The sequence below is a fragment of the Ochotona princeps genome, chromosome 18, assembly GCF_030435755.1.
Source record: "Ochotona princeps isolate mOchPri1 chromosome 18, mOchPri1.hap1, whole genome shotgun sequence".
Taxonomy (NCBI): Eukaryota; Metazoa; Chordata; class Mammalia; order Lagomorpha; family Ochotonidae; genus Ochotona; species Ochotona princeps.
In genome coordinates, this window is record NC_080849.1 from 10,581,301 (window position 1) to 10,869,658 (window position 288,358).

Sequence of the window (288,358 nt, forward strand, 5' to 3'; positions counted from 1 at the left end):
GTTGTCAAAAAAAAAAGTATAGGCGTCTAATTTGTGTGATTTCAAAGGGTTTCAGGAAGGGTAGCGTCTAACTAATGAAATGTGAGCAGAGACATCGCCATGAATTCAGTAAGCAAGGAAGACCTGAATCTTGCATCAGAAGGGTGTCCTACCCCCGGGAAGTCTAGCAAAAAGCAGGGAGATCAGAGAACTCAGTCCTAAAGGGAGCCTGACCTGTGGTATGGGCTGAGCATCTGAAGGCCAACCAACTTTTCCTGGAAGGTTTAAACTTCCTGATTAGCCTCTCTCTGTCAGAAGGAGGCATGTAAGAACAGTGGGGCACTGTGCGTAGGCATGGGGTGATGCTGTGGTAGGGACAGAGCGAGAGCAGCAGAGGCAGCCTCAGGGGAGTGGGGTAACTCCTGAGTGACCCGTCAGCGATGGTGGTGGCAGTGCCAACTAACTGGAGTGCCACCGTGAGCGAGCCTGTGCGCCTCGCGAGCCAGGCAGCGGAGGGGCAATCCCTTTGGAACAGGTCACCATGTTTTGATAATTTGCATTCATGCAGGTGCACCTCAGTCGTGACATCTGGAAATGTTGGAAGAAGAAAGGCCTGCAGACTCGAGTGTGAATCCGAGAAGAGCAGGGCAGCATTCCAGGTCACGCTTCCCTCAGGCTGCCCATCCTCTGAGAAGGGTTGAAGAGCAGCAGTTAACAATGGAAGATGAAGAGCCAGGGGCAGCCTTGCCACCTGGAGCATCTCCTGATGCCAATTTTCAAAATTGGGGTCAGGAAAGTGCTGAAGTGGAACAAAAACTTGTTGCCCTACTAGTAAAAGAAACAGAAGCAAGGTTTCCAGATGTAGCAAATGGATATGTTGAAGAAATAATTCACTTGAAGAATTATTACGATTTAAATGTACTTTGTAATTTTCTTCTGGAAAATCCAGATTATCCAAAGAGAGAAGATCCAGTCAAGGTGAACCCCAGCAGCCGCCTGTTTGCCAGCCAAGATGAGACACAACCCCCTGCAGTGAACTTCTTTGACTATTCCCAATTGGCTCCTCTGGACGAATCCTGCTTCCTTCAAGCTGCTGACCTCCTGATGACCGACTTCAGGATGATCAGCTGCCAGGACATCAAGTGGGCCCTGCACAAGTTCAAGGGACACTATGCGATCACCCGGAAGGCTTTTTCTGATGCCATTAAAAAACAGCAGGAACCAGCGCCAAAAGCCAGCGGGAAAAGGAAAAAGAAAACAAATATGAGCCCATTTTCTTACATAGACTTCAAGTTTGAACAAGGTGACATCAAAATAGAAAAGAAGATGTTCTTTCTGGAAAACAAGCGGCGAGACTTTAGCTCCTATGACCGGCATGCTCTTCTTCCGGCCGTGCAGCGGGAGCAGGAGTTCTATGAACAGAAGGTCAAAGAGATGGCAGAGCATGAAGATTTTCTGCTGGCCCTGCAGATGAATGAAGAACAATATAAAAAAGATGGCCAGCTTATAGAGTGCCGCTGCTGCTATGGGGAATTTCCATTTGAAGAGCTGACTCAGTGCATGGATGCTCACTTGTTCTGCAAAGAGTGTCTCATTAGATATGCCCAACAGTCTGTCTTCGGGGCTGGAAAGTCGGTGCTCAGCTGCATGGAAGGCAGCTGCACATGTTTGTTTCCGAGCCATGAACTGGAGAGGGTGCTTCCGCAGACCATCCTGTCCAAGTACTACGAACGGCTAGCCGAGGAGCAGGTCACGGCAGCCTTTGCCAGCGAGCTGGTCAGGTGTCCCTCCTGTAATTTCCGTGCTGTCCTGGACAATGACGTGAAGAAATTCAGTTGTCCTAATCCACGCTGCCGAATGGAAACCTGTAGAAACTGCCAAGCACTCTGGAAAGTACATGATGGCATCACCTGTGAAGAGCTGGCTGGGAAGGACGATACCAAGTTCCGAACCTTCATTGAAGAGAAAATGGCTGCTGCCTGCATTAGAAAATGCCACAGGTGTGGGACTGGCCTCATCAAATCTGAGGGCTGCAACCACATGTCTTGCCGCTGTGGTGCCCTGATGTGCTATCTCTGCCGAGCGCCCATCAGTGGGTATGACCACTTCTGCCAGCACCTACGCACACCGGGAGCCCCTTGCCAAGAGTGTTCCAGGTGCTCCCTCTGGACTGACCCCACGGAAGAAGATGAGAAGGCAATTGAGGAAATCCAGAAGGAGGCCGAGGAGGAACAGAAAAAGAAGGGAGAAAACACATTTAAACGTATTGGCCCTCCACTGGAGAAGCGCCCTGGGAAGGTGTCGAGACCAGAAGCCTTGCCCAGGCCTCTGATGCGGATCCTGCACCTGCCACAGGTGCCACACTACCCACCACCACACTTGCCACAGCAGCCCTTCTTACAGCCGCTCTTTTGGCCCGTGCCCAACAACTTTCTACTGAACACAAGACCCATTGCAGCCCCCTTCATGCCCCCTATGCTGAATAGGAGGGTCAATTATAACTTCGGCCCCATTAACTTGGCCCTGGAGTACCCCCGACGCTTGCACTTTCGTCGCCGATATTACTTCTGATGCCTGGAGCTCCCAGCCACCACTGGGCAGTGATGGAGTTTGGGGGGTGGAGGAGTTTGAATGGGGAGCCCCCCAAGAGCTAATGGTTCTGCCCATGCCTTCAGTAGTAGCATGGCGGGGTGGGCTCTTGAGGTGGGTTTCTTTTTCTAATAAGACTGGTCTGGTGCTCAATGGATCTGAGAAAGGGGCAGCAAAGCCCTCTTCCGCAAGAGCTCTGCCATCTTAGCAGGTAACATGTGATTCTGCTGAGGTCCTGCCAGAGGTGAGAGCATTTGCCTGCATTTCCCTTCTCTCAGCACACAAAGGAGCAGCCTTCGTTCCCACTACGTGGTCAAGGCCCTAGTCCGATGAAGAACCAGATGGCAGAGTTGGGGACAGATCAAGCAAGCCTTTCTGGCCCAGACCCTGTGCTGTGCGGGCTCCCACTTGGGGCAGAGGGTCTCAGCTGGTTTCCAGGCCTAGGAAGCAGTGCTGGGGTACAGGGCTGTCGGCATTGCCCCATAGCCATTCTGAGAGCCTCTCTTCCCTCTCAAAGTCCCTTGTCAGCCAGTAATAAAGGACCACACCACATTTTGTCTGTCGTTTACCTGAACAGGTGTCTGCTTCTGTTTTTCTACTTGGTTTGGGATGTCTGTGGCCTGTGGTGTGCTAAACTTTCTTTTTGGCTTTGCAGAGTCAAGCTGAGAATGTTAGCCTATGCCAAGCCTCTCCTGGGGGATGCCTGGTCTTGGCAGCTGTGACCAGACTGAAGATTCTTATGTTGTAGCTGGAGGCTGGCTGAGGCCCACCCGGAGGTGCCCGTCAGTGCAAGGAGCTCTGTCCTCCTCTCATGTCGACTCAGGCAGAAGGGCCTGATGAGTGTCAGCTCTCAGCCTGCACGCAGCCCTCAGTGGGTGCTCGTTACCAGCCTCATTCCTGTGCAGTTTGATTTGAACCATCTGCTGAACCATCCAAAGCTGCCAGCCGCTCTGCTGAGGGGAGCCCTTGTCACAGAACATGTCACCTTAATCTGTCTCCTGCCTTGGCCCTCCTGTTAGCATGGCCTGGACATGTGAGCCAATGAATGACTCAGATCACTTTGAGATCTGAGTGGAGGTATAATCTAAGAGGACTCATTCTTTCCCCTCAGGATGAAGACTTTGAAGACAGGTGGTCACCAGGGCTGAGGGTGGGGGCAGCCTGCCACTGTCTCTGCCACCAGCTCCATGGGGCTGTGCCCAGAGTCTGTAAGTCAGTAAAACACATGTACCTGTGCTTACTCCAGCGAGGGCCTATGCTGGCAGAGGACAGTAGATGGCCCACCAGATGGGATGGTTAACCTTAAGCAAACCCATTGACCTAGGACATGGGTCCAGTTGAACCCTGCCCAACAGTCACATTAGGGGGCTCCAACGTGGGTTCATGGGGGAACAGGCAGCTGCTGAGGCAGGCGGAGGTCTGGGGGATACACCAAAGGCTGAGCCAGCATGCTGGCTATTGGGGAGGAAGCTTTGCCCTTCACCCTGCAGGGCAGCTGCTCCTGGAGTCCAGCAAGGCCTGCAGTGACCACCTCAGGTTCCAGGTCCCTGCATTTCCCAAAGCAGGGTCCGAGGGAGAGAAGGGACGAGAGTCTGGCCAACAGGGCAGTCCTGTTTTACTTGTCTTAAAACTGAAGAGAGAAACCTAGTATTTGCATTTAACAAATGACTGAAAAACAAGTGTGTAAAATCTATCACTTTGTTCTTCATTGTGTGAGTCTTATTTAATCTTGACTTCATGTATATCTTTCTGTTAAAACTGTTTGATTTGGAACCCGCACGGTAGCCTAGTGGCTAAAGTGTTCACCTGGCATGTGCCGGAATCCCACATGGGCACATCCTGGCTACTCCAGTTCTCATCCAGCTCCTGGCTTTGGACTGACTCAGTTTTGGCCATTGTGGCCACTTGGGGAGTGAACCAGCAGATGGACCCTCTATCTTCTATGTAAATCTGACTTTTCAATAAAAATAAATCTTTTTTAAAAAGTTTGATTCTTCAAGTGCAGTGCAGAGAACAATTGCTAGTCAGATGTCTAACAGGTCCCTGCAGTGTGTATTTTGCAGAAAAGGTGCTGTTTTCTAGGGACACTGCTTTGCCTAATGCTCCATGAGATTGGATGAGGAACGGCCCCATAGTAAATTTCAGTTTTATGCCACTCTTTTCCAGCTAGTTGCTTTAGGAAACTTTTAAATTGTTAACATGCAGTACTGTCTGTTTGGTCAGGAAATGTTACTTTTAAGTTATTGTGAATTAGCTTTTAGAGTTATCTAACGGGCACTCCCCTGCTGGGTCACTGCTCCTGCTGGTAAGCATGAGAGCTGGGACTGGGGGCAGAACCAAGATTACAATACTTTTTGGCTTGCATGTGATCTGGGTTAGCAGGAGAGGTGGGTTGGGCGAGCTCTCCACTGGTGTGAGCCTGAGCCAGAAAAAGGTAAGGCTGCTTGGGCTGCCAAGGAGATCATTGGAAGTTTGCTTTGGAGGTTGAGAGCTCCGGGGTCAGTCATTTCTTACAGATCTCACTTGGGACTGAAGCAGTGTCCTCCACAGATGCTGATGACGGCATCAGATCAGCACCCAGGACCCCCTGGTGGTTCTCATGGTGGAAGCCTTCATATCCTTTCTCTTAGGTCTAGCTTTAACTCCCTTTCCTCTAGCACTGACCATGAGGGTCTATCAGATTGCTCCACATTAACTCAGATGAAGACCACAGAAGCTTGGATTTTTTTGCTCGCCTGCGTTAGACTTTTCTGTTGTCCAGTTGTCAATAAGTGGCTTGTCATACATCACAACTAACTTAAATCCTTTGCTATCTACAATGATTAATGCAAATCTGTGTCAATGTCCTTGTTGCTGTGCTTAATGTTCCAGGTTGAATGTTTTCCTGAGACTCTTAGGGTAGAATTGTTTTAGAGAATCCTATTTCCTGGCTAGATGAAAAAAAAAAGGCTTTTCAATGTTTAAGTAAGTTTAAATAATCGTTTAGCCATCTTATATGTTAATGCTAATCCATTCATTATTTCTGTGCCTTCCAACTGATCTAGGCTACAATTTTGTGCAACTCGGGGAAGTTTCATGTTTTCTGCTGCATTCATTGAGTTATTTTTTTGTAATTCTTAAAGTGCTAGGCTCTAAAGTTCAAGTATTCAAGTTGGGATACTGAACTCATTACATGCTAGATTGGGAGAAATAACTGTCCTAGGCTCTGCTATCCAGACTTCAACAAAGAGAAGCCTTGAAGCTCCAGGCCGGCTCTAATCCCGGCAGCTCCACTTCCCATCCAGCTCCCTGCTTGTGGCCTGGGTAAGCAGTCCAGGATGGCTTGGGACCCTGCACCCGCGTGGGAGACCTGGAAGAGGTTCCTGGATCCTGGTTTCGGATCGGCACAGCACCGGCCGTTGCGCTCACTTGGGGAGTGAATCATCGGACGGAAGATCTTTGTCTCTCCTCTCTGTATGTCTGACTTTTCAATAAAAATAAATAAATCTTTAAAAAAAATGATTCGGGCTTCAGTCTGAATTTTTTTTATCTGTTAATTGATCACCAAGTCTCTCCTCAACTGAATTGAATTTGTTAAATCCTTCATTAAGTTATGACTTTTCATTAAAAAATTTCCATTTTATTTTCACTTAAATTTTAATTTTGTTCATTTTCTCAAACATAACCATTTTCAAGTGTATATGTGGCAATTGCAATGTCTGACCCTCCAGCAGGCTGGTTCCCTTTTATCGTTTTTTTTCCCCCTGCTGTAGTAAGTTTTGGCTAATTGGTTGTTTCCAGGCATGAGTGATATTAGATACTGAGTACAAAAACCTGAATTAAGGCTTATTTTATTTTATTTTATTTTTAAGGGAAGACATGCTTTTGTTTCTGGCAAGGATGAGAGGCAGATTGCAGTAACATGCTTAGGGGCTGAAGTGGTTCCCAGGTGTATGGAGATGGCTGAGGGCTGGTCTAGCTCCACTTCACTGCTTGCAGTGTGGCACACCACAGACCCGGGTGGTCTACCACGGCCTCTCCTTAGTCCTCCTTGAACTCCATGTTTGTTTCACCCAGGTTTTGGGCAGAACTGGAAGCTCTGCCCTCAAGTCAGCAAATGCCCCCTGGGGAATGCTAGGCTAACGTTTTCTGTGATTGCCTCTTAGTGCAGGATCTTTGACTGCCAAGGCTTTGCTGTCTGGGGAGCTCCCCCAGTGTTTGGGGCTCACATGAAACTCATCTGCCACTGCTGAAAGTGACATTCTGATGTAGAGTGATTGTATCATCTAAAAAAGGAGACCATCCTTTTCGGGTGTGAGAGCCTTGTAATGAGGCTTTTAAAAACGTGACTAGTGACACCTACTCTGAAACTTTTTAGGCTAAAATCTGGAACTTCACGTACTCTTAGGGGCCAGCAAGTCTGGTTCATCACCTGTATTTGTAAATATAGTTTTCTTAGAACACGACTATGCCTACTTGTTTACTTGCTATATCTGGTTGCTTTTGCACTCCCAGTTGAGTAACTATGGCCCACAAAGCTCAAGATATTTGCATTTGGTCATTCACAGAAGTAGTTTCCTCCCTAGTACCTCTATCCCTGGAATCCTGACACATTTAGCCTTGTTCTTCATGCAAGAACTGGAGTGCAACTCAGAGTCAACTCCCACTTCACTTTGGAAAAGAATTTTTTGTATCTTAAAGCATGTTAAAAGCATAAAATAGGTTAAAAAATACACACATTATACATATTATACACACAGACACACACATATAATATGGAGATGCTTTTAAATAGTCAACAGATATTGGTCCCCCACTTTTTTCTGTAAGTGTACCTCTAGGCAGAGGGAGGAGGAATTCCTTTTAGGTAAGTCTCAGCATTATGTTTTGGTCTCTAAAATTCTCAAGAGAATGCCAACTTTATCAAAAAACAACAGCAACAACAGAGAGGCCTTTACATTTCATCACATACAACAAGACTACATAGCTGATCTCTTGAAGTCTATCCCATCAGTGTCCTCCAAAGCATATTCATACAAAATGCTTTTAGGATATTTATAAAGACATTAAAAAAGAGGTGCTTTTTTTTTTTTTTTTTTTTTGCAAAATGTTTGAGAAAGGTTGAATTAAACCGATTCTTTCCTGACAAAAAATTCTCAGAATCTTCCATATCCCAGTTTGCTATTTAGAGAAGTGCAATGGTCTAGAGCATTTTCCAAAACTAACTTGACTATGAATCCTTTGGGGGCCGTTTCTGGTATTTGACCTTGAATCACAGGATCAGAAAATGGCTCACTTGACTGACCTTGTTTATCTCTGGCAGATTTTCTCTTATGAATTTAGCTTTGCTATTATTTATTTATTTATCTGTAAAATATTGATCTGGTTGACAGGCAGAGAGACACACCTCCCACCTGCCGGTTTAACTTCCAGTTGGTTACAACAGCCACCACTGAATCATCCTGATGACAAGAGCTAGGCATTGAGTCTGGGCTCTCCCTTGCGGGTGGCAGGGACCCAGCCACTTTAGCCATTGCCTAGTGCCTCTCAGGATGTGCACTAGCAGGAAGCTGGAATCCACAGTGAAGCTGGAACCCATGTACTGTGGTATGGGGTACAGGCATCCAGGTGGTACTTTAACTGTTGTACCAAATGCCTGTCCCAGCACTGGTATTCTTGATATATAAGCAGGGACACGGTAGGAAATGACTACTGAATGTCCTATAGTGTCCTATTGTTGAGAGAGTAATCCACCATGTTTATGAGGATCCACGGCAGAAACGTAAGCTTTTCCCATTATCAAGAACTGTGAGGGGCTGAGATTTCATGTTCCTAGCAAGCTACCACGTTGGTCAGTTTTATAGATGTTGGCAGAAGGCTCCTCAGCTGAGACACAAATGACACTTTGTTACTGACTGCCAAGCCAGACTCTGCCTTACTAGCATTTTCTTTAGTTCCGTCAATCAAGTTCCTACAGAGTGCTACACAAGTGGGGTGTGTGATGCCTGGCTATGCCTTACAAGACCCTTACAAGACAGAAAGCCTATGCTTAGGGAATATCAGTTTTTAATAGCAAGCAGTAAGCTTGCATGACCTCTGCTTTAGAGTCATTATAAAGGACAGAAAACCATTTTTTGTTGTTGCAGAAGACATTGTCTCCGCTACACAAGCATTAAAAATAAAGATTTATTTTATGTTTACTGGAAAGCCAGATGTACAGAAAGGAGGAAAGAGGAAGATCTTCCGTCCATTGATTCACTCCCCAAGCAGCTGCAATGGCCAGAGCTGAAGGCAGCAGCCTGGAGCCTCTTCCAGGTTTCCCACGCGGGTGCAGGGTCCCAAAGCTTTGGGCCGTCCTCAACTGCTTTCCCAGGCCACAAGCAGGGAGCTGGATGGGAAGTGGAGCTGCCAGGATTAGAACCGGCGCCCATATGGGATCCCGGGGCGTTCAAGGCGAGGACTTTAGCCGCTAGGCCACGCCACCAGGCCCTCCCCGTATTGACTTCTGAAGTGAAAACCTAGCTTCCAGGAGTGAAGACAAGTTTCCATCTGAATAAAAAGGATCCCACTAATACTGTAACAATTATTTGGATAATTCAAAAGAAAAACTTCCAAGGAGAGACAATCAAGAAGAAACCAGACAGAGATCCTTATGATTTGACCTCCAGAGGGGGCTACAGCAAAGCCTGAATCCCTAGAAGAACTGGGTTCTAAGATCATCAGTTCCTATCCCAGTTTCTCAAAAGGAGAAATTCAAGCTGTTCTTTTTGGACCTAAGGTCTGAACTCTTAGAACTATCAGAACACTCTTGAAGTAAATCTCTAGGGGGCCCATGCTGTGACGTTAGCGTGTAAAGCCCGGCTTGACACTGGCTTCATGTGGGTGCTTGTTGATGTTCAGGCTGCTCCACTTGAGCCAGCTCCTTGCTAGCAGCCTGGGAAAAGCAGCAGAAGGTGGCCCAAGGGCCCCTGCCATCCAGAGGAGAACTGGAAGCTTCTGGTTTCACCCTGGCCCTGCCCTGGCTAATGTGGGTATATGAGGAGTGAAGAGCAGATGGAAGATTCTCCTCTTTCACTGTATCTCCCAATCTCTATGACTCTTTCAAATATATACATAAATATTTTATCTATTTTTAAAAAAGATTTATTTCTTTTCATTGCAAAGGCATATATAGAGAGGAAGATCTTCCATCTGTTGATTCACTCCCCAGGTGGCAGCAAAGGCCAGAGCTTAGCCAATCTGAGTCCAGGAACCTGGAGTCTCTTCCGGATTTCCCACGTGAGCGCAGAATCCCAAGGGTCTGAGCAATCCTTGACTGCTTTCCCAGGCCACAAGCAGGGAGCTGGCTGGGAAGTGGGGCTGCTGGGATTAGAACCAGTGCCCATATGTAATCCCAGTGCATGCAAGGTGAGGATTTTAGCTGCTAGGCTGCCATGCCAGGCCCAAATATTTTATTTTAAAAAGTAAATCTCAGGTCTGGCTTCAGATTGGCACAACTCCAGGCATTGCAGCCATTTGAGGAGTGAATCAACCGATAGAAGATCTTCCTCTCTGTCTCTTCTCTTTGTATATCTGGCTTTCCAATAAAAACAAATAGATCTTAAAAAAAGAAAAAGTAAATCTCTGGGCCTGGCAGGATATCTCAACTGGCTAATCTTGTACCTCCCAGATGGGTGCCAGTTCAAGCCCCGGGTTCTCCACTTCCCATCCTGCTCTCTGCTTTTGGCCTGGGAAAGCAGTGGACAATGGTATAAGCCTTGGGACTCTGCACTCACGTGAGAGAGACCCAGAAGAGGCTACTGTCTCCTGGCTATAGATGAGCTCAGCTCTGGTCACTGCAGCCATTTGGGGAATGAACAAGCAGATGGAATATCTTTCTGTTTCTCCCTTTCCAATAAAAATAAATAACTATTTTTAGAAAAGGTAATTCTCTAACCTCTTCTAGCTTCTCGTCAGGCCCAGGGGAACCCAGGGTCTCTCACATCTCTTCTGCATGAGCAGCTAAGTGCATTCTGGCTACCTGTAAGAATGGTGACCTCCATGGTATACAGTGGCCACTGCATTTTGTTTTTCACATATCTATGCCTTAGGATGCAGAGGGAGAACAGATATCGTATTTGCTTCTCATTTCTGCTTTCAAAGAGCATACTCTAACAGTTCATTTTCTGGAACACTCCCACTGCAAGACACTTGTATGCTACTGAGACACCGTCATCCGCTTTACCTCCTGCAGAGTGTAAGGCCCATCAGCATCATCCTTTTTTGGTAAGCACTGCTGTGCCCTTGACCTGTGCCTGCTAAAGCACCTGGAAAAACCCACCTCTGGGTGTCATTTCCTTCCTACATTAACTGCAACAGCTGGAGCAAAGAAAGATGAAAAGACAACTGTGCTAACTAGCTGCTCTTTAAATTCTCATTTTAAAAAGCATTCTCAAAACTGCTTAGCAATCCATTTCCTTCCACGCTTCATTCTGCCATTCTCGAGAAAACCATATTTACTTTCTCTCTCTCCAAGCCTCCAATACTTCCCATGAGCCACTCAAGCTCACAACTGATTAATTTTCACTGAGAAAATACATTAATTTTTCACTAAGAAAATAGAAGGCATGAAGTGGAAACCCCCTAACATCCCCACAGTAGTGTAGCAGTTACCTGTAAGCGTATCTATTCTCCTTTTTCTGTGAAATGGAGGCCAGTCCTTCCACTTAAGCTCTGAATCTCATTTCTTGCCTTCTTAGGGATTTCATTTCAACAAATCTAGTACCTGTAACACATAAGGCGAAATGCATTACAGCCCCTTGAGAAATGTATTCACATAAAGATCCAACTGAAATGAATAGATCAATCCTAAATGGAATAAAAGGCATTAATATGATAATGAAGTTCTTTCTATAGAAATATTTTGGATAACATTTTCCAGATTTATTTCTCTTTAGAGAGAAGTAAATAGTTTTCCTTCCTTACAACACTGAATTGGAAAAAATATCTATATATCCTTAGAAACCATAATGAATGGTTTATATTATGTTACGTTTACATAGCTCTTATGTACTTTGGATGGTGTAGTGTAATGGAGAATAGGGCCATTTATTTCAAAATAGAAGTTCAATTATTTAAAAAAAAATTTAATACATCTTTTTTTTTTTTTTAAAGATTTATTTATTTCTATTACAAAGCCAGACATACAGAGAGGAGGAGAGAGAGAGGAAGCTCTTCCATCCGATGATTCACTCCCCAAGTGACCACAAAGGCCGGTGCTGTGCCCATCTAGAGCCAGGAGCCAGGAACCTCTTCCAGGTCTCCCATGTGGGTGCAGGGTCCCAATGCATTGGGCCGTCCTCGACTGCTTTCCCAGGCCACAAGCAGGGAACTGGATGGGAAGTGGAGCTGCCGGGATTAGAACCGGAAGCCCACATAGGATCCCAGTGCGTTCAAGGTGAGGACTTCAGCCATCAGGCCACACTGCCGGGCCCAAAGTTCAATTATTTTGCCAATATGCAAAAATTTACCAGACATTTATTATCATTAATTAGTAAAGATATGTTTAATTATTTTTGGATCATACTGAAATAAAATAGCAAAAAAAAGCACATCCTATTTTTAAATTAGATCTTTCTATGCAGATGAAAGCCCAAATTTGCTTCTTCCAGCTTGCTTGTTGAACTAATCTCCAACACAATAGCGAAGTTGGAATTTTGTTACCTGATTCTTCTGTAGACTTTCAGAAATTATATTAGCAAAATAAAAAGCTCCTTAGTGTGCAGTCAGTACATGTAGAGTAGCTAGGAAGGTGACTACTAGCACATGCTAGCTGTAGTTAGTGTAGATCAAAGATCAAAAGGCAGAATCTAAAGTTGTACCCTTTATAGTTTGAAAAATGCTCCAGAAGCGGTGGTTGTGAAGAACGGTGTCATAAAAACACAATTGATACATTCTGATTTCAATCTTACTATTTTTTTTTAAAATTTATACAGATTTATTTATTTTTATTGCAAAGTCAGATACACATAGAGGAGGAGACACAGAAAGTAAGGTCTTCTGTCCAATGGTTCACTCCCCAAGTGGCCCCAACGGCCAGAGTGGAGCCAATCCAAAGCTCGAAGCCAGAATCCCGGAGCCTCTTCCGGGTCTCCTACACAGGTGCAGGGTCCCAAGGCTTTAGGCCATCCTTGACTACCCTCCCAGGCCACAAGGAGGGAGCTGGATGGGGGCACCATCCAGGGCCACCAGGAATACAACCAGCGACCATATGGGATCCCGACGTGCAAGGCAAGGACTTTAACCACTACACTATTGCGTCAGGCCCTATTTTTTATTTTTTAAAGATCTACTAATTTCTATTGGAAAAGCAGATTTACAGGGGGGAGACAGGGATCTTCCATCCACTGGTTCACTCCCCAAATGGTCACAATGATTGGAGCTGAGATCTGAAACCAGGAGACAGGAGCTTCTTCCAGGTCTCCCATCATGTACAGGGTCCCAAGGCTTTGGGCCATCCTCCACTGCTTTCATGCCACAAGCAGGGAGTTGTTTTGGAAGTGGAGCAGACAATTCATAAATGTACAACCATTTGAGATGCTAGCACTGGCAGAAGTGGGGTAGCCACTGAGTCATTGCACTTGCCTGCCCCTTCCCTAAACTTTTATCAGAAACTGTGTAATTTTTTTTTTTTGTAAAGGAAAATGAGTTTGATAGCACCTTGATTTCATGGCCTTATTAAAATGATAATGTGGGGCCCAGCGGCGTGGCCTAGAGGCTAAAGTCCTTGCCTTGAATGCGCCAGGATCCCATATGGGTGCCAGTTCTAATACTGGCAACTCCACTTCCCATCCAGCTCTCTGCTTGTGGCCTGGGAAAGCAGTCAAGGACAGCCCAATGCTTTGGGGCCCTGCACCCACATGGGAGACCTGGAGGAAGTTTCTGGCTCCTGGCTTCGGATTGGAACAGCACCAGCCATTGCGCTCACTTGGGGAGTGAATCATTGGATGGAAGATCTTCCTCTCTGTCTCTCCTCTCTGTATATCTGACTTTGTAATAATAATTAAAAAAAAATAATGTAAACTAGCCTAATCAACATACTTCAAAGGTAAATAAGAAGCATGCCTTGACTAATTATTCATGATTTTGTAAGACACTTACATGTAGGTTTATCGTTATGATTCAAGCAGAGTACTTGAAAGAATTCAGGGGCCCGGTGCAATAGTGTAGTGGTTAAAGTCCTCACCTTGCATGCCCTGCAATCCCATATGGGCTCCAGTTCTAATCCCGGCAGCCCTGCTTCCCATCCAGCTCCCTCTTGTGGCCTGGGAAAGCAGTCCAGCACAGCCCAAAGCCTTGGGACCCTACCCACGTGGGAGACCCGGAAGAACTCCTGGTTCTTGGCATCGGATTGGCGCAGCTCCCAGCTGTTGCGGTCACTTGGGGAGTGAACCATTGGACGGAAGATCTTCTCTCTGTCTCTCCTCCTCTCTGTGTATCTGCCTTTCTAATAAAAATAAATAAATCTTAAAAAAAAAAGAAAGCATTCAAACTGGTTACAATGGGACTTTTTGATTTTTGAAAAAAAAATTAATTACTTAAAATTGTATTTCATTAATTTGAAACTCAGCTTTTTATTAGGTTGGATTTTTAGACCTATAAATTTACTTCTGTTTAAAGAGTAAGAATGGGGATTTTATGCTTTGTTTTGGAAGAACACTCTCAAGCCTTAATAATTACTGTCTGTTTTGCCTGTGAAAAGTAGGTATTTTACTAAAGAAAAAAATAAAGTGAAATTGCAATAGCCCTAAGATATTTAAAAACATAACAGGGTCTGGTGTTATGGTATAGTGAGTTAATGCGCACTGCCAAGTATCCCGTATAGGCGCTGGTTGTAGCCCAGGCAACTCTACTTCCAACCCACGAATGCACCTGGGCAAGCCGTGGAAGACAGCTCATGTGCTTGGGTCCTTCAACACACGTGGGAGACCTGTATGAAGCTCTTGGCTTTGGCCTGGTGCTGCCCTGGCCACTGAGGGCACTTGAGGAATGGACCAGTGGATGGAAGATGTTTTTCCTTTCTCTCCGTCAACTCTGCCTTTAAAATAAATAAATCAATCTTGAAAAAAAAAAGTATAAGGAAGATTACCTTCAAATATATTGTGTATCCTGTCTGCTGCTGCAATTTTAAAGACACGTATTTAAATATATGCATTCACTCATTAATACAAATTATCACCATAAAAATATAGTTGGTCCTCTGTACTCACAGGCTTCCTATCCATGGATGGAACCAACCACAAAGTGACAGACATATCCCCACTCACCTAGTAACAAACATACTTATTCTTCCATCACTCAAAACAATATTAAACATTCTCATGAATCATTTCCAAAATGTACCAGTTTTATGGCAAGACAATCTCATTTCAGTAATAGTTAAAAGAACCATAATTTACAGATTATATTTAAGACAGTAGCATATTTTCATAAACATAAACCTCACTTCTTTTTGATGGAAACATAACATCAAAATGAAAATAAACACACAGCCAAAAACAAAACAAAAACAAGTATGCAAAAACATTTTATTTATAATAGGTCAACATTTTTGACATGAAAGGTAGCCACTTTCAATTCTCAGGAATGCCTAGAATCCAACAGTTTTCAGAAGACTAGTTAGTCAACATTGTTTTACTGTAGGCAAAGAAGTTACTTCCCCAATGAGCCTTTTAAAATGGCTTGGCCTAGGGCAAATTAACTGTATAAGCCTGAACACGTGGTAAACCAGCTTTCCCAGGAAGTGAATGTAATCCAACTTTGTTTCTGGTATATTAAAACAGTTTTTGAAACAAATATGAGAATCATTTATGTTTATCAACTATGCTCAAATGAGAATTTTTTATCAAAATAGTTATTTTTCAAAAAGGCCTCACATTAACTGCTCAAACCAATCATTCTTTCTACGTCCAGCTTTCTTCCGTACTTTCAATTGCATTTGTGAATAGTCTATGGGGACTGTACATCAATTCAAGACTTAGTGTAGTAAATTCAAATATAAGAGATGTTATTGATTGCTTTAGGGACAAGTTGGTAACTACCCAGTTACAATGTAGCCAATGTCATTACTAGTTTAGACAGAAAAAAGTAGCCTCCAAATGTCCTTAACTTTTCAGTACTTCTAGGTAAAAAACAGAATGGAAAGATAATCTCTGAAGTTAAAATCATAAAAGAAAACTTAAATAAAATGTTTAATATAAATTAAGCATTAAATTTCAGACTCAAACCATATTTTCTTCTGTATTTCAACATGGGAAATATTTCACAAGTATTAGTTCTCAGTACATTTATTTTTCAGCATGTAAATCTACTACACACCACTGTGTAAAATATACTCCCCAAGTTCATGTGCTGTCCCTTCTCTGATGAGACCATTATGTGCATGGATGTGCTGGGGAGGTTTACATAGCACTTAAAGAATGTTTCATCATTACTTATTTACTGTAGGATTTGTGACTCAAAAATTCATCACAGCATCCTAAAGAAATCCCGTGTGAATGGAATGCGCACAATTCCTACAGATCACACAAACTGAAGTCCAAAGGCACAGAATAATGCTGGTGGCTCTTTCTTTCTAGTCAGTTAAGAAACAATAAAAAGTCTGCAATTATCATTTCATAATTTAAATACTTAAATGATCTCCACTTTTATTATTTTATAACAATGACTTCAAATTTACATTATTTTAAGTACCATTGTAATAGCTTAGGGTATCATACAGATAATATTTGCTAATATCCCATCCAAAAATTAAAAAAAAACCTCTTCACTATATATATACATATATATATGTATAAAAATTATTCTGAAAGACAAGAACATAGAAGAGACTTGGTACAGACCATCAACTCAATTTTCTTGTACCATATTTGTAATTCCAAAATCAACAAATATACAGCAGTAATCAAAAGCAGTGCAAATATCTTTGGAGGTTAGGATAAAATACAACATAAAAAAAAACATAAAACTGAGGAAATAAAAAAGGCAAGTACTTCAAGTACAAGGAACCAGTCTTGGTCCAACTTAGTGTTCACTGGGGGCTTCCTTCCCGTTCCTACTTCTTCCTTTGAAACACGTTGGCCAGCATGGCACCTGACGTTGTCAACTGGCCCATTTTGTTCAAAAACTTGGTCTTTGTATCTTCACTCACTAAGCTTGCAGCAATTGACATCGAGCTAGGAAAGAAATTTCAAAATTCATGTAAAGCAATAAAAAAAAAACAATTAACAACTATTTTCTACTATAACACATTATTAATAAATACTGGACTAGCATCAAAAAACAGAAACTTAGATTATGGAGGGTAATTTTTATGTACCATTCTAAGTAAGGAACTACATTTTGGCTCTGTTCATTAGCCGTGTGATCTTGAGTAATTTATTTAATGTTCTTATGGGCAAAGTGTACATAATTCTAATAAGTGCTCTAAAAGGCAATTAGGATTATGTGAAGAAACTTGACAAAGTGTGGGAAGATGGAATTAAAAAGTATCTTTTGGTGTAAAAGACCTGTAATATATGTTTTCTTTCCATAATGTGCTTTTCCCACAAACTTCCTCAAGAACTCTCATATAGCCATATACTGTTTAACACAGTGCTACGCACACAACATGTTTAAGTGTCAGGAGTTCTTATTATCAGCATTATTACATTGATAAGAAACAGAAATCCTGGAAGATAGACACTATCCATCCTAACAAGTGAATGCATTACATCACATTAAATATCTGTGGCCTTAGATCAAATCACTTTTCTGTATATCATTTGTAAAATAAGACTAGACTAGTATCTAGTTTAGGGAGTCATGGTAACTATAATGAACATATGAAAAATACCCAGAACGCTATCTCGTTCATCGCTACTTTTTTCCTTTCCGTGCATGTCCACATCTGACTTCATAATGAGTTTCCACAGAAGCTTTCCAATTGGTTCCAACTGCTTCTCTGTAGTTACTAAAGGCTGACTTCTAAAGCAGTACTTCTCAAAGTGTGTTTCCTGCACCTGCTGTATCACCATTACTTGGGAATTGGTTATCAATGGAAATTCTCAGATTTTGACAGATATCAAAAACTACAGATGGTAGTGAGCAATTTTTAGGTAATTCTGATAGGCCTTAAAACTTGAGAGCCAAGTTTCCAAGGGTCAAAAAATGACAGTTGGCAGGCCAACTCTAGTCTGTTGTCTGATTTTGTAAATAGTTTTACTGGAACACAGCATTGCCTACAATTTACATATCCGTTCAGAGCGTTTTCCTGCCACAATTGTTGAGTTGTTGTGCCAGAGACGACGTGTAGTCTGCAAATCTCAAAGTAGTGTTTATTGTCCTTACAAAAAAAAGTCCGCCAATTTCTAGCCTTGATAAAGCCTTTTTTATCTGGCGCCTACCCACCTTCATAGACTTATCCCTATCATTCTCCCCACACACTGTGTATTAGTTCTACTCACAGTTCCCAAACACGTTCTTCAGACATTTGGTCAGAGTCATTTTTTTTCTGCATGCAATCTCTTTCTGTCTTGCCTCTCTCTCCAGCCAATTGTTCATACTTGAAGATTCCTATTCTTTCTTCCTTGGAAACATTTGCAGGGATTGTTTCAATGTTTACTATACTTTCAACTGCTTTGTTCTACTTTTAGCTGGGAATACCCTAAGGGAAGGGAATGTGGTTTGCTCAAGTTCATTTATGTGAATATCTTATATTCATTGAATTGTGCTGAATAAATATGAAGGTATAAAAACATTATGCATATATTTTCTGATTACAGATCAGTACTTTTCCAACTTCTCTGACAAAGAGCCACATACACTTGGCGTAATGATCGACAGTACATTCAGGTAATTACAGTATCATAAAGAAACACTGATCTATATTACTTGGGTTGTGCTTTCCATTTCGTGACAAGAAAAATGCTCGCTGTAACTAGCTGAATTCGTGTAATGATGTGCTAACAGATTATGATTTTCAGTTTGGAAATACAACTCAAAATCAAGGTTCCTTAAGGATGGACTCCATGTATGTTTCATATTCGTATTGGCTCCAGCTTTTGCTTCTACCTTAGAGATTTATTTATTTCCACACTTTTTAAGATTTCCCTTGCTGTTTTGATCAGTTATGATAGACTTTGGAGGGCTAAATCAAGGAAGGCTTGCCTGAGAGGTGAAATCTAAGCTTTGTCCTAAAGGCTGAGTAGGAGGCAGACAGTGCGTTCCTGCACACACAGTCCCACTCGTGCAGCCCAGGGGAGGCAGCAGTGCGCTTCGCCAAGCACACAAAGCTCCTGCTCAGCCTCCTCTGGCCATCCCAGGAAAAGCAGACATTCTATGGAACCACAAGAATTTCAAAATGAGGTCTGCACATTTTCTGTGACACGTGACAACACCAGCACAGCCACATGTGATCTAGCCTTTTGCCAACCTTAGTTTGTGGAGAGCAAAGCTATTATATCTACTTATTTATCTCTGACCCTAAGCATAATGGCCAAAATGAAGACATCTTTGCAGGTGAGAAATGATGACAGCTTTCGCTTGACTCTGGCAGTTCATATTATCTGTATCATTTATTTGGTGTTTTTAAGTCACTATTCTAGTAAATTCATGCAAACACTTGGATTCCCTTCAAGACTGTGAGTATCCAGATGGAAGCGATCATGCCCAATGTCTTCTGAGTTCCTCCTGGATCTCAGAGCACAAGAGTTAAGAACTTACCTACAGATTTATGATGTCATTAATGTTTTCATACATGCTTTTTTTTTTACAGAAATGAATAAACTAAAGATGATCAAAATGCTGTAATATTTTAAATATTTTTGTGCTTTATGTGGTGCTTATAGAATCTTCTACTATTTTTTTTTAAAGATTCATTTATTTTTATTACAAAGTCAGATATACAGAGGGGAGCAGAGACAGAGAGGAAGATCTTTAGTCTAATGATTCACTCCCCAAGTGAGCGCAATGGCCGGTGCTGCGCCGATCCAAACCCAGGAACCAGGAGCTTCTTCCGGGTCTCCCATGTGGGTGTCAGGTCCCAAGGCTTTGGGCCGTCCTCGACTGCCCTCCTGCGCCACAGGCAGAGAGCTGGATGGGAAGTGGGGCTGCTGGGATTAAAACTGGCACCCACATGGGCTCCCGGCGCATTCAAGGTGAGGACTTCAGCTGCTGGGCCACTGCGCCAGGCCCTGAATCCTCTACTGCTAAATAAACACAAAATATATCCCCAAATACATTCAGAATAATTAAAAAAGGGAAAAAAGTCATAAAGCCTAATAAAAAACATTCAAAATAATTCACACAAAATGGTAACTGTCTCTCTTGTCCTTACTCTTCAAGAGAATTATGTTTATGATACTGTCATATCAGATTGCAAAGAAGGAATCGAAGAGTCAATTGAAGAGATTCCGATCGGCTAAGAATCAGATAATTTGGGGCCTGATGCAGAAGCCTGGTGGCTAAAGTCCTTTTCTTGCATGCACTGGGATCCTATATAGACACCGGTTTGTATCCCAGCTGCTCTACTTCCCACCCAACTTCCTGCTTGTGGCTTGGGAAAGCAGTGGAGGATGGCCCAAAATGTTGGGATCCTGCACCTGCTTGGAAGACCCGGAAGAGGCTTCTGGCTCCTGGGTTTGGATTGGTTCAGTTCTGACCACTTGGCGCATGAACCAGTGGATGGAAGATTTTTCTCTCTGTAAACCTGGCTTTCTGATAAAAATCAACATAGAAATCTTCACATAATTTGGCATCATCAATGGCAGTAAGTGTGATGCACTGAGATACATTAAATAAGTTCAAGTACTTAATAACAGTGCTTAAAATTTCTAATTCTTTATCATAGAAGGTGCATCATGTCTCTTTTAGAAAACGTGTAAGGCAAGGCTACATGGTATAAATGGATTAATTTTTTTTCTTTTTGGAAGCATTCTAGCTCCTAACTGACAGAAAAATTCTAGAATCCATTTTGTAACCTCAAATTACTGGTCACTTCAATCAGCAGTTAATGAACATTCCAATAACTGGGAGAAGCAAACATTTGTCTTCTCCTAAAAATACACTTCCTCTTACAAGGCAGTCAGGCCAAGAGAAACCTGCCCCAATTCCGGTTATGTCTCAGACCTAGATCAAAATGCCAAATTCACAGGAAACACAGAACAGCATGTTAAACAACATAAGGGAAATGCAATCAGTGAAATTTGGACTATGAAACCTTAAGGGACAAATGATCAAGTTTATTTTTCAACAAGTAAAAGCAAAAAGAGAAGGGATGTCTGTGTGTAGGTGAAGAGACTTCACACACCAACCAACTACAGTTTTAACGTACTCTCCTGTGGATCCCAACTTAAAGAATTAATTGGCATGAAAAATATGTAGGTCACAGATGCCATTTAAAAAGCAATCAGAAATTTGACCAGAGGCTATATAGTTGATGATGTTAAGCAATTCTTACTTGGGTATGAGAATGACATTATGCTTATATTTTTAAGTTTCAAACTTTCTGAGATACGATGCAGAGTATGGGAGAGGGAAGGAGGTGGGACCTGAATGAAACACAGTGGACTGCATTCCCACTTGCTGAAGCCATGTGCTGAAAACATGCGAACCCATTCTACTTTCTCTCTATTAAAACAGTAAGGAAAGCCATGATTATGTAAATAAGTTGTGGATTTAAAACTTTTTTGAAAAAATGTCATATAATAGACATGCTTTTCCTTTTTAAAATCCTTCAAGTAAATTCATGAAATTTCATGTAGGATGTATTTTACACTTAGTTTTTTCCAAAATATAAAATGTTTTCCCCCAAAACCACAGATTTTGAACTAACAATCTCAAGGCACCAAATAATCTTAATATTTAATATATGACAGATGAATAGTTGTTTTATTTTCATGTTAACCTTAGGGATTCTCTGTTCACATCACAAATTTCATAGTGTTTCATTGGGCTTCTATCAAATTTAACTTTCCCTGGCTAAAATGGTAGAGATTTACTGAGAAGCGCACCTTCCATCCTGAAGCCAAACAAAGGGACAAAAGACTACGTGGCAGGAGTGTGTGTGTGTGGTTGTACCCAGACTGCCTGCCAGGGTGAAAAACTTAACCCTGGTAGTCATTCTTGGAGGAAATACTTCGGAGCTCTTCTTAGTCTACTCAAAGATTAACTGTTTAAGTTTACTTCAGTAGCAGTAGCTATATAATCCATTTGTATATATACCACTTTTGCTATTACGCCCAAATTTATTTTCTCACATCTATGTTCACATTCAAAATTCATTGAGCCCTTGAATGTACATAGTTTGGTCTGAAGCATCTTTGACAATAAGGTTCTCAAGTGTATATTGCTTTAAGCAGTGAACAGTTACATCTTATAATTCCTGTCACACATTTTTACTGTTTTGGCCAATGAATCCCATGTCCTGCTACATATGAATGTCTCTTTGAAAGCTTCTGATTGGATCCTTTGGCTGAGTCAGAATGTTGAGAGAAGCAAACAGAGTATGTGGTAGACAACTGAACTCTGGATGCCCTGGGTCATTATGCTGAGATGGTTTATGAACCAACAGCATTTGAGAATCACTGAGTGCAAATAACACAAAATGAGACATTATACTCATCGACAGCAAATGTATACAGGAGTTGATGTTCAGATGAAGCCTTAAAAAAGATAAATTTTACCCTTGAGGCTCTTGCACAGTCTTGTTTTCTACTTTCTGTTCACATTCTTTTATCATAGAACTTAAAATAACCTGAAAAAAATAGATTTACATGAAATAAATCAGTGTAATAGTACAATATTATAGTTTAGTCTAAAGCTTTAAAGAATTAAAAAAAAAGTTATATATTCTTTTGAAAGAGTGACAGACAAAGAGGGAGAAACAGACAAGGATCTTCCATGCTGGCTCATTCCTAAACAACAGCTGTGGCTGGGCCAGCCCAAAGCCAGGAGCCAGGAATTTGGTTTGGCATTCCATATGGTGACAGGGCTCAAGTGATTACCTCTGCCACCCTGCACTACATTCTCAGGTGGCATAAGCAGGAAATTGCACTGGAAACGCAGTAGCTGAGATCTGAATTAACATCAGATGTGTGATGCTGCTGTTGCAAATAGCACTTAAACCTATGGCATCATAATACCAACCCCTACATTTTTAATATCCTCATAATCTAAAAAATCAAACATTTAAGCTCTCTGCTGACTTTTTGACTAGAGAATTCATATTGGATTATTGATTAGGTGCATAAATCTCTTTAAGAGATCTCAATCATATAAATTATTAAAAATTTATTTTGATGATCACTGCCTTCTTTCTAAATCTGATTTTATTCTTCCCTATCTAATATTACAAATACAATGATTGTTCTTTCATACGTTTAGTATATTTATGTCATGATCAAACTCGTATTTTCTAGTAAAAGCCATCCAATTCTATGCCCTTTGTTTTCTCCAGGTTGCAAAAAACCAACTTCGTCTACTTGAATGTCTACACCTGAGACTTAGTATAGCTCTGTGATTGCTAAAGCACACGATGGTGTTGAAGAGGTAAGACCACTGTTGGCAGTGAGTGATGTCAGCTTCTGCTCTCACCAGAAACCGAACAGCCCTCCTGAATTTTCATGGCTCATGGTTTGGGCGCGAAGGTCGCTAAGTAATGACTTCTCATCTACTTCATGTGTTACAGACACTTCGCAGACCCTGAAGAAAGAGACAAGGTCCTTTCCTTGAGGAGTTTATGTTCTAGTAAGGGAGACAGATAGTAAACACCAACAATTGATACATTATAAATAGAAGGTGATAACGGTTTGGAAAAAACCAACCAAACAAAAAATCCAGTAAGACAAGGGATACTAGGCAGGCCTGGCTAAAGATCATTATAAATCATGTGGCGGTGTTAAGAAGATGTTTCTTGGAAAAGATGATATTTAACCAAAACCTTAAAGATGAAAGAGTAACTGCTTTACCCAAAGGGAAGAGGCTGAGCTAATGCTCCGGGTGGGGAGACCTGCTTACTCACGGACTATGTGAGAACTGAAAGTAAGCACAGATTGCTGGGGTGCTACATATAACTGGAAAGTTCAACTGGGAAGTGAATCCGTGGATGAAAGATCTTTTTCTGTCTCTCTGTAACTCTGACTTTCAGATAAGTAAATAAACAAATTTTTATATTTCAGACTGAATAAAAAATAAATGATGGGGTGCGGGGTGGTAGCACTGTGGCAAAGGAAGTAGAGCCACTACCTGAAATGTTGGCATACCACGTGGGTGTCTGTGTGCTCCTTGCATAGAAGACGGCCCGAGTGCTGGGGACCTGCTACCTCTAATGGAGACTTGGCAGAAGCTTTTGGCTCCTGCCTTTGGACTGGCCCCTTCCCTGCTGTTGTGTCCAACTGAGGGGTGAAGCAGTGGATGGGAGGTCTTTTCTAAATGATTTTCAAACAAATAAATCTTAAAAAAAAAAAAAAGGAGAGAAAGTAAAAGACAAACAATGCAATAAAAAATGCAGATAGAGAAACAGAATTCTGATTTTAAGAAAGCTGATAACTATGTACATGATACAATGTAATTAATGAATTAAAAAATAATAAAAAAAAGAAAGCTGATAGCCAGAGATGAACATTTCATAACTAAAAATAATTTCACATACAGTATCTCAGTAAGTTCTCATTATATAAAATGAAGGAGTGTGCGTTATCCTTATTTTAACAAAACAGGGGCTCCAAGATGCTGAAACTCAGTCATTCAAGATACCACAACATGCAAAATAAATAAAAATAATATAAATAAATACAAAATCCAGAAGATGACACTAAGCGCTAGATTTTAAAAAATGAAGCCCAGCACATCATAAAAAAGGCTAATATGAATCATGAAGCTTTGTATGGCAGATACTGTATGGCCATGGCACTGGGAATCGGAGTGGCTCACCTCATGCTCTGGAGAGAGATGCTCCATGTCAGTCCGCAAACATCGGAGACCAGGTAAAAAGTGATTTACCATTAAGTCCTCTGAAATGACTTGAGACAAAGCAGTTAAGGGACTTTAAGAAGCCATGCTGGTATGTCCAGACGAATAGAGGTTTCATACGCAGTACTTGCTATCTCAACAATGCTGGGACAATACGGATCTATTTGCTCAGGGCCAATAACCCCTTTTCAAGGATTACTTCCTATTGAATAAGCTACTTATCAAGGCCAACCGTGTTTGTCCTCACCAATCCATGTCTGTGGTATTCATCATTGCAACATTCTATAACTGTTTATTCATTACCCTATTTAAATGCATGAAACAAGTGCTAAAATGAAATCATGCAATCATCAGATGTTTAAATGAGCATGACCTAAGCATGAAAAGAAAGAAAGAAAACTAATGCTTTCCTGACAACTAAATTTGAAGTTTTGGGGGAAAAATAAATAAATCAAATAGCTTAAAACATTGCTGCTTAATTGCTATTTTTAAAAATTTACTTATTTTATTATTCTATTATATAGTTCAATAGGCTCCAGGATTTCCCAGCTACCATCTCCAGCTGTTTAATTATTATTCATAAGACAACTGTACAAGACTGGGGAAAACATAAACATCTAGAAAAATTCTATACTTAATATCAGAAATGTTTCTGGACCCTCTTCAAAGAACTCTGAAAACTGGACAACAGCATTACAGATACCATTTATTTGAAAGATACTGAACTACAACTGCAGATTCATATAAAAGAATGTCTCAATCCTACATCAAAGGATTGGTAACATTCACTTACATATTTAATGTTAAAATGAGTTATCTAAAATACACATGCATGCCATTTTTCCGATTTTTCATGGTAACTACTCTGTTAAACTGTTGGTTCTGACCGAGTTGGATAGGAGCACTTCTGCTGTAGGAAGATCTGTTGCTGTAGGTTTAGTACTATTCACAGTTCCTAGGCATCTTTGAATTTTAGTTGATTATTTTTGACATTCAACGAAATCAGGATACCAGATGCATTTCTGAAGAAAACAGTTTTGCTCATTCAGACCAATTTTGATACATTATCATGTTATCTTAGTTGCTATCCATTTAAAAATAGCTCTTATTTAGTACTATACTGCATTAAAGTGTAAAAACACCAGTAAATGAATTCTGTTACAAAAAATTAATCTTTCTGAAAAAAATGAATTTCATCCAAAAAAAAATCAGTGCCTTATATAACTACTGTCTTGAGAATTTAGCTCTAAATCTTTCATAAACAAAGCTCCTATAATGAAAGACTTAATAAGTGACCTATACATTCAGCAGGTCTTAAAAATACAGATATCATGTAGTGGAACCAATCGCCATGCACATGAACAGGGCTACAACCTAATGATCATACAGTCTTATTTTCTAGATATGGGGAAAGTACCTCCAAGATGTAAGTAACTGCGAGTGACCTTTGGAACAGTAGCCAAGTCTGACCTAAAGAAATAGGGCTATGGGTTGAGAACTGTATTTGGAGAGAAGAGGTAAATCATAAATCACTCTTGTTTTCCTTTCTTTCTACTCACAACCGGGGCTTACCTTTTGAAATCACACAACTCTTCTTAAAAACTGGAATTTATGGATCGGTCAGTCTCACATATTACCAGGAATTGTATTTCCTTCATTGATAAATTATGCTCAGGAGGTTCCTATCTGCTATATGCTCAAGACATTCACAATTTCATAAAAATGATCGCTATATTTTTACATGGCTCTACTGGAAAGCTTTCCTTAAAAACATAATCAGCTTTGCTGAAACCTCTGCCCGTTAGTGTGAGTTTCGTTCCTATTTTCATGGTGTGTTTAATCTTCTTTCTATGTACAAATCTTTGAAGCGTTTGTCTAAATGCTCATTCCTCAGCTCTTCCCCAGGTTACACATTTTCTAAAATTTTCTGAGATTTTATAAGGCATGACTTCCTGTTAGGTATGCAGTAAAATCTGTGTTTTGATTAAAAGGCACTATTAGTGCTGGATGGAATCCTGTTCCTTTCAGCTTAGAATACGCAGTGGAAGAACAGAAAATACAACGTGAATTCATTAGTGGCCAGACTACTCTGTCGATTTAAGCCTAAGTCCTGACTGATGCACAACTAACCCTTCTAGTATTTTATTATTCTTACTACTATTAAATATTTATTTTATTGGAAAGTCAGTTACAGAAAGGAGAGGTAGAAAGATCCTCCATCCGCTGGTCACTCCCCAAGTGGCCACAATGGCTGGAGCTGAGCTGACCTGAGGCCAGGCGTCAGCAGCTTCTTCCAGGTCTCCTGTGCGGGTACATGGTGCCAAGGCTTTGGGCCACCCTCCACTGCTCTCCTAGACCACAAACAGGGAGCTGGATGCAAAGTGGAGAACAAAGACACGAACCGGCACCAATATGGGATTCTGGGGCTAGGACTAGGGCAGGGCTAGGACGTTAGCCACTAAGCTACCGCACTGGGCCCACACTTTGGCATTTGAACAGGGACTACTGTGAAGATGGTTCTTCCCCTTACAAAAATGGTGTAAACGCTTTTTATTGTATTTACTCCAGTATTATTCTGTGCATACTGAAACATACAATAATATTCATTCTGTGTATATTTCCATGCTCTTTAGAAATAACTACCTTTCTTATTCAGTCAATTTGGATTTATAGATTTTGATCTTTGACTTGTCTAGATAGAGGAACATACCTTTAAAAACTTTTGGCTGTATAAGGTTATACGTTACTGTTTTGTTTAAGCTTTAAATGTTCACTTTCATAAAGCTTAATAAGTAAGTCATTATCTTGTTTCTCTGAAACACAAACTCTGACATACTACTATTCCTTTCTTGTAAGGGTCCTTCTTGCTAATTCAGATGATCAGTTCCTCATTCTGCTTCCTCTATCTTCTCTAAGTCAAAAAGGCCAACAAGATAAATCAAGAATAATAATTAGTTCTCCTTTTAGTGGAATTAAGCTTACAGCAGACACATGTATCACTGAGGCACAAAACTATTAAACTACAGAAGTTGTGATTATAAACTAGACTAATAAAAAACATGGTTAAATTGCCCACATGGTTAGTTTATTTGTAGTAGATTCATAAATAAAACCTCTCAACTATGTATCCGATGAAAGTTTTGCTTGTTTTTAAGATTTTATTTGTATATTTGAGAGAGAGAGAGAGATACACTTACATGTGCCGGTTCATTTCCCAAATGGCCACAGTTAGGAGTCTGGAATCTCACCTGGGTTTCGTGCATGGGTAGCAGGGGTCCAATCATTTAGCTCACCTTCTGCTGCCTTCCCAGCACGTTAGCAGGATGCTGGATGGTTGCGTAGAGCAGCCTGGGCTCGAACCACTGCTCACATGGGATGCTGGCCCCAGCAATGCAAATTTTAGCATTTCCAAAAGGGCACATAGTTCTTTGGCAGACAGCTCTACCTTTCTACTGTCTCTCTTATTTGTAATGATAAAAATAACCTCCTATTGTTATATTACAGCAAAAACAAATGCACATTCTCTTTGTTCATGACACTGAACTGCAACAAAATAATGTAAAACTAAAAATAATCCTGAAAGTTTTCCTTTATGTTGTTTTTTTTCCCCTTTGAAATACAAGGAACCTCTCTCTACAATTCCTGTTTTCCTGTTCCAAGGAACCTCTCTCTACAATTCCTGTTTTCCTGTTCTGATTTTCTGATTATGTTGTCTAGCACATTATTTTACACTTCTATTTGATTTATTTAGCTTTTCTCTCTTTGGAATGCCTATTTCCCTGTCCCAAATCCTCTGATTTTTAATGAAAGCCTAGAAGTTGGAGTTCATGTTGCCTTAATTTTTACTTCCTTCCTGCTTTTATTTTACTATGCACAGGCTAGTTAGGAGAACATGGGTAAAGTCCTTTGCTTCATTCAGTTTTGCTTTTGACTCCGAAAAGCAGAACTTCTCTGGGCCTTAGTCTAATAATACAGTGGCTGACATAGGCCAACATGGTCTCTGACTTTTTTCAGCTCTATAGTTACTGAAGAATAGTCATGTTGGGCTGACAATCTTCCAATAGGTGATCTCTCTGTAAGTGATTTTAGAGTATTCTATCAATATAGACACACATTTTTAAAAATGCCATGACATTTATGCAAGGCTGGGCTGGTTTTTGGTGAGCTGAAGTTTCAGCTATATTTCTGCTCCTTCATTTCTTGATCTGTTATATCTACCTGGCTGACAAAAAAAAATTTCAGGTTAGGAACCTCATTAATGGTTTCAGAGCTATAATTCTGACAAGTACACAGAATTTCAAAATAACTTCTAAAGTATGAAACAACTAGACTAAGGAACAGGGAAAATCAAATCAGACTTTCAATTTTCTATAAAATTGAAGTTGAAGGAAAGTTCTGCTCTCCATATTTGACAAGTCTCATCATAAGATTGTGCTATATACAATGTAGATACACTTGGACAGAGCAAGGATACAACAACAGGAAAGTGCACTGTAGGCTTCGAAAAGATGAGTCGCAATATCCAGTCTTTTAGAATCCACAATTTGTAAGTTGTTCACCAAGGCCAACTTATGTAAATGTGGTATAACAACTACAAAAAGAACAAGTTACATTTTTTATCAAAATCATGCATGCAAAACCACCACACATTTTAAAAGTAATCTTATATTAATTTGTAAAGTTTTCATTCTAAAGGATTATCCACATCCTAAGCTGCCTTTTTTCCCCTCTTGGAAACAAAGTATTTCTTTCTTTTTTCTTTCTATTTTTTTAAAGGTTCATTTCTATTGAAAAGGAAGATCTATAGAGAGAAGGAGTGAAGTGATAGAAAACTGTTCTGCTTGCTGGTTCACTCTCCAAGTGGCCACAATGGCTGGAGCTGAGCTAATCCAAAGCCAAGAGCCAGGAGCTTCTTTCAGGTCTCCCATGCGGTGCAGGGTCCAGGACTTTCGGGCCATCCTCTACTGCTCTCCAAGGCCAGAGGCAGAGAGCTGGATGGGAAGTGGGAAAGCTGGGACATAAACTAGTGCCAGTGTGGGATCCCAGCAGATACAAGGCGAGGATCCAGCCACCAGGCTATTGTGCTGGGCCCAGAGAGTATGATTTCAAAATAAGAAGTAACCTGGGAGAAACAAATTATAGCATTGTCATTAGTACCAAATTACAGAGATATAAATGCACAAATAATCTACCTCTTATGTTACTTATTCTTACATGCAAGATAGTTTAAAAAAATAATTAATTTGTTTGAAGAGCACAAAGAGAGGGAGAGAGAGTGGGGGGCGGCGGAGAGGGAGCCAGGGAGGGAGGGAGGGAGGAAGGAGAAGAGAGAGAGAGAGAGAGAGAGAGAGAGAGAAAGAGAAAGAGATCTTCCATTTAGTAGTTCACGCCTCAAAATGGTGGCAAAGGCCAGGGTTGGGCCAGGCCAAAGTCAGGAATCAGACATTTTTTCTGGTATCCCATGTAGGGGCAGGGAACTAAGCACTTGAAAAATCCTCAGCTGCTTTCCCAGGAGCATTACTAGGAAGCTAAATCCCTTTGAAGCTGGTCCCTTTGAAGCAGTTGTTGCTGTACCAGGTGAAATTCATTTTTCTCCTAACCATGCCTGAACAGCCCAGCCAGGGCTTCGAGTGTTCTTGCATAGCAGGACGCAGTTTTCCCAACCGGGTTAGACCCACGGGTAGGGCGCACCTCACCAAAGGTGGAGGACTGTTCTTCCAACCCAATGCCAACATCAGTCCCAAGCTTATTTTTTAAAATAAAACTAAATACTACCATTGCTTTTAAATAAAAGACAAACATGTTTTCTTTGAATAACACATTTCACTCCCTCATAATACTATTAGTTTCCCAAATTCTAGGAAAGAGAAATGTCAAATACCACTCGTGGCTGTTGCAAGTCATTCCATGGGCACAAAATCCACCCCACACCACAAAAAAAGAGCTATAAAAGCCTGCCAAAAGTGACAGCTTAAGAAACAATTGATTGGGCCCGGCGGCGTGGCCTAGCGGCTAAAGTCCTCGCCTTGAACGCCCCGGGATCCCATATGGACGCCAGTTCTAATCTCAGCAGCTCCACTTCCCATCCAGCTCCCTGCTTGTGGCCTGGGAAAGCAGTCGAGAACGGCCCAATGCATTGGGACCCTGCACCCGCGTGGGAGACCCAGAGGAGGTTCCTGGTTCCCGGCTTCGGATCTGCGCGCACCGGCCGTTGCGGCTCACTTGGGGAGTGAATCATCGGACGGAAGATCTTCCTCTCTGTCTCTCCTCCTCTCTGTATATCTGACTTTGTAATAAAATAAATAAATCTTTAAAAAAAAAAAAAAAAGAAATGATTGAGTAGCAATGAGCTGCCCATGTGCCCAAGACAGCCAGCTGAATACACTTCAGTTGCCTGGAACCAGAGTTCTTTGGAAAAAGAGCTTCAGGGGCAGCTACTGTTGTGTTGTTAAAATCCAACAACAAAAAAAACCCCTGAGGATAGTGTCACAAACGCCCTTCTTGGAGGAATTTTTGAGTTGTCAAAACTAAAACTCAAGGGGAACTCTAGCGAAAATAGGGCTCAGATCTCCAAGCATTCAGTTGTGGGCTTCACGCTCTGGCCTCAACAGTTCAGGCCTCAACAGTACCAGTGTCTCTGCGAGCGACTTGCTAACACGAGCTGATTTTCTTCTCCACTGCTAAAGCTTACCTTCCTGGCACTCTATCTGCTCATGCACGACCCCTTCATTACTTGGCTCCTGAGTCTGATTTTCATAAACGCTGCCCTCAGAAATGCAGCAGTCATACGGCACAACATTGCCTTAAAATTGCTTGCCCAGAAGACAAACAGATAGGAACTGAACTTCAGACTAGAGGCAGTTAAAAATTATAAAAATTTCGCAAGTTCTCAAGATGTCAGAAATTTAAGATAACATTCAAATTTCAGTAAACAGTTACTGTCCTAGACTACCATATCTGACTAATTAGGTCATTGAATTGTTAACCCACCAATTGGAGACAGCTGATTAAAGCAGTTGCATTAAAAAAATTTACTTGAAAGTCAGAGTTATAGATTTTCCACTGCTGGTTCACTCCTCCAATGGCTGCAACAATCACAGCTATGCCAGACTGAAGCCAGAGGCAGGTGCTCCATCCGGGTCTCCCATGCAGGTGGCAGGTGCTCAAGCACTCAGGCCATTTTCTGTTGCTTTCCCAGGAGCATTAATAGGAAGCTGCATCACAAGTGGAGCAACAGGACTTGAACAGGTACTTGTGTTGGAAGCGCTATCCCAGGCAGTGGCTTAACTCACTGCACTATAACATTTGTCTCAAGCGGTAGGATGTTAAAAACTGGGAAAGGTTTATAATTTACATAGGCATAATTTTAAAAATAAAGATAAATACACAGGAATTGTAATAAAGTTGTATTTCAGGGCATAGCATGGTGGTATAGTAGACCATCTGCAGTGTTGGCATCAGATATGGGCACCAGTTGAGTCTCAGGCACTCCATTTCTGATTCAACTTCTTGTTTATGGCCTGGGAAAGCACAGAGGATGGCCCGAGTGCTTGGGCCTCTACACTCATGTGAGACCTACAATGGGCTCCTGGCTCCTGGCTCCCACCTTCAGACCAGCTTGGTTCTGCACATTGCAAATACCTGCAGTGAACCAGTGGATGGAATATACTCTGTCTTTTCTTCTCTCACTGATACTCCTGTTACTTTTATATTCCCAAAGGGAATTATCTATAAACACATCAGGTTAGAGGGAATTATATCCACCAGCATACATTAGGCGCAGGTCAGGGGGGCAGATCAGGCTGAACCAGTTCACATTACCTGCTGACGAATCTGAGTACCAGAATGGAGTGTGGGTTGGGGCCAGGTTTGGCCGCAACACATATTAGTACTCATTAGGGCTGGGACTGGGTGCCAGCTGGGCTGGGCTAGGCTGTAACCCTCACCAGCATGAGCTGGAATAGGGGCTGGGCTGGGCTGGGCTGGGCTAGGCTACAACACCCACTGGCAAACACCAAGGCGAAATGGGCCGTGCCAGACCGGGCCACAGCACCCAACCAGCACACGTGAGAACCAGGCAGGGAGGGAGCAAAGCTGGCAGGGGGAATGCGGAGGGTCCCCCTGCTGGACAACCACTCCCACTGGAGAGCATGAGCTGGAATTGGGGCAGACCATACCAGGCAGTGATACAACCAACACCTATGGGCCTCATGTGAACTAGATCAGGGAAAAGCCAGGCTGGGTTGATTGTTCTTACTGATGCAAGCATAAATCAGAGTGGGTGAGAGTTGGTTGGGCTTTGCCGCAGCATCAGCTGGCAGATGCTGGCACTGGGGGTTAATTCTGTCAAGTTAAACTACAGAACCACCTGGAGAGTACATGATCTGGGAGTGGGAGTGGGCCCAGTAGGGAAAGAGTGGGCACCTCCCTCTTGGGTTACCAAACCCATTGGAGAGCAGGAGAACCAGGATTGGGGCAGGTGTGGCTAGACAGGATGGCAATCAACAGCATGTGTGTGGGCTGGATAGGTTGAACTAGGCTTCAATGCCCACTGACATGTATCACTTGAGCAGTGCTCTTGGAGCATGCCCCACATCAGGAACCTGGGATGGGTGGGAAGCTGGGTGGGGTTTTTCCCTTTATCTTCCCCTTACCCCATGGAAGAAAAAAAAAGAAAGAAAGAATGTGGAAAGAATGGTTTTACCCACTTTCCTGTAGTCCTTGACCCTTTGTGCCTTAATCAACTATGTAAAGATTATCAAAATAAAAAAACCAAAAAAATAAAAATAAATAGATATCATCCAAAAAATATTGATGGTTTAAGAAAAAAAATACTCTAACTTAAAATTGTATCGGGGTAAAGTTTTAAAGCAAAAGGACAGTCAGTTAACAGGAAAGTAAACACAACAACAAAAAAGTGTCTTGAAAAAGTTTGGTTTTTTCAGAATGTGAAAGGAATTTGAATGAGTATATTTTGTGAGTATATAGCAAACTGTAGCAGGCTTCAGGTTGAAGAAATCTATCCAAAAAGTGGGTATTTCCAACCTAAATCTTTTCCCAAGTTATCTTCAATAGCTATTTTGGATTTATTAATACAAGAAATTTTCTTTCCTCTCTGTTAGGTAACTCTTTATTATTATTTTTTTTTACAACTTATTTATTTTATTGGAAAGGCAGATGTACAAAGAGGAGGAGAGACAGAATAGAAGATCTTCCCTCCGATGTTTCACTCCCCAAGTGAGCGCAATGGCTGGTGCTGTGCCAATCCGAAGCCAGGAGACAGGAGCTCTTCCAGGTCTCCCAGGTGGGTGCAGGGTCCCAATGCATTGGGCCGTCCTCAACTGCTTTCCCAGGCCACAAGCAGGGAGCTGGATGGGAAGTGGAGCTGCCAGGATTAGAACTGGTGGCCATATGGGATCCCGGGGCGTTCAAGGCGAGGACCTTAACCACTATGCTATCATGTACCAGGGCCCTGGTAACTCTTAAAAATTTAATAAGCAAGCATTCATCTTATAAAGAAAACAGTCAAATAAAAGTAAGGATTATTTAAGAAAATTCTTAAAAATTCTGGACAGTGAGATCAGGATATTAACAGTATGATTTCAGAAATAACAAGTTCTAGAACTACTGAGTACAAATGGCGCCAGAGACACCAGCAAAAAAAATTGCAGCAGGGGCTCTAAGAATGCAGACTGATTGTTCTCATATTATCTCAGTAATATCTTGTGTATCGTGTGTTATCCAGTACTATTGGACCCCATTTTTGAGGTTTTGCTTCTTAACCTAGCCTCACCACAAGTGCCACTGCTTGTCTAGATCTTTCGACATGCTTCAGAGGCATGACCGCCTCAGCAAGATCAAAGTCCCACTAGGTGTCATATGAGGATCACCTGTAAAACTAATATGATGAAGGGGAGAAATATTCTGTGGCTAAGTAAAATAGTGACCATTTTCTGTTGGTTTTATTTAACTAGTTATGAATTCACAGTCTCCCAGTGAAAAAGAATCTCTCACGATGGTGTTTCTGTTGCTTGATAAGTACCCTGATTCTCAACAAACCTTAAAGTTGCTGCTGTAGGCCCAATCATGATTTACTATTTTTTCTTTATGACTCTTACCTTAAAAATGCTTACAGACAATGGAAGACTGCATATGGAAGAATCAGTCTGTTGAAGAAGCTTACTTTGCGTTGCCATAAAATAGCCCAATCCGTGGCTCTCTTTAGAGCATGCCCATTGCTAAAACCAAACGGCTATGGTAATGCAAATACACCTGATTTTAGAATAATAAGTTTTGGATTCTTTGATGTTTTCCCCACAAACTGGTGTCATAAAGGTTGAAGCCCACAAAAAGAGAAGCTGCAGAAAATGCTTCAGCAGACAACTGTTCAGATCACTCAGCAGTTTAACAGGCCAGGACTGACAGAAGTTGACTTACTACGCTGAATGGCATCCTCTACCAAAGAAATGCACATTTTTCAAAAGAGTATGTCTAGACACAGAAAAGTGCCTTAAAAGTAAGAAAACCCTTTCAACTAAAGTTAAAACAATATTTTGCAACAAATGAGAAGTGTTTCTAAAATAACTTGAAGTTCATGTGTATTTCTATAAATCTTACAGCGATCAATATATAGTATAAAAAACTATCCACTAAATATAATAAGATTAATCAAATCACAGTAACTAACCTGTTTCACGTTCAGCTTACAGCAAACATGAAAGTGTGGCAAGGCATTACACACAATAAATCCTCAAAGGAGTTTCTGACTTTGATTGTGTATTAAAGTTTAGGGAAAAAGTAAAAATAATGCAACTTACACTCATCTCGGAACCTGGGTTCTGCATTAGGACCGACTCTGCCAAATGTTTTTATGATCTCTGTGTGCAAAGAATGCTGGTCTTGATACTGTGGGTCTTCCAGGAAAGAAGCCAACTGCATCTTCACTCTTTCCAGCAGCTTAGAATTTGATATTACATAATTATTTTACAGAGTATTAGAAACTGAGTAAATTGCTAAAAGGTATAAACATAGCTTGTAGCAGACTTAAAAAATTTACAGCCAGATGAAGGTAGACATTTCAGAATAAGCATTTGCTTAGTCTTTTGGCATTGAAAAAAATCTGTTATTTAGGCTTATCCAGTCTTTTCTTAACAAAAAAAAATTCTGACAGATATTTTTAAAAGGCCATCAACAAAAAGATTAGAGATAAGGGAATAAGTTTAAAATGATGTTTCTAAATTACAATTCCTGAAACAAATCACAGTGTAAGTTATCCAACTATTTACCTTCTGAGAGCAATGAGTCATTAATGACTTACAGCTTACTCACATTTCCTTAAAACACATCTTTATTTTAGGATTTAAGAATATGTTGAAATTCTGCAGAGACTGCAAGCTTTGCAGAATGATGTGCTTTTTTGGGGGGTTGCTTCATCAGTGAAATATATAAGTAAAAAAAATGGAAAGCATTTCTATCACAACAAAACTCTTCAAGACTAGAATTTACAGGATATATATATATTTATATATATAGTTTGTTTTGGTGACTAGGTAAGGTGAACACAACTATTTTATTTTCTGATTTATAGGGGTTTTTATTTGCATTCAGATATATCCAACATCATACCAAAGAATAAAATTCTGTTACTAACTTTCGGAAGTTTCTTAAACTTAATGTTGCAGATAGAACCTAAAAAACTTGAGGTAAAAACCCAAGTAATCTGAAACAGGTGTGATAAGATTTGTACAATGAGACACCTGGTCATGGATGATATTAAATGATTTTTTACAGCTTGCCATCAACAACACAGTTATTAGAACATGGATGCCCCCTTGTCCCTAATGCTCTCTGGCAGAACTTCAAATCTATGTAAATTGGCAATCCTGAGTTTATACAGATTGGCTGGAAACCTATCAGCAGGCTTTGGAACTAGACAATTTGAAGGTTTCTTTGAAAGCACAAAATCCAGGTAGAGTTGAAATACAACATTTATAGCTAACTTTCTGAGATTAAAAACTGAAGATTTCCTCAGAATATGGAGATACACCCTTTTTAGGCTATCGTGTTTTGAAACATCAAAATTCTCCTCCAAGGACATTAGTAACTAAGAATAGAAAGAGGCTCAGTGATTCCCACCCTCATCACCAAGGATGTCAGGGTGGTATCTCATTATCACTTCAGCAGGACACAGATAACAAAAAATGTCAATGATTTCCTACCTCTCTTTGAATAACTGTTTCCATAATAGTACCAAAGGCTGGTATTGTGGCAATCCTGACAGAGCTGTCAAAATTAAAGAAGAAAGACACTGAAATTTTTCTTTGAGATGAAAAATGGGTATTATTAAAATGTATATCAAATAAGTACAAAGTAAATACACTCTATTAGCCTCTAGCAATGACAAATTAAATTAAAACAAAAACAAAAATAAAAACAAGCAGACCAAGAATGCTCATAAAGACAGGCAGGATAACTTAGGTCGCAGTCTGTGAAACTCACAATTCAGGATCACTGGACAAGGTAACAAGGGCCGGAGCAACCCGCTTGTCAACTAACGCTTCACTCATGCCTCGAAGAGTCAGCTGTAAACCAGTCAACATGCAATAAAAAATGGTTTGGTAAACTGGAATGAGAACTGGGTTAGCTGTGACTGAGGATGGGCAGAGGCAGACTCACTGGCCTTTCCTGGCTTAGTCACCCACAGGAGACATTAAAATGTTAAGCCTTTGGTTCATGCCACTACGCTTACTCTTAACAACTTGTTAGTGAGATTAGCAGAGCATCCCTTGTTGGCTTGTTAGAAACAGTCCATCAGCATGCTTTAGGTTTTGGAAATGTTTACTGAGTATTAAAAGCAGCACATTTTCTTCAATATATAGTTTTCAAATAAGGCTTACTGTTGAGGGTTGACTTAAAAATAAGATAATAATCATATGATAAAATTTAAAAATAATCAATCGAATATTGCTATCTTTGAGAGTCTGAATTTAAAAGAAGCTGATGGCTACTTCTTGACAGGCCGTTTGGGAAGGGCTGCTGGATGTATGAAGCAGGGACAACACTTACATTTCAGGGTCACTGGAGAGAGTAATGAGAGCAGGAACAACCCTCTGAGCTACCAGAGTCTCATTCACCCCCTTCACCAACAGCTGATTGGTCAGCGCAGGGGGTAGTCACAGGTGGTGCATGGAAAGAGCAAACAGTGCATCATGGGAAGAAGAAAGGAACAACCAAGGGAAAGAGAAAACACAAAAGCAAAACCAAAATTAGAAGCTAAGCAAATATTGCTACTAGAGTGCTTTACAAAGGCAGAGAATGCTGAGGAAGAAAATGAGCTTAAATAGCCTATCAGTCCATGAAAACAGATTATGTCACCAATGCAATAGTTATTTTGTCCTTTTGGTCAAATAGCATATACAATTTCCATGTCCAATTAAAATGTAACCTGAAAGTAAACTTTCCTTTTTAGAAAAAGGATCTAGAAAGAAGGCACATTTTGGGTTCAATGATTAAAACTTTATGCTGTGATTTTACTGTGACCTAAAAGGTACAGGCTGGGCTGTTTGAAACCAAAGACAAATGGCTATCAGTTACCATTAAACTGCTTAAGATTGTTGCACAGTAAGTAAACTGAAAAACCATACAGGAAAACTCCGTCCTGATGACACAGAGACATAAAGCAAACCGTTCCAGAAAATAGTATGCTTAGGGGTCAGAGCTGCCTTCAGACTCAAGCTCTCTGGTAATTTACTAGTCACGTGATGGTAGATGTATAATCTTTCGAAATGTATCTTTCTCACATGGAAATGGCTAGATTATCTTCCTTCCCCAAAGGATCTTCATGCTACCAACTTGCATAAAGTATCAAAAGCACCAAATACGTGGCTGACGTAGCAGCACTAAAAAGTGAGAGTTTAAATTATGACTCTACCATGAATGTATGATTTGTGATATATTAGTTTCATTAAATAATTGTTTTGCATCTCTAAAAGCTCAAAGAAATTTTAAAACAAATGAGTAGAACTATCTCTATATCTATCTAAAATTACTTAATGACCAGTGCTAATTTGCAAGAGTACAACATTGAAACACAAGCATTTTCTTAAAGGAATAGTACCGAATTTTTTAAGTTCAACAGAGAAGGGCGACTCCATTCTCAATTTTATAATGTAAGCATAAATTAACATTACATTCCAATCAATTCGCTGATCTAGTAACAGAATCAGTCATCAGAAAAGATCAATGACATCGTGAAATGTTTATAACGAAAACCTAATGTTGTATGCATAAAACATTCTTCTTACACAACACATCAGAGAGAGAGACGGAGAAGAGAGGGTGGGGAAAGAGAGGGAGAGAGGGAGAGAAGGAGAGAAGGAGAGAGGGAGAGAGGGAGAGAGAGCGAGCACCCGCACAACAGCTCAGTTTATGTGACGGTCCTTATCTTCGTAATAATCTGTTACCGTCTACCGACTGCTTCATTGTGGAATATACTTCAATATTCTGAAATAATTTTTATTACAAAACAAATAAGTAGAAAGGAATAAAATAAGAAAAGAACTTGTATTAGTATCTTAAACATTACAGGTGTTAAGGAGAAAATGAGACAGCAAATTTAATTTCTGTTAAGCTAAACCTTCTTTGTATGAATCTATCGTTATTTTATGTCCACCAAAAGCATGAAAAGCAGGACAATCTAGGGCACAAGTTACTTTTTCACTGCCCTGAGATTTTAAACTTTTATTTCGCTGTTAAGCCAAAAGATGAAAGTAACTTAAAGAGCTATGAATTTATACTTCAGCACAAAGCATTTGATCTTTTACACCTGCTCAGTGGGTCACACAGTGCTGGCGTTTTTGAGGAGATGGCGAAACCTCGCCCAGGGTCTCAGAGCTAGAGTGCGCGTGGGCGCGGCAGAGCAGCAGTCCTCCTTCACTGAGCTCTGCTCTAATGCCAAGTGCCCAGTTTCCTCGAGACTGACGAAAGAAACAGGGACATGGCGTTCTTTCTTGCATCTCTATTATACCACACAGAAATTTCTTCTTGTTAAATAATCCATCAATTTGCTATAACGATCTCTATTTAACAATGAAAATAGCAAGTCTGACTGTGCTTTTCCCCTTTTGACCCTGCCATCTCAGCGTCAACCAAGGGCGGTATTAAATTCCAGTCAGAATCCAGTCTGGTGGTATATCCAGGTTTCACTTCTCAAGAGCGTGTGGGCGTTTGGTGCAGCAGCTAAGGCACTGTTGGGACCATACCATAGTGCCCGGTTCCAGTCCCAACTCTTTCTGTTGCAGCTGTCTGCTAATGCAGACCCTAGGGAACAGCAGTGATGTCAACCACTTGGGAGATCTAGCTTAATTTCCAGGCTATCAGCTTTGGCTTGGCCCAGCCTTAGCTGTTGCCGGCTTTTGGGGAGTGAACCAGCACACTGAAAACCTCTCTGTTTCTCTTTCTCTGTCTCGTTGACTTTCAGATAAAATAAAAATAGATAAAAAAAAAATGTTTCTGGGTGTCTGGCACAGTATCCTAGTGGCTAAAGTCCTCGCCTTGTACATGTGGGGACCCAATATGGGTGCTGATTCCTATCTCCGAGCCCTGCTTCCCATCCAGCTCCCTGCTTGTGGCCTGGGAAAGCAGTCGAGGATGGCCCAAAGCCTTGGGACCCTGCACCCGTGTGGGAGACCTGGATAACTCTCCTGGCTCCTGGCTTTGGATTGGTGCAGCTCCTGCTATTGCAGCCACTGGGGGAGTGAATCATCGGAGGGAAGATCCTCCTCTCTGTCTGACTTTCCAATAAAATTAAATAAATCTTTAAAAAAGAGAAAATTGTTTCTTGTCTGATTAAAAGAAAATGTTCTTCTTGAAGATTAAAAAACTGAAAAAATGGACTAATTTTAAATAATAGGCTTTAGTAAAAAAATGTTACAAGCAATGTTTATTCTTTTATTATAATTTTATTCAAGATGATGATTGACAAAAAGAAACATTTAATTTCTCCTATTGATAACTGACATACTCAGTGAAATGTTACCATTAACAAATAAAACAACTACTAAAATAATCTCTCAAACTAGACTCAGATATTCAAAACCAATCTAAGAGGACACTGAAAATGGCTTGAGCATAGGTATGCTTCCAGAACAGGACAACAGCAAAAAATAAAAACAGACAAAAAAGCGAAACCAAATCAGACAAGATTTACATGTAATGAGAAATAAAGGAGCAAAACAAAAGGAATAAGCAAAAACAAAAGGGAGGATTTAAATTTATTTTTATTTCTACGCTGTGCTTCACCAGTACATACATACATTTTGGAAACAAAGGGTTTAAGAGGAAGAAACAGCTTTCATGGTTCTTAGGATAAAAAGCCAAGTAGACAGTACATTAAAGAAACAGCTTTTCATTTAAAAGGATGCTTTCATTTTAGGAAGAAGAAAGGAAGTAAAGACAGACTTTTCCTTTATGTTAATACCCTTGTTTCAGCACACTTAATAAATCAAATAACAGGTATTGTAAGCCAGAGCTATTTTGGCATTCACATTGACAGAGTTCTGCATTCTAGTTTATTTTTTTTTTTTTCCCTTTTAAACCAAATAGGTGTAATAACTGAGGGGAAAACAGAAGATTTTCAACTTTCTGTTAGTAAGTGCTGTGATTAGTGTTGATGAAATAAAACAATAATCATGACAGTTAAATTTACCATAAGCTCATATGTTTCAGACAAGAGTTTTATAAACATTAACAAAAGTTCTTTGAGATGAGCATTTTTTTTTTTAACTGAGTGGCAAGGATGCCAGATTTGGAGGAAAAGTTTTTTTTTTCTTAAACCATCTTCATTTTGCAGAAGAGGAAACTAAAGCAGTGAAAAGTTCAAGTAATTTACAAGGTCACTAAGCAGCAGAGAGGAAAAAACACAGGCAGGTTGAAAATGTTCAACCCATGCTTCCAAACAATAAAACCATTAAAGTGATTTAAGTGTTCAATTAAAGTTCTAAAACATGTCAATATAAACATCTCAGCAACAACCTAATTTGCTACAAAATGGACACAAAAGATGGGCATTTCATCTGTAGCTTTGTTGGTGGTAATACGGTTCAGATAAATTCTATGAACAGTCTCTTATAAGTTTACTGGTAGCTAATACACAGAAGTGATATTCCAGAAAGAAATAGAGCAATAGGAGTAATCAATAAAGCAAGCATTTTCATAATGATAAAAACTGGTTTTTGTGCTAATAATTTAGCAACCTGAAAGATAACCTATGCTATTTTACTTTCTTTTAATAGTCCAATTACTCTCGTAATCAGAAAAATATAGTCAGATTACTACATCATGGAATTTGAGCAACATGATTTATTACAGAACAACATTAAAGGAACCAATAAGGCTAGAAAACATTCTTAGTTAAGTTAAAGCTAAATTTCTGCCCCATCACACAGTACACAACTAGGTATCATAAAATATCAGAATAACATAGCATATAAATGCATTGCATAAAAAATAACCCCCTTTCCCTCTTCTAAATAAAATAATGTTAACTAACAAACAGATTCATTTGTTGACGTACCTCAAACATTCTAGCAGCAGTACACCTCACAAGTGCTGATGTATGGACAACACCATACCATAAAACAGTTAACAGCAGCTCATGGTAGGCTGGATTTGCACTGGAATAAAAACACAAACGTTAAAACTGAGAGCTATGGGGTTTTACTGAGAACTGACAAACACTATGTACAAGGAATTTTAATGACACAAATATTGGCTGACCTAAATTCACTTTCTATGGATTAATAGGTCACAGCCAAGATTTTTTTTTAAAAGAGGAAGTTACCTTACAAAACCACAAGCCATATTCAGAAGTCACACTTGTAGCTTCCCTAACCATGTGCAATTGTAGCAGCTATTTCAATTCTTTAGATTAGAATGAGGACTTAGATATACGAGTTACCACCTCTGCGAGTCTTAGTATCTCCATTGGTAAAAATTCGGAAAGCTGTGCAGTTTCACTTATGACATATGGTGGCTGTGAAATGAAATAAAATCAATTCATCCTGTAAAGCCTCTCCAGATGTCATTTTATTAATGAACCAGGAGCCTGTTGTTAGTACAGACTGAGATAAAACTACTTTAGTAATCAGATGATGCATTTAAGGACAAGAATAAGCAAACTGAAGACAATGGAGAAAGGAGCCTAAAGGAGCTGCCTTTCAATTGGAAAACAAATTTTGTGCAAACTGGTACGTGACAGTATTTTCCAACTACTTCAACGAAAATATTTGCATACTAACCCTATTCTGTAAATTATGATTTAGTGATTGCAAACCATTAAAAATCTTTATCTAAACAAAATAAAAAACAACCTCTCTTAATATTCTTAAATCACAAAACCAAGAAAGTGATCTTTAAGCCAGTCCTCTTATACTTAAAACATGTACTCTAAAAACCCAATTTAAGGGCCCAGCACAGAAGACTAGTGGCTAAAGTTCTTGCCTTGCACGTATTGGGATCCCATATGGGCACCGGTTCTAACCCCGGCAGCCCTGTTTCCCACCCAGCTCTCTGCTTGTGGTTTGGGAAAGCAATCGAGGAGGCCCAAAGCCTTGGGACCCTGTACCACGTGAAGACCCAGAAGAGGCTCCAGTCTGTCTTCGGATTGGCTCAACTCCCCACGTTATGGACACTTGGGGAGTGAATCAACAGATGAAGGATCTTCCTCTCTCTATATCTGACTTTCCAATAAAAAAAATCCAATTTAAAAACACTGTAAGCCTCTTTTTGGTGATCAATGATGTATTTGTTTATCTTCAGCTGTTTCTCTAAATCTTTTCCCGCCCTTTTGGAAATCTTTCTGCTTCCATTTGGATGGAGATCCTTTTGGTCGGCTGCAAACTATTGTAGTGGGACTTCCCATGCCCATCATCCTGGGACTTCCCTTCATTATTTGGTTCTTAGCTTCCTAAGTAGGTTATCTTTCCTCTTCATGTACTTCTGAAAAATTACAAGCTATTAGAGTTGGCACAATGGCTCAAATGGCTAATCCTCTGCTTTTAAGTGCCAGTATTACATATGGGGCCAATTCAAGTCACAGTTGCTCCATTTCCGATTCATCTCCCTAGTTGTGGCCTGGAGACGAAGTGGAGGATGGCATGGGTTCTTGGGAGATCTGGAAGAAGCTCCTGGCTTCAGACTGGCTTACTCTCGCTATGGTGGCCATTTGGGGAATGAAGCCAGAATAAGGATGATCTTGCTGTCTTTCCTTTTACCTGCAAATCTGCCTTTGCAATAAAAATAAATAAGTCTTTAAAAACATTTTATCGCCCACCACACAGGGCTGTTGTGAAGGTTAAGTGAAAGAATCCTTGTGAAAGTTTCTTTCTTTGTGAAATATTCAGTTGTTAATAAAGTTGGGTAAAAAGTAAAAAAAAAAAATTTATGAAAATCTTTTTTTTTTACCCCAGTTCCACAAAAGAAGCCTTCAGGCTATCAAGAGGAGCATGAGATAAGGAAAGCAAAGTCATTACATCTTCTAAGAATCCAACTAACAGTTTTCGGTCTTCTTCCTACGGAGAAAAAAATACCAATAGTGAATTTCCAAGCAATTCTGAAGAACTAAATACCATAATCACTGATCCTTAATTAGAAAAGTGTTACCAAATAAGGGGAAATATCTTGATTTGGGAACTATTTTAATTAGATAGTTGTTAAGCATATCTATTTCCATAATGATATAAGGTAACATAATATGTTGATTTTTATTTAGATCTGTATTGAATATGACAGCCATTAGGCACCTATGGCAATTTAAATTTAAATGAAAAACACATGAAAAGATTAATTTCTTCGCATATGCTAATTACAATTCTGAGGTTAAATAACAGAAGTGGAGATTATCTACTTCATTATGACATAGCTCAGCTATAGAATATTATACAACTGCAGAAAGTTTCATTGGATGGTGCTGTTTTACAACATTAATAGGTATAATCTTTTATTAACATTTACTTTACCAATTTAATTCCCATGAATTTTGACTCTCTATAGTTAAATACAAAGTATTAAAATACTAATCTCCAGATTAGTTGAAAAATGACTTTGAAATGGCTTTTAAAATATCCTAGTAGTGAAGAACTATGCTTGCAGAAATAGTTTACTATGTTAAGTCTCATTACTTCAGATAATTTATACTGAAAATTTGAATTAGTGGTAAAAAACTTTCCAATGAGTCACTATTACTTTCAAAGTAAGGAAAAAATTTTAAAACAAAACAGCATTAATAAATTGCAGAAAAAGCAAACTTGCTAAAAATTAGGAGAGCTTAAAGAAAAACTTGACTCTGTAAGGGGAAGGGCAATCTGACATTCTATCAGGAAATATACAAACAACAAAATTGAAGTCAAGTTGTCACTTAGGAACATAGGCGACCAACTAACAAGTTTCTGAATGTATCAGTAAATTCATGTATTACTGCCCTTTAGTTTCTTTTTCTTCCCCACAGCACAGCATACAATGAGCTAGCAAAAAATGCTGGGGAAGAGTAACAACTAATATGATAAAGTAAGCCTATTGCAGTAGTAAAACATAAAAAGTTGTAGATAGCAACAAACTGAACACAAGCTGGAAAAGAGATTGCACTCATTTTTATGACTCTAATATGTCAAATGTAGTCATAACTTTGGAAAATAAAGGATAAATTTGTTAAAGGCTGAGTGAAATGAGTAATAAAAATTGACTTGCAGGGGCCTGGTGCCATGGCTCAGTGGATAAAATCCTCTCCGTGAGCATGCAGGGATCCCATATAGGTGCTGGTCTGTGTCTCGGCTGCTCCACCTTCCATGCAGCTCCCTGCCTGTAGTCTGGGAAAGCAGCAGAGGACGGCCCATGGTCTTGGGACTTTGCAGACTTGTGGGCAACCCTGAAGAAGTGGCTGCTTGGGAATGGACTAGCAAATGGATTTGCCTTTCCAATAAAAACAAAACAAAAAAATCTTCAAAGAAAAAACTATATTAAAAAAAAAGTTTTAGATATAAATGTATAGGGCTTGGTGATGGTGCAGTGGCGAAATCCTTTCCCTGCACGTGCCAGGATCCCATGTGGGAGCTGAGCTCCCTGTTTATGGCCTGGGATATCAGCAGAGGATGACCCAAAGTCTTGGGAGCCTGCATCCGCATGGGAAACCTGGAAAAAGCTCCTGGCCCCTGTCTTTGGACTGGCTCAGCTCCAGCCACTATGTCCACTCAAGGAGTGAACCAGTAGATTGAAGATCTTTCTGTCTCTCCTTCTCTCTGTATATCTGTCTTTCAAACAAATAGATAAATAACTAAGAAAAGTGTAAAAAAGTTTACAAGGACACTGTGCTACTTGAGCAGAATTGTAATTTAATCAAACAGGAGGAACTGTGTAGTGAGAATAGTGCAAATATGAACTGTTGTACTTTGAATTCAGCAGAAAAAGAAAAGTTAGGTATTGGTGAAAATTCAGGAAATCGAGGAGAAAGTTATTCCTTCTTCATTTGTTCAATTTCATTTCTGAAAGTTATTTATCTTGAGTTATTTCCATTTACTCAACTTAATGCCTCACAGGTATATGCCTAGAGACATACATGTCATTTACTTAACACAAAATAGAGTATGATGGTTTGTTATACTGATGATCACTAATGTACTGCACTGCCCTTTCCATACCTTGGCTGTGTTCGTTACTCTTGTGTCTGGGCTGGGCCAGCAGTTTATTTAACTAACAGACCAAATTAGAAGTGATAATGCACCAGTTCCAGGTTTTTCCGCTTTTGTGTTCTTGGGGCCTTGGGTCCTGGTATAAAAGTGCTGGCTCTGGGGCCTGGCGGTGTGGCCTAGCGGCTAAGGTCCTCGCTTTGAACGCACCAGGATCCCATATGGGTGCCGGTTCTCATCCCAGCAGCTCCATGCTTGCGGCCTGGGAAAGCAGTTGAGGACGGCCCAATGCTTTGGGATCCTGCACCAATGTGTGGGGGACCTGGAGGAAGTTCCTGGCTCCTGGCTTCGGATCGTTGTAGCACTGGCCGTTGTGGTCACTTGGGGAGTGAATCATCAGATGGAAGATCTTCCTCTCTGTCTCTTCCTCCTCTCTGTATATCTGACTTCGTAATAAAAATAAATCTTAAAAAAAAAAAAAGAGTGCTGGCTTTGCTGCTCTGGAGGTCATGGGGATGTCATGAATCCCAACCCTTCCTGGAAACCCCCAAGTGGGACTCCAGTAACCACTGAGCCTAATACACGGACCTGAGCCATTACCAGCAATGGCACGAGTACAGGAACCAGCTGACACAGCCCGAGTGCAGAATCATGAGCAAACACAGCAGCTACAACAAGTCATTGTGTTTTGTGATCATTTATTATGTAATAACAATTAAGAAAAAGTATTTTAAAAAGCATGTTGCTTAAAATGATACAGTATTCTACAACATTTTTTAGTTTGTTTTATCTAGCTGTTCTGTCCTTTATTCATGAAAAACTTAATGAAACACAAGAACCAAACAATTACAATCTAGCACTTCTAACAAGATATCAGACACACATCACTAAATTTATTTGTTAAGACTTTACTCAGGGCCTTATTATTTAAAAATGATCTACATTATATATTTGTTCTTGATCAAAGCAAATACATTTTGCTTTCCTTTACAGGTAACATTTTTACTCACATACACATCAGGAAGACATAATACCAGGATTTTTTTCCTTACCTGAATATAACATGTAAGGACTCCTGTTGCATAAATGGGAACTGTAGCTTTAGTGAGGACCCCATTTCCTGCTGAGGAATCTAAAATCATTAAAATAATTTTTAAAATACAAGTGCATTTTAAGTACAAAGATAAAAGTTATACTGCACTCATATCTAAACTTATAGCTGTTTACAAGTTTACAAATAAATATTCATATTATCACTACTTTGAAAAACATTGTGAATGAAACACATTTCTATTGATTGCTGTAAAATATAACTTAATGATTGGAAAGTTGTTATCATAAACATTTCTGATGTATGGGAAAGAAATTTAATAACCCGAACTGATACACACACACACACACACACACACACACACACACACACACACTTTCTTTGGTCCCCCAATCGCCTATCTAGATCAGATTTCCTCAAATCTTATGCTCACTGTCTGTAATGTTCTATAGAATACAAAGGCATTCAAGAGTAGGTGCCTACATACATACATGCATGTATCATTTAATCTGCTTCTGGATATGACACTCGATCCAATTTCCAGCATAGAGGCCCTTGTGACTTTTCAATAGCATTATGAGCCACAGCCCTATTTGCACTGAGAGTGGATTAGACTAAGCAAAACAGGCAGAAAAGGGAGAAGCATCAAACCACTGGTACTGATCCTGTAGCTATTTTACAATAAGACTTTTTATTTAGCATTTGTAGCCAATTTCAAAAAGAAAAGTTTTTAACATAATAGTGACATGACTTTTCTGCATCAAATATTCTTATTCATTGATTTTTAGGCTCTGTTTTAGGGTCTCTAGTATTCCTTTTATTATAGTATCAAAATTTCTTTATTATTGCAGTTCTATTTTTATATGTTTTTCAATTATATTCGGAGAACAGAACTCAGAAAGCCAGTTTAGATGGTATACTGAACTTATTACTCCTACAGGATTTAACAAGAAAGTTCAATTTTTCATATTAATTTATATTTGGGTCTGTTCATTCTCTTGGTAAGAATTAGCTTTTCTTGGGGGATACTGATGTTAATCGAGGTTGACAATGGCAGTAAACATTTAAATCTGAGATAGGATTAAAAGCTTCAGTTGTATTTGTGTGTCTATAAGTATACATAAATACACATATACACAAACATGTACACAAACATACATACATAGATATAGTCTGTACAGGGCTTGATCATTACTTCCTATTTGAACAACTGAAAAATCATAGTCAACCAATAATTCCCAACACCATCAGTTTCCAAAATATCAAAAAATTCTTACTTCATTAATTTATCATCAGAGTAAGTAATTTAAAACATATAATACTAACAATATTAGTAATTCCAAACAACAAGCTTTTAGAATTGTGAAAACACTTTGGAAGAATTTGTCTCTACTCCTCTCCAAAAAAATTCCACTCAACAATGCTCTGAAATTTGCAAGAGTTAATGTGTTCTTTTGTTTGTTTTTATCTCTGAGGATATCCAAAGTGGAACTTTCTAAGTCAAATCACTGCAAAGCTTCAGGTAAGAATTACCTAGGCATTCAAAAAAACAAATTTAAAAGTAGAGGTTGGGTTGGATATTTTTCTAACATTTTCCAAAACTTAGAAAACATGGAAGGATACAATATGTACACATAAGGGAGTTCTTAGCGCTGTGCTGCTGTGCCCAGACACTTCCTTAGACAGATGAACCCAAGGCACCAACAGGGAGGCTGTGTAACGTGTCCATACAAACTGCCTGTTTCTGTAAAACCTCATGTTTATTTTAGAAACATATGCCTATTTTTCATTCTTTCCCATTATGTTGGGTTGAGTTTCTTTAAAACTGTTAAGATGCATCAGCTAGTGCTTATATTGTAGTCTTCAGCATCTGGAATTGAGCACTTCAAACCGCAAGGGTAGAAGTGTGAGGTTTGAAATGCGCAGGCTCAAATGTTGGTGTTTGTGGCCTAACTGGTCAAACACTGATCTTCCAGCCCTCACGGGAAGGATACTTGAGGTGACACAGTTCTGAAGGGATCCCACTGTCTCTAAGTTACAATGAGCAAACTTACCAATGTTTTCTTCAGACAGTCTTAAGATCTCTTGGAACTGAGGTTTTACCTAAGCAAATGAAAGAAAAGAATCAAAAGGTCTCAGCTTAAATGACTGATACTTTAAAAAAAAAAAGATTACTACTGCTACTACTAATATTAACATATTCTGTCTTACTGGTTTTTGAGTCAACAGGTCAGAAATGTAATTGTTTACTATTTTGTAAGAGATTTACATCTTGGGGCCTGTGCAATGGCTCAACAGGCTAATCACCCACCCGCAAGCACTGGCATCCAATATGCGCAAGCATCAGCATCCCACGGCTGCTCCAGTTCCTGTCTAGCTCCCTGCTAATGGTCTGGGAAAGCAGCAGAGAATGGCTCAAGTTTTCAGGTTCCTGCACCCACATGGGAGATTCAGAAGAAACTGCTGGCTCCTGGCTTGGGATTGGCTTCAGTCGTTGTAGCCATTTGGAGAGCGAAACAGTGGAAGGAAAATCTCTGTGTCTCTCCTTCTATTTGTAACTTCACCTCTCAGGTAAAAAAAGATCAATGAATCTTGACAAGCCAGGATCCTGGAACTCAATCCCATCTCCTATGTGGGTTCAGGAGCCCAAGGACGTGAGACACCTTCCCCTGCTTTCCCAGCTACATTAGCAGGGAGTTGGATCAGAACCAGAGCAGTTGAGGCCTGACCCAGTGCCTAAGTGCAATGTTAGTGTTGCAGATGGGGGTTTAATCTGCATGCCGGCATTCTGGTCCACCAAAATAAGAATTTTTATTAAGGGGTTTAGGATAAAAAAAGAGTCAAGTTTCTGAAAATAATAGCTTCAAGAAAACAAAAACAAATAACTCAATTCCATGTTATTTTCTTAATGGATGGTCTTTGGTTTCTTTCATTACAATAGAGTAATTTTCAAGGCATAAGAACAGTGCAATCTAAAAACTGATATTGGTATCAGATAGGTTTTTTAATATTATAATTGGAAAAAAGCGTTTAGCTGTATTTAAAATGAAAAGTAAATTACATGTCTAGAATGTTCAATTAGTAATGCATTCACATGATATTCATCTTAATTTTTTATTGTGAAATCACCAGATACACACACAAAATCCACCTGTTTTGGAGATGTTAAATAATTTTTGTAAACACCAATAACAAAATCAAATTATAACTATTTTATAATTAGATGCTCATGAAAAGTGTAAATTGATATTATTCTTCTACAATATTATCAAGGTCTTGCTTTTGCTCTCCTATTGGCAAGTTAGGCATATTTTTACGTATTCAACTTCAACTGAGACTAGAGCATGGCTGAAAGATTAATCTAATGAATCATACTTATAGAAGCAAAAGACACTGGAGCAATTGCTTCATTTACACTAGAAAAGAACAAGCCCAGATAATGTAACTTATTTATTAATGCCCATAATATTAGTCAACTGATAACCAAGTCTTCTGAATTTTGTCTGGTTCATTTTATTACACTGTTTCACTTTAAATGTTTCTATAACTACAGATTAATACTGAAGTACTACAATAAACTGCTTACCTTTTAAATGTCTTAACATTTGATTCTAACAACTGTATTCCTTTAGGTATTTATTAGGTCTCTAAAAAACTACTGTAATCAGAGGCCATGTTAAACAAACACATTAAATTAAAGAAAAACATCTAAGAACACTCAACTTTCAACTCCTAAAACTATAGAATAAGCTGCGCAGGTCAAAGTGACACAAATCTTTTGGCAGAGATTTAAACATACAGTATTTATCTCCAGAGGCCACACTATTAACAGGTGGTGTCCTTGCAGCAAGGTTCATGTCGTTATGGTTCCATAAGCACCTGAAGATTTTACCAAAGTATGGTAAATTACATTTCTAGAATGTTCAATCAGTAATGCATTCACATGATATTCATCTTAGATTATTTTTTTATTGTGAATCCTTAACATTTAAATATAAAAAAAACTTTGCTTTTGCATTATAAGCTGCAGCAAATGCTTCTTTCAGTTTCTAAACATTAGCTATCTCAGATGTTGGATTGTTAAAGACAGCCTGGTACCGTTATGTACTTAAGTGTACTCACACTCGCTTCCCCTTCTAAGGGTTGCTTCCAGAACCTGTTATACACAGTAAAGTTTAGGAGGCATGCTCAAAGGACTGCTGTTTATCTCCCTATCTGTGCTGGAAATTCCTTGAGATAACCATGGTGAGATCTTAGACACAAATCTGGATACAACAAATTTAGGTTAAATGTTCACATGAAAATCAAGAATGTCATCAACTACAGGTTCTATGCTACAGTCACAGTATCTTAAAATATTAAGAGATTAAGAGTAATGGGGATGGTACATATTCCTATTTGTAGTGCTAATACATTACATTTCTGTCCGTTGCATATAAGAAAACATGGAATACAAGTTTTTTACCTTAGTGTTTGTAAAAATTTTGCCAAATGTCCGGCAAAGGCGCCAGAAAAATCTGGAGAATTCATGGACACAGGCAGTTGAAGTAACATTAATTTTGCCAACTATTTCTATAAGTTGTGGCAACCTGAATATGAAAGGAAAGAAAAATAGGCAGGGGATACACATAAATTACTGTTTCCTTGCCAATTTCTGAAACAATGCATATCTAACAATTTCATCAGTTAGATTTTGGAAAGCAAAGGATTGTTTGAAATCTTTTGAAAAGTTCTGAAGATCACATTCCATGACATGAGCTTACAACAAATCTTCACTGCCTGCATAAAATACATGGGATCTTAGTGGTAGAGCTCTGAGTCTGAAGTCAGGAATCACAGCCACGGATGTGATTCACATCAGCAGCTGGCCAACATGGAACCCGATTTCACTTCCAAAATGACAAGTCTGGATATAATCTCAAATCCGTTACTATAGGACAAACTGGGCAACACAACAGCAGCACCTTCTTCACTGATAAGAAACTACACAGCCTGTGGTGTGAATATCTTCTAAATTTACTGGTATACATGATATCAATTTACATTTTTAACACTTACAATACATACACACACACACACACACACACACCATATATATATATATTTTTTCCTTCAGTGCCAGGGCTAACTACAATGAGTTGTCATTCAATCGATTCAGGTGCACAAAATGGATGTGAAGATGGTAACTTACAATTGATTGACAACCCATAGTAAACTCTCCCAGCCTGTTGTACCCTCGTGTTCCAGCTGGTAATCATAAAGTTGTAGCAGCACTGCCAATTGTTCACGACTTCCAATAATAGTGGATACATCTTGAAGAGGTGACATAGGTCGAGGAAACCTAGTGACTGAATAATGGAAGCAAAATAAATCGCATGGAAAAATGTCAGTTTGGAACTACTCTGTTAAAAGGAAATGAAAGTCTTTCCACTGATATTTAATTAGGTCCTTATTATAATCATAAAATATAAAACTAAAATAATTAAAACATCAACCAAACTATTGTTAGAAAAAAACAGAATTTTTTTCAAATTCAACAAATTCAAAAGCTAAGTTTTTTAAAAAGAGCTATTTTATTTTTATTGGAAGGTCAGATATACAGAGAGGAGTAGAGACAGAGAGGAAGATCTTCCGTCTGCTGATTCACTCCCCAAGTGGCCGCAATGGCTGGAGCTGAGCCGATCCAAAGCCTGGATCTGCTTCCGGATCTCCCATACGGGTATGGGGTCCCAAGGCTTTGGCCGTCTTCCACTACTTTCCCAGGTTACAAACAAGAAGCTGGATGGGAAGCAGGGCCTGCAGGATTAGAACTGGTGCCCATACAGGATCCCGGTGTGTGCAAGGTGAGGACTTTAGCCGCTAGGTTATGGTGCCAAGCCCAAAGGTTAAGGTTTTATGAGCATATAGGTAGATGAATGCTGTATTGAGATAATTTACTAACTAATAAAAATTAAAATTGGTCCAAAGATAAGACTCTTAGCTAAAATGTGGATTTGAATTTGGTTTTACAAAGACTGTTTACGTCAATGAAATAAAAAAATTATGCCTTTTTTTCCTTCAGGAAATAGGAAGTTAAAATTAGTCACGGGGGAAAGACTAATGTCAGAGGACAACATAAAATACACTAAGAGCCTGAGCTGAACAGGATTTTCTTAAGAATTTCTTTTCTGAAGTTAAATGATTTACTGACAACTTTTGCTTATAGTTTGGAAAAACATTAATATAAAATGCTAAAGGAAGTGATCAGTGCTATAGCAATTATAATTAGAGTATCATGTTACTTTAGATTCCAAGCTACTAGGACCTCGTGGTGCAACGGTAGTGCGTCTGACTCCAGATTCCAAGCTACTAAGGGAATACTTCTTGGATACCTATTAGGTGATTAACTCATCCCAAGACTTCATTAACTACTGATTAGAAACTTTTGATATATATTACAGCCAATTTAACTCTTATAAAGAAGCAAATAGTTTCGAAAGAAGCATAAGGAGGATGGGGCCAGTACTGTGGTACAGAGCCATTATTCCATATGGGCACTGGTTTGAGTCCTGATGCTCCACTTCCTGTCCAGCTGTTTGGGAAAGTGTTGGAAAATGGTCCAATTGCTTGGGCCCTATATTTACAAGGTAGACCTGGAAGGTCTTGGCTCTTGGCTTTGACGTGGCCCAGCCTCAGCCTAGTGGCCAACTAGGGAGTGAACCAGTGGCCAACTAGGGAGTGAACCAGTGCGCTCTCTCTCTCTGTAACTGTTCCTTTCAAATAAATAAAAAAGAGCAAGCATTTTCTCAAGACATATTTTTAAATGACTTAATGGAAAGTTTTCCACTGAAGAATATCTGAAATAGCAACTAATTTCAAAAATGCTCAAAGGCTTTAAGACACTGTATTCCAGAGCTGCGCCAAGCAATTGATAATATATGAAGGACCGATCAAGGATATTCCTTGCAATTCGAACTGCTATTTGCTATCACAACACAGAAGGGGAGAGAGAAAGAGAAAAGAAGGAAGGAAGAACAGACAAGACTGATTTTGGATAACATAGTATCTCTTGCTATCAAAGGTTTCGGCTTGAATTCTGAGCGGCATTGTAAGACTTATACTTAGGTATAATACAGGCAAAACATATCAGGTGAGAAGCAATTATGGGGATATTTGCTTATTACAGATAAGCAATTAGAATGCTCCAGGAGCTTCAAAATATTATTCCACTTAACAACGATTAAAAAAATTATCTAACAACAATACAGAAAGGTTTCTAGAAGGCCATTTTGTTAGATTGGCAAAACATTAGCATTTTTGTATCAATGAAATAATCTCAATTATCCAATAAAATAAATGAATCTTGAATGCATTTCTACCCAAGCAGAATATAAACTCTGCAATGGCAGGTCTTTTTGTGCATTTCACTTTTCAGCAATGCTATGCCAAGTGTCTAAAACAGTGCCTGACATAAAGTAGTAGTCAACAATGCAGAACAAATTAATGACAAAAACATATGTGTGGGTTAATATCATTTATGAAAAGAAAAAAATTTGCACTTATAAGTACATCAAATTATAACTTCAGGGAGTAAAATCAAAAAGTAAAAAGAAAAGATTATCAGTAAAACAAAGACAATCATAAGAGGCTGTGTAAGCATTACAGGGTATATGTTCAGGACAACAAGGCAGCTGTTTGAAGCTCTTCTATCAACACATTGCACGTGCTTGGCAATAACTGACATGGAATAAAAATCACAAATTGTAACATAGGTTAGGGATTGGAGAGGATTTCCTCTCCTAAATTCTTAGGTTGCAGCCAGGACTACGTTTCCTCAGGATGTGAACTTATGTGGAGGCAGGGTTGCCGCAGGTGCAGATGGGATGGAGTTCTCCTGCAAATGAGTGGGCCCCTAGCCATCATCACTAACAGCCTTATGGAAAGGGAATACCCACAGAGAGAACATCTACAACTCAAAGGACATCAGTCTGTCAAAAACCACCAGAAGGAGAAACACAGAACAATTTTTCACAAGGAACCCATTCTGTCATCATTTTGGTCTCAGGCTTCTGGTTTACTTCAGCATACAATCTGTGATCGCAAATTTCACACGTTTTTCAGTAACTGTACTGCCACATCAAGTGACTTTTAGGATTTTAATCAAAAACAGTTCTTTGGGAAACTGAGCTGGTAATACTCTATATCTTCGTTTGGGAAGCTGAGTTGCGTACCTTCTATCTGCGGCACTTCACCATGAAGCTTGGCTTTGCTGGCGAACGGCGCATTCTGCAGCACTAACGCAAAGAGAGACGGGATCAAGGACTGCAAGGCAGAAAGATACATGTGGAGCTTATGTTCATCCAGCCCGTGTTCTCCTTCCTGGAACGTAAGGACGTGGGAGCTAGGGTTAGGCTTTTGAAAATGCACTGCTAATTGGATTTATCCTGTCATTCCTTTCTGTGACAAATACATTTAAGAACCTGTATGTACATAGATAAAGTTATGTGTTACAAAATGTATAAAGTTAATGATTAACAGAAATATCCATGAACCTTTTCTTTTCTTTCCCTTTCTTAATATTTACTTATTTTTATTGGAAAGTCAGATATACAGAGTGGAGGAGAGACAAGAGAGGAAGATCTTCCACTTAGGGATTCACTCTCCAATTGTCTGCAATGGCTGGAGCTGTGCCGATCTGAAGCCACGAGCCCAGAGCCTTTTCTGGGTCTCCCATACGGGCACGGGGTCCCAAGGCTTCGGGCTGTCCTTTCCCAGGCCATAGGCAGGGAGCTGGATGGGAAGCAGGCCTGCTGGGATTAGAACCAGCGCCCATATGGGATCCTGGTGTATTCAAGGTGAGGACTTTAGCTGCTACGCTACTGCGCTGGGTCCCCATGGACCTTTTCTTAAAAGAAAATGCTAAGGTACTATAGAAGTAATAGAATCTTTTATATGGGAAATTTTAGGGTAAACTGGTCATACTGGGAACATTTTTACAGGTTCTCTTTTTTTCAGAGAAGGTCTTTCAAAATTCTCTGAGTCAGGGTAAAGACACTCAAGTGTGCCACAGGAAGTGCTGGATGCTCCAATGCTAACTAGGCAGCAGGGCTTCCCATTTCCTCTCTTTCACTTCCTGGCCCCTTTTATAGACTGAAGCACGTTAGAACAGTTCAATACACACATTAAAGTTTAGAAGAAACTTCAAGAGAAAGCGTATAATGAAAATGAGAAAAAGGTTCTGTATGTTATACAGAAACCAAGGATTAGACGGAAAAAGACATATTACAGATAATATCTATCTTAATGGCACACAGCAGGCACTTAAGAAATGGTAGTCTCTATCCTCAAAAAGGAACATTTGGCCCCGTATAATCAGAAGGCTTTATCTCTGTGTATTGGAACTGGAGCAATAATACTTCACGTCAAGGGCCGAGTCCTCAGGGAGGGCAGGAAGAGCTCGCTCTCTGAAGAACGGAGGCATTGTTTTCATGAAGGTCTATTTCAGCTGCATAATGCAGATCATGCTCTACCTCCTCTAGCATCAGCAAAGCAAAACTTTCTCAGTTCTCCCTCATGGCTGCAGCCCAAGAGCCTTTAATCATGCATCTGAACATGCAGCTAAGAGGCCTGTTTCCACTCCCTAACCTTCTTCCACGATGGCTGAGAATAGTTTAAAAAGGTATGAGCCCGGCGGCATGGCCTAGCGGCTAAAAGTCCTCGCCTTGAAAGCCCCGGGATCCCGTATGGGCTTCCGGTTCTAATCCCGGCAGCTCCACTTCCCATCCAGCTCCCTGCTTGTGGCCTGGGAAAGCAGTCAGGGACGGCCCAAAGCTTTGGGGCCCTGCACCCGTGTGGGAGACCCGGAAGAGGTTCCAGCTTCCCGGCTTCGGATCGGCGTGCACTGGCCCTTTGCGGCTCACTTGGGGAGTGAATCATCGGACGGAAGATCTTCCTCTCTGTATATCTGGCTGTAATAAAAAATGAATAAATCTTTTAAAAAAAAAAGGTATGAGCTCTGTAAACCAAGGAAGAACTTACCCTGAGAAGTTTTTCAATCTTATTCAGCAACGTAGGTATAAGATGAGACTGCAAATTTCCAAGTTCTGTAGTCCAGGCAGCATAAGCTGGTAAAAATACTTGATGTGTAGCACTAACTACTCTTTCCGACGGATCACCCAAGGCTGAGAGCAGCAATTCAAACCCCTGCCAAAGGGGGAGAAGTAAATGGATAAAGAGAAAACTTAAACAAAACCCAGTTTAATAAAAGACAGTAAATACATACTTTTCAATAAATTTAGAAACCTATTTTAAGAAAGAAATAAATCCATATTAGCACCCTTTCTCATTTTAAGGAAAATGTCACGTATCCATTGATAAGCAAATGACAGAGAAGAGGTGGTAACCACAGCATACTTGTTGCTGATGTCCTGCCACAGCTCAATGAATTCCAGTATGCTTGGTTTAAGTTCCAAAATTGAGACCTTTCTGAGCGAATTTGAGCTGACACAACTGCCACCCTTTCTTATATTATTGCATTTTTGAAATTTTCGAATATAGCAAAAGGAGTTCCTTCTAAAAACCATACCTGTTGGTATTTGTCTGGGTCATCAATATATCCCATAATGATACCAAGGCTTTTGATGACAGCTTCTCTTACTAAATCGGCCTTATCTTCCATTAACATCTGTTGCAACATCGAAAGAACCAAGGAGCTACGAATTTCTTTCTGAAAATAAACAACATGCTTTTACTTCTCACCAAAGGAGAAAAAATAAGAAATATAAGAGCAATAATGAGTTCAAAATCCAGATTTAAATAAAGCACCACTGCTAAATTTACTTTAGATCTTTATTTTTCGAAGAGATAAAAAATCAGATAGTCAAAGTTTAACTCTTCCCCAATCTCCTCATCCACTCCCCCTTTCTAGAAGTGGCAACCTGAACCCCAAGTTCTGCAGGAAGCAGCTCTTGGCATGTGTTCACATTCTTTCCAAGTATGTGGGAATCTCTCAATCCTCACAGCCACACTGGTGGCCTCTTTCAGTAAATCAACAAATATCTGCTCCAACGTCTCTCATGTCCATCTGTTCAGGACAGAAAACAGCACTGAAAATTACACCAATAGGATTACAGATCATTTGTGACAATTAGGGCATTTGCCTAGGCTAGAGAGAAAATACTATTATGAAAATTGGCATTCCTGTTGCTTGAAGAAGACAGACTGTCAAGCAGGAAAATAAAACACAAGAATGAAATTTAGGATTACTTTAGAAAAAAATATCGCTATCGGGGTCAGAGCTGTGTCATAGTTGGTTGAGCTGCTGGCCTGTGACACCAGCATCCCACGCAGGTACCAGTTCATGTCCTGCATTCTCTAACTCTGATCCAGCTCTCTGCTAATGAGCTTGGGAAAGCATTGAAGATGACAAATGCTTGAGCTCCTGCACGCACATGGATGAATCCTGGCTGAATATCCTGGTTCTGGGTTTCAGCTGTTGAGCTCATATGAGTGAAGCTGCAGATGGAACCTCTTTCTTTTAAAGACTTATTTATTTATTATAAAGTCAGAGTTAACAGTGGGAGAGAGAGGAAGAGAGGAAGAGAGAGAATCTTCCATATGCTGGTTCATTTCCCAGATGGCTGCAATGGCCAGGACCGGGTCAGGCTAAAGCTACAGTCAAGAGCTTCTCCCGGGTCCCCATGCTATTGCAGGGGTAGCAGCTTTTCACAGACTCATTACCAAGAAGCTGTATCAGTAGTGGAGCAGTGAGCCTGGTGCGATAGTATAGCAGTTAAAGTCCTTGCCTTGAACGTGCCGGGATCGCATATGGATGGGGGTTCTAATCACGGCTGCTCAATTTCCCAGCCGGCTTCCTGCTTGTGGCCTGGGAAAGCAGTCGAGGACGGCCCAAAGTCTTGGGACCCTGCACTCACCTGGGAGACCTGGAAGAGGCTCCTGCCTTCAGATCAGCTCAGCTCCAGCCTCTGCAGCCGCTTGGGGAGTGAACCATTGGATGGAAAATCTTCCTTTCTGTCTCTCCTCCTCTGTGTATATCTGCCTTTCCAATAAAAATAAATAAATCTTTAGGGAAAAAAAAGTGGAGCAGCTGTGACAGAAACTGGTGCTCACATGGGATGCCAGTGTCACAGGTGGCAGATTGACCTGTTATGCCACAAGCCTATCCCCTACATATAGCTATTTTAATTTGCTATTATTTAGTATATCAACATCTGTGCCTTGATTTCACAAAAAAATTTATTCCAGTTATGCTAAATCATGGCTTAATTAAAGGCTGAGATTAGAAAAAAATAGTTGTCAACATTCAAATTCAGCCCTCCCCGCCCCTTCTTTGAACTATTATTCAATCTGATCAATGCAAAAATTTTTATACCTAAACTTTCTACGTATGATTTACATATAACAGCTAGGATAAATTAAAAAGAACTGCAGTTTTTCATATGTCTGTGCCAGTACCAGACTGATTTGATGACCACTGCTCTGTAGTATGTCTTGAGGTCTGGAATTGTGATTCCTCCAGCTTGATTTCTATTTTTCAGGATTGCTTTGGCTATTTGTGATTCCAGATGAACTTTTGTATCATCTTTTCTATTTCTGAGAAGAATGTTGTTGGGATTTTGACTGGGATTGCGTTGCATCCGTATATTACTTTTGGTAATATGGTCATTTTGGTGATTTTGATCCTGCCAATCCAGGAACATGGTAAGTTTCTCCATTTTTCAAGGTCTTATTCTATTTCCTTTTTTAATGTTTTATAGTTTTCATCAGAGAGGTCTTTCACATATTTAGTTAGCTTAATTCCTAGGTATTTAAGATTCCTCCCCTGTATTTTAAAGGGGACTGTACTTACAATTTCTTTCTCATCCATGGAATTATTTGTATACACTAGTGCCATCGACTTGTGTTCACTAATTTTGTATCCCGCTACTCTGCCACAGTCACTTATGAGTTCCAATAGTCTCTTGAGTAAGTCTTTTGGTTCTCCTATGTAGAGAATCATACCATCTGCATAAAGAGAGAATTTCAATTCCTCATTTCTAATTTGTATTCCTTTAATTGCTTTTTCTTGCCTAGTAGCTCTGGCAAGGACTTCCAATACTATATTGGAGAGTAATGGTGACAGTGGACATCCCTGTCTAGTTCCAGATTTTAGTGGGAAGGTTTCCAGTCTTTCCCCATTTAGTATGATGCTAGCATTGGGTTTTTCGTAAATTGCTTTGATTGTATTGTAGAATGTTCCTTCAATGCCTATCTTGCTTAGGGTTTGCAGCATGAAGTGGTGCTGGATTTTATCAAATGCCTTCTCTGCATCTATTGAGAGGATCAAATGGATTTTATTTTTCAATTTGTTGATGTGATGTATCACAGTTATTGATTTGTGGATGTTGAACCATCCCTGCATGCCTGAGATGAATCCCACCTGGTCCGGGTGAATGATCTGCCTGATGTACTGTTGGATCCTGTTGGCTAGTATTTTATTGAGGATCTTTGCATCTATGTTCATCAAGGATATCAGTCTGCAGTTCTCTTTTCTGTTGTTTCTCTATCTGGCTTTGGTGTTAAGGTGATATTAGCTTCATAGAGTTTGGAAGGCTTGCCTCTTTGTATTGTCTGAAAAAGCTTGTGTAGGATTGGGGTAAGTTCTTCTTGAAATGTTTGGTAGAATTCAGCAGTGAAGCCATCTGGTCCGGGACTTTTCTTCATAAGGAGGGCTTTCATTACTGATTCAATCTCCATGCATGTTACTGGTCTATTTAGATTGTTAATTGCTTCTTGATTCAATTTTAGTGGATAGTATGTGTCCAAAATCTATCCACCTCTTCTAGGTCTTCTGATTTGTTCGCATATAGTTGCTTGTAATAGTTGTTGATGATTCTTTGTATTTTCGAGGTATTTGTTGTTATATCTCCTTTCTCGTCTCTGATGCTATGGATGTGTATTTTCTTCCTCCTTTGTTTGATTAGTTGAGCTACTGGAGAGTCTATTTTGTTGATTTTCTCAAAGAATTAGCTCTTTGATTCATTGATCTTATGTATAGTTCTCTTGGTCTCTATTTGGTTTATTTCCTCTCTTATTTAGATTTTTTTTCCCCTACTAATCTTGGGATTGCTTTGCTGCTGTTTTTCTAGTTCCTTCAACTGTAAGGTTAGCTGATTTACTTGCTTTTTTAGTTTCTTGACATAAGCACTGATTGAAATAAACTTTCCTCTTAGCACCGCCTTGATTGTGTCCCATAAGTTTTGATATGTTGTGTTGATGCCTTCATTTGTTTCAAGCAATTTTTTTTCATTAATTACATTGTATTATGTGACATAGTTTCATAGGTACTGGGATTCTCCCCACCCCTCCCCAAACCCTCCCTCCATTGGTGGATTCCTCCACCTTGTTGCATAACCACAGTTCAAGTTCAGTTGAGATTCCCTCATTGCAAGCATATACCAAACATAGAGTCCAGCATCTTATTGTCCAGTCAAGTTCAACGGCTTCTTAGGTAGATCCTCTCTGGTTTGAAGACAGAGCCAGCAGAGTATCATCCCAATCAATTAAAAGCTCCAACATACCATCAGCAAAAATTTACATCATTATGGAATTAATTGACATAGTAATGAGTAACCAATATGTTGAAATAAATGCAAGTTCTTAACCACATTCTGTGACCGCCTCATGTTTCAAGCAATTTTTAAATTTCCCCTTATATTTCCTCTCTAACCCAGTGCTCATTTAGTAACATGATTCAGTCTCCATGTGTTTGCAAGTATTACTTGGTGTTTTGAGTTCTTGGTCTCTAGCTTCACTCCCTAATGGTCTGAGAAGATGCATGGTATGACTTCAATTTTTTAAAATTTGCTGAGGCATGTTTTGTGGCCTATAACATGGTCATTTTTGAAGAAGGTTTCATGTACTGATGAACAAAAAAGTGCATTCTCTGTCTGTAGAATGAAAGGTTCAATAGATGTGAATGAAATCTGCATATGAGAAGGAGATATGTAATCCTGTATTTACAGCAGCCCAATCTAGAATAGCAAAGACATGGAATCAGTCCAGATTGCATCCAAAGAAGAGTGGTTGAAGAAAATGTGGTACATCTACTCCGTGGAATATTATTCAGCTATTAAAAAAATGAAATTATACTGTTTACAACTAGGTGGTCCCAACTAGAGACCATTATGCTCAGTGAAATCAGTCAATCACAAAAGAACAAATACCATATGTTCTCTCTTATATAAGGAAACCAGCATGGAAAGTGTAACTTCAATAATCCGATCCATATTGATTTTTTTTTTTTGGCTGTATCCCATGTGTTTCGATGTTTTTTTTAAATTTCAGTTTTGCTTGTGCCAAATAATTTCTTTTCTCTTGTTGAATTTATCACTTGCTCATGGATTATATGGTGGCATCATTTTTCCCAAGAGACTTTTGTGTTTCCTTTTTGTCACCCATGTGTTGGTTACTCAGTGGCATGTTTTTTCATAGTGCTGTAATTTGTTGTTGATGTTGTTGTTGTTGTGGCTGTTCTAATAACTCATACCAGTTGTTGACCTTGTTTCATGGCTTCTCACTTATGGAAATGTATAGTGATGGAGTACTGGGGTCTACCATATTCAGATGTGGGGGTATAATGGAACACACATTCTTGCTTCCAGACAAAAGATGAATTCCCAATGAAACTGTTGGACATGTGTATACAATGGGATGCTGGAGAGTCTGACATTGTCTGTACCAACAATATCGGGGTACACTTAAATAAGAGACTGACAGAATTATGATGCCTTATGAAGGACTACATCATTGTAGTAAAATGGGAAAATTTGTTGGGGGGTGGTTTTGGGGCGAATCCCAGCCTATACGAAATTGTACCACATAATTCAAAATTCAAAATATATTTAAAAAATAACTGCAGAAGGTACAATCATTTTCATAAATTTACAGCATGATTTGGCATACATAGCATGGTTTGATGGATTTTTCTTAAAGGCTTGCTTTTTATTTTAGCTATTTAGAAAAAAAACTGTATGTAGCTTTAACAATTTTGGACATATTAAATTTGATGAACATGCCTTCTGGTACAGTCTTATTTATTTCCTTTTTAAACTACAAATTGCCTTAAGAATTCCTTTATATATCCTGAAATGGCTTATTGTTTGGCATAAGCACAAGGCAACAACACGCATATAATAAGCGACCTCCAGTGGGGTAATTGATTTATGTGGCTCCGCATGTGAGATGAAGCAGACTGACCAATTTCATTGTGCTCTAGTACAGGCCAGGAGGCGTGGCTGGTCAAGCATAGAGATTTGCTGGTACCTGTTACTATGGGGTGTAAGACAAGCACAGATCCACGAAATAATCATGGTACCTGCTGTTAATACTCCTGTGTATTCCAGGACAGAATGCACCAGCTGACTTATCCTTTGAGAACAAGAGATATTTACATCAGTCTTGGAACAAAAAATACTAGGATATTAAAACCCCTTTATATCTATCCAGATGGTTTGTAACAACAGCAACATGCCAGTTTTCTTCCAATAGGTAGAAAAATAAATGCACAATATTATTTATCAGACCTAGTTCCTGGTGAAGGTATGTAAAAATAAAAACCCCAATGTACTACATAAATAATAGTACAAATACACACTGTTGGCTGGAGGAAATTTGAATGCATTAAAAAATGCAACTGCTGTAAGAAGCAGGATGCAGACGCATTAATAATATGAGAAATCTAAAGAGCAGACACACATGCCTGGCAGGAGTGTTTACATTCAGGCAATGCAAGTAGGATGTGAAATTGCCTGTAGTATGATTCCTTTGTGCCACTTTTTGGATACCTTAGATACAATGCGTAGGGGTCAGGGAAAGGTAGCCTTACATTTTTCTTTTATGCTTTTCGGTACAATGAGGACATTATTCAGAAAACAATTCTTAAGCACACACACACACACATAGTGAGACTTTGGTCTGTTCCTTCTTTATATTTTTCTGATTAAAATATTCATTCACTTCCCAAATACTCACAATGGCTGGGACAAGGAGCTGGAACACAGTCCAGGTTCCCCATGTATGAAGGAATTTAGCCACCCTCATAGCTGCCTTCCAGGGTGAAAACAGCACACCCCAAATGCAGAGAACTAGCTGCCTAAACTGCATATTAACTACTAGCTTTCTACTCTTCATTAAACTTTATGAGGTTAATGTTAAATTCACTCATGCACTATTGAACAATTTAATGTTTTATAGTTGATTTTAAGATCTCATGAAAATATACATCAAAGGTGGGCCTCAGGATGGGGTGTCTTGCTTGGATCCCGACTCCAGCCACCACATGCATGTGGTAAGCTGTCCCCGGCGGCCAGTGCAGCATTTGGTGCCAGGCTCCACCTGCTGGCCACCTGACTGGGGAGTTCTGGGAATTTGGTTCTTTGAATCGCTGCTTAGGTAGCTTTAGGTTGGTACCATGGTGTTTCTGGGATGTGAGTCAATCCTAAAGGCTCCCAATAACAGTAACTCTTCCTTTGAAGAACTTGTAAACACTGAACAATGCTGAGCACCAGTTCATGCAAAAGCTAAGGCATGGGGCTTGTCCAGCAGGATATCTATTACCTGACATGATGATGGATCAGCAGACGGGTCACATTAGGCGGGGCCATGACATTAACTAGCACTCGAGAACCATATCCGGGAGTAGATTCTGTGGGCGATGTGTGGGCCACACCCCTGTGGAATTTCTAGCCCCACTGGTTAGCTCAAGAGTTTGGGTGGTGATGGACTAAGCTAGGTGGGACCAAGGAGCCTGCCATCAATCAGAGGTAAAGGAACCCACAACAGTCTGGACTGGTCAAGGCAGCAGCACCCAAATGTGCATCCTGAATAGGGTGTGAGGTGGGCCGGGCTGCAATATTCACCAGCTCATACATGGCCAAATGGAAGGCCAGACTGCGCCAGCACTGGCCTAAAACCCATTGGCATGTATGAGACCTGGGTCTGGGAGTGGATTAAATGGAGGAACTTGGGAAACTCCCCTGCCAAGTCATTGCTCCCGCTGGTGAACAAGTGGTTCAGACCTGGGGGTCGGACAAGCTGGGCAAAGCAGCTCCAACAGTTGGCTAATGTGTAAATTGGTAATGGAACTAGATGTACTGGTAGGACTGAGCAAACCTTAGCCTACAAGCAAAACTAGAAACCAGCATGGAGCACAGGTCATGCTGAGCTAGGCTCTCGCACCTACTGGTCTGCGTGAGTCAGGGACGCTAAACTACAGTGTCTAAGGCAGAGGCCGGGACAGGTGAGGGGCTGAGCTAAGCTGAGTCAGAGCAACTACTGGCATGTGTGTAATCTATGGCTGGGAGCAGGCCCGGTTGGGGAGCTAAGGGGACACCCTAACTGGGTTGAGGTTCCCACCAAGGGGCGCAGGTGCTGGAATGGGGGCTGCATTCTAATCAGGAAACGGTTGTAGTCTCCCTTGGCACTAGTGTGGACTGGGACTGGATGCACCAGGCCGGTCTAGACCCCAACACCGTCTGGTGTCCTGGAGGACCAGGGTAGATGTGGGACAGACTAGGCTAGGTTTCAACCCCTACTGAGCCATATGTGAGCCGTATGTGGGCATGGACGAGCCATAGCTGGGCTGAAACATCCAACAGCAAGAACCAGATTGGGTTGAAGGCCAGTCAGGAAAAGCCTCTGTTCCTGCTTGGACAGAAGATGAACTGAGTAGGTCTGGCTCATGGACCCACTGGTATGCGCAAAATCTGGCATTGGGAGGGGTTCTGATGGAGGAGCCTGGGCAACTCCTCTGGCAGGACACAGTCCCTGCAGGTAAGCGCAAGAAGCATGATAGGAAACAGCCCAGAATAGGCCATGGAAAGTTTCTCACTGGCATACATTTGGCATGGGTCGGGGGCAGACCAGGCTGAATCAGTTCACGTCATCCACTGGCAAATCCGAACACCAGAACAGAGTGTGGGCCGAGCCAGGTTTGGTCGCAACAAAAACTAGTGCACAATATGGAATGGCAAGGTGAGGTTGCCTGTACCGGATGTGACCGCAGCACCCAATCAGCACGCGTGAGAACCAGGAAGGGAGGGGGCAGAGCCGGCAGGGGGAATAAGAAGAGGGGGTCCCCTTGCCAGACAGCTACTCCCACTGGAGAGCGTGGGCTGGGATGGGGACAGACCAGACTAAGCAGGGCTACAACACCTGTGTGCCTCATGTGGACTAGATCAGGGAAAAGCCCGCCTGGGTGGATTATTCCTACTGGTGCAAGCATAAATTAAGAGTGCGTGAGGGTTGTTTGGGCTTAGCTGCAGCATCAGTTGGCAGAAGCTGGCACTGGGGGCTAATTCTGTCAAGTCAAACCACAGAACCACCTGAAGAGTGCATAAACTGGGAGTGAGAGAGACCTGGGAGGGAAATAGTCTCTTCACTCTTGGGTTACACTCCCATGGGAGGGCACAAAAACTAGGACGGGGGCTGGAATGGCTAGATAGAGAGGCACTCAACAACATCCGTGAGGGCTGGATAGTTGAGCTGGTTAAATGGAACTAAGCTTTAATACTCATTGACATGTATGAGAGCCAAATGGGATGTGGGACAGACTGGACTAGTCTGCTATACATACTGACAAACCAGGGTAGGGGGCGGGTCTCGTGGGGGTTATTGTGGGTCGCTCCAACTAGGCTGCAGCTCCCACTGATTTATGCGAGGGCCGAGCATGTGCTGGACAGAAGCAGGCTGGACTGCAACACCCATTGGTTCCAGTGGAAGTCGGGACTGAAAACAGAACCAACCCAGCAATTGCAACGACCAGCTGATCGGGGCAATGGACTGTGCCGGGCCCTGTGCTTGCTAGAAGACACAAGAATCTGGTCTGGGAATACCTCAAAGTTTCTTTGGGGATCTCCCCAATCTAAATGCCGGACTCAGAACCCTAACCAAGAAAAGACAGAGGACAGAACAAGTCAATCAACCACCTCAGCTATATGTTGGCAGCGAAATACTGGGCAAATGGAGACTCTATGATGGACTATGTCAATCAGTGGATTCTTCAACGACCTCATCGTGCTCGGAGTGGCGAGACTGGCAGCGATTCATAACTGGTAAACTATCAAAATCACTTGAGCAACTATCTCAGAGCATGCTCCACATCCAGGACTTGGGGTGGGTGGGAAACTGGGTGGGGTTTCTCCCTCAATATCCCCCTTTTACCTCAGATACAAGAAGGAAACAATATGGAAATAATAGTCTTACCCACTTCCCTATAGTCCTTGAACCTTTTTACTCCAATTAACTATGTAAAGATTATCAAAAATATGATAAAAAAGCGCAAATATACATCAAAGCATCATCTCTAACAGTCCAGCTGGTAAATTCCCCTTTTTTTTGGGGGGGGGGTTGTCGGAAACATGAACACTTTCTGTTGCAAATACTCAAGTCTGCTGTAGTAGTATGAGAATAGCAATACATAAATAACACACAAAACAGTGTGGCTGTGTGCCAATCAAATCTTATTTTTCAAAACAGGCTTTGGGCTGGATTTGATATACAGGTTATAGTTCATCAAGCTCCGATTTATACTACTCTTTACATAGGTTAAAATAATGATGACACCTCATCTCCTCTATCTTTAAGCTGTGGACCTACTGGAAGATTCTTATAAGGGCACAGGAATTCAGTGAGTCCATCTTTTTAGTTGCAGAAATGCTTTAGTAAAACTTTTGTTTAAGAGGGTTTGTTGATAGTTCAATCAGAAATTAAAACTGAAAAATTAAAAAAAATTTGTCAGTTCACTTAAAGTTAACAGTAAACTCAGTAAGTTGTAACAAGAACAGTATTTTTTTGGAAATAACTGTTCATTAATCAAATATAGTGGGAGGAATTATGTTTCATATTTTGTTCCAAATCTCTTTCATATCTGACTAAAGAGAACACAGAGAATTCTTTTACTGTTCTGCCTCCAATTTGATAAGACATGTGTTTTGATTAAAGTACTTCAAACAAAATTTGACCGTACAAAAGACATGAACTGGAAAAGAAGAGTATTTGTGTTTCAACACTCTTACCAGATTTAAAAAAAAAAAAAAAAGGCTTAATAATGAGAAAATGTTGGTATATTCAACTCCATGAGTTTATCTTAGATTCTGAGTCCTCTGTCTTAACTTGTGAAAGGTCATTTGGAATAAACTGAACCAGAGTTAAATGGATCTCCTTATATCAATATATATTTTCCCTATATTATAAAAAACTTCCTGTCATCAGAAAAGTCTAAAAAATGTTTCCCCATTGTCAAACTTACACTGGCAAAAACCAGTTTCTCAATATTCTAGTGTTCATTTTCAAAACTTGCAGCAGGTTCATTTCATCTAATCTCATAAAGACAGTCTGCCACATGCCTAAGTTGAATAACCATGATTTGACTGTCAGGAGTTATGTTAGACAAAATGGGTGTGCAATGAAAAAGAGGGTTTATGGGCTGTTATGATTCAGTGGTTAAATTGTCACCTGTAACTAAGGTTTCTTCCCATATCAGAGCACTAATGCTAGTCCAGGCTGTTCTGTTTCTGAACGAACTTCCTGCTAATGAGCTTGGGAGGGTGCCAAAAGATGGCCCAAGTACTTGAACCCTGCCATGCATGTGAAAGACTTCTTATTGTGGCACTAGCTTTTTGCTCACGGACCTCTTTAGAGGCATCTCAAGGAACACCCCACAGTGCTCAGACCACATTCTGAAAACTGTGAGATAGTTCCATATATTTATTCTCATTCAGAATTCATGGAAACATACCCATCAGGCTGCACCGCCACAGTGTAGTAATATGAGCCTCTTATTGCTTGGTTCACCTCTTTTCACCATTAAGACAGCACACAGGAGACTTTCAATTTAAGACACTTGAAGAAACTTTCTCTAATAGTAAAAAAGGAAAAAAGGTAACAGTTCTTACAGGAAGATATGGTGCCAGTGCTCCACAGGATTCTGCCACAAGCAGTCGTCTTTCTGGGTATTTGTGATTAATCTAGAGTAAAAAATTGAACAAACATGAGCAACACAACCTCTCTTTTTCCAACAGAGAATTCCTATTCACCACACTTCTGGGAATCCCTGTGTGGCTGTACCTGGAACAAGGGAATCAGGAAGACCCTTGAACATGAGTTCATTAGGCCATCTATTAAAGGAAGCGAAAGCCTAAGAAGAAATTTGGTAAGGTGACCCAGATTATGTGCTTGCATAAAACTAGGTTTTCCTCAGAATGGCAGGAGAAATCGAGGCCTTTCCAAAGTAATTATTTTCTAATAGGAAAAGCTCAGCTTCTGGGTCTTACAGATTTAGTCTAGAATAAGTGCCGGTCTTCTTTTTCCACCTAAAGGATCAGGGAATAATCTCATCAATGATTATGCAGCACCTTAACCAGCAACAACACTTTATTTTTACATTAAGCAGACTTCAACACATTCCTCATTTTTCATATACAAAATAGTGTTTTTTTTTAATTACGATGATTACACTGAACCATAATAAAAAATAACAACCCCCCTACTCCCCCCCCCCCAAAAAAAATCTACACACAGGGTTTTGTTTCCATATGCCTTCTTCACACAGTACAGATCACTCTTAGACTGGAAAAGAAGTATGTCTGTACTCATGTTCCCATATGGAAAGGTGACAAAATTCAGTAATGACTGGATGCCTGAAGTTAAGAAAAGAACCGATACAGTAATCTACTGGGCAGCACACCAGAGCCGAGATCCATGGGAGAGGTAGCAGCAGAGAGGTTTACAGCTGACAGCTCTGAAGGGGACTGAACCTAGTTAACTGTTCAATAGTTATCCCAAAGAAGGAAGATTTCCTGCTTCTCTTTAGTTGAGTCAGAGAGTATCTAAATCAAATATGTGTACAGTTGGATTTCTATATATTACCAATGAACAAAATGGAATCAAATTAGGAAAAACAATTCTATTTATAACAATATCAAAAAAAAATAGCAGATTAATTTGAAGAGCCAGTGCATTAATGAATTTTTGTTCTGTAAACATTGACAACCTGATCCTATAATTTATACAGAAATTTAAAGGATACAAACAGCCAAAGTTTTCTTGACAGAGCAGGGATGAAAGTCCAGGTTAGTGCTAGCTCTGGAGTGACTAAAATGTTTTTAAACTGTGGTGATGAATGCAGAGCTCTCTGGACATAATGAAACTGCTGAGACACATACTTCACATGAGTGAACAATATGATATTTGAACTGCATCTCAGTAAAATTTTGAAAAATAAAAAGTCACAAAAGTTAAATGTACACATGAACAATGATTCATAAAACTCTAAATTCAATATCCCAGTTAATCTTGGCTTTAAGTGATTAAAACCTCGTCAAAATTAACACGCACTAATTTACATGCATGGCATTGTCAGAGGTAACTGTTACTATAAAAGTGTTATAACTTGAATCTAGTGATGCCACTAAAGTTTAATATATAAATAATAATATCCAAGAAACTGAGAGCAGCCCTCTACATCTTACACACTTTTCAGTGGTTATATGACACACAGTTTTTCTCCATCAGTGGGGAAGCAGGCACCAGAGCAGAGGAGCAAGGTTCTTGATGACCTGAAGAGCAAGCCTATAAAGTCAGAGGTTCTGACTCCCTCAGTGCTGCAGCATTAAAACCCAGTAATGAGTCTGCACAGCATCTCAATCATGGCTAGGATGTGTGTTTCCCACATCGGACTGCTTCGCTGAAGTCCTGACTCTACTCCAGGGTGCGCTTCTAGCCAGTGTGCACTCTGGGAGGCAGCAGCATCCCTGAGCTTAACCCATCCCAGCCACAGCTGCTGCAGGCACTTGGGAAGTACACAAGCAAGCCTAAGATCTTTATCTCTCCCTCTCTCTGTGTCTTCCAAATAAATACAGATTTCTCAAATTCAGTTAAAAATCTAAAGTACCATCAGCAAAATAAATTACAAATGCAAACACTTCACCTATAAAGTTTATACTGTAGGAGTCAGTGCCATGGGTCAACAGGCTAATTCTCCATCTTCAAGCACCAGCATCTCATTTAAGGAGTACTACAGTCCCAGCTGCTCCATTTCCCATCCTGCTCCCGCCCCCTGTTTACAGCTCAGGAAAGCAGCAGAGGATGCCCTGGTCCTGGGCACCCTGCACACACTCAGGAGACTTGGAAGAAGTTTCTGGTTCCAGACTTCAGATGGGCTCAACTCCCACCACTGAGTCATCTGGGGCGTGAACCAGTGGAAGGAAGATCTTTCCCTGTGTGCTTCTCCTTCTCTCTGTAAATCTGCTTTTCCAATAAAGATAAATAAACCTTTAAAAAGATTATATATCACATGTCTTTGAAATGCATACAAGCATACAATAAAGACAAGATGTACTTCTACACACACACCCCTAGTTCTTCCTTGAATGCATCAAGCACACTTCTAACACAGGGCATTTACACTGGTCATATCTCGTTTCCGGCAGATTCTTGCCTAGACATCACTTCTTCAGGGGTTCCTTCTCTAATCACTCCTGCTAGGAGAGCGAATCCCATCAGCTGCCAGCTCTTACTGTTTTCTTATTCTTCACTGCTACCAAGCAGCATGCTATCTTCCTTCCACACTTCTGTCCATCACTGCATCGTCAGTGACGACATGAGCACCCTGCACTGCTACCAGCACTTCCTGTTTGCTGCCTGGATGCACTAGACTCTTATACATTATTACATCAGTCTGCTGAGCTAGAGAAACAGCAGCGTGACTTACACACCGATCATTTTCTTACAGAATTTAAAAACACATATAAACTCTAAAGACATTAGATTTAATATTAAAAGAAAATCACGCAAGTTAAATTACCTGTTCCCAACACTGTGGTAAAAGTTCAGCTTCCACGCGAGTTGGTCCAACATGACGTGCAAATGCCACACAACCCGTCAGTATCATTTGCCTGAAAAACAATACCCAAAATACTTAGGTTTGCAATAGAAAGCATAACCAGGACAAACGGTTAAAAAGAGTCAGCTTTGTAAGTCACATGATTTTTGCACAATTTATGCCTTTCAAACAATGAACGAGGATATCATTAAGACACTAAGTTTCTGAAGTCTAGTTCTCCAGAAAGGCAGGGGCCACTCTTTGTGATGGATGCTCTGAAGGAATTTCTGCTGAGCACGAGACTGGATCCTGAAATCATGTAATTTTTTACATCTGCACTCTGAGATTATATTATGCCCAATGTTTTGGCTTGTACTCAACTTCAGCCTCTAGCCACTAAAGGAATCAGCGACAGTTTTCTGTATTTCTCTAATTAAAAATTAAATATTGAATTAAAATTTTAAAATATTTAATTCACATGAAATACAAGATCAATAGTCATTTCAATATTATTTGTGCTACATTTCAGTGGCTTTGATACTTTTGTTTTATTTTTATTCATTCAAAAAAGCTTTTTTTCTTATTAATTTCTTCACTGAGTCATAGCTCACACAGTAGCATCATTTGCTACAAGAAGATTTTTGATTTTCTCTTTTGTTTCTTCAGCGACACATTGGTCATTCAGTAGCATGACATTTAACTTCATGTTGTAAATTTCTGTTTTTTCTTCCTGCTGGTGATTTTATTTTATGGCTTTTCGGGATGTATACTAACTGTGTAACACAGACTATCATATCCAGAAGTGAAGATTCAAAGCAGTATGCATCTCTACTTCCAAATCAAAGATGGACTGCCAATGCAACTGTCAACTATATCTTGACCATAGGATGCTGGACTGTCTGCCGTTGTCCATACCGACAATGGCAGGACATACTTCAATAGCAGAATGACAGACTTATGGCTGTTTATGAAGGACTCTACTATTGCAACAATACAGGGGAAATCTGTGGGGAGGGCAGGGACTTGGCGAGGAGGGAAGGGAAATCCTAGAGCATATGGAACTGTATTATAAAATAGGATTATCAGGGAAAAATGTTAGGTCCCGCCAATCAAACCTTTCAGCAAAGATAACAGTTGAAATACTAGGAACTATGAGCACTCTGAAATGCAGTTCAAAGCAGAAAAGGTCAGATGGCCTAGAGTTCATTATCAGCACTGCATCACAGCCAGTCCTATGTTGGGAAAACACATTCTTACCCGTGCAAAATCACAGGACTAGTAAGTGGCTCAGTGAGAAGTATGATGTCAGGGGCAGTTTTCAGTAAAGAATTCTAAAAAGCATCAAAATTAACTTTTTTGGGGGATTATTATCAAACAAACCTGGAGATTCATTAAAGAAAGATAACAACTGATTATTGAATTTATACCAACTTAAAAATTAGTTTTGCTCCTTCTTTAAACTATATTAGGTATCATTAATTACTGCATTATTTCACTTTATAAACAAGTGTATTTCTATCAAAAATAAAATAAAATCTTAAAAACAATTAGATTTATATGTGTACATAAGTTTATTTTCTGATAGATCTTGCCATGAAGTCAAGGTGAGTGGGTATTTTTGGCCACTAGGTGGCACCTATTAGCCCTAGATGCAGCAAAGATGCAAACAGACTCTAAGACTATTTTTCTTTTCTTTAAAATATATTCTGGATGCAAGTTTCTTGTCAAATTATATGTTGTGAATATACACATATTTTATCCGATATACAGGGAGACAATGACAGGGATTCCTCCATCTGCCAGCTCACCCCCTAACACCCACAACAGCCAGAGCTGGGCTAGTCTTACGTCAGGAGGTGTTTCTCAGAGTCTCCAATGAGGGTTGTTGGGCCCCAGGTGCTGGAGCCACCGAGGCTGCCTGGGAGCTGGAGTGCAACACAGAGCTGCATTTGATGTGGACTGCAGGAGTTCTAAGTGCTGGCCAAACCCCTGTGCCAAATGCCTACCCTGAAACTTGAAGTTTCTTACTTTGCAAATCTAAAAACAAAAATATAATAAAAGTTATTTTATGGGCTCGGCAAGATAGCACAGTGGTTATGGTCCTAGCCTTGAATGCGCTGGGATCCCATATGGGCGCCGGTTCTAATCCCGGCAGTTTCACTTCCCCTCCAGCACCCTGCCTGTGGCTTGGGAAAGCAGTTGAGGACGGCCCAATGCATTGGGCCCCTGCACCTACAAGGGAAACCTGGAGGAAGTTCCTGGCTCCTGGCTTCGGATTGGCTCAGCTCCAGCAGCTATGGCCACTTGGGGAGTGAATCATAGGACGGAAGATCTTCCTCTCTGTCTCTCCTCCTCTCTGTACATCTGCTTTTCCAATAAAATAAATAAATCTTTAAAAAAAGTTTTTTTTTTTTTTTTTTTACTAAGTTGCTACAATAGGAAATGGTCAATTTTTAAGAAGAAAATAAAATACTAGTTTTCCTATATAGTACCACCAAAAATTGTCCTTGGAGAATTTTTCAGTTTGGAAAGAATGCACTAAGATAGTGGTCTAATTGTTCTAACTCCTATTGGACTAGGAAGTATGGGATGCCAGTGAATATTAACCTTAGCTGGATCCTCCAAAGTCATGTTTTCCCACCAGAGTATATTTTGGAAGAAAGGGAACAGGATATCTATGTATAGAGTTTCAAAGTGTAGTTTTGCAATGCATAACATTTTTTTTATTAAGACAAAAATTATTATATAGAAAAACATACACTGACTGTTTAATGTACTCACCCATCCAGCAAGTACCGCTGTAGAGCTATGTCTACTATTGAAAGGTTTTGCTGTGTTGTGGACAACTATCCATGGGGCCTGACAAAAACCCATCCCACCTGTCTTCTGACAATCACCCTGCTCTGTGGCAGCCCTAGGAATAACTTTTTTCTCTAATCAGACATCCATGGCTTTAACATTTTATTTTTATTTGATGGAGATTTCACAGAGCAAGGAGGAAAGACAGAAAAATCTTCTATGTGCTGTTTTACTCCCAAGTCAGAGCTGAGCTGATCCAGGAGCTTCTTTGTGGGTGTCTCCCATGCGGGTGCAGTGACCCATGGATTGAGGCCACCCTCTGCTATTTTCCTAGGGCATCAGCACGGAGCTGGACGAGAAGCAGCAGGGACACAAGCACTCCTATGGGATGCTTGTGCTTCAGGTGGAGGATCAGCCTGTTATGCCCCGTGCTGGCCCCTGGACCCATCCGAGTGGACACCGGACTCTGGCTTGTGCAAGCCACACAGCAGTGGGTCTACAGATAATCCAGTGCTGCAGAAAGCTCCTATTTTATTTCTTCTAAAACTAAATAATTAAGAGGACATGGTGCATCTAGTTCAAATATAGGGAAGAGAGGAGGATATGTAGGAGAAATAAAACACGAAAAATAAATTAAAGGTAACTAATACAGAAGTCTGAAAGTTCAACATGCAGGTGGAAAAAAAGAATGAAAGTATCAGAGAACGTTACAAATGAGGCCAATGCTTCTTTTGTTTATAAGGAAATCTGGGTAACATTCCCATAGTTCATCTATGTATAACTTCATGAAGATTTCTGTAATTAAAAAGAAACCGGGATTTAACTGTTGAAGACTTGACTGGATCCAATTTTAACAGGAGTATTAACCAACTTGTTCATTTAAAATACAAAACGACTTCTATGTGTGGTCAAATTTATGAAAATATCAAATATTAATGAGCAAAGTTTTAAAAGGGTAGTAGCAAGATATTTATGGGAAAAAACTAAGAACCTCAATGTGCAAATTTGTGGTACTGGATTCAGCGAAGCAGTATAATACCAATAGACTTTCCAGGCTGTCATTGGTTGATCTCATACAACTCATGAAAAGGTACTCTGGTTTGCAAAACAATTTACAGAAAAGTCAAAATACTGTAAATCACATTTTGTTTATAATCATATATTAAAAATATTCCTGAAAATTACTGAAATGATGGCAGTTTGGGCAAACAATTCTTCAATCTTATGGGTATCAGTGAATACAGTGATTTAATGTCACTTCAAATTTGTCATTTACAAATACATTAATTTTTCCAGAAGTCTTATTCTTTACTTTGTCATCAATATTAAGTTGAAAATACTTTCTCTTTTATTTCTCCTTTTAGTATATTCTCTTATTTCTGATAATCATTTTCCTTTAAGCAATATATGTACTTGTATGTGTGTGTGTATATATATTATTATTATTTATTTATTTTTTTGGCTCCCATTCCTGTTTATAACAGCCAAGAATTCTTGTCTCCTTTTTAGGATATCAAACAATGTTTCTTTTCAAATCATTTTATGAGCTATGCTTTTATTAAATTTTAGCATAATTTCTACTTTCACTGTGTAGAATTTTCACTGTGTAGAATTTTTATTAGGTTCATATTGTTTTCTGTTATTAATATATACAATTAAAATTGATTCAGTATCAGTTTAACTGAGGGAGCCAGATGGGAAGTAAAGCAGTTGGGATTCCAACTGATGCCTTTATGGGATGCTGGGGATGACACACGGACAAAGAGCCAGTTAGCCACGGTACCAGCACCCCAAATGACTAGTTATTAACCTTCTATCTCACAAGCGTTTAGTGTCTATATTCATTTTTTATCTTTTCTTTTTGTAAAAATTTGTTTATTTTTTATTACAAGGAGAGACACAGAGTAAGATCTTTCATCAGATGATTCACTCCCCAAGTGGCCACAACAGCCAAAGCTGAACCAATGCAAAGCCAGGAGCCTCCTCCAGGTCTCCCATGCAGGTGCAGTGTCCCAAGGCACTGGGCCGTCCTCGACTGCTTTCCCAGGCCACAAGCAGGGAGCTGGATGAGAAGCAGAGCCGCCGGGATTAGAACCAGCGCCCATATGGGATCCTGGCAGGTTTAAGGCAAGGACTTCAGCCACTAGGCCACCGTGCCGGGCCCTTTTATAGCTTTTTATATTGTCACTGAAGATTCCACTCGGGGAAGGAGATATCACTGCTATAAAGCACAAGTGACCTCTTCACAGATTTTATGAAACAAAAATTAATATTACACTTGTTCTCTATTGAAACACAATTAGAAGGTAAGCTTTCAGTAGACTACAATCTAACAACACTGTGAACATATGTAGCCACACAAATGTTTTCCCTGAGAGGTTAGACTTCCATCCAACAGCAGAAGGTGTCATGCCTGCCAGTTTCCTGCTGTGCCACCCAGCTCGAGCTTGTAGCATTTGCAGGCCAGCAAAAGAGCTGCTTTATAGTCATAATTTCTCTGTTATACTCATGAGGTCCCTATTAAGCATGACTGTCCTGCACCCCGACACTGAGGGCTCAGACATAATCTACATTAAGTGTCAGAGGCCTCTTGCTTGTTAGAAATCAAGCCTATTAATAAAAAATACCAATATTAACAGAAAACAAACCTTTCAGATTAAAAATGACTATTCTTAAACAAGGAGGAGGGAAGGGGAGCAGAAGGGAGGAATGTTTATGTTTACAAAGCAGCACCATGGAAATTAATAATAATAACAAATTTGAAAAATTAAAAATGACTATCCTGTAATTCTCAGACTAGAATAATATTCTTAAAATAAATTCACTAAAATTTAGTATTACTTCATTGTGAAAGAGTACTTAAAAAAGCATTGTGAGTTATTTATTTTTAATCATTTATTTTTCTTAAAGATTTATCTATTTTTTTGAAAAATCAGATTTACAGAGAGAGAAGGAGAGACAGAAAGATCTTCCATTGCTGGTTTACTCCCCAAGTGACTGCAACAGTTGGAGCTGAGCCAATCCGAAGCCAGGAGGCAGGAGCCTTTCCTTGGTCTCCCCTGCAGGTGCAGGATCCCAAGGCTTTACATCATTCTGTACTGTTTTCCCAGGTCACAGGCAAGGAGGTGGAAGGGAAGTTGAACAACTGGGACATGAACCAGTGCCCATGTGGGATCATGGTGCCCATATGGGATGCTGGCATGTGCAAGCCAAGAACTTTAGCCACTAGACTATCATGTCAGGCCCAAAACATGATAATTTTGATAATATCCTTTAGGAGACTAAATTTTCTGGAATCTGTTCATTTATTGGAATAAATTTCAAATCGCGTGAAAACAAGAGAAGGCGAGGAAGAAAAAGAACTTGATGACAGAAGTGCAGTTTGGCAGGCATTTCCGAGGTTTGGAAAGCATCAGGATGGACACTGTGACGGTGGGAAGCTAGAAATACCACAGGTACATGGGGAGGCAAAGCAGGCATTTAGACTAAGATGCTCATCTTGTTGCCAACATAGCGGATGTAACAGGTACACCCTGTATTTAGTTCTCAAGAAAGGGTCGGCACCAACCTTTGCTCATCATCCGGCCTCTTGATCAGATTGAAAAGTATGTGGAGAAGTTGGTCTCTCTCTTTAGGCTCAGGATGCAGGCATGCTGTGCACAATATGAGTGGGATCAATTCCTGAAGAAACAGAGTGGAAATGCAAAATAAAAATACATCGCACAATAGTATTTCCCTCCCCAGAATATTCTTAAATAGACATTTTAAGAGAATTAAACTTTACACAAATGAATACATTTTAATCTCATAAGATTGATAATTCAGGAAGAAAACATTAAAATATATTTGTTGGTTGCACAGAAGATACAAATCAAGTGTTAAAGGTTACTCAAGACTCCATGAACCTTGGTTTTTAATGCAGCACTTCCCAAGAGCCCACTAGTGTTTATATGAAGTAATTTCCATCATCTGTGAAGCTAATATACTAATCCTAAGTGTCCTTAAACAAAATTTACAGTTCAGTTTATCTCAAACTTGTTCCTTTCCCCCAAAATAAGGACAACTCTCTCTACTTCTACAAGGGCAAACATCTTCCTTAAGATTAGAAATAATTGGGTCCAGCGCAGTAGCTTAGTGTCTAAACTCCTCGCCTTGCATGCCCCAGCATCCCATAGGGGTGCTGGTTCTTATCCTGGTAGTTCCACTTCCCATCCAGCTCCCTGCTTGTGGCCTGGAAAACCAGTTGAGGATGGCCCAAAGCCTTGGGACCCTGCATCCATGTGGGAGACCCGCGAAGGAGACCCAGAAAAAGCTCCTGGCTCCTGGCTTCGGATCAGCTGAGCTCTGGCCATTGTGGTAACTTGGAAAGTGGTAACATTGAAAAGAATATCTTCCTCTCTCTTTCCTTCTCTCTGTATATCTGACTTTCCAATGAAAGTAAATACATCTTCTTGTTTTAAAAGATTAGATATAATCTAATACATTTTCACTGTTACCACTATTCCTTGGGTGCTTAATAATCTCAGCACTACTGCAGACCGTCAGTAGAAATACTTGACGTGAAGTTTTAATATTGTTTGTTGCACATTCAACATGCAGAGATAAAATGAACACTTTTTAGAACATAACAGTCACAAGCTTATTTTTTTCTTCAAAAGAAATATTTAAAATCAAGGCTGTTTCACATTTTAATTCAATTAACATAAAATTCTCAGCACTAAATACATTCAAAATATAGTGTGTTACACTTTGGAATAGATTTTTAATCCAGTGAAAACTAAACTTCAAAAAGCATTAAATATTTTTCAAGATTTATTTATTTTTATTGCAAAGTTAGATCTACAGAGAGGAAGAGAGACCGAGAGGAAGATCTTCCATCCAATGATTCACTCCCCAAGTGACAGCCATGGCCAGAAGTTGTGCTGATCCAAAGCCAGGAGCCTGGAACCTCCTCCTCCAGGTCTCCCACGCGGGTGCAGGGTCCCAATGCATTGGGCCGTCCTCGACTGCTTTCCCAGGCCACAAGCAGGGAGCTGGATGGGAAGTGGAGCTGCTGGGATTAGAACCGGTGCCCATATGGGATCCCGGCACATTCTAGGCGAGGATTTTAGCTGCTAGGCCACCTCGCCGGGCCCAAAATATTTTGAATTAAATTCTATATATTATAATAACACTATTTTGTGGATGATTAAAACAAATCACTATGATGCACTAAAAAGTGAAGATTGACTTCCCCATTTCTCTTTTGTATTCAGATTGGTACTTACCAAAAAGTCCTAACTTATCTAAAACAGGAATTGATACAAGTAACAACACATGATTATTTCTATACTAATATTCTCATAATCTCATGAAAATAGAAAGTATGATAAAAAACTCATACTGTTGACAACATGTTCTCCCATTTTATTTATTTGTTATTTATTTATTGAAATTAGCTTACTTTTAAAAAATTTATTTATTTGAAAGGCACAGTTACAGAGAGGGAGAGACAAAAAGAGAGATACAGAGATATTCTATCCCCAAACTGGCAAGGGCCAGAACTGGGCTGGTCTGAAGCCAGGAGCTTCCTTTGAGTCTCCCATGTGAGTGCAGGGGCCTAAGTATGTGGGCCACTTTCTGTTGCCTTCCCAGCTGTACTAACAAGCGGCTAGAGAGGAAATGGGATAGCCAGGATTTGAACTGGAGCTCAATATGGGACGCTGGTGCTGTAGGTTGGGGCTTCACTAGTTATGCTGCAGCGTCAGCCACAGAAGTGTTCTCTCATTTTCAAGGTATTTGCACTGAAACTGGTGGCAACAACTTCAGAGAAGTTGAGACTGAAGTTTAAGACATGACTAAGGGGATAGTGGCATTCAGGCACAGCAGGCTAAGCTGTGGATTGCTGTGCTAACATCCCATATCAGAATGCTGACTGGGGTCCTGGTTCCCTGGGCACAGGGATGAATTCCAGGCCTGGCCAAGTCTAGGCTGCTCTGAGCATTTGGGAAGTGAATCAGCTGATAAAAGATCCTTTTCTCTCTCAAACCCTCTGTGTCTCTGCCTTTCCAATCAACAAACCTTAAGGGAAAAAAAGACAGAAAAAGAGAAATATGACTAGAAATTTCTTTTTATTATTTATACACTATAAGTTATTTTTTAAATCAGTTCTTATAAATCTTAACATTTAAAATGCAAAAATGTAGATAACAGAAGAGTAAGTATGTGAAGTTTAAAAAAATCTCATATATATGTATATATAAAGAAATTAAAGTAGTTATTCTTCATTTATAATCTTTCCATCTGGAAGTCTCTGAAGGTTTCTGAGGATTAGCTCCAAGCACTATTCTAATCCTTGGTTGATTCCATCTTGGCTGCTGAGAGCAAATGAGAGGACTCAGATACTGCATTATCAGGGTATCTCATGATTCATACAGCTTCAAATGAGAAAAGCAGCTATTCTTGAAGCACCAAGAAAAGGAGAAACTACTCCAATGTCTGAAAAATGAAGAAAGGCCCTAAAATATCACTTCTATCTTCTCCTCATGGGACATCTAACTTAAGGGTTTTCTATGGCCTCCTAACCCCCATTCCTGATTCCTTATTGTCTCCTCGTGTGTATTTCACCAATTTTCCCAATTTCTTTCTGGTTTATTATTCTTTAAAGATACAGTTATCATACGAAGGGAAGATATTTACCATAACTACAAACACATGTATCTAACTCTGCCTTTTTTCACTCAAAAACAAGTATGGGAAAATAGTTGTGTTGGTATTGGTTCCTTGTGCCTCAAATTTTCTTCTTTCTTTTAAAAAAATCCTATGGTTTAGAAATCCTTAACTGAAGACGAAGTTCATTTCACACTCATATAGAGAAGCTTTTCATTGGAATATGGCTAGCAAGTGGCCAGGGAGCTAGAATAATTCCTGTCTTACCTCCTTAGTACTACTAAATAATCTAAGGAAAAAAAATATACGTCTCTCTTAGTAGTGTTAAGTGAAACATATAGGAATTAAGATTCATGCATAGAGAAATTTTTACATATATTCTACAATTTCCTTATCTATTGCTGTTAGTTTTTCCTTCTGACAGCAAGCCTTTTTAACACAGCACTTACCAAAGGACCTCTTACCACAGCACCGATCACCAATGAACCCAAATTGAAACATAACAGGTAAAGCAACTGTATATGCATCTCACATTGAACGCCATAAATTGTAAATTTAGGGCTTTGAAGAAAAATATTGAAGTCATAGTAATAATTTATGCTGCCAATTGCTTTTACTTTCCTGTTGGCAAAATCTAACAACACATGGAAGTCACTGTGAATGACTTCTGCTTGACAGTCCACGCTAAGAAGATCCTGGTACATCAACAGTTAATAAAGTTTCAACTCAGAGTAAATAAAATACGTAACACATATCCTTGTTCTTACATTAACATAGAGCTGAGAACAAGTGCAGTAAGTAATGTAAAAAGAGTCAAATTTTTGTCACAAAAAGTGTCAACTGATAGTCAGCGAAGAACACGATTAGACTATTAATTGCTAAATTAGGACTGGTTTGGAGTATCCTATTTCTCCATTAGCTTATTTAGCCACAACTTTTTGTACCACTCTTAAAAATGAATTATGATAAGCATAAGTTTTATGTATGCACACTTAAGGATTTAAATTAATTTCTTTGAAGTCTCTGAAGCACTATTTTATCCATACCTGAAATTACCAAACTGGCATCTACCATGTCCTTTTTATTCATAAACTTAGAGCCATCAATCAGTATTTTTCCTTTGGTTTCACCTCTCCAATGGAAGAAGTCTAATCTTTTAAAAATATTCTCAGCAATTCTGAAGGTGACATTTACCAGAGGTGGCTGGGCCAGCACTGTGGGGCAACAGGTTAAGCCACTGCTTGTGATGCCACCCACCCCAAGCTTAGTTACCACTTGGGGCTCTCAGCTGCTCGACTCCCTGGCCAGACCCCTGCTGATGTGCCTACAAAGGGAGATTATGACTGAACAATCAGCAGACCCAGATGGAGTACCTGGCTCCTACATTGGCCTGGTTTAGCTGTGGTGACTGCGCCTGCTTCGACTACAAATGGAAGACTTCTCTCTTTTTCTTTCATTTTGCATTTCAAACAGATAAAGAAAAAAATCCTTAAAAAAAATTAGTGGCTGTGTCCTGCACTGTAGCCTAGTGGCTAAAGACCTTGCCTCACAGGAGCCAGGATCCCATATGGGTGCAGGTTCTAATCCCAGTGCCCGTTTCCCTGCTTCCCTGCTAATCCCAAGCCCCTGCTTGTGACCTGGAAAAGTAGTCTAGGACGGTCCAAAGCCTTGGGACCCTGCACCTGCATGGGAGACCTGGCAAAAGCTCCTGCTCCTGGCTTTGGATTGGCTCAGCTCCACTGGGGAGTGAACCAGTGGACTGATCTCTCTGTCTCTCCTTCTCTCTTTAAGTTTGACTTTCGAACATAAACAATCAAACAAACAAACAAATACATATAAAAAATAGTGGATACATTTCTTTCAGCAGATAAGGTGATAATGTTTTTAAAATGTCTGACAAAGATATCCAAGAAGCATATTGTAAATCACAGGGCAATGTTAGCCGTATCTAAAAGCTTAAAGACTTTTCACATGGAAAAAGATCTTTAGCATATAGAATTCAATGTCTTATGTAATAATTCATGCCTTAGGAATGGTAGTTCCAAAACATAAATTTTTGCTATATAACTCACATGTCTATTTCAAAGCAATAAGAATCTTAAGTATTTTAAAACTTTAGTTACCTGGAGAGTATTTACTAATATGTGGTGAAGTGAAACATAAAACTGTGAAGCCAGTCTTAGCATGATACCAGAAACATTACTATAGAGCTAAAAACCCTGATGAATATAGACATAGAAATGCTCAACCACAAACACAACACATTCAAAAGTATTGAAAAAGGATTATACACTGTGACTTGTAGCAATGCAAGAACGTTCCAACATAAAGCTAATGATATGATATCATATAAATAGACTGAAGAGAAAAAAGTACACTATCATTCAAAGAGAAAATTCAACGCCCTTTTAAGATTGAAAACACTCAATGAAATATAAATGCTAAAGGTACAAATCCTGTAGAAGTCCTACAGTTCATAAACATCACACTCGCCTGAAAAGACTGAGGGTTATCCCCCAAGATCAAGAACAAGAAAAGGATACCTCCTTTACCAAAACTTCTCTTCAATAACATACGAATAGTTCTATGCCAAGCCAACTAAGCTATCCAGAAAGGAAAGAAATAAAGCTATCTCACATCTTCAATGTTTCAGTTTTCTATTACAGAAAGAAAAAACTAGTAGAGCTAATAAATTCAGCAAAGTTGTAAGGTGTAAGATCCACACACAAATATAAATTCTGTTTCTACATAACAGCATTAGATAACCAGAAAAGGAAATTAAGACATGAAACATACAGAAATAAATTAAGAAGTGAATGACTATATGTTCAAAACTACAAAACATGCTTGAGAGAAACTAAAGACCTAAACAAACTGTAATACATTACACGTCCATGAAGTAAGTGCAAGACTTCATGGAGGTGGAAGAGAAAAACTTATGTGATCTGTAGATTCAATGTAATGTACATAAAAATTCCAGTGATCTATTTTACAGAAATGGAAAGTTCAGCAAAAATTCCAATTGAAATGCAAGAGTTCATGAAGAGCCAAACAATATTGCAAAAGAAAAACCGAAGCAAGAAGACTTTCCAATTTCAAGCCTTATTACAAAATGCGGTAATTAAAACACCGTGTTACAGGCCTAAAGACATACATATAGACCCCTGGGACAAAAGGAGACACCAGATAATAAGTTCAAGAAATGTATAGAGAACTTATTTTTGACAAAAATGGCAAGGTCATTACCATTAACGAGGAAAAATTTTCTCTTGAATAAATATTGCCAGTACAATTGGCTAGCTATATGAAAATAAAGTTGCACACTTTCTCAGTACACATATGATCAATGATCTGACACACAGCTAAAGCTATTTACCTACTAAAAGGAAAAATAATGGTACACATTCTTAATCTTGGATTTGGGGAAATTGATTCTTAGAGTTAACACCAAAGGCAGAAGCAACAAAAGAAAACACATAAATCAGATTTTCTAAAACTGGAAGGTTTTGGCCTATCAAAGGATATTATCAAGAATGTAAAAAATACAAATTACAGAAGAAAATAATATGTGGGACAAATATGATAAGGTTTTTAAGTCCAGAAAAAAGAATTATTATAACTGAAAAACATAAAGACAAATGATTCAATTTAGAATTGGTCAAAGGACTTGTAGGGAGAGAGTAAATAAAAGCTAGTAAGCTGGAGGCATGGGGGAAAGTGGCTCAAGGATGAGAATTAGCATTGCTCGTTTTCTAAACTTCAAAAATATTACTTAACCAATTACCTAATAAAAATCTAAAATTCTGCTTCTAATGTTTTATTTAACCAATTAGAATATTACACTGGTCAGTTAAAAACATTTTAACTATATGTTAAATACCAATAAAAAGACATAAACTGACAGAATTTATATAAAATTTGGGAATAATTAAAAGCCAAAATATAAATCCTTGAGTCACAAGAGCTTCTGAAATGTATATATTTATGGAACTAAAATGAAATATCAAAAAGAACTTCAATACCAGTCTATGCAATGAAACAGTCTTTGTTATTTTATGCACAGAATTGGTTTTAAACCAAACTGACATATACTTCATTATTTACCAATTTAATGTTGAGGAAATCCAACATAATTTAGATATAAATAGTCAAGTTTCTGATAAAATAGAATAAAGCACAAATTAAGAATTGTTAATCATATTGATCCTTGACACATTCAAAAAACAAACATATTGCAAATTAGATGTATATGTGCATGTATATATAGTATCATATATAGAATGTATCTGATTATTGATAATGCAAATTTGTAAATAGTTCATGCAGTACAAATTTTAGTAGTAAAGTATTTAATAATATGAAAAATAAAAAGGTTGAAACTGCATCTCACCATACTTAAGCTTGGCTGACATTTTAAAGATCAAATTACAATAGCATAGTGACTGGGATGCAGACATGAATGCAGGACATGGAGCGCACAAGCTGAGAACGGAAAAGAGGCTCCAAGGCCATCCTGCCAGGCACGACCGCACAGCAGTCTGAAATTGGACACTGATCCTTCAAGACAGAAAACATTTGTATGTATTATTCTTATGATGATTTCAAACAATTAGGGTAAACCAAAACCACTACATAGGAAATAGTCTTTTAATAATTTTGTATTAACAATACTTGTAGGAATAAAACTTTTGGAGCTCTTGGTTTCTTGAGGATCAGTACAAATTTCTTGTGCTAAACACGGAATAAAGGATAAGCTTTAAGTGAGTTTTGCAAATGCATTATGTACCTATCATACTGTAGGTCCCATGAAATGAGTAAAATCAGTGATAAATACTATGGTATCAGTAGAAATTTTTACGATACATTGTCAAATTACACTTAGCCCTCTTTTTAAGAAAAAACGTTTTTAAAAAAAGGTATTTATCTCATTTGCAAATAAATCACACATCATAACTTAAGTGAGATCCTAGTTCTTCATAAATCTTCCATTAACTAAATAGAACTATATTTAATAATCTGTAAATGTAACTATAATTTCTTACAGTGTTTATGGATTATAGCATAGGCTACAAACTAAAATGCATTTGCTACTATATTTTGGATATTTGAAGCATCTGCCAACAAAGGGTCATTTTTAAAAAAAGCAAAAAAGGTACTAGAAAAAAATTACTGTAGTAAGTATGACTATCGTATCAGTACAAGTGCAATTTATTGCCAAACGCAATATAACAAACATTTTACAATAGGCAACTAGAAATAAAATTGAGAAAAGTGTTACATTATTAGTTCTTATTAATTTTCAACATTTACACAGCCCCTTTCTGTAGATATAGCTAGTATAGCATACCAAGAACAGACAGAAAAATAAATCAGTTAACTGGTACTGTAAAAGACGGACAGTGTTCACGGCACAAAAATGGACCTACAGTAATAATTAATGCTGCCAAAGCTAATAATGCTTGAAGCAAAATCGAGAAAACATGAATATCATGCAGTTGTACTGAACTCACCTGACAGAGGTGTAAAACCATTCTCTAGGAGCAGAGATGCATGCACAAAAGTAAGAATATGATTGCAAGTAACAGACTTTAACAAAATAAAAACAATACTAAACTTCAAAATGACAAAACAAATGGACAACATGATGGAAATAGGGGGATGACAGGCTTGTACGGGCCTTACCTCTCTCTTTGCCAGCAGCACGTTAGGAACAATGTGTGGCAGGCAGCGACCCAGCATCAGCATGACACTCTTTTCACTGTCTGCAATCCGAGAAACCTAGAAAATCAAAGAATTAACAAACAATGGCAGTGCAGAATTTCTGCGTACGACGGCGTGTACAAAGCCACACCATCACCATCCATGCTCTGATCACACATTCCAGCGCTGTGAACGTCTAACGACAGAGCATCAGCATCAGACAGAGACTTCAGATATCAGGGAACAACCCAGTGCGATCCCTGACAGGCTTCAGTTGTGGCAATGTGTTAGGGACTTCACAGAATTGGAGCAATCTCAATGCTTGCTTTGCTTTTGAATTATTCTTAAGATAGGCTATCATTAGACATAGGATATCAAAACAGATTACAAAGGGTCACTTTAAGATGAATAATCCAGGTTTAAATCCAAAGAGTAGAAATAAGTAACAACCTTTTAAAGATTAACATTTCAGCAACTATTTCTTAGAGCATTACCTTAAGGAACAGATTTGATTTTTAAAAAGTCTTGTTACAGATGTTCTTACATAAGATACTAGGAAACACACCAGAATATTTTAATTAAGTTGAAAATATCTAGTATAATTTACCTCTGATCCTAAACGACTATCCGCTGACATTCGGCAAAAAGATAGAAGAGCTTGGTGGAAGGCAGGGGACAATTTCCTGGAAGAAAACGTTGAATGAAAAGGAGACAACAGTGAAGAATGACCACTGACATGAAGGATAAACTAAATTTTCTACTAAAATTCCCATTCGAGTATCAATCTCATCCCACAACAATTAACTAGCTTTCTGTTAGTGGTGACTTGAAGAGCACTTCACAGGAGACAAACAGCCGATAGGTATCGATGCCAAAGCTCCAGCCTAAAACAGTGCAGTCAATCCGTGACCATGTGGTAAAGTTCAGAGCAAATATTTTCTCTGCCCGCATTTCCTCTTGGTCCAAGAAAGGGAAATAAACGGAGACACAGGGGTTGACTTACTGCATTCCTTAGAGGAAATAAAAATTTGTAGATATATGGATTCATATGATAAACTTCAGTGTTAGAAACACATATAAAAGAAGTAAAACTTAATGATGAACAGATTCATTCAACATACATGGTACATTTTAAAATTCATTTCTCACTTTTATTTGAATGTCAAAGAGACATCATCCATCTGAGGGTTCACTCCTTCTCCCCACTCTGCAATTGCTTTTTTAGCCGGTGCCAGAATAGCCTAAGACCAGGAGCCTAAAACTCCATTTAGGTTTCTAATATGGGTGTGGTGGACCCAACCACTTGAATCTGCTGCCTCCCAGTATGCACATTAACAAGAAGCTGGACTGGAAGCAGAGTAGCTGGATAACTGGGACTGAAAACTGGCACTGTGATATGGGAACATGCTTCCCAGTCAGCGACTTGACTGCTCTACCCAATGCCTGCCACTATGATATATCTTAAAGATTGAATGATTATTTGAAGGTCAGGGTAAGACATAGAGATCTTTTTTTCACTGCTTCGTTCTTCACATGGCTGCAATGGCCAGGGCGTAGCCATGCCAGGCTGTGGCTTAAGAAATGTTTTTTCTCTTCCTTCCTTCCTAAGATTTTAATTTTTATTGGAAAATCAGATATACAGAGAGGAGGACAGATAGAGAGAAACATCTTTCATTTACTGATTCACTTCCCAAGTGGCTGCAATGGCTGAAGTTGAGTTGATCCAAAGCCAGGAGCCAGAATCATGGAGCCTCCTCCAGGCCTCCCATGTGGGTGCAGGGACCCATGGCTTTGGGCCATCCTTGACAGCTTCCCCAGCCCACAAGCAGGGAGCTGGATGGAAAGCAGGGCCACCAGGATTAGAACCAGTGCCCACATGGGATCCCAACACATGCATGGCGAGGACTTTAGCCACTAGGCTACTACAGAGGGGCCCTTTTTTTTTTTTTTAAAGTCATCAAAATATTAATCTAACTATATTACTAAAGGAGGTCAAAATGTTTATATTTCTAAAACAATACAGGTCCTTATATGCATTCACAAAATTATGACAATGTATTGTACTTCATGTATTCAACCTGCAAGGAGCCATAATCTATCGATTTCCTCAATTCAGCAATATCAAATCAGTCTTAATGCTTCCCTTTTTACCCTCCATCCAGTAAATCTTTTAGCTTCTAGTTATCTTTTTTTACAATGCACTTTTACATAGCTTCTAATTATCTTCCAAATGTATTCCAATTCCATTGTGAATCCTCCAAAATAAAATGGGCCTAATCAGAAAATGAATTAAACGATACCTTGACTTTAGTGCCAAAACTTTTGATACCTATGTATTTTTTCATAATGCACATCTTTTTCATGAATGTTTTGAAGTGCCTTCATATGCTATGATGGATAATGAACATTATCCACCCAATACTTTTTCCCTCTCTAATGTTCTCCAGTCACTATGAGACTTGGAAGGTTTGGGAGCCGCAGCGTTACCTCTGAAACAGAAGGGAATGCTTTGTGCTTCTAGCCCTTTTCCCGTGTCTGCTTCCATAGCTCCACAGCTGATATTCTGTCAATATTAGTAGTCTCTTAATTATTGAAGTTTGACTGATTGGCAGTGGCTAAACTCCGAGGTCAGAAAAGCATAGTTCTGAAACTTCATGACCAACTCTTTCAGAGGAGGAGACAAAGTTTTTGAAACTTTGATTATAACTTAGAAGAGTACTTTTAAGAACTGAGTATCTGAATTCTTTTTATATGTCAGGCACAGTTCTCAATGACTTGTGTATCTGAACTCATTTAACCAACATAAATATCTTACGGTTCATTGTTAGCTTCCAGATCATTCCGCCACTCCTTCAATTAAATACAGTAACATGCTACCCAGTATTAGAATACCATAGAAAAACATGAATACTTTGCTTTAGAATGTAAGCACCCCAAATTATTGAGAATACTAAACTAAAATGAAAAAAAAAAATGGGGCTGAGGTGGTGGCTGAGCAGGATGAAGCCTCTGCCTGTAGCATCAGCATCTCACTGGAGCATGGGTTCCTGTCCTGGCTGCTCCATCTCTCTGGTTATGGCCTAGGAAAGCTGTGGAGGTTGGCTCCAGTGCTTGAGCTCCTCTCTGCACCCACGTGGGAAGAAGCTCCTGGCTCTTGGCTTCAGGTCACCTCAGCTCCAGCCATTGAGGGCCATTTGAGAAATGAACCAGCAGACGAAGAACTCTCCTGTCACAAAATGCCCAGATGCACAAGGGGGACATGATAGCCAGCTCATCTATGGCAGCAGGGGACTTCGAGTTCCTTTTCTTAGGATGGAAAGCAGAACAGGTTGGACCACTCTCTTAGGTAAGCTTTACAGTTAGTGTCTGGGTCTTACGGATGTACTAAGATGGACTTGGCTCAGCCAACAGACCTTGGAGAGATGTTCTCAACCCGGTTGTAACAAAGCTGACAATATCTCAGAACTATCAAACCACTCAAGTAATACCTTGGAACACTCTTCCCTACGTCTGTGAGTCTCTAAGGCATCATCAAATGGCTGCCCCCATCCCTGGGTGTTGATGTAGTTTGACAGCAGGACAGTATAGACACAGGAAAAAGGGAAGCTTGCAACATTTGTCCTTCCCACCTTTTTCCATGCCTCAATCCTCTCTGCCCAAACTGGAGACCCACATGGGACTGTATCCTTCTCAACTATGCAAACTATATTAAAAACAAAATTAAATATCTCTCCTTGTCTCTTTATATGTAATTCTGCCTTTTAAATAAAAAAATAAACATTTAAAAAAGAAAACATTTTCACACAAATACATTCCAATTTTTTGTGTATTAGATGTATTTTTTTCTCCTACGTATGATGGAGGTTAAAGAATTAAAATAGATATGCTGTACCTCTTGAAGTATATTCATTCTAATATGGATAAAATATGGGCACAGGAACTGTAGTGTTTAGGAGTGCTTATTCCTAAGCCACCATTGTTGAGATGACTTCAATTTTTCCAATGGATTTTTGTTAAGCTATTTTATCTGCCTAACAATGTTACAAGGATTATAATAGGAAAAAACAGTCACAGACTTCATAGCATGAAACAATCAAGCAGTTGCACTAAAGTATCAAAAGTAGCAGTACAAGTTCTACTTTGGGAACACGCAATGAAGGCATCTAACCTAATCACTCAAGAAGCAAAGGTGTATTGGAAAACCAGTCATCTTTTCTGACATTTGAACTCCAATGTAGGAAGACTGGAAGGCATAGAGGAGCAGACTCCATTAAGGCCGAACAGCATGTACAAAGAGAACACAGGATTTGGGGGAACTAAGAAGCATTTAGTAAGATTTGTACAAAGAACTTTCCGAGGTACCCTTGTACACATTATGACTTTAAGTCTTTTGTGTTTCTTCTTTGACATAATTTACTTTAGTATATTACATGACATGTTTTTACATGTAATTTGCTACAAGTTATATTTTGGCAAACGCAAAACCTCCTACACCTGATCTGCAGGAACAGTCTAAACACAGAAGGTCAATGCATAAAACCAGGTGAAAGGTGCATTTCAAGACACAGGATGAATACAAACCTATTGGGCTTGTCAAAATGAACTGTGTTTTTACTTGATGAAGAGGAAGATGGCGCTCCTTCTTTTTCTCTACTAGGGACAGAATGTGGGGAATTCTCTTTGGGAATACTGGAATCAACTTCATCTGATATTGAAAGACGGGCATCTTTGTTTTTCCCCTTGTCTGAGCTATGCACAACTGGACTCTGTCCACTTTCATCAGAGTCTTTGCGGGGAGAGGGATCTGCAAAGAGTTGAACACGTTCACAAACTGCTGGGGTGGCGAATTGTTCGTTCTTGAGGAAGTCCATTTCACTGTAGAAAGAAAGAAATTACCAGTGAACAACTTGTACTTTTGAAAACTAACACAAAAAACAAATGATGGGTTTAGAGATTTAAGGGTGTACCTTACTTCTAGTGAATGATTAACAAGTGATAAATCTTTTCTGTACAGTACTCAATTGATGCTTCATACACCTAAAAGAGTAGCTTTGCAAACTCAACAATGAAGCTTTAAAATGGCTTTATAAAATCTGCTTCTGAAAAAAAAACCTGCTTCTGATTAGCTCCTTTTTAAAAGATTTTATTCATTTATTGATTTTTAAAAACTTATTTATTTTTATTGGAAATTCAGATATACAGAGAGGAGGAGAGACAGAGAGGAAGACCTTCTGTCTGCTGATTCACTCCACAAGTGGTTGCAACGGCTGGAGCCAAGCTGATCTGAAGCTAGGAGCTTCTTCCGGGTCTCCTACATGGGTGCAGGGTCCCAAGGATTTGGGCCGTCCTCGACTGCCTTCCCAGGACACAAGCAGGAGCTGGATGAGAAGCGGGGCTGCTGGGACATGAACTGGAGCCCATATGGGATCCCAGCACTTGCAAAGCGAGGATTTTAGCTACTAGGTTACCATGCTGGGCCCCTCTGATTAGCTCTTAATTCTGCATCTGCTAAAGGGAATAATTCCACTGCACTCACAGATGATAAAGATGAAACAAAATAATCCATGAGAAAGATGAAGAATATTAATATGAGGAAGTTATATTTATAGAGCTAAGGGAAAATAGTTTATATATTTCTTAGTTCTAAGACATAACTGACTATAAGACCATCACACTGATTGTATAATAGCTTTCTTCTGGGAAAAAAGTTTATCGACATTTTCAATATATAAAACAATTATAGACATTCTTTTAAAAGTACAGAAATGTGAAAATCGTACCTGAAATGCTTTCTATGCATTTACATAATTGGCCAGTGTCTTTCAGAAACTTGAAAAGGAACTTCAAAATAATGATCACGTACTAACCTTTCAAGTCTTCTGATTTGCTCCATCAATGACCATTTCTCATTATTTAATAAACTAATTTTATCTTCTAACTTCTGTACTAGCAAGGAGTTCTAAAATAAGAAACAGGAAAAAAACAGAAACTCAACCTTTTTTGTATAAATATTTTCTGTAGGTGTGATTATTTGGTGGCCGTCCCTTACCTCTACAGACTGAGAAGCTTCGAGGTTTGGGGGAAGGCTGCCTGGTACTGGGGTAAGAGCCTCGAGCTCGTCTTCCTCCACTCCACTTGCTACATCCACAAGATCCTTCCCCGTGACCTGATGATTTCCATAGTCTCGGTAAAGGTGCAGTAAATCTGGAGGCTTTGGAATATTTAATCCTACATCATCCCATAATTCAAAATCCTAAAAACACAAAAAAATTTAAATAAAAACAAAAACAAAACTTTGAGGTGACTTTATACTGCATTTTTAAAAAGTATTTATTATTTGAAGGGCACACAGAGAGACAGGTTAAAAAAAAAAAGCAGATAAAGCCATCTCTTTGCCATGGTTCATTCACTAAATGGCAACAACAGCCAAGCCAGGAACCCGGAACTCAATTCAAGTCTCTCCTGAAGTCCTGAGTGCTTGCTGCATCACAAATGCCAAACTCTTACCCTAAAATTGTGAGATCCACACCATTACTTCAAATATCTGAAAAACCTAATATTATCATAATTTTGACATAAGTTTCAAGTAAGTAAATACTGTTTTTAAGTCTATTTTTATATCTTTCACTGTTTACTAATAGCGGTTTTCTGATTTTCCAGATAAACAAATTTAATTGTGCTAGGTGCCAAGATTATATTAGTTGTCAATATTGTGGTCCATGGTCAAGAAACCACAGTCTATTCATTTGAATATTATAATCACAGTAACTCTTTTTTTTTAAAGATTTACTTTATTTTTATTACAAAGTGAGATATACAGAGAAGAGGAGAGACAGAGAGGAAGATCTTCCATCCGATGTTTCACTCCCCAAGTGACAGCAACGGCCAGTGCTACATAGATCTAAAGCCAGGAGCCAGTAACTTCCTCCAGGTCTCCCATGCTGGTGCAGGGTCCCAAGGCTTTGGGCTGTTCGCGACTGCTTTCCCAGGCCACAAGCAGGGAACTGGATGGGAAGTGGAGCTGCCGGGATTAGAACCGGTGCCCATTTGGGATCCCGGGGCGTTCAAGGAGAGGACTTTAGCAGCTAGACCACTGTGCCAGGACCCACAGTAACTCTTTATCTTTTGATTTACCTGAATAATAGGACAATTACTATAGGAGATTAAACCTGAGGCAGCAATAAGTATTCAAAGTGGATGTGTTGCGAAAGCTCAAACTTAATTTGTCTATACTAACTACTATAGTAATTGAATTTGAAGACTAAATTAGTCATCTGTAAACTAATATAAAACTTATCCACTCCTACTATTTTGGTAATAATCAATTCAATGTATACAGAGGACTTAAGTGCCCGGTCCAAAATAAGAACAAAATACATTTTGGATTTTCAAAAATACATACTTTATGAAAGTAGTATTACACATATTATTCAAATATACTGCTCTCTACTATTCATCTAAGATTTATCATGGTATCACGAGACAGCTTAGTTTGTATTTTCTTAATAAAGATACTAAGCATCTTTCTACTTTCCCTGTTCTTATTTTCTATTCACATTCCTTCTTTTGTGAAGTACTTGTTTAAATCTCTTGTCCATCTTTTTACAAACTGCATTGTTTATTCTGAGTTTAGAGAAATCTTGATATTGTTTGTTAGACATATTACTTGCAAACAGTCTAACTTAGGGTTTACCTTCTAATTCACTTAAGAGTGGTTTCAAAGAAGAGAAACTACTAATTTCCATAAAAGAAAACCTGATGAACATGCTTCTGGCTTCATATCTAGGAAATGTACGTCTACTCTCCAGCAATGACCGATTTTTCCCTCATGTTTTCCTTCAGAAGTCTCACAGCATTATAGGACATAGATTTAAGTTAATGGTTCACTTTTAGAGCATTTTTATAAACAGTACAAAGTTGACTTTTATGGCAGATGGTTGACAAAGACTGTCCCTTCTGGAACTAATTTATGTCACCTTTTTTTTCTATAGACACTGATTTTATTTATTTAAAAGCCTGAGTGATGGAAAGAGAGAAAAGACACACAAGGAAAAGAGCTTTTATTTGCTGGTTCACTCCCAAACTGGGTACCACGTCCAGGACTAGGCTGAGAACTCCAAGCAGGATTTGCAGGTGGGTGGCAAGGGCCCAGGGGAATCGTCTGCCCTTTTTGCTGGTGTATTACCAGGGGATTGAATCAGAAGCATGTGAGCTGGAACTAACATCTCAAGTGTTGGCTTACTAGCTCCACCAAAATGTCAGCTCCTTATCTCCTGTTTTTAGAAATCAAAAATGAGTCTGTGTCTGGACTCTATTTACTTCTGCTGATCGATTTTTCTATATCCAAACATGACACTGTACTGCCTACAGTATCTTTTAAGACTTAAAGTGAGGCATTTAAGTCCAATTCTATTCTTTAATCACATTGCTTTGGCTGTATTACTTTCTTTCAATTCCATTATAAGTTTGGAAATAAATTTTTTAAAATTACTTATTTATTTGCAAGGCAGAGATAGAGGGGCAGCTGGAGAGAGAGAGAGAGAGAGAGAGAGAGAGAGAGAGAGAGAGAGAGAGAGAGAGAGGGTAGAAAGAGAGATAGCTTCCATTAGTTGACTGGTTCCTCAAAAGGATCCAATAGTCAGAGCTGGGCTAGTTTGATGCCAGGAGTCAGGAGCCAGGAGCTTCTTCCAGGTCTCCCACACAGGTGCAGGGTGCCAAGACTTTGGGCCATCCTCAACTGCTTTCCCAGGCCACAAGCAGGGAGTTTGACGGGGAGGGGAGCAGCCAGCACTCGAACTGGTGCCCATATGGGATCCCAGTAGGTACAAGGCGAGGACGTTAGCCACTAGGCTATCGTGCCAGGCCCTCCATTATATTTCTATATTCAAGCAGTAAATAGTGAAAAATATCATTTGCAGTAATACTAAAACTAGGATTGGCTCAGCTCTGGCTTTTGTGGCCACTTGGGGAGTGATTCGGTGGACAAAAGATCTATGTGTCCTTCTCTCTGCTCTCTGCATATCTGCCTTTCCAATAAAAAGAAATAAATCTTAAAAAAAGAAATACAATGGACTTTTGTATAACAATTTTGTATCCTAAAGCTATGCTATGATTATTTATTTTTGTATTTTTACAGATAGTTCACAGGATTTTCTTCATGAATGACCATGTGATTAGTGAATGAAAACTGTTATTCTTTCCTTCCTAAATATGCTTTTTATTGCTTTTCTTGCCTTTCTCCACTGGCTAAACCTTCAGTACAAAGTTCAATAGTTATGGAGTACATTTTATTTTCTTTATTATTATTATTTTTTACGATTAATTATGTTAGCAATAGATTTTTCCATAACTCTCCTCTATTTCCATTTTCTCTAGTTTTTAACAGGGAATTGAGTATTGGGCTGTGTCAAATATTTTTTCTGCATATTTTCAAATGTCTTTTTTTCTCTTTTAGTTTCTTATTAAAATTTTGATGGTTGATTTTTGGATTTTAATCTAGCTTTTCATTTATAAAATAAATCCCATTTGGTCATGTTATACTATTTGCTTCATATATTTCTTGACTTGCTAAAATGTTATGTAGAATTTCTGCATCAATATTTATGAAGGAAACTGGCCTGGGATTTCCTTTGCTTACAATGTGTTTGGTCTTAATAAAGATCAAAATTATTTTGATTTCATAGAACAAGAAAGAATTTCCATTTCTTTCATTTCTGGGCCTTTTGGGGAACTGTCATTTCTTCTGCTTCCCAACATGTTTAGAATTTGGAAGTGAAACCAAGTTGGATGGTTATTTATGGGAAGGCTTTTAATACAAATTCAATTTCTTTAGCAAGTACCTTCATATACTGTTTTTCTTCAATGACCTCTGCTGTCTTCTTTCAAGTGATGCTGTTCATAACATCTTCTTATTCTCTTAAGTGAATTCCATCATGAGCCAACCTTGTTATTTCTAATTTTGACACTTTTTGTCTACTTTTTCCATATTCAGACTAGAAGTTTATCACTTTTATTGATCTCAAAGAACTGATTTTTGTTTAACTGATTTTTAAAATTATTTTCTTGCATCATTTATGTACACCCTCATCTTATTATTTCCTTTCTTCTAGTTATTCACCTTTGTTTTACATTTTTAATTTATAATGTAATCCCTATTTCATTGATTTGATATTCCTCTTTTCAAATACAGGCACTTTGGGATTATAATCTTACCTCTAATTACTGTTTTACTTACATCTCAAAGTTTGAATTGTTTGACCTTTTTCATTTAGTTTAACATATTTCTTGGTTTCAGTTTTGATTTGCTATTTAGCTGAAGTGCTATTTTTGAAACATAAGTTTCCAAATGTTTGGGACTTTCCCTTATGTTTTTTACTGGCTGCTAATTTAATTTCATTGTGTTCAGAGAAAATATTCTGTGTCAGTGAGAAGTACTTAAATTTTCTATGGCTGTAATATGGCCTATCTTAGTAAGTAACATAAGTATATTTAGAAGTACAAATAATAGGGGTGGGGCTGTTTGGTGTAGGGACTAAGTTGCCAGTTGGGATGGCAAGTAGTAGTGATTGGATCTCATTTGCATTCCTGATAGAGGCTTTCTGCTCACATGCACCTTGGAATACAGTAGGTGATGGTTCAAGTACATGAGTCCTGCTACCCGTCGGGGAGACCTAAAGTAAATTCTCAGCTCTCAACTGGCTTGGGCCAACCCCAGCTACTGTAACCATGTGGTGAGACAGTGAGCAGGTGAGAGCTCTCTGTGTCATCTGTCTCTCCAATACACTAATAAAATTTCTTAAAAATATGTAATCATTGTGGGAAGATAGAATATTTCATATATCTAGGTTTAAATTTATCCAATAAGTTTAATTTGTTTTCTTATTCTTTAATTTGCTTCTGATTCTTCAGTCTTTTGGCCCATGCTTTTCACATTTTCAAAACCTTTAATCACTCTTTAGTTAATAATTTATTAATAAATAAGATATACCTTAGCTATAATCTATAACACAGTATATTTGTTACCTAAATATTGACAACATCTTTTAAATAGTCCATGTTAGTAATTATTCAGTACAAAAAAAATTGGAATAAACACACACACACAGAAATCCAACCAAGAAAGGTAAACAAACATTTTTTTTTTAAAAAAAGCAAAGATGGGTGTGGAAAAAATACAATTTGTATTTGTATTGAAAATAGAAAGAATGTAATTTTTATGAAATTTATATTTACTTATATTTACTTTTTGCCAAGTTAGTAACTGCTATCTCTCTAGAAAACATGTATTTTTGCTAATAGATCAGTGGGAGATTTCATGACCCAATGGAATCTTAACGTAAAAACGACAGCCTGATTTCCAGATAATGAACTCCCTGCATTCACGTTTCTGAAGTCCCCAGGTCAGGGTGGCATTGTGGCGTTGTCAAGCCCCTCCCTGCCTGTGCTGCCTCCAGCATCCTGATGTCTGCTTGTTGCACGTGTGCCAGCTCCGGGCTGATGGCCTGGGAGCAGCCGGGGAAGAGGGCCCACCTGTTTCAGTCCCTGCCACCCATCCGATAGTGCTGTCTACTGTGCATGCCGAGGGAAGCAGCAGATGGAACACCTCTCTCTATGTCTCATAATTCTTCCAAAATACATAAAGAAATCTCAAAATAAAAAAGAGTACAAGATTCAACTGACCCATCAAAAAAGAAAAAATATTTTGGAGGTGAGAGATGAATGACACTAAAACTATGTCTTCGCTTTATCAGAAAAATAACCATAAAGTTTTAAAACTGACCCCTACTTAGAAAGTCAGAGCTCATATTATCATTCATTCAAAATTCTCTATTACTTACTGTGCTTGCTACTTATCTAACAATTATTACACTGTTGTTGAGGCTAAACTGATATACATTAACAAGTAAATACTTTAAAGTGAAAAATTAGCATACTTTACACATACATGCAAATATGAGTAGATTACATAGTTACGGGGAAGTCGTAGGGAAAGAATAAAAACTTTTAATATATAAAGTTTCATGGAAAGAAAAAACATATAACAGAACACTAGTTCAAGTAGGCAAGACCCGTATTTTGCTAACTAGCCTTGTAGAATTTTACTAAGTGTATAACTTAAAAATTTTTTATGTAAATGAAAAAAAAATAAATAAATCACTATCTTTAAAAAAGTAAACTTTACCTGATCATCATTTTCATCTGAAAAGGTAATGGATGTAAGCTTGTAATTATTCTTCAATAAAAACTCATTGACTAAGAAGTTTAGAGCTCTCTTTTCAAGAGGTTTGATTGGCTCCTGTAAAAATACGTGGAGAACCGTAAGTTTCCCCCCTTCAATATCCGTGCTACCATTTTTATGTGGAAGATACTTTCGATCTCTCATTCACCTACCTGAATTTCAGGACTTGATTTGTAATTTTTTCGTTCCTGTAAAGGAACTTCATGTTCTGGTGGGGAAAAAATAAACAATATTTTACCATTTTAGCATTTCAAAATAACTCAGCTACTTCTACATCGATAAAATAGGAAAAGTCTCAAAAAAGTTTTATGTACACCACCTGCAGCCTTTGTCAGGTTGGCTCGTAGGGCCTGAATGGTCTCCTTGGCTTTCCGCAGTTCAAACTCCAGGACTGGACAGGGATTTGGAATAAACACACACAGGCATCCAGCCAAGAAAAGAGAAACAAAAATAAAAAAATAAAAAGCAAGGATGGGCATGAAAAAAAAATACAATTTGTATTGAAAACAGAAAGCATGCAATCTTCATGAAACTTGTGAACGCATGCAGCAGAGTAGATTTGCAAGCAAACTGGCAAACTGGTGAATGTCTTCCACAGTTTTGGTGGAGTTCAGGGGACTGCTGGCAAATGTTCTAGCTGTCTGACAAGGGATAGTTCTATTAAACACAAAATCTACGGCAAACTCTCATTTTGACAAAAATATTTATAATCTGAGTACCTCTGCTTCAAATAGTCTAGGCTGAAGATATACTGAGATGTTTTCAACGGACAATTTTAGGGAAATGATAAGAATTAGAGGAAGCTCAAGCTACTGTCCTTAAAACCTCAGGATTTTTTTCAGAAGTTATTTTTGAATGCATTGTTCAGAATATTATAAATCAGCATATAAAAATGTTAGCAAGTAGATCCATTTGTTAAGATGTTGAGACAAAATGGCCTAAGTATTTAACAAATTTTGGGATTTCTGTTTTCTATAAACAAGTATATTTCTAAAAGCAAGCACAAATATTAAACAAATAACCAAAAAAAAAAGTTCCAAAGGCATTTGGTTTTCATTTAAAGTCAAAGAATAGAGATGGTTTCTATTTTAATTTCTAATGAATATAATTTTAAAGTAAATAATTACATTTTTAAAAGTATTCTTACCAAAGAATATTAACTAAAATAATGTAAATTTTATGTTTCTGATAACTCTTCGAATAAGCTTGCCATTGTGAACAGGTATTAAGCTCAAAGATTTTTTTCTTTTGAGACAGAGTCTAAGATAAACATTGCTGAGGAACATGTCTCATCATGAGGAAGAGTTAATTATATTTGCCTTAACTGGGAAGTTCTCTTAAAATGTATATTGTGCCAAAGAAAAAGCAAGCTTAGATTTGGAATAAAAGATACCTTTTAAATTTCTGGGAAACTTAAGTGATCTTTATCACAAACAGGTATTTAAAAATTACATAGTAAAAAACTTCTGCATAAAAATTAGGAGATTTAAACTTTCATTTTAAAGATGTAAACTTTTTCCTGATTGATTATAGTTGAAACATTAAGATGTCAAATGAGAAGTTATCAGAGACAACAAAGCTATAAAATATATGGAAAAATTAAGATTCACGCAGTTTGCATGTTTTCAATAAAAACTTAAGATGCTGTAGAATCATGTTTAGTACATGAAGGCCAATTATTTTGATGCACAGAATTTAACTGCAGCAATATGGAGGCACAACTGAAAATCCGATGACATCATATGCTGAAACATGGAATTTGGTAGTCAGCAATGCTGATCTGCAAACATTTCTGTGCAACAAAGTTACTAAGACTTAGGCTGCTGGCAATTCAGAGTTTATACTAAAAACTACACACATTCAGTGTGTAAGATAAGTTCAGAATGGGCTGAATTAGCACATTGGTTTACTTCCACTTAATTGTCAAAGATCTAGGTAAGTTGATTTTGATCTGGAAACATCTAACTACACCCTACATGAAATCAGCATACAATTCATGTTTTCAGTATCACTCAAAATTTACTAAGACATATTACAGAACAATTGCAGATCAGAAATGCCCTATACCATAATGATAGAAATATGAAAAAATGAAAAGAAAAAAAACTGGTTACAACACAAACCAGGAAAAACTCAAAATTCAATTGGTGAAGGTTCAGGTGACAAAGAGCAAAACACTGAATGGTTAAGGCGCAGAAAGCCAGAAAAACCCATGTCAGACGGCAAGAACGCATATTCTTATGCACAATTACAAATAAACAGCCAAGTGTTATCAGATGTTAACAATACTTTGAAAAGATAGAGCCTATCAAAATGAATTCACTCTGCTGCATGTTTCTTAATACACAACATAGATTTTAAAAGACAAAGGCATTTCTTTGATGTTACAGTATATCTTAAGTTACAGTAAGAATAATTTCACTTATATGACAGTTTCACAAGAAAGCTTCTTGATGATAGGTTTGTATTAAGCACATACGAATTTTTGTTAAGCAATTAACCTATAAAGGGATATGTTACACTAAATAATTTCCAAGTATTTTTCAATTATTAGGATGTTCCCTAAAAATGTTTGAGGACATTTATGTTTATTAAAAAAAATGCTGCAGGAACCAACAAACCAACCTGTTTATTCTACTTGCCCAACTCCAATGAATGCAGTTTTGCTGGAATTAAAGTAATAACTGCAAAGATGCAGGTGTATATTAATATTGCATATTTCAATACTAGCAAAAACAATTAATGATTAAATCAGTACAAACAATTCTATTTTAGTTAACTTATTTCCTCACTACATCTAAGCCCTGTCCATTGTGGCCATCTGGAGAGTGAACCAGCAGATGGAAGATCTCCTTCTCTGCAACTCTTTCAAACAAATGAATCTTAAATATATGCATACATATACTTGCCAATTAGGGTTTTGGGACTCAGATAGTGTACCAGAGGTGCCTGAGTACTTAAAGATTAAGTAGATGTAAGATTAAGTTGATTGGAAGAGGCAAATTCTTTGAACTTTTCTTTACTGTGGAAGAATTTTATTTCATTGTCAATGTAGTATGCATTTCTACTTCCAGACAAAGATGGACTCCCAATGAAACTGTTCACTATATCTTGTCAATAGGATGCTGGACTCTCTGCCATTGCCCATGCCCGCAATGATGGACATATGACTGTGTATGAAGAACTATATTTTAGTAATGATATAGAGCAACTAGGTAGTGGGGAGGCAACTGGGGAGGGGATAAGGGAAATGCCAGGAGCCTATGGAACTGTATCATAAAATGATAATAATAATAATAAAATGTAAAACTAAAAAAAAAATTTAAAAATTTTTAAAAAGTGAAGATAGGGCCTGGCGACATGGTCTAGCGGCTAAAGTCCTCGCCTTGAAAGCCCCGGGATCCCATATGGGTGCCGGTTCTAATCCCGGCAGCTCCACTTCCCATCCAGCTCCCTGCTTGTGGCCTGGGAAGGCAGTCGAGGACGGCCCAAAGCCTTGGAACCCTGCACCTGCGTGGGAGACCCAGAAGAGGTTCCTGGTTCCCGGCTCCGGATCGGCGTGCACCAGCCATTGCGGCTCACTTGGGGAGTGAATCATCGGACGGAAGATCTTCTTCTCTGTCTCTCCTCCTCTCTGTATATCTGACTTTGTAATAAAAATAAATCTTTAAAAAAAAAAAAAAAGAACCAAGGAGCTGCTCATACTTTCCTGTTTCTCCAGTACAGCGAGTGATAAATAGGTGAATTAAAGCAACATGAGGGGCCAAATTATGGCACAGCAGGTTAAGACATCACTTTGTGATGCCTGGGAAAGCAGCAGAAGACAGTCCAAGTCCTCAGACCCCATCCATCCATGTGAGAGAGCTGGAGATAGTTCCTGGCTCCTGCTTTGGCCTGGACCAGCCGTGACTGCTCTAGGTACTTGGAGAGTGAACCCGCAAATGGAAAATCTGTTTTTCTTTCTTTTTCTTTTTCTCTTGCTAATGAATATGTTTTTTAAGGCTTATTTCTTTTCATTGCAAAGTCAGATATACAGAGGAGGAGAGACAGAGAGGAACATCTTCCCTCCATTGGTTCACTCCCCAAGCTGCCACCACAGCCAGAGTTGCACTAATCCGAAGCCAAGAGCCCAGAGCTTCTTCCAGGTCTCCCACGTGGATGCAGGGTTCCAAGGTTTTGAGCAGTCCTCGACTGCTTTCCCAGGCCACCAGCAGGGAGCTTGATAGGAAGCACAGCCACCAAGATTAGACCCAGCACCCATATGGGATGCTGGCAGGTGCAAGGCACTGGGCTACTGCATCGGGCGCAGTAGATTCTTAAAATGAAATGTGCTTTATTTTCATAGAGAGGGGGAAAAGATCCTACTTCAACAATCTTTAAAGAAAAAAATTTCAGAGCTGGCATTGTGGCCTAACAAATGAAGCTGCTGCATGCAACCAACACTGGCATCCTGTTTGGGGACTGCTTTAAGACCTGATGCTACTTCTGACCTAGTGGATCCAGGCAGATCATCCCACAGGCAGAGGCTGGAATGCCATTGTAGAACACCTGCTCGATTTTGTAAGGTTTATAAAGTCTTCCTACTGTTTTTATTGTGGATTGTTGTTCCTAGAACAGCATAGTATCTAAAATACAGAGGAAGCATTCAACAAAGGTTGCTTAGTGACTGGACATTCCAGTACTTCATGCCATATGATAAATCTGAAATGCTAACTGATTACACCAGCATTCAAAAGTGTCTCTCCCTCTAACTAGGAAAGCATAATTTTTGTAGTTCTTTGTATCTCCACAAAGAGTTAAAATGTAGAGAAAGAATGCAGTAATGGAGATAAGGGAATAAAATGAAGATCTCTGGTGGTAAGTTATGGAGCTTGTGATCAGAAATGAGAATATGGAATACAGGTGTTTCCAGAATGAACAAGGGCCTTGTCACTATCCCCAAAGCACTGAGCATGTATCTGTGCACATGATAGATATGCTTTAGAACAGACTCTTGCATGGCAGAAATGCTATGTACTTCATACTACTAAACCAATGCTTAACACAGTACTTAATACATAATGTATTGTTAAAATACCTAAAATAAATTCAATGATGATTATACCAACATTCAGAGTACAAATACCTTAGAACCTTTAAGGAGAAAAAAAAATTCAGTTAAATATCACTGAACGGCACCACTCAAATAGTTATTATATGAAAATGTGTACTTCATAAGGAAAATAAATGAAGGACTAGAAAATGTCTAAAATACAAAACTTAAATTTTCACTTCTTTAAAAAGAAAATGGCTGATGTTGAAATAGGATGTATAAGACAAAAGAGATTTGCCACCTACACAGATGTATAAATGGACTGCAGCCACAGTCTCAGTTAAAAAGAAGTACTATGTATTCTAATGTTGACAATACTGGGTAAATTTTTCAATCTGGGTAAGCCTCAGCTTTCTAATTAAAAAAAATAAGGAGCTATTATTTATTTATTTATTAGTATTACAATATTAAACATTTTATACTAAGCACCTAGTATAGATTCCAACACACTGTAAATGGTCAAGAACGCTTTGTTTACATATTCCTTCCTTTTTGAAGGATGAACTGAAAAGACTTGAGATAATAACTTGATTTTTAATTCTGGAGAACAATAGTAAGAATAATATTGAAGACAAATACAGGTTCTGTCTTATAAACAGCAGCTGATTAAAGGTTATAGAAACTCCTATATGCCCCTTGGGAGAATGGGCTCATGGCCTGTTACCCATTGGCTTCTTTTATCCAAGACTGGCACAGGTAAACGCAAAAACACATTGTTGCTCTTATGTGATCCGTATGTGAGGTTCATTCGTGAGCCAATGACACAACAGGAAAAGTACAATTTCTGGATTGTTAGTCTTCTGTTAACCTTTTAATTTCTCACCAATGGTTAGCAAAAGCAGTCAAAATCTGTTTGGAATTTGGAACCATGAATAACTGAAACCTTTTTCTGATGTTTCATCTACATTTGTAAATATCTGATTCAATACCACCATTACAGAGGAACACCAGGAGACTGAAAGCTATTCTCCTGTAAATGACGCACTTCCCCTGTGCAAGGAAGTGGTCCTCAACCAGTGTCTATCTGTGTGAATCAGGTAGAGGACGTAAACATCTTCACTGAGTCCTAATAAAACAGGTATAAAAATGTCAGTGATTGTAAGTGACATCGGGTCATTAAAACCTGCTAATTTCTTCTTTTCTGTTTATACTGTCTTACATAACAACAGACTGTTCCAAATAATTAATGATCAGCAATTTAAGATGTTAATAATCTGTTTTCACATCAATGCTATTCCCTAATTGGGAGTAGTAAATATCTAAATAATAAGAATAATGGTGAAACTCTTACATTTAACACAAGTCTGGAAAAGGAAATTAAAAAAAATAACAGAATTATGTGGCTAATATGGGATAGGTTTTTTTATTTGTTTGAAGATTTTATTGATTTATTTGAAAGTCAGACTTAGAGCAAGATAAGGAGAAAGAGGCCTCTTGTATCTGCTGGTTCACTTCTCAAACGGCTGAAATGGTCAGGGCTGGGCCAGAATGCAGCCAGATCTCCCATGTGAGTGTAGGGACTCTTGGACCATCTTCTGTTGATTTCCCAGGAGCACGAACAAGAGGCCAGAATGAAGAAGGGTAGCCAGGACCCTAATCTGTGCCCATATGGAATTCAAGTGCTGCAGATGGCAGCTAATCCACTGTGCCACAGCACTGGCACCAAAGTGTTATTTTCGAAATGTAATAATTTGTACAATAAGACTATATAAAATACACTTATATTTTACATATTTTGCATTATATTTATATTTGTATTTATTTAGAAATTTTTAGTTCCTAAACAAATGAAAACACTACATATTTAAAAACAACATATCTAATTACAGGTACCATGGTCACAAGTTATATAATTGATAGGATAACTAAGTCCTGAGTTACTCAAATAATTTTAGTTTAATTAGCTAATCGTAATCACTAGTTTTGTGATTTTCTGATTTGTTGCAGTTGTCAATAAATGATGCTCATGAGTAAATCATGATTTGATACAAGTCAAATGAAACTCCTCCAGTAACATCTCTATTGATACTGATTTTTTTTTGCAATGCTGAATCCTCGCTCAGTTTTTGTTGAACTAAAAACAATTACAGATTTCTCCCTACTCACAATACTGAAAATGTTAAATATTCAATCTCTGTCGTCAAGCAAGAAATGAAAGCCATATTGGAATGTCATTGTTAATTATATCAAACTTAATCCTTCATGCCAAGAGGCAGCATACGGTAAAATCAACTGTAAGCTTACATGCTAGGGTATCTGGATTGAATGCTAGTTCTGCTACTGATGTCTTACGTAATTTCTCTGAATGTCACAGTTTCCTAAGGAGGGGAAGATGATGGATTTCACCACAGAATACATATTGAGAGTACTATGAATGGGACAAACACTAAATAAAAACTAGTACTCATTTTTATTCATAATGACCACAGCAGTAATTTCTCGCTAAGCTTTAACAAACTGGCTCCAGAAAATGGAAGAATACAGTTGGACAAGAGAAACCCATATGAAGTTTCTTTGACACTATAGCTCCCTCACAGATTGCACATGTTTCACATGGCAGCGCTCTTGTTCTAGTACCCACCATTTCAACCAATGTCTGCCTGCCTTTCCCACCTCTCAGAGTCTGTGAAAACTGTAACCTGCAATGCTATCAAGAATGATCATGAGGATGGCTGCAGCATACCCAGGCAACACAAGGTACTCACCAGATCAAAACAACTTCAGCCAATTTCAACAATCAACAGAGCTGTGCTGATACACAAACCTGGATATCAGCCCTGACTTAAAGGATTAAGGAATGAGGCTAAGCTCTCTGTGTGTATTTCACAATGGCTAAATAAAGCTTTTATTACTACTGGTTGCTTGTTCATATCTGTCAGTAAGCACAACTCAGCAAACTGTAGGTGTACACAAGCAGAACCTGAAATCCACAGCAAAACTGGAGGAGAAGTTTGGAGTAGCCCTAAGCCTGTAATAAATCAGTAGTTAGTAACAATAAATTAAATATTTGTGTACGTAATGGCATGCTACATTAGCATACTCAAAACTAGAGGAGAGAATTCCTGCAGTCATTTCACTATTTCTGGAAAGTAAAACGCAGCTGTCCCCACAGCCTTACTCACCTGCCACCCTCTCATCTGTCTCCCTGTTGCCATCATCTGAGTATCTTGCAAAGTCTAAAGAATCAAGAGTACTGATGCTCCCAGCCCGGTCTGAAAGAAAGAATTAGAGAAATCATTTCACTTGTCAAGGTAGGATGTGAGAATTAAAATATCTATCAATATTTCCAGCTAACACGAAGTATGAATTCCAATGAAACCAAAAAAGAAAGCAGAAATGCTTAAACCGATTAAACTATTCTAAAACAAGAATAGGAAAAAGGGTTTAAAAGAAAATTAACAGAGTCTCCATGGGACAATATTAAAAAATCCAAAATGCAGAATTGAAGTCAGCAACAGGTCAGGTAAAAGGTAGGGTAGGTGATCAAGAGAATAAATACAATGAACAGAAATTCAGGCACAACATAATCAAATTCCTGAAGACATATTAAAAGCAGACAGGGAAAAAAGGACATAAGGAATAATGATTCGAATGACTGTGACTTCTTCTTGCAAAAATATGTGAAATCAAAAAGCCTTTAACGGGAAAAAGTATATTTCTATTCACAATTTTTTTATTTCACATATAGTAAACTAAAATATCTTCTCAAAAACAATTAGATACAACAAGTGAGTGTTTCAGAGTGGAATAAAACGATCAGCAGACAACAACCTCACATTTTCATATGCTACCAAGGATCATTCCAAAAGGAAAATGAACTAGTTTCATTTTCAAATAATATGAAAAGATATTTAAGAACAAATTTAACTAAGAAGGTTAAAACTTATATCGTGAAAAATTACAAAACCTTGTTGAAAGCAATTAATGATCTAAATAAATGGAAAGACATCCCAGAATCAAGGATTAGAAAATCTACAACAAATCTTTAGTTTCAGTGCAACCTATCAAAAATTCTAGCTAAACTTGTTTTTATTTTTGCAAAAATTTAGAACTTGATTCTGAAACGGACATGGAAACCAAAAGGACTTAAGATAGCCAAAATAACCTTAAAAAAAATAAGAGCAAAGACAATACTTCTCAACTTCAAAGTTCACACAGAGCTATAGTAGTCAAAGACAGGGTGAAGCTGGCATACGAATGTGTACAACGGCACTAAGAATCCAGAAACCGGACCTCACATTCACAGGGTTTATTTTATTTATTTTTTAAAAATTTATTTTATTTTTATTGGAAAGTCAGATAAACATAGAGGAGATCTTCCATCTACTGGTTCACTCCCCAATTGGCCACAATGGCCAGAACTGAGCTGATCTGAAGACAGGACCCCGGAGCCTGTTTCCCAGGTCTCCCACGCGGATGCAAGGTCCCAAGGCTTTGGGCCGTCCTCGCCAGGCCACAAGCAGGGAGTGGATGGGAAGTGGAGCTGCCGGGATTAGAACCAGCGTCCATATGGAATCCCGGAGCGTTCAAGGCGAGGACTTTAGCCGCTAGGCCACGCCGCCGGGCCCGATAGATGAATTTTTTTTAAACTTTCAGAGAAATAGTGTTTTGGAAGAATTGTGACCAAATAGATTCTAATCTAGACATGTATGTTTTAAATAGCTAAGTGAGGGCTATTCCATATGGACACTGGTTCTAATCCCGGCAGCTCCACTTCCCATCCACTCCCTGCTTGTGGCCTGGGAAAGCAGTTGAGGATGGCCCAATGCTTTGGGACCCTGCACCTGCGTGGGAGACCCGGAGGAGGTTCCAGGTTCCCGGCTCTGGATTAGCGTGCACCGGCCCGTTGCGGCTCACTTGGGGAGTGAATCATCGGATGGAAGATATTCCTCTCTGTCTCTCCTCTCTGTATATCTGGCTTTCCAATAATAATAAAAAAAAATCTTTTAAAAAAATTCATCTATCAAACAAGTGGGGTCTTTAGTCAAATCAAATACAATTCTCAACTAGGTATTAACATGGTCATTGAAAACTACTTTCAAAATAAATTTTAGAGCCCAATGCGATAGCTTAGTGGCTAAATTCCTGCCTTGCAACCACTGGGATCCTATATGGGTGCTGGTTCTTGTCCTGGATGCTCCACTTCCCATCCAGCTCCCTGCTTGTGCCCTGGGAAAGCAGTAGAGAATGGTCTAAAGCCTTGGGACCCTGCACCCACATGGATGACCAGGAAGAAGATCCTAGCTTCTGTAAAAGCTTCTGTACAAGGCTACTTTAAAATACGAAAGCTAAAAGGAATACAATTAAGTTTTTTTTTCAGCTGAAATATAACATGGCATTTAACAATAATGAACATCTTCTTTTAAGTGAGGAATATATGAATGTCAGAGTAAAAGCATAGGTACTCTGCTTCCTACAGCTCAAGGCCAGTTTGGAATTTTTTTGAAATGGCTCTATTTAGTTGTAATCTTGGTGATAAAAAAGACTGGAAACACTTAGGAAACACTTTAGGTCAGGACAGAGGCCACTATCTGAACAGAAACGAACCTGGGCATCCTAATAGCAATAATAAATAAAAAAAATAAGAAAAAAACTTTTACTTTGACAATTATAAAACCTTTGTTTTGTTGATCCTCAGTTCTCCTCAAAAGGCGTGCTCATTTTCATTGGTTCTTATGTTGAAAATATTTGAAAGCTAGGAGGAAGTTTACATAGTCCATCCCTTTGTTTTTATAGATAAGAAAACTGAAACCAAATTTTTTTCCAATGAACTAGCCCACGGTGAAGTGTGTAAAAAGCAAAGTAAGATTTGCTCCTTGCCTTAATTGCTTATACTTACTGGAACTGAGTCAAGAATACAAGCAGACCACTTTATTGAAGGGTGCAAAAATTCACCTGCTTGCAGTTCACACTCTTTTCTGCTTTCTCATGAAATTAAGACCACAAAGTTAAACATCAAAGTCAAAGGTTTAAACTTGAAGACCTAAATGCTTATACTTAACTGGCAAATTGTTCATTGATATTAACTTTCTACAATATCAGATGACTTGACCACATGAAAGGCTGTCAGATAAAGAGGATGATCACTGTTAACAGTAACTATGATAATGATTATTTTAACATGCTTCTGACCACTTGTTTTGTGCCAGATCCTTTACACAGATAATTTTTATCATTTATCTGACCTCCTGCCAGAGCATCACCACCATGTGCTCTAGCCAGTAAAGCGGAAACACTACCCAGGAAGGTGCAGCTAGGGAATGGCAGGCAGGAAGTATGAACTGAGTCTGATCTCTTGCGTTCCAGATAAGCAGGCCATACACTGGGAATGTCCTGAGAGTAGCTTGACTCAGTCTTATTGAAGTGGAGTTGAGAAAATAGATTGTAGAGAAAAAGGTTTACTTTGACAAGGAAATAGCCAAAACTTATACATTCATATGTAAATTTATAGATTCTGTAGCCCAGTGCCTAAAGTCCTTGCCTGGCATGTGCTAGGATCTCATATGGGCACTGTTCTTATTCAGGCTGCTCCATTTCCCTTCCAGCTCCTTGCTTGTGGTGTGGGGCTTATTCCTTTTCAAGCAAATGTCTATAACAAAGCCTAAAAATGTAATTGGAAATAAAAAAAATGCACATTTCTAAAACGTGATAGATACTACCAAATTATCTTCAAGGGTGTATCTCATCAACATTGCATGAGTACAAATGTTGTCTTCCAACTTTCGTCTCACACACATTTTGATCAAAACTACCCTCAGTAGAAAATACTTCATGTAGTAAAAAAAATGTGCTAGGCAGAGTCCAGGCAGACAGTAAACTTAAAAGTCATGGACCCAAGCATTTTTTTGATGAAGATATCTTATTTAACTACCAACAAGACAGAAATAAGAACTTCTAGCATCATGACATATTCACCAGCACAAAATACAAATGTTAAACTAATCATGAAACAGTGATAAAATGTTACTAAAGATTTTCAAGATCATTTCCCACATTTAGTTTTAATTCATTTGGTGGTATAGGTGCTGGGTATACTTATGGTGGAAGACAAAGTAACTCTTTAAAAGGAGAATAACTACCTACTGACCACCAGTTTGACCCTCTGTATCCTACACCAATGACTCATTGAGCTTCGTCCATCTTTTTTTTGTTTGTTCTTCAGTTCACTTTGTCTACTTCTGAGCCAATGGTAACAATTGATTACTTAGCAATATCAGTAATGTTCCAAATAAAAACAAATCTCCTTTTCTAAGTCAGATAATTGAATAACAAAGGTTTAAGAAATCAACAGGAAAAAAACTAATTTTAAAACATAATTTATAAGAATGCAATTAATTTCTAAAGCATAAGTAAATGCCTTTACAGACATGAAATACAATGTATTAATGATGGTAGTAGATTTTAATGAGCTACTGCAAACTCAAAACAATGTGTGTCTGCATGGGAGACCCAGAAGCTCCTGGCTCCTAGCTTCAGATCAGCTCAGCTCTGGCCATTGCAGTCACTTAGGGAGTGAACCAGCAGTGGAAGATCTTAATTCTTCTCTCTGTAAATGTGACTTTTGAACAAAAATCTTAAAAACAAAAAGTGTCTTTGAATAAGTTTATGTTTCCATAGACTTGTTGCTAGCGAGAGCCAATAGATATTGTATCTGACCCTCAGAGCAGCCCTCCCAGGTAGGCAGTATGACAGATTAGGAAACTGACGCTCCAAGGGATTAAGCGACTTGTTCAAAATCAAAGGGTAAAAGAGTGACAGGAGTAGGCTCCAAGCCAAACGGTCTGATTCCTAAGTCTCTGCTCTGCACTTTTCTTCTCCTTTACGGTTTATTTTCCCTTAAAATCATAAGATGTCTCTGGATTATATCTGGTGGCTAACCACGCAGAAATGCTATTAGGCTCCCCATGTGAAGTTCAAGTACAGAGATTCCTAGTATCAATTTTTTAAGCTATTTCAGTTAGAGTTGTCATTTAAGCACTGTACAAAAATACAGGGGAACTTCTTTTACTTTAATTATGACATGTATCTACTACTACAGTTTAACCCTAAGAATTAGGAGCTGCTACTAATCTTTCTCAATCTTAAATCATCAATAAATCTACTCCAGTCTTCTTCCAGTGCACCCCATTTAAATAGCCATAAAATGAATTTTGAAAATCCTTTTACACACATTCTCATATAACTGTCATCAAAGCTCTCTGACTAGCAGGACAGAAATGAATACTTGCTCACTGCATAGAATAAGACTCAAAGAGGCCAAGTGATTTCTACCAGATGACAGCACATACAAGTGGCTGACGGCACTGCAGCTCAGCTCAGCCAAGTTTGCAGACACTAGATAAAGTTCAAAAGTAGACTTGGCATACACTGGTACCGACCTATTGTGGTCTTATCAGTTACACATCTTTCCAGATGCCTGATCTTATTTCTCTACTTCGTTTGAGATACCTAACATACACTGTGATCTGTGATATAAACAGATCAGCCTCGGGGCATTCAATCTGATCCCATGGTAGCTGAGACCTATTTTGTGCTAAATCTTTTTTCTTTTTAAGATGTATTTATTTTTATTGGAAAGGCAGATACACAGAGAGGAAGATCTTCCATCCACTGGTTCACTCCCCAAGTGGCTGCAACAGCTGGAATTGAGCCAATCTCTTTTTTTTAAAGATTTATTATTTTTATTGGAAAGCCGGATATACAGAGAGGAGGAGAGACAGAGAGGAAGATCTTCCGTCCGATGACCCACTCCCCAAGCGAGCCACAATGGCCGGTGCGCGCCGATCCGATGCCAGGAACCAGGAACCTCTTCTCCGGGTCTCCCACGCGGGTGCAGTGTCCCAAAGCATAGGGCCGTCCTTGACTGCTTTCCCAGGCCACAAGCAGGCAGCTGGATGGGAAGTGGAGCTGCCAGGATTAGAACTGGCACCCATATGGGATCCCGGGGCGTTCAAGGCGAGGACTTTAGCCGCTAGGCCACACCGCAGGGCCCGGAATTGAGCCAATCTTAAGCCAGGAGCTTCCTCCAGGTCTCCCACGTGGGTGAAGGGTTCCAAGGCTTTAGGCCGTCCTTCATTGTCCACTGCTTTCCCAGGCCACAAGCAGGAAGCTGGATGGGAAGCGGGGCCACCAAGAATAGAACCGGTACCCATACAGGATCCTGGCGTATGCAAGGCCACGACTTTAGCCACTAGGCTACTGTGCTGGGCCCCTGTGCTAAATCTTAAATACCACTTCTACATAAAATTATATTGGATATTTGTTTTTCAGAAATCTGAGGAATCTACTCTTAAGGACAATGCATCGATTTACCCCCTACTTATGAAGACTATTCTGAGTAACTGCCTTGATTTGCAGAAACCATGTATATGGGAAGCTGGAGAATTGTCGGTATCTCTTGCTTCAGTGAAATGGCAGCTACTTGCCATTGAGAAAAAAACTAGAGGGACCTTCAGCTAAAGCAGCTCTCTCCACCGCACAGTCACAGACATTCAAATAGCAAGATGCTGCTTACTCAAGCATCAACCAGTAGGTCTCAGTGTAAATAACTTTAAAACCACCTTTAACTAGCAACTATTATATTGATAGTAATTAAAAACAACTACTGGGTTGCTGATATTTAAGATATTTTCCAAATGTTTGTAATTCAGATATATGCGGTTTTCATTTTTAGATTGAAGCAAATGTTCTTTTTCAGCTAATCATAAAACTACAGTGAGGGGCAGAGGTGACACATTTAAAAGTTGTATAAAAACAAATAATCAGATTTTGATTTCTGACCTAAAAATGCCATTTAATCTTTTTAACAAACGTACATGTTGGGGCTCACCACTTTTTTTGAAAACTAAGAAATTCAGTTTTTAATGTGTGACAGAAATACGGCCTGTTTTCCCAGCTTCGCACCCTTATCTTGCTTCCTTTTAAAGTCCCGCAGGGACCGGACGTGTCACAGTGCGTGTCTGCAGGGCCCAAATGGGGTAACCTCACTGTGTGGTACGCCAGATAGCAGAGGAGGGCTCGTGCTTCCAAATGGCTTCATTTCCTTCTTCCTTTAAGGGGACTAAATGCAGCCAAACAATAAAGTTACCATTTATCTAAAATTGCACACACCCATGAGGGTTAAATTTAAATTTGATTTTTTTTCAACAAGGAGTATTTTATGTAAACCATAAAAATGATTTTTCTTTTTCAGAATATTTTCTTTAAACATTATCTTCATTACAGAAGACTATTCCACAATTCCTTTATGTGTTAGTCTTGCCTCTCCACCAAGAATAAAAGTTCCAGGATAAGCATTAAACTTGAACAACCCTGTAATCCTTACCTGAATACAGTCTAATATGTCAGTATAAAACAACTGAATACCAACTATTTTCAAATAACTGAAGTAATTTCAGGAAAACATCTTGAAATTAAAATTCTATGGAAACTGGGCCTGGCGGCGTGGCCTAGCGGCTAAAGTCCTCGCCTTGAAAGCCCCGGGATCCCATATGGGCGCCAGTTCTAATCCCGGCAGCTCCACTTCCCATCCAGCTCCCTGCTTGTGGCCTGGGAAAGCAGTCGAGGACGGCCCAAAGCTTTGGGACCCTGCACCCGCGTGGGAGACCCAGAAGAGGTTCCTGGCATCGGCTTCGGATCGGCGCGTACAGGCCCGTTGCAGCTCACTTGGGGAGTGAATCATCGGACGGAAGATCTTCCTCTCTGTCTCTCCTCTTCTCTGTATATCTGGCTTTCCAATAATAATAAAATCTTTAAAAAAAAAATTCTATGGAAACTAAATTTCCACAGACATGAAAAATAATTCTGAAATGATTGGAAAGGCAGAGCTGGAAAAATTACAGCTATGAAACAGATCAATTTGGGCATGTGTGTGCCCCAGGCGAAAGTGGAGCAGCTTTTGCTCTTCCAGAATACAGAAGAAGCCTGAAACCCAATCTCAGCCTAACACAAGGGAGGATGGCAGGTTGGACGAAAGCAGTCACAGCTGGCTTAGCTTTGACCTGTTGACCATGGTGAGATATGCATCCTCGCAGAACTGGGAAAAGACAGGTAGGATCATGAAAGATCTAAATGAGGAAGATTCTTCAAGAAGTCTCCAAGCTCACAAGTGAAACGATTATGTTCAGTCATAAGTAGCTGAGCAGCTGCCTTACAAAAATCTGCAGTGACAGGAAATACAAATAACAAAAATTCATCACTTAAAGGCCCAAGTCAATCCCTGCCCCCACCTGTCTGCTACCTTTACTGTAAAGAGCCAGGCTCATTCTAAATAGGGTAGGCTACAGAGCTAGCCCTACAGGTGCAACCAGCATGACTCTAGCTAATCAGTGTCACTGACTTTTATCTTGCAATCTAATTGGAAACAACATAATTACTGAATGGAGTTTTTTCTGGTTCTACCGGTAAATATAGAGGGGCAAATGCTATATGCATTCCAACAGGTAATATTAACTAGAAAAGATCTAATTACTGCATCAAATAGAACCAGTAGCATTGCAACAATGCTACAATAATTTGCCAAATGCTATGATTTCCTCAGAACATTTGCTAAAAGATGGAGAGATAAAACCCAAAACACTTGAATTACAGTCTTCTACATCTGTGGATTCCATATGTGTTGACCCAAAATATTTGGGGAATTTTTTTTTTTGTCTCTACTGAACAAGTCTGTCAAGGCTTTTTCTTGACATTAATCTTTCAGTAATACGGAAGAAAAACTTTTTGCACAGCATTTACACTGTGTTGGGTGTTTTAATTACCCAAAGATGATTAAAACTGTACAGCAGGGTATGCTTTGGCTCTGGCAAATACTTATCATTTTATTAAGGGACTTAGAAAATGAGTATTTTGGCATCCACAGCAGGCAGGCCTCATCTGACTTTGGATACTAAGGAATGCATACAAATGAATGGATGCATTTCACAAGCGGGAACACTCCTGCACTTGTCAAACACACACAGAAAACATGGCCATGAATCCATGTATATGAAGCCTCACAACAGGAGGAAGTTATCTATAGTGAAATTGTCACCCGGGGAACTTGGGCTCTCCTAGGGGTGATGCTGGTGGAAGCGGACCGAGGCAACTGCTACTGATGGCCATGTAGGGGGTAAAGGCCAGCGATGCTGTTAAATACTCTGATATGGGGGCACTGGGTACATGGCTTAGGTAGATTTAGGCGAATGGTACCTAATTACTGCCACCATTGAACTGTAAATGTATCCCCTCACCTACAGATTTACTACATTCACCTTCCTGGGATGTATCTATACCTTAGGACCAGGAGGAAAAAGACACCATCACGGCCACACAGAAGTTAAAAGGTGCCGTGAAAATCCCAAAGGGTCTTACACATGACACACATGATACTGATAACATAGGAGGAGGACCCTTTTCACTCTTGACCCTCTTTGAAGATCCTTCTAGAAACTGTTCTTCAATCCATATACAGGCAACTCTGTGTCTTCTGGGTGGGTTGCTCACATTCATGTGAACATATGTCCATTCTTTCTTCTAAATAAATCCTGCCCTCATTTGTGCACGGCATGTATGCCTTCGCTTGGAATTCTTACCTCTGTGGAGGCAAGTACCTGGAACAAAGATTACAGTACCTAGGCCACCCACAACCCCATAATCCCCAGCACAGTAGACTAAGCAAGGAATTAGCAGTCCCACATGTCCACATGACCAAGCCCAGGCTCACTTGCCCATTGGTGGTCTAGTAGTGGGAATGGGGCTACCAAGGGTAAAGAATAAAGCAACCGAAGGAATAAAAAAAAAATTCTGTGGTAGTAATTAATTCATTTGTTAAAACTATCAAATTGAACACTTAATAGGACTATACAAATTTCACCTCATAATTGATGGTTAAAATATATAACAAACACATTTCAAAGATTTATTATTTGTTTGATTTGGAAAGGCAGATACACAGAGACAAGGATCTTCCATCCACCGATTCACTCTCCAAGCGGCCACGATGTTGGAGCTGAGCCTATCTAACGCCAGGAACCATGAGCCTCTTCCAGGTCTCCCAAATGGGTGCATTCGCCCAGGGCTTTGGGCCATTCTTTTTTGTGGCCTGCTTTCCCAGGCCACAAGCAGGGAGCTGGATGGGATGTGGAGCAGCCGAGGCATGAACCAGCACCCACACAGGATCCTGGCACATGTAAGGTCAGATTTAGCCACTAGGGCAAGCACCAGGCCCTAATTATTGTGTTTTTAGACCTGTAGAAGAGTAGCGCATTTGGCACAAAAATGAAGATACCACCTGGACATCCACTTCCCTTATCAAAGAGCCTGGGTTTGAATTCTGGCTTCACCTGCAATTCCAGCTTTCTACCCATGTACACCTTGGGAGGCAGTAAGTGATGGCTTACTTAGGTCCGTTCCTCCACACACAGGAGAGATCCTGATTGATTGCTGGGCTTTAACCTCGGCCTGGCCAGCCCTAGCTACTGAGCACATCTGGGGAGGGCTGTGGACAGCGGTGTAATTGTATGGGCTTGGTTCACAGTTTATATCTCAGTTGCTCCACTTCCAAGCGAGATTCCTGCTGATGCAGAAGGGAAAGCAGTCTTTGGGCCCCAGCACGCACTTGGCATATCTGGAAGAAGCTACTGGTTCTAAGCTTTGGCCTGGCCATTGTGATAATTTGGGGAGTGAAACCAGCAGAAAGAAGATCTCTCTGGAGATAAGAAATGGAGCCGCCGGGATTAGAACCGGCACCCATATGGGATTCTGGCACGTTCAAGGCAAGGACTTTAGCTGCTAGGCCACAGTGCCGGGCCCACAAATAAATTTTTAAAAGAGCCCGGCACAGTAACCTAGCAGTTAAAGTCCTCGCCTTGCACATGTTGGGATCCCATATGGGAGCCAGTTCTAATCCTGGCAGCCCCGTTTCCCATCCAGCGCTCTGCTTGTGGCCTGGGAAAGCAGTTGAGGATGGTCCAAAGCCTTGAGATTCTGCACCCGAGTATGAGGCTCTGGGCTCCTGGCTTTGGATCAGCTCAGCTTCATCTGTTGCGTTTGCTAGGGGAGTGAATCATCAGATGGAAGATCGTCCTCCCTGTCTCTCCTCCTCTCTGTATATCTGACTTTGCAATAAAAATAAAATAAATCTTTAAAAAAAACTTAAAAAAAATCTTAAAAAAATAATGTAACTACCCTATGTATATGTCTCTATATTTCCAATACCTAAAGCAGGTCTCAAACAAGATGTTAGAAAAGTACATGAATACTTAAGTGTGATTTTTTTTTATTTCAAAACTTAGACTATTTCAAGAAACACTAAAAATGTATAAAGCAAGAGCATTAAAAAGTAAATTTTTACTGCAAAATCCTACTATTCTTAAAATACCTTACTAGTTTCAATTATTACTTTCAATACAAAAAAATTAAGGAGAAATTTTCATTCTAGAGAGTGATACCAAGCCATTACAAGGCAAGCTGAAAAAGTTAAGTGATCATGTAAATGCATAAGTTATAGGGAAAGAACTCCTTTCATTGTTTGAACACGGCAGAAACACAAAAGATGAGTACCACTCAGGTAGGCTCAGTAACAGAATGGGCCGCACAAAGTGTGAGGAACAATACTTTAGAACTAACTGGAGAAATATTATTGTCAACAAACCAAACACGGAAGAGCTGAAGGCTCCAATGAAGGCTTTGAAGAGACACAGTGGACCAACCAAGCAAGCTCCCAAGCCTGGAGAATATGGCGTGCATTTGCAAAGGGAACAGCCCAGCTGGGTCTTGAGGAAGCCCTAAGGGCTTGTCAGGGAAAATCATTAGATAACTCCGAGATAGTTTCCCTCTCCCTCTTTTTTTCAACCTACTGACAACTTTGCTATACTGCTCTTTGTCACCCAATGTAGTCCTTTCAGGTCAGCAATGAGAAAACTCTTTTCCTGAAAAGGAAGATTACCCTACAGCCTGAAAAATGAAGGTAGACCTCCTGAGAAAAAAATCCTTCCTTCCCAGAGGGGGGTGTGCAAAGGTTTTATCTGGCACTCTTTGCACTTCCACTACAAGCACATTTGCAATGTTACTGGTCTCATTCAAAGGCAGAGAGGAAAAAACAGAATTAAACAGCTGCTTCAAAATTGCAAATAAATGGTTACCAAACCCAGTTGGTCTCCAACAGCACACTGAAACATCTCATACCACCAGGAAGACACACACCAAGCTGCAAGCCCAAGGGAGACACTGGAGATCCTAAAGTTGGTACGATAAGGCTTTTGAAACCCTAAGGAACACCTACAAACATGTGGATGAGACAATTACTTCATCCTGCTAAAAGTCCGTATGTCAGGGCACACAGTGGATCCCCAAAGCCCTTCCCAGGTGGGGACAGCACTGCAGGCAGAACCTGTCTGTCTTGCTCCTGGCATTTACCGTCATTGGGAAAGGAAATTAAGGCACTGCAACTGAATCACATCGATTTTATTTAAACAGATCAAACGCTGTGCAGCGAAAACCTCCCAGTTCTGGAGGAGAAATCCATTTCAAAGACAAAGGGTCTTCAGTGCATTTGACTTTGCAGAGAGAGGGCGGGCAAGCTAGAGCAGCTAGGTCGCCTGTTCTCGTCTCTCTCCTGACTTTGAGTCAGAGAGAATTACTGCGGCCAATTTCTGGGAGGCAATTTCCTGGTACTGTGATTCAGAGGCTGGAGAACAACAAAAAGGCTTGCAGCCAGAGCCAGTTTTCGAGGGAGACTTCTGGAGGCATGAAACAGCCAGCAGCCTGGACACTATCGAGATGTGTATAGATAACAGCGATAAGGGAGTCCAGCACCGGCCAAGAGCTGGAGGCAGACACAGCAATCACTGCGGAACGATCCTCTTGCCCCCACCCCTCCCACACACACCCTAGACTCAGTACCCGCTCACTAGTACCCCTGTTCCCACCGGAACTCCCTCCAAGCCTGTCAGTGTCTGACAGGCTGCGTTCACTTACTGAGCTGTCCCCCGCCCGACGCGGTGCTGGGTTCCCGGCCTCCAGCGCCACCGACACCGGCTGCTCCAGGGATCCCCGGCGCCCCGAGACCCGGCGGGGTCCCACTCTGCCTCTCGAAGTTGCCTGGGTTGGAGAAGTAGTCGCGCAGCCGAGGCAGCTCGCGGCCGCTCTCCAACAGCTCGGTGTGCAGCTCCAGGGCCGTCAGCAAGTACTGATCCCGCAGCAGCTGAGCCGCGATCGCGTCAATGGACAGCCGCGCCGGGGTCTCCCCGGAGCCCCCCAGGGCTGCCGCCGCCGCCGGCTCCCCAGGGAGCCCCGGCCGCACACTGCTCCCCAAGGCCACGGGATCCTGTGGCGACAGCGAGCCCGCAGAGCCGGGATCCAGGCCACCTCCGGCACCCAGCCGAAGACCTGCCCGCCGCTCCTTGCTGGTCGCCACCTCCTCGTCCTCCTCGTCTGAATCGCTGAGGAAAGGATTCACACCGCCACCTCCACTGCCACCACCTCCCGGCGCCATCGCCGCCATTTTATCCTGTCAGGATGGTGGGCGCCTCCCTGACTGGCGCTGACAGGCCGCAGCCTGAATCCACTCGTTGCCTCAGCGGACACGGCGCACCTCCACAGCCCGGGCCTGGCCACTCCCGCCTCCACACTTAGACAGCAGGCTCAGGCTCGCGGGCACGAAGGCCGGATGCTGCAGCACCAGCAGCTCCACAGCCGCTGCTGCACCAGCAGCCGAGCTCTGCAGGCGTCTTCCTGGTCTCCAATATCGCGAGATCTCGAGCCGGCCCTGACCTAGCCCCGCCTCCCCGCCACGCCCCTGCACCTGTTCCCAGCGCCCCAGCAAAGATTGAAGGACCCGCTCTCCGCTCAAAAGGGAAACCCCGCCCCCAGCTCCTCTGTGATTGGCTGGAATTGCTGGGCGCAGGGACGGGAGGGGGCTGGCCCGGGGGTTCTCGCGATAGCAGCTGGGGCCTGACCCGTGTCCGGGGCGTTCAGAGGTGCAGGTACCCATGCGGTGGTGGACTGGAGGTTCCCTCTCGGGAGGAGGAGGACCCTGGCCGTTCCGCGCGCTGAGAAGGCCTCGTTCGCGAGATCCGGGCAGGTAAAGGCCAGGGACTGATGCGGCTGCTGGGAGAGTGGCCACGAGCCCGGGCCGCCCCGCTCCCTGGAGTCCGCCGCCTGGACTTTCTCGGCCGCGGACTGGCGCTTGCCCCGCCCTGGGCTCCCGTGCCCGCGCACCCCGGAGGGAGGCTGGCGACCTGGGGACAGTCTTCGGGTCTCGGCCGTGGTGCTGTGTAGGGTTGGGTGCGAGGTGCGGAGAACTGGCTGGGAATGGAGCTGCGAGGCTGTGAAGTCCCCGACCTGGACAGCTCCCGGCGCTCCTTCAGCACTTCAGAGCCATCTGTTCACCTGTAGACAGGGAAGACTGATGGCCATAGAAGTTCTGTGAGCTGGTTAAGTCACCTCCCCGAAGGCACTGCCATCCTTGCTGCATCCCTAAGACCATTCTCTTTTTTAAAAGCCCTGCAGACTTTCTCATTGGGCCATCTGGACTAGAATCAAAGTTTTGTTTTGCAAGACAACTATTTTAAAAGATGCTTTACGGAGTTTTGATTCTCATTATCTACCAGTAGTAGCACGTAAAGTTGGAAGATTCATATGTTTATCCTTGTTTCAAAAAGACTTGCTTATTTGAAAATCATAGTTATCAGGAAAGAGGGAGAGACAGCGCGAATGAGATCTTCCGTGCACTGGTTTACTCCCCTGCATGGCTTCAAGGGCCAGGGCTGGGCCAGGCCCAAGCCAGGAGCCGAGAGGCCATCTGCACCTCCCACGTGGGTGGCATGAGCCCCAGGACTTGGGTCATCTCTGCTGCTTTTCCCAGGCCATTAGCAGGGAGCTGGCTGGGAAGAGGAGCAGGTGGAACGCTGTGGGTGAGTTAATGTGCCAGCACAGTGCCGGGCCCAGTGTTTATCTTTTATGCCGTGCCTTGGTTACAGTCTGAGGTGTACAGGGAATATTTGACAATTATCGATGCTGAAGTCTTTCTGATTGCTTCTGTTTTCATCACACACGAATTGCCACCTTTGCATTTTTAAAGTTTCTTACGGTGCAGTTACTAATAATCACACAAAAAATAGGCAGTGATATTCATGACTCTCAAGGAGGCTGTGTATTTAATGAGTGACTAAATTGTCTCATTTAGCCCTGTGGAAAAATAGGTCAGTGTGTTGATTTACTTGTAGAAGTATGACAACAGGTAAGTGGAGGCTTTAATTTCAGCTTGCACTGGCTCAGTAAACTAAAATTTCATTTGAACGAGGCCTTGGGAGTTTTGTTTTTGCTAGAAATTCTTTAAAACGGCATTTGTACCAAAAATGTGAAGTATTTTGTATGTGACATTAGCGTCTGAGGAGCTAATGACAAAAATTTTTCTGTGCTATTATTGAAGAAAAGCTTCAGAAAAAAATAGGGAAGTAGTATCAAAATGGCTAATACTATATCCTAATACGTATTTCTTAGCAAAGAAAATTGCCAGTCCTTATTTTAATTGAGTTTGCTGGCAAGATTAAAAACGGAGCCGATTTCCTGAATGGAGGATGAGTGACAGCATGAAGATAAATGGATGGTTATGGAAGACATTTCCATCATGCGGCATTGCAGAAATCTCCTGCTGTTGGGGCTCCTAAGAAGGACTGCTTTTTCAGGAAGAAGTGCATCCCAACCCCATCAATTGTGTATTGTGTGAGGCCTTGAGACTATGGGGCGACTCTCAGCCTCACTGGCACGCCTTTGTTACAGGGGATGAGGGAAGAGCTCGCAGTTGGGAAGGTACTTCTCACTGTGCCTGACACATGATATGTACTAGTTCCTGTAGCAATTTTTTTCTTTTAAGGTTTATCTGAAAAGCAGAGTTAGAGAGAGAGGAACAGATCTTCCACCCACTGACTAAACAACTTTAAGGGTTGGGCAAAGGCCAAGCCTGGCCCAGAACTCCACTTGGGAGTCTAAGGTGGTACAGGGGTCCAAGTACCTGGGCCATTGCCAGGGCACTCACTGGAGCCGAGTAGCCAAATGCTTGAACCCATGCCCAGATGGGATGCCAGCCTCACAAGAGGTGGTTTAAGCTGCCAGTGCCGATGGTCAGTTCTTAAGACCATTTGGTAGGTTCAAAAAATGAATGTCCATTGTTGCAGTAGCTAAAGGCTGGAAAAATTATTAAGTCATCAGGCTGAAGGAGGAAGTGTCTGAACTGTACCACATGCATGGAGAATACATGAACAGTGTTTTCTCACACTTATATAAGGTTGGCTGCACAAGTTCTTAGAGGCTGACCTCCCATCAAGGTGCGGTTTCCTCTCTCTCATTCCTCCCCTGTACCAGGGGACTTGTCTCTGTGACCTTGTAGGCCCGTAACAAATCAGCTGACCAGTCTTCCCTACCCTCCACAGTTCTGAGGTTTAGTTATTAATTAAAGATGGAGAAGAAGCAGCAGATGCTAGAATATTAATAGCCGATCTCTATTTATTATTGATTGTGTTGAGGAAGTTTCCTTTCTACCTGGCAATATTTGCATGAATCTAGAACGTTAGCTCTAACGTTTCATCTTAGCAATAAGGACAGTCATTGATGTTTGTACATTAGAAGTGAAAATATAACAGGTATTCTCCCAAGCACATCAAACATGGTGTTTAAGATATTACTTTTGGCTTTTATTAATTTTTTTATAAAAATGTTTTTAAAGGATTTTATGTATTTAAAAGTCACAGCAAGAGAAAGATCTCTATTTTTGTAAAGATTTATTTATTTTTATTACGAAGTTGGATATATAGAGAAGAGGAGAGATAAAGAGAAAGATCATCTGTCCGATGAATCACTCCCCATGTGACCGCATCGGCAGGTGCTGTGCCTATCTGGAGCCAGGAGCCAGGAACCTCCTCCAGGTCTCCCACACGGTTGCAGGATCCCAAAGGTTTGAGCTGTCCTCGACTGCCTTCCCAGGCCACAAGCAGGGAGCTGGATGGGAAGTGGAGCTGCTGTGATTAGAACCAGCTCCCATATGGGAACCTGGCACGCTGAAGGCGAGGACCTTAGCCACTAGGCCATGCTGCCGGGCCCAAGATCTCCATTCTTACAGTTCGCTCCCCAGACAGCCATAATGACCAGGCCAGGCTGAAGCCTGGAAGCTGGAGTCTGGAGTCTTTTCTGGGCCTTTCACGGGGTCACATGTGCCCAAGCCTTTGGGGTTTACTCTGCTGCTTTTTGCATACTGTTAGCAGGGAGCTGGGTTGTATGTGGCAGGACTCCTGCCCTGGTGGGCTGTCGGCAGTGCAGGTGCTGGCTTTACACGCTCTGCCACAGTGCTGATTTGGCTTTAGTAATCTTAATGTCAGCACAAGTAATATTTTGAATACAAGTTTAAAGTTTTAGTAATAGTGAAAGTAATTCTGTGTGTGTGAGGTAAATGCACCATGGTTATAAGATAACTTTTATTGGTATATGGGTGTATCTTTAACATTTTAATAGTTTTACATTTAAATTGGAGGTTTGCAAGCAAACCATGGCAAGATTTTCTCTTTTATTAAACCTGAATGAAATTTGATTATCTTTAAAGAGAACCATTGCTTACAGTGTTATTGTACATGTTTTTATAAAATGTGCTTGGCAATAATAAGATATGTAATATGTGAATGTTATTATTTTGTAATGAGTGCAATTTTATGTATATTAAGTTAACTTAAGCATAAAAGATGAAGATATTTGTTTCTGAAGTATGCCAAACGTTAACTGATCTTATTCCAGAAGAAAAAATTATAAATGAGACAACCTCTAGTGGTTGTAGTGTATATTGCACTTACCTTTGAAATGACAATTTTAAGTAATTTATTTATCCAGCAAATCTTTGAGTCTTAAATTTTTTTTAATTTTCTTTTTAATATTTTTCGCATAGTTGAGAGGGCTGCATGCCCATGTGGTCCTGCAGTTGGGGTGGGAGGGTCAAGTATGGAGGAAGGCGAGTGGAGCAAGTGTTTCAGTTGTCTTTTCTTCTGTGTCCACAGGGGAGGAGGGGGTGGGGCCACTCAGGGATGGGAGAGGGTCCTTCGATGACACCTTAGAGACCCCCATGTGGGGAAGAGTATTCCAAGGATGATGTTAGTTGAGTAGTTTTGATAGTTCTGAGTGTCTTTGGCTTCATTGTACCAGGGTTGAGAAAATCTTTCCAAAGTCTGTTGGTTGACAAAGTCCACCTTGGTGCATCCACAGATCCTGGAACATGCTGCAAAGTTTGGCCAGGAGAATTGTCCGGCCTGTTCTGTTTTCCATCCTCTGATAAGGCAGTTGACATTCCCCTCTCCTGGTTTTTGTTTTCAATGACACTGGCTGTTTCTGAGCCTACAGAAACAGGCCCAGAGAGTCTGAGTGTAGATTGTTCTTGTTAAGACCTACTGATGTTCACGGTGACTGCCTAACTTGCATTAAATCTCTTGAACATCATTTCAATGAGTTACAAAGGAAATGCTCTGTGCCATTTTCCCGCACCAGTAGTTGCCATCATATCTTGCCAAGTTAAAAGGCTGCCAGATTCTCAACAAGAATTCTGTAAGTCATTCTTTACTGCAGTCTTTTCATGGAAAGTCTTTTCAGCTTCTTCCAAAGTGTAAGTTGATCATCTACTTCCTTCTGCTAACTTCCACTGTGTCAATTTAGAGTCATTAGCAATAATCTCTTCCTTGGCCTGCATTGCTTTACTTAGTTTTCTAACAATCTCTGTGGTTCTTCTCTTCGGCTACTGTATTTCCATTTTCTCTATTTAGCCAGTATAATACATATTAGCATATACTCTGGCAAAATGTTCAATGTTTGCTTTATTTATTTAGTTTGTTTTTAAAAAGGCTTATTTATTTGAAAAGCAGAAAATTAAAGAGAGAGAGAGAGAGCATGCACTTCTACCTGCTGATTTACTCCACAAATGAGGGCAACGGCCAGGACGTGGCCAAATCAGCGCCCGGATCCTGGAACTCCATTCCGGTCTCCAGTGGATGGTGGGGACCCAAATGCTGGGGGTGTCTTTGCTGCTTTCCCAGGAATATAAGCAGAGATCTGGATTAAAAGTAGACAGCCAGTGCTCGAACAGGTGCTCACAGAGGAGCAGGCTGTTTTTTTTCCCTTAAAAAATATTTTTTCAGATGATAGGTAAGTCTGAAAAGAACACTCATAATGTAAATACTGTTGGATTTCTTTAGCATCATGTTTTGTAAGGTAACACTAAATGACCTAACACAAAAACTCTTCAAACAAAGCTGTTTGCAAAGAAATGTCATGTGCCACAAAGGCAACTAAAACAGGTGTCTTCCTGACTTGCTCACCATGCGTGTGCTAGCTTTGAGAGCATCATTACGGGTATCTTCAGCACAAAAATACTGCTGGGTGAGCCTTAGTATTAGAGGGACAATAGTTCTTTTCACTGAGGCTTGTGTGTACTCTCTACAAAAGAGTGAGAAGTATCTTATGTCAGAAGAGAAAATAGCAAGTCATGGAGAACTAGAAATGGGAAATCTGCACATCCCAGTGGTCAGCTGGAAAATCAGAATGGCATACAGTTAAAGTGTTATGATAGGACCAAGGCACTGAAAACATTAATGCTCATTCTCAGAATTTTCAGATTTGGAGCAGCAGCTAATCCTACATCTTTAGTAGAACTTGTATTTCATTCTGAAGAATCCGAACCTTTAGTTCTACAGTAAGGATTGTATTTAAGGAAATGAAAATTGTTTAACATTCATGTGGTTAATTTAGCATTTATGTTCATTAAATTATTTTTCTTGGTGAGCAAATAAAGTGATTTCTCAGTTTGAAATTTTGGCATTTAGAATATTATCTTACTCAGTGCCTCCTTTTGTGTTCATATTTAGCTTGTTATGCTATGTCTATTTGATATAATAGCTTTTTCCTTAGGAAGCCTTTAACGTAAATAAAGAAGAGAAATATGTATTGGTGAATTATTTAATTTATCTTTAGGGGGATCATATCCAACTGAGAAACTTGTTTCTATTTTCAGTATGTCAAGCTAAGTAAATGTACCTGCACCTAATATAAAAGACCAAAAAAATGTAGCACACCCAAAATACATGTGAATTTAAACTAATCACATTGATACTTTAAAAAAAAAAAGCAAGGGGAGGGCAAATGGCTATACTTTTAATTTGAGGTTAAACTATTTTCTTGGGGCTGGCATCGTAGCATATTGAGTTAAAACACAAACGGCAAGTGGTGTGGATGCCAGTTCAGATCCTGGCTATGCCACTTCCAATGCACCTTCCTGCTAATACACCTGGAAAAGGAACAGAAGATGACCTGAGTGCTTGGGCCTCTCCCTTTCCACGTGGGAGAACCACATGCGGTCGCAGGATTTGGCCTGGCCCAGGCTGGTATGGCCATCTGGGGAGTGAATCAGAATGGAAGCTTTCTCTGCGTCTTTCCTTCTTGCTCTGTAACTCTGTCTTTCAAAATACCAGAGTGATTTGCAAAATTCGGGAGAAGAAGCAAAACCACCAACAATGCTAGTACAGGTAAAAGTCCAGCAGAGCAGGTTATAAAATAGCAAGTATTTTACCTTAGTGTCCAGAAAGACATTAGGCTGCTGCTTGCTGTGTATTGAAGCTCATATATGCTAAAGAAGAAGGAATCATTTATTCTGAGCATTGCTTTGGATTGCATCATAGTGTGTACTATTGAATTTTTATATTTTGTCAAATACCATTAATATTTAGTTGACTGATTCAGTAAAAGCAAGTGGCCCCTAATCTGACCTTTTGTTCTCTTAGTTTTTCTTTTTTCTGCTGTGCTTGTCTTTAATAAGTGCTTTCAGTGTTTCTGTTATTTTTGCAGAGTATTTTGCCAATTTTTCTTTCTATGTGTGATTGTTAAGGCCAAGCAATGTAAGATGTGTCTGTGGTCAGTATTATTTCATCTTTGGTGTTTTAAGCCCAGGGTCAGTATGTGTAACATACACAGTTCAATTACAAATTTGAGTACTTTTCTCCCACTAACCTGTAGAAAGACTCACTAACCCAGGGAAGTTGCAGGCTAATTTGAAAAATCATCCTGTAGAATATTTGATCTTGGCCATGGAATGGAATGTTATCTTACAAAATTATTTGCATGTGTCACTTTGCTTATTTTTCCTTGTTTTCATGTTTGTAAATTCATGAGATCTTTGACAATATCTTCTTGGGAGTGTGTGGTAACCCAGCTCAACCATGCATATGCTGTGTGCACAGAACATTTTATGCAATGAATAAATGTAACCTTAAAAAATTGATTCAGAGAATTAAATTCTGAGAATGGCGGTAGTTGTCTCATGGGCAACCAATAATAGTATAAGTGATATATTCTGTTTTGTATAGAATTTGATTTGACTCAGCCCTAATTCATTTTAGGATTGATTTAGCTCTTTGCTTATATGTTAATTTTGATATTTTAATTTTGAAAAAGATTTATTTTTATTGAAAAGTCAAATATACAGAGAGGAAATCTTCCATCCGCTGATTCACTTCCCAAGAGGCCACAACGGATCACAGCTGAGCAGATCCGAAGCCAGGAGCCAGGAGCTTCTTCCGGGTCTCCCATGTGGGTTCAGGGATCCCCTATGGATCCCAGAGCATTTCAAGGCAAGGACTTTAGCCACTATGCAACTGCACCAGACCCTAAAATGTGAATTTTTATGAGTTTAGTTTTTACTTTGATTAATTATAAGTAATTTATTGGTCCTGATCACTTTTCATGCTTGAATGTTTTTTCTTCCATGTAGTTTAAGCAATATTTTGTTTAGATGTTATCTATAGTAAAGGCGTTTATTGTTATCACAACAAATGATAGTGAAATAATCAGGTACATTTTAGAATGTGTCCAATCTACATATACTACTCAAAATAATGTAAAATGCAAATGATTTCATTAAGCCTTACCCAGGTTTAATTTTGTGCCCTCTATCTTTTTTCTTCTCGTAGATTAAATAGTCACACTGAATATGCTGCTGTTCTTTACTTTGGGATTGTTTGTGCATTTGGTGTTCTTCGTCTCTATCTTTGACATTTATTTTACATCTCCTTTGGTTCATGGAACGACTCCTCGGGTCACACCATTGCCTGCTCCAGCAAAAAGATTAGTGCTGTTTGTCGCTGATGGCCTGCGAGCAGACTCCTTCTATGAGTTGGATGCAAACGGAAGTTCCAGAGCACCATTTTTAAGGTAAGTGTGTCAGATGATGCGGAGAGATCGCTTAGGAATGTTACCCTGAGCACAGATAAACAGGGCTGTTGTCCGCGACTGAGCACGGGGCAAAGATGAGAGAGGTGGGGTGCCTGGCCATTGGCCTCTGTCTTCAGGAGCAGCAGAAGGCCAGTTCCTCTCCTTCTAGGTGTCAGTTCCACTGCTGCGTAAGTGGATATGATATTAATCCAAACATATGGATGACCTGCTTGGGTACATTTGTCTAATATCCAAACCTGGCTCACACTCCATTCTATTTATTAATTTTGTCAAGATTTATTTATTTGTTTTATGGAAAGTCAGATATACAGAGAAGAGAGACAGAGAGGGGGATCTTCCATCTGTTGAATCACTCCCCAAGCGGCCACAATGACTGGAGCTGCGCTGATCCAAAGCCAGGAGCCCAGAGCCTCTTCTGGGTCTCCCACACGTGTGCAGGGTCCCAAAGCTTTGGGCCATCCCCTACTGCTTTCTCAGGCTGCAAGCAGGGAGCTGGGTGGGAAATGGGGCTGCCAGGATTAGAACCAGCACCCATATGGGATCCCGGTGCATACAAGGTGAAGACTTTCGCCACTAGGCTATTGTGTTGGGTCCATATACCCCCACTTCATTATTTTGTTCTTAAAAAAATAAGCATACTAACTTGTAAGATAATGGCAAGCATGAATTAATGGATGATTAATTATGTTTGGAAAATATAGACTTCAAAACAAAGTATAATCATCTATAAAAGTAGAAAGCCCTGCTAAGTTTATATTGCTAATTTAACTGTGGCTTCTGTTAAGTAACTTTTGAACAGAAATGTTTCAGTTTTAGATTTTTGAGGCTCCTGTTAACAATTGTTCTTTTCTGGTGTTTGGCAAGTTCCCTCAGAAGTCCTTACTGATGCTGTTGTGGAAAAATGGAAACCAAGTTAAAGAGCAAATTTGTTTAATATATGCTAATGTTCATCATCTCCACCAGCCATTATTATCTTCTATCCCTTCCCCTATTTGATGTTTCTCTTCATTGTTTTTATTAATGTGTATGTGTTTATTTCTCACTGAGAGAGAGTAAGAAACACAGACATCTGTCTTCTTTCTACTGGTTCATTCCGCATCTGCCGCCTTGCAATAGCCGTGGATTGGCCAGGCAAAAGCCAAGAGCCAGAGACTGCTTCCAGGTCTGGCACAGCGGTGGCAAAAGCCCAAACACAGGGCCCGCCTTTACTCCTCTTTCCAGTCTGTGAGCAGGGAGCTGGTTTGGAAAAACCAGCAGCACTCATAAGGGATGCCACCTCCACAGCAACGACTCTACCTGCCACACCTCAATTCTGGCCCCTTTGTTTTTCTTTATAGTTGCACTGTAGTGCAAGTTCCATGAAGGCTGGGACTGAAATGTCACTTTATCTCCAGTTCCTAGAACAAATAGGCAGCTAACAAATATTTGTTGACTGCTAGAAGAATCAGTGATCTTGAATGCAACGTTCGTGGTAACTTCACAGTAGTTCATAGAAATGTATACATGTTAGTATTAGAGGATAAAAATTAATAAATGAACAACAGATCAATAGAAGACTAGTAAGAGGAAACCACTATAGTATGCAAAATAGTGTAATATAAGTTTCTACAAATAATTGAAATCTTTTGGTGATATAGTTATTAGAACTCAAATTAGTTCCTTTAAAAATTGGCAGAATTAAAATGTACACGTTGAAAGAAAAAGCCAGAGTTACAGAGAGGGGGAGATCTTCCATCTGCTGAGTCACTCCCCAGCCACAGTGGTCAAGGCTGGCTGAGGACAAAGTAAGGAGCCCAGAGCTTCTTCCAGGTCTCCCCTGTGGGGGATAGGTGCCCAGGCACTTGGGCCATCCTCTGCTGCTTTTTCCAGACTAATAGCAGGGAAGTGGAGCATCTGGGACACAAGCTGGTACCATTATGGATGCCAGCATTCATGATGTGGCTTTACCCACTATGCCACAATATGCTCTATTTTGTCTCAAGGTTGCTTGTCATGGCTGGGTGGTTCTTTGTAGGCCTCATGCATGCACAGTTTGTGGAAGGTCTGGGAATGAGCTTAGCCGGAGTTTTGAAGATTCTTTTGTTTCTTAAATTTTGACTCCTTTGGTTTTGACTCCTTCTGTAATAGTCTTATCCTTTTGAAGTCTTCTGAGATGAGCAAATCACAGCGTGTGTAATCTGTTTGTGATGTCTTAGGAATGTCATCATGCATGAAGGCAGCTGGGGGATATCTCACACACGTGTGCCCACAGAATCCCGGCCAGGTCATGTTGCCCTGATAGCTGGCTTTTATGAGGATGTCAGTGCAGTTGCCAAAGGTATTGTTTATTTAAACTGTTTCATTAAAGGAAAAATTTTCCATACAAATATTGCTTCTTTACCTCTTAATCATGTCACAATGTGGAAGTGTTCTGAGATATGTTGACAAGGGTTTTAGCATTTTTTTACACATGGTACCAATTTAGAGGTAAGCTTTAGTCTCATCAACCTTTTCTATCAAAGGATTATGGTTGGATGAATCCACAGTTTTCTTAGATGACACTTTTTAAAGTTCAAAAGTGGGTCTGCATTTTCATAATAAGTAAATTATTTTTTTAAAAAGAGTGGTATAATACATGTAATAAAAAATCTATTGTTTTGTGATTTTTTTTTCCTCTATATTGTTACTTCAACAATAGCTTTTTGGGGGACTAATTTAACCAAATATATATTCCTAATATTTCTTGCTTTTTTGCTTCAACTACATGAAGGTTGGAAGGAAAATCCTGTAGAATTTGATTCCCTTTTTAATGAGAGCAAGTACACGTGGAGCTGGGGAAGTCCAGATATCTTGCCTATGTTTGCCAAAGGTAAGAGTAACTGATTCTATTTTTCAGGTAGAAAATTAATAATAAGTCAGTGTGTTATATTTTACTTACTATGCTTTATGTTATATTTTACTTACTATACTTACTGATTTTAAGATGTATATTTTCATCTTTCGAGCATCTCTGAGAGATATATATTGCAGTGTATGCACATATCAGGCTAATTGGCAGTGTTTTTTGCTTCTTCATTGCCCTGATTCCCTTTCTGCATGCCCACGATGGCTGAGATTAGGCTGGGTTGAAGCTGGGAGATGGCAACTCAATGCACATCTCCCTTGTGGATGACAATAACCTAATAGCCATTACCACTGTCTCTCAGGATCTGCATTAACAGGAAGCTGTAAGCAGAAGTTGGAGGTGAGCATTGACCCCTGGCATTCAATACATTCAAGCATTTTAACTGTTAGACTAAAAAACAACCATCCCTAAATGCTGAAATGTGTTATTCCTATTTTAGTGTACTTAATGTGCTGCATATATTTTGGCACTGATACTTGGTATTTAACATTTTGGAATTTACTAATGTATTGCATTTGGGCCTGGCATGATGCCTTAGTGGCTAAATCCTTGCCATCCATTTGCTGGGATCTCATATGGGCGCCGGATCGTGTCCTAGCTGCTCCATTTCCCATCTACCTCACTGCCTGTGGCCTGGGAAAATAGTCAAGGACAGCCCAAAGCCTTGGGACCCTGCACTCACATGGAAGGTGCAGAAAAAGCTCCTGGCTCCTGGCTTTGGTTTGACTCAGCTCCAGCTGTTGCGGCCACTTGGGGAGTACACCAGCAGACAGGAAGATTTTTAATTTCTGTTTCTGTTTCTCTCTCTAAATCTGCCTTTCTAATAAAAATGAATAAATCTGTGAAAAAGAATAAAATACATATGTTATTTTCTAAAATCAGCTGGACAAATTTCATGTTACTGAACATGTTTTATTGAAAGCAAATGAAAGGTCATTTCATTTCATGGGAATTTTTTTTAACTTGCTCGATGATGAGTAGAAGTATAATATACTGATGGTTGTTATGTTCTTAGAAAACAAAATTAATGTTCAGAATTTTACATGTGACATTTGTAGAATTATATTATACTGGGCAGGTAAAAAAATCTCAAAATGACTGCCTGTTTTACATTCCTTTCTTTGGAAACTAATCCAGCCCTTTGTGGGGGTGGCAGTAAGTGTGGATTAAATATCTATCTATGGCTTACCAAATAGCACCCTCCTTTGGGCTCCATTGGTGGGACAAGACCAGTGCCTTCATTGGGAATGGTCCAATAGGAATGTTCCGTTTCTTACTTTTTATAGTGATCAGCAAACTCATTCAGATCTTTTTACTTGGGCAGTGTGGAGTAGGATGGCTGAGCTGAACTAATGTGATGGAGATTGTCGTTTTCTCTTCCTTATGGCTTGAGGGGCCTATCCAACCTTGAAGTTCATTAAATTAACTCGATTCCTAATAATAAAATCTTTCAAAAAAAAGATTATTCTATTAATTTCTTCAAGTTGCTTGGCAGTAAACAATACTATTACCCTGTTTTGAGAAATGTACACATAGTCTATGAATAAAAGAAATGAACTATTTAAATTTTCTTCTTGCCTTAGGAAAATTTATACACGAAATATCTTCATCTGTTTTAGATTGTAGCATTCTTAGAATGTCACTTAATCAACATTAATCCTTGAAAGAAATAGATTTTTGGTGCTTAGTTTTTTTGCCTATTGGAATTAGCTGGCAATCTAACTAACTTACATGTAAAATAAAATATACATAAACTTGGAATATGTTATTGTGAGGCCAAGAAGTGGTTGAGTTTATTAAAATACATAAAATAGTCTATGACAAAATAAATAAATGCTAATTATTTTCCCTCCCCCCACTTTCTTTTTCCCACTGCAACACAGGGCACTTTGGAAAATTCTACTCACAGCAGTTTTTGGGTGACTCTCTTAAAGGTTCTGATCTTTGAAAAGTTTTTTCTAATTTTGTTTTTGAATTTTCTTCACAGGAGCTAGTGGAGATCATGTTTATACACACACTTATGGTGCTGAAAGAGAGGATTTCGGTGCCCAGGATGCAACAAAACTGGATACCTGGGTCTTTGATAATGTTAAGGTATATTCTGTTGAGTAATTAATCTACAAAACACCAAAATATTTTTTTTTTACTAGTGTTAACAAAAATTTGAGTCCTTAGTAAATCTTTCTTAGATTTAAAGATATGTTCCTGCTTCTACTAATTTGCTCCTAAAAATTCACCTAGAGGTGTTGACATTTTTACATTGTAAGTGCTGAACTCAAGTTAGGTTCAGTTATGCAACAAAGAAATAATACTTCAGAGGACTCCCACATCAATGCCATGTTGCTGCACAGTGGGGCATGAGCACCTGGCTGCTCCACTTCTAATCAGCCTTCTTGCTAATACACCTGAGAATGCAGCAGAAAATGGCCCCAGTACTTAGGACCCTTCGGCTCAGGGGAAACCCAGATGGAGTTCTAGGCTCCAGCTTTGGCCTAGCCCCAGTCCCAGCTGTTTTGGCTATTTGGGAACCAGCAGACATGAGATTTTCCTCTCTCCCTCTTTCTCTGTAACTGTCTTTCAAACAAATAAATAAATGTTCTGTCTCAGGAAAGATAATGACAAACTGGAATAGTCTAGGATAGTACAGGTGGTTCCCGAATATTATGAAGACTAAGTCTCCAAAAATTCGTCTCTATCCTCAGAATATAGATTTTATGTCCAAGATCCTTCATTATCTAAGACAGTGTTGGAGTTGCTGCCTTTAGGCCCACAGTAAGGTCAATCTAAAGAACCTTCTCTCCCGTTAAATTAGATTTATTCCAAAGAGCCTTAGATACACATAGCTTTCTAATTTAATTGTTATTTAAGTTTTGTTGGCCACAGCCACAAAGACAAATATACTTGCAAAATGTGTAGGTTTTAAGTTTTGAGCAATGCCATAACCTATAGTATCCAAGGCTTTTAATCAAGAACGTGAAAATGCGTGTTGGGCTGGTCACCAAGCACCAAGCAGTGTTGGATCTTGTGATGCATAATAAATATTTCTTGAATATAGAAATAAATGAATGCTTTAGATATAAGCATTGAGAGAAATTACACAATGATAGATTTAAATATATTGAATTTTGGGGGGAAACAAGCAAGACACGTGTTTAAATTGTGTTTGGAATATCAACCTTCTCAAAGCTACTAGAAATAGAATAAAAGACAAGTTTGACTTTGCAAGATTCGTGTTTCAGTTTCCAGGCTGAGTGAATAGTACTTTTTTACATAGCTGAGCAATTTTTTACTAATCATGAACAAATTACAAGTTTAATGTCTAGAATTTAGCTCCATTATTAAAGACCTTGCTGTTTCCATCCAGTTTTAAAGTTTCTTAGGGAATGAGTCAAATGCATGTGTGAGCGCTAGGGCGACTTGCTGTACGAGGCGATAGGCTGCGTGTCTGAAGGATGTGCTTGTTTTTCATTAGTATTTTCTCTAATGGCATCATTTGTCTTTTTTTAGCATTCATAATGTTGAAGAATTACTTGAAATTCTTCAGACTTTTTTTGAATAACTAAACATGTCTTTTAGAAAGTTAACATTCTGTGGGTAGAAATATTTATGTAACAAAGATACAAGCTTTGGTGTAGCCTGCTGACTTAAAAGAATTTAAAGTATTTTCTGTAGATAGTTGAATATATTTGTTCATGTGTATATGAGTACAGGGTGAGTCCTTTGACTTGAAATGGCTTCGTGAATCTATTTTATATGAAATTGATGATTTCTTAATTTTTTGCTCTATGCATCTTTTTCCATCACATGATGTGAAAATAGACTTTAATTGGGGCAAAAGTATAGGCCTTTTGTAATGTTCTCAGTGGGAGGTTTTGATTGTAAAAGGTGGTAGCAGTTGGGACAGTGAAAAATGGTCTCACATTTACTATGCTTAAAGAATAATAAATCGTTTTTAAAGTGTTTTGTCTGTGGTTCTTGGCAAAATCTTTCTTTAATCTACTGTATTGGAGTAAGTTAGATATGGCATGACAGAGTTAAAAGATTTTCATAAAATCATTATTTCCTTTTTTGTCCCAGTTATAATCATCTAAATAATTTACGATTTGATCATAGATGTCTGAGCTTAGAAAAAAAACTTTGTGTTTATAGATCTTGAGATAAATTTAGGTAAAAATTTAATGTTTAGTTAAGTATAAATTTAAATGTTTTTATCAATTTTGTTTTTTAAATAAAATAAGCTAGCGTTTTTAATTGATTTTTTTATGTATAGGACTTCTTCCATGCCGCCAGAAATAATCAATCTTTGTTTTCCAAAGTAAATGAAGAAAAAATAATTTTTTTCCTGCATTTATTAGGAATAGATACAAATGGACATGCTTATCGGCCATCATCAAGGTAATTTTAATGCTATGTTCAATTTGAATGTTTTGAGAGAAACAGCTATTCTGTTTATACTTGTGAAGTATGTTGGTGTTTTCTTTGTACTTAAAACAGAGCTAACGTTTTAGCTTACTAATATAATGTACGATGATTTCTCAGTTATATAAGTTGTAATATGATGTAATGATTAACATGGCATGTATTGTAAGCAGTTATAGCCAGTGTAAGTAAAATAAATCCTGCATGTATCCTGTATTCTTTGTGTATCCAGCAAAGAAGACAATATTTTATCTAAAACATTAATGTATACTAGAAAACTCTCTGACTCTTGAAGTAAAAAGTGTTTTATGGCATTAATTATTGTTATTATTTGAAAGAGAAAGGGGCACACAAAGAGAAATAGAAACCCACACACAACAGGGAGAGATAGAGAGAGAGAGAGATATCTTTCATCTGCTGATTTCACTCTTCAGATGCCCAGTCTAGCCAGAGCTGGGTGAGGCAGAATCAGGAGCCTGGCACTCAATTCAGGTTTCCTCTATGTCTGGCAGGGACACAAGTACTTGACCACTCAGTGTGCTTGTTAGCAGGAGGCTGGAATTGGAAGTAGTGCTGCAGTTCAAATCCAGGCACTGTGCCAGGTGTGGGTGTAGGCATGCCAAGCTGCATCTCACCAGCACTGTCAGAGGTGCCTGCTTCAGCATTTGTTTTTATATTTCAAAAAAGCTACATGATTAGTCATTGCTTGTATATTTCATTTAATCAGTATTTAGAAGTAATTGTATAAATTTTTCTATTCTATAATTCATTACATTCTTTGTATACACAGCAAATATTTTTTTCACTTTTATAAATAATAAAGAAAAACTATGCTACTCTTTTATTCTTTGCTTTGATTTTGGTTCCGATTAGCTATAACTGTGCAGTCTGTTCAGATGGCTGCCAGTAATGAATATTTCATGTTCTGTTTTTTAAGATGATATACGGTTTTAATTGATGGAATGAACATTCATATGAAACCAACCTTGTGCAATTGTTCGGAAAGCCTAAACTTAATATTTTTTAAAACATTGTATTTTATATACAAATATTTTATGAGGTAAAATATTTTATATTTGAAACAATGTTTCATGTGTTTTTATGAAGATTTATTTTTATTTGGAAAGCAGAGTAGCAAAGAGAAGAAGAGACACAGAGAGTGAGAGGTCTCGCATCTGCTGACTCCCTGTCCAGGTGGCCCAGTGGCTGGGCTAGAGCCTGGGTGAAGCCAGGAGCCTGGAACTTCATCTGGGTGGCAAGAGCTTGAGTACATGAGCCATCTTCTGCTGCTCTTCCTGGCTTATTGGCAGGGACCTGAATCAGAAATGGAATAGCCGGAACTCAAACCAGTGTTCATTTGGGCTACCAGGATCGCAGGCAGTGGCTCACTTTGTTGTGCCAGATAACTGACCCCTGAGATATGTATGTTTGAATGTATACAGAACAACATAGTTCACATTTTGAAACAGGAGAACTTGAAAGTCATCATTCTGTCTTTGGGACTTAAAGATGAATTCCACTTAAATAATTTGCTAATCAATACACTCCTTTAAACCATCTTTGAAAATTACTTTAGGTTCTTTTTATTTACTAAAGGAGAAAAAAATATTTGCAATAGTTTAAAGGGCCCTCACTTTAAAATATTGAAGATGAAATATAAAGTTTTTTAGTGATGCCTGACTTTGAATGTATTAAATACATGCTGAAAAAATGTGATTTCTCTAAATTAATTTGCCCTTCTGTTTCGTTATACACAGGGAGTATAAGAACAATATTAAAAAAGTTGACGATGGAGTAAAAGAAATCGTGTCCCTGTTTAGAAACTTTTATGGGAATGATGAGAAAACAGCATTTATCTTTACCTCTGACCATGGAATGACAGACTGGGGTTAGTCTGTATGTGATGTATATTTTATAATTAAAAATACTGGTAACTGTATCTTGCAGCAGTCATAATTTTTAAAAGATTTGAATTGTTTGAAAGGCAGAGTGACACAGAGAGAGGGAAAGACAGAGAAAAAAAAAATCTTCCATCCATTGGTTTACTGCCCAGATAAACACAACAGTTGGGACTGGACTAGGCGGAAGCCAGTGTCCTAGAATTCCAGCTAGTCTTCCACACTGGTGGCAGGATCTGAAGACCCTGGGCCATCCTCACTGCTTTCTCAGGTGCATTAGCAAGGAGCCGGATCAGAAGTGACGTCTGGGGCTCCAATTGGTGCTCTCTTATGGGGTGCTGGCCCTGCAGAAGAAGCTTAACTCACAGCACTGCCCACAACACTGAGAGGATTAGATGTCTTAGTATATGCAGAATATCTAATGCATAATCATAATATGTTAGTGTAAAAAGACTGAGGTTATATAAAAATAACTATAAAAGAATTCACTGTGCATGATGATAAAGGGAGACACGTGCAGTTGGTGTTGCTGTGACCTGCATAAGCTTGTGAGATTCCCAGTGCAGACACTGTGTGTCCACAGAGGACAGTAGGAGGGGAAGATTAGGTGTGGGTTCCCACGTGGCTGCCATCTGAGTGCCACTTGCTCATGGGCTTTTTTTAGCTGCCCCAGCAGCCAGCGTGGCTTTGAAGCCAAGGGTTCTAGACCTCGCTGGCCTTTCCATGTCCAATTGGACCTGTGCCACCTGCCCCTAACATGCTGGTTTCCCCACTTAGGAATTCTCCCGAGTTCATCCTTCCTTGGTGCTACTCCAGTGTTGTTTATGTCCTCTCTGTCTCCTTATTCTCTCAACCAGAGTCATTCAGGGGATGTGATGATTTGTTCTAGTTTTTTCCTGTTTTGGATTCTAAGTAATTGTTATAAAAACTGTAAGCATTTGGAAACATGCTGGTAAGAATTTATCATAAGTGACTCAACTCTTTTAAGAAATATATCCAAAGGCCCGGCGGCGTGGCCTAGTAGCTAAAGTCCTCTCCTTGAACGCCCCGGGATCCCATATGGTTCCGGTTCTAATCCCGGCAGCTCCACTTCCCATCCAGCTCCCTGCTTGTGGCCTGGGAAAGCAGTCGAGGATGGCCCAATGCATTGGGACCCTGCACCCACGTGGGAGACCCGGAAGAGGTTCCTGGTTCCCAGCTTCGGATCGGCGCGCACCAGCCCGTTGAGGCTCACTTGGGGAGTGAATCATCGGATGGAAGATCTTCCTCTCTGTCTCTCCTCCTCTCTGTATATCTGACTTTGCAATAAAAATATAAATGAATCTTTAAAAAAAAAAAAAAAAGAAACGTATCCAAAAACTGAGCTGTAACTGACTTCTTTTTTCCTTCCTGCCTTGGCATGGCTGGTATTTGTAGGTTCCCACGGGGCTGGTCATCCTTCAGAGACGCTGACTCCATTAGTTGCCTGGGGAGCTGGCATCAAAGACGCCCAGCAGGTCTCAGCCCAGTACTTTGATGATGCATTTCTGAAAGGTAAACTTGTTTACCTTGATTGTGTTTATATATATAACATTCCTAAATAATAGAAATTTAATAATTGCTTTTCAGACTATAGTTTTAAATCCCTCATTTTGCTTATCAAGTCATTGTTATTTCAATGGAAATGCCACAGATTAAAGAGTAGCTAGTCTGTCTTTGTTGAGTATGTCTTAGCATATCACTGCTAGCAACCTCGTTTTTGGATCTTTCTAGAGTGATAAACCACATTTTTTATCTTGTATCGAATCATTAGTTTATTTGAATGTGAGGTAAAATTAGTAGATAAGAAATCTAAGGTTTTGGAGGAAAATAATAAATTTGATTTGCTATTTTCCAACCTGATAAAATTCGTATCAGATACAAAGCCCAGTGTTTCTGAGATCTGTCCGCGAGAAGCAGCTCTGGTGCTGAGCTGCTTCTCCCTTGGTCGTGGTGAGTCAGGTGCTCCTGTCTGGTAAGCAGCGTGGTGGTGGAGGGCTGTTCCTTTCGTGTTGTATCATAGCTGTGTGGAGCAGGGCTTAGTAGAGGGCCAGGAGCATGCAGCCACACACACTGCCCTCATGTTTCCAGATTTTTTAGAACATAGAAGGAAAATACTACATATGTTTGGGATAGTTCTTGGTTTTTTTTTTAAATATTTATTTATCTTTATTTATTTATCTTTATTTATCTTTATCTTACAGACAGAAGGAGAGTCAGAAAGATCTTTAATCCACTACTTAACTCCCCAAGTGGCCACAACAGCTGGAGTTGAGAGGATCCGAAGCCAGGAGCTTCTCTGGGTCTCCTACACAGGTGCAGGGCTCCAAAGCTTTGGGCCATCCTCTACTGCCTTCCCAGGCTGCAAGCAGGGAGCTGAAGGGTAGTAGAGCAACTGGGATATGAACTGATGCCCGTAAGGGATCCTGGTGCTTGTGAGGTGAGAACTTTAGCCACTAGGCTAGTGCACCTGGACCCCTTACTTTCAATATAACTTAACACACTAGGATGGAACCTAAAATAATAATAAATAAATCTCACAGATTATGGAAACTGCTAAGGAGAAACAAAGTAAATAGGTAAGAAAACGTAAGATTGGGCACCTTCCCTCTTGCCCTAGAGTTTTTATTGAGGTATTTAATTAAGTAGATGAAGTTTACTGATCTTAACTCCTTAGCGTGTGTGTGTGTGTGTGTGAGGTCAGCAACTAGATCCAGACACACAGAGGTGACCATGCCCCACATATCCCTTGTAGGTTGGGGTCCTGTTTGTGCAGTGGACTGATATTAACAGTGAGGATCAGAGGAAGCCACTGAGGGGGAGGGGAGGGCAAGTAGGATCCAGACAGAGGGAGCAGCATAAGATGGACAAGCACAGCTCCGAGGACCCAAAGCAGGTGACGTGGGTGCGGTGCTGAGCTGAGAGGAGGGAGGGGTAAGCAAAAAGCCGATCATTGGAGACGGCTGGCTGTGAACACAGAGTTCGGAATCTTTTTTTTTTTTTTTTTTTTTAATTTTTTTTTTTAATTATTATTTAACTTCATTAATTACATTGTATTATGTGACACAGTTACATAGATACTTGGGTTCTCCCACCCCTGCCCAAACCCTCCCACCATGGTGGATTCCTCCACCTTGTTGCATAACCACAGCTCAAGTTCAGTTGAGATTCCCCCATTGCAAGCGTATACCAAACATAGAGTCCAGCATCTTATTGTCCAGTCAAGTTCAACGTCTTCTTAGGTATACCCTCTCTGGTCTGAAGACAGAGCTAGCAGAGTATTATCCCAGTCAATTGAAAGCTCCATCATACCATCAGTAAAAATTTACATCATTATGGAATTAATTGACATAGTAATGAGTAACCAACATGTTGAAAGTAAATACGAGTTCCCATCTTTAAAAGGCGATAGGGAGAGGCTGACACGGTGGTTCAGCACCTGAGTTGCAAGCACCAGCATCCCGTAAGGGTGGTGCTTTGTATCCTGGCAGTTCCACTTCCCGTCCAGCTCCCTGCTTGTGGCCTGGGAAAGCAGTAGATAATGGCCCAAGACCTCAGGACCCTGTACCCACATGTGGAATCCTGCACCTATATAGAAAACCCAGAGGAGGCTTCTGGTTCCTGGCTTCAGATTAGCTCAGTTCTGGCCGTTGAGGCCATTTAGGGAATGAATTAGTGAAAGATCTTTATCTCTGTCTCTCCTGCTCTCCACAATCTGTCTTTACAATAAAAGAAATGAATCACTAAAAAAAGATGTTAAAGCTAGCACTATGAAGATTCCAATTTACTGTAGGAGTGCTCTTTTGTCTGTTTTGTGATAAATACATTCAATTCAGTCTAAAGAGAAGCTAGAATAGTATGTTTGTTCATAAGGGATGTAACTTTGTTTTGATTTCACAGTGAATTGGTGGCTTAAAATCATCTGATTCTAAGAATTGTTATAGAAGGGATGTATTTTGGACCTGGTGCGGTAGCCTAGCTGCTAAAGTCCTCGCCTTGCATGCATCAGGATCCCATATGGGCGCTGGTTCTAACCCCGGCAGCCCTGCTTCCCTTCCAGCCCGCTGCTTGTGGCTGGGAAAGTAGTCAAGGACAGCCCAAAGCCTTGGGACCCTGCACCCATGTAGAAGACTCGGAAGAGGCTCCTGGCTCCTGGCTTTGGATTGGCTCAGCTCTGGCTGATGTTACCACTTGGGGAGTGAATGAGTGGACGGGAGATCTTCCCTGTCTCTGTTCCTCTTTATATCTGACTTTGAAATAAAAAAATAAACTTTTTTTTTAATACAAAAGGAGGGATGTATTTTTTTCTTGTGATGTTAAATGTCAACTCACAGTGAAAGGGTCTGAGCAGTTTTTCCTCATTGGGACATTTGTGACGATTTGGCAGCGGACTAGTAAAAAAGGAGTGTATCTTCCAGCCTTTGGTGATATGTCCTGACACTGTTAGATCAAGTCATGGTCCCATGTTTTCATTACTGTTTGTTGACATTTCTGTATATATACGTACAGGGAGAAAAATGGCGCTGTCTCTGAAGGCGGTTTCAGCAGTGACTGCAGCAGGGTCACAGCTGTGATCTCAAGTGGCGGCTGCCACCCCCAGCAGGACGAGCTCGCGTGGAGCTGCCTGCTGTTGGCTGAGCTGCGTCTGCTGAGCGGGACTGCAGGCGTGGCCTAGGCGTGCTGCTGCTGTCAGCGTGCCCTGTGCTGTCAGCGTGCCGTGTGCTGCTGCTGCCAGCGTGCCCTGTGCGTGCCCTGTGCTGCCAGCGTGCCCTGTGCTGTCAGCGTGCCCTGTGCTGTCAGCGTGCCCTTTGCTGCCGCCATCAGCGTGCCCTGTGCTGCCAGCGTGCCCTGTGCATGCCCTGTGCTGCCAGCGTGCCCTGTGCTGTCAGCGTGCCCTGTGCGTGCCCTGTGCTGCCAGCGTGCCCTGTGCTGTCAGCGTGCCCTGTGCTGCCAGCGTGCCCTTTGCTGCCGCCATCAGCGTGCCCTGTGCTGCCAGCGTGCCCTGTGCGTGCCCTGTGCTGCCAGCGTGCCCTGTGCGTGCCCTGTGCTGCCAGCGTGCCCTGTGCGTGCCCTGTGCTGCCAGCGTGCCCTGTGCTGCCAGCGTGCCCTGTGCTGCCAGCGTGCCCTGTGCGTGCCCTGTGCTGCCAGCGTGCCCTGTGCGTGCCCTGTGCTGCCAGCGTGCCCTGTGCTGCCAGCGTGCCCGTGCTGCCGCCTTCCCTCCTTTAGCTCTGACGCTGGGAAAAGCTGAGTAAGTCCTCTCAGAAAGCACATTGTTCCTTCTCGTTCTTTTTTTTAAAGATTGATTTACTGCATTAGAAAATCAGATATACAGAGAGATGCAGAGACAGAAAGATCTTCCATCCACTGATTCACTCCCCAAGTGGCAGCAGTGGCCAGAGCTGAGGCAATCTGAAGACAGGAGCCAGGAGCCTTCTCTGAGTCTCCCACATGGGTGCAGGGTCCCCAGACTTTGGGCTGTTCTTGACTGCTTTTCCAGGCCACAAGCAGGGAGCTGGATGGGAAGTGGAGCTGCTGGGACGTGAACCAGTGCCCATATGGGATCCCAGTGTGCAAGATGAGGACTTTAGCCGCTAGGCTATCACGCTGGGCCCCGTTTTCATTCTTTTAAAACTCATTTTTGAAGGAAGTATGTTCTTCTGCCTTTTTCCTTTTTTTTTTTTAATAGCTACTTGCTCTTGCCACTTGACGTAAAAGCGTTTTTCCAGGGGCCAGTGGTGTGTCTCTGTGGCTTACGCAGCTGCTTAGTGTGCTAGTATCTGCTCTCAGAGTCCGAGCTGGAGTAGCGTTGCTCCACTTCCCGCCCAGCCTCTTCCTGACGCTCCTGGGAAGGTGGGAGCACATGATGACCCAAGAGTGCGGCCCCCTGCAACCCATGCAGGGACAGGCTGGAGTCTGTGGCCCCTGGCTTCAGTTTCGCCCAGGCTATCTGTGGAGTGAAACCGTGGATAGAAGATCTCTTTCTTGTTCTCTATGTTGCTCTAAGTTTCAAATAAGTAAATCAATTTTTTTTTAAAGAGGTGTTTGTAGTATTTCTGTGAAGTGTTGACCATTCCTAGAAATCAAATGACTTACTCATTTCTAAGTGTTTTAACATCAGATCCTTTGTCTAACTGTGTCTTTCAGAATGGGGGTTGGAGAATTGGAAGAGGCAAGATGTAAATCAGGTATCGATTTGTAATCATATTAAACTAATCACTTAAAATCATATTAAGATTTACCTCATAAAGAAATCTGAACTATGAAGTTTAGACAAAAATCATAAAACAAGTATATTAGAATTAATAGGGATTTTTTAAAAACTCTTTACTTACAAAGAATATTTGGAACATAAATATTTTAGTCCAGATAATCTCCTGTAATAAAATCAGCCACAGCAACTAGGTCGGTGTTTGGTTTAGTGTAGCACTTAGGCCAGTGGTGGGGACAACGCTGGCCGCTGTTGGTGTGCTTGTGTGCAGCGTGTGCCTGAGGCCCCGGCCCTGCTCCTGCTCTGCGGCCCTGACAGGCAGCCGGGCTTCAAAGCATTGGCTTCCTGTCATCCATGTGGGAGTCCCAGACCATGTCCCCAGCTGTTGGCTTTGACCTGGCTCAACTGCTGGCATCCGGGAGTGACTGAGCAGGTGTGAGACTGTCTCTTTCTCAGTCTGTGTGTCTTTTTGTCTCTTTATCCCTCTACTTCTCGAATCATTAAAATGAAGTGAAAATAAAAGGAGGCTCCCACCAAATAACACTGGATCATGAGCTGTTGTGGAAGTGGAAATGTGCATACCTGTTTAATTTCTGTGATTTCTTGCACTGGTTATAAGTACGTTTCAAGCACAGATCTAATAGAACTGTTACGATTTCTTTCCTGTGATGCAGCAGTTACTGTTTTTCTTTCATAAGTTTTACCTTTAATTCTACAAATACAATGGTGAGAATATATTGAGAATGCAAATAACTCACTTAGAAACCAGTTAGAGGAAAATATGTGGCTCCCTCCTGACGCTCACTACGCTAACGGTCTCACTAAATGTGAGCGCAGGGCTGTCAGTGCGGGAGGTTTTCGTGCTGTCAGCAGGGTGAGGTACTTGTTTGTCACTGTGGTAGGTGTGCTACCAAAGCAGCTACCTGCCAAGGCTGCGGCGTCCTTGGCTGTGGCCTCCACGCTGGCAGGAGTGTCCTGCCTTGCAGGTCACCTTACAAGCTGGTGAGTTCCTTCCTGGGACAAACAAGGTCTCGTGTCTTTTCAGGCCTGATGTTACAGAAACCTGTGCTGCTTTCTCCTCTTCTAGAACAATCTCTTTTTTAGTTTATTGTTTTACGAAGCACTGTCAAGGGGATAGGAGTCCCTGACTGCATGGATGAGGCCGAGATCCTGGATGCAGGTTGCATCATCGCCCACAGTTGTTGGGCCAAGACTGTCGCCTCAGACTGCACTGACAAGATGATACTCATTCTCTCTGTGAACACTTCTGTGCTTGCGCTGTGTTTACACTGTATGTTATGCATGGAGATATAAAGCTAGTAAAAAGAGGGGAACTTATGTGTTATATAGACAAAAACAGACACTAATCAAATAAAAACTCATAAAATTACAGCCGTCATAACTACAGAAGAGGCTTCTGAGAATATTCAGTGAGACACACCTGGTAGACTTGTAGTCTCCAGAATTTACTAAGAAGAGCTAAGGATTGAGTGGTGTGGAAGAATAAGCGGGGATTATGAACCCGAGCCCGTGGGAGGAAGTGCTTCTGGGCTGAGGGAGCCCATGTGTGTGGAACTCTGGTGAAGAGGGTCCGTGGCCTGTGACAAGCCACTGTGACCCTGGTATGCTGTGAGGGAGGGATGAAGACACAGAGCCTGCAGGGCCCCATGGGCCTTCTGGACTTGATCCTAAGCATCCAGGAAGTGTGTGAACCCAGCAGAGTGATGGGGCCCTTCTGTTATTATTTATTAGAGGTTTATGTTATTTATTTTGAAAGAGAGTAGTGGAGAGATAGTGATCCAGTTTTTTTATGAACAAATTCTTCTGGTTGCAGTTCTGAGAACAGGTGGAAAGAGGCCAGCAGTGGATTCTAGGGGGAAAGGAAAAGCAACAAGGGCGACTTGGTAGGTTTCTAGTTCTCTTGGGCTTGGCAAAGACAGTACAGACAGGTAATGGGACAAGGATTAAAAGCCTGGGAAGAAACTGGATGATATGCCAATTATAGATGAGAGACTGGAAGAGTTACCTAAAGAGGGGCAGTTGGGTGAGGTGAAGGGAATTGAGCAGTGTGGTGTCCCTAGAAGTAAAGAAAGGCATATTCGAGCCTGGCGCAGTGACCTAGTGGCTGAAGTCCTCACCTTGCACGTGCCGGGATCCCATATGGGCACTGATTCTAACTCTGGTGGCCCTGCTTGTGGTCTGGGAAAGCAGTCAAGGATGGCCCAACGCCTTGGGACCCTGCACCCACGTGGGAGACCTGGAAGAGACTCTGGGCTCCCGGCTTCAGATCACATCAGCAATGGCCATTGCGGCTGCTTGGGGAGTGAATCAGTGAACAGAAGATCTTCCTCTCTGTCTCTCCTCCTCTGTGTATATCAGACTTTGCAATAAAAGTAAATAAATCTTAAAAAAAAAGGCATGTTCTTCCTAGTGCAGTTAAGGAGCTTATTGTGATAATAGTGTGGTAACGACAACTACCGATTATTGCAGCCTGTTTTATGCTAAGTGCTTTGTTTTTGTCTCATTTAGTTTTGCTGGAATTGTATTAGGAAGACTCATTTTTTTTTTTACTTGATAAGGAAACCAAGGCAATGGGGAATACATTTGTCCACTTGTCACTCCCAATAGTGAAATGTCTGAGAGTGACTTTAAAGAAAAGAGGTTGTCAGCTAACATTTCAGTTCCCAGCGTGAGGGCCCCATCTGGTGATGACTGTGTTGCCAGCAGGGCCTTAAGGCAGAACATTACATGGCAAGAGACACACAGCTCACTGGTGATCGCTCCCTCCCTCCTATTGGCTTGATAAAACCTGCAGCATTCAGTTATGGGGCGCCCGGATGATCTTGTCTGATCCTAATCAGATTCAACAAGGTGCATCCTGAAGGAATCCACCCTCAACAGCATAGGCAGGTAAAGTTCCCACCCACTTCCTGTCTCACAATGAGGGTGAAGTTGCAGCCCGTGAGCCCCTGGGGGCACATCCCATCCAAACCGTGGCAGGGATGAAGGAACCCACTGAGGGTCTTAGAGTTGGCAGGCAAGGATTGGAAACTGGCAGTGTGACTGCCACCCACTTCACCAGCCCAAGAGTTATGAGAGCTAGTACAAACACACAGATTTAGAAACATGGTAGTTGTTAGTTGTTTTAGTACGCGCAGCCTGTGGGATGGTAAGGGGTCAAAGCACACTGCTGTGGGCTGAAGATGAAGGGGTCAAAGCACACTGCTGTGGGCTGAAGTGAGCAGAAGATGAAGACGGAAAGTGTCTGGGAAAGTGGGCTTGAAGGAGAGCGCCAAGATGGCGCCTGCGGTGTCTGATGGAAGAGTCTTCTTTCTCCAGCTTGTGGTGTGTTTTCTGTCTGCTTGGGCTTAGTCTGTTTTCCGTTGCTAATAACACAATACCACAGCCTTGGTGAGGGAAGGAAGGCTTTGGCTCAGTTCTGGTCGAAGACTGAGGGGTCATTTCCTGGTAGAGTCCTGGGCAGAAAAAGCATCACCTGGTGAGAGACATGGAGGCGGGTGTGTGTGTGTGTGTGTGTGTGTGTGTGCGCGCGCGCTCCTCCGGCTGTCTCTCTTTGAAGTCACCTGTGTCCAGTCACGGGGCACCACTGTGACAGTCATCTAAGAATCATCTGAGGTCCTCTGAGGTCCTCACCCTAAGTGCCTTCCTCAGGTAAAGTTGCCACTCTCTACCTCACAATGGGGATTAAACTACGGGACTTGGAGGGATTTTTTTGCAAAGTACTGAAAAACTTACAGAAAATAATTAAGTTCTTGGCTGTTAGGAGGAGCAACTTTTTCTGTGTATATATTTTACATTTAGGACTCTTCATGGTTACTTTTCAAATTTATTTTTTATAAATTCATGTGCTCTAGCAAATGACATTTTGAGATAATATCTCAGGTATATTAAATTCATGGTCGAGGCTAATTGATTATAATGAATGTCATTACATTATAGGATATACTTTGATTAAATTATTCCTTGGTTTGGTGTCTGATTAAAACTGAATTTTCTTTTCTGTTTGTAGGCTGATATTGCACCATTGATGGCTTCTCTTATTGGAGTTCCTTTTCCCCTTAATTCAGTGGTAAAGAATAAATTATTGTTATCAGGTCTCTGTATATACAAAAAAGTTACACATTAAAATGTAACATTTTATTTTTCTACATAATGTTTGATTACATTTAACATTTTTGTATGGGTACCCTTGTGTGGGGGCGCACAGGCACCTGGTTACAGGCCCAGCATGTGAAATCCACTGAGAACAATGCCATTAAGAATGGGCTAGATGTTGAAAAGCAAAAATAAAAATCTTTTAAAAACAAGAAATATTCCCCCTCATCAGGCACTCTTAATTAGCTCTTTAACAATCAAACTTACTTTAAAAAAATATCTAACTCAAAACTCTGTTAATATGGCCCTGACAATCATAATGGCGTGTATGTGGATAACGAGGCAAGTTTCGCTATGGGTCCTGACTCGTAGTGTGTGCAGCACACACGCTGCTCTGTCGGGTGCGGTCCTCCCTTGCTGAAGCACGCTGGTTGTTATCCATGCTGAAAATTGTCCTTTAAGTGTACACTGCCCTGCTCATAGTAATCGCTATGACAATTTTAGCTGTTATTGAATTTAATTATCTGTTTTGCTTTATTTATCGTATCTACTTTACAAGGAAAATAATAGAACATCTTTCAATTATACTTTTAGAAAAAATTTCCTCGTTTCATTGCTGTAATGTTGTTTGGCCTTATGTCTTTTCTGCGTCCCTTTTAAGTCTGGTTTGTGTTATGACAGCCTGAACTTTGTTAATACTGATAATCAAGTGGTTTTTTTTTTTCCCAGGGAATCCTTCCTGTGGATTATCTTAACAATACTGATCTCTTCAAAGCAGAAAGCATGTTTACAAATGCAGTACAGATTCTTGAACAGTTCAAGGTGAAACACACATTTCTACATAGAGAACACTATAATTTATAAATCAGAGATATTAAGCGAAAACATTTTATGTTTTAATCAGTGAATTCTTGTAATTTAATATCTGTAGATTTTAAATAGTTGACCAGGGTCATAGTGTTCATATTTCTAGGCCTTGCTTGGCGTAGTGGGTTAAGATCCCATTCTGGAGGTGTGTTGGTTCAAGTCCTGGCTGCCCCGCTTCCAATCGGCCTCCCTACTAATGTGCCTGGGAAAGCAGCCGAGGGTGGCGTGAGGGCTTGGCTCCTGCCACACACAGGGGAGTTTCCAGTGGAATTCCAGGTTCTGACCGAGCCATAGGGGCAATTTGGGAATGAACCAGTAGGGTGAAGACATTTCTGTGTGTGTCTTTCTTTTTTGCCTTTCAAATATATACATCTTTTTTGGGGGGCGGCAGGGAAGGTTGTGTTTCTAAGATACAGGCTCATTGAGTCAGAGTTTGTATAGTTATGTTTGAATTTTGTTCCTAATTGTAAGATTACCATATATGCTTTTTAAAAAAACATTTATTATATTTTAATTTGAAAGGCAGATTTACAGTGAGAAGGAGAGACAGAGAGAAAGATCATCTTTCTGCTGGTTCACTTCTCAAATGGCTGCATCAGTCAGAGCTGAGCCAATCTGAAGCCAGGATCCAGGAGCTTCTTGCAGTCTGCCGCCGGGGTGCAGGGACCCCGGGACTTGAGTCATTCTCACTGCTTTCCCAGGCCATAAGCAGGGAGCTAGAAGAGAAGTGGAGCAGCTGGGGCATGAACCATATGGGATGCCAGCACTACAGGTGGAGGCCTAGCCTACTCTACCATGGTGCTGCCCCACCATATATGCTTATAAAGACAGGTCAAGTTTTAACTGTTGTTCCCTGTTGAAGCTGTATTAGGTATCACAACATTATAAGGTTTCTTGTCTTTTTTTATGTTCATTATTATAGATGCATTAAGAACTTAAAGTCACTGAATAAAGAGTGACTCTAAAACTTTATCTTAACATGATTAAGAATAAGGAGCTTGGCTTATTTTGTTTCAAACAGTTAAGGAACTATATTTTTAACTACATTAGGTTATTCTGCCAGTGTCTTGAGGCAGTAAAAAAATAGTTAACTTTGCTTAAGTATTTATGAAACAATATAGTAACATGAAGTTCCATTTATTTTCAAAGTGTTAAACATCCCTGAAGACTCATTTTAATTGATGTTGAATTTCAAAGTGGAATCTGTTGTTTTCTTTCTCATATTTTTATTCTTGGTTCTCAGGTGAAAATGACTCAGAAAAAAGAAGCTACTTTACCATTTTTATTTACACCATTTAAGTAAGTCCTTTTTGAATTTTATTTATTTTTTTGGTAACTTGAAGGAAACATTGTTTCACTATTTAAAATTGTTAGGATAGATTAATTTCCTTATGAGCGTTGTCTTCTCATGTACTTACACTCCAAATGAGAAGGCTCTTAGTAACTTTTGTTAAATAATGAGTCTAGATGTCCCAACTTAGAATAGAAATTAAGGAGACCTCAAAGCAAGTGAAATGAACTTTAAGTAATAGATGGATTGAATAAGAAGCTGGAGGAAATAGCATGATGTGATATGTGGAAAATGTATTTCCTGTCTCCTCAAAAAGCAACAACAAGCTGAAGCTTAAGGGAAAAGGAAACATTTCAAACCTTGTAAGAACCTGCTTCAAATAGAAAGCAACCTTAGTTGTCTCATAATGAACAGTGGCTGGAAGTAAGGAGAAAGGAAGTTGGCGTTGTCATGCGGATTAAGGTCTTAAAGAAACAGATGGGGTATTCTCATCATAGTGTGGAACTTTGCTGTTAAACGATTATAATCTGCCAGTACAAACATTGGTTTTCAGCTTTTAAAGGCAATCCTTCGGCAGACCATGGAGGAATTAATTTTAATTAAGAATGGAATGTTGGCAATGTACAAGTACAGTAAGCAGATTGAAAGTGAAGGGTGAAAGGCAATGTACTGGGGACAATAGTGGTGCTGTTGTCCTCATAGATTAGAATGAATGCCATTGTCTGTAGCTGAGAGAACACAGCAAAATTTTAGATGGTAAATTAATCAACATGACCACACACATAGAGAAACAGCCGGGTGGAGCGGGAGAGACCCAGAGCCAGTGCAGTGTCCACAGGAAGTGCCTCGCATCCCCAGGTCAGGGAGTAGTGAGAAAACTAAGGATGCTTTCCAGAGCCGCTTCAGGCAGACACGGCTAGACGCTGTTACCTTTGCTTGGCCAGCTTGCCGCTCAGATGGGGTGGGCAGACGGGGGCTCACTGAGGGATGGTAAGCCCCTCTCTGGGGTTTAAAAACAAAGTGTATGCATTCATTATTTTTATAAGACATCTGAAAAAACAAAATAAATATTCTAATTATTTCTGTGAATCAGAAAATGTAACAGGGCAAAGATATCATTTGCAGTAGAAATAAAATGCTGAGGAATAGAATAATGAGAAATGTATACTGTGGAGAAAATGATAGGATTTTATGTAAGGTGTGTTTAAGAGCCAAATAAATAAATGTTAGTAGTGTACAACATTTTAAAAATATTAATCCTTTCCAATATATTGGTTAAATAGAATGTAATAGGAGAAATTTTCACATAACTTAAGGTGATTTAAAAATTTGTATTGAAAAATAAACCTTCAAGAATAGCTTATGTGCTGTTGAGAAAGAAAAACAAAGAGGTTTGCTCCAGTGGACAGAAAACATGTCCTCAAGCTGTCATAATTATGTAAATGGCATTGGGGTAGGCTAAGTATAGGTTGAAGAACTGATTAGAGATTATGCAAAGATACTAATGAGTCCTGGTCCACTTCTGCCCCAGCTGCGGGCCGTTGTCCACCCTGGAAGGCAGGGAGTGGGTGCCAGCCCACATCGCTGCCTCCGTTCCCCGTGTAGGAGAACCTGGATGAGTTTCTGGCTGCACTTCCACATAGTGCAGCTCTGAATGTCACAGGGGTTTGGAAGAATGAACCAGAGGGAAGATCTCTCTTCTTCCACTAACTTTCCAATAACTAAAAAGCAAATTAAACAGATTCATTTCAAACCAGAGGAAGAAAATATTATCGTGGGTGGGGGATATCCTTCATTTTGAAAAAATGAAGCTAAAACTAGACACCAACCTACTGCATTCACTTCATCCAAACAGGAAATACCACAGTCATTAAACAACTAAATACTTATAAAAAAGTAAAACTTGATGTTTATAATAAGGAAATAGTCATACAGAAAAGGTTGATAATTTGTTTGCATCAAATAAGCTTTGAATTAGGAGAAAATATTTAAAATGTAACAAGTATTACAATTATAGACCCTAGAGAATTTTATATATTGGGAGAAAAAAAGGACCTTCTTGAAAATGGACAAAGCTATTCACAAAGGACAGCACGCATGTGGCCCCGAGTCGTGAAAGGAAGACCTCCGAAGTCTATGTCTGCTTCACTTAAAATAGATAAATTCTCAGGGAAGTGCTGGTTTGTAAAATGGGATATTGGTAAAAGGGAAAGGTAGAAAGGAAAGTTTGTAAAATGGGACATTGCATTAAAAAATGAAGTAGGCTATTGTAATATACTTTGATATCATTAACTTAGAAACGTAGGTGGATACTGCGGGTACGCCTGGCGGCGTTGTGATTTGAATGTATTAACATTACATTACATTGGAAAAGATGCCAGAGCCAATTAGAATGCTAATTTGAAAATGACTTTCCTATAATTTGGGGAGATATGAATGGCATCAATTATTTTGAAAAGAGTGTTTCTTTTTAGCCATTGTAAATACTTCGCCCTTCCTCGGGTATCTTGAAGTGGAATCGGGGGCATTGAGGAGACTCTGCTTTTTGTGCTTTAGGGAAAGGAAAAGACCAGTGAGCCCTTGTAAACTTATTTGTTCAATACACTGAATTTTCTTGTTCTGCCTCAATTGTTTCCTTTTAGCCACCTTTACCTATGCAGGTAATATTAAAAACTAGATTAAATGGATGTTGATGCATGGACATCATTAAAGGTGAAAGAACACTTTGATCATGCGTCTGTTTAGCTAAGCAGGTCGCCTAGGTTATTATCACAAAATATTGCCCCTTCAGTGACCATGATATTTTCCTTTTATAAATATCTTTTTCATTCACCTGTTATATTTGAGAAATTTATCTAGTATATTGATACTTGAAAATCATGATCTTTAGATTTTACTTGTAGAATTAGTTTCATCAATAGCATTAGTTTAGTAGTATCTCCGCAATTCTCCCAGTATTCTAAGTAATCTTTTCTAGTATATTTATGAATAATTATGGAATGATGAAATAATGATGGAATGATGAAATAAATAGATCACTAATGTTCTCTATCCTGGGGCTTGTAAGGCGATTTCTTAGGTCTAGTGATAATTGAGTATCTTGCTTATTAAAAAACAAATTTCCTCTTTCATATTTTGAAAGATTCTGGAAATAATCAAAGTCTTGAAAAATCCGCTCTGACAAACAGTTAAAACTGGTCAAAACAGAAACTTAAAACTAAAATTGGGTCCAGTGGGTGTTGGTGGTCTGCCAAGGATTGACCACCAGGTGGAGCTACAGGACTAGAAAAAGCCTAAAAGCTTTGGCTTGAGGAGAAACCTTTTCTTTTTTTAAAAAAAGATTTATTTAATTTTTATTACAAAGTCAGATATACAGAGAGGAAGATCTTCTGTCCGATGATTCACTCCCCAAGTGACCGCAACGGCCGGTGCTGTGCCGATCCGAAACCAAGGGCCAGGAACCTCTTCCAGGTCTCCCATGTAGATGCAGGGTCCCAAGGTTTTGGGCTGTCCTCGACTGCTTTCCCAGGCCACAGGCAGGGAGCTGGATGGGAAGTGGAGCCACCTGGATTAGAACCGGCAGTCGTATGGGATCCTAGCGCATTCAAGGTGAGGACTTTGGCCACTAGGCTATGGCGCCAGGCCCATATATGCCTTTTATAGAAACAAAAGCTCTGTTGCCTTTTTTTTCCTTTTGAAGAGTTATTTTATAAATTTAGAAAACATAAATTTTCACAAAACTTCAAAGTACTTTCTACTACAATGGCAAAAGACTGATTTCTTTTATTTCCTTTAGTCTGCTGTAGTTTCTTACTTAGTCCAGATATAAACACTAGTTTTAATGTGACCCTTTCTGCAACTAACTTACCGAAAAGGTCATTTTCTACTTCTACAGTGGTCAACTTTGAAAATATAATCTTTATAAATCACCTACATGTGCAGGAAAATATCTTCATACTGACTTACGACATGAAAGAACATGATTCTAAATTATTTATTATGCTGAAGAAGTCGTTCTAGTTATATTTTTTATTCTTTTTTGTGTGTATCCTCTTGAAATATCTTTTCCTCCTAACACATTTTTTAAAAATGAATTTGGACAAGTATCACTAAAATTGTGGGTCACATTTGGATGCAAGCAAATATTTTTTAGGAGAAAAATCAGAGAAAAAAGATATGTTTTAAAGGGTAGCAATTTAGGCTCTTATCTTGTACCCACTAATCCATGCTGAATAATTGAGAAAATTCTTGTTAATCCTAAAATATGGTTTCTTTTCTTCCATAGTTCAGAGTGGCTCTGAGGTGGAGATGTATGGTAGCAAATGTAACAAAAAATGTACACAGTTTAAGGCCGTATTCATTTATTTTTTCTTAGCCATAGGATGTTGATTATGGATTCTTCTAAAAGGTGATTTTTTTTTACCTCACAAATTATGAAGTACAAATATATTTCAAGCATGTTGCTCTTTAAAGTTAATTCTGTAGTAATTGATTCTCTTTTTTTTAAAGATTTATTTATTTTTATTACAAAGACAGATATACAGAGAGGAGAAGAGACAGAGACGAAGATTTTCCGTCCGATGATTCACTCCCCAAGTAAGCCGCAATGGCCGGTGCTGTGCCGATCCGAAGCCGGGAACCAGGAACCTCCTCCAGGTCTCCCACGCGGGTGCAGGGTCCCAAAGCCTTGGGCCATCCTCGACTGGTTTCCCAGGCCACAAGCAGGGAGCTGGATGGGAAGTGGAGCTGCCGGGATTAGAACCGGTGCCCATATGGGATCCCGGGGCATTCAAGATGAGGACCTAGCCGCTAGGCCACACCGCCGGGCCCTGTAGTAATTGATTCTTACCTGTAACGCTGCACAGCTTAAGGGGAAAGCTAGCACTAGATAAACTGACCTTTCTTGGGTAGAAGGTAGTGTGGGTTTCCTCAGCTTTCGCACGGCAGTCATGCCTTCCGTCTCCATTGCTGGTGACAGAAAGCCTGCAGGTTTATGGAATCACGGCAGTGCTTTTGGGGAGTCCTATTACGAACTATTTTGTCATTGGGTTTTCCACCTGCCTTGTCTTTCAAACACAATTTGGTTTTTCTCATCAACTACAAACACTGTCCTTGCTTCTCACAGTGTTTGTTTTTTTTTCTAATCCCCCATATTTTTAGTTGTTCTGTAGACTTTTTGGGGGGAGGGAATACACATTTGACCAAACATACAACATTTTCATAATTACTGAGATTTTAAAGCTTTTCTCTGCTGTGTATACTTTTTTGTGTTCATGTCCCGTTATGTTTGTGTCCCGTGATTCTTTCAAACATTTTGAAATTTATTGTATTTGGGAGGTAGACAGGGAGAGACAGAGTCAGGTTATCCTTCTGCTGGGTTGCTACTCCCCCAGGTGCCCACACCAGGCAGTCATGGGCTCTTCTTGGCCCGACCGAGGCCAGAAGCTGGGCACTCAGCTGGCTCTCCTGCATTGGTGGCAAGGAGCCTGCTACTTGAGCCATCCTCTGCTGCTCCTGGGATGTGTGTCGGCAGGAGCTGAGTCGTAAAGGGGCACTCCAACGTGGGCTGGAGGTATCACCAGTGATGTCCTAACCACTGTGGCACACGCCTGCCCTCCTCCCTGGGTATTCTTTGTAAGGGCACAAGAGCCAGTTGATGCTGCAACTGTTACAAACCTTTGAAGTATAGATAGCTTACCATTACTATCCTTAGTTGTACCAAAACCTTGGATTTTCACAGGAAAAATTGTTATAAGCCTAGAGAAAACTGGAAATAGTCTCAGTGTTTAAACTCTTAGATAGCAATACTTAGCATGCTTTCTTTAAAAGGAAACTTTTTTTGCAAACATAAGTCTTTGTAGTTGGCAGGCACGGTGGTGTAGTAGGTTAATTATCTGCCTGCAGCACTGGCATCTCATGTGGGCATAAGTTTGTGCCCAGGCTGCTCTACTTCTGATCCAGTCTCCTTATGGCCTGGGAAAGCAGCAAAGGATTCCTGAAGGCCCTGGATCCCTGCATCCACGTGGGAGACCCAGAGAAGCTTCTGGCTTCAGATCAGCTTAACCTCGGCCCTTGCAGCCACCTGGAGATGAACCAGTGGGTGAAAGACCTCTCTCTCCTCTTTTTACATCTGTATTTCAAATAAAAATAAGATAACTCTTTCAAGGCATCTTCATAGCAAGCAAGTCAATTTACTTCTCAAAATAAGAACAGCTGGTTAAGGTCCTCTGCATTAGCAGCCGAGAACACATTCTCATCCCTGAAGCCTTCTCTTTATGACATTAAATCATGAAGCTTCTGCAGCCGTCCCTTAAGGAAAGTTAATTTTCCACCTTTTAATTGATCTTGCTTCTGTTCTGGATCTTCTCCAAATCTGCCTGTCCGTGTTTTGTGCATCAGCCTAGAAGTACGGAAGCGCTAGGCAGACACAGTCATTAAGTGCAAAGCGATAAAAGTTCGTGATTGGAGTCTAGTACTACAGAAGAAATACTAGTTGAAATAAAAAATAGCATCCAACATGAAGGGAGTTAAGTAGAAGTTTATATACATGATCTAGGAGTTTTAGATTGCAAATTTTCTGACCATTCATTCATTCAAATACAACGGATTCCCCCCAGAAGGTAATGACCTCCAGTGACAGGCTTCTCTGTCCCGTGGAATAAGCAGTCTATGTCACCGCATGTGCCAGGGTGATGCCACCCCAACAGGCCTCCCTGTCAGTGGGAAAAATGTGGGAAAATATGTGAATGCATTGCCTGACTGGGGTTGAGGATGGCTTGTTGGGTGAATTCCAAGGAGTTGTGCGCACAAGAAGCTGTGGGCCTAGGCCTGCAGGTGAATTGCCTAGGCCTGCAGGTGAAAAGCTTCCCAAGCTGACATGACGCCTCTAGTGGTCATTTTAACCTGTTTTTCTTAGTATTCCTTGAGGTCTTATTGTAGAGCTTTAAATCATCTCTCAGTGTGACTTTATTCTCTGTGTCCCAAAGTGTGAAAGAAAGATACCTTGTCTTTCTCAAGGACATTTCAGAATTCTATGTTAAATGAAACTGAAAGATTAGTTTGGGTGTATGTGTATTTTTGAAGTCCGGGCATATACCATACACCACTACCACCCCCAATTAATGTATCATCACTTATAAAATGTACTCTGTACATTTATAAAATGTACTCTTCAGAGACCATCGGAACCAAGTAGAAAGAAGATGATGATGCTATGTGGGGCCATATGAAATTGCCAGCACTTAACTTAATAGCTCCTGACATACAATTATGATGCAATCTAATATTTATTTAAATAACTTTTTGTACATTAAAAAATATATTTGCTATATATTTGCTGTAGGAAAGTACATTTTAGTTAATCAGTGAATGTTTGGATTTACATTTAAACTGAACTAGATAATTGAGTCTCTGGTTATATTTCCTCGGTTCCTGTGCGCATAACTGAATACCTCTAGATACGGATAATCTCAGATTACGCTATGTTGCCTGGGAATTTCCCCCGTGTATGTTATAGTATGTGAGTGGTGAATAGGGTTAAGTAATTCACTAACTAGCACTGTTGGTTAGGCTTTGCTTGGAACTCTTTCATGACAGTTCCTAGACCCCGTCTGCATCGGGCAGGTGCATCAATGGATCTGTCCTCTCTGCCACATTTGCTCTGAGTCTGGGAGGGCTGTGATGGAGTTTACTCCATGCACCAAGCATTCTATTGATTGCTTTGAGCTAGTCAAAATTTCTTTGCTATCACCTTATAGGCCTCTTCATAATGATGAATTATGTGACTTCCATCCAGGAGGTTTTAACTATAAACTACATCTTGCAAAATGTTAGGGGCTGGGATGATAGCTGAACAGCTAATCCTCCACCTTGTAGTGCCAGCATTCATATGGGCACTGGCGCTAGTCCCAGCTGTTCCGCTTCCAGTCCAGCTCCCTGCTTAGGGCTTAGGAGGGCAGCAGAGGTCAAGTCCTTGGACCTCTGCACCCATGTGGGAGACCTGAGAGGGCTCCCGGCTCCTGGCTCCTGGCTCCTGGCTTGGAATCAGCTCAGCTCTGGTCATTGCAGCCATGTGGGGAGTGAAACAGCAGATGGAAGAGTCTCTCTCTCCGTCTCTCCTTCTCAAATAAATCTGCCTTTCAAATCAAAACAAGTAAATCAATCTTAAAATTTTTACAGTTAGCAACAATACAATTTTACCTGGTTTATTTCTTTCATTTTTGCTTTGTTTTCTCAATTTTCATGTTTTTTTAACTAGAAAAAAGAAAAGCAAGAAAAAATATAATTGAAATGAAGAAATCACTTTAAACCATCTTTTTTTTTTTTGTAGATTGCTCACTGATTCTAAACAGCTTGATATTTTAAGAAAAGCAAGATCTTTTATAAAAGAAGGAAAGTTTGATGAAGCTGTAAGTACAAACCTTGTAGACATAAATAACTCTTTATCGCTTCCGGGAAGGGGGACCTTGGAGAGTGCAGTGAGCAGGCCAGGGAACATTCTAGATCGCTCAACCAAGGCATTTCCTGAGGAGCTGTGGCAACATTTTTTATTTCAGAAAATATGACTAAATTTTTCCAGGTGGTCATTGTACTGTTATTATTTTTAGAAGTGAGAAAATACATTCCAGTTTGCTGTCATTCTGCTTATGTATAACATTTTATAACACTTCACGTTGGTCATTTGGAATTATCCACATATGATTAGTGATTCTCAGGGAAGGTTTGATTCTTCCCAACTCCTACCCCACTATATTTTTTGTTACTTTTTTGTTGTTAAATGGTCATGGAATTGTAAAGTGGGAAAGAATTCTATTTTATTTTGTAAAATTGCCGAAGTAATCAGCAATTCATGCATTTCTAATGCTTATTATTATTATTATTATTATTGGCACTGGATGCTAAATCTGTCAAGTTAAATCCCAGAACCACCTGGAGAGTGCATAATCTGGGAGTAGGAGTGGCCTAGAAGAAAAATAGTGGGCTCCTCCCTCTTGGGTTACCACTTCCACTGGAGAGTATGAAAACCAGGCCAGGGGCAGGGGTGGCTAGGCAGAAGGGCACCTGCCAGCATGTGTGTGGGCTGGATTGTGGAGCTGGTTAGGTTGAACTAGGCTTCAAGGCCCGTTGACATGTGTGAGAGCTGAATGGGATGTGGGACAGACTGTACTAGGCTGCTGCACATAATGGCAAGCACAGCAAGCAGGACAGGGTGTGGGCCTGGTGGAGGTTATTGTGGGTCGCTCTGACTAGGCTGCAGCTCCCACTGGTTTATGTGAGGACCAAATGTGTGCTGGGCAGAATCAGGCTGGACTGCAACACCTTTTGGTTCCAGTGGAAGGTAGAGATGGAAACAGAACCAACCCAGCAACTGCAATCACCAGCTGATTGGGGCGATGGACTGTACCGGGCCCTGTTCTTGCAAGTACACACAAGAATCTGGTCTGGGATCACCTCAGACAGTTTCTTTGGGGGTTTCCCCAATCGAACTGCCGGACTCAGTACCCTAACCATGAAGAGAAGTGCAGGTTCCATGGTCTGCCATCGTGTGCAAGTGCCAGAGCCAAACCTCCTAAGAGGCTCAGCCAGAGCAGTGGAGGGCATGACCAGCTGCACATGGAGGATATTGGCAGTCTATGGGAACCTGCGGAGGATACCTGGCACCGCAACAGAGGACAGAACAAATCAACTACCCCAGTCATATGTTGGCAGTGAAAAACTGGGCAAACGGAGACTCTAAGATGGACTGTGTCAATCTGTGGATTCTGCAGTGACTTCGTTGTGCTTGGAATGACAAGATTGGCAGCAGTACATAACTGTTCAACTACCAAAATCACTTGAGCAAGACCCTTGGAGCATGCCCCACATCCGGGACCTAGGGTGGGTGGGAAGCTGGGTGGAGCTTCTCCCTTGACCTCCCCCTTTACCCCAGATGTAGAAAAAATGTGGAAATGAGTCTTACCCACTTTCCTGTAGCCCTTAACCTTTTTGTGCCCTACTTAACTATGAGAAGATTGTCAAAAAGAAAGAAAAGAAAAAGGAAAAAAAATGCCTAAGTGATCAGCAATTCATGCATTTCTAATGCTTATTTTTAAAATGGTAAGGTGTTCTCTGAAATCTTACCTGTTTTAACTAGTTTGGGTAATCTAGTTTGAAGTAAGGATATGTAAATGGGGCTGTCTGCATTATTTGGCATGTCTACCAGAGTGCGTTCATTTCTTTCCTGTATCATCCAAAAGCCATTTTTGCAAAATAAATTATTTTTAAACCCTTCATATAGCATAGATGATTTACATTTAAAATGCAATTTCCTTTTGTTGTTGTTTTGTTTTGTTTTTAAGATCTGTTTGATTTTGGGCCTGGCATGATAGGCTCGATGGCTGAATCCTCATCTTACATGGGTTGGGATCCCATGTGGGATGCCGGTTCTTGGCCCACCTGCTTCACTTCCCATCCAGCTCCGTGCTGGTGGCTCATGCAAGATGAGGATTTAGCCACTGAGCCATTGCACGAGGCCCTAAAATGCCATTTCTTATGAAACTACAATTTTAATTTTGTTCTGAAACTTTTCTCATACTTTATAAGAAGCTTCTAAGTTAAAACCTTTTTTAATCCTTCATCTGCAGTTAATCAGTTTAATTTTAAATATACCAATTTGACTGTTAGGAACCTCAATTTTCTTTGCAATTTAGATTTCCCTATTCTTTCCGTGTTGATTGAATGCATTTTTTGTCCCCACAGGTGTCCCTTTGCAAGGAGCTGATTCACCTTGCTTTGGAAGGGTTGTCTTATTATCACACCTATGATAGATTGTTTTTGGGCATCAATGTTGTCGCTGGTTTTATTGGGTGGATATTGTATGTCTCTTTGTTGATCATCAAGTCTCAATCCAACCTTACACGAGGTTTAAAAGTTAAGGTAAGTTCAGAAAATATGCTGAAGGCCCTGGTGTTACTGTGATGGTCACTGGGATTAAGGAAACAAATGTAATCAAGTATAATTATAATCTCTTCGTACAATGTGTAAGTCATAAGTTAATATAAAGGCCCAGTACCTTAAGATGGTTATAAAGATAGGTGATGATTTAAATTCTGCTACGGTGTTAACGATGTCAGTTTTTTATTTGCTTTTATGACTAATTAGCATGTTGTAAGTATTCCACATATATCTAGTTAGGTGATCAGAAAATGACTTGAAACCAGCATTTTTAACTATGTGTGCAATTCAAAGCTTAGGCAATAGAAAGTGATTAAATCACAAAAGTATTTCTTTTTAATTAATGTATGTACAACCTGGAATTATTCCTACCCTATGTTAGCTTTTTATAATTTTTCAAATTACAGTTTTCCACCATCTTTTGTCTACCCTTATTTAGGAATGCATCCCCGGTTTACTGTACTTGCAGTGTAAAAGATTCTAAAAACCTATTTAAAGATACTTTACATTGCTGAGGAAATATCACAGCATGTTTGTCTTCATTACGTTAGAACTTGGAATGTTTGGCCTAGTGGTTCAGACAGCAGTTGGAAAACCCTCATCCTATACTGGGGTGCTTGAGTTCTAGTGGCTTTCCATTCCAGCTTTTTTCTAGTGTCAACCCTGAGAGGCAGCAGGTGACTTGTCAAGTATACTCTGGGCCCCGCTGCCCACATGGGAGAACTAGTTTGAGTTCCCAGTTCCCGACTGGAGCTCAGGCTCAGTCCCAGCTGTTGTGGGTAGGTGTGGAGTGAACCAGTGCATGGGAGATCTCTGTACCTCCTAAATAAACAACAGATACATAGATAAAACAGATATGTCTATTTGTATCTATCTTATCTATAGCTAGTTAGATATAGATAGATATACGGATAGACAGATAAAAATGGAAGAAGGGATAGACAAACCCCTAGTAAGTGAACAATTTCTTTTAAAAATAAAGTTGACAAAAGCACTTTGTTGTTTTAAAGTATTCTTCTAGCTATCATTTTCCTTAGAGAGTATGTCACTTCCATTTTCTTAGCTTTATTGTCTCTAATTACAATATCCATATGCCTCCACAAGGGAATAAATCCTCATAGTGTACTTTAAATGGTAATAATCTTCAAACTTTTCCAGTCATAACTTTTCCTATTTTATCTTCCTATAGTGGGAAGGAGAACCTTAGCACTTATTCTAATTTTTAAATACTTTAATACATCTTAAATAATATCTCCTAGTCAATTTTAATTCCATAAATTATGTATAGTTGGCTAAAATAGGAATAAGTTCCTACATGGTAGGAAGACACAGAAATGATTTTTGTTAATGGATATATTAAGTTCTTAGATTTCTTTTTTTTTAAAGGTAAGTTTGTTAGTTGTTTGGGTTTTTTTTAAAGATTTATTTATTTTATTACAAAGTCAGATATACAGAGAGGAGGAGAGACAGAGAGGAAGATCTCCCGTCCGATGATTCACTCCCCAAGTAAGCCGCAACGGCTGGTGCTGCGCCGATCCGAAGCCGGGAACCAAGAACTTCTTCCAGGTCTCCCACGGAGGTGTAGGGTCTCAAGGCTCTGGGCTGTCCTCGACTGCTTTCCCAGGCCACAAGCAGGGAGCTGGATGGGAAGTGGAGCTGCCGGGATTAGAACCGGCGCCCATATGGGATCCCGGGGCTTTCAAGGCGAGGACTTTAGCCACTAGGCCACGCCGCCGGGCCCATCATCTAACATTTTACTGTATATCTTCTCAAATGTGGGTTCATTATCAGATTAATCAATAATGCACCATCAGTAGTGAAATTTTTTGGCTTATCAACCTAAACACATCATGTCCTTTGTCAAGTAACTTAGCCCTTCAGCTTCAGTTTTCTCCTTTATAATAAGATTACAATGCTTATTTCCAGTATTGCTATGGCTCTAAGGTGGCAGAAAAATTTCAAATACTCTAGAAATCTAAGAACTTGGGCCCGGCGGCGTGGCCTAGCGGCTAAAGTCCTTGCCTTGAAAGCCCCGGGATCCCATATGGGCGCTGGTTCTAATCCTGGAAGCTCCACTTCCCATCCAGCTCCCTGCTTGTGGCCTGGGAAAGCAGTTGAGGACGGCCCAATGCATTGGGACCCTGCACCCGTGTGGGAGACCCGGAAGAGGTTCCAGGTTCCCGGCATCGGATCGGCACAGCACCGGCCTGTTGCGGCTCACTTGGGGAGTGAAACATCGGACAGAAGATCTTCCTCTCTGTCTCTCCTCCTCTCTGTATATCTGACTTTGTAATAAAATGAATAAATCTTTAAAAAAAAAATGTTAGATGATGTGGGGATTACACAGAGAAAGAGCATTCAGATTCTACCTCCGAGGCGGGTATGTATACACAGCTGCCTTACCAGCAGGCGGGCCGCCAAACTCACTACACCTGAATAGACAAATGTGTGAGAAGTGATAAAGATAGTCATGTTTTAAGCAAGGAGCACTTCTTTTAACTACATGGATAATAGGAAACAGTCTTAGTGGACCTTTGAGAAAGGTTGAGATTAAGGCAAATTGAATGCTATAAGCAGAATTAGAGTGAGAATCATGTAGTATTACAGTGGCATCATGAGTATTTTTCATTGGTCTCACTGTTCTAGGACTGTGCTGCATGTGTTATTCAGGTAAATAAATACAGCATCCCTCCCAACTTGGTGATTATGATTCTCATGGATGGAGAAATTTAGAAATCTCAGGTTACATGCATTCCTCCAAAATATGTGTATTTTAAATGGCAAAATTCATAAATATGAGTGGATTTTGGGGAATTTGTTCAAAGTTCTGATAAGCAACAATATGGACAATTCAGATTAAGGCCAAGATGCTCTAAGGCTTCAATGTTAGATGGTAGCATTTATACTTTGTTTAGTGAAGTGGTGGCTATTAGTAAGGGTTAAACCTAGCAACCAAACCAGTAGGAACTATTAATTAAGAAATTTAAAAAGGAATGGGCTTAGGGGATCTGAAGTCCATGGTGGGCCGGCCCATCACTTAAGGCAGACCGGAGCTCACAGGCCGGAGCTGGCACTGTACTCCAGGGGTGAGAAGTTCTGCAGAGAAGCGTCAGTTCTGCCCCTAAGGCCTTTCACCTGACACACTCAGGTCCACTCAGAATTTTCTAGGATTATCTCTAGAACGTAGCCCAATCAATCATGGACTTGAATCACATCTCAGGATGTTTTCAAATCAAAACATAGTTAGCTGTTTGAAGTTTAGAGTCAAATTAATACATAAAACTTAGCATTACAGTTGAAGTTCATGTAAAGTATGTTGAATCCTTTGGTTTTGTTTAGAAAATCAGTCTGACTCCTGTTCGTTGAAAGTGTACCATCTAGATAATTTTTTTGTTTGTTTGGTTTTTTCATCTAGATAACTGATACAAGCTAAATCCTTCCATAGGAAGAATAACGTGCAGGAATTAGCAGCATTATTGCAGAAGGCTGTGCACATCAGCTAGCAGTAAGACAATTGCAGCTGTGGCTATATTGGAACGTATTAGTTACTCTTGGGGTGCAGGGAGGCCCTGCAGGGGAAAATCTGGCTTCTCTCTCTGTCTCTCTAAGATTTATGTATTTATTTATAAGAGCTGGAGAGACAGAGAGCATGAGCTCTTTCATTTATTCTTCACCACCCGGACGGTTGCGATACCAGGGCTGAGCCGCAGGCTTCGTCGGGACCTCCCGGGTGGAGTGCAGGGGCCCAAGCACTTGGGCCATCTTTCGTGCTTTTCCCAGGCTATTACCAGGGGCTTCTGTCAAAACTATAGCAGCTGGCTATTGTAGGCAACACCTTTACCCACTGTTTACAGTGCAACTCCCCTGCAGGTGGAGGAAGGTGGAGGAAGTAGTCCAAGAGGGTAAAGGAAAAGAATGTTCACAGAGACTTCTTTATGTCCAGTGAGGAGTGCAGGAGGTATTGACTTTTGAAGAGCTGTTAGTATATGGAAGCCATGTAGGAAAGTAAGAAAGGAAGTTACAGTAAATATTCTCCATTGCCACATGCGTCAATTAAATGCCTTAGTCAAACTGACAAGCAAATAGAATGGCCGTCAGGATTAAATTTAGTTCTGACTCCAAAGGTTGTACCACTTGTACGTGAAAATATTCCCCAGAGTATAGAGCTCATTTCGAACTTAGGGTCCCCACAAGTCGGTGCAGTGGCTCGTCTCATTGGAGTGTAGTTTGCCACAGCTCCCTTTAATTACATGCTATTCACTTGCTTTGCATTCTTGGCTTCCCCTTTGTTCATGCCAGTCCATATGCCTTTTGCTTTCTAATCAAGGATCTATGTTTTGTGATTTTTTTTCTCTCAATACTTGTATTTTAATTGTTTGGTGACATTAATTTCTAAAGCTGGGTGATTAATCGAGGCAGTCTGACATGGGAAGCTGGCATCCTGAGCAGCTTATTTTTCTTCTTTTAAACTTTATTTTTTTTGCTTTCCATTATACAGTTTGGTGTGTACAGGGCTTTCCCCATCACTCCCTTTCCTTCCTGCCCCTCCCCGACGCTGTCCGTTTTCCCGTTTTACTGTAGCACAGTCCTACGGCTACAGTCACAGTTCCAACATTCTGCGAAGTTCACATGTCATGACACTGCACGTTTAGGGAATGGTAGAGAATCCAGTCTCTCGTCGTCCAGGTATTTTTAACAGTCTCATTGGGGTGCTTCTTTTATTCAGCAGAGGAAATGTGTACTGCAGGGCTTCTTTGTTTCCCAGCACTCTAGTCTCATTGTGTCATTCACTTGTCACTATATGTATGTAGTTGTTGTCTTGTATATCTTTTTATTTTGTGTTTTGCACAGAGGTTGCCTTATGTAGAGATAACATGTTTTTGCTTTGGGAACTGGTATTTTCATTGAGCATAATGGCATCTCGTTGGGATCATTTTGTGGCAGATGCTAGAATTCCATTCTCCTCAATAGCAGAGTTGGTGTGTCACAGTTTCTTTTTTTTTTTTTTTTAAAGATTTATTCATTTTATTACAAAGTCAGATATACAGAGAGGAGGAGAGACAGAGAGGAAGATCTTCCGTCCGATGATTCACTCCCCAAGTGAGCCGCAACGGGCTGGTGCTGTGCCGATCCGAAGCCGGGAACCTGGAACCTCTTCCGGGTCTCCCACGCGGGCGCAGGGTCCCAATGCATTGGGCCGTCCTCAACTGCTTTCCCAGGCCACAAGCAGGGAGCTGGATGGGAAGTGGAGCTGCCGGGACCAGAACCGGCGCCCATATGGGATCCCAGGGCTTTCAAGGCGAGGACCTTAGCCACCAAGCCACGCCACCGGGCCCCACAGTTTCTTTATCCGTCCTGTCTCAGTGGGCATCTGGATTGTCCCCATGTCTTTGGTATTGTGTGTGGGAAGCGAATTGCTGAAGAAAGCCCTGTGGTGGCAGCTGCCACCTGTCTTGCCAGCAGGTGAGGCAAATTTGCCTCCTCTCCAGGGCCTGGCCAATCAGGTAGCACCCAGTGGACCCACGGGAAAAAAGGATATGTAAGCAGCCCGTTTTAGGCGGAATAGAGAGAGCTACAGGGAGCTACAGAGGACGGACGGACGGACGGGACAGACGACGAAGACGAAGAAAGACTGGTTGGAAGTAAAGTGGCCCTTGAAACAGAGCCTGGAGTGTCGGGTGATTTCTTCCGCGGGTACGGGAGACCCCGGGGGACCCCGATAATTGTGAATTGTGCTGCTGTGGATAGAGGGATGCAGGTTACTTTCTCTTCTCGCTGTCTCATTGAAGTGTTACCAACTTTGATGGAGAATTATGTAATTATTCCCATTTTCTGCACGGGTAAATTAAGTATCAGATTTTTTTGGTTTTGATTGATTTTGGTTTTTTCTTTGCTTATAATTTACAGAGTGGGCAAGTGTCAGAACCAAAATCTAAATTCTGGTATCCAGTTCCAAACTCATAGATACAACCTTCTGTTTTACACTTCCCCTTTATGACGTGTCCTAATTTATGTTTATTTCTTACATCCTTTCTGGTGGTATTTTATGGCAGCAGGGGAGAAGTATGAAAAGGGAGGGGTGAGGAACTTTTCAGCCCTCCATCAGAAGGTAGCTCTTGGTTTTCACTTTTTTCTTGCTTTCTTTTTTAAGCTTTGTCAAGCAAAGCAAGGGAGATGGTTGTGTTTGCCTTTTCTGGAGTTTGTAACTATTCTGTGCCCCCTTCCTAATTCCCACTTCATATCCTCTAGCTCTCACTCTTGGGTTCACACCTTCCTCTAGTGTGTGCTTTTGCTCGCCTCTGGAGTTGGCTTCCGTGCCCTTGCATTTGCTACATGTGACCCAGTGCGTCCAGGGGCCTGTCTGACCCATGGAGGCTGTCCCAAGAGACTGCGGAAGACAGGAGTAAGTGAACCTGCCATCTTTGCACAATAGAGAGAGAAGCATGGGCAGCCTGTCCCTTGAATAAATAGATTCATTGTTACAACTAAAGTTTACATACCGCAGTTAATTATGTATTAAACAGGCTTTTGTAAGCAAGACAGAAATCTCAATCAACACTTACAGACTTGTTTCTAAGAGGAAATATTTTCAGAGTTCTAATGGAAAGAAGTCATTTGTAAACAAAAACAGGACCAGCCACTTAGAATTGTCCAGTTGCAGCACTTCGTGGTGTTCATTTTTTAGCTCTGATTAATAGTTTAGTTGTGGAATCATTGAAAGAAAGAAATAAAATGTCTATTTAGAAATCACAGAGTTAGCAGTGTTTCAGTGTTTTGTTGAATTTTCAGAAACCAAGCCGTCTACTGCCATATGGTTTCCTGGCCGCTGGCATTTCCGTAGCTTTGTTTCTGCTGATTCAAGCCTGCCCCTGGACTTACTACGTGTATTGCTTGTTGCCAGTACCGATATGGTATGCTGTTCTAAGAGAGTAAGTAACACATCTTACTGCCTTGTTTACTTCCTTAACAATTAAATCTGCATTTTAAGTGCCTTCAATTTCGGTGACATAAGTTATCAAAGATATTTCTAATACCTAGACTATCAAGATCCTCTCACTTCATTTATAACTATATCACTGTTTCACATAAGTCTCCCTTTTTGCTTTACCTTCCATTTTGACTTTATTACCCTGATTTTGCAGTTATCTCATTCTCTTACTTTTGTAACTTTTATTTAAAAGATCTGGAGGTCAGTATTGTGGTGCTGCAGGTAAAATCTCTAATGTCTACATCCCATGTGGGTGCTGGTTTGAGTCCCAGCTGTTCCATCTCCTCTCCAGCTCCATGCTAATGGCCTGGAATAGCAGTGGAGGATGACCCAAGTACATGGCCCTCTGGCACCCACTTGAGAAGCCTGGATAGCTTCTGGCTCTTCCTGGTTGCAGCCTGGACCGGCCCTGGCTGGGCAGCCACCTTGGGAGTTTACCAGTGGATAGAAGATCTCTTATCTTTCTGTAACTCTCACTCTGATATAAAGAAATAAATCTCTAAAAAGGAAAAGAAAGAAAAATTTTGGAATAAAAGTAGCTTAATTGGTACTAATTATACTAGAGTAACATATTTCTACTTATCATGTCTGTCGTCTTAGATTTCAGTACATCATCGTGATTTGTAAAGAGATTTGCTTCTTTCCTTGCGTTTTTGCCTCTCTTGTTCACAATGTAGACGTGTGTAAGTGAAGGTCTGTGATAAATCCAATGTAGTGATACAATTATACAGAGATTAGTTCATATGTTTTATATGGGATGTCATTTCAATTTTTTTTTCCAGAGAAGAGTCTTAGAAAATCATCTCTTGTTCTTTGCTTATTCACTGTTGAGAATAAAAAATAAAAATACTCCTTGTGTTTGGTATTGGCTTGCCTTTCCCATGTGGAACCTTAATAGCTGTAATAACATTCTGCAGCCATTATTTTTAGTCAGAAAAAAAATCATAAGCTAAATGATTGGCCTTTTATAATTACCTGCTTAATACATGACAAATGCTAATTTTGCAAGTGAAGTATAAAATGTTCTCAGGTATGTGATACATCTTTAATGTTTATGAGTTCACATTTAGTTATAATTAGTGACGTCTTAAATTGGGTTTGGAAAAGGTTATGTAGTTCAGTTAAAAGGTGCATTAAGATTTTTCCCTAGCAAGCTTAGGAAAACTTACCTTTACTTCATTAAATTAGTTGAAATTTAATTTAAGATTATCTAGGTGAATTTAAAAAATTTAGTTTGTATATTTTTTGAGCTCATTGTACACATAAAATTTATCTTATATCTATATTTGTATATATGCATGATTAAACTAGAATCAAACTCCTTTATTGCCATAAATGATTATAAAAAACAAGCAAAGCTATGTTACCATGCTCAAACTCAGAAAATCCATTTTTCCTAAAATCCTAAATTTTTCAAAATTTGAAGTCTTTAAAACAGATCTGAACTTCCTTTGATTTTTAACAAATCTGTAAATGGACAGTTTACAAAAATAAGAATCTTGATTTTTAGCTTTTCACAAAGTTTTTATTTTTCTCTATAAGGTCTAATTTAAAAATTCAGAACAGTATAAATGATGGTTTTATAAATGCTTTTTGAAACAGATTCCAAGTTTTCCAGCACCTAGCCGCATCATCGTTGAGCCTTCCCCTGGGCCGTCTGCTTAGGCACCTGTTAGTCTTTATCCTGGGAATTGAAGTGTTAGTAAGTAATCTATCCGATTACACCCTTTTCAGATTTCTTCCCTTCTGTCTGTGAGTAGTGTTACAAGACCTCATGTTTCGTTTCTTTGGAATATTTGGCCAGGTTCTCAGTTTCTTCTACCGTCATATGCTTACGGCTGGGCTGATTGCATTTGCAGGCTGGCCATTCCTCACTCGGCTATGGTCTCAAGCGAAGGTATGAGTACCCCCTTTGATGGGAGACAGATTAGTAACTACTTTGTTTTGATATGTGTTTAACTTGAGGAATTGTTTGTCTTTAAAGTATAGGCTGTGTGCTTATATTAAAAAAAAAAAAACGTTGTTCCTGTAAAAACAGTACTTCTAAGGTTTCAATGACTGATGTAGAGTTGCATATGAAAATGAGCTAGTCTTGTGCTCATTGAAATGGTCTAGATAAACCGATTTCTCCTTTTCTGAAACACTTCTTGGATTCCTTTGGTTTAGAATTCCCTGAGCCACTCAGTTTTTACTTAGAAAAGTATATATTCATGATTGATTATTCTAAATTGTAATTGATGTTCTTTCTTTAGGTAGAGAATTATAATGTTTTTTTATTAAAAAATACTTTGTTTCTATTTTGATTCTCTATGAGAATTTAAAAATGTCCAGTTAACATGATTATTGATCATTTCTGTCTTAATATAATGACAAATTAGTTTCGTTGATTCCACTTCTGGACTCAACCATTTGACCATTGTCGTAGACCAGTTTTACTCTTGTTACCATCAGTAAACGATGTAACAAAAGCTGAATGAAGCAGTGGCTTTGACATGTCAGCCTCCAGTTTAAATCCTGGCTACTTCATTTACGTTAGGATCCTGGTATTTTCATACCTAACTTCTCTGAGCTGAGTTTCCTCATGTGAAATATTGCGAACAGTTAAACCTACTACTGAGGTTGTTGAGAATTAAATGCAATAATGCTCACTCCTATCATTACACCTACTAAACCTGCTACTCTGTTCCTGTTAAAAATGGATCTGAGAGTTTGCGTTTTTGTTTGGAGAAATCAGCATGATTTAAACTCTGAAGACAGCTTTCTGTGCCGTGATTGTTTACAGGTCACGTCGCTGAGTTGGACTTTGTTCTGTTTGCTGCTGGCCATGTTCCCACTGATGCCTGTTGTGGGTCGAACACCAGACGTCTCTCTAGTGTATGGACAACCTTTAATTTTATTTTCAGCATGATTTTTTCCCCTAAATCAACACAATGAAATTAGAACCTAACTTGGTCATGAATTTAAAATCATATGTACAATCTAGAACCTGAAACACTAGTACCAAAACATGATTTATGATGTTACTCTAAGTTCTGACAGTCATTAACGTTCCCTAGAGATGCTTATTAGGATTAGCAATGAAATCGTGCCCTGTATTAATGACTGAAAATGAAAATAACATGAATAATAATGTGAAAGATTTCCATCTTTTATATGCTGGGAATTTGGTAAAAGTTTTAGTTTCATGTGAAAAAGTGTCCTGCGGCCAAAACAAGGAAGTCTACAACCACTGTGTTCTCACTGCCTGTGCCTTTGAGTGTCCGACACTGAAAGTCTTCAAAGCATGACATGCATTCCTGACTTGAATGTGAAGGTCTCCATGGGTAGAAAGGCTGTATACCTTCTGAATTTAAATATTTTTACCTATTGTCTTTTTTTTTTTTAAAGATTTATTTTATTTTTATTACAAAGTCAGATATACTGAGAGGAGGAGAGACAGAGAGGAAGTGGAGCTGCCGGGATTAGAACCAGCGGCCATATGGGATCAAGGCGAGGACCTTAGCCCTTACCTATTGTCTTTTTTGTTTGTTTGTTTAGAATGGTTCTGAAGTGAGCTTACCAATAAGCACTTTTTTTATCAGTCCTGCATAAGTGGTCTTGACATAGTTAAGCAGAATTTATCTTATGCTAAAAGGAAATTAGTTAAATTGTCCCCATACAAATCAATATGCTAATATATGATAAAGTAGATTTGTGTTTTAAAATTATGTTGTTTCCTTTCATTTGTAGTTTAAGTTGCTCAATGATTTTTAGTTTTTGTTAAGTTGCACATAGAGCTCATGGAAACTATCTATTTGGATTCCTAGTAAGTGGAGAAATTTCTACCCACTGTTTGATCTCTCAGAGCATCTTACTTTATAAGATTACAAACCCAGCTATTGAACACATGTAAGAAGAAGAAAATTAAAAGAAAGTATTTTTCTGGGCATTTTGGTTGGTTAGCCCTTTTGATTTGTTTCTCCTAAATCAATTCCTTTTCCCTTATTCCTAATATATTTGTCTTCTAGATTCTGTCCCGAACATAATTGCAGTTCTATGTTCACGTTTTAAGATGTCAGAAATAGAACCCAAAAAGGGTGTGTCAGGGCCAGTGTTGTGGCATTATGGGTTAATTTACCTACAATGCCACCATCCCATAGGAGTGCTGGTCTGAGTCCCAGCAGTTCTACTTCCTGTGCAGTTCCCAGCTAATGTGCATGGGAAAGCAGCAGAGGATGGCCCTAGAGTTTATGCTTCTGCACCTGCATGGGGAACCTGGGGAGCCATCTGGGGAGTGAGCCATCAGATAGAGGATCTATCTCTATCTCCCTCCCCACCCTCCCTGTAGCTCTGCCTTTCAAACAAATAAAACAAGTCTTACAAGGGAATGTGGGGTAGAATTTTATGACACTTAGTTGGTATCTATTGCCTTGCACTCCGACAACCGAACCATACCTGGTGTACCTGGAAAGTATCCTTGTAACCACCATTCTACCCTTTTCTAGCCAGGACAGCTGAAAAAGCACTAGAGTCAGTGATAGAAAGGAGCCATGTGTCTGGCTAGAAATGGCATGGATGTGGCTACCTTTTGTAGGGGTAGGTATTCATGACCACAAAATGTATGTTATAAATATTGATAGTGTATTTTGTTTCTTAACAGTCTTTTGTATTTTCTGTAAATGAAGCTGAGAATAACAGTTAGTTGCTAAAAAAAATCAAATTATAGAAATAGGATAGATACTTTAAAAAACATGTGGGGAAAATGTACAAATAGCCCCATCCCTATAGTGCCTTCATTGTAAGAGTTGTATTATTTCTTGCCATAGTTCTGTATGCATTTGTTACTTCATCTTGATTAAACAAAGTGGCAGAGAGGCTTCTGTATTAACGTAGATGTCTTACGTTGCCAAATGGTGTGCTCAGTGAATACCTTAAGAGCATTCTAAAGTGTGAATTGTGTTTTGGAACAGAATGGGTGCAGGCTTGCTGGTTCTGCTGCTCTCCCTGTTTGCTATACCATCGCTTGTGAAGAGAAAAGACAGTTTTGTAAAGGAAGAGCTATGGGTGCATATCTTACAGGTCAGTTACAGATATTTCACTACTGTTACACTAAAGACGTGTGAAAATGCCTTATCATGGCTTTTAATTAAGTCCTTAGGAGACCTTGCTGTTTAAGGGGTTCAGTATCTCTGAACTGAGAAGGTTTTCTGTTTAAGGTAATACAAGAAAATGTGTTTGCAAAAAGATGTGGAATGACAGAAAGGTTGATAAGTAGTGACTCTGCGATAACTGAAGAGCAGTAGTTCAGGCGACTTAGGAGCTTGCGGCCCTGGCCACAGAGTGAAGCTGGAAAGGGCCTTCCTCTGGCCTGGAATCTGTATCCTCCTCTTTGAGGTCAGCAGAAGGCAATGTGACAGCAACCTGGGGCGTGTTGTGTGAAGAAACACCAATTACGCCTCAGACGCCCTCCTAGAAGAGGCAGACCTCAGCCTGGCAGAGCCTGGTTCATGGAGAGGACGGTGAGAGCAGTGCTCCTAGCCATGCACGGACAGAGATCAGACTTTCAGTCACGCGACTTCAGATTGTTTGCTTAAAGTCTGTAAAGTGGAGATGATATTTCATCGGAGTGTCAGAATTAGATTGTATAATATTTTGCAAAATGATAAGGATAAGGTTGGAAATGGATCGTTTCCTTTTACATGAATACATGAATGAGTAACCATGTCTATAACACTGACTAGAAATAAATTAGATATATAAGTGTTTTTAAAAAATTTGTCCAGAATAAAGCTGAGTAATAGTATTTCTAAGAACACTGAAACAAAAATACACTTCTCAAAAGATGACACCACAGTGAAATTCACTCTTGAAGATCAACAGAGAACTTGTAAGAAGGGGAAAATTATTTTGTGGAGGACTCTCAGCCCTTGGAACATGTGTTTCAATTTAAATGCTATGCTGACTGGCTTTTCACTAAAGCCACCGTCGCTTTGACAGAATTCACCTTTAATAATGTATTCTTTGACAGGAGTGCTATTTCTGAATCTCACTGTAGAGAAGCAAAGAATATTATGCCAAAGTTCTTATGTGCTTTGTTAGAAATACCCTGGAGTATTATGCAATTCAGTTACAAAATTCTGTTTTGCATTAGCTTTTTAGTTTGCATGAATTCCTGTATTTCCTACCATATTTGATTAATTCTGAAACATACATTTTTTTGGCGTTTTAACATCTCTGAAATTAGAATGTGTCTTGCAATTAAGACAGAGATTTCTAGGATTATATCATAGCTTTCTTAAAAGCATTTTTGTTCCTTTGTTCACTGAAAATATGAGAATACATTAGGTGTGTCTAGGATTTGGCTGGTGATGAGGCTGATAATTTGATCTCCAAAAGAACTTCTTTATTCATAGTCATAGTTAATTTCTTAAAATGATAGTTCATTCAATAGGTTCGGGTCCATCAGACATTTTTCTAAGGGGCCTGATAATAAATATGTTAGACTGATGGTCTACAGCTTGATTGTAGTGTCATGCAAAGACTGATATAATAAAAATAGCATGCAAAAAATAAATTTAGTGTGTATATTTATAAAAACAGGCCACCAGATTACACATGTAATTTGAAGCTTCACTAGTTCATAACTGTTCTCTGAAGAATTTCTGTACTCCTGGAACTCCCAGAGCCAGGTAACTAATTAGGTTAGAAAAGTATATTGAATGAATTGATGCTTGCAATTACGGTGTCAAATGCACAGCCATTTACACTACACTATGTACATCTATCACTCTCTTCGTTTCCATGATTTCTGAAATGTCAAGTACTTCACAATAGAAATACGGTAGTATATGCCAAAGCCCTCTGAAAAGTATAAAATGCCCCATTTCATGTTTGTGCAGGAGGATCTTGGCTTAGTTCAGGAATTCTCTTCGCCTTTGCCATGACAACCTGAGACTGTCCAATTTTAGTAGCATTTTGGCCACTTTCTATTTATCCCCAGCATCTCTCTAAGTCTCTCAAGTATGTTGTTTCTACATTTACCTGTTTAATGTTTTCAGATTCTGAGCACAATGCTTTCCATGTATGTTGTGTACAGCACCCATCGTAGTTTACTCAAGAAGCAAGGACTGCCTTTCACCAATCAAATTCTAAGCTGGACAACGTTAGGTAAGCAGCCACATCAATCAATATTTATGTCCCATCACTTATCTTAAAATGATCCATTGTGTCTCTCTTATTGGAAGAAGTAATTTTGTTACAGGAAAATAGTAATAACAAGTTATTTCTTTTGCTAGAATTTGATAAATTTGTAATTCTTATAAAGCAGTTATGTAGTAAGGATTAATCAATAGACTATTATCTAATAAGAAACATGTATGAAAAATCTACTGAATGATTCCAGAAGCAAAGGGAATTTTATGAAGAGTGTTTTATGCTTTATTTTTGTATAATACACAAATGCTCTGTTCTTAAGAAATAGACTAAAAAGGGCCAATATAATACCGTAGTGGCGAAAGTCCTTGCCTTGCATGTGCTGGGGTCCCATATAGACGCCAGTTCATATCCCAGCTACTATACTTCCCTTTTGCCATCCTTTGCTGCTTTCCCAGGCCACAAGCAGGGAGGCAGAAGGGAAGTACAGTATTTTTTCTTAAATTGCACTTTAAGCTTTAGTAGAGGCTTAAATATGCAGCAACAGGAATAAGACATATGTGTGCTCAATTTTGGGGTTATTCATTTTACAAACTCTTTGTTCAATATGTAAGTGTAAGCTATTCTTGAGAAATAACTGATACCATTTTATATATGTGGATACTCCAAAAAGTTTGTGGAATGAACAGCATTGTGGCCTAGAAGGTAAAGCAACCAACTCAGATACCAGCATCTCCTGTGGGTAATGGTTCATGTCCCACCTGCTCTGTTTCCAGTCAAGCTGCCTGCTAAGGCACCTGGGATAATTGCAGAAGTTGACCTGAGTTGGGCTCCTGGCACCCACATAGGAGACCTGGCTGAGGCCCCTGGCTTCAGTCTGGCCTAGCCTTGGTCTTTGTGGCTGTTTGGGGTGTGCACCAGAGAATGATAGATCTCTCTCTCTCTCTTCTGTTCTCTCTCTCAATCAGTCTTTAAAAAAATGAAAATATTCATGGAAAATGGAAGTAAAATATACATTTATTTTGACACATAAAAATTGAAATCCACATATAGTTTTTTCATAATACATTTTTCATAATAGTTCATTTTTCAAGAACTTAAGACCTCTGTGTGTATGTCTTTGTGTGTGTATAATATTTAATTTTCATTACACAGCTTCATTTCATTATGTGAATTCTGCAGGCCTTCTTCCCTTTTTTATTATCTTAATGAAATTACATATTACATTTATCTGCATGAACAGTATCAATAACTGCTCTTTCATATTGGAAAATTGTAGAGTGAATATTATGCTCTGGCATTGCCCTGTTCTCTGAGATAAATAAAGACAGATCAAGTCTTGTTCTCTTGGAGGTTTTGTCTTATGGGGACAGAGGAGCTAGCATTCCAGTCAGGTGACCATGGCGATCTCTCATATGTCATGTTTTCAAATCCATAGAAAAACCCAAAATTATGACTAGGAGATATAATAAGAAGTCTTTGTGTTATGCTAAATAACTCCATCTGTAGCACACAGCAGCAGATAGATAATACGCAGGAGACGACACATCAGAGATTAGAAGTACAAAAACAGTGGCTGGTAGCCCGGCTGTAACACCACACATCCCCACCTCTTTGTAATGCCGACTGGTTTCTAGCTGGCAAGGAACAATCTACAGTGAAACAGTAAAATGAGGAAAACAGGCTTTGCGTACTTATCATTATATCTCATTTTTAAAACTTGTAGAAAGATCAAGATATAGAACATTGTAGGAATGACAAGAAACCAACTTTGACTTGCGTACTTGACCTTTTCCATATGGGTTTTAAGTATGTGGATAAATGTAGAAGTTTTTAAAACATTTTGTTGATTCAACATTTTTAACCTATTTTGTCATTTTTTTTTTTGGTTGGTTAAGTAAAATATGGCCTTTTCCTTTGTCTTTTAAGACATTGACGTTTTGAAGAATGTAGATTGCTGTGCCCTAACCCCACCTCACTCCCATATCCAGACTGTTAATTTGTGTGTGTTTGGTGTTTCCTTGCATTTAAGTTGAGGTTGTACCTAATCGAATTCTGTGTCTGCTTAGATCAGATCTGGCCCTCCTTCCTGAGGTGAGTTTTGCATCCCCCATCAAAGTGTTGTTTGGCTTTTCCATTGTAGATTTAGTAGTTTGTCTTTTTCTCCTCATGCAACTATTAATAAGCTAGTGTAAGAAGGTATGTCCCCTATCTTAAGGCCATCAAATAGCGTTCTCTTAAAATTGTACCTGGATTTAGTGTTCATTCATAATTCTTTCCTGATCCACTCTTTTGAATGATGGCTGCGTATCGATGGTTTTCTGCTTCCTGCACTCTTGTATACATCAGCAAGTCAGCATTCTCTAAAATTGTATCCTTCCTTCCTACTCATTCATTCACTTTCCTCTTTAAACTGATGTGGACTCATGAGTTCTTACTCTCAAAAAATTTAAATTCATTATTATTGGTAACTTAGTGATCAAATTATCCCAGGCCTATCACTTCTGCGTCATAATTTTTGAGCACTAGTATTTTCTGATATTAAGAAGGTATTTTAAGCCTACTTGTATCCTTCCTGCCTTAGTTGTAGAATCAGTTCATTATCTGAGTATCATGGTTCATTTTAGTAAAGGAATAGTATTAGACATCAGTACTACAATTGCTTTGCATTGCAGTATACGTTTCTCATGTTAAAGTACATGCATTCCTGTTTTATTCTGACATCTTAGAAATGGATGTGGAGTTTGGTCAGTTTTTCAGCATCTACAGAGCTAATGAGATTGTTCTAGCTATCTTTGCTAAGACGGTGAATAACAGTAATAGGCTTTCCTAGTTTGAACCATTCTTATATTCCTGGTATAAACTCACAGATACACTTGATTACAGTATATCGTTTTCTTTGTGTGAGCTGGCGTCTGTTGGTGGTGACTTTCTCTATTTATCATAGAATTGATCTATGTATGCTTTTTATCTCCACTGGAGTCATTTGGAGAAGACTATCTTTACCTCAAGGAAATGCCTATTTCTCCTAGATAGTTAGCTTTGTTTGTATTAAGAAACATGAAATAATTCCTTTTCATTTTTAAAATTCCCTCGGTTAGCATTTGGCATTTCTCTCATTATTTCTTATTTGTTTGTTGTTGTTGCTGTTGTTGTTTTAAGAATTGGGATCTATTCCCAGAACCTGAGTGCCGGAACAGGTTCAGAATGGGTAGGGTCCTGTGAAAGTATAATCTCCGCTGATGTGCCCAAGAACTTTGGATGAACAGGCCTGGCTGGGGGGCTTACGGGACTCCCCAGCTGGGTTGGGTTTCCCACCGGTGAGCATGGGAGCTGGATTGAGGGTAGCAGGTTGGGCTGGACATGGCTATAGTCTCCCTCAGCATGGGTTTCTACTGGGCTTGGGGAGCGACAGACTGGGCTACACTCTAGCACCCACTGGTACTTAAGAGTACCAGGGTGGGTGTAGAACAGGCTGGGCTGGGCCTTGACTCCCATTGAACCTCATGAAAGCTGTGTCTGGGCACAGACTAGGTGTGGCTGGGCTGCAGCACCCAATGCTAAGAACCAGAATTGGTATGGACTTGTGTAGCCAGGCCACTGTCCCCGCCAGGTCAAGAGGTGGACAAAGCCGACCTGGGCCAAGGACCCACTGTTGTGCATGAGATCTTCTATTGGGCAGAGAACTGACAGAGGAGCCTGGGAAACTCCTTTGTAGGGATGCAGTCCATGCAAGTGAATGCAAGAACAAGTCAAGGAGCAGCCCTGACCATCCCAGGTGACAGTACCTGCTGGCATACATGTGGGTCAGATTTGGGGACAGACCAGGCTGGGCCAGTTTATAATTTCCACTGGTAGATCTAAGAACCAGGACAGGGTGCAGGTTGGGAGGCAGGTCAGGCAGCAACACCAGCCAGTTTACACTGGGGCAGTGTGATAGTGGATACTGAGATAAAGCAAGCCATGCCAGCCTTGGGTCAGAAGATGCCAGGTTCGTGAGCCCCGGGGGTGGGGGATCCAACAAGGCTCAGGTCACCTGGTCCCGGTTCTTGGTCCCGCCTGCGAGTAAAAAAGGTGTAGCTGTGGACACAGACCCTGATGCACATGGAGAATACGGCAGCCCTTTTGGTACCATTGAAGAAGGAGAACAGAGCAAATTGGACCACTACCCTACAGAGGATGACAGCAAAAATCTGGGTGAATGGAGACTTGAGGTTGACTGCGTCAGCCAATGGGCATTGGGAGGACTGCATCACCCTTGGATGGGCGAGCTCGACAGCATTGCAAATCTATCCAAACCACTTGACCAGAACCCTTGGAACATGCACTATAGTGGACCCTGTGTTGATATCAGGTGGCAGTTCCCCATCCCTGGGTGCTGGGACATTTGGGAGGCTGGGTGTGGCTTCCCCCTTTGTCTCCCTACTTCCCTCAGAGACAACAAAAAAAGAATTAGGAGGCAAGGATTTCACCCACTTTTCCCTTATCCTTAATCCTTCCCGCCCTGGTCAACCCTGTAATTACCATCAAATAAATAAAATTTAAAGAAATAATTGGGATCTATTAAATTACTATTTTCTATAAATTAACTGTTTTCTATAAATTGGTTTTTTTTCTTCTCCAGCACTTTTTGGAATCTTGTTTTTGAATTTCAGTTGTTTTTGTTCTCTCATTTTCTTTTATTTGCCCAAGGTGTGGCTCTCCCTCTGAGCAGCACTACTGTGAATGCATTCCATAAATTCATTATTTTTCAGAAATTCCATACTTTAAATGTTTCTCCTTTCACCTAAAGTTGCTTAAGAAGGTACTTTAATTTCCAGGTGGAAATATTTTTAATTAGTTAATTAATTTGTCTTTGAGAGACGAAGAGAGACAGAGACAGACTCCCCAGTGCCTGCAGTGGCTGTGTTGGACCAAGCTGAAGCCAGAAACTGGAAGCTCAATCCAGAGCTCCCTCCTGCAGAGCAAAGGCCCGGTTGTCTGAGCCATCATCTCCTGCCCGCCAGGATCTGTATTGACAGGAAGCTAGAAACAAAGGCTGGGCTCAAACCCAGTCAGTCATTCCAATATGAAATACAGATATCCTAGCTTGCGTCTTACATGCCATGCCAAATGCTCATCCTTCATGTATCTGAGAGTGTTTATGATTTTTTATTTTGTGTAAACTACTTATTTTTCTCTGTGCCATAGTGCATATGATCAGCTTAGGGGAATGTTCTTTACATACTCGAGAAGTGTAATGTGTAACATACATCAGAAATGTCTCTCTTGTTACAAAGTTATGTTCTTTCCCATTCTTACTTGCTATTTTTTTTTTTTGCCCATTGTCCTCTCTTACATTGAAAGCATTGTGTTAGATTGTGCTGTCATCAGCAAGTTTCTATATATTTCTTTGTATCTGCTCTAATTTTTGTCTTATATAGGCAACTGCTGTGTTGTTTAGAGGAAATACTTGTAACTGTTAAATCATCCTTGTGGAATGTGATTATTAACAATGTAAGGTGTCCTTAGTCTTGATTATTGGTTTTGATTCAAAGTGTACTTTGTTCAGTGTCAAAATTGCAACCTTGGGTTTCTTACTGCTTCCATTTGGCTGTTCTGTTGCTTTATTTTTAGCCTTTTTGAGTCATTGTGTTTTATGTCTGACTTTTGTATTCAGCAGGGTTTTGCCCTACACACCAGATCTCCCACATGGGTAGCAGGGGACCAAACACTTGAGCCATCTTTTGCCACTTTTCCCAAGTCATTAGCAGGGAGCTGACTCGGAAGTGGAACAGCCAGGACTTGAACTGCTGGCATTTTGGATGCCAGAGTTGTATGATGCAACTTTATCCACTGTACTACAATTCCAGTATATATTTTAAACAAAAACTTTTCTCCTGGGGATTGGTAGAACTCAGTACTAGGTAATACCTACCAAATGGTGTGGGACATAAAGTAGTCACCTCATTTGTAAGGCATCAGCTTCTGCAGTGATCTCTTCCAAGCACTGACAGATGGGCTAGCTCCAATGAGTGTTGTTTTACAAACATGCTAGACCCCAGTGGGTAATAGTTTATGAAACAGTTTGCAATTTAAAGGATTCTTACTTACCCTCCTCACCTTATCACTCCTCTAATTGATAAAAAGCAAAGCTAGGAAATATTTACGTTTTCACAGAAGCAGTCTTACTTGAACTGTTTTAAAATAGTGGTTATGTGTTATAAAATAAAAAGTTATTTCTTCCAGATAAAATATGTATCAAATGGTGGTATATTATTGGAATTTCACATCTGAAGAAAGTCAGAAACTGTTCATGTAAGAGTATTAAAACTGAAAGTATAATCTACATCATTTTAAACCTTGCAGTGACTTGACTTTGAGTAAAAGTGTCTTTACATTTAGCTTAATGATAATAGTAGTAATGATAATAATAGTAGTTAGCAGTTATCTTAGCACTGTGTGACAGGCAGTATTCTTGGGACTGTTTTACAGGAAAAAATATGTTGAATCCTCACAGTAACTAGTGTCTCTTTTCAGATAAGCAGACTTCTCAGATGGCATAGCAAACTGACCCCACACTTAAAAGCTAGTAAACACTCCCACCCCGAATCACCATGCTCTGGAGACCCAGGAAGGTTAGGAAGTGATGCACGTGCCCTTTCCAAAGTCAAGGGAAATTGGCCACTTACCCTGCCCTCCCTCTACATATACCCTTCCTCCACTCCCTCCCCTGCAGGGGCTGGTTTTCTTATTCTGGGAGAAAAGATTACTTCACTTAATTAAGATTGTACTTACCGCAGCGCTCATGGCCAGTGAAGTCATTCTTCCCTAGTTCCAGATTTTCCCAGTGACGTAACAAGAACGGAGAGGGGATTAGGAAAAATCAGCTTCTGTTGAATAAGTGGCCTTTGAACTAAAATATAAATGCCTAATTAAGAGAAGAGTGGCTGAATCATAATGTATTTCATTTCACTAGCAAATTAATGATTGATTTAGGAGGTAATATAGAATGATCTGGGCTGAATTGGAAAAAAACTTGAGTTATTTAAACTAAAACTATGAAATGTAGTTTTAATTAAAAATGCTGATGTAGCCTCATGTGATTGAAGGTTATGCATATCCTGAGTGCCAGAAATGCGGTGCTGGTAGCGTTGTTGGTGCCGCCAGCACTAACAGATACCGCGCTTTGTTTCCTTGCAGCCTCTTCGTTGGTTGTGCCCCTGCTGAGTTCTCCGATTCTCCTCCAGCGATTGTTTAGCATACTTCTTTCCCTGATGTCAACCTACCTGCTTCTAAGCACAGGGTATCAACTTTTCAAACATTTAATTTTATAGTACCAAATCTTAAATAATATCTCAACACTTTCTCTATTAACTTGTGGTAATGAAAAATGCCTATAAAACCTTGGGGATAAATTAAAATTATTTTTTATTCTGTATATGCTATTCACGAATGGTTGTAAAAACATCTATTTTGTTTTTCTTACCTTTATTATAGTATTGCCTGTTGTCTGTCTATATATCTTGAAGTTGCTAGAATTTCATTTTGTTACAATATTGGAAAATTCTGAATCACTTTGGAGGAATTTTAAGTCTAAATTTCTGTTTCTTGTTTCATGCATTTTAAACTATACTTTGATTTATTCATTCTCTGAATGTAATATTTTTACTCTTGTATTATATTCCAAATATTTCTTTGATTTTTGAAATTTACAGAATATTTTCACAGAATAAATAATTTTTATTTAAGATTTAAATTTTCTTACCAAAGACAAAACAAAAAATGAAAAAGAAAGAAATCCAGTAGCTTGATTTGATTCCCTCTCTCTCTCTCACTCTCTCCTTTTTTCTCTTTCTATATAGCTTTGTCTTTCAAATAACTAAATCTTTTTTTAAAAAAAGGTCAGAAATATATACTAGTACACATTCTTACAAATCAGTAGGCCCTTTTCTTTGAACCTCCAAATTCTAAAGTAGTAAACAAAGGATGTATAATAGATTAAAAATTGTAAACATACCTAGAAATAGGTTTGTTTTGCTACATTAAAAAGAAATGAAAAAAGGAAAGATAATAGAAGTTTCATTTTTTTTAAAGATTTATTCATTTTTTTATTACAGCCAGATATACACAGAGAGAGAAGGAGAGACAGAGAGGAAGATCTTCCGTCCGATGATTCACTCCCCAAGTGAGCCGCAACGGCCGATGCTGTGCCAATCCAAAACCGGAAACCTGGAACCTCTTCCGGGTTTCCCACGCGGGTGCAGGGTCCCAATGCATTGGGCCGTCCTCAACTGCTTTCCCAGGCCACAAGCAGGGAGCTGGATGGGAAGTGGAGCAGCCGGGATTAGAACCGGCGCCCATATGGGATCCCGGGGCTTTCAAGGCGAGGACTTTAGCTGCTAGGCCACGCCGCCGGGCCCCAGAAGTTTCATTTTGAGTGAGAAAACTTTCATAGTGTGAAGTGAGCTAATCTTGTACCTTTCATTGGAGATAAGTCTAATGATGTTTTAAGTGCTTACTTTTTAATAGTCTTAGTAATACTAAAACAGAATTTCGTCTACATATTACATTTGGGGAAGTTTTAAACATTAAAGTTCATGCCAAAATTTGAATATTCATGCTGAATATAACCTTAATAATGAATTCATTAAGATATATATTATTCAACATTTGAAACAATGGAGCTTTGTAAAAACTTCATAAGGGTGTCTTGGAGCAGTGTAGTCTGCATTTCAGCTGTGTATATTTTCAGTGTTAAATCAGTTTTGTAAAGCATAGTCCACCTTTTATGGCTCAGCGTCACTAATTTAAACAACCTGGGGTATTCTATATAAATCAGTAGGCAAGTTTATGGTATCTTTTTTTAATTGCATAGATTTTATTTTTGAGAATTTTTACATATTTGATAAGGGTTCGAAGGGTCAAGGGCTGGAGGAAAGTGGGTGAGACCAGCAGAGCCAGATTTCACGAGGGTTGGTTATGTTCCCGCTGAGCTCATGGTGACATTTGATTGATCTTTGGTTTGTTAATTCAGATACCCAGACTTCATACAAAATATTGATTACATTAAGACATGACATCCCAGAAGATTATTTGATTTGTTCAACCACATTTTACAAAATATATAATCTGTGAAAGAAAATGTAGCAATATTTGTATGACTATGGAATCTATATAACTGAACATTTTTTTGAAAAATTGTGATTCTGTTGCTCCAAATATACATTTGCTATCTTGATTCAGTTACCAGTGAGTATTTTTTTAAATATATATCTCCCATGTACAGACATATAGAGAGGCCAATTACTGCATTACAGGCATGCAGTATAGTTGTAAATTGCTGTAACAAAGGACTGTCTTTTGTTTTATAGTGTAATAAAATTACAAAATGAAACAGTTAAGTTAGTGTGAGTTCAGTTATAAATTGTGAGACAGGAAGAATGACTAGAGAAAATATTTGAGGGGGGGGCATTAAATTGGTGCTGTTGAAGGCTCATGGAGGTGAACCTGAAGTGTCAAGAATGGCCAGGACAGGGGCCCGGCGGCGTGGCCTAGTGGCTAAAGTCCTCGCCTTGAATATTCCAGGATCCCATATGGGCGCCGGTTCTAATCCCGGCTGCTCCACTTCCCATCCAGCTCCCTGCTTGTGGCCTGGGAAAGCAGTCGAGGGCAGCCCAATGCATTGGGACCCTGCACCCGCGTGGGAGACCCGGAAGAGGTTCCAGGTTTCCGGCTTTGGATCGGCACAGCACCGGCCCGTGTCTCTCCTCCTCTGTGTATATCTGGCTGTAATAAAAATGAATAAATCTTTAAAAAAAAAAAAAAAAAAGAATGGCCAAGACACAGGAATTCTAAATCTGGTTTTATTTTATTTTTTTAAGTCATTGTGAAACTAGCTTACCAGGAAGTGTACGGGAGATTAAGCATTTACCAGCTCTGTTGCTGATGATGTGCCGGAATATTTTCTTTCAGTCTTAGCATCGTATCTGTTGTCTTAAAATAGAGTTAACCATAGCACATGTGCTGCTCTGTCCTTTTTTAATATACTCACCATTAGAAATCATTAGAATTTTGTTTCTTCTGTTTTCCCATAGTCTCAGAAATTGTGCTATATGTCACGGGGTTTAATAATTGGGAAACATAAAGGGAAATAAGGGTTTCTTTAGTTTATTAACTTCTAATTCAGTCAGTAACTTAGTGAATAAATTCTGTTGGTAAGCTGGGTTTGCATGCATGACAAGATCAACAGATTCTTTTCAGAGATTTTGTGAACTAGCAGATTCTGCACATAAGCAAAGCGGTGGTTTACGCAGAATAAACGCCATCGTAGAGCACTTTGGCATGAGAAGCTGGAACACTTTTTCCAAAATAGGGCAGCATTCGCCTTGAAAGAATGCATTGAGTCGTGATCATTTTTCCTTTGTTTTTGTGTCTCACATATATAGGGTCTATTCACATCCTTGGATTTTCTGAATCTCAGAAACTGAGTGATTTAGAGGTGCTTTCTTGACCCCCAAGTGCTCCTTTTTGCTCAGGAACCAATGTTTCAGTTTTATTTTTGTGGTGGATCAGATATTGCACTCCAGCCTTCGGGTGTTTGGTGCCTTATTCAGTCACTCCCCTATGGAAGTGCAGCTTCTCTACTGATTACCCCTTCTGTAGATAACGCACACATGTCCAATGGGAATCATAGTACATATGGTTGATTATTTTGCCACGGTAAATTCCTAAAAATGACATTATTTGGTTATAACACCTGAGTATATTCAATGTTCTTCATATGTAATATTAAATATCTCTTCAGAAGTATGTACTCCTAGATAGAGTACATTAGAGTTCCTTTTTTGTTGTATTCTTGTCAGCACTATTCTTATACATTGGCAAGTGCAATTAGTGATTTTGATATCTTACTATTGTTTTAATTTCCGCAGGGATTATCTGTAGTGTCAAACTTTTTATGTGTTTATTAGCTCTTTTATTTTCTCATGAAAGATTTGTGTTCTTGCACTTTACCCATTTATTGGAAAACAGGTGATATTAAGAAATAGAAAGTAGGGAATACCAATCTAGCTATTATTGTGTATTCATGGTTTTACCTGAGTATTTTTTTTTTTTGCTTTTGTTTTAAATGTTAGTTTCTCTTTTATATGTATCTGTCATTCACTTCATAAATGATTCGAAATACTCTGCTGTTTAGAACCTGTTGTTATCTCAAGATTTGTTATCATAACATTGGACTGAAAAGTTAAATGTTACTTGCCTTTCCTGCTTTCTTCTGGCAATCAGAAAATTTAAATTTTGTAATACTTTGACTTAGAAGTGTTCTCAAAAATATTTTAAAGAGAGTTCATTAGAAATTCACATTCTTATTCATTGTTTTTTCTTTGTATTTCTATCCTCCCCTCCACCCCCACTCCCAATCCTTAGGTACGAAGCTCTCTTCCCATTGGTATTGTCATGTTTGATGTTTGTCTGGATACACATGGAACAAGAAACACTACAGCAATCTGGTATTTCATGTAAACATAAGGTAGCTTGTCAAAATCATTGTTGCATTTCTTTGAGAGTATTAAAACAGTCTTTGTGCTATAAGGAAGTTGCACTGTTACTTCATGAAAAATTCTTTTTACTTAAAATTGAAGGGTTTAAAGACTCTTGACAAATTTTATTTGGCATTAATAATTGAGCCAAATTAATTTGCATGGAAATTTTTCATCACTTATCACAGAAACAGTTGTTCTGCTCTGTTTTTTAATTCTTATTTGGAAGGCAGAGAGAGATCATCCATGTAGCTGTTTAGTCACCAAGTGTTCACTACAGCCAGGGCCGGGCCAGGCCAAAGCTGGAGGCCCAGAACTGAAGAACAGGGACCCAGGTTCCAGAGCCGTCCGCTGCTGCCTCTAGTGCTGATTAGCAGGAAGCTGTGTCAGAAGCAGAGAACTGGAGCCACATGCTCTAGGATGGATTATGGGTGTCTAACCACTGTGCCACCTGTTTAAACTGGAAAACGCAATTTCATTGTTTTGTAGCAAGATGTAGTGTTGACCTTAGTGATTACCTGAGGATTACATTTTTAAAAGCATCAATGTAAGTGAAGGAATATAGAGTGGAACAATGACCTCTTATTTCCTCCTGCAGAAAATTTTAATCAGACACGTTAATGTTGTGAGAAGTCAGTTTATGAAACAGAACTTACAGTGACAGTTAGGTTCCCAGTGTTGTTCTCTTTCTGGCCATCCTCATTCAAAATGCTTATTCTTTCATCTTAGTGATTGTGTCCTAAATCCAAATCTTAAACTGTTTCTCTGAACATAGAATTAACAGAAGATTAAAGAAACAGAAGACCATTATATTGACTATATCTTTTAATGTTAAGATCAGGATACTTCAGGGAATTGGGGCTTGGAAGGGGAAAAATTATACAGAGATTTAAAAGTGAGACATTTGCCTAAGAGCCCAGTTCTTAGTTTTATTGCACATAAACTAACACTAGCTATTCAGTATCTTATTAGCAACATATTTTCCTCCCAGCAGATTTTATTAAAGTAATGAAGCGACGAGCAAAGACTTATTGTTAAGGTTTTCTATTTGATTTGGTTTGGTTTGGTTAACACAGCTATTGTAAATTTGCCTGTGACTGTAAAAGTGGCCAACTGATATTGTGTATTAATGTATTTCTTATTATCTCCCAGGTTACCAATATGCAATTCTCCCACTCCATGGATATAACACAGTTTCGACAGCTGTGCTTGGATGACATCCGTAGGGCCATTTTCCTTGTATCCTTTCTTGGGATCTTTTTTTTAAAGGAGCTGTAACTTCCCATTTAATGGAGTAAAAGGTCATGGAAGGTATATCTGCTATCATTTCATAGTGCTACCACCCCAGAGCCATTTAACACCTATTTTTCAACCAGAGTCTGCATTAAAAAAAATTTTTTTTACATATAGAAAAGGATAAAAGATGATATAAACAGGTGTGTATGTGTGTGTCCCTACCACTCATCAACTAATATTTTATCAAATTGGAACACATGTGTGGTGCATCATTAGAACTAAACGTGAAGTCCCCCTCCGCTCCACTCCAACGTAGTTCATCTCACCCTTAAAGGAATCTCTACTCTGAGTTTTTATCTTATTATGTATTTTTTGTACCTAGTTTATGTTACATAATAGCCGTCTCACAAAGGTTTTTGGGTCACAACAGAGGGAATATTTTGAAAGCTACTAGAAGTTTGAAAGGCAATATGGTAGAATAAAGTTTCACTTTCTAAAGCTGATTTAACCAGCTTCAAGAAATTTATAGGAACTGGTTCCTTTTGTATTTATTTAGGGTGCACAACTTGATGTTTTGATGTGTTTACATGCTGTAAAATACCATCACGATCAAGCTAATTAACATATGCATATTGTCCAACATAGCTGTCGTTTTCTGTGTTCTTTTTTGAATAACGAGAACACTTAAGATGAATTCTCTTGCCAGATTTCAGGTACGATGTGTATACTACAGTCACCAGACCACAAACCTTGTCACTTCTCTCCAAAGTCACTCTCTCCGGCAGACTTTACTTCCTGTTGTCACCACACTCTAACCACTCACACCTTCGGGGTTAATTGCTTCTTTCCCACTTCTAAAGTCCTGCTGCCTCCCTTCATTCCCCATTTCCTTCTCTGCCAGTTCAGATTTCCATGTCCCTGGCATGACTACCAAATCCCTAATTGGATTTCTTGCCCCTTGTTATTTGTCTATCTAAATCAAATATCACAATTGCTACTATTTCTTGATTATGCCACTCTCCTAAAATTGTTGCCATGATAAAGATAAAGGCTTTATATTAATATACCGCCAATCTATAACTTATTTCCTCATTTCTCTGTGCTTCAATAAAAACAACCACTAAGCTTGTGTCACATCTATTTACTGTTTCTTAAGATGTCATTTTTTCCAGTGTCACTTTGCCTCAAAATGTCTCCTATACTTGTATATATCATTAAAATCTTAATCACTGTGCTCTATTCTTAGTGTCTAACTCTGTCTCTGACATACACTAGGCAATGTAGGTTGATTGGTTAGGTAGTTGATCGAATGAATGTATGCATGAATGTATTTAAGGCCCAGTTCACTAACTCAAATGGCCCGTTTTCACTGAAAGCTGCCATGATTGCTGCTTCCTCTTCAGTAGTTATCTGCTGTGTGCATGTGTAAAACTAAAGCGACCCACATTTGATCAAGCCTTTTCAATGGGCTAGTCACTGTTTTAAGTCCAACTTACTCATGTTAGAGAAGAGGAAAATAACCTTCCCAAAGAATCAGTGACAGCCAAGTGAGGGTGATCATCCAGAATTACTAGTTCTCAGCACATTGCCCTATCATCTGGTTCTTTGAAAATGTATTCACAAACGGATATGATAAAAAGTTTATTTAAAATAACTCATGATGAATATTTAAATGAGAAAGCAAGTTTCATTATGGTAAAAATGGAATTCTTGTGAATTCTTTTTCCATTTCCTTAACTCTATTTAGGTTTTCTTCTTAGTGACAGCATTTTTTGGAACTGGAAATATAGCCTCTATTAACAGGTAATTTTAAATGAAAATTACATCTCTATAAAGCCAGAAAACTAACATAAATGGGGATCACCATACCTCTTGTATAGTTTATTGCTGATTCCTTTAGTTTGGGGATTGTTATATGCTAGTGGATACAATTTTATCTTATTCATTTTAGTAGTCTCATAATAGTCCTTGATAGAATACATACCTTTGCTTTAGTAGAAGTAGATTTCAGAGAGTTCATGTAAGCATCCTTTTTATCAAAACATCCTTTTAAAGTTGTGGTGTGAATTCTGACTCCTTTTGCTTTGTGTTCTGATTGCTAGCTTTGATCTCGCCTCTGTCTATTGCTTTCTGACCGTGTTTAGTCCGTTTATGATGGGAGCCCTGATGATGTGGAAGGTCAGTTCTTTGTTTTACTACTTTTGTTAAGGTATTGATTGATTAAAATTATGCACTCATTATGACATCGAGATTCTATAACATGGTGTGGCATTAAAATTTTTTTATATCTTTTTTTGTTCTTTCTGTGTGAGTGTGGCATTAAAATTATGGTAAGAGTTTGGTGTTGATACTGCTGTTGAACGGGAGGTTGATTCTTTCCTTCTGTGCCTCGAACTAGGATTAATTTTTTTGCTTTGGTCTTTAAAAAAAAATTTGTTTACTTGTTTGTTTTTATTTTATTTGAAAGTAAGAGGAAAAGGGTTGTCATGCTCCTGCTGGTTGTCTGCCCAGTGCCGGCAGTAGCTGAGGGCAGGCCAGGCCAGGCTGAAGTAAGGAACCTAGAACTCGGTCTGGGCCCATCCAGTGGGTGACAGGACCCCGCCACCCGAGTCTTTACCTTCTGCCTTCTAAGGTGCACGCTAGTAGGAAGTTGAGATTGGAAGTAGAACCAGGACTTGAACCAGACCCCCCAACATTATGTGGATGTCGCAAGCAGCAGCTTCGCCATAGTAGCAAGCACACCTGTTGCTCTACTTTTGGCTTCTTTTATCTCAGTAGAGTAAGGATTTCACGTTTGTCGCTGAAAATCCTACCCAGCACGATGAAAGCCCCAGGGAAGCTGTAATCTAAGCTGGGCTGCTCTTAGCAGTCAGAGTTTCCTGAACCTGTAAACATGTTATCATCCTTTTTCATGATCTGTGTGCCTGGAGTTAATACAGTCCCTCAACAAACAAATACAAATACTTCCAAAAACTCGTTGAAAATGAAATTTGAAGAAAATTTTAAGTTCTTGCATAATCTTTTAATGCACATTTTCCATGACTTGAGCCTTGTGCGTCGCTGAGTGCTGTGCTCAGTGATGTACTAAGCACCAGCTGGGTGCTCACAGCACAGAGACTGTGACATAGCTCCACTTGTTCTGTGTTCCAGACTTGCAGGTGAAATGTGCTTCTTGCCTAGGGTCATTGGGTTTCTCTAAGTCATAGTACCTGGCACATTTTGTATAGACAGCATACATTTGTTTAAGTAAAGCAGTTAATACCTGCCTAAAATCCTGTTAAGATCATGTAAGTAAAAATTGTTCAAGATGTGTGTTTTCTTACTAGGATTGAAATCTTACTGTACTGATACAAATGTATGTTTAAGAAGTGTTACAGAGCTATTCAACATTTTCTCATGTCCAATCCTCTGTAGAATTATTTCAAAACATTTTTTAAATTTCTATTTACACTTTTAAGTGGTGGTTATTCTATTATCTGTTTATTAAAGACTTTTGGACCTTAAATTAAAAACAAGAGTTAAAAAAAAAAAAAGAATACTCAGCTTAGAATGTGAGCACTTTAAACTCCATCACAACTCAGAAATCTTTTGTGATGGCTGTGATTGATGTGACCACAGGTGGCCATGCTCCTGAACTCAGTTTGTTCATGTGTCCTTCACTGGAAAGAGGCCTTAGGGAGTCTTGAACGTTATTTCTTATGTTTCATATATTACCCTCTTTTATATATATTTTTAAAAATGAGTCATTGGAAAGTAAGAGCCAGAATATTAACATTGTTTGCTATTAATATGGATTTTTTAGCCAATATGAATTTCCCTATGTTGTTTTCAAATTATTATAAGTATAATCAGAAGTTGGTTAGTATTTATTTAAAAGCAAACCAATGAAGCAGTAATAAAACAGCCAAGCCATGTAATAATCAGAGGAGTTCACGGGTCTGTGAATCAGTTACAGACTGTGTGACCTTTTGGTAATTATGTCCTTTGCCTCTCACCCTTGAAGTCCTTTGAACATTGTTGTTAGCAAAATGAGTTAAACAGAACCAAAGTTGTGTTCGTCTTCTCTTTGGAATATGTATTAGTTTTGTTATCTGTTACACTGTGTATTACTAATGTCAGCTTTTAAATTTGTTTCATCCCTATTCTTTAAGACATGTTTTTATTTCAGTTTTTATTCTTCCCTAGTTTATAGACAAGTTATTTGAGAAATTGAAAATATTTCTGTTAACTCAAGTATTTGCTTCAAAAAGTGTTTCCAGTGCCCATTGACCATGGCAACATTTGTTGTTCTTTTAAACAGATTCTGATCCCCTTTGTGCTGGTGATGTGTGCTTTTGAAGCCGTGCAGTTAACTACCCAGCTGTCATCAAAAAGGTAAGGTCAGTCAGTTTAAAACTGACACATCTGCAGCCTCACCTAGCCCAGCACACATAAAAACAAAACAAAAACGAGCGTCGAGGGCCCGGTGCAGTAGCCTAGCGGTCCAAGTTCTCGCCTTACATGCACCAGAGTCCCACATGGGCTCTGCTGGGTTGGTGCCCAGCTGGCCCACTTCCCATCCAGCTCCCTGCTGGTGGCCTGGGAAAGCAGCAAAGGATGGCCCAAAGACTTGGTACCCTCTACCCGTGTGGGAAACCCAGAAGAAGCTCCTGGCTCCTGGCCTCGGATCCACTCAGCTCCAACCACTTGGGGAGTGAACCAGTGGATGTAAAATCTATCTGTCTCTCTAAATCTGACTTTCCAATAAAAACAAATAAATCTTAAAAAAAAACACAAAAACCTGAAGCATCCAGTTTTGTAAGTTTGAGGTCCTACATTTGAAGATATTTCAACTGATCCCTATTATGACATTATAATGTAGATTATTTATTATAAAAATGAGAATTATTTGCTATTTCATGCTAGTATTCAGAGTACAGTTGTCATTAAAGGAAATTAGTTGACTGGGGCTCCTAGAAGACCAAGAATGCCTGCACAGTGATAAAATGTTATTAGGCTATTGCTCAAGCTCTGAGCAGCCTCCCTGGAAACCAGTAAAACACAGTGTTACACTAGGATGGCTAATTACCTCGCTCAGGTTTTACTAGGCTTATAAAATACAAGGGGTAGCATTCTAGCTTTTAGCTCAGTTCTTACATGTGTGTTAGGTTTGTTAACACTTTTATTGCACATGGCTTGAAATTAACTTTTCTAAGAATGGCAGTAATTTAATTTCTCGGTGTTGATTTCTACACATTTGACAAATGGAATGGTAAGTATATTGGATTTTTAGAGAATTTTTGAAATAGTAATTCTTAAGCACTGAGGACTAAAAGAGGAGCTGTCAAGTCAACCATTAGATTTTTTTGAAACCAATACCAGTTCTTCATCAGCACAGGGACTCTGAAGAACACTTGATATAAATTTGAAACTTCTGAACAGGTTTTGTTACTCTTTAATCAAGCTGACATATTCAATACTTGAGCAAAATAAGTACTATTAGCATAAATTTGCATGTTCTTGATGAGTTTGAGCTAGGTTTAGCATATTATTGTGCATATGTCATAATTTTTCAAAAAGTTTTTCTTCTGCTGGAAAACAGTAGAAATCATGTTTCTGGTTTTACTTAATATATTTTTGCAGGCCATTTACCTGTCTTTCAAATAAATGTTTTAAAAAGAAGGAAAAGAAACTGGCAAGTGGCATATACTTTCCTGCATCTTTGTTAGTAGATAAACATTTTAGGAAGGATTTTAATTGCAAGTAATCTGAGCAGCCAGTGTTGTGTCAGTTTAAGCCAACTGCTCAGATGCTGGCATCCCGTATGAGCACTGGTCTGTGGGCTGCTGCACTTCCCAGTCAGCTCCCTGCTGATGCACTGGGAAGGCTGCAAAAGATTGGCCAAATATTTTGGCGCCTGCATCCGTGTGGGAGACCTGGATGAAGTTTCAGGGTTCTGGCTTCAGCCTGGCACAGCTCCAGACATTGCAGCTTTTTAGGGTGAGCCAGTAGATGGGGGATCTGTCTCTGTTGCTCTCTGTAGCTCTGCCATTCAAATAGATAAAATAAACCCTTAAAGAGTAATAAGAACTGGACACCTAATAGCAGCTGAGAGGAAGGGATTTATGGGTCTCGTGTCGCCTCCAGGTTTGCAGCCCGGAGCTGCTGTGATGCCATTGGTGACATTGCTGTGACGCCTTTCCGCATCCCCCTTCCGGGAGTGTTACTTTTATCATCCTACTGCTGTATAGCTCATCTGCCATCCAGACAGGAAGGAGGCTGAATATTCATAGAGAGGCTGGTCCTCAGCCAAAACTCACTTTATGTCACAGAGCCAGTGTCTTTCCCAGATGTGTCATCTAGCAGATTTCTGACTACATCTCAAAGGCCAGAACTCTGCCTTGCATGCATTCATTCTAAACTAGAAGTTGGCTTGGGAGTGGGAAGTTGGGGATTTGGCATGGAGTTTGAAACAACCTGCTGAAAGTCTCTCACTTGGAATCAGTCCATCGTAACTGTGAAATGACACAGAGCCTGGGGACCTTTATCACCTTCAGGATGCAATGGAGCATAAAAGAGCATTCAAAGGCAGCTGAGAAAAGGAAATTTTAAGACTTCATTCAGTGATTTACAATCAGCACTGGGACAGGTGTTTAGCACAGTAATGTATGTGGCTCCTCATGACGTCACCATCGCATGGCCGAGTGTCACTCTGCTTCTCAATCTAGCATTTCTGCTAAGGGACAACCCAGGAGACAGGATCCTTCCCGCCATGTGGGAGACTCAGGTGGAATTTTGGATTCATGGGTTTAGCCTGGCCCAGCTATTTTGTGCACTTGGAGAATAAATCAGTGAGTGGAGATCTCTTTTCTCGCTTTCTACCTTTCAAATGAAAATAAAATAAATTTTAAACAGTGGAATATTCAATAGACAAATAATGATGTCTGAAAACCACACCTCTTTAGTTGTGTAACAGGAAATCCCAAAGTGTTCATGAAAAATGGAATTAAAAGTAAAATATGTAAACTGTATTTCTCAACCAACATAAGCTTCATTGTGTTTAAGACTTTTGTAAGTGGGGCCCGGCGGCATGGCCTAGCGGCTAAAGTCCTCACCTTGAAAGCCCCGGGATCCCATATGGGCGCCGGTTCTAATCCCGGGTGCTCCACTTCCTATCCAGCTCCCTGCTTGTGGCCTGGGAAAGCAGTCGAGGACGGCCCAATGCATTGGGACACTGCACCCGCGTGGGAGACCCGGAAGAGGTTCCAGGTTCCCGGCTTTGGATCGGCGCGCATCGGCCCGTTGGGGCTCACTTGGGGAGTGAATCATCGGACGGAAGATCTTCCTCTCTGTCTCTCCTCCCCTCTGTATATCTGGCTGTAATAAAATGAATAAATCTTAAAAAAAAAAAAGACTTTAGTAAGTGATAATGGCAGACATTTAGGTTATCTTTAAAAAGCTAAGAGTTCTGGGAATTTAAGCATGTCATTACAGTCTCTTCTACACTATTAACTAAAGAAAGTGGGTGCTCTTTCTGCTTACGATTAGTCAGGAGTGTAAGATGAGTGCCTGGCATTTTCCCATCAAGCTCAAAAAAGAAGGTGTGTTTGATGTAAGTGCTGCGCAGAAGCTTGGTTAAGGTGAAGGACTTGCTGGTGAAGCTTTCCCAGGTGCCTTCTTGTTTTTCAGGCTTTGGTTAGCCTTCTCCAAATGCTTTCCTAATAAGCAGGTGTTATCATTCTTTTATCCTCCAGTAAGTCAATAAGCACCATGCCTTGAGCATCCAAAAAAACTGTTGCTATGATCTTTGCTCTCAGTTTGTCCACTTTACTTTTAACCAGGCACTCTGGGTAACCATTGCTTTCAGCATGTTTTGCCTTCTGGACCTTAATGAGAAATCCAAGGTTAAGATCCTGTTCACAGTCCTTCCAAGGAGTGCTTCGGGATCTCGATCCCACTTGTGAAACTTTTCATTGAAAGCTATGCTGTCTTTTTAAAAATTTATTTATTCATTTATTCATTTTTATTAGCAAGACATATCAGATTTACAGAGAGGAGAGTCAGAAAGAAAGATCTGCCATCTGCTAGTTCACTGCACAAATGGCTGCAACAGCCGGAGCTGAGTCAATTTGAAGCCAGGAGCCAGGAGCTTCCTCCAGGTCTCCCATGCAGGTGCAGGATCTCAAAGCTTTGGGCCGTCCTTCACTGCTTTCCTAGACCATAACAGGAGCTGGATGGGAAGTGGAGCAGTGGGGATAAGAACCACTGCCCTTATGAGATCCCAGCGTTTCTCTGCTGTCTTCTGCAGCTGAAAGGGTACAAGAGTTTTAGCACCCATGGATCAGAAATTTTGCTCTACTTTAGTTTTCAGAAATTTGTAAACTGAACCAATTGACACCTGTAGTATTGGCTTCTACTGTTACTAGCTAGTCCTCTTTAATGAAGGCATAAGCAGAATATTTTTCCCTTGCAAACAGGTGGATGATCCGCCTCTGTATGCTTCATTTTCAACATTGTCTCCTCTCTTCATAGTAAAGCTATCCATTTGTTTTTTTTTTTAAAAGATTTATTTTTATGGGGTTCCTTAGAACATTGTCCCAGTCAATGGGTTCCCCTTTGCATTACCACAAATTTGGTTTTGCTTCAATTTTGGCAGAATTCAGAGCACTATGCTCTAAATGGGGTGTTTCCAGATTGACGTGTTCTCTACTTTGGTGTTTCAAACTAGATCCTGTTCACGCGTATCACTGGTTAGTATGAGTTTATTTTTGTTCAAAATTGTTTTAAATGCATCTAAGCTTTTTTTATAATATGAATTTTCCATGAACTCTTTGAAGACCCTCCCTCATATTTGCTTAAATATTCAACTCTTCACCAGCCATGACTACCCAGCAGTGATTGTAAAATATTTGAGACCGTTGTGAATAATGTGATCTAGTACCAAAAAACTACCTTTCTTGTGCCCTATATTAAATTAAGTAAATATATTTTGACTATCATGTTGATTTTTTTAAGGTGGATGTTCTGATCTCCAGAACATTATGTTCTTATTTTTAGGAGTCCAAATTTGATCCAAAATTATGACAATACCAAATAATTTTTGTTGGGAGAGTATTATTCATTGGAAAGTCTATTAGGCCTGCTTAATTTTTTTTAATTTTTTATATGAAGTTAAACTAAACTGCTTATGTATTCTTAGCTTTAATTTGTTAAAATTGCTTTTATTGAGGTCAGTTTTTATTTAATGCTTGCAAATAAATTTAGGCTCACTTTTCTATTTTTATTTTAAGATTTATTTTATTTGAAAAGCAGATTTGTATACAAAAATTATGTATAATTATATAATATAATATAATATATTAATAATAAAATGAATAATATGTAATATATGTATATATAATTATATATGTGCTTGTATATTTTGTATAATATGTATTATATTTGAGTATATGTTATATAAAGTATATACTATATTATATATAACTTTATATATATATATATATATATATATATATGGAGAGAGAGAGAGACAGAGAGAGAAAGAATTCACTGGTTTACTCCCCAAGTGGCCACAATGGGTGGGGTTGGGCCAAGCTGAAGCGAAGAGTCAGGGGCTTGTTCCCAGGTGAGTACAGAACCCAAACACTTGGACCATCCTCCTCTACTTTTCTAGGTACATTAGCAGGGAAAGGGGTTGGGAAGTGAAACAAGCAGGACTTGAACCAGTACCCATGTTGGACCCTGACACTGTAGGCAGTGTCTCAACTTGCTGTGCTACATTATCAGTCCTGATTTATCTATTTTCTGTCTATCTTAAAATCTGTGAGTTTTTAGTTCCTGCCAGAGTAGATTTTTTTTTTCTTTTGTGATTATCTCTACCAGATTTAACTCACTTAGGTTATATATTACAAATTTTGTTTTTGTAAAGAAATTTGCTGTTTTCATTATGTTGTCAATTGCAGATTTTAATGTGGGTGGTTTCAGCTTTCTCTATTGCTATTCTGTGTTGTTTTTACTAAGTCTAATTGTTTCTAGCCTAATTTTTCAGTTCCATGAAACCAAAGGAAGCCTTTTATCTGAGGTAAATTTTGTGATGTGTAGTATTAGTCATTTTCAATTTTATTTTATATTGACTATTTCACCATTCGTTCAGCACTTGCATTTTGAGTTTCTATCACGTGCTGTGACACTGTTATAGCCAGGAATGACACATTGGTGAATAGAACTTAATGTCTACTGGGTGAAACCAATAACAAATAAAATGTTTGTGATAACAATAAAATTTCAGAGACTGTTAAATAACAGGAAGGAAGAATTAGGTGATGTCTCTGAGGAGGAGACATTTAAGTAGAGAACTGAATAAACAAAAGAAATCATAGATGACATGAGGAATAAGTGTTACTTAAGAGTGTACGTACAGAGGGTGTGAGGTGAAAACCCGCTTGGTGTGTTTGCAGAGGGGGAATGCCAGCCTTAGTAGAGGTGCTAGCCTAGGAACTGTAGGGAAAAAATTGGAGCAGATCATATAGAGACCATTAGGCAATAGTTGAGACTGGAGACTGTGTCCAGTTGTTGCCAGAATCCACAGTGCAAAGCTCTTCATCTACTGCAGGGATGAGAATGAAAACAGGGAGATCAGTTAGGAATCTGTTGCTGATGCGCTGTTAGCTTGGTGGGGAGGGTAACTGATGTGAATTTTCATTTGGAAAATACTTTACATATTTCTTTAGTCAAAGTATATTAATTAGATTCTTAGGATCTAGTACATTCAAGGCATTCTAAATTTTGAATAGTGCTTTATATTTAAGCCTTTTCATGAAAATTTGAGACCTTGTGTGATGGCTAGTAGCACAGGCTCTGGGGCCAGACTTGCAGTATGACCCTGGATACCTTATTTCTTTTTTACTTCTGTTTCCATTGAATAGTTCAAATATATGTAGGGCTGCTCTGGACAAGCTTGTACCTTGTTGCTGATTAAGAGTTAGTTTAGTGATATTAGTCTAGGACCAAGTTTTCTTACCCGATTAACCTCTTACCCAGCTAAGCTCTTGCCCAGAACCCTTCCAACCCTCAAATTTCTGGCTAAATTATGTAGCTCATTATGTGATAAAACTTTCTTACTTTTCCATTTCACACCCAGTTTTGGGTTGAATTGTGCCTCTCAAAATTCTTAAGTTGAATGGCCAGTGATGTGGTGTAGCTGGTTAAACCACCACCTATGAAGTGCCACATCCTAGTTGCTCTGCTCCCAATCCAGCTCCCTGCTAACGTGCCTCGGACAGCAGTGGAAGATGTCTGAAATGCTTGGACACCAGCCACCGCATGGACACCCCAGAGGAGTTCCAGGCTCCTGCTTTGGCCTGGACCAGCCCTGGTGTTGTGACCATTTGTGAAATGAACCAGCAGTTAGAAGATCTTTCTCTGTCTCTCCCTTTCAGTATCAATAAATAAATCTTTTAAAAACTTGTTATGCTGAAATATATCCCTCAGCACCTCAGCCTAGGACTGTATTTGGAATCAAGACCTTAAAGAATTTATTAGATAAAATGAGGTTAAATGGGCAGACTCTCATCCAACTTGACTTCTCTGTAAAAAAGAGGAAATGAAGGGTGAAAGATAACCATTTACAAGCCGAGGGAAGGGACCTCAGAATAAAACCAGTCCAACTGACAGATTGATTTAGACTTACTGTCTTTAGAACTGTGTGGAAATTTCTACTGCTTAAGCCACACAATTTGTGATTAACGGTTTTGGCAACCACAGGTAACACAGCCTATGAATGCCATTAAAGCAGTTTGTGTTTTTAATTTCATCTGATGGTTTAGAGGAATGAGAATGAGAACAGTGTTTTCCTTATATGCAGTAAGGTAGACACTATACTAGATTTTTTACACATTTGCATAATTTAATTTTTCCATTGTTACTATGCAGTGCAGGAAGTATTATGTTCAGTCTATAAATAAGAGAACAGTGGCCAAGAAGACAAGAAGTAACTTAGTAAGATGTGTCTCACTCCAAGAATGTTCTAGAACATCATGTGTTTCATGCAACAAAATAATCTGCTTTAGAAAAACAAAAAACAGTTTAAATATACAAAATTTTAGAAAAAGATATTTAAATGTTTGTTTCAAACTTATTGTATTGCTTTTTTCTTGTGGTTTTGAAAGAACTGAGTCCAAACTGTAGAATTTTTTTTTTAAGTTATTTTCATTTTCTTTGGAAAGCACAAGAGACAGGGATCTTCCATCCACCTGTTCACTCCACAAAGGCCCGCAACAGCCAGGGCAGGGCCATGCCAAAGCCAGGAATCCAGACCTCCCTCTGGGTGTCTCAGCTTGGGTGGCAGGGACCCAAACACTGAGCCGCCATCTGCTGCTTCGTCAGGAGCACATTAGCAGGAAGCTGGATCAAGACGGGAGGAAGCCTAACTCAAAGTAAGCACTGCATTGGGGATGTGCTCATCTCACCCACTGTGCAAAACACCTGCCTGTTCCTGGAGCACCAAAAGTATTGCAGGATAATGTCTTCATCAGGATTGCTTTCTGGGGAATTTACATTTTGGTAAGAGGTTGTACTAGATGACTACTGCATTGTCTACAGGTTCTTCATCAGAATAATGTACTTTATTGTGTGTTACAGCAGATTACTCTGGTAATATATCAGAAGGATATGATAAGTCTGACTTATAGTACATAACTTCAGGGATAAAATACTGAGCTGTATTTCTGTATTTTAAACTTATATTTAGGAAAACATTGTTTCCTAAAACAAATCACAAGCTTCAATAAAGCCTCTGACTCTTTTTTCTTTTTCCTTTTTTTTTTTTTACATTTTTTAAAAATTATTTTATGATACAGTTCCATAGGCAGGCCATTTTTTAAATTAACTAAAAGTGTATCTGTTTACACTGTAAGGGGAAAAATAGAATCTTAGAGTTTGGGATATGGAAAGAGACTTGATAACAAAACTTATTCATAAAAAGCAAACTTGGTAAACTGGACTACTTCAAAATTAAGTGCTTTTACACTCCAAATGACCTTACTTAGGAAATGAAAAGATAGGAATAATCCTTGGAGGAAATATTTACAAATCAGGTACTTTGCAAGTGACACTGCCTAGCATATATGAAGAAATTCCATAGTAAAAACAGTTCAGTTAGGACTTGAGCAAAGAGCCTGCAAAGTGTGTAGACATGACAAATAAGTCCATGATAATATGTTCAGCATCATTAGCCATCCAGGAGATACCCATTATGACCTCAGTAAGGCATTACACACTTAGCAGAAGCATTTAAATAAAAAGCACTGATATCACCAAAAAATGCTAATGAGGATGTAAAGAAATTGATCTCAGTTGTTACTGATGGGAGTATAGCATGGCACAGACAGTCTGAAAAGAGTTTTACTGCTTGCTATATTCTTGTGTATTTTTCCGAAAGAAATGAGAACTTAGATTTGTAAAGAAAACTAGACAGAATGCTTTTTAGCAGCTTTCTCCATGGTAACTGTAACCCAGAAGCAGATGTGATATCCCTCACTGCTTGAATGGTTAAGCAAAGCCTTGTATTTCCATCTGCCAGAGGACTGTCCAGTAATGAGAAGAATCAGCTGTTGATACAACACTTGGCTTGACTCTTGAGGGGTTTCTATTGAATTAACCACCACAAGTACAACAAAATTCAAAAGGTTGCACCAGGTGACAGTATTATACAAATGATTCCATTTGAAATGACAACATTTTACAAATGAAGGACCGAGTAGCGGTTGTGAAGGATTAGGAAGGAGAGGGGGAGGAGAAAGACCAATGTGACCATGAAAAGGGCTTCATGAGGAATCCCTGCGATGACGAGAACATTCTGCATCTCGATATCAGCCAGTGTCCTGGTTGTGATACTGTGCTGTCATCTAGCAAGGTAGTGAGTGCCAAGAAGGGAAGCCAGGTGCAGGTTATACAGGATCCCTCTGTGTGATTTCTTGCAGTTACACATGAGTCTGCATTTCCTTAGAAAGTTCAAGAAGTATAGTTCGTAGCCCTTTCATTATACTAGATAAAACTTGGTGTGTTTGCTAGCATTTCTGAAATCTATCACTCTAAGATAATCGCCCAGGATGATATGAAAAGAACTCTTGTTGAGAATATTTTCAGAAGTAAACATACTCACAAAATATTAAGTTATTTTGTTATTTTCATTTTGATTTTAATGTACTTGAAAAGCATACCTGTTGTACTGCATGTAATTTTTTTCTCTTTCTTTTTCCCCCTAGCCTTTTTCTCATTGTTCTCATCATATCAGACATTATGGCTTTGGTAAGGCATTATTGGATGTTCAGCATAAATAAGATCAGAAAACAAAGTACTAGATTATTTTAACCAAGAAAGATGTGATTGTATTTCTCTGTATAAAATCTTTAGATGCTGAATTCTAAGTGCTGGCATAGTTTATACATATAAGTTATATTTTGTACTAAGCTTTTCTAAAGGGATCAGAAGTCTTATTCCCTGATTCGCTCAGTATGTCATTTTGTACCTGGTTTTCCATGCTCTTTTATATCTGAGATATGCTTTCCATAGAAAATTAACAGAAAAAGTTAATTTATATTTAGATGCTGTATCATTTTCCTACTTAAAATGTCTACTTTTATTAACCCTTCTCTCAGAAAAGTTTAGAAGGGCAGGGCAGAGGGAGTAAGGAACAAGGCAGCACAGCTTTTCAACCCGTAAGTTATTGTCAAAATGATAGCTACAGTTGTGAATGACGTAATAGGCCTCGTGTATCATTCACAAGAAGAGTTTTATGTCTGCAAATTCCCTCTGGTTTGATCATTCACTAGAAGGATTCCCAGAATAGAACTCACAGATTGCTGCTACAGTTATGACTTGTTGCGGTGAAGTGGTGCAGATTAGCAGTAGCCCAGGGCAGAGGAGTGTGGGGCAGAGTCCAGGAGGGAACCAAGTGCAGGTCTGGTGTTACCCGCTCCCAGGGCGTCAGGGCATGCTGGTCCTCTTCCAGCATGGGTGTGTGACAGTACAAAGTACTGATGGCTGGATTTACCTGAGCTCTGCTGTGTTGATTGGTACTTGATCTCATACAGACCACTGACCTTGAGTCTTCACTCTTACAGATCATATTGTTAGGTTGTTCTAATGCCCAGCACTTCAGGCAAAGCAGTTTTCTCAGGTCTGACTGTCTAAAGGCCTGGCAATTACTAGAAGGTAACTACTCTTACCTTCCAGTAGCTAAAGCCAGATATCTTTCTGGGTAAGGTTAATTCTTCACGGATTTGGTGTAATAGTCCATGACCAAAGTGATTAGAGACACTGGTTGGTAACTTCTGAAATCAGATTCCTAGTCTCTTGATTTGGAGAGGGTATTTGTGTGCTGTGTTAAACTGGGCATCATATATATTTCAGAATTGATTGCAGATCATGTTGGAACAAATCATCTTTTAGTTTGGCTTGCTAAGTGAAAACTAAGCAAGATTGGGAGTTAACAGGAAAGAATTGAAATTCTCTGATAATTTTATCCTAGAAATCATGTTGTTTAATTTAATTTGCAAAGCCATTTGTCATGTAACTTCTGCTCACTTGACCAATGTCGTATGTCACTTCTCCCTGCCTGTTTTCTCTACACTCCATTCAGTTTGAACTTATGAAGCTCGGTCTTGACCTTGGATGTTTATTGGCTATTGTCTCTGCCAGAAAAACACTTCTAGCACCCCAACCTCCTCTTTCACCAGCTCCTATTTGCCATGTAGATTTCATCTTCCAGTGGGAGGCCTGTTATTTTCTTAATCAAGCTATATACTCCTTTCTCTGGGCTCCAATTGCTTATATTTTCCAATGACAACATTTCTCTGTCTTTCCTTTTGTGCATCTCTCTCTCTCTCTCTCTCTCTGTCTCTCTCTCTGTCTTTCTCTCTCTCACACATACACACACACAGACCTGATATCTTTAGATACACTCATTTGCTTAGATTATACAACTTGTTCTGGGTAGTTTATCTCTAGAACCTAATACAGTGATTGTTATACAGTAGGCAAGCAGTAAATACTTGTTGATAAATAATTTGCATGGCTTCTTTTTTACTGACATCTTTTTCTCTATTCACAAATGTCACTTTTGTGTTCATTTGACTGGTCATTCTGTTGCTGGCTTTTAGACTTCTCATTGTAATTCAAGCATAAGTTTGAATTAAACGTAAAGGGCATATTGTTGATTCCAGTCACATCAAGGTTCTAAAGAGTCAGAAATTTGAAATGTACAATCCTAAAACAATTTTGTTTTTAGACATGGCCTTTTGTTTTTTAATAGAACTGTATTTCATTGTGTTTTACAGCATTTTTTCTTCTTGGTCAAGGATTATGGCAGCTGGCTTGATATTGGAACAAGGTGTGTATATATTCATGGAGAAGTTCTTAAGACATCAGTGAACAAAAGGTGTAAGTTGATGCTTAGTATAAAACTTACAAATATATGACATAGAGGTCAGCGTGGACAAATATGACATAGAGGTCAGCGTGGTATGTAGCAATTATTTGAAACATCTAAAGCAAGACGTCTCTCCAGCCTGGGGCATTTGCACATCAGAAAGTATGTTGTTGGGGTGCCATGGGGAGAGAGCAGATCCTGAGACTGGAGAGAACTAAAGGCATGCACGGATGTAGGAGAAGCTGTTGGAAGCTGCTGTGTTCTCTTAATTTCTCAATCTCTGTTTAGAAAAATGAAAATCAGTTGTAGTGTGAATTTTTTTGTGAATAGGTTCAGAGAGTCATTGAATTATTAGAATATATTTTAAAAGCTTTTATTTGTAAAAAGGGAACAGATTTCGTGTATTTTATGAGAGCATAATGATACTTCTTCCCACTTTGCCTCCTTTTTTTCTTATTTTTCCTTTAATTTTCACAATGTCATGCCTCAAATTCTCTTCAAAGTCACAAGCTTAACCTGCCAGTAAGAATTCAACAAGTAGTAAGTAGGAAAGCCTCAGTTCTTCAAAAGCATAGATAGTAATCAAATCTCATAGCATTGCTCATATACATTACATTTTTTGTATTCTGTTAGTTTCCACAAATCCAAGAAAATGTGATATTTGTCTTTTGGAACTGGCTTATTTCAATAAGAATAATGGTCTCCAGTTGTTTCCATTTTATTGCAAAATACAAATTTCATTATTTTTTGCATGAATAGCGTTCCATCGTGTATGTATACCATAATGTCTACGTTTAGTCATCAGTTAGTAAATGTCTTGGTTGAATCCATGTGTTAGCAGTGGCAAGTGAGTTGACATAAACATGGGGATAGAAGACTTCTTGGACTCTTTAAGACAAAAACAGTTTAATATGACATAAAGTATAACATCAATAGTCAGTGTCTTCTTTTGTGTGATTTTAGTGTCTATGAAATAATCTTTTCTTCTCTCTGGAAAGAAGAAAGCAAAGTTGGTCCTTCCGCTCTTTTTTTCCAAAATACTTTCTGAGATAGAATATATTTTTGTAGGTGGACTTTCTCTCATTTGGTCACCATTTATTGAGAGCTTCGTGTTGCCAAGAAGCCTGTGGGGTGGCATGAGACATTGTGTGTTAGGCACATTCAGCTCCTGCCTCTTAGGCCCTGTTGTTTTCTGCAGATCTACCTTTGCTGATAGACCTTTGAGCGCCTCAGAGCTAGCCTCTGCTAGATCTCTTAGATACCATATGTACTTGGTTCAGAAAAACCACTCCATAGATCTCTGGTTTGCTTTTTTCTCATTATGTTTGAAAGGTTAGGAGAAGCTTTGGTGTGTTTTCCCTCTCAGCATCCCTGGCATCCCAAAGTGTCCAGAGAGTAGGTCAGAGTGAGAACTCTATACCAAAGTGTCTGGGTTCAAGTCCCAGCTCTGGCACTTTTAGTTGTGAGACCTTTGCTCTGTGGTTTAACTTCTCTGTCTACCCTCCCTTGTAATCATTTTTGAATGCATTAATCCATGTAAATCATCTAGAGTAATATCTTGCTTTTAATATACTTCAAACAATGTTAGCTATTATTGTTGTTCTGTAGCCCTATCCTTCATAGTGTTTCTTTTATCAACCAGATCTCTACTAACTCTCTCCATAATTTTATTTATTTTCATTTTAGACATAGGTCAGAATTTCATTTGAAAAGTATATTGATAAAATATAGTATGTTTGCATCGAAAACTTTTAATTTTACTTGTGGTGAAATTTACCATCATAACCATTTTGAATTGCTTACTTCTGTGACATTAAGTATATTTACATAGTTGTGCAATTATCACTACCATTCTAGAACTCTTTCCATTTAGCATAGCTGACCTCTGAACCTTTTAACAGTAACTCTACTTCCCTTCCCCCTGGTCACTGCCAGCCACCAATCTTATGTTCCATTCCTATAAATTTGACTACTCTTGGTACCTAATGTATCTGAGATCACACAATGTTTTTCTTTTTGTGATGGTTCATTTCACTTACCATCATGTCCTTAAGATTCATTGATGTTGCAATGTGTATCACAATTTTAAGGACTAAATAAATGTTGCTTTTCCAGAGGCCTTTGTTAGATGTCCTGCCCAGGGGGAAGTGGGGAAAGGCAGAGTGAGGTAGAAGACAGCCTGCAGGAGGGAGGCTGTCATGACGCTCTGATTGCTGACAGACACTGCACCTTTCCCCTGCGCACTGCCAGACAGCAGGGGGTGCACGTTCACGTTTATACGAGAGGGTGGAAACAGTGACTCTCACATTGGCTTATGACATAGGACAACTGTGCTGCTAAGCAGAGTTGAGAGCTGTAGCCAAAGAAAGCCTGTTGAAGTATTTGCTAGAAGGCCAACGATGAATTCAGGAGCACTGATAGGACTGGACCCGTTTAGCAAGTCATGAAATAGGAAGTTTCCTTAGCTGCTGGTTCCTCTTGACTTACCTTCATTACATTTTGCTCAACAGTCAAGTAGATTTTTCTTTTAACCTTTGGAACCCCAACCTCCAAACTTCTGTCTCCCTGACTTATTTAGTATTTTATGCTTTCACTCAGCTACTACTTACTGAGCAGTTGCTCTAAGCCTTTGTAATTATATCCTGTTGGGCCTCTTCTTCCAGTCTTCCTAAACTGAGTAACCTGTTTGTTGGTTCAACATGGATTCTGTGCTATTCATGCTGTTTGTCTTGTCTTTTCTGTCTAAAGCTTAATGACCAACATGATCCTGTCAACACCAGAGCAACTTCTCTTTCTTCCCTCTACGTCTTGAATTAAATACCACTTCATTGATGGATGGATGGATGGATGGATGGATGGATGAAGGAGAAAGAAGGGAAATGTTGATAAAAGGAGAAAGGAAAGTGGGAAAGAGAAGGAAAGGAGATGAAAGGGGGAATGAAGAAGGAAATAAGGAAAAAGGAAACACTTTTAGCCTTTTAAAAAAATATTTATTTGGGCCTGGTGCCGTGGCCTAGTAGCTGAAATCCTCACCTTGAACGTGCCGGAATCCCATATGGGCACCGGTTCTAATCACAGCAGCTACACTTCCATCCAGCTCTCTGCTTGTGGTCTTGGAAAGTAGTGGGGGATGGCCCAAAGCCTTGGATTCCTGCACCTGTGTGGGAGACCTGGAGGAGGTTCCTGGTTCCCGGGTTCAGATCGGCACAGCTCCAGCCATTGTGGTCACTTGGGGAATGAATCATCGGACGGAGGATCTTCCTTTCTGTCTCTCCTCCTCTCTGTATATCTAACTTTGCCATAAAAATAAATAAATCTTTAAAAAATATTTATTTTATTTTTATTGGAAAGGCAGGTTTAAAGAGAGAAGGAGAGAGAGAGAAAACTCTTCTGTCTACTGGTTCACTCCCCGAGTAGCTGCAGCTGATCCCAAACCAGGAGCTTCTTCTGGGGTCTCCCCTGTGCGTACAGGGCCCCAAGGCTTTGGGTCATCCCCCACTACTTTCCAAGACCACAAGCAGGGAGCTGGATGGGAAGCGGAGCAGCTGGGACACAAACCGGCTCCCATATGGGATCTTGGCAATGCAAGGCAAGGAGTTTAGTGACGGACTACTGTGCCGGGCCCAGGCTTTTGTTTTCTACCAGTCATGCACCCCTTTGCTTGAAAGGAGTTCAATCTTTCATGTTGTTTTAAACCAGTCATAATTACTAGAAAAATACCATTTATTGCATACAGTGTATTAGGAGTTGCGCTTAAGTTATTTTGTTAATTTTCATGACAGTGATATTTTCTGTTAGGCTGAATAAGAATTAATTCCCAAGAAGTATGATTTCACAATAACCTGGTAGAGCTGGATTGGTTTTTTATTATTATCATTATTATATATACACTAAATTTAGAAATATAGTTTCCTCAGGAAAAAAATAGCTGTGGAGCAATCATCAATGATTAAGCACTCCCAGGCATTGTCAAGCACCCGAAGGTGAGATCACTGCCTCAAGACTTAGTGATGTTGCCTGCTGAAATGGATGCCTGCCTCTTCAGGCTATGCGGCAGGCATGGGTGGAGGGCACTGCTGTGCGACCTGGACAGGAGCTGCGTGACTCTAACATGGTCCGTGCTTCCAGGGAAGTTAGGCAATTTGAAAAGCATCCTAATCACTGGTGCAAGGAGTAGGTGGTTCCATCTGTATGAATACAGAAAGGAAGCTACTGCCTTCAGCCTCCAGTGACTAAGAAAACATTGCGTCAATTCTGAACCTTGATTGAAAATAATTTCAAAGAGAGGACTCAGATTTTTGACAGAGCATATTAACAGGCAGAATGGACAACAGCAAAGCTGCAGAGATAAGAAAACCCAAGTATATGCAAGTGATAAGATTTCCGAAACCAGAAAGTTTCAGATAAAGACATTTCTAGAAAATAGCCTTTGGAGAGACTGAACTTGGAAAACATTGAATACAAGTCTACAGTTTACATCTACTGGCAACTAAGTGAGGAGCCAAATTCTTTGAAGAGATAAAAATGACATCTGGGTTGAAGAAATTTCACTTTCTAAATGCTCCAATGTGAGATCCTCATTGTTTCTACTCATGTTAGTAAGGTGTAACCCTAAATTCTCTTTATGTCCTCCACAACAGCGATGGCATACACTGCTTCCGTGAGCCGTACGGCGTGGTCTGTTGGGAAGGAGAGGTTCATGTGTCTTCATAAGCATCTCATAACTTGCCAGGAAAGGGCTTAGGTAATGGTGGGAAAATACACTTCAAAATTCACAATGCAAACATCCTGTAATAGAATTTGCATTCCAAAATTCTGTTACTGTACTTTTTTCTGCTCTCTCTGAGAGTGTTGCTTTTAAGATTTGAGTATTTAGTTATTTGTGTATGTGAAATTATGTTTGGAAACCTGAGATGTTTGTGTCATGTTACTGCTATCATTAGGCTTGCTGGTGGTTTCCCTAATGAAACCAGGATTATTTGAATTGTGGCTTTGCGGCAGTTTCTCTGCACAATCAGCCTGATTTCTGAGCTTCTTTGAATCAGTAATACCTTTAATAAACCAGCATCCCATGTCTGTTATTCACAGGAATGAAATGTTACCCTTTTTTCCTCTGTATCTTGCCTTTATAATTTAAAAAAATGTTTTTTATTCAGAAGCAGACACACAGGAGATTTCTCTCCCCATGAACCTGCAGCAGCTGGAATTGAGCCAGGCCCATGTCAAGAGCCCAGAAATCAGTCCAGGTCTCTCCCACAGGTGGTGCGGACCCAAGGACTTGGGACCATCCCTACTGCCTCCCAGGTGTACATATTTATAAGAAAAGCTGTGTTAGAAGTAGACTCAGTGCTCAAACCCAGGCACTCGCATAGTGGCTCCACGTGTTCCAAGCAGTATCTTCATCACTGTGCTAAATGCCCGTCCCATGTCCTATTTTGTTGATTTGCAAATATTTAAATAGCAAGAATCTGTTCCAGAATCTGAGGAGGAGGAGCAAGAGCTGACCAGCCCCAGGACTGTAACTTGACCTGTATCTGGAATATTTTTGGTGTGGCCAAGATGGCTGTTCATGTCAAGTCAGTAAGTAAATACTAGTTTCTTTATCGATGAAGATTGTATTACTACGACATGAAGCAGTCTATCTGCTTAAGGGTATGGTACTCTGCATTCAGAATGCATCTCCAGAGTAGATTTTACGAAAGTTAAACCGAGCTTCTGCACAGCAGACAGAGGCCATGTGGCCAGCGACACTGTTCCCTCTAAGAAGCTGGGCATCCAGTGTTCGGCCAAGTGAATACACCTGGTCAAACCACAAAGTTGTGTTCAGAGGAGACAGCTGATTTAGTATTTTTTCTTCTGATCTTTACACTGTCACTGCTAGGTCATAAGCTTTGCAGAGTATATTCTCTTTTATATGTATTCAGAGAGGGCATTTTTAAAACTAGAGGAAAAAAACGAATCTTTGAGGTGATTTTAATAACTGTAAAAACAGATATTTAAGTTTATGTCCTAAATGTATTTGTAGTGAGGTGGAGAGAGTCAGGATCATCAGTTTGATTGAGCTTGATTTGCTTGTGGTGTTCATTGGACTTTAATCATGTCCCACATGTACTGTTGTTATACCTGATTAAAACACAAATGGCAACTAAATTATTTATCACTGCTCTTTAGATAAAATGAAAACTCATGATTCTGTTTAGAAGTTTTTGCATACCCTAAGTGCAATTAATAACTGCCATGCAAGTGTGCTCTTTCACGATGAATACAAAGCTTATTCAGCTCCCTCCTGCTCAGCCAGACCCAGCTTTATTTACCCACCACCCTGGATTGAAGAGAAACACGATGGGCTTCTCAGTATGCATTGTGCAAATGCAATCGGCTGGCAATTCTGTGTGGTCCTCCCCACACATAACTGATCCTTCTCTGCCATCACAAAACTCATGGGAGAGGAGTGAGAACAACTGAATGCATTTGAAGTGGAACTTTTCTGTTCCTTGTATTCTGCTATGCCTAGATATCACCAAGACTTTCCGGCTGGGGGGAAAAAAACACAATCACACAACCACACAAGTCAGATGCTTTATGGCTTAATTCTATGAAGATGGTGTGTTTCACAACTGTTTCCTGCCCGCTATGTTAGCATGGATGAGTCAACAATCAGTAATTTCATGATGTTGTAAGGAGATAAGTTATTTGGGAAGTATCTTAACATAAAAAAAACAAAACTTTTAAGAGATTAAGTCAGTAGCCCAGCACAGTAACTTAGTACCTTAAGTCCTCACCTTGCATGTGCATACCATATGGGCACTGGTTCTCATCCCAGCTGCTCCACTTCTCATCCAGCTCCCTGCCTTTGGTCTTGGAGGGCAGATGATGACAGCCCAAAGCCTTGGGATCACACAGCAATGTGGGAGACCCAGAAGCTCCTGGCTCCTGGCTTCAAATTGGCTCCGCTCCAGCCGTTGCGGCCGCTTGGGGAGTGAACAGTGGAAAGAGGATCTTTCTCTCTGTATTTCCTTCTCTCTGTATACCTGGCTTTCCAAGAAAAATTTTTAAAGCAAATAAATATTTAAAAAAAAGAGATCATCAGATTTAGTATTTTAATCTCAAAGTGATTTTAAACCATAACAGTAATCTGCTAGCATGTAGTCTTTCCTTTTTTGTATAACTTAATTGGAGTATAATTTACATATCATAAAACTCACTCATTTTTAAGGTTGTAAATGTCTTATTGTTTAAAATTAGTTTAATAATTTTTTGATGAATTTGTGGAATTATGCAACTGTTGCTACCATAGTTTCCTCATCCAAATACTGTTCTCGTTACTGTTTACAGTATATTCCCTTCCCCTGGCCCAGCCCCAAACAGCCATTCAGCTGCTGTCTATTTCTACAATTTGCATATTTGTGATGTCTCATACAAATGGAATTGTGCAATATGTAGTCTTGTACACCCAGCTCCGTCTATTTTGTGTAATACGTTTGGGCATTTGTCTATCTTATTCAGTGTTTTCATTGCTGAATAGCATGCTATTGTATGGATAAATTACATTTTGTGATTTGATTAGTCCATGCTGTATATACTATATAAAGTTCATTTGAAGTACCACATTTTATCTCATAAAAATGTACAAATATTGCATTTACCCCATAAACATGAAGTGTAATTATTTTTGAAATGTTTAATGAGATAGAAACGCTAACTAGCAATCATACATTGAATGCATGTATCAGATTAGCACACTGTTCCTCCTGGATGTGTAAAGTGAAAATATTTTTTTTAAATACTTCACAGTGCTGCTGACTCCCCTCCGGCTCCCTGGCTCCGTGTCCTCACCTGCTTTGCAGTGGACCGTAGGGTAGATGGCACTGCCCTGGGCCTGATTCTCCAGGCCCTGGGTCAGGTTGTCTGCATTCCAACACTCACTCCTCTGTTTTCTGACTCCATATGTGGCCCGTTAGGTTAGAGAGGACACATTTTATAACAGCACATTTAGGACCCCCGTGTTCAGCTGGTTGGCTTGAGGAACTTGGAAGGTTTTGAACTTTCCTGTGAGGCCTCGGAGCTAATGTTGAGGCTCTCTGCAGTAGCTAGGCACTCAGCCTCAGAGATCCAGCACACTGTAAACGCCATCAGTAGAAGCACTTCGCTGAGACTGTTAAAAAAAAAATCAGTGTTTCAAAGATAACCGCTTCTCCAAATGTTGATGCCCTGGCTTATGTGCAAACATATCCAAACTTTTTGTTTCATTTTCTTAAAGCTGTCGTTCTATAATAACCATTTCTCCATTTGAGTAAATGCACCAAGCTACAGAAAGGTTCAGATAGTGGACAGTCTGTGTCACTTAGGAACTTAAAGATGCATGATTGTAAAGAATTGGGAATTTATTCCAAGTAAGATGAAGAATTAGACTGTTGAGCAGGGCAGTGAATGAATTTGCTTTATAGTTTTGAAATTCTGTAGCCACGGTGTAGCAAATGTAATGTAAGGATGAAGAGGAGCAGGCAGGACGAGTAGGCTAGTGCATAGTCCAAGCTAGAGATGATGGCAGTTTGGACTAGGGTTGCTGGGTTTGGGAAATATTTTGAGAGACAGGTTGGTAGAATTTGCTGATGAATTTGATATATTGGAAGAACAAAACATAAGAATCAAGAATAACTGCAGGGAGCCTCATTGAAAGTGGAGCAGGAAGGACTCGAACCAGAGCCTTTATAGGATGCAAGCAAATCAGGCTGGTGGCTTTACCCGCTGGACCAGTGTCAGCCCGTCAGTTCCTTCTGACTGTTGGATTTTCTGATGAGAAATACGCTGTCATTCAAAAAATTTCCCCTTATATAGAAGGTATAATTCTTTCTCATTGCTTTCAGATCAGTTTACTTTAGTTTCTAGTAGCTTGATATGAATTTGTTGAATTGCTGTTACTTTATCCTGTTTGGTATTTGTTCCGCTTCTACGATCTGTAGACTTGTGCCTTTAGCCACATTTCAGGAGTTTTCAGCCGCTATGGTTTTGAGCACCCTTTTCCTTTTGAAATGCCAATGACAGAAATGTCAAATCCTTTAATCATAATCCTTTTAAGGAAAAAATCCATTTTGTTTGTCTTTAGGTTGGATAATTTCCATCATTTTTATCTTCACAGATTCTTTTCTCTGTCCTCTGTATTCTCCTGAGCCCATCCATTCCCATGTTTGTTTGTTTGTTTATTGTGATTTTCATGTCCAGAATTTCTATTTGGTTCTTTTGACATCCTTTATTTCTCTGTTGAGAGTTACTATGTTCCTAATGCTCCGATTTGTTGCTTCTGGTACTGCCCCACTGAGGAGGGGGAGGGAACCTGGTTACTGCTCAGAGGGACTCTAGGCTCCCCATATGGTCTCCACCAACACTGGCCCACAGTGAATGAACGTACCAGCTCTCTAACCAATCTTCTGTGTACCACGTTGGATAAGGATTAGATGAGAGATTAGAATGGCCCACCATAGACTGGCAAGAATGGAAGTTCATACTCCCAAGTCATCTTTGCTAGAGCTGATATGCCTTGGCCTACCATGTTTTCCCTATGGTGTTTGGGTGAAGTAGCTTGGCTTCTTTCCTTGGGTGTCTACTGACTGAAGATAATGGAATTGTGTTGTTACAGTGGGGTTTTTGTTTGTTTTTTGCTTTTTCTTTGGAATTTTGTTTTATATTTTTTGTCTCTACCTGATGGCATTTCCAGATTGCTGCTGGCTTCTTCCTGTAAGTCTAGGATAGATGAGACCAAAAAGGGGGTGGGGGTACAGAAAAATGAAACAAATGACCAAATGAATGAAACAGAATAACTGATCACAGTGGCATTCTTGTATTTCAAGACCCCCAGGCACTGCTTTCTGCTTGTGTTGGTTTATATAGAATGTCCAAAGTTTGAGGACATTAGCAAGAGTAAGAGAAAGAACACCCACTTTAACTCCTGGAAAATGAATTGTCTTTTTTTTTTTTTTTGAAGTTTCTAGTTAAGTACCATGATTCCCCAGAATCTCCAAGCCACAATAAACTTGTTTACTTGCTTTAGAACTTTTAAATCAATGTTAGTCAATCAGTGCCCAACATCTATATAAGAAAATATCAGCATGGCTATCATAATTTTAGTAATATAGCCTTATCTATTTTGATACGAGTTTTTCAACAAGAATCACATTAAAATGATTTTCTAAAAAATAAATGGAGGCAGGTGTTGTGACAAACTTCTCTAATGCCAGTTCAAATTCTGGCAATGCTGCTTCCCATCCAACTTCCTGCTAACAGTTCCTCGAAGTCACAGGTGCTGGCTCTAGTGCTTGGGTCCTTAAACCCATAATGGAAGACCGAGAAGGAGTTCATGCTTTTGGGTTCAGCCTGCTCTGTAATCCTGGCTGTTGCTTATATCTGGGAAGTGAACCAGCAGATCTCTCTCTCTCTCTCTGTCTCTCTTTCTCTTTCTATCTTTTTTTTTTTTAAAGATTTTATTGTTATTGGAAAGCCGGATATACAGAGAGGAGGAGAGACAGAGAGGAAGATCTTCCGTCCAATAATTCACTCCCCAAGTGAGCCGCAACGGGCCGGTGCTGTGCCGATCCGATGCCGGGAACCAGGAACCTCTTCCGGGTCTCCCACGCGGGTGCAGGGTCCCAATGCATTGGGCCGTCCTCGACTGCTTTCCCAGGCCACAAGCAGGGAACTGGATGGGAAGTGGAGCTGCTGGGATTAGAACCGGCGCCCATATGGGATCCCGGGGCTTTCAAGGCGAGGACTTCAGCTGCTAGGCCATGCCGCTGGGCCCTCTCTTTCTATCTTTCAAGTAGATGAGAATGAAACAAATAGACAACAAAAACTGATTTAAAAAAAAATTAGGCCTTATGTGATGGCTCAATGGCTAAATCCTCACCTTGCAAGCGTTGCCTTCCCACATGGGCACTAGTTCATGTCCTGGCTATTCTACTTCCCATCCAGCTCCCTGCCTATGGCCTGGGAATGTGGTAGAGGACAGCCCAAATCCTTGAGAACTTACACCCATGTGGGAGACCCAGAAGACGCTCATGGCTCCTGGCTTTGGATTGGCTCAGCTCTGGCTATTGAGGCCATTTGGCGAGTAAACCAATGGATGGGAGATCTTTCTGTCTCTCCTTCTATCCATAGATCTGATCTGCCTTTCCAATAAAAATAAATCTTTCAAAAAAAATAATAAAATAAATATATAAGTCATTTTAGTCCCATCAAGGCTTGATAGGATGCTAAATCTGGTATTATCATTATTTTTTATCATGGGTTTTATTAAGTGATAGATAAGATCCATAGCACATTCATTTAGGGTAAGAACAAAATGTACACTTTCTTACACAAATATTCCAAATAGAGAAAAAAATCCTAGGTCAAATACCCTATTATGTAACTTTTACAGTGAGACTATAAACAGTCATGCTTTAACATTTATATCTTCTGTTTTATTGTGTTGTGGTTGCTGTTTTGTGGGGGTAGTTGGGAGTCTTCCCTAGACCAGAATGATTTCCAACTCGACTAATTTTCATCCTTACTTTTTAATTAGCCAACTCCCTTTCCTACTTAAACATCAGTTTACAAAGTGAACCTATGGACAGATTCTAAGGAACCTCCCAACCAGTGCCTTCCTCCACAATAGTGAATTCTTAAAGGTGGGTGTTCTTGCCTGCAAGCTGTAAAACTACAAAAGGAGAAGCATTGCTTTCTTCTCCACACAGAACAGAAGGCCAATCTTCCATTAAATTGTGAGGCCTTCTCTTTGGGCAGATACCTGAGGTGTGCTAACGCCAGCAGAAAGCAGCAAACTGGCATGCTGGGGGTGGAGCTCCTCTCCAGAGACTGTCCTGCTTCCCTAGTCCCCAGTGGCCTCCCTCGCCCATGGCCCAAGGCCTTGCTTCTAGGACTTGCCCTGCAGGCCACTCTTGAGTAAAAGTTGTCACAGAATCAGGACTCCTGTTCTGTTTGCTAGGGGTAGATGAAAGGAAAGGGAAGAAAACAGAAGCCCCTTCCATACTTTAGCCTACTGTAGGGTCTTTATAGTGTTTCTCCTTTTCTTATTGAAGGAATAAAAAAGTACAAAGTTGTTACTATGACGGTATCTAGTTAAAAATAGATAATTTGTCAGTGTGAAGTGTAGCTTGGCTTAAGGGTCACTATGCCACCACTGCTGTATTGCATGTCTGTCAGCTCTGCAAACCTGTATTTCTTTTCCATACTTCGAATTTTTTATGGAACCATGTTCTGTGAAGATGGTTAAAATTACTATATTGAAAGGGGAAACTGATCATTTACTATTGCTTATAGGAGAGAACTGAGTAAACTTTCCGGTATTCATTATTCTGGCTTTTTCTGGAAGCTACTGAGACAAGCTCTGATTGTTAGATTAATACAATGTAATGTGCACTTTTCCTGTGATTAGATTCCTAAAGCTTTTCACTTCACGGAATCTGAGTTTAAATACCCTCTTCTCTTTTGTGGCTGACTGAAAACATTTTTAAACTATTTCTACCTTACTTTAGAGCTAACTAGGCATCCATTAAAATGTGGAAATGCTTAACCTCAGGATATCTTGAGGAGCCAGTGGATAGAATTCAGAGGATCCAAGAGGTGGAGCGGGAGATTGTTTTTGTTTTCCTGCAAGCTTTTGAAATGCAGTTCCTGGTACTAAGACAGTGCTGATGCCAACCACATGTTTTTAAAAGTTACAGCTGATGCAGGTATCTGCAGTCGCTCTTGTAGCCTGGTGGTAAGTTTGTGTTAGTAAAGATGAAATACTAATGTATAATTAGTGTGCATTAATTTCTACTAATGTTTTTGCAGGATGTCCATATATTAATAATAAATTGTGGAGTTTTATTTCATGTATTTGGTATTTATTTCAAAAGTATTAGCTCTGTACCTCCATGTATTTTGTATGTTCATTTAAGAGCATAATTTAGAGGAATCTTAGAATTTTGTCATGTTTGTTCTTTCTGCCCATGGCCTGTGTGGTCTCCTCCCGCAGCATCAGCCACTACGTGATCGTCATGTGCATGACCATCTTTCTGGTGTTTCTCAATGGCCTGGCGCAGGTGCTCACGACAAAGAAACTCCATCTGTGCGGCAAACCCAAAAGCCACCTCATATGACGTCACTGAAGCTGTCATTCCACAACCAAGGGACCCTGTTTCTCAGTCTCTTTGTAAGTTGCTGTCCCACCAATAATTCAATTAGAAGATAGAGACTGCTGTTGAGTATATTTTATGCCTGTAAAGAGAAGATTCTGGGATTCTGAATTTGTGAGTTATCTGTGTGAAGGAACTTCCTTTTTCTTTTAGGGTTTTCTGGCATGGAATGGTGAGTGTGTCTGTGGGAAAGCAAAATGGAGCATTCTCTGCTTGTCCTTCCTTCCTTTAGCCAGCAGCTCTTGTCAGTGATGCTTGAGGACACCTGCAGCACTCTGCCCCCGCACTGCTTTCTCCACACCCCAAGGAGAGCGTGCACCTGTCAGGGCAGAGCTGCCGGCATCCCTCCTAGTACTTCTGACTACTCAACAATAGTACTGGAAAAAGAATCAGAGTGTGTTATTTCAAATTTTCTAGCCTTTCAATAGAAAACAATGTTTGCAGGTGTCTGTTATTTTCCTTCAGTTTATGTAATGGTGGTGCTTAGCACAACAATATAATAATATAATAGTATTTCTTAGCACTGTTTCTAGGATTTCCTTTCTCAGATGCCAAGTTGACATTCACTTTTTTTCCATGTCTGGATACTCATGGAAATACTGGCAACAGGAAAGGAGCAGATGCTATTTTGTTATTTGTCCATAGGAAACAATGGAAAGGAAATGGTGTTTCATTATAGCCACAAGTCTGTCACCCCATAGCTGTCTTCATGCATTGTTTCATCAGAATTCTTCAAATCAATAGTTAACGTTCTAACAGGACCATAGAATTCATGTTAAAGTTGCCGTTTTTTCTGATTATGAGATTCTAGCTCAAGAAGGTTCATTTCATTAAATTTACATTTCCATTCATAAGCAAATATTAATGGACAGAGGATTTTGAAAGTAATTTTTATTTGGATTTTCCCTAAAGTGACATTCGCATTTCAGTATACAGCTTGCAATTTGCTTGCAGTGTATCAGTAGCTTTTGGCTGATCCTAAACTTTGTTGCTATGTGTCTCATGATTAAAAATAATTGATTTTGAATTAAGTTATGGCATTACTAATTCACATCATTGATTAGGAAACCCTCTAAAATTGTTAGGTTTTTTCAAATTGTGAAGTGAGTAAACACACAGAGTAGAATATTCAAAACTCAGTTCAGAAAAATGTACTTTTAGAAATTTTATTTATAATGAGGTAGTAGTTTATTTGTAACAATGCTTCATAGAACAACCATGAAAACATTATAGTCTGAAAAAAGTATTAATGTTAATTAAGGTCTCATGCCTTGATCTGTAGTGTACAGTCCGGGGGAACAGCTTAAGAAAACAGTGGCAGTTCAGAGTGGAAATCCATGAAGTTTCTTACTACCTTGAGGACTTTTTGTTAGCTTTTTTTACCAGTCAAAGGATACTGACCTTATTGACACATACCTAGTTTTGCTTTCGTTTCCCGCCATATTTTCATAAAGGAATTTAAGAATGTATTGTTCCCGTGTCATAAAAGCTGCTCAGGGTTTTATCTTTCTTATTTTGCTTTGCCAAGGCTTCGTTGCTCTAGCATTGTCAAGTCTGCAGGGCTTTGCCGGAAGGGACAGTGTGCATTACAGCACAGGCTTTCCTTGCACATCTTAAGCAGACCCTCAGTTGGGGACTTTACTATTATGTAGTTTCTATTGTGTATTATCCTTTCTATTGTGTAGTTTGTAAGATAGCTGAAGGCTTTCTGAGATGTATGCTTTTATACATATTTGAAAATATTCAAGCAAAATGTGTTCCTAGGGGTTTTTTTTTTAATTTTTATTTTTTACTTGAAAGCCAGAGAGAGAACATCATTTCCTTTTTTAAAAAAGATTTATATATTTGTATTGGAAAGGAAGATTTACAGAGAAAAGGAGAGAAAGAAAGAAAGAATTTCCATATGCTGATTTGCTTCCCAAGAGGCTGTAATGGCCAGAGCTGAAGCAATCGGAAGCCAGGAGCCAGGAGCTTCCTCTAGGTCTCCCATGTGGTTGCAGGGTCCCAAGGCTTTGGGCCATCCTTGACTGCTTTCCCAGGCCACAAGCAGGGAGCTGGATGGAAAGTAGAGCAGCTGGAACACAAACCAGCTCCCATATGAGATCCCAGCACATGCAAGGTGAGGATTTAGCCACTAAACCATTGCACCAGGCCTGAAAATGTCATTTCTTTAAAAAGATCAAATACATTTGAGAAGTACCCATTTAAACAACGTTAAATAGATGCATTGGTTTTCAAACTAAGGCAGTTTAGCATGTGCGCAGTGTGCAGGGAGAAGGATCACATTATGACCGAAACTTGCACTTTGCTGGACTGTGGAGCTTTAGATCCCACCTGAGCTAAGCACACCTCAGAACGTCTCGGCGCGGTGCGCGGTAGTCCACACACCCTAAAACCTCAGTGGGTCACACTGTTTTGAAAATGGGTTGCTGTATGCTTCACTAAATTTTCTTTTTACTGAGAAATCAGAAATGATTTTTATTGTAACCCTCAAAGCGGGAGCTCTGTCACATGCACTTTTTGCCTTCTCCTTTACGAATCACGCCTGTCTACACTTAGCCCTTGGGAACCCTGTGCCATCGCATCACAGCCCATTGTCCAACCGTATCAGTTTCTTACTTTTCTTCCTTTACCTGAAAAATAACTTTTTTCTTCTCATAGGATACTGTAGAAAACCATTACTCTTTTCTTTTAACAGTGCTTGGTTATTAAAAAAAGATGCAAAAATAAACATTACTTATTAAAATATCCTTTAATACACTTTAGAATTTAAAGTTGTCATCACTCAGTAAAACTCATGAAAAGATTAAATTCTTCTCCTATGAAATATTTTTTTTTAAGATTTATTTATTACAAAGTCAGATATACAGAGAGGAGGAGAGACAGAGAGGAAGATCTTGTGTCGGATGATTCACTCCCCAAGTGAGCCGCAATGGCCAGAAGCTGTGCTGATCCGAAGCCGGGAACCAGGAACCTCCTCCAGGTCTCCCACACGGCTGCAGGGTCTCAAGGCTTTGGGCCATACTCGACTGCTTTCCCAGGCCACAAGTAGGGAGCTGGATGGGAAGTGGAGCTGCCGGAATTAGAACCGGCTCATATGGGATCCCGGCATATTGAAGGCGAGGGCTTTAGCTGCTAGGCCACGCCGTCGGACCCTCCTATGAAATCTTAATTAGCTTGACTTATATTGGATAACACTTGTACCAGATATGAACAATACCATGAATTTTTTCTTTTCTTTTTTTGCTTCATTTAAAATTTTTTTCAATGAGTTTTTAGAAGTTGTTTTTAGCTGAAGTAGATTATTCAGGGGGCTTGCCTGATAAGATTGCCGGGGACCCAACAAGGAGAATTCTCCATCCTGCACACAGTATTGCTTGCATATGTTGGACTCGTTGGTGTTGCTGAGGAGAAGCAGTGTCCTAGAACACAGAAAACGTTACATTAAGTCCCAGCTTGAGTGATACGCTTGCGCTTGTTTTTTCTCAAGTTTATCGTGATTGCTTTTATCTTGTAATAATAAATAAATCATACCACCTCTTCTAGGTGGTCAGGGTTTACGTCCACGGTGACCAGGTGCAGGAGTGCCTGGGTTCGAGGCCTGGCTCTGCTGTCCCTGTTAGGTAGCAGGTGATGGCCCAGGTCGTTGGGCCCTCCCTCCCGCGCGAGAACCGCATAATTGTTGCAGATATTTAAAGAATGACCCTCAGATGGGAGTTCCCTCTCTCTTGCTCTCTCTACCTTTGAAATAAATAATTTTTCAAGTAGATGTAATGTGGCATCCTGGATGGGATCTAAAACATAAAAATATGTTACGCAAAATCTATGCTGACTTTTCGTTCATGTGATATCTGTGTTGGTTTGTTAATTGTGAAAAATGTACCTAATTGATAATATAAAATGTTACTGATGGAAGAAACTGGGTGAGGGATTATATGAAAACTTTACTATGTTTATAAATTTTATGAAACTTTTGTAAATAAAGGATCATCTTTTTAAAAAGTTATACCACATATACAAATTCTTTGTCATTAATGCTAGAATAACAAATAAGAAGTGTGGTTTTGTTGTCCTTGGTTTTTCTCATTTCTCTCTTCCTTGCTCTTCTCCCCTCTCTGTTCTTCTCTTGACCGTGCTGGGATGCAGTGTGCGTATTAACACGTTTGACTTTATGATGCAGTCTCCTTCCGTTGTCACAGTCGGCGGTGCCATCTCTTGAGCTGGGCCTTCGTTGCCAACCTTTGGCCTCTGCCAGGAGTAGGATGGTTGCTTATGACTTCTTTCACGGTTGACCAGTTTAGGGGTGTGCCTCTGACTCAAGCCAGGCCAGTCTCAGTCCTTCACAAAATTTTCAGTAAGAACCTGAGACAAAAGCTCTTAAAAGCTGAGCCCTGTGACAAACAGGTGCTTGACATTCATCAAGTCTAATTGAATCAGCACATGGCCGGCACAACGCTGACCAAAGTAGATCTTAGCATTATTTTCCAAATTAGAAAACAGCTTCGAGGAGATTACGTGAGTTTCCCAAAACTTCCTCCCACTGTTAAGTTGACTTGCTTGCTGGTCCACTGAAGCCGATTCAGCCTAATGCAGCCTACAACCTGCAGACTTCCTTCGGATATGCAAAGGCCAGAAAAGCAGTCCACTCAGAGAAGGGCCGTTTGTACGCTTTTTACCTTTGGTCAGGTCACATGAGTAGAGTTACATCAATGAGGACAACTGTCTTAACCTACAAGTCAGTGACAAGAGTTAAAGTAAACCGTTGCATGAATCTGCAAATGCGTCAGTATCCTTTCTTTGCCAGGCAAAGGAAGGACCTTTAAGCTGCATTTACCTAACTTTGTTGGAAATTCAAACTTAGCTGCTTTTTTTTTTTCTGCAAAGCATTTGCTTTTTCTTTGGTTGTTTTGTTTTTGTTTTTTGTTTGTTTGTTTTTATTTTGACTGAACTGCATGGTCATTTAATACATACACTTGAACAGGTTTTAAAGATTATACTTTAAGATAGACATGCTCCCCAGCTGTATGCAATGCCCTGGGTTGCATTGTACTGACGCATGTGTTATACTGCTGGGAGAAAAGCACCTAATAGCTGGCAGGCATCCTGGGTCTGGCTAATGCCAAGTTAGTGTTAACTATACCAGTGTGCCAGCATAATCTCCTGTTTTTTAAGATATATGGGGAGCAGATGGTGGCACACCAACAGACAGGGTCTGGGGACCTGCATGCGAGTGTGTGGGCCCTGGATAGGCAGGCAGGGCCCCAGGCTGGCATGGCACACTGCCAGAGGACTGAGCACAGACGCTGTGGATTGCTCAGGGAAGCGGGTCTGGAGATGTGTGGGAGGGAGGACTGCTGAGGAAGAATGTTACAGGTGAGGAGTGACTTCTGGGGAACTTCCACCAACCTGGCTACTGCACTTGCAAGTAAATGAGAGAGCTGGGACCAGGTGGTTGAGAGGAGAGAAAACAGAGAACCTTTTGGAACCAAGCCAATATACCTACCACATGGGAGACCTGAGCTGATTGTTGGTGTCAACCACCATGTACTGGTGCACACAAAAGCCATGGCTTGGGCCTCTGGCTGACAAGGCTTGACCACAGTACCTGCAATTGAGTGTTGGGGAAGGGGGTGGACCATGTTAGGCTGGGCTATGACACTAGCCAGCTCATGAGAGACCTGAGTCTGGGAGCAGATTCTGTGGGGCCCCAATCATAGGCTTACTCCTGTGAGACTATCATACCAGCTGGTTTGCTCAAGCACTGCTGGTGGTGACTAGGCATGACCATGAAACTCAAAAACACTCAATGGATACTAGAGTTGGAAACAGGCCAGGCTGGCCCTGGCTGTAGCACCTGGAGGTACATCCAAGAATTGGGTGTGGGATGGGCTGGGCTGCAACATCCACTAGCACACAAAAAGGCTGACACTGGGGGCAGACTGCCAGGCAAGGGCCTAGCACCCACCTGGTACACATGAGATCTGGGTATGGGAGTGGGCCTGTTGGGGGAACTCCCCTGGTGGGCCATAGCTCCCACTGGTGAGCAAATGAGTCAAGACTGGGTGTTGGTCAGGCTAGACAGGGCTCCTTCACTTGTCTGCAGGTGTGTGGGTTGGCTCTGGGGGTAGACCGGGCAGGGCCTGGGAGCCAGAATGAGGTATGAGCCATGCCAAGCTAGGCTAGGCTATCACAACCACTGATTTGCATGAAAGCCAGGGATGGGGCCAGGCTGGACAGGGCTTGGCTGCAGCATCTACCAGCAGGAGTTGGGACTGGAGGCAAACCAGACCAGCTCAGGTTGCAGCATCTGATGGCAAAGGCCAAGTTGGATGATGGATTATGCCGGTCTGGATCAGAACAACCACTGGCATGCACAAGATCTGTGACTTGGAGCAAGCTTGGTCAGGGAGCTAAGGGGATGCCCCTACTGGGCCATGTTTCCCACTATTGAATGCAAGAACTGGAATGGGGGCGGTGAACTGGGCTGGACATGTCTGCAGTGTACAGTGGCATGGCTGTGGACTGGGTCTATTGTGTGTCAGACTGTGCTGTAATCCATCACCCACTGGTGCTCCTGAAAATCAGAGTGGGTGTAGGATGGGATGCGCTAGGTCTTAGCATGCACTGAACCACAGAAAACCTAGGTCTAGGGGTGGACCACCTATGGCTGGGCTACAGTATATAACAGTAAGAGTCAGGATGGGGGTGGGCTAATCAGGCAAGGACGCTATACCTGCCAGGACAGGAGGTAGGCTAAGTCAAGCTGGGCCAAGCACCCACCAGTATGCACAAGATCTGCCACTGGGAGGTGACCTGATAGAGGAGCTTGGGGAACTCCTCTGTCAGGATGCAGTTCCTACAGGTGAGCACAAGAAACAAGGCTGGGAGCAGCCCAGCCCAGACCAGCTTACAGTACCCACCGGCAAACATGTGGGTCAGGTCTGGGGGTAAGCCAGGCTGAGCTAATACATAACACTCACTTGCAGATGTGTGAAACAACAGAGTGCAGAATGGGCCAGGTTGGGCCACAACACTAGCCAGTTCACATTATGGCTTGGATGAGGGGCTGGCAAATCTGGGCTAGGCTGTAACACCCACCAGCATGAGCTGGGACTAGGGGCAGCCAGGGTCAAACCAGGCCACAGCTCCTGCTGGTGGATGAGGTGAGGTGAGGTGAACCATGCCAATCTGGGCCACAGCTCCCTCCAGTACATGTAAGACTCAGGATGAGGGGCAAACCCAGGGGGGAAGCTGCAGGTGCGCCCCTGCTGGGCCACTGCTCCCACTAGTGAGTGTGAGAGCTGGGACTGGAGGTAGACTAGACTGGGTAGGTCTACAACATCCATTGGCCTGCATGTGAGCTGGGTTGGAGGAGAGCTAAGCTGGGCTAAGTGATCATGTCCACTGTGCATGCATAAGCCAGAGTAAGTGCAGGCTGGTTGGACTTTGCCACAGCATCAGCTAGCAAGTGTGAGGACTGGGGACAAGTCCTGTCAGACTGGATCATAAAACCGCCTGGAAAATGCAAGATCTGGGACTGTGAATGAAATCAGTAGGGAAACTGTGGGCACCTCTCTGATGGGCTGCAACTCACACTGGTGAGTGTTGAGAACCAGGGCTGGGAGCAGGCCTCACTAGACAGGAGGTGGCACCTGCCAGCATGAGTATGGGCTGAATAGTGGGATCAATTGGGTTGAGCTAGGCTTCAAGGCCCATTGATATGTATAAGAGCTGAATGGGATATAGGATAGACTGGACCAATCTGCTGCAGCTGGCATGCACAAGAACCAGGGCCTGGGAGCAGGCCTAGTAGGGGTTATTCGGGTTGCTCCAAATAGGCTGTAGTTCCTGCTGGTGTACCTGTGGACAGAGTATGTGGTGGGCAGGGTCAGGCTGGGCCACAGTGTCACTGTCCTGCAGCAATGGACTTGGTGCATGGAGTCAATAATAACATGCGTGAAACTCTGATAGTCGAAAGCCGAAGTTTATTAGTGGCATCAGACTTTATACACTGAGGGTTATATGGGATAAGGGAGGAGGTATTGAGCTTATCAACAAAGCCCACCAACTGTTTCTATACTTTTGTTTGGAACTCCTTTTGTTTTGTGTAGTCCACCAAGTGTTCTCATTCACATGCTGTCCACTCAACTGTTCTCATACAAATGATATCCAATCAGAATAGCCAGGGCTGGGCCAGGCCAAAACCAGGAGCCTGGAACCCCATCTGGGTCTGCCACATGTTTGGCTGTGGCCCAAGGATGCAGCCCATCTTTAGCAGGGAGCTGGATCAGGAGTAGAGCAGCTGGGACTCAGACTGGTGCCTGGTTCAGATGCAAGTTTTGCAGGCTGAGGCCCACCTGCTGCTCCACAATACTAGCCCCCTTCAAGCCTTTCTTTTAAGCCTCCCCAGTAACTCTATACCTTTTCATATCCTAAAAAGTTTTGCCTACACCTCTTACTTGTAACTAAGATCTTTAATTCATGTGCATACTTTGTGTTTATAAATGTAGCTCTTTAGTATTCAATGTGACCATTATAGGTTAAAAAGTTTTTTTGTAAACATATGCATACTCCCCACAACATGCTAGGCCTTTCAAAAACTGCTTTACAAATAATAACCTATTTAACCTTAGTAACAGCTCCATTTTACAGTAAGAAAACTGGAATATAACTTTTCCAAGATCTTACAGCTGCTAAACAATAAGGTATTCTCTTTTAAGATTGATTTATTTCTATTGGAAAGTCAGATATACAGAGATAGGGAGAGACAGAGAGGAGGATCTTCCATCCACTGATTCACTCCCCAAGTGACCGCAATGGCTGGAGCCAACAGATCCGAAGCCAGGAGCCAGGAGCTTCTTCCAGGTCTCCCATGCAGGTGCAGGGTCCCAAGACCTTGACTGTTTTCCCAGGCCCCAAGCAGGCCTTAGGACACGAACCAGTGCCCATATGAGATCCCAGCTTGTGCAAGTTGAGGACTTTAGCCGCTAAGTTACTGCGCAGGCCCCAGTGAGATATTCTTTTTTCTTTTTACATTTTAAATAGATAGTTTTCTCCAAACGTTTTATTATGTAATCTGCGATTGTGCTTCTGAATATGCAGTCATCCTGCCTAAGCAGGTGGTGTGAAAACTAGGCCTTTTCCATTGTGTATAGGTATTCAAGTATAAACAGTATAAGTATAAACAGTATAAGTATAAACAGCATGCTTGCATGGTTTCTTGCTCATGTGCAGTTGGCTCGGGGTGTGCTTGTATCACATTCTTAACACTCACCTTTGAGGCATATGCCAGCTGCTTTCCTAAGGCTATGTGCAGCAAGAGAATGAAGAATTAGTCTCCCCTTTCATTGTATCAGCATTAAAGAATGGCAGTAAATAGTGGTTGTCTGTATCCAAGCCATTGAAGTTTTGTAAACATCTGGACATCTGGGGCTAGCATTGTGGTATATCAGGTAAAACCACCACCCGGGATCCCAGCTTCCTACAGGAGCACAAACCTGCTGTTCCACTTGAAACCCAGCTCCCTGCTTATGCCGGGGAAAGCAGCAGGGACAGCCCAAGTGCTTGGGTCTCTGCACCCACGTAGGAGGCCTGGATGAAGTTCCTGACTCCTGAAGATTTATTTTTATATTGAGAGGTAGATTTACAGAGAGAATGAGGGGAAGAGAGAAAGATCCTCCATCCACTGGTTTGCTCTTTAAATGGCCGCAACAGCCAGAGCTGAACTGATCCAAAGCCAGGAACCAGGAGCTTCTTTCAGGTCTCCCATTTGGATGAACCCTCCTCCACTGCTTTTCCAGGCTAGAAGCAGGGAGCTGTATGGAAGTGAGCAGCCAGGACATGAACTGGCACCCATATGGGATGCTGGCACTTGAAGGTGGAGGATTAGCCAGTTGATCCATTGCGCTGGCCCCCAGTCGTAAAGACTTGGGTCTGCATAGTATTCTTGGATTGTTAGACCACACTGTGGCGTCCCACATGACGTGTCTGTGCCTGATCCTCCAGAATTGAATGGAACCTAATTGAAGAAGAGTGCAGATTGTAACAAGGTCCTTGAAATAGTGTTATCCTGGAGTGTGCTTGTGTTCTCCCTAAACCCAATAACAAATGTTCATATCAGACACAGATGAGAAGTTGGAAGAGAAAGACCATGGGAAAAAAAGGAGCAGGAGTTAGAATTATGCAGCCAGCAGCCAAAGAACACCTGGAGCCAGAGAGGGCAGGAGAGGCAAGGAAGGCTCCCCCCGCGGAGTCTTAAGAGTGCGACTTTGTCCCCACCCTCATTCAGGATTTTGGCTTCCAAACTGTGAGAGAACAATTTTCTGCTGGGGGAATCCTTCAGGGCACTGCAGCTTCTTGGGCAGCCCTGGGAGTGCACGCCCCTGGCGGGGGAGCTGTGCAGAATCCTCCTGCCTGACTGGTCAGTGCTTAGACATGGCACTCAAGGCCTTGCCCACACAGCTTAGTTCTAGAAGCAGGATAATAGGATAGAGGGTGGAATGAGTGTTTCCTATTTCTGCTGAATATTCATCCTTGAGATGAGAGTTGAGGCGTGCCTGTGTGTGTGTGGCAGGGAGAGCCCTGTTGTCTTGGCTGTGTCTAGAGCTGCCCAACCCTGACATCAGGCTAGCCAGGCTTTTTTCCCTGCAGCAAAACATGATGGACTGCTTAATTCCCTTTAGAGAAATCTTCCCCTGCTTGAATGTATTTCTGCGAACTCAAAAGTTACATGCCTCCTTTATACTGCAAGCGTGTCCATGAACAGTTTCCGGTGAGTTTGTCCCAGGATGTTTCATGAGGTTTGATTATAAGCACATTCCACTTTTAAGAGTTTCATTTAACTTAGTACCCAGAGGTGCAAGCAGGGTACACAGAGCTGGGAAGATCGTTATCATTTTCTCGTTTGGAAAGCACGAACCAAAGCACTGACATGGTGAACTTGAGCGATTTACTGGGCTATGGGTTTGAAATGAACCTTAGCTCACCATGAAATATAAGAGATGTCAGCAAGTTGATTACTCTAAAATGCCAAGATGGCCCCTGGTTTGACTTTCTGGAACATCCCTGCCAAATTTTTTTTTTTTCTGGAAGTGGTAAAGAGATCCTGAGACTTTCCTTTCTCTGTTATTTTTGGTCGTTTTCAGTTGCGGATCCAATTGAAACCAGAATGTTGAAAGCATGTGATAAACAACAATGATCTTTAGCTGTTGCCCTGGGGCTAGCTTGCCAGGGCCTCTGCTCCGTGACTCTGTGGCATCCCTGACCCTGGCTAGGAAGTTGGGGGGACTCCTGACCCAGGAGCCCAGCTCACAGGCCTTGTTAGTCCTCATGCAGATGGGGTATAAGTCAGCCAGGCTATCCCAGAGCCCCCCAAGAGGACACAACACCACAGCAAGAATCTCCTAGCAAAGTGTTCCCTCTGTGAAACCCAGAGTCTTGTGTAATGCTAACTGACATTCTGGTTTATAAGATTCTGTCGCGTGTCAGACTGATGGCTGGTGCTGCTCTTCTTAATGCTTTCAGGGCCTCAGAGGCTGACCGAACTTACTGGAGTCTGAGATGGAAGAATAATGAGGTGAGGACCTGTTATCCATCCCCAAGGTCTCGGCACTGGAGAACTTGTGTGGCCAGAAGCACACTCCAGGGTCCCTTATTTTAGCTGATGGAACTGTGCCTTGAGGGTGCTACTGAGACTGACGAAATGCCTGCTGAGGCCTGGGGTGGGCTTGATGAGTCTGACCCGGTGCTGGGGACACTTTGATGTGTGTCATTCCTGTCACATTACCAGATACAGTTTAATGAGAGGCCAATACTCCCCCTGCTAAGCACACTATTCTCTTCTGTCTTGCCATTCCCAGTCACCCCTCCCAGTCTCTGGGCTTTTAGTGTTGCTTTTTCTGATCAGCAATTTATAGTTCCTGCTTTGCTCCTGAATGTATCTTGGGGTGTAGCACTCACCATAATTAAGCCCCATTTCCTTCATTAAGCTCAACTTCCTCTGAGCCAGCTCAACTGGCTGTAAACTACAAAATATTTCTCTTAAGAGACAGAGTCTGTCCTTTCATGCCGCCCTCTGCTCAACAACCATCCTGTTGTGCCCTTCTCTGTGAGGTTAGATTAAAGAACCGGAAACGGCTAGAAATCCTACACTGAACAAAGTCCCATGTTCAAGCTTGCAGGATAGCTGGAGAATGAGGAAAAGAAGAGACCCAGCTATCTGAATCAGTTTTTCCCAAAGGGAAAGAAAAAATTAAAAGTGAGAGAAGCCGGGCCAGTGTGGTGGTATAGTGGCCTACTTGAGAGTGAACCGGCGGGTGGAAGATCGCCCTTTCTCAATAATTCTGACTGAAAAATGTAACTCTGGGCACCCAGCATCGTGGCATAGCAAGCTAATTTTTCACCTGCAGAGCTGACATCCCACATGGGCACCAGTTCTAGTCCCCTCTGCTCCGCTTCCAATCTTGCTCTCTGCTAATGGCCTAAGAAACAGAGGAGGTTGGCCCAAGGCCTTGGGCTCCTGCACCCACATGGGAGAGCCGGAAGAAGTTCCTGGACCTCAGCTTTGGATTAACCCAGCTCTGGCCATTGTGGCCATTTGGTGACTGAACCACCAGAAGGAAGATTAATTCTCTCTCTCTCTCTCTAACTCTGACTTTCAAGGAAAACAAATCTTTTTAAAAAGAGAAATATGTATCTCTTAAAAAAAAAAAAAAGGATGGAAATAGCTATCACCTTTGTCAAACCTTCTTCCTTCCATCCTGGTTGTCCCTAGTTCACACCACAAGACTTCATGGGACTGTGACAGGAAGACGCAGGTGGCAAGCTCACAGAACAGTCCTGCTGCTCTCCAGGAGCCTCCATACCAAATGCCAGGCTTGTCTGGCTCACATGTGAGCTCCACATGGCTGTGACCCTGCAGACGCTCCCATAGCTGTGCGGTTGGGCTGGTTGCCAAATGGAGAGGACAGCGCTGACCTGCAAATTCCAGCCAAGCAATCCAGACTGCTTTGGGGGCGTCAGGGTGGTATTATCAGTGAAAACCTTTTGCCTTTCCCCCACCTCCTTCCTAGTCCCTGCTTGCCTGGGAGGCCAGCCTGCAGCCATGTCCTCTTGAGCTCTGGATTTAAGAAGCTTGGAAGACAGAATTATGTAGGTGCTAAAAGGAACAGTGACATCTTTTAGATGGAAAATTCCAGAAACATTGATCTACATGAAAAATATTGCTCCTAAAACTGTTCTGTGTTCAAAACTGTTCTAATTATCCAAACTGCACATTATTTTCCAGTTTGGGTAATTAGAGTTAAAATATGGATCAGATGGAGTAGAAACTGGTGTCTAAATATTTTAGGCAGAAAATTCCTGAAACTTCCTGAAGAAGACTTTTTTGTTAGTTTTGGTCACCTGAAAAGTGGCATGTCATCCAAGCAAAATATGTTTAAAGGCCTCCCTGACAATTTCTTCTTCTTTCTTTTCTTTCTTTCTTTTTTTTAGTACACGTGGTCTAAATGACTCTCTGCCCATCCCAAGGTGGTTTGAGTAATTCCTTAGCAGTAGATAACATGGAAACTTGAACAACGGAATGGCCCAGGAAGATGAAGTTGGCAGAATCCCAACCCCTCTGCCAAAGAGACTCTGGTAATGTCCGTGGTCACAACTGGAAAAGAAAGACTTTCCCAGGAGGATGAGGCAGATAGAGGCATGAGACGCCTGTAAACTGCCAGATGTTCTTAGCATCAACATCCTGGTCCTGATTAGGAGCCAGGGGAGACCTGGACTCTGCCAGCCATTGCATAGGATATCTGTGGCTGCTGGAATGAATGCTAGCCACAGCCTTTGGTGCAGGAGAGCACAGCTGGCATGTTACCTGTGTTGTTGAGAAAAAGGAACATTTACATAGAAAGAAGTGCTTGTCACCATCCTGTCTTTTTAAAAGCTTGTTCCTTAAAGGGGGAAAAAAAAAATCCTTCCCAGGCCACACTGATTTGCATATGGTCAATATTTATAACTTCATGTTGTTCAGTGATGACAAAGGTGTCAGCTCTGTCCTCTCTTCCCGTTGTATGTGAGTCCACAAAGCAAATTGGTTCTGGAATGTCTTTGGGGGGTGCTGTGGTAGCCGACCAGGGCTCTTGAAGGCTGCCAGGGGTGGGAAGCACACGGGGTGCCTTTTGAAGTGATAATAGACCCGCTACCCCAGAGGTTTGTGAAGTTGATTATCTCCAGCTTGAAAGGCCTGGGCTTCTGAGGAGGGGCCTGCAGGCTGCTGTTTATCTTGGCTTTTGTGGCAGGATCATTAAAATATATCACTGGGTAGTCGCAACCAGACAAGTAATGAAACTTTCTTCTTGTTTTTGAAACTCAAGGCGGGCTGAGATCACTTAAATATGTAACATTCTTTAGAATTTATAATCCTAGGTCTTGTCTAAATTGGCCGCTTTTAGATTATCTCTTGAAAGAAGACATAATAGCGTTAACTTTATCCTGTCATTTAAATCTCAGATTTTGCATGTCTGGAACCTGGAGTATTTTCTCTAAGGATTTGTGTAATCCTTTTGTCTGTTCCTTTAACAAAGACTGAGCTCTTACCACATGGGATTCACATGCCAACGGATGAAAAGACATATAAACAGATAATTTAAATGTATGTGCTAAGCACCGTGGGATCCTAGGAGGGGAACCGATAACTTCTGACAAGGTATAGGGGTTGAGAACTTTCATTGATGTTGTTGAATCTGGCTTGGATGGTCTACACTAACACAGAGGAGTTTGGGAACAGATACATTCGATCACACAGTCCACATAGAAGACTAAAGGAACATGAATTGAAACGGGGCAATGGAAGCAGATGGATGTGAATTTGATATTTTTTGCAGGTTCTCTGTGTTCACTGGAGGTAGTTATTAAATTTAGTGGAGGAATCACAAATGGTTGCTACTTCTTGGAAACTGAGTGACTGTAGTTCTCTTAGCTTAGGTAAGATATCCAAGATGACAGAAACATGAAGAGTGGGAAAATTTTAGTCTGATCCGGTCACTGTGAGGGGTCCAAACGCCCTTCTGGAGTTATGAACAATGGAGGTTTCTATAACTTAGAGAAGCAAGTTCTAGGATGCATAAGTACTTTAGAAATCGTGTTACACATAGCACATAAAATCTTTGGTGAAATAGTCCCTGAGGGGCCAGTGCAAAGGCTCAATGGCTAAATCCTCACCTTGCAACCACCGGGATCCAATATGGGTACCAGTTTGTGGTCCAGCTACTCCACTTTCCATCCAGCTCCTTGCTTGTGGCCTGGGAAAGCAGTTGAGGACGGCCCAGAGCCTTGGGAGCCTGCACCTACATGGCGGACCTGGAAGAAGTTCCTGGCTCCTTGCCTCTGGCCCCTGGCTTTGGATTGGTTCAGGTCCAGCTGTTGTGGTCATTTGGGGAGTGGGCCAGCAGAGGGAGGATTTTTCTGTCTCTTCTCTCCATAAATCTGATCTGTCTTTCCAAAAAAATTAAAATCAGTCTAAAAGAAAGAAAAAAGAAATAGCCCCTAACTGTGTCTACACCTTTATACCTTGGTGCTTGCATTTCTAGTCTTTTCCAGGTGGCTTGTGTCCTCACTCCCCTCTGGACTTACAGAAATTCCAAAATAAAAGGAAACCAAACGACTCTTTGGAAATAATAAACACCATGGTTTATTATTCATATTGTTAAATATTATTCAAGACTCAAAAGAATGGATTAGACCAACATTTATCAACATAAATAGATTGAAAACAACCAAGGTAAAGTGGATGCAGACAGCACGAGGCCGCTTTTATGGCATAATATATCACTTATAAAGCAAATCCATGTAGAAGTAAAGAACTGACAACTTGAAACTGGCGTCTGTCTGCATTTACCCAGGCCTACTTTTGTACCCTTCGGATAACACTTACACACAGAAATCTTGGGCAATTTTATTATTCTCCATTCCCTGTCTCTTCCCTACTCACTCATCATAAACACCAGTCAATGTCCCTTCCTCTGATAAGCTTTCTCCTGCTTGTACCCATTTGGAGGGTCAGGATTCCCCTCTGCACTCCTTCCATGGCCTGGTAAGCACAGGGACAGGAGTGGGCACCTGGCCCAGTGATTAAGATACGCATATCCAGGTTTGCTTTCATCTCTGGCTCCTGACTCCAGCTGCCCACCAAGGTGACCTGGTAGATGGTGGAGATGGATGAAGTATTGGGTTTGTATCACTCACGTAGGAGATTTGAATTAAGGTCTGGCTTCTCCACTCTGGCCCATTCCTGGCCATTGCAGGCATTGAGTTGAGTGAATCAGTAGATGCGGGTTTTCTTATGCTAGTCGAATAAAAGGAGGGAACTGAAACAGACTCAAGTGAAGAGGAAAAGACAAGAAAGAGAACCACAGGATTCTGAGTGGCGCAGTGAATGAGACCAGATGTCCATTAGAGGTCAGGAAAGAGGCGGGCTAGTGTTTCCATTGCTGGAGGAAGTCGCTAGAGCTGTGAGTAGAGTAGTGAAGGGGCCAGGGGAGCAGCTGACCTGGGCACAGCGAGGTGGCACCACGAGCTTGGCAGGTGCAGAAGCCAGAGCTCTTCTCTCTGTGAGGGCACTGGGTTTACCTTCATTCTTCCCCCGCTACCTTCTGAGTTTGTCTAAGTGGATTCAAGTCTTTAGGGTTGACTTGTTTGGTTTTTGGATTTTAACATTCAACATGTCTCCAAAAGAAAGGAATTAATTACCATATGTTTCCAATTCAAGAGATTTTTAGATACCAATTCTTGATATTTCTTTAAAAAACAAGATTTATTTTTAATTGAAAGGCAGATTTTACAAAGAGAAAAAGAGGGTAGAAAGAGAGATCTTCTATCTACTGTTTCACTCTCCCAAATGGCTGTAATGGCAGGCACTAAGCTGATCCAAAGTCAGGAGCCAGGAGATTCTCTCCAGGCCTCCCATGTGGGTTTAGGACCCAAGGACATAGGCCAGAATCTGCTGTTTTCCCAGACCGGTAGCAGGGAGTTGGATCAGAAGTGGAGCAACCAAGATGCAGATTGGCACCCATGTGGGCTACCAGTGCCATAGGCAGAGGATTAGCTTGCTGTGTCGCTGCATTGGCCCCAACTCTTTGTATTCTAATCTGTTAGAATACAAACCCGCTTTTAGCTGTTCTCTGTATTCTAGAAAAATAGAGAGTCCTTGCTTTGCAGGGTCCTGACTTATACAAATATCATGAACTACACTGTAGTTAAATAATTCTAGTTCCCCGTCAGCACAGGTCAAATCTCAGTTATGACCGTGCATCAGCTCTGAGCAGCCAGCTAAGCTACGGACTCCCCTGGGAACACTTCGATCCGCAGAGCACTCTGAATAAGGGGTGCGCATCACAGCCCTCACAAGTCCAAGTTCTTTTTTTTTTTTAAAAAGATTTATTTATTTTTATTACAAAGTCAGATATTCAGAGAGGAGGAAGAGACAGAGAGGAAGATCTTCCATCCGATGATTCACTCCCCAAGTGAGCACAACAGCTGGTGCTGCACCCATCCAAAGCCAGGAGCCAGGAACTTCCTCCAGGTCTCCCACATGGGTGCAGGGTCCCAAGGCTTTGGGCCATCCTCCACTGCTTTCCCAGGCCACAAGCAGGGAGCTGTATGGGAAGCAGGGCTGCCGAGATTAGAACCAGTGCCCATATGGGATCCCGTCACGTCCAGGATGAGGACTCTAGCCGCTGGGCCACAGTGCTGGGCCCAAGTTCAAGTTCTGTCAGTAACCGGTCACTTGGTTCATACACAGAAAACCAAGTTTGTAATTGTATTGCCTCTTTATTTCCCAATGACAAATCCACATGACATCTTTTTTTTTTTTTTTTTAATTAACTCAGTTTTATTTTTCTTTTATTTTTATTTATTTATTTATTTTTAAAGATTTTATTGTTATTGGAAAGCCAGATATACAGAGAGGAGGAGAGACAGAGAGGAAGATCTTCCATCCGATGTTTCACTCCCCAAGTGAGCCGCAACGGGCCGGTGCGCGCCAATCCAATGCTGGGAACCAGGAACCTCTTCCGGGTCTCCCATGTGGGTGCAGGGTCCCAATGCATTTGGGCTGTCCTCAACTGCTTTCCCAGGCCACAAGCAGGGAGCTGGATGGGAAGTGGAGCTGCCGGGATTAGAACCGGCGCCCATATGGGATCCCGGGGCTTTCAAGGCGAGGACTTTAGCCGCTAGGCCACCTCGCCGGGCCCCCACATGACATCTTACAACCATGGACCTGAAGAGGAAATTTCCAGCAAGTGAAATCACACCCCAAAAATCCAAAACTGATAAAACTTAAGTGCAAATCAAATTAAACATAAATGGGATTATGGAAGAAAGAGTTCATCTGTAGTCTGCTGGTGCTGCCACCGAAGAGGCTATAGATATCCAGCCAGGAAACAACGTAGGGAAGTGAACTGGTCGAAAAAACTGAGAAAAGTGGTTGTCAACAATTGAATGGAAAAGCAAAATGTGGTATGCAAATGGGGTGTATTCAACGATAGACAGGACTGAAGTACTGCTCCATGTCACAACATGTGTGAACCTTGAACACTTTAGGCCAAGTGAAAGAAGCCAGGCACCGATGACCAAAGATTATCTTCTTTCATTTATATGCAACGTCCTAAATAGGCAAGTCCCAGAGAAGAAATGTGATGAGTGAGTTTGCAGAGTGGGAGCGTGCAGGAAACGAGAAGTGACTATTAACGGACATGGGATGCCTTTTTGGGCTGATTAAAATATTCTGCAATTAGATTGCAGTGATGGCTGCACAGCTCTGGGAATATATTAAAAATGAACAAATTCTGGACTTCGAGTTTTATGGGATATGAATTATATCTCAATAAAGCTGTTATTAGGGTATTACAAGTGACCAAATAAATGTTAGTTTTATTATTTTCACACTTCCCTAGACATCTACAACCAACATTAAGAAAGCTTTAATGTTCTCACAAAAAAATTGCAAAGGTCACAGGCGAATCATTTTTCCCATTGATTGCTAAGATTCCTTCCATGGTTTCAGCTTGTGCAGTCATGTTTCTGATGCTGCCCTACCATACAAAATGAAAGCACTGCCTGGACTTCCCAGCCCAGTCTGGCAGAGAATCCTGGAGCAATTCAGAGCTGCGTTTTCGTGGCTAGTTACCTTAGCTATCTGCTGTAGCTTGACGACAATGGCTTCTTTCAGTAATGTCATAACAGAATAGCTAACATCCATACATTTGATATGAATCTTTGCAATCCAGTCACTAAGACTGAAAAAATCCCATCAATGAAATAAATTTCAGTTGGAATCCTAATTTTGATGTTAGCTCTCTCGATGTGCTGTCAGGATCTGAGAAAGTCTGCAGTTCTGCAGCTCTGTGGAATAAATGCTGCTGGGAATCCCCTCTCCTCGGATTGTGTAGACTACTGCTTCCCTTCACTACGGCTATGGAAGACTCTGGCATGGTGGAAGGCAAGGGCTTCTCCTACTGCCTTTGAAGGTGTGAATGCCAGGTTGGGAATGGGTCGCTTGGTTAGGGCCAACGCGAGCAGCCTCTGGGACTGTGAGAAACCTACTGCGGAGAGCCAGCAAGAAGGGGCAGACTCAGTTCTGCAGCCCAGGAACTAAATGTGCCTGGAGCCGGACTGGACTTGGACGAGAATCCCAAGGTCCAGATGAGAACCAGCTAGGCCAACACCTCCATTTCAGCTTTCCAAGACCCTGAATAGACCCTGAATACGCAGTCTGATGCCCAGACATCGGACATATGGAAACTGTGAGGTAATAACCCGGTGTTGCTTTAAGCTGCTCATTTGCAATCACTTATTAAGCAGCAATAGCAAGTTTATGTAGTTGATGACAGAGGCCAATAAAAGAGTTGGCTTAGTTTTCTCTTACAGAAAGCCTAGTGTGTGCTTCTTTCCAGAGGAGGAGATTGGCAGGTTTGCCAGCAGCTTCCCGGTCTCCATGTTTCCTCTTACGGAGCACTCAGATGTCCGCAGGCAACGTCCTGGGACCCAGTGGATCGCAAAGAGAAATGAGGCAATGCGTTGCTCTGAGTAACAAACCAGCTTTTGTCTGATATAAGAAGGACTGTATCACCCACCTGTAACTGTAAAACTATAACAGAAGAACTCACTGGCTGGCCAGCAGAGGGAAATCCCAAATCCTTTCATGGTTCCTGACTTGATATATATCACAATTTGTTTATCCATCTGTTGGTGGTTATTATAAGTAAAACTGCTATAAACATCCATGTGTAAGCCTTTTTAAAAACATATGTTTCTTTTTCTCTTGGATAAATACTCAGGACTAGGATGGTTGGATCATATAACAAGTGTACATTTGAAAAAAAAAACCAAACCATATTCTGAAATGATTGTGTCATTTTTCATTCCCACTAAAAGCGTATGAAAGTCCTAGTTGTTCTACAACCTTGCCAACATGTGATATTCTCTTGTCTTTTTAAATTTTAGTCATTCTAGTAATTGTGTAGGGGTAGCTCATCTTCATCTTAATTTATATTATGTCCCTAAGATATAATGTGCGATTGTATTAAAGTTCATATTTTTTCTTTGATGAAATATCTACTCAAATCATTTGTCTATTAAGAAAATAAAAAGCAAGCTGTTTTAAAGTCCTTATCTGCTGTTCCCATCTTCTGCCATTGTTAGATCTTTCTCTGTCTTCCTATGGCATGGCCCCGTCACATGTCGGAAGTTACCTGGCATCACAGAGCAAGCAAGACACACTGGCTGGCTGGCATGGGGAATTTTGCTGATTGGCATCTCCTTTGCTCACAGATCGGCTTGTTATGTCCTGGGGTTGTTTCCAAGCTTTGTTGCGGAGAGGCCTTTCTGCGGCAGGTCTCATCAAGTGCTGAGCCTCAGTGACATATTCCCATTGTGACTGATGAGCACCTGAACGGCTCCAGACCTTGTTCCTCTCGGCTCCCCAGTGTTCTTTGCTCAGGCGTCTTGCCTGGAGAATGAGTAGCTTGGTGCGGGTGCAGAGCCAAAGCTGCAAGGAGCGCCCGGGGCAGGTATCCTGAGCTCCCTCACAGCCCAGCTCCCTTCCCCGTGGTACCTTGCCCTGCTTGTTCTAGCTGCCTGGCTGGTAACATGCTGCTGTCTGTTAGCTCGGCTCAGCCAGAACCCCACGCTCTTTTTGGCTTCCTCGCTGTGCCACCATCTGGAAGGAGCCCAACGGCACAAGGGTCCTGTGCAACTTAGCTCTGGTGCTGCTGTTGGCCTTCTGTTGAGTAACTCCAGGTTCAAGTGTTTTGACCCTGGCTCTTGTTGCTTCCTGCAGGGGGGCTCCCCTTGGGTGGGTTGGTCTGGCATGGCCAGAAGCAGACTTCTAGGTGTGCTGCAACGGGACCAAATCGTCTAGAAAGACAGGGAAGCAAGCAGATGGTGAGCAGAGTGGTAAGCCGGCCGCGGGGCGGTGAGTCACCTCCTCTCCTTCGCGGCCACTTTTCCTCCTGACTCGGCCCTCTGCGACCGTGGGAAGAAACAGGCTATCAAGATTCATTTAATGACATTTTGTCTTAATTGTGGTTTTCAGCTATTGAGTAAAACTGAAAAATGTTTGGTTCATCATCATTTCCCCTAACTCTTCAAAAATTAAACATGAATTCAGGATGTTTTTTTTAATGCTATTTGTTTTGGTAGTGTAAGAAGTAACCAAAAAATGTTAATGTGATTAGTGAAGGATCTCAAAGGAATGTTACAGTTCGAAAAATAATGTCCGTCCCTGGCAAAAAGTGGAAGCCAGTTCCTCAAGGATCCTAAAACCTTTGGTTATCAGAATTCAGGTTTGTGTCAAAGAGGTAGCCTGAGGGATTTAACATGCAGTGTTCAAATTCTCACTGCTGTTTAACTGTCAAACTTGGGCAGGTTCTTCCACACATCCAGACCTGTGTGTGTGTGTGTGTGTGTGTGTGTGTGTTCTCTTCTACACCTGTGGAATTTAGATCGCGTCCTTCTGGCTTCAAGGCAACAAGCAGAGGGGTTTTGATGCAAATGATTCACAATCAGACTTGTGTTTGAGCCAGGGGTCTGCCACCCACAGTCCCACAGGTTTAAGAAAAAGAATTCCCTTTTAAATCTGTACTTATTTGCTTTTACATGTTTAAATTTATTTATTGTCATTGAAAGATGATAAGACAAAGAGGCCTCCCATCTGCTGGTTCACTCCCCAAATGCCACAAAATCCAGAAATCCACTGAGGCCCTTCCGTGTGAGCAGGGGGGACCCTCGTGTCTGAGGCATCTCTTGCTATCTCCTAGGAATCACACCAGCAGGAAATTGGAATTAGGTGCAGAGCTCCAGCCTAGATCTAGGCACTCCGATAGGGCCTCCCAAGTAGCATCTTTGTCACCAAGCCAAATGCCTGTCCTTCTTGTCTTTAAACTGCAATGTTAGGGTTGTTATGAGGATAAATCATATAATAAACCATGTGCTCACCCCAAAGCCTGGCACAAGGTGAATGTATGATGTGGTAGAATACAAAAAGCAAAAGACCCCCCCAACACACACACACACACACACACACACACACACACACACACACACACACACACCACTTCCCTAGAGTACTGAGCGATCAGTCAGCACTATATGCTTATCACACTGATGATGGCAATTATTTCAGTTCAGGATGATAATCCTGCATTGCTCTACCTACTAAATGTAAATCATGAATAGGAGAAGGACGATTCTCTGCACTTAAAAGTTGAAAGAAGCACTAGTTTTTACATGTGTACAAAACAAATGGACTTGTTCTACCCCAATATGCATAAACAGTTCCTCCAGGGCTGGCAAAGGCAGCCAACAACTGTTTCTATTTAGGTCTTCAACTCCATCTCTCCCACTTCCAGCATCTCCGCTCTACCAGGCCAGCTGGAGGTCCTTGGGGGTTTTGTGTTAGGCCTCCCTTCCCAGGGGAGGCAGGAGTCAGTCTTGTTTGATTCTAGCCACTGTGCCTATTGCTGCCCAGGCTGTTAACAGTTGGTCTTTTGCCAGTCCACTGCACATGCAGGCAGGCATAGGAACCAGGACTGAGGCCATCCTTTAGGGACTACAAGGGGTCATTTTGACTGGGCTGCAGCTCCTGATGGCGTACATGAGAGCCAAGTGTGTGGTGGGCAGAGTTGGGCTGGGCCGCAGCACCCAATAGTTTGTGTAACACATGTGACTGGAGATAGATCTGACCCTGCAATTGCAGCTATCAATGTTTGGGTAGGCTGATGTGGGGGACAGAGTAAGCCAGATGGTGTACTGGCGGCCACACATGAGAGTCAGCTCTGGGATCACCTCAGATGAAAAGATCCTCCCACTGAACTGCTGGACTCAAAACTCCAACCAGCGGGAGAGTGGCAGGACCTGTGATCTGATATTGGAGTGCATGTGTCAGAACTGGGCCTCGTTGGTGGCCAAGACAGAGCAGGGGATGGCATGCCCAGATGCACATGGAGGATTTGGCAGTCCATTGGTGCCTGCAGAGGACATCTGGTACCAAGAGAGGAGGGAGAGCAGAACAAGTTGGCCAACTACCCCGGGAAAGCTTGACAGTGAATCTCTGGACAAATGGAGACTCTAGGGTGGACTATGGGCCTTGGAAGGATTTCCTCATCCTTGGATCTGAGAGATTGACAGCATGTCAGAACTCTGGAAACCACTTGAGCAGAACCTTCGGAACATGCTCCACATCAGGGACCCTGGGATGACATCAGGTGGCTATTCCCCATCGTCAGGTGCCAGGGCAATTGGGGAGGCTGGGTGTGGCTTCTCTCCTTGTCTCCTCCTACCCCCAGATACAGGAAGAAGAAAAAGAAAGTGTGGAAATAATGGTCTCACCCATTTTCCCCTAATCCTTGACCCTTTTTACCCTCCTAATCAACAATGTAAAAATCAAAAGTAAAATAAAATTTAAAAAATTGGTCCTTTGCCCATGTCAATTCAGTAGCTGCTATAAAAAAGACAAAATATAACAAGTAGTGGCAAGAAAGTAGAGAAAAAGGAACACTATGTATTATGAATGGGACTAAAAATTACTACAGATACAGTGAAAAACAATGTGGAGTGGAGGTTTCACAAAATTTTTAGACTAGGATGCAGTAATCCCCCTACTGGGTACATATCCAAGATAACCGCAAGGAGCATGTTGAAGAGATATCTGTACTTTCATGTTTACTGTAGCTCTATTAGCAGGTATTGAAGCCACGGCACAGAACCAATAGAATCAATCCTCAATGAATGAATAGAGAAATCATGCTATATAGACACAATGGACTAGTCCACCATTAAAATGAAATCTGTTCATTTGTGACCAGGTGGATGAATTTGGAGAGCATAATACTAAACAAAATGGGCCTAGGACAAAAAATTGCCACATAATCTCACATTTGCAGAATCTAAAAGAGTTGATCTCATAGAATATACTAGAATGATGTTTGCCAGAGACTTGAGTGGTTAGTGGGTGAGATCGTGGGGAGATGCAGATCAAGGGGTACATGATTCCATTTAGATAAGAGGAAATAATAGGCAAATGTATAGAAACAGAGAGCAGAGAAGTGGGGTTGGGATGGCAAGAAGACAAGTGTTGAGGGGAGGCTACAGAATGACTACTAATGCTTATGGGTCCTCTTTCTTCGTGACCCAGGTGCTCTAAAACTTCTTGTGAGGATGGTTGCCCAGCGCTATGAACATACTGAAACCCAGTAGAATAAGTGAATAGCCTGACATTTGAACTGTGTCTCCAGGAAGTTCCTAAAAATCAATTCCAGATAAACTGTAAGTCAAAGAAGAACACAATGCTTTTAGAAGATAACACAGGCTCAAAATATACTAACTGTGTTGCACCAGATTGTTACTTTATTTGGAAATTAGAATGAAGAATTTCCATGCTTCAGAAGACTCCATTAAGATAACCAAAAGACGAGTTAGGGAGGAAAAGAAGATATTTACAAGACATATAATTAGCAAAGGGCTTACATCAGGAATATGCAAGTAATTTCTTCTTATCCATAAGAAAAATATTACAATCTATTTAACATGAGACCCACTGAGACTAAGTAACTTTTTAAAATATATAACAATTGGGCCTGATGCGGTAGCATAGCAGTGAAAGTCCTCGTATTGAATGTGCCAGAATCCCATATGGGTGCCAGTGCTAATCCCGGTGGCTCTGCTTCCCCTCTAGCTCCCTGCTTGTGGCCTGGGAAAGCAGCTGAGGACAGCCCAAAGTCCTGAGCCCCTGTACTCGTGTGGGAGACCTGGAATAGGCTGCTGGCCCCTAGCTTTGGGTCAACTGAGCTCTGGCCGTTGCAATTGCTTGGGGAGTGAATCAATGGACAGAAGATTTTCCTCTCTCTCTCTTCTCTCTCTCTCTCTCTCTCTCTCTCTCTCTCTCTCTCTCTCTCTATATATATATATATATATATATATATATATATATATATATATATACACACACACACTATCCATTGGTGTTTAAAAGCAGGGGCTTAGGGGCTTTAGACTAAAGCATGGAAGGTCAAATCCAGGTTCTCTTAATTGCCTCATTGCCTTGCTATGGGTTTCTTAGCTGTGCTTGAATCCAGCTAATAATTGTACCACATGTTAGCAGTTTTGTGAGGTTTAAACCGGCTAAGCAAAGTCAGAGAACATGCTTCGGCCTTTGTATTAATTACTCACCTGCCTCACCTGCTTAGTACTACAATCAGCGATTAAATCCCATTTGTCTTCATCTACCACTCACATTCTTAGTCATAACACTAAATAATCTTCAAGAAATTCTTACTGTTCACCTAATACTTCACTGAAATCTTGAACACCTAGAAGGGAACATTGTCAGGAAGTCCTGTGAGTTTAAATGGCCCGGGCTTTCTCTGCTAGAAGGTGAGCAGGGGAGCCCTCGGTGACTCCACATTGTCATACACGGCTTTGGTCTCCCCGTACTCTGTCGCAGTCAGGAACCCACAGGCTCACTCATAGCATGAGAACAGGAAAGCTGATCTTTGGGCACACGTGTCAGCAGACAACAATGAGAGTTGGGAGTCTTTGTTGAGAAACGTTCTCCACCAGATGGATGAATTTCTTTTGCAAAAACTGACGTTTTCTCAATATGGTTGACACTGGTATTTTAGGAGATGAAGGTCAAGATGGTTGATGTGGCTTGGTGTGGAGTGCCAGGTTGTTCCCTTGTTGGGGTTGGGCTCTCTTGTGCACCCGTTTGATATTTTCTTCCGCTTCTTCAGACCTTCCATACCAACTCTTCCTCTGCCCCCTTCACTGAATGCATGTCTCCCTTCTACTCTCACTCCTAAGCCTGTCGATTCTCTCCTTCTGGCCTCACCTCCTCCTGCTGGGGATGAACCATCCGCATTCCTGTCTCAGGTCAGTGCTTCCGCTTGGCCTTAGGGCTGCCTGCTCTCACTTTGTCAGAGAGAACTATTTAGCAGTTTTTCTTCGTTTCCATGGGCTCATTCCCTTCAGCATACAGATCCGCTATTAACTTCACCCATCTTAAAACAAATCAATGGAAGGATCTTCAACTCCACCCTCCTGCCCAGCAATTGCCCTGCTATGCATTTCAGCAACATACCATGAAGACATGTGCCTACAGCTCTCCTACTCTCCTCCTGTAATCTGTGACGTCAGTCCAATTAGGCCTATTATCCAGGTCTCTCATGACCTTCAAATGGCGAAGTCCAAGGTTTGAATCTTGGCACAGTCCTTCACTCTTTCTCAAGTGTTTATCTTATTACCTTGTGTATCTTGAAGCTGAAGAGATTTAAGTGTTAGATGCCCTCTCTAGATGCATGGACTCTTTTTTTCTTCATTTATTTTTATCGGAAAGTCAGATTTTAGAGAGAAGGAGAGACAGAGAGAAAGATCTTATATCCACTGGCTCACTCCCCAAATGGCCACAACAAGCAGAGCTGCACCAATCCAAAGCCAGGAGTTAAGAGCTTCTTCAGGGTCTCCCATGCTGGTGCAGGGTCCGAAGGCATTGGGCATTCTCAACTGCTTTTCCAGGCCACAAGCAGCGAACTTGAAGGGAAGTGCTGCAGCTGGGATACAAACTGGTACCCATAGGGGATCTCAGCACATGTAAGGCAAGGACATAAGCTACTAGGCTACTGTGCCGGGTCCAACAGACTCTAAAGCTTTCACATGCCCAGGTGTTTCAGTAATATTTACAAATAAGATATTTTCACATATTTGTTACATGATAGCCCTTCCCACTCAGCTGCTCTTCCGTCAGACCTAGGCTTCACCCTGCAGACAGTGTTGAGGCTCTTTCCTGGTCCCCTCTGGTCTCATGACTGTTTGTGGAGTCCTCTCCATGCATGCACATAGCTGGCAGTGCCTGGGGGTGCCCGCTGTTGAGGGGTCTAGTCAATCACTAGACCCCTCACCTGGAATCAGTGCAGTTCTGACGTGTTACCTACGTGCTGAGTCTCCGTAGGAACTCCCCTCTGTGTGACTGGGTTGGAGATCAGATGGTGATGGCTTTCTCTCCCTCTTGGGCTGCCTCTCCCAAGGGGAGAAAATAAACAGTGGTGAAGTGTCACCAACATTATCAGCAACATACAAGAGTGTTTGCCACAAATGTTAAACCTGAATGTTATTAAGCTGCTTATCCAACTGCCAATTCAGAGCAGATCTAGAGGACAGGAGAGTGTGAGAAACACCAAACGCAACACGGGTACTATGGGAAACCCTAAAATAAATAATCTGATTCCTTAAATAATCACAGAAATTAAAGAAATAAAAATTCAATAACTAAAAAGGAAAAGACACACAATCATGCATGAAATATGTTTTCCTTATATAAATAAAATGTCTAAAAAGGGTATTAATCACTTGCAGTTTCATTAAATTGATTCAAATTAGCCGTACATCTTCTCATGGGATGCTTATACATCTAAACAATGCATATATATTTTTGAAGTTTTTTTTAAAGATTTATTTATTTTTATTACAAAGTTAGATATACAGAGAGGAGGAGAGACAGAGAGGAAGATCCTCCATCCGATGATTCACTCCCCAAGTGAGCCACAACGGCTGGTGCTGCGCCGATCCGAAGCCGGGAACCAGGAGCCTCTTCCGGTCTCCCATGCGGGTGCTGGGTCCCAAGGCTTTGGGCCGTCCTCGACTGCTTTCCCAGGCCACAAGCAGGGAGCTGGATGGGAAGTGGAGCTGCCGAGATAAGAACTGGCACCCGTATGGGATCCTGGAATATTCAAGGCGAGGACTTTAGCTGCTAGGCCACATGGCCTGGTCCTATTTTTGAAGTTTTTATGTACATATATCTATGGTAGAGTAAAAGGGAGAGAGAGGTAGGACTAGAGATTAAGTGTGCAAGACACATCGTGTGTCTGCTGGTCTATAGCAGGGCTTTGCAAAGGTGCCAGGACTCAGGCTCGTCTCAGGTCTCCGTGTAAGTGGCAGGAACCCAAATACTTGGATCATCACCTGCTGCCTCCCAGGTGCCTTTGTGGGAACCTGGACCAGTAGCAGAGGCAGCACGCAGTTCCAGGGACTCCTGCGCAGGGTGTGTGTCTCATGCAGGAATTTAACCTGCTGTAACACAATGCCCATCACCAACACCAAATGTTTCATAATATTGAAAGATTATCATTAATGTTTTCTGAAGTATCATTATGGCATTGCTACCATTTTTTTAAAACAAAATCTTTATATTTTCAGTATGCATTCTAAAGCACTTAGAGATGAAATGATGTGACATCTAGAATTTGCTTCAAAGCGATATGGGCAGGGGAAGCAGATGGTTATAATGGAAACAAGATTTGATATGAATTGATAATCATTGAAGCTGGGTGGCATATTCATGGGAATTTATGTATGAGTCTGTCAACTTTTATGCAATTTGAATGTTTCCCATGGTAGGAAGTTAAAAATGTTCCCCGTGTCGAATGATATTGGTGACTTGTCTGAGTAGTGCAAGCTGACACGAGGGTACGTGAGCTGCAGAGGGTTTTTGGACAGGTCCCTATGTATGTAGTTGGTAGCTCATTCTGTGTAGACCCGAGTTCCCTATATCCTTCAGGATTAGGAGTGGTGCTGAGAGAAACGCCTCCTGTCCACTGTGCTGACTTGACCAGCCTCAGAGGCAAAGGTCTGGGCCAGAAACTACAGCACCATGTCTGGATGCGTCATGTGGCATGCAGCACCAGGAGGGTATGGGAGTGAGAAAAGGGGGGGGTTTTAAAGAGCAACTCATGAGTCAGAGAAGCTAAATGAAAAACTCTTCTTTTTGAAATCCAATTCTTTGCTATTTGCTCAAAATGGAACTTCTCTCATCAGGAATACAAAGAAATAAAATCATACATGCTTATTTTTCCATTTTTTCACTGTACTAATACATATGACAAAATGTATCATCTTTGCTGGGTTTAAATGAAGAGTTTGGTGATGTTAACTCAACTCACGGTGTTACGCCACCACCCCCATGGCCTAACTCCATGAATCTCATCTCATGCAGTGCCAACGCTGTACCTGCCAATGGCTCTTGCCCCCCTCTGCTCTGGTCTGCAGCTACCTTCCCACTTTCTGTCTTCCATGATTTTGACCATTCTGAATACTTTGTAGAAGTGGAACCATAGATCGTTGGTCTTTTTTTATCAGCCTATTTCTCTTAGCATCTTGTGGTAGCATGATTCATCTATGTAATAGCAGGTGGAAGAATTTCCTTTGTATTTGCTGAATGGTATTCATTGTGTGGACAGACCACATTTTATTTTCTCACTCATTGATCAACACTGTCAGGAAATGATCTTGCTACAAACATGGGTGTACAAATATCCATACAAGGCCATGCTTTTAATTCTTAATGATATATGCCCAGAAGTAAAACCGTTGGATCCGTGGCAATTTGGTCTTCACGTTTTGAGCTACCACATTGTTTTTCCATAGTGACGGTGCCATTTTACATTCTTACCACATCCTTACCAATGTTTCTTAATTTATGTTCTTTTTTTTTTTTAAATTATAACCATCCCAGTAGGCACGAGGTGGTACATGGTAGTTTTGTATTCCTCTAATGATTAAGGATATGGGCATCTTTTCATTTGCTTATTGGTTATTTCTCTATCTTTCTTGGAGAAATGTTTGCTCATTTTTTGAATCAGGTTGTTGTAAATCTTTTTTTTTTTAAAGCAAGGATTGTTTGAAACAAAATTTAACAAATTCTTGTATTTGTGAATGCAAACCTCTATCAAAACTATGGATATCAAAGAATACAGACAACGATGACAACAAACTAAGAAGAATTTTAAAATTGTGATCAATCATGCTAGAAGAAGATTCTTTCAATTCTTTTGAGTATCTATCCAGAAGTAGAAAATAGTAGTAAAAAAAAAAGTATATGAAGAGTTGATAAAAAATTTTTTTTTGCAGACCAAAAACACAGGAAAAAAGTACTACAGACATTGGATAATTTAAAATATTACAGAATCTGTGTGTGTTTAAAGGGACGGGCTTGTCTTTGCTAATGCGATTAAGTTGATCTTGAGATGGGAAGATTATCCTAGATTATCCAAATGGAGCCTAAAGGGCCTTCATATTATCCTAATGTTGTTGGCATTTAGAAATTATAGTTTTATGTGATTTCCCATTACAAACATATATCCACTGTGTATTTAATTTTATTTTTAGTTTTTATTTTTAGGTTTTTAAAAATGAATTTCTTTTCTTTCTTTCTTTCTTTCTTTTTTTTTTTTTTTTCAGACACAGAGTCACAGAGATACAGAGTGAATGCCTATTAGTCATTCCACTCCTTCTTTGCCTGCTATAGGTAGGGCCAAGCCAAGAGCCCAGAGCTCACACCAGGTCTCCATAGGGTGGCAGGGACCCAAATACCCATCAGCTGCTGCCTCCCAAGGGTACGCATCAGCAGGAAGTTGGACTGGAAGCAGAGGAGCCGGACCTCAAAGCTGGTACTCCAGTGTGGCCAAGTGCGATCCTCAGGTGCTGTTTGGACTGCCGCGCCGCACACCTGCCCCTGTGCACTGCTCTACTCCTTTTCCTTCAGGACGGTCACCAAAATTGCATCAGCTTTAGCGTGGAGGGCAAGCAGGGTTCCCGCTCACAGGTGCCTCCTGCTAAGACTCCTTCATGGATTCCTCCTTTCTCCACACACTGGAGTGCCCAGGACTCAGCTCTTAGACTGGTTCCCTAGGAAGAGAGAGGCAGGGTTTAGTCAAGGGAGCGGAACCTTGATGAGCACCAGGGGATAACAGAAGGAAAGAGAATCTTTCATCAGCTGGTTTACTCCCCCACATGGCCACGATGGCCAGGGCTAGGCTAAGCCAAAGTCAGGATCCTGGATCTCCATCCGAGTTTCCAAAATGAGGGACAGATGTACTTGGGTCCTCTTCTGCTTCCTTCCCAGGGACATTAGCAGGCAGCAAGATCATAAATAGCTGAGACCCAAACCCGCACTCCTATGGGATACTAGGTCGCAGGCAGCACTTCAGCCTGCTGTTCCATGATGCCTGCCCCCATGTGTCCTTTAAAAAGAGAGATTTGATAGATGCAGAAGAGAAGGGGAAGACTGAGCAGATATCTGAAGACACTGGCCTTGATGTCTGGAGTGATGCCTGCACCCCAGGAGCTGCCTGAAGCAAGGAACAAATTTTCCCCTATTGTGGTTGGGATGTGTCTGTCCCTTGAATTTCTTCGTTAGAAACCTAATCCCTGGGCCCGGTGCGGTAGCCTGGTGCATAAAGTCCTCACCTTGCTCATGCCAGGATCCCATATGAGCCCTGCTTCCCATCTAGCTCCCTGTTTGTGGCCTGGGAAAGCAGGCGAGGTTGGCCCAAACCTTTGGGTACCTGCGTGGGAGACCTGGAAAATGCTCTTGGTTCCGGGTTTTGGATCAGCTCAGCTCTGGCTGTTGCAGCTGCTTGGGGAGTGAATCAACAGACAGAAGATCTTCCTCTCTGCCTCTCCTCTCTGTATATCTGATTTGTTTCCAATAAAAATAAATAAATCTTAAAAAAAAAAAAAGAAACCTAATCCCTAAATCCGGTTGTTAATGCGACTAGGTCTTTATGAAGATGGTATCTTTGCTTGCTGGGTTTGGGCTGGAGTGGCTTTGCTACAACAGCAAGGATCTCTAACTGGTGTGCTCGCTCTTACTCTGTGGCACTGTGCACATGTCACAAAATGGTCGGTAGGCCCTTTCCAGATGCTGAGAAAAGCTAGCAACACGCACTTGGATTTGCCAGCTGTCTAGAACTGTGGGTTAAATAAATCGTTCTTCTTTCTAAATCACCTGGTTGCAGGTATTCAATTAGAACAGCAGAAGACAGTGTAAGATGCCATAAGCTTTTGGCAGGTGCACAGCCTCGCTAAAGCCTGAATTTTGGCCCAAAGACAGATTTTGTACCCGTGGCCCCAGAACTATGAGATAATGAACTTCTAAAGCTTTAAGTCACAATTGTAACAATTTGTTTCAGGAATCTAACTCAGTTTCTTACCATTCTCTCTACCACAACCCTATCTCGAAGTCCTTCGCCCTCTTTCTGGGTTGTTGTAGGAGCTTTGCATCATGTGGTCTCCTTGCTCCCTTGCTTGTCCCATCCTCTATAGTCTGTGTTCACTGAGAATGTGTGCCGACCATGGCACTCCTTATTCAAGACACTCCACTGCTTCTCACACAGACAAAAACTCCAAAATCTTGTCTTAGACCACAAAGCCCTATGGGATTTGGTCCCATTTGTACCCACCTGACCTCATCCCTGATCTACTTTTGAAGTGTTTGCTGCCTTTCTGTGTCCCAGACACACTAGGGACTGTGGCACCTGCCTTGCCATCTGCTTGGAGGGTTTTCACCCTCCTCCCTTAACCATAGAGGCTCCAAAAGAAGCTTCTACCTCCCCTTGTGAGTTTCCGAGCTCCTTTCCTTCCACTTTGCCCTGGAGCACACACTCAGTTCTGGCTTTTCTACCGGGGCTTGGCTGTTAAATTCTCTATCCTCTCCCACTGGGACACAAGATCCCTGAGGGCAGGGAGGTCGGCTTCCTTCCCCATGACTGTCTTTTGCTTAGAAAGGGTTATGGCACCTAATGGATGCTGAACAGTATTTGTTGACTGAATAAATTATCCAAGAATGTCAAGCTAGTTTTATGTTGCAAACACTTTATGCCATGAAAAGGTCATGCATTGAGCTGAAATAGGCGGCAGAAAATATCACCCAATTCTTTTGTTGATTTCATTAATAGTCTCTGGAGGCAAAATGCTTCCATTTTCCCAAATGTCACTCTGGCCAGCAACAGAGCCATGTGTTGTGTTGTGTTCTGTTGTGGTGTAAATAACGAAATGCTCATGCATCCCAGATATAGAATCTTAGCTCCATGTCTCTGGACTTCCTCTCCCTGCCCCACTCCAGGAAGGGATCCGTGGGAATTTGGTATTCCTTTAAAAGGTTTTCCAATCTCCTGGTCTTTGATCCCATCTGTGGATTTCCTCAGCCACATCCATTTCCATCCATCCCCCTCAGCTTGGAGGTCCCTCTCTCCTCTTTCTTCCTCTCCCCAGTCACTTCCTGTCACTGAAACAATTTCAAAATTAAACTCCAATTCTAAAACAAATGAAGCAAAAGCAGGAAGGGGGAAATGAATCACAAGCATATGGGAAGAGTTGTGTTTGAAAGCACCATCAGCACTCTTTGCAAACAATCTGTAGCCATATGTAGCAGGGGGAGTGCAGAAGTCACTTTGAAAATATGACTGATAAGCTGTGAGAAATGTCTGAGTTACAGAGTGAAAGCTTGCTAATGACTGATTTGAAAGGCAGAATGACTCTTTGAGTTGAGTTAAAAAAAATGCTTTAGACAATCCACTGATACTTTTTGCTTGGCTAAATCTGGGGTCACTTGCATTTAAATGTGTTGAAAGTAGCACCACAAAGTTCACAGTAGAGCCATGTCTATTGCCTCTTGCTACAAGAAGAGAGCAAGAAGTGTAAACCATGCGTGGGTGTTTGTGTTTGACTTACTCAACAAACATGCTGAGTTCTGACCCAAAGCCGTACACAGTGCTAAGCTCTGGGTTTTCGTTGGGAAACAAACTTGTCATCATTTCTGCATTCATGTAGTGTCCAGTTTAGAGGGAAATGGCCATTAACCAATCATCACACAATGAAATGAAAGTAGCCATAGTTCTCTGATTTGGCCTGGGGTGAGGTGTGGTGTCAGGAAGGGCTTCCTCCAAAGTTGGGAGATGAGTCCTCCAAGTAGGAAGGGGGTGCATACCCAGTGTTGATGAGCGGAAGCCATGGTGTGTGCAGTGGCCTGGGCCGGAGGCAGGAGGGGTATAGTGTGCTAGGAGCTGAAAGGACAATGAGGGACAGTGCACCTCAAATACAGAGGCCAATGACAAGTGTCTGGAAATGAGCAAAAAGGGACAGAAAGGGGAAAGTCTCCCATGAAATAAGAAAAGGGGTGGGGTAGCTAATCAAGGAGTTACTGGAAAGTTATGAGCAAGTTCAATTAGCCCTTTTGTTTCTACCCCATCCTTATTTCATTAAGTGGTTGAATTGTGTGTGTGCTTCCTCCTGCTATACACAAATGGCAGTGGGTGGGGCGACCAGGCACAGGGTTATATAATAGAAATGCAAACTCTTTCCGAGTAGCGTGTCTGGAACTTACATGGCAGCAGATGGAACAATAAAGTATCAGATCAGAGGGAAGCTCTGCTGTTGTTTCATCTATATATTAACCCACTGGGAGGAGAGTAGTATTGATATTTCTAAATTAACACCGTTTTCCTTACTAAGCCAATTACTTTCGACATGTGACAGTTCATCACCTCAAACTAGTTTTTTTCCCAATCAGTTGCAGACAGAAAATCCATAAGCAGTTTATCTGCACGTGACGCTGTTCGCATTTTAGTGCTGCCATCATTCTTTGTGCTCTCAGCCCAATCCCCCAGCACACACACAAATTAACGGCTTGTCCAAAAATAAACTCTTAGTCTAGAATCCAGCTGGAGCAGCGTCAACTCCCCAGAAATTTAGGGTGCTGTTGGTTGTCCCTAAAGATACAGTCCAATGATCGGGAGTTCTCAATTGATGGAGTTCTTGACTGAAAATATGCAAGCCCAGTGTGTTCCCTGGAACTGTGTGTGATGATCCACACGGAACTACAGGAGTATGCATTCCAGTTCATCTTGACCACTAAATGATTTGGATCTGGAACAAGTTTCTTAAGTTTTCAGGTTTACTTTTTCTCCCTTCAGGGAAGTAGGAATAAACACATCTGCTCTATCCTTCTCATGTAGTTAATGATAACTGAATGGGAAACACTTGTGAATATACTTGGTGCTCTCTTATGTCAGTGTTTAGTGTGGGATGCTGTTGGGCAGAATGCTGTCTTCGCCCCCTCAAGTTACTTACCCCTTCTTGTAACTGTGCGCTTTGTCATGGAATACTGCACATCACCTTTCTTGCTCCAGCCAACAGAATGTGGCAAGAGTGACCACGTGACTCTAGCCTAGGCCCTAGGATGCCTGGTATGTCAGTTCTTGCTCTGCCAACTGCCATGAGAACAGCATGTCTCAGGGCTCAGGCAGAGGATGAGAGCAGAGGGGCTCCTGTCTGGTGACCTGAGCACAGCCTAGACCACCAGCCTGTTCACAGTTGACTTGTGTAAACAAGAGTGAGGCCAGCTAGGATCAGCAGAGCACCCCTCCAAAACATGGGATGGAAATCAACGTGAATTGTGAAGCACAGCGCTTTCCACTATTGTTCATTGTGTGGCATTCATATCACAATAGCTGACTAAATCATCTCCCCAACCTGTCTATCCAGTCAACCAAACATCCTTGGGTCACTAAGATTATGGAAGCTCCCAGACAGACTTGACTTTGACTTGACTTTTAGTTCTTTCCCTGTGCTTCTCTGTGCTCTTGCCTGCATGGCCCAGTTTTCAGAAGTAAATTATTTAAGAGTTGCAAACAGGGAATTGTCTGTACAGTACTCCAGGTTATCTGAAGAAGAGGCACAATAGAAACTGAGTAAATCGTTTTGAATGTTTACTTCTGATATGTAGATGGCAAGCCCGTTAGGATTACACGCTTCCTTCTTCATTATCGTATTTATAACTGGGACTTATCTGGAAGTGCATACAAAAGGCAGGAATATATTAACAATCTAAATGTCACCAAGTTTTAAGAACTGTCCTTTGGGATGGTTCTAAGCTAACAATTCAATATAACACAAACATTGAACGCATGCCACTGTGAGGCATAGTGTAAGGTCTTGAGAAAACATAAATAAATAAAACACACTGACTCCCTCTTAGTGACAGAATAAGGAAAATGAAATCACACTATTCATGTTGTTGAAACTCATCAATTCCACAATACTTGTTTTTCAAGTTTCCACATTTTGAAATAAAGATGGCAGTGTATTTAATTGCTCATCAGTGGGGTTTTTTTTGCTGTGAATAAAATAATAATGCAGATTATAATTGATAGCAATTTGGAGCCAATAAAATAAAGAAGTACATTGCTCCAAGAATAGCATATCAATTATGTCACAGGATCAAAAGCAAGAAAGGCTTTCTTCTTATTCAGAATATTTCAAAAAGGAAGACCTCATGGGGGAGGACTTCATGGAAGAAGGAGAATTTATATGACATGCCAGAAGTATGAAAACAATGGAAAACAGCGAGACTGGAATGAAGACCATTGCAAGCCAAGTGGTTTTCTAAAATTTCTAAAACCAAGGAGCAACTTTATTATCATCTATTTTCTTTTCCATCCCACATTGTTGGAAAGATTTTGTTATATAAAAATACATTTACATTCTTCAAGGGGCATTTTAATTCTTAATTTGATAATAACAAGCCAGGCATTATAGTTATTCATGGTTTCTAATCAAATGAAATCATCAGGTTTGGCTAGCAGTTTTGGCAAAAATCCAAAACATTTATAATTTAGTTAGCTTATGGCATTATTATTCCAGGCAACTGTTTAATGTCCATTAGGATTTCTAAAATACTGACAAGACTTACTCCTAAATGGGAGTCATCATTCTATATGAAAAGTGCTTCATAAAATGCATAGCAGAGCACCCAGGGGAATCATTTAATGTATTTGCTTTGTGCTTTGAGCAAAGAGTGAAAAGTGAAGAAGATAAGATAGGAGGGAGTGATTTGGCCCATGACACTCCTGAAAACCACACTTCAGGATCACTACTTTCACTGTATCACTGAAGAAATCATGGCTGAATATATAGAACGGGAGGAGCCTGAATTCGATTCCAAAAAATACATAAAATAGCCAAAAGTAAAAGCTGAACTCCCATCCAAAAACCCCAGACATGCCACAGCTTGTATGCTCATCCCTAGAGAAAAGTAGCTGCCAACAAGCCAAATCTGCAAATTGTGTGTCAGCTTCACCATCTACTCTGTATTTCATACATGAGGGTTCCAAGAACAGTATTGTGTAAGAGCAAGAGCTTGAATTGTGGAATCAGAGTGCTCTGGGTCAGATTCTGGTTCTGTTGCATTTAAGCTGATGGCAAGTACACAGAACTTCAACCTTTTCTTACCCATACATAGGAAGAGTAATATAATTAATATCAGAAAATACTTGTGAAGATGACACAAAATTGATCTTGTAAATTGGTTAGTTTCTGCTTGTAATGAATGTAATGAGTTTCTTTGACATTTGTTGGGACCCGAAGTATCAAGAGACGTTACGGTGGTGGAGAACAATAAATTCAGTCTCTTCTTTTTCCTTTTCCTCATAAGGTGCCAAACTGGCTGGTAATCAAGATCCCACAGGGAAAACATATGCTACAGACACCAGCCTCATCTTGGCAGTAGGTTGAGTTTGACTTGACAGTAAATAGGAGATGACAGCTGAATCTGGGTGGAGATGCAGAGAGGGCCATCTTACTGGAGGTCTTTAGAAATCACCAATTGCTAGTATTTTGATGATTGGAAATGCAAGTACAGAGGGAAGAGAGGAAGCATCTTACAGAAGAACTCCTAGACAAGGCTAAAAATGGAAAGTCCCAGTAGGAGAACTCACCACCCTGTTCGTGAGGCTCCAAGGCACTGCTTTTCCTCAAGCATCTTTGGCAATAATTTTATTAAAAATATTTATTTGGGGCTGGTGCAATTCAGCAAGGTAATTCCCTACCTACCTTCAAGCACTGGCACCCCATTTGGGTGCTGGTTCGTGTCCCAGCTGCTTCACTTCCATCCAGCTCTCTGCTTAAGGCCTGGGGAAAGCAGCAGAGGATGGCTCAAGTCCTTGGGACCCTACACTTGCGTGGGAGACCCAGAAGAAGCTCCTTGCTCCAGCTTTGGATTGGCTCAGCTCCAGCCACTGTGGCCAATTGGGGGAGTGAATCAGTGGATTTCTACATCTGTCTTCCCATTAAAAATAAATGAATTTTCAAAAATATGTATTTCTTTAAAAGTCAGAGAGGCCCAGTGGAGGGCAGAGGATCAAAGAGCGATCTAGCTACTGGCCTCGTCCCCAGATGGCCGCAAAATTTGGAACTAGGTCAACCCAAAGCCAGGAACCAGGAGCTTTGCCTGGGCCTCCCGTGGGGCTCGGGGGTCTGCAGTGCATGGATGTCTTCTGCTGCCTTCTGGCACATTCCCAGGAAGCTGGTTCAGAAGTGTAGGCCCCAGCACTCATACTTGTGTCATGATATGGGATGCCGATCTCAGTGACTGTGACTCCAGGCCCTGCACCACAGTGCTGGGCCCCAGCAGTCCTTCTTTAGCAGCTGTATTTGCAATTGGCACTTGCAGAAGATAGTTTTCCAATGAAGGCTTTAATGTATGCTGAATAATAATATGAAACCTTATCTTTGTAGTGTGCCTTCGGGCTGTTCAAAGTGCTTTCACATTTACAATTCCATTTGTTTTTCACAATGCCCTTTTGAAGACAGCAAACCCCCAAACAACAAGTGGAATGTTCCTAATTCTCAGGGATGTGGAGGTGAGGGGAAAGGACTCGTTTCTTGTGACTTAAATTCTGTTCTATCAGAGCCTCACCCCTGTATGAAGAGTTGGTTTCAGTAGGTTATGACAGTTGCAATCCTGCCTCTTTTTTTGGACATTTTCTCACTCAACAGTTTTGTGTAAGGCCACCCTGTTTCTAGGGTCACAAAAGACTAATATTTACCATTCCTTACCCTGCATGTTTTTGGGAGGTTGTTATGGAAAATTGGCAACTTGTCACTTTCTTCATGCCTTAGTTTGATCTGAGGCATTTGGAAGACCGAGACCGGAAGTCACCTGCCTAAAGGAGGTGAAGGCAGAAGCAATGAACATGTGAGCAGGTCCAGACCTCAGAAGGCAGAAAGTCTGTTCACCTGGTGATCTTTGCAGATGTGGGTGGTAACCCAGTCCATCCCTTCCTTCTCAGGAACCATCAAACATCACAAACTCCGCTGTCCTTTGCAAATCCCTCTGTGTGGCTCAGAGTGCTTTACATTCCTTCCGTGGTACTCAGCCCTGCCATTCAGAAGCGTGGAGCCCACTCTCTTCCCCCAGTCCCTTTAATTTCCTTTCCATTTTAAACAGGAAATCACCCCCCCAGAAACCCTTGGGTGAAGAAAAACAACGAAATAAAGCAATATGCAGGACAACGCATCGAAGTTCCAACAGGTTTTGGCAAACCCTCAGTTTTCTCATCCTTTTCCTGGTAGTTCTATCTGTATTGTGAAAGCATTTTGAATGTGAAAGTATCTGATGGTTGGTGAACCCACGTCTTCAATGCTTCAAGAGGACTGATGTTGTTACTACTTCTGTGTAATGAAACATCTGAAACTGTGGTGATCTCAAACTGCAAACACTCAGTTGCCTATGATTTTGCAACGTGGAAAGTTTTTCTTTTCGTCTCTCCTGGAGTTTCTCAGCAGCTGCAGTGATCTGGAGGCTTGCCAAGGGCAGGCTTTTGCAGGACGGCTTGTTGCTCTGTTGAGCAGTGACTCCCACAAGCTGGTGTGTAGACGCTCCCAGTGTGAAGTGATTGGGAGAGACGGTCTCTGCAGATGTCAGGAGCTGAGATGCGGTCATGCTGGATGACAGTCAAAGTGACTGGTGTCCTTAGTAGTAGAGGGGAGGACAGAAATACCTGTAAGTATGGCACTGTGTGACAAAAAGACAGATTGGAGCTACACCCGTCACTGAAGGAAGGCCAAGGGTTCTAGCACCTACTAGAACCTGGAAGAGGCCAAGCTCCCTCAGAACCTCACAAGGAGGCCAGTCCTGCCAAAACCTTCATGTTGGCCCTGTGGCCCCTGAATTGAGAGTAAACAAATCTATGACTTTAAAGAGCCCAGAGTGGGGCCTGGTGCAGTAACCTAGTGGCAAAAGTCCTCACCTTGCATGCACTGGGATTCCATGTGGGTGCCGGTTCATGTCCTGGCGGCCCTGCTTCCCATCCAGTTCCCTGCCTGTGGCCTGGGAAAGCAGTCAAGGATGGCCCAAAGCCTTGGGGCCCTGCAACCACATGGGAGACTCAGAAGAGGTTCCTGGCTCCCAGCTTTGGACTAGCTCAGCTCAGGCTGTTGCGGCTGCTTGGGGAGTGAATCAGTGGACAGAAAATCTTTCTCTCTGTCTCTCCTCCTCTTTGTATATCTGACTCTGCAATAAAAACAAATAAATAAATCTTAAAAAAAAAAAATAACCCAGAGAGTGCTTTGCTGTGGCAGTCTTGGGAAATGAATGCAGATTTGCTTGCGTGTCTAGCTCCCCAGCTGGGACTGCTGGAATACTGACCCTGACTACCAGCAGCCCTCTCAAGTCCTCTCTCCCCTTCTCCCCCAGCCTCATCATACAGCTCAGGCCAGGGAGGCATTGTAGCATCCATCTTTGGAGAGTCATTCTATAGCAAGGATCGTGGCTAGCTGAGCTTGCATAACTGATTACTATACACACTGAATGTATATTTGAAGGATATTTTCTGAACTTTCAAGTCATGTCTTTGAATATCAGCTGGCCCAATCTGCCAGGCCCTTGGATTTAAAGTCCGTGCCGAGGTTCTCGGCCATAAGATTCAACAGGACACTTAGCAAAGATGGAAGAAATCACGTGTGTGTGGTTGGTTCTGATCTTTGTGGATGCCAAGCTCCAGATCAGAGTTCATAAGGTGAGGAGGTCCTTCTGTGAGCAACAGTAACTGTTGACCCAGTTGGGACAATGTACATGAACAAGTGAAATGGGAAGGGGGTGAGAAACAAGCTATAAGGACAACAGTTAGCAAATGAAATGTGACTTGAGGGATTTAGAGTTGAATTATGCTGTTCCCATTATAATCTGTATGGTATTTTTAAAGTATTATGTACGGGCCCGGCTGCGTGGCCTAGCGGCTAAAGTCCTCGCCTTGAAAGCCCCTGGATCCCATATGGGCGTCGGTTCTAATCCCAGCAGCTCCACTTCCCATCCAGCTCCCTGCTTGTGGCCTGGGAAAGCAGTTGAGGACGGCCCAATGCATTGGGACACTGCACCCGTGTGGGAGACCGGAAGAGGTTCCAGGTTCCCGGCATCGGATCGGCGCGCATCGGCCCGTTGCGGCTCACTTGGGGAGTGAAACATCGGATGGAAGATCTTCCTCTCTGTCTCTCCTCCTCTGTGTGTATCTGGCTGTAATAAAATGAATAAATCTTTAAAAAAAAAGTATTATGTACAACAGAACTTGAAATATGGATAAAAAAGAAGATATAACTTAATGTTATTGAACAAGTGGGGTAAGTAATGCCATAGTTCCTCTGCTCACGCTTCTTGATATCTTCTCCTTAAAGATATTTTTATATATAAAAATAGCTGTTATATATCTCAAAATGGCTGAAGATGAATTCCAAATGTTCTCACTGTCAAACATCTTAGCTAAGTGAAAAGGCTCATATTAACTATCTTGATTTAAGTATTCTACATTACATTGATGCTGCATAAGCTTATCTTGGACTACATACACATATCTAATTGTAAATTACCAATATATAATAAAGATTTTTATGTGTAAATTTGAAAAACACATAAATGAATGTAATTCATGTGGAAATCATGAAGCACATAGTAATATGCTTTGCCGTGAACCCGCCATCTAACCTAAGAGCTCGTTCATTGTCAACAGCATGAAATCCACCTCCTCCCCCTGCCCAGTCTATCTAAAAAAGCTCTTCCTGATCTTTTGGAACCAGTTTAAATTTTTACATTTATTCTCTGTTGCTTGTCTAACAACTAGAACTTCAGGTTGGAATCAACAGAGGAAATCCAGCTTGATTTCTAATTAATATAAAGTGATTTTCTGAATTGTTAGCCTATTAACTCACCTGTAAATTCTATGAAATATATTCTAGTTTTATAAAAGTATGATTCCCATATGGTGAGCGATCTCTAGAAGGAACAGTGATTTCCTTAACCTACTGGGTTTGTGCGACAAGACCTCATAACGAATCAGCTGCGGTCCTCTCCTTCCTGGGATCTTACAGGGACTCAGTGAGCCTTCAAACCCTTTCTTGTACCTCTTCAGCTTTTGCTGCTTGCCTGCTGTGCCAGCTGCACTGAGTCTGAGTCTGTAATTTCTGGAAGTCTGCAAAGTCTAAGATTTAAAGACAGAAAATGTGGCACCTGCAGGGTTGTACCCTTGCATGTACAGAGGCTACTTTGCATATGCACTTCCCGAGTTTATAAGCCAGAGTGTAAAATCGCAGAGATGAAGGTTTCACTTGGGGCTGTTTGTTGTTTACTTGCTTCAGGGACATATAAATCATACAAAGTATATAATGGTTACTTCCATTGCAGAAAATATATTTTCTCCATATGAGGAAATTTTATTTCCATTTTACCATGGTAAAACAATATACACTTTTTTTTGGTTATTTTTACATAGATGATTTCATACTAAGGTGCAACAGTACTTCCACTGCCTCCCCAGTTTAATTCTCTGGAGTCCACCACTTCCAACAGTTCCCGTTTTGGTTTATTTGAACATCTTGAAATACTGTGCCCAGTTCCTAGAAGATCAGCCTCACTCTCCAAGGCCACAGAGTTCCCAAGGCCACCCTCAATTTCATTTGTTCGCTAGAAGAACTCACAGCATGTCCTGAAGGCTGCTAAAGTCACAGCATGTGTAATATCTGGCTGTGTATAGATAAACAGCCAAAGGAAGGGACAACTAGGGCAGAATCCAGGAGGGTACCAAACAAGGAAGCTCCAGTTGTCTCCTTTGGACAGAATCAGGACAACATTACCCTCCTGATCTGTGACAATAGGCCAAGGTCATTGCCAAGCAGGGATGCTCAACTCACATCTTGGCGTCCAGAGGCTTGGTTGGGTCCCCATCCTGTAGGCATGGTTGCCACCTGCAGAGCTCATCTGTCACCAACCTTTTAAATGGTAAGCAGAGATCATGTGACCTTAACACGTCCCTCTCTCCAACCACTCTGCTGCTTGGTCTAAGACGCAGGTACATGAAGCTCCTGCTATCAGGCATAGTAGTCCAAGGCCTAAAGAGATCACTTTCCAAAGGCCAAGGTCAGGCTGTTCAGCTGGGGAAGGGCAGATTCTTTCCTGCACTCTCTGGCTTCCTAAGCTTATTCCCCCTTTCTGATTGAGGGACAGATCCACTGCTCTAACACATTGGGCTTACTCCTGCCTCAAGTCTCTCGCATTTTCTTTTTCCCACGCCTGGAATGTATTTCCTGCCAATGTGCCCATGCCTGATTCTGGGAAGTTTCAGCAACATCTCAGGGAAACAAAGCTGGGATTTCAATGAGGCATCTGGTACCAAAGCTTTCCCTTTAGTTATTGTAATAGTCAAACTGAAGTCAAGGTTGGTAACATTTATTCTATTGATACATGGAAGGATATCAAAGAAATCAATGTTTACATGGTGTCTTCATTCTTGTCCCTTTTTACAAGTCAAAGTCATGCCTGTGATGCCAAGCAGAGGAGCTGTTTCTAGTTAACTTAGATATCCTTTGTTGATGCCTAACTCTCCCTTTCTGGTCATGGCCACATGCGAGGCTGTGGTCACCCTGACCTCATCTTTCCTCCACTACAGAGGCCAGCGGAGATTCCTCTGTGTTCTCCCAGATGTTATGAATTTACTGTCATTTCGGTGGGATTGCCAGTCTCATAGGTGGAGTGACAGAGAGGGACCAAGTGAGGGTGAGCAGACAGGAGTGTTCGAACCTCAGTCTTAAACTGGAAGCCACAACAAGTATAGCTTTCGAAGTTTTGTTTTAAAATGAGAATCTTAAAAATAAAAAAAAAAAACAATCAGAAACAAAAAGGAAAAAAGAAACAAAAACCAATACAAAGCGATAAAATGAAAATCTTGAAATAACTTACTGAGAAACGTACCCTATGCTAGGCACCAGTTTCTACTCAAGTATCAGCTAATTGAATCCTGTTAGTGTCCCAGCATATGTAGTTACATCGCTTAGGAATGCACAGATTTGTTTTATCATCAGGAGTCAGAGCTTACTTAGGTTAAAAAAACTGCCCAGGGCAGGTACTGTGACAGAGCACACAACGTTGCAGCTTGGGACATGCGTGGGTTTGAATTCAGTGCCTCTGCTTCCGATCCAGCTTCCTGCTAAGGCATCCTTGGGGCAGCAGTTCGTGCTTCAAGCCGGGCTCCTGCCAACCAGGTGGGAGAATTGCATGTAGTTCTGGGCTGCCGCCTTCAACCATGTCCAGTCCTTTCTGGTGTGGCCATTTGAAAGTAAACCAGCAAATGGAGGAACTCTCTCTCTCTTGATTGGCTTTCCAAGTAGATGAAAAGAGGTTTTTTTTTTTTTTTTAATAAACATCCCAGAAGTAGTCCAAGGCCACAGTGTAGAAAGGTCCAACAAAGGAATGAGATGGGACTTTAATACTTTCTTCCATAGCTTTGATATCAAGCCTTGTGTGGGACCATCCGGAGCTTTCTCACAGGTGGGATCCAGGACAGACCTCGCAGGATGAGTATCATTTATGGATGTCTCGGTGCTTGGTTTCTTTGAGGGAAGGTTTTGGATTTTGTTCAGTCTCCCGAAGTAGCAATCAATTCCCAGGCAAAGAAAGGCTTTGTGTTTCTCAATACTACAACGCTAAACAGCAGAGATATGTCCTTGCATTTGCTGTGTTATTTTAAAAATGTTTATTTATTTATCATCTTACTTATTTGAATAGCAAAGAGGCAGACAGAGATGTCCTACCCACTGGTTCTCTCCCTTGAACTCCCTCAACACTCAAACTAGTTCAGGCTAAAGCCAGGAGCTCAAAAGTCAGTCAAGGTCCTCCTACATGGTGGGAGGGACCCGACCACCTGAGCCATCACCTGCCAGCTCCCAGGTGCACATCAGCACAAAGCTGGAATTGGGAGTGGAGCTGGGACTTGAACTCAGGCATAGCAATATGGGATGCGGGCATCCCCAGTGCTGGCCACATTTACTATCTGGAAAAGATGCTCATCTTTCATTTTCCTGGGAAGAAAACAGTAGATGGTAGAATACCTATTTTAAAAGTGATGAAAATTGACAGGCTATATCTCTATACTTCCAAACCCCGTATTTCCTGAAATAGCTGCAAGAATGATTAATTTATAAGCTTCCAGAAGAAATGTGAAGCTTACTACTGATATGCATATGGCTCGGAACTCCTTGGGTTAGGCTGCTATTCACACAGTCATAAAATAGGTTTCACATGTGTGAAAACCCTAAAACTCAGGCCATGCCTGTCATTCACCACATCTGTCATTCTTAACACTATTCTGAATGTTCCTGAAGATACCTCTGACAGCACTTGGGTCCACAAGGGACACCGTTCCCAGCTGCCTGCATTCCTTCCCACGGGGGACCAAGTGAGGGTGGGAATGGCCGTGCCTAAGACCCCGCTGAAACTATACGAGCAAAAATGGGTGGATTTTTAGAAAACTGTCTGGGCAACCACAAAAATTACATTTTGCAGCAAACACGAAGTAATTTCCAATCCGTTTGCTATGGGGTAGGGGAGCGGGGGAGGGATGAATTACTTCCGCACTGTCTTTAGAAATTCAAATGAAGCCCTTCTGCAAAGCAAAAAGAAGTTGCACAAATGCTAAGGTTGACTACTTCCTGATGAGCTCTATTCCCAAGCTGACAAGTGTATTGGAATTACTTTAGGGCGGCTGGTTCTCAACTCTTCCGCGTTTTGGTCTAAATGAGCTCCAAATATAAAAATGTTCCTAATTTAGACCTTGGCAGTTCCCAGTTTACAGATGGAGTGAGTTCCCCAAATTGGACTCTGATCCAATTGTTTGGAAATAAGAATACACTTTCCCAATGAATCAGTGTTGTAAATGATGGTTGTAGTGCTAGGCCAGCACCCAGGACTCCATTTAATTCCTAGGGTTCTCAAGAGAATATCCTTTATGGGGCTGTGATGTTAAGATTCAGACTGAGGATGTTGGATTTCATTCAGTTTCAGCACATCTTCAAGTTTCCCTACCACCAGCTCCTCAATAAATGTTTTGACCACCACCCCCCAAGGTAAAATAAACCAGTATTTTTCGAATTGAAGGCCCAGTGGTTGGTGAGCCATTGTTGTAGACTAAAGATTTATGTCCTCACTTCATAGTCAAATTCCAATGTGGAAGCCTAAGCTCCACTGTGATGGCACTGGCTGGCGGGGGCCCTCGGGAAGTGAATAGGTCAGGAGTGGGATTAGCGCCCTTATTCAACAGACACCAGAGAGCTCCCTCTCCCACCTACCATGTTCCATTTTTGTCTGAGAACAAGGAAGCCAGTTCTCACCAGGTGCTGACTGCCAGCTCCCTGATCTTGGACTGAATAGCATTCACGGCTGGTATTTATAAGCCACCTGTGATGTTCCATCATAGCAGCTCAAAAGCAAGAAGACAGTCGTCAAAGAAATCCAGTGAGTGGTGACAGCATTTTTAAGAATAATGAAATGGGAAAGGAAGGCATCTTAGCGCTGGTGCATTGCATGATGTCAGGGCAAGGACAGTTTTGTGCAGTTGTGCTACAAATGGAAGGGAGACAGTGAAAAAGGCTGGGATTGTTCCCCCAGGCAGGGTGTCTCCCTGGAGAACTCCTCCAGAATCCCAGTACAGGGATCAGGATTGCATTTCTGCAGACGCCCTGGGTGCTAAGTGCTTTACACTAGCTCCCAATAAGCACGATGTGGCTTGCAGCACTGCGGAGATGCATACATGTGTGTGTCACAAACTAAACGAATATTTTCATTTTTAAAGAATTTCATTATTTCCATCTACTTGAAGGGCAGATAACAGAGAGAAAGAGAAACATAAGGAAGAGAAAGAGAACAAGGAAGAGATCAAATACATCCCATGTAGGTGCAGGGTCCCAAGGCTTTGGGCCATTATCCACTGCTTTCCCAGGTGATAAGCAGGGAGCCGGATGGGAAGTGGAGCAGCTGAGATGTGAGCCGGCGCCCCCGTGGGATCTCAGTGCTTGAAGAGCTCCTTCATTCTGATCCAGCTTCCTGCTGGTTGGTGTGCACCCTAGGAAGCAGCAGTCATTAACTTAAATGCTGCCAAGTACTTAGATCCTTGAGAGACCAGATTAAGCTCCAGGCTCCTGGCTTCAGCCTGGCCCAGCCCTGGCTATCACAAGCATTTGGTGAGTAAACCAGTAGATAAAAGATCTCTATCCTTTTGCGTCTTATATAAAATAAAACCAGGTAAATAAAAAATCAATACATAGGATGGGCCAAAATATTCAATTAACTATAAAGATTGTGTCACAGAGGGCTAAGAAAAGAAAGCTAACTACAAACTGCTATCAAAGGACCCAAGAGATTATATAGAAGAAAAAATATTTTTAAAGATTTATTTATGTATATATTTGAATGACAAATCCAAGAGTCAAGAGATTCTTCCACAACTCCCCTGTGAGTGGCAGAGGTACGGACTTGGACCGCCTTCTGCTGTTTTTCCCATTGCACTAGCAGGGAACTGGAGCAAAAGTGGAACAACTGGGATGTGAAACTGTGTGTATATTGGATACTGGCATGGCAGGTAATGGCTTAACCCCACAGTGCTCCTGGATGGAAAGATACCTCATGCAGATACTAAACAAAAGATTCTTGGTGTAACTATGCATATCACACAGAGTAAACTTTAAAACATACTACTAGCAAGATTAAAGAAGGATGTTTCAGGGCTGGCGGCGTAGCCTAGTGGTTAAAGTCCTCGCCTTGCACGCGCCAGGATCCTATATGGTCGCCAGTTCTAATCCCGGCAGCCCCACTTCCCATCCTGCTCCCTGCTTGTGGCCTGGGAAAGCAGTTGAGGATGGCCCAAAGCCTTGGGACCCTGCACCCACATGGGAGATGTGGAGGAAGCTCCTGGCTCCTGGCTTTGGATTGACTCAGTTCTGGCCATTGCGGTCACTTGGGGAGTGAACCATCAGATGGAAGATCTTTCTCTCTGTCTCTCCTTCTCTCTGTATATCCGCCTTTCCAATAAAAATAAATAAATCTTTAAAAAAAAAAGGATGTTTCATAATGAAAAAGGCTTAAATCACCTCCAGCATATAATTGTATTAAATTTGTGTACACCAATTAATGTTATCAATGTATATTGCAAAATTTGGAAAAAACAACAAAAGAATATTTTGTATTACTTTACCTTGGGACCACTATAATTATATCCATAACTGATAGAACAAGCCAACCTTAAAGAAAACACCAAAACTCAATCAATAACTACACACAGCATTTCTATAATCTGATGGACATACTGATAAATATATAATCACTATTTAGGTGCTGATCGTGGTTGAATCTCCAAGAAACAGTACTTGATCTCACTGTTCATTGCCATCCATTCATTCACTTACCCTTCCAACCCATGACTGCTGAATCCTGACATTAGGAAAAAGGATACCAAGACCAAAAAGGCAAGGGCTGAGTCAGACAAATGGGAAAGACAAGCAGGTGCACAAATGACTGTGGTTTAAGCATTCACCACTACAGGCACAAAGGCAGCTAAATGTTTCAGCAGCTGTAAAAATTGTCTCTGAGTGCCCGGAGTGGTAACCTAGTGGTTAAAGTCTTTGCCTTAAATGTGTTGGGATCTCATATGGGTGCCACTTCGTGTCCTGGCGGCCCCACTTCCCATCCAGCTCCCTACTTGTGGACTGAGAAAGCTGTCGAGGATGGCCCAAAGCCTTGGGTTCCTGCACCCACGTGGGAGACCCAGAAGCTCCTGGTTCCTGGCTTCAGATCAACTCAGCTCTAGCTGTTGCGGCCACTTGCGGAGTGAATCCGTGGACAGAAGAGCTTTCTATCTCTCCTTCTCTCTGTATATTTTACTTTCCAATGGAAAAAAAACCTGAATCTCTAAAATAACAATAACAAAAATTGTCATTGAGTATGGATGCTTGAAGAACAAGCAGAGGGCTCAGATTGCCACCATACTTGCCTGTGAAGAGCCGTTTGCATTTCCTGGCTGAGTTCCTCAGCTTTGGCCCTCTTGTCTCTGGTCGCTACCTGCTTCTTTGCAGAGTGGAGCCCCCTCTCTCTGTTGGTTTGTGTGATCATGAGATGTGCCTTTCCCTCTCAATCCCCTCAAGCATTGCCACCTGTCTCCCAGGGGACAGGATCTCCTGCCTGCACTCTTAGGAAAGTCTCTACTTTATCAGTAACTGTTATGTATCTGCCATTCTTTGTCATTGCTCTTCAACTATGTGCAGTTGGAGAAATGAGTTTTTATAAAAAATTCATATTAAATTATATCTCTGCTTCTTTTTTTTTTAATTTCACCTTCTACTAGTTTCAGCTAAATGAAGTTTCTTCTTGCACAGCCCCTTTAATTTTTCTATCTTCTTACCCAGAGGAAGTCCTAGTCTCTGTGGTTCCCTAAGGGATTCAAAGTTAGCCCCTTGAGCACCAGTTCAGATGCAGTATCACAGCTCCTCTGTTTTCATTTAGTTTTGGAAACATGTCCAATTGTTGTCCAGTTTTTTCTTTTGTTTTGTTCTCCACAGGCTGGAAGGCACTGCTCACTCCACCTCTGCTGGTAGACAGGCCAAATGTTGCCACAAAAATGCCCCCAAGTGGGACAGTGGGCCCCTTTTTCTGGTTCAGAGTTACTCTCTCGCAATTGCTGGGCTAGGGACAAAATGGCACTACTCAACATGCATTTGCTGCAGGACTCGCTTCCAATGGCAGCCGTGCCCGTCAAAGCCCTCTGTGACCCCAGCCACTGGCTTGGCTCCCTTCCTTCTCACAATGTGTGCATTACTGTTGTGCTTCCAAAACTCCTTATGAAAACACTCTCAGCCTTGTTAACAGAAAAAGTCAACACAATTGATCATGTTGGCAGATTCTATAGGCCCACTTTCAGAGTTCAAATGCTGCTGATGAAAGGAGCATCCTTCACTTGAACAAATACACAAATCATTCCTTTAATAACTTGGGCAGCAAAGCAAGAGCAAGCTGCTCTTTCTTAGGCCAGAGGAGCTCAAACTTCAGCGCACACCAGATCTTCCAGAGAGCTTGCTAAAGCACTGTTGTCCTTAGGTTGCACTCACAAGGCTTCTGTGTCCCCTACCTCCCCAAAGTCATGTACTGATAATGCCCATTGTGAGGGTAGTTGGAGATAGAGCCCTTAAGAAGGTCATTAACATGAAATGAGGTCATGAGGGTGGGCCCTAGCCAAATAGGATTTATGTCCTTACAGATAGAAAGAGAAAGAGAAAGAGACATGGGAGAGTTCTGTTTCTGGAAGAAGGGCCAGGCAAAGCCACAGTGTGAAGGCAGCCACCTATAAGCCAGGAAGAGACCTCACCAGAATCAAGCCTGAAGGTGTCCTGCTCCTGGACTTCCAGCTTGCAGACCTGATAATAAACAAACAAACAAACAAACAATCTGCTTTTGAAGCTATCCAGTGTGTGATATCCTCTCCTGGCAGCCCAGGCTGACAGATTCGGTCCATTGGAGGAGACTCTGAGAAGTTGTATATGTGGTAGGTTCACAGGCCAGGGAGCACCCCTGAGAGCCACTGTTTTAGACCGTGCTCACTCTCAGCCACTCACTGGGCTCACCCATGATTTAGATAACGTTTTCCATGCCAGCTCCTTGGAATTTATGTTCTCACCTTGAACTGGAGAACTAACAGATCTTGCCATTTGTTCGCCATCTTTGTCCCTTGCTGAGTCTTTCCTCTTGGGTGTCAGGAGAGCCGCAGGACCTGGGTCTCACACAGCTGAAAGTTGCCAAAAAGACATCATCAAAGACTACTACTGTATCTTTCTTTCTAATCCTCAAGAGAGTGTTGGCTTTCATTTGGACATGTGCCAGAGGCAATTAAAAAATTATTTATTGATTTGAAAGGATGAGTTATAGATAGAGGGAGAGAGAGGGACATCTTCTACCTGCTGGTTCATTCCTATGTTGGCTGTAACAGCTAGGGCTGGGTCAGAATTAAGCCAGGAGCTGGGAGGTTTTTTCATGTCTCTCATGCGTGTGCACGGGCCCAAGTACTTTGGCCTTTGCATTCCCAGTGTGTATTAACAGCGAGCTGGAAGGGAGGGCATCAGCTTAACCTGCTGTGCCATAATGCCAATCCCCAGGGGTAATTTTATTCTATAAAATTATGGACACATATTCATACTCTCACACACATACACACATTCTGACAATGGAAAACAAGAGCATTACTCAGGTCTGGAATAAACTGCTTCAATTTGTCTATGATGTGCACATATATCATAATAGCATGTTGTATCCAATGTATATCATTGTTAACTAAAAAGAAAATTAAAAAGACTATCAGGATCAACAGATTATTACATCTTTAAATTTATCTGCAGGTCAAGAAATGGAAGTCCCAACTACTGATTCACTCACCCAAGGCCTTCAATAACTGGGATTGGGCCAACTGACTCTAGCATCCAGGCACTGACTCCAGGTATCCCACATGGGGCCAAGTCACTGGCTGCTATAACTACCATCCCGTAAGTTCTGCATCAGTGGGAAAGTGGGGACAAAAGCCAGAGCTGGGGCTGGAACCCATCACTCCAATGTAGGATGCATGAATCCAGGCCAAACGTCCACTCCAGGAGTCGTAGATTTTAACTGTTATTTTGTAAAAATGTGTAGACTAAGACTATTTGAAGAAATACAGGGGATAAAAAAGAAGAATCTCCCAACAGCTTCTTAAAAACCCTGAACTTTTGGTTAATGTTCTCCCAAAAGTAGCAGAAAGAAGAACCCGGGCAAACTCTGAATCTCTTTGAGGAAACTTCTGCTGAGCACTCTACAAGGAACACCCACTTAGAAGGAAATCTGCTCTCCATTTACATCGTGAGCTTCCTGCTCCGGAGAGGAGCTGCTGTGGCTCTTCCACACCATCCCCGCTGTCCCTGTTCCTCCCCAAACTCCTCTGCATCCTTAGCTTCTTTTCTCAGCCCCCCGGAAACCATCTAAACTAAAACCAGTAAGCATGTGCATCTTCTGGCGAAAAAGATACACAGCAACAACAACAAAAACAAAGGGATTTTGACAAGGGACCACAATTTCTATCAACTGATGAGTAAATAAACAAAAGGCCATCTATATACACAGTGGAATACTAACGAGCTGTAGAGAAGACCGAAGCATCAATAACATGTGAGTGAGCCTCAGAAACATTATGCTAGAGGAATGAAGCCAGACTCAAAAAATCACATATTTTATGGCTTCACATATAATCAAGGTGCACGAGAGACAAATCCATAAGGACAGCCAGAAGATCCGGGTTTCCAGGGACTGAGATATGGGCGGGATAAGGACTGCTTAAGGATACAGGCTTTACTCTGGAGTGCTGGAAAAACACGTTGGAAGAATACAGAGGAATGAAACAGGAGTGGTGGATGTATGACATGGTGAGTGCATTAGCTTGTACTGTAAAATGGTTGCTTTCATGAAATGTCATTTCTCCGCACGCAGTTTAAAATCAGGAGAAAGATTCACCAGAATGTCCAAATCCATTTCTCTTGGATTTAAAAGGCTTCACATCTGCCTTTTTCTTTATCTGTGGACCAACAGAAGCTTTACATTTCATTTAGATTCTAAGCTCTAAGGAAAGGTCTAGGTTGACCTCCAAATCTTGTTAAGGATTGTATCAGGCTTTCATAAAATAGCTCTCATCACAATGGGAATAACACAGTCATGCTATGAGTCAGTGAGAGAACTGGGAAGGGATCCCAGAGAGCATTACCTTCCAGTCTCTTCTAAATTCTGTTCATATCTCTCCATGTCCCTGCAACTCCTGACATAATTGAAGATGACTTGTCAAATGATGTCATCCACCCTACCAAGGCAGGGAGTATCAAGAAACCTGGCTTGTGGGTTTCGGATCGGCACGTCCTCTGGACACTGCTCCATTCAGACTTGATTCTGTCCTTGGGAGTGTTGTGAAGTAATGTTTGTCTGGGCTGCACTTAACTCCCTCCTCTCTATACCCTTTGACCCTTTCTAGGAACAGCCCCTCCCCATCCCTTAGATACTCCTTTATCCTGCCTGCTTTTCAATTGTCTACACTTACATTTCTACATTCAGAAAGTGGACATCTTTTCTGCCTGTGAATTTCACACAGTGGCTCCAAGTAATATTTCTGGTGATGTCATCACTTCGATGCCAGCCCTGGACGTTGTTGCTGGATGTTCTTAAGATCCACTGCTGTCTTGAGAATCCATGTGGTTCACTTCGGGAAGAGGCATCCAGGAGGTGGATCACTGCCGGGTTTCAGGTCTTGGTACCACAAAAGAGAAGTGTTGAAATATATCAGCATTGCTCAGAAGTAAATAAAAAAAAATACAAGGATGTAAAAGTGATTAGGATTGTGACTTCAACTTTGCCTAGCAGTAAATTGCTAGGTTTCTTCATTTAAAAGAATCAAAAAGAACAATTGGCTCAGTGATCCAATTTGGACTGAATCCATCTTGACTCAAGAGCAATTTACTTTTATGGCGTTTAGGAGTGACCTCCATGTTCTCCTCCACATGTCATATACTATCTTCCTTGGAAATAAACTCCGTTCTCCTGGCTTGTGACAGTCATAGTGAGGGGACACGGGTAACACAAACCAGATCTCTGTGCTTACAAATAGTCCAGCTTCAGCACTTTACTTTCTCGAAGCATTGGCTAGATCTCAGATTTGAGGAAGCATACCCCATCCCCAAGTTATGTTCACTTATGAGAGTCCCTACTCTCTAGGAACATGTGCTACCAGTGGCTGGTGATCCAGTTACTGCTGCTCCATGCGAGGTGTCCTTGGAGCTTGTTCAGCTAACTGTTGCCTCTGCAGCCCATTCTCATTTGCTCCCCCATACACCACAACACGGCAACTCTGAGCCAAAATATTTTCTTGTGTTTCCAATACAAACTAATAAAATCCAGCAGAAGCATTGGCAAAATAGTCACTTCTCAAGATCCTTATTCTAACACTGAGAACTGCAGCGCTCTTTGCTATCTTCTGACGTGTTGGCTTGCAGAGACTTCACCGAGTATCTGGCAAAGATTTTCAGAAATCTTCTCCGAAGGCGAGATCAACATTTTCCCCCTTCGTATTTTTAATTTTTACTTTTCCACTTGAAGTTCAGTCTTGGGGGGAATTCTTTGGACTGTGTTTGGGAAAATTACTTTTGGGGCTGATGCCAAGACTCTGGGTGACTTTGAAGTCCAGCTGCACCACACTAAACATGGTCACAGCCGTGTACTGCTATTTGTGTCAGCTGAATTCGGTGGCTCTGGGAGAGCCCAGGGAATCATTGGAAATTAGATTGATCCCAGTGATTACATCAACTTAACAATCCTGCACAGGTAAAATCAACATGATTTTGATTACTCTGGGATGAACATTTATTTGTAAAGATGCTTTAAAATTTTTCAAAATAGTATGGTCTGGAGAGATGAAGTAAGCCATTATTTTCAAATCATTTATCAACACAATTTCAGGAGATTTCAGGGGTCAAACTGAGTGATAATGGCTTAGGTACATAATGTTTGTAGAATATTTTGTAAGGCTAATGACCTGGTATTACCAAGAGGTGCAGGGGACTTGGAGCTCAAGAATGACTGACTTCAGGAATTCAGCTTGTCTTGCAGGTTCCTGCAACACTGGTTTGTAAACTCCTTTTGGAAATTTGTCTATGACATTGATAATGAAAGAAGACTGAATGTATCACCCTTGCTTAACCAGGCCCTCAACTGACTTTATATTCATTTCTACTCTCATATATTCTGAAATGTACCTTAGGGGCTGATACTATCCTCTGTAATTTCCTAGTGTTTGGCACAGGCCAAGTCACAGGGGTCAGCATTGTGGCACTGTAGGTTAAGTTGTCACTTGCAAAGCCAGCATTCCTTAGCAGGATACAAGTTCAAGTCCCAGCTGCTATGCCTTTGACCCAGTTTCCTGCTAAGGCATCCTAGGAGAGCAGCAGAAGTCAGGCCCAAGTGCCTGGTTTCCTGAGATGACATGGAAGTCTTGGCTTGAATTCTGGTCTCCTGGCTTCAGCCTGGCACAACCCCGGCCCCAGCAACTGAAGTAATTAGGAGAGTGAACCAGCAGATAGAAGATACCTTTTCCTCTCTCCTTCTCTATAATTATGCCTTTCAAATAAATAAAAGAAAGCTTTAAATTAACAACAACAAAACTTTAAATTAACAACAACAAAAAGAACTGAACAAAGAACAAGCACAACATTGCTATGGTTATGTCCAAATTTTCACAGCAAGTCTATATTATTAAGTTTTTTCTGTTTCTGAGCTGTGATCAGCCGTGTTTTTTCAGTATTTAGTAATATGCCTCATACTTTACATATCTATAGCTGCACAACAAATTGTCCTCAAACAGTAGACATAAAAGCAGAGCTGAAAACAATAGTGAATATTTATCTTACCAAGGGTTTTGTGTATTGGGAGCCAGGTGGTTTTGGCGTGAGGTTTCTTACAAGGTTGCAGCCAAGATGTTGGTCAGGTAAAAGCTTGTCTGGGACTGGAAGATCTGCTTCCAAGAAAGCTCACTTGGTTGGCAAACTGATGCTGATTATTGGCAGAATACATTGATTCTTCACCATGACTACTGCTGCTTATGGAGGCTACAGTCTCCTCATACCATAGTACTTGGGTTCTCCCGGAGTGGGGCAATGTCACACAGACTACTACAGAAGTCACAGGTCATCAATTCTGCACTTCCTTTCTGGCATTCCGCACATCCTTTTGGGCACAGGCCAGTCCTATTCAGTGTGAGCGAGGAGCACACGCTAGGGTTGGGACACCAGCAGGCCCAGTCTCCATGTAGGAGACTGGCTCCCGCACCTAGACACACCTGCTAACGTTGTTTTGCACCAGTTAGCCTGGGGGGGGAGCCAGTGAGGCATCTGCTTCGTTCGACTTCCTTGTGGGCAATAGTGTAGCAGGGGCCTTTCCTTCGTCCCTGTCCCCCTTGCTGGCCGCCTGCTTTGTTTCCACGCCTTTGAGAAGTCCTCCGAGGGAGGGACCTCAGCCCTGAAACTCCTCAGAATCAGAAAATGGCACAGCTTGAAGGGTCAACACTGGGCACGTCCAATCCTTGCTTTTACAGTAAGGAGCTATGGTGATTTACAAGGCCCATTTAAGACAGTCTTAGGCAGATCAACTGCGATAACCTAAAGCCAGTAGATGAAAGTGGGAAGGCTCTGGAAATTTCCTTTAGCAACTCAGGCTAAAGACCCAGGGAGTTTCACAGTCGCCTCTGCACTCCCTCGCTTTATTTTAAAGCTTGGCTGTCTGCAGTGTTGCACCCTCCTCTGTATGCCGAGGTCTTTGCTGTGTGTATGCAGGAAGGCAAGTCATTTTGCAATAAAGGGATGGAAAAATTGCGGATGACCTTCAATGTCAGGAGTGTAAAGACGATGAAGCACCAGGGTAAGCTTGCTGCCCGGTTTAGCCCAGCGTGTGCCCTTCCCACCAGCGTGGCAGGGATGTCTGCTGTGACTGGAGGAACAAGTGAGTCAGATCTCTCATGCTCAAATCCGTGCTTCCTTAGGCTCTTGCCGACTCTCTGAGCAGCGCCTTGGCATTCCCTGTTGCTTGCTCTCAGGGCTGCCTATGCGTGTACAGCTTTCAGCAAAGTCAACTGAATGGAAACATGCTTCAACCCACAGGAAACGAGAAACTGAAACGTGAACCTTTCTATTTCTGAAGGGAGTGGGACCATGGCAAAGCACCAGAGTTAGGAAAGAAAATCTGTGAGGATTTCTTGTTCTGAATGATAAATGGTCTGGCTTTTTGCTTTTACTTTGTTTTGTTTTGTTTTTGCTCTTTCTCTTCATTCTACAGTAGGCAGGCAATGCCGGCATCCTGTAGTGGGGCCCCTTTGAGTTCCAGCTACTCCACTTTGGATCCAGCTACTTGTTCGTGGCCTGGGGAAGCAGCAGAAAATGACCCACGTACTTGGGGCCCTTCCATGCAGGTGGAAACCTGGGTGAAGCGCCTGGCTCCTGGCTTCATCCGTCTGTGAAGTGAATCAGCGGATGGAAGATCCGTGACTCTCAGCATCGTAACTCCGACTTTCAAATAAATAATGAGATCTCTTTAAACATAGCCAAGGGGTGCTATGTCGGCCCAGCTCACAGCCAAACCACAGCTCTCACTGAGGCTCTAACGCAATGGCTAATGACGACACCTGTTCTGTGCTGCTTAAGCCAACTGCAGAGACCTGTAAGACAGTGTTTCATCAGAAGAGCAATGAAATAGCTCTCGTGAATGATTTAAACCTGGAATTCATTAAACTTATTTCTCCATCAATATTTAAGCTAAACAGATTTTTTTTTTTCTTCATGTTTTGCAGGATTTTCCCTTCCATTTGGACAAGGGTCAGGGGCAACCCCTCACAATGAACTTTGAAAATAGGACTTGAGATAATGCACACTTGCACCATTTTTAGCTGTTTGGCAAAGTGGCTTGAAGAATGTGAGCACTTGTAGATTTCAGACTTGGCAATCAGAAGATTCTCTGTTTCCAGGAATATTGTCGGCTTCAGGTCTCATTCTGCTAAAATTATAGCAGAGACAGCATTATTCTTAACACTATATATATATTTTAAAGATTTATTTATTTTTATTGGAAAAGCAGATTGGATTTATGGAGAGAAGCAAAGACAGACAGAAAAGATCTTCTATCCACTGGTTTATTCTGACCACAATAGCCGGAGCTGAGCCAATCTGAAGCCAGGAGCCCGGAGTCTCTTCTGGGTCTCCTACAGAAGTACAGGGTACCAAAGCTTTGGGTAATCCTCTATTGCTTTCCCAGGTCATCAGCAGGGAGCTGGATGGGAAGTGGGGCAGCTATAACATGAACTGGTGCCCAAATGGGATCCTGGTGCTTGCAAAATGAGGATTTAGCTGTTGAGCCACTGCACCAGGTCTCTTAACCATGTTTTTTGAAATGGATCGGAAAACATTTGATCATGTGTGTATGTGAGACAGAGGGAGAGAGAGAGATTGAGATCAGCTCCTAAAGGAATTCTGAGGAGCAATTGATGCCATTTGTCAGAGCGTCAAGGACTGGAGTGGAAGAATGTGGTGAGGAATGACTGGCATGTCAGACAAGATTGTAAGGATGAAGGAAGATTCAGGGTGTTGTCCTGTGATCAAAGGGAACAAACATCATTACTGAAAACATTCCAGATCTCAGGCCAGCTGCCTGTGCTCGACAGTTTGACAGCAGGAAAGCATCAGTGTGGCATGGAAGGGCCCACAGCAGGTGCTCCTGAAGGATGTGGCTTTGTGCCCGGACATCCCCCCTGTGCCCAGCCCACTGGAGGAAAGCAGTCAGGGAGTCTGCAGCAGCAGTGCTGACACAGCCTGAACCAAAGGAAGCCCCGAGGAACCTAGAGGATCTAACCTGGGTCAAACCCATGACTCAACTGGATTATGAAAGAACTTAAGCTCAGCAAAGGAAAACAATTCAGGGTCTATTACTGAACCAAGAGAAGGAAGCAATCCGTATCAACAGATGGGTGCTTTCTGCATACCACTACAATGCTGGCCTCTTAAACAAGTGACAGTCTGCATCACAGTTGCAGGCTTGTTTTTTCTTTATAAAAGATTTGTGTATTTTTATTGCAAAGTTAGATATACAGAGAAGAGGAGAGGAAGAGCTTCCATCAATGATTCACTTTCCAAGTGACCAGAACAGCAGGTGCTGGGCCGATCCGAAGCCAGGAGCCAGGGACTTCCTCCAGGTCTCCCACGCGGGTGCAGGGTCCCAAGGCTGGATTAGAATCAGCACCCATGTGGGATCCCAGCACGTTCAAGGCAAGGACTTTAGCTGCTAGGCCACCACACCAGGCCCTCAGTTGCTCTGTTTCTGATCATCTTCCCTACTAATGAGCCTGGGAAAGCAGCAGATGACCCAATTCCTGGAGTCCCTGCCCTCCGTTTCAGAGACCCGCATGAAATCCCTGGCTCCTGGCTTCAGCCTGGCTCAGCTCCAGAAGTTATGACCACTGGGAAGTGAATCAGCAGATGGAAGATCTCTCTCTAACTGCACCTTTACTGTGTTCAAATAGTAAATAAATGCTTAGAAAAGGTAAAAGAAAGAGGAGGAGGAGAAGATGAAACAGCAGTGAGGACAAAATCCATTGTGATGGAGTCTCATCGGTCGTAATGCTAAAAACAGAAAAGGAAAGCCTTCCTGCTGTGCTCTCCTGGCTTCTCCAGCTCGGGGTGTGCAGTGCTCCAGTCAGCAGCTTCTCCAGCAGACATGTCAGAGCTGCCTAGCATGTCCCATGTTGTACATAGCCCACAGATACGTCCCCTACCTCTGATGCAGGCAAAAAAGAAGTCTCTCCAGGCAGCCTTGCCTGGGTGGCCCTGCTGGCATTGTCCATACCTGCCCCTTCCATGCACCGTTTCAACCCCCACTACTGAGCACTGCCTAAACCAGTCTTCCCACAGATTCCATGATTTCATCACTTAGAGCCGGTGCCAACCGAAAATATTTAATATGGCTGCTGGCTGTTTCCTTGCCATGACCTTCAGTTCATTATAACTTCGTGATAAAATTACCATCGCCGACACTCCCACTGTCATCATGCACCTGACACCGTAACATTGCAGAGACTTCTACAAAAGGACAAGGTAATAGGAGATATGCAAGCACCTCCCCGGCTCCACCTCCTTGGAATAGTGAGTTAACGTCAGGCAGGATGCCACCCCTTTGCCTCCAAATCATAAAGGAATCATGAGGCCCTGATCCTTGTGGAGTGCAGCCCTTTCCTGAGCTCACCTGCACGCCTTCCTGAGGGTGTACTTTCGCTTTGCATGTCATTAAAGCCTGCTTCTCTGCTAACCTGCACCTCCATCTCATCCTTGAATTCCTTCCTGCATTGGGGACAAGAGCCTGGACTGCCACCCCACAACACCTCCAGCTCAAACACAGTTCTTATACCTAATCTTCTACCTTGCTTCCTCTCTATACACGGTGTCTAGTCCAACCTCATCTAGTCCATTCTCCACAGTCAATCACAGCTTGAAATGCAAATCTAATTATGTCACTACCACTCACTTTCTGCAATTGAAGGTTTTCTCATTTTTCTGGTTGTATGGTCAAAAAACTTGATTGAAGTTTGGAGGGCCCTGTGTGTCTGCTCCTTGTCTACTTCTGTCTTATCTCACTCATTGTGCCCCTTGCATTATACTTCAGCTACAATGGCTGTAAGGAGTTAATCAAATATTCCACCCTGGACCCTGGACAGGTGCTCATCTTCCTCACAGCTCACGACATTTGCACCAGTCCAGTCATCCACCAATCAGATGTAACCCAGCATTTCACCTGAGAATCCCACTCCCAATCTCCCAGCCCTTCCCCAACTTCGCCCACTTACCAATCATTCTTAGGCAATCACCTGTGACAGTCTCAGGCACCAATCCCCTGGGGCCTGCCCTCAATCCCTCCCAATCCCGCCCCCACACCTTGCAGGCTCACCTGAGTGACAAAAAGGCCCCAGGTGTGGCTATCTCTCCTCCCCTTCTCCTTCTCCTCCCCACTACCCCATCCCATTCCTGCCCTGCTGGAATAAACCTCCTAAGATACCTCCTTGTGTCTAATGTTTTCGGCTCACGGTAAAGAACCAGGCTGCGGGAATTGGCTGCGCATAATAATATCTTAATAATAACGTATAACTAGAACCCTGTTTTTAATAACTAACAATGGCATCCTGTCACCAACCAGCAGTGACACTAACGATAAGGCACACTCTTGAGGGTCTGGGAAAAGCCGGAACCGCAACCAGACCCCTTATTGCCAAAAGCGGCTGCGTTTATACCCTTGTCTCCACTGCCTTTATCCCCGTTGGTCTTAGCTTTTCTCCCTGCTTCTCTAGCCCTCTCTCCGCTACTTTTCTTCCTGTTCCTCTCCTCGTAGGTCTATGTTGCTTTGTACCCTTCTCTGCCGCTTTTCCCCATTCTTGTCCCCGTACTTTTCTCTCCGTAGGTCTTACTGCTTTTGTACTGCTTTTGTAGCGCTCTCTGCTGCTTTTTCCCGTTCTTCTCGTCCCGTATGCCACAGCTTCTCCACCCCTTTCTGCTGCCCTCTTCTCGTTCTGTCCGTCGTTCTTCTCCCTGTCTTTCTCCTCCTCGTTCCCCTCCTAAGTTTTTACCGGCTGCTTTTATACCGTTCTCCACCAATCATTTCTCCCCGTGGGTCCACTTGGCGCTACCTGATAGGTCAGTAGCAATGACATAATTGCAATGAGGGCATCAGCCTATCCCTGTGACTTCCTGTTTACCTGCTGGCGAGACCAACCCTGCCTCCTGGCCCTGGGCCAGCAGCCATCCTGAGACAACCTTTCCTATTCCTATTCCTGGGAACGGCTTCGGCACCCCACTCCCCACAGCATCCTTCAATCCCTCAGACTCTCTGATGTCACCTGCCACAGGGCCTTGACACATACTGCTTTCATTGGCTCTGCTCTCCTCTGTCAGCCCCAGTTTCCTTCCCTCAGGGGATGCTTTCCTGATCTCTCTGGCTGGGTTAAACCCTCCTACACTAGGTTGCAGGCTACCATGTGTCTCTTGGTATTACTTGCCACAGACATACAATTGTGTTCCATTTTATTTTTGTGGTTCTGTGATCAATCTGCGGTCCACATTGGATGGATTAGCTGTGCGATCGGTGAGAGCAGGAGGCCTTTGCCTGTGCCCCAGCTGCTTAGCATGGTACTAGCTTCAGCCTGTGCGATTCTTTGTGAATATGAGGAAAGCACATGGATGTTGTGGGATTCCATGGCATGGGTTTGACAGGACTCCAGTCTCCCTACCGCAGACATTTCTGCACATGGTCCATGCAGTGCCGGCAAACAGATTTCTCTGTAGTTCCAATTTTATGAAGGGAAAGCATTTACATCTTCAGCCAGTTCTCAAGGGGGCTGCACACTGCTCCTTTTTCCTCCCAAATAGTGAATTACAGTGTTCCTGGGGAGATCTGGAGTTTCAAAAGGATCCCTCTTACCCAAGTGAATCTTGGGTAACACATGAGTTACCCAAGATTTGTCAATGAGTTACATTGAGTTAATATATGTCAAGCACATACATGACAAAGCCCAACCAAGGCCAATGTCTCTGTGATTAGAGTCACTCTCACTTTATCAGTTGCTCAGAGAAAAAGGGAGATTAACTATGTCCTTCTCCCTGGTCATTCATTATCCCCCACACAAAAGAGGATGACATCAGGACAAAAGAGAGGATGGCACCAATGCGAGTTCCGAGAGGCCCTGTCGCCAGGATGTGGGCAGGTTTGGCCCTGCAGTTCTGCTCCCTCCCACCTCCACAGCAGCTGGGAGATGCTGAGCCTTTGCAGCACCTGGGGAGACAGGCAGGTGGGTGGGAGGAGCTTCTCCTGGAGGATCTGTAGTGTTCCACCTAGACCTGGAGAAGCTGCAGGCCTAGCCCTGTTCCTTCCTGTAGTTCCTAACGACCCCTGCAAAGTCTCCAGGACCCCAAACGGGAGGCACTTTCTTCCAGTATGTGGACAACAGCAAGGTAGGAGAGACTAAGTCCAGCTAGTCACCACAACACACCGGCAGGGTTATCTCTGATTTCTCCCTGTTATCAGCTGCCTGAAACTGCCTGCTTCTCATCCCTGTAAGCATTCTGCCCCTTCACACGCTCGCTCGCTCGCCTCGCTCACCTCTCCTGCGCGGCAATTGCTCCCGGAGTAACCACATGCACTGCAACTGCCTTGCTGTGAGAACCAAACTTTCTTGAATCCCAGGATGCTGTTATTAACAAGGAGGGCTGTGGGGGATCCGCTCAGCATTTCTAACAATTGCTCTAAAAGGGACTTTCCAAAGGTGGAGGAGTGCTTGTCTTGAAGAGACAGCCTCGGGGTGGCAAAGGAGGCTGAGCTTTGCAGCTGAGGGTATGCAGTAGCAATGACTGATGCGTTCTCACGTCTTGTGGGTGAAATCCCGGGCCCTTCCAGTATTGAGCCTCCAGGGAAGACTGAAGATTTCCACTTGCTTCTCCTCTTGGGAGCGAGAAAAATCCCAGGAGTCTAGAAGAGGGTTCCAGGTGTGGACTAGCGTTCTCTTACAGTGAATGTGCTTAACCTCAGGCTGTAAGCGGCCCACACTGATTTCAACAAGCTTGAAGGCTGGTTTGTCTTAGTAATGAGCAGACTTGACAGGAAATGAAACCAACTCAGGAGGTTTAGTTCATTTATGCCATAGCAGGAAGCTTCCTGAATCGCCATAGGTAATTTCTTGGCACCAAGTGACAAGGTTAAATGTAAAAATATTTGGGAAAGCCTGCCTTCTAGCTGACAGAAGATTGGCCACTCTGCACAGGGGTCCTTATCTAGTCAAGAAATAAGGTGACTGGCTGTTTAAAGTGATGTCACCTGAGCAGTGTTGAGTTGAAAGCCATCATGAATGTTATCAGCGAACCTGGAGGGGTTTGTGGAACACTCACCATGAAAGGCTACTTTACAGGGAGCTCACAGCCCTCCTCAGCTTGAAATAAAAGCTGCGCATGAAATCGGCTGAGCAAATGCCCCTTATCTATCACATTTAACCAAACCAGGAAAAAGCACACTGTGAAGTCATGTTTTCTCAGGTAACAGAAACAGGAAGTCACCTGTGGCCTCTCAGTGGATCAGCCTGCTGAGGCTTGGCTGGAGATAACCATGACTGTGGAATGCCAGCGAATCAGTCAGTCTCAACTCCACCAACTGCTGAAAAGGACTTCATCTGGGGTCTTGGAAATTGCAGTGTGGGAGATGTGAGTTCAGAGAACTCCAAGCCAGTGTTCCCCGGAAGGCAGAGGGAGTGGGAGCTTGCAAGGGCTGTTGACTGTTGAGAAGGACAGAAGCTATGTGGCCCACAGAAAATGAAGGAATGCACAAACAGGAGGGAAATGCCTGTAAGCAGGAGACATGCCTCATGGCATGCACCTGGAGCCTCCAGGCAGAGTGCTGTTGTCTGGTCATGTAGGTCACTGCAGATGCCTGTGGGAGAAGGGTGGAGGTGACCCAAGTTCACATTCCACGCTGCAGCTGGAGTTCTGCCTGAGTCCCCCTATCGGGCTTCCAACTCTTTTTGAAATGTTTTCTCAGTGTTGTTTTCCTTGCAATCTTCCTTTTATTTTTGCAGGTCATGGAGCTGATAACCACGGAGCAAGTGAAAATGAGCCACTCCAGGAAGTGCGAGACCCGTGTGGTGGAACTCCGGGCTTCCTGTGGAATCACGGCTCCTGCCAGTATCCAAGGAATCACAGTGAGTGACATTCTGGAGAATATTGTGGGATGGCTGCTGGGCAGGCAACAGGTGTAAAACCAAAAATATTGGTGAAACTTAGGAATGATCCAGGATTTTGAAGTTCAGACCCTGGATTCCTAAATACTTTCTCAGGAATGACCTTGATTTTGGCATTTCACCTGTGACATAGGCTATAATTCTGTTCTGACTTTCAAAAATGCCATGAATTCTGATAAACTAAAATCATGTAAGCCATCTTTGGAAATCTAAAGCTTTGAGATAAAAAGGATGCTCTGCTTAATACTGTGGAGCCTGTGAGCTGATTTTATGTGGAGGAAGGAAGCTACTGTATTCAAATAGCTTTTTAAAAAATGAATAGTATTTCCTTGTGTTTGGGTTTTCATTTAAATGAAGGAATTTATGAGAGATAACACCTGGCTGAGCACGAGCCAGGATAATTATTTGGAGAGAAAAATCCGGTTTGGAAACGGAGCCTGGCAGCCGGGCTCTGAGGACACACTGGGTGTCAGAGACCACCGTCCGGTCTCCAGGGAGTGCAGGTGCAGGCATTTGCCTTGCTCCTGATCTGTAGTGGGAGGCAAAAATAAAACAGCGGTGATGGCTTCCCTCGGATCACAGAGATCTTGCCGGTAGAAGCACACCAGTGGAAAAACTTCTCCACTCCCATGTACAGTGCTACCCCACCCCAGTGATGTACAGTGCTACCCCACCCCAGTGATGATGTGCCCCAGAGCTTCAAGGTAACTTTGCATCAGTCTTCACATTCCTCTTTTCTGATCAAGCATCCCAACTCTTCTGCCTTACTCAACTGATCGTATCCCACACTGTTGTGTATACAGCCTGAAACTCAATGGAAACCTCAAACCGGACCAGACAGCCTGAGTCTTCGCTGTATCCGGGTGAGAGCTGGGGAGAAGCAGGCAGCAACCCTGAGTGTCAGGCATGAGGTCTTAGAGTGGAGTTGGACTGTGATTCTGATTGGGTTCAAGGGTTCCGCATTCCTGCTTCGAATCAGGTTCTAGCAAGTTAGGTGAGTCACAAATGGTGTGTAAATTAGCACGTGGACATTGTAATTAACCAAGGAAAGGAAACTGAATAAAGGAGACAGAAAAGTGGGTGGGACAGGTTCCAGAGACTACCCCAAAGATAGAGCAGGGTGGATTGTCAGTCGGATGGCACAGGGCTGGGTCATGCGTTTCCAAGGGGGATGATGAGAGGAACTAAAGTTGGCAGGCAAATGTCAGATCATATCCATCATATTGATTTCAACTATGCTGTACTGTTCTTTTGATTTTTTTAAAATTTATTTGAAAGTCAGAACGACAGAGAGAGAGAGGCAGACACAAAGAGAGAAATCTTCCATTCATTGCTTCACCACCACCATGACTCAAAAATATCTGTGAAAGCCAGGTCCAGGCCAGGCTGAAGCCAGGAGCGAGGGACTTCATCCTGTTCTCCTCATCCGGGTGACAGGGACCAAGCATTTGGACTGCATTCCACTTGCTTCCCAGGTGCATTAGCAGGGAGCTGGGTCAGAAGTAGGGCAACTAGAACTTGAACTTTGATATCAGTGTTGCAAACAGTGGCCTAACTCCACTGAACTATAACACAAGCCCCGCCATGCTGCAGTGTTGTGGTCATGTTGCAGGGTGTGAGAGAAATCATGCCAGACAAGCCTAGGATGTATTAAAGAGTCTTTATTAGCAAAGCTTGGTGATGCCAGCATGTTCAGAGTCACACCTTCCTAATTACTAACTTCAGGTACTAGGCAGCCATTCAGCTGAAGATAGCAGAGATCAGCAAATGAAAAGTCAAAATGGCAATCCAATCTGAATCAAAATCCTCATCATTACTGTGAAATTTGTTCGTTAAGCTGAAGACCTATGTCCCAGCTTTCCCAGCAATATAAATTATCCTAACAGACATGCATCTGGGCACACTTAAAAGGCTGCAGACATTCACCTTTCCCTGGCTTCTCTGCCCACATTCCATTAAGGCTAGGTCTCACCTCCCCTGAAACTCTTGAAAGTACACAAATTAGAATATAAAATATCTCAGCATTTGCATCTGCGCTGACCCGCCAAGCAGTGAACAGAGGGTGAGAAATATAGACATTCGCGGGTCATGTTCATGGGCTACCATTCCTTGGAGTCTGTGGGAAGCCAGAGAGCTTCCACAGGTACTTGCAAGGCCTAAGGTTAGAGAGTGATGGAGGTGCAGGACCAATGGACCAAGCTCCTTCCCATCATGGACATTTATGGGCCCTTGAGAGGGGAGTGTTTATGCAATAATGTAGTACTGCCCCTTCAGGTTCCAGGTGATGATAAGTGAGTGTCATTTTACTCATAGGTGGGCAGAAAGGATTACGCAGGTGGAGGAGGCATGGTTTCCAAGCTGGTGACCCTGAACTAGCGGCCAAAGACCATAACGGTCATTGGAAACTATGTATAGACCAGCTGGGTGATCCCAGAAAGAAGCAGACACTCTGGTTTGGTTTTTTTTTTTTAAAGATTTTTATTATTATTGGAAAGCCGGATATACAGAGGGAGAAGGAGAGACAGAGAGGAAGATCTTCCATCCAATGTTTCACTCCCCAAGTGAGCCACAACGGGCCGGGGCGCGCCGATCCGATGCCAGGACCAGGAACCTCTTCTGGGTCTCCCACGCGGGTGCAGGGTCCCAAAGCTTTGGGCCATCCTCGACTGCCTTCCCAGGCCACAAGCAGGGAGCTGGACGGGAAGTGGAGCAGCTGGGATTAGAACCGGTGCCCATATGGGATCCCGGGGCTTTCAAGGCGAGGACTTTAGCTGCTAGGCCATGCCGCCGGGCCCGACACTCTGGTTTTGTCCCAGCATTTCTGTACGGGCTCAAATGGACAGTGGCACAGCTACCCACTCAGGGTGAGCAGCAAGAACGCTAAGCCATCTAGAGCCTACCCTGTTGGAAGAGGGATGGGGTGGGGCAGGAAAGGCAGTCCCCCTACAGCTCTTAGGCAGTGATCTTCAAAGCCCAACTTCAGAGCTAATGCCAACGGCTAGTGGGCTGGTAAAATCTTTTTTAAAATCCTTTAAAAAATGTTTTGTCAATTTAATTATTTGAAAGACACAGAGAGAGAGGAAGAGAGAGATTTCTCATCTGTGGGTTCATTCCCTATATGTCCCCCAGTAGCCAGAACTCAGCCCTGCCAAAGCCAGGGGCCAACAGCCAACAGCCAGGAACTCTGTCAGATCTCCCACTTGAGTAACAGGGACCAAACCAACCAAAGCATCACCTGCTACAGGAAGTCGGGCACTCTGAAATGGGATGCAGGAGTCTGAAGCTGCAGTTCAACCACCATACTAATGTTTGCCTCCTGCTACCTCCATCAGATCAAGGTCTGACTTACATACTTTTAAGGCCCACACATAACTTGATAAACATTGCATATGCTATGGAAAAAAAATGTTTCTTTGACCCTGTCCTCCTTCAGCAGCACTCAGAGGCAGCCTCTCCCCACCTGTCAGCTCAAACTCCACCTGTTCTTGCTCTTCATCTCGATGGAGTCTTTCTGACATATACGCTCTGTGCTTGCCCTTTTCACTCAATATTTGAGAGTCTCCCATTCTGAATGCATCAGCGGGCAGTGATGCACAACATGCTTTCCCTTTGCTGTTTATTTCACATTTACCAAGGTTGTTCTCCTGCAGTAAGAGGACAGATGTCATAAGCTGTGAATTCTAAACTAAACACCAAAATTCCACATAAAAATATCTAACAGCATGCTACCGAGGACCTAACAATACATGTCATCACATGTCACCATGTCAATCCTATGTTGCCACAGCAACCAAGCAAGCAGCTGTTGGTGGCATGGTTTCCACTGGATGTGCCTCTCTATGTCCATTCTGGGGTGTGAGCCTGTCCCCGCAGGCCCCGAGAGGCTGGCCTTTTGCTCCTGAAGAGCCACAGAAATGCTGCTGGCGAAATCACAGGGTGCTTACAACTGTGATTCAATTTTAGGAGACAGCATTCAGTGTTGCCTTTGATCATCTATAACTGCAGACCAGGTAAAGCAGAACTCCTCCAGCACAGACAGCACACAGGCTCATGTCTGGGACCTGTGCCCTCCATGGCCCCGCTGTTGTTGACTGATGTTAATAAACTCTGAGGACCCCTCTGAGAGGGCCGTTTTGCTGGGAATGGCAGTGTTCTTGGGGAGACTGTGACCTGGCGACTTCACACAATTGGATTTCTTTCATTGTCAAGAAAACTTGCAGCTCCTCGTCATTAAGCTGACCAAGAATAGCAGCGCGTTTTTTCCCTTCTCTGTGTTAGCACATTCCTGGGGACTGGGGACTGGGAGCTTACGGAAATGCCATGAGAAGAAGGGGGTACAGACTGCACACAGTGAGAAAGGCTGCATTCCCAAGCAAGTTGTGCCAAGGGTCCCTTTGTGTTTGTGATGATAAAATAAACAGGCAGTAGGCATTTGGCACAAGGGTTAGGAGGCCACTCGGAACCCCGTGCATCCCATATTGGAGTCCCTGGGTTCGAGTCCTGGCACCATTCTAGATTCCAGCTTCCTGCTGATACCTGGGCAGGCCTTGGCCAAACACGGGAAACCCAGACCAAGTGTCCAGCTCTTCGGCTTTGGCCTGCTTCAGCCCCAGC

At 41.1% G+C, this 288,358-nt stretch overlaps 3 protein-coding genes across 8 annotated transcripts; 2 read left to right on the top strand and 1 right to left on the bottom strand.

Moving 5' to 3' along the window:
• Positions 1–559: 559 nt before the first annotated feature.
• On the top strand, positions 560–2,763 carry LOC101524224 (E3 ubiquitin-protein ligase RNF216-like). The gene has a single exon (XM_036493510.2). It carries the CDS (start codon positions 574–576, stop codon positions 2,548–2,550), a length of 1,977 nt encoding a protein of 658 aa, XP_036349403.2. The 5' UTR covers positions 560–573; the 3' UTR covers positions 2,551–2,763.
• A 12,327-nt stretch (positions 2,764–15,090) lies between these two features.
• Positions 15,091–121,308, bottom strand: RELCH (RAB11 binding and LisH domain, coiled-coil and HEAT repeat containing). 6 transcript variants are annotated; one of them, XM_058677077.1, is made up of 29 exons: positions 120,556–121,307; positions 107,721–107,810; positions 99,826–99,897; positions 99,659–99,714; positions 99,450–99,563; positions 93,318–93,521; positions 93,136–93,227; positions 91,850–92,143; positions 87,876–87,951; positions 87,251–87,346; positions 78,489–78,601; positions 72,104–72,194; positions 69,195–69,266; positions 57,827–57,967; positions 57,280–57,444; positions 55,473–55,620; positions 52,454–52,610; positions 51,728–51,851; positions 49,317–49,365; positions 47,264–47,334; positions 43,996–44,102; positions 42,107–42,206; positions 37,033–37,115; positions 36,753–36,816; positions 35,352–35,490; positions 29,009–29,125; positions 24,496–24,584; positions 22,248–22,318; positions 15,091–16,760 (listed from the first exon to the last, which is right to left on the bottom strand). In XM_058677077.1, the coding sequence occupies exons 1-29, from the start codon at positions 121,079–121,081 to the stop codon at positions 16,640–16,642; spliced, it is 3,642 nt and encodes a 1,213-aa protein (XP_058533060.1). In that variant the 5' UTR covers positions 121,082–121,307; the 3' UTR covers positions 15,091–16,639. The 6 variants fall into 6 exon arrangements, with proteins under 6 accessions (XP_058533060.1, XP_058533059.1, XP_058533058.1 ...); XM_058677076.1 differs by having other exon boundaries at positions 47,264–47,343; XM_058677075.1 differs by lacking the exon at positions 37,033–37,115 and adding an exon at positions 37,600–37,682 and having other exon boundaries at positions 47,264–47,343.
• A 313-nt stretch (positions 121,309–121,621) lies between these two features.
• PIGN (phosphatidylinositol glycan anchor biosynthesis class N) lies at positions 121,622–219,046 on the top strand. The gene is made up of 29 exons (XM_004579455.2): positions 121,622–121,660; positions 129,570–129,810; positions 132,027–132,148; positions 132,581–132,679; positions 134,703–134,809; positions 136,986–137,110; positions 138,892–139,022; positions 140,449–140,565; positions 145,195–145,235; positions 149,289–149,348; positions 150,104–150,196; positions 151,485–151,540; positions 159,862–159,940; positions 162,270–162,446; positions 169,254–169,393; positions 171,055–171,154; positions 171,257–171,349; positions 172,235–172,326; positions 174,402–174,510; positions 176,490–176,598; positions 183,766–183,868; positions 187,993–188,095; positions 189,258–189,344; positions 191,089–191,144; positions 191,444–191,519; positions 193,642–193,715; positions 203,585–203,627; positions 205,658–205,710; positions 218,765–219,046. Exons 2-29 carry the CDS (start codon positions 129,590–129,592, stop codon positions 218,886–218,888), a joined length of 2,790 nt encoding a protein of 929 aa, XP_004579512.2. The 5' UTR covers positions 121,622–121,660; positions 129,570–129,589; the 3' UTR covers positions 218,889–219,046.
• Positions 219,047–288,358: the final 69,312 nt, after the last annotated feature.

What these genes read in the sequence shown, in the direction of transcription:
- LOC101524224 (XM_036493510.2), top strand. Translation starts at nt 574, where the DNA reads ATGTTGGAAGAAGAAAGGCCTGCAGACTCGAGTGTGAATCCGAGAAGA.
- RELCH (XM_058677076.1), bottom strand. Translation starts at nt 121,081, where the DNA reads ATGGCGGCGATGGCGCCGGGAGGTGGTGGCAGTGGAGGTGGCGGTGTG. An exon ending in AGATTGAAAAACTTCTCAGG is followed by an intron (nt 55,621 to 57,279) that starts GTAAGTTCTTCC and finishes CTTACGTTCCAG; the next exon opens with GAAGGAGAACACGGGCTGGA. An exon ending in ACCCAGGTTCCGAGATGAGT is followed by an intron (nt 29,126 to 35,351) that starts GTAAGTTGCATT and finishes TTCTTTTTGTAG; the next exon opens with TTGTTATACCACATTTACAT.
- PIGN (XM_004579455.2), top strand. Translation starts at nt 129,590, where the DNA reads ATGCTGCTGTTCTTTACTTTGGGATTGTTTGTGCATTTGGTGTTCTTC. An exon ending in TCTAAGCTGGACAACGTTAG is followed by an intron (nt 176,599 to 183,765) that starts GTAAGCAGCCAC and finishes GTTTCCTTGCAG; the next exon opens with CCTCTTCGTTGGTTGTGCCC. An exon ending in TGGCTTGATATTGGAACAAG is followed by an intron (nt 205,711 to 218,764) that starts GTGTGTATATAT and finishes CTCCTCCCGCAG; the next exon opens with CATCAGCCACTACGTGATCG.